Here is a 288358-nt window from a genome sequence, read left to right as displayed (position 1 = left end):
TTATATCCTGTTGCGCACAACGACCGTGATCTCTGATTGCAACCCCATGACCTACATCTTGTCGCGTCAACTGCTGGGGGGCAAATACTCGAAGTGGATTGTAATCCTCCAAGAGTTCGACTTGGACTTCACTGCCGCCAAGTCTAAGAAATCTCTGGTCTTTGCTGAACTGCTCTGTTCCTTACCATCTCATTCTGCACCATCTCGCTCAGAGGAACATATCCCGGATGAAACACTGTTTCTCATCAGCACCCTCGACCCGTGGTACGGGGACATTATCGTATATTTACAGACGTCTTCCTTCCGTCCGAATGTATCGAAAGATGCTCGACGGCGAATTCGTCACCAAGCTCAACCCTATCGTATTTTGGGCGATACCCTGTACCGCCTCGGCGTTGATTATGTTCTCCGCTGTTGCTTGACTCTCGAGGAGGCTGAGCGGGTGTTGAATGACTGCCACTCCGGCGCTTGTGGCGGCCATATGTCCGGATATGCTACCGCCCAGAAGATCCTCCGTGCTAGTTATTTCTGGCTTCCATCTTCAAGGATTGCATCCTTGCTGTACGTGCATGTCACGAATGCCAGGTTTACCATCGGAAGATGCGTGCACCTGTTGCACCACTGCACCCTGTTGTCACCGTAGGTCCCTTTGCCAAATGGGGCATCGATTATACGTCCTGTAACCCTCGTTCGGCCGGGGGGCATGGGTACATCATCGTTGCCGTGGATTATTTCACCAAGTGGGCCGAAGCGATGCCTACATTGAACGAAGATGGTTACACAGTGGCGCAGTTTTTATTCAATCATGTCATTACTCGTTTCGGAGTCCCTCAGGCTATTGTCACAGATCACGGAAAGCATTTCCGTAATCACATGATGACGGAACTAACGACCCAACTAGGCTTGCGTCAGGATAGTTCGACACCATACTATCCATAATCTAATGGTCAAGTCGAGGCCGTGAACAAAGTTTTGATCACTATGCTTCAACGCACCGTCAATACGCATAAGTCTAATTGGCATCTGATGCTGTTCCCAGCCTTGTGGGCCTACCGGACTTCCGTGAAGGACGCCACCGGCTTCACTCCACTTCAATTGGTTTATGGACTGGAGGCTACCCTTCCTGTCGAATGCGAGATTCCTTCGTTGAAATTAGCTGTCGACTTGCTTCCCAACACCACTCCGGTGGAGGAACGGCTTCTGTACCTAGAACGGTTAGACGAGACTCGTCGTTTAGCTTCTCTGGCTATCGAAGCGCAAAAGAAGAGAGTCAAAGCTCACTTTGACCAGCACATTCATCCTCGTTCCTTCGTTGAGGGAGATCTAGTACTGCAAGCTAAAGATAAGCTGGGGGCAGGAAAACTCGAGTCCATGTGGCTAGGTCCCTATATCGTGAAAAGAGTTTTACAAAAGGGCGCATATGAGTTGATTGACTACGAAGGAAATCCTCTCGACAAGCCCCGCAACGGGCTATATCTGAAGAAATATTATGCATGACTTCGTGCACTCACTTTGTACATACGCGTGTTTAGTGTGTTTTGTGTGCATGATTTCATGTTCTGCTTTGGTGTGAAAGCGTGTTTGCCTCTTATTGTGTTTTCTTCTTCTCGTGCAGATGTCTAGTGCACCTTATGTTGGTTTCGCTAATGGCGCCTGCCGTAGTACCTATAATTTGTCTTCTGCGGCATGGGCGATCTATGATCCTCACGGAGAGTTGCTAGATCTTCAAGGAGTCTGTCTCGGTCGTACCACTAATAATGTTGCTGAATACAGTGTCGTAATTGAGCTACTAGCCGAAGCAGTTGATATCGGCATTCGAGCAATGATGGTAAACCTGGACTCCCAACTGGTCGTTCATCAACTTAACAGGCGATATTCCGTCAGAGACCAACGTATCCTAAGGTTGTATCTACGTGTCAGATTGTTAGAAAGGAATTTTGACTATATCACATATCAACATATTCCGAGATGATTAAACACGTTGACTGACACATTGGCGAATCATGTGTTAGACAGACATTTGCGAAATAGATAACATCATACAAGAAGACATAGAAAGCATAATAGAGTAAAGCATATGTAAATATTTTCTCAAGCATAGTTTGCATGCGTGTTGTGTGTGCTTTTAAGCTTGCATTAAAAACATTAAAATATATGGGTCATGTGTTTTGCAAATCCATACATAAGATCACATTTGTACTGAACATTTGCATAACAAAACATCATCATATGTAACAAGATCCATCCAAAAATCGGTATGTATATGTATATATATCGTGTGGCGCACTGAGGCGCTCAAAAATAAGTGTATGTGTCAAAAATAAAGAGTCACTGCTCTCCATACATTCGAGACATATGTCTCTCAAAACATCAAAAAGAAACCTAGGCGACTACTGTGCTGGGTTGTGCTCTCTGTAGCACACAGCCGCTCGTGCCACCCGCCTCAACAAGCGGTGCACCCTGGGTGCCGCCCCCACTGTATGGATCTGGTGCTCTATGGGAACCTCCTCGACTCCCTGATAGCCTGGCATGCCCTCCAGCAACCCCTCAAGGTTGCGAGCTATGGTCTCTGAAGTATCAACTCCTGGAGGGACCAAGGCAAGGACATCGGCTCCTTGCCCCTCTCTCCGTGCCTCTGGCGCTAAGCCGATGGGTCTAACAGGTCCCACATCTGCACGCAGCGACATTTATCAAGACATATGCATTAAAATAAAAAAATATTAAAAAAATTCAAAAAAAAAAATCAAGTGTCATACCTCCATCATCCCAGTGATCTCCCGCGGGCAGTGGCATGTCAGGATCGTTGCGGAAATCCATACCTTTGTACGGCCAATCCTCAACGAAAACGATCTGCTGCTCCAACCACTCTCGAAAGATCACTCCCCAAGTAGCTGGTCGGCCACCACCCCCGCGTGGCATAATGCGAGCCCATCGAGTGGCCCTCGTCTCCCGGGGACTTCTAGGAGGATCCACGGCCATAGTCTGCAGCCGCATGACTGGCACCCACTCCAGAATGAGTGGGAGTAAGATCGACCCATAGCCAAACTGTTTCGACTCTCCTCGTCGACAGTTGTTGAGTTGCCTCTTCATGCTGTTGGTCACCGCAGTGGCCCAATCAAACACTGTAGGCTGTAGACAATCAAGAGCTAGTAGCAGGTGGGTCTTCGAGGCCTCGTGGTTGGCCAAACATCCCGCTGCCCGGGTCACCATAAAAAGGATGGTGCGAAGGACTATATCTCTCACCGTGGGAATTGACACCTTCCCACTCCGCGATTTCTCCGCCCCTGGACATACTCGAGCCATGAGTTGGTCGAGAGTCTCGCCGCTGGGTCGCTGCCCCTCCAGAATGGGCCTCGCACCCCGGCGCGACAATCCAGTCAAGAAATATATGTCCATGTGGTCGAACTCAATGTCTTTACCGCGGATGGTAAATTTGCCGTCTATTGGGTTCCATGACCGGATCAGGAACTCAAGTAAGTCATGATGAGCTCTCAAGCGTGGAGTCAGGAAGAATTTTAGAAATCCGCACGCCCGCATGGCATCTCGGCAATCCGCTCTTGCAAAAGCGGCTATGTCCTCAACATCATGAGCCCTCTCTTGCCACTGGAAGGCCATTGCGTCCTGCATGAGCATTAAAAAAAATTAGAATGCTGGCTAAATGAGAATTTCACGTTCAAATTATAAAAATTAAAATTTGACTGCGCCAGCGCGGCTGTTTTTAAAACAGCCGCACTGACAATGGCGGTCCCTTTGTATTTTCTCCAGGTCAGCACGGAAGAACACGGGTTTTCTGCGCTGACCCGAAATCTGGTACGTGTAATTTTCATCGGTCAGCGCGGTCCCGAGCGGGAAACCCGCGCTGACCGAGAGCGCACCAATGGCTCAAAAAATTGCCCAATTGGGCCAATCCCACCGCCAAAATACTTACAAAAAGACTCAAAAAAGGGCGCATGGCAAGAGGAACCTACCTGGAGCAAGCCGTTCGCCGAATGGTGTCCGCACGAGGAAGAATTGGCTCCGTCAACTTCACAGCTTCACAACGTTCTCAAAGGCTCAATTTGGTAACAATGGTGAAAATGACTATTTACCTTTCTATTTATAGTAAAAATGGCTTAATTGACTATAATTTTTACGAATATGGGTTTTTGGTCATGCTTTTACCATGGATTTAGCACTTCTGTCAATGTCTTATACATGTTTCAATATGTTTTTAACATGTCGAACGGATTTATGCGGGTATTTTTATCGTGCAGGTCCTCAGGAACGGTGAAAATCATCACGATCCTGGAAACACTTGGTTCCAAACAATGTCGTCTTTGAGCTCTTTTCCGACACGAAACAAGAAAAGATGGCTGAGCCTCCTTTCAGCTCGTTAAAAGGAACGAGAGGCGGTCATTTTAAGCTCTTTTTCCGACCGTGTAACTTAAAAAGATTGCCGGGTGTTTGTCGTTTCGCACTCGTTATCGGCTTTAAAACGACGTGTTTCCGACCATTTTTTTACTTTTTCAGGTCGGGAGCACTATTTACGAAAAGTACTCCTCGATCGTAATGGTCGGGCGGTTCTTTCGGGCATCGTTTTATACTTTTTCGGGCTCGAGAGACACAACTGTACGAAAAAGGACCCCCCTGGAGTCTCCTTTTCCGCTGTCTTTTCAGACTCTCTAAACAAGAAAAGGCGCCGATTTTTTCCTTTGTCAGGCTCGTTAAACACTGGATGACATCGGATATTGTCAAAATGACACTCTTCAAGCATATGCTATCCCCGTCAAGCTTGTCATCCAAAAATAACCGGGGCACCTGCCAGAAATGGTGGGGAAGATGGAATTGTAATCATAGTCGTGTCGGCAGTATGTCACTCTTGAACATGGCACTCTTCTGCTTCGTGTCTGGGTGGGCCCATCTCATCTTGTTTTTCACTGGCCTCCGTGGGTTTGGGTTATCCTATTTGACCTCTCATCTGCTCATTGCCATCATCACCATACCCTTCGCTCATTCGACGTCAAATACTGCCAAATCCGCTATAGTGCCGCCGATATGTTCAAGAGAAGTTGACCTCTGCAATAATACAACCTCCTCTGCTATCTAACACAAATCATTTTGACCTCTGTCTCGTGTCGATGATGTGGGAATCATTATGGCCCACCTTCGATCAAGGTCACTTCCTGTCGACTTCAGCTCATTATCCAGGAAGGTGACTTAGAGACTCCCTTCAGGTGCCTTAGAGCCTGCATGCCCTAATGGCAGGTTCTTCGTGTTCGACGTGAGGTTTACGTCATTGGCCTCCGATCGAATGTTTCCGTGGGTGTTCGACACCAGCTCATTGATTCACATGCCGCGGATTGTACCTATAGTACCTTGAGGGCCATTGTCATTATTGATGGTACCTCTCGCGTCTGTTAACAGTTTTCATCATTGACTGGTAATCAGACGATGTTCATGCGTGTTCGACTTCAACTCATGTATTCACATGCTTGAACTTGTACTTTGTTCGGGTCGGGACGGAGCGCAAGACCCTGGATCCCTGTCTGTTATGGTCCAGGTTGCGATTTTGTGGATGATCATTACATGACTCATTGATGGATGGCTGCGCCCATACCTGAGTCTTCATGGATGGCTGCGACCATACCTTATCATTATTCTGGTCTCTTTAGCTGGGTGGCTGCGTCCATTCCACAGACCCTTTCGCATGTCCTTTGGATGGCTGCGCCCATGCCTAGACTGCATGTACTTGATTATCAGAGATATTCGGTCCTTCCTGGTGGTGTTCCAATTCGGCGAAGTGTTGTAAAGCATTTCACCCCTCCCACTCTCTCGGTCTTCATGCTTTAGGGGGCATCTGTTACACAGTAATTTGTCACTGTCTCCCTGTCAGTCACCCTACTGTGTCAAGAATTCACAATAATCAAGTTCATGCCTTCTGAACTGGCCCAAAACCCACTTTTCCAAAGTTTTCCTCATCAGCGCGTCTGTTTCTAAAATATCCGCGCTGACTGGCGGCTCGTAGTGAATTCAGTGCGCTGCCAGCGCGGAAGAACATCACTTTTCCACGCTGGTCGCATTTTATGAGCCAGCGCACCTCGCCTCTGTATTTGGTCACGCTGACATGACTTTCCCAGTTATTGAGGCGCGACGTCAACGCGTCAGTCACCTTATAATCCACGCTGATCCTGTTTGGGCGAATTTGTTCCAACAGCCAGCCTTCCAGATAACTCCAGGTGTGGTTGTTGGCTTTGTGAGTATCGACTCCCTTCTATGGCATGACTGTTCGACCCTTTGTAACCATTTCCCTCAAGGATAAGCTCATCCTTCCACCCTTTTAGGAGGCTCCTTCTCCTATATAAACTTCCACCATTACCATGAGCAGCTAGTTTTGGAATAGCTTGGATTGTGTAGAGCTTATAGTGCTAAGATTGCTGCTACTATAGGTATTTGGTGTGCTAAGTGTGGAAGTGATTGATAGCTTAGGGAAGGGTGTTTTGTGTTGCTTGTGTGAGAGAGAGTTTCTTGTCTTGAGAGAATCATTTCCAAAGGTGAATGCTTGAGACGCTTGCTGACTGGCCCCTCCTGAGAAGGTTACCGACGTCAGAACATTTGGTTGTACTCTTCTCTGTTTGATTAATAATAGATGACTGCTATTATTGTTCCATTCTCATTTGTCTATGCAATGGTTAAATGTGAATTACATCTTTTCTGACTGATGTATGGTTGCTTTTACTAGATTTCACGCTTGCGTTTGTTTCCTCTTTGTGTGTGCAGGTATCTATTCGCGGGAATCGCAGTGGATTGTGACCAGCCAAAGCGAAGGAGCGAAGGCGGCATCTCTTCGCCAAACAACAACACTGGAATCCAAGTAGGTGCTCTTTACCTCTTGTTTAATCGTAATTAGGAACATGCATAGCAGCATTGTTTGATTGTTGCTAGACCCTTTCTGGGCTAGTAGGGATCGCCTCTATCCGTAGAGGGGATTTACCTCTCCAACACTTAGCTTCTACCATACCATTACCATGAAGTATTCAAAGGCCCTTCTCTCCAATATGTCCAAACCTTTGATGCCATAGCATGGTATTTTCTTCAAAGACCACTAGATTTTCTACTCCACTTTCGGGAACCACATAATTGTTTCACCCTTCAATAACAATGCTACCTTAAAGCTTGTATAGAGTTCCAATATGAACTCTCAACATCAATACCAGTTCTCCCCGAACCATCTTGTAGGTATCTTTCTCAAACATTGTTTTTACACCTGCATCATCCACCTTGCTTACAGAAATCAAATTTCTAGCCAATGTAGGAATATGCAGAACACCCGAAAGTGTTCTAATACTTACAGCTTGCAACTTCAACTTAACTTTTCCGCGACCGACAATTCTAGCCTTCCTGTCATCCCCTAAGAAGACGTCACCACCACCATATTTAACATACTCGCAGAACCACTCCTTGTGGGGAGTGAAGTGAAAGGATGCACCTGAGTCAATCAACCATGCCTCATGAGCTACATGTGTACTTGAAGAAGAAGACAAGTACACATCCCCACCTTAATCTGAGGTGGTTTTCACCTCTGCAGAAGGAGCCTCATCATATCGCTTTCCTTTCTTAGGAGATTTAGATCTACAATCCTTTTTGAAATGCCCTTCCTTTCCGCATTTCCAACACTCCTTTACAAGTTTTCCTAGAGATTTGAATCTCCCTCTAAATTTAGATCTCCCACTCGAGGATTTTTTATTTTTTATTTTAGTTTTTATTTTTATTTTTTTTTTGTTATGGGATTGTCCTCATACAAACAAGGCATCACCATTTTGGCTTTCCGTATTTTTCTATCTCATCTCCTACGACAGCAAGAATAAGACTATTTCATCAAACTATAAGGCAGTCACATTGCTACCTATTACACCAACCAAACTATCCCACAAATCTGGTAGAGAACACAATAAACCGATGCACTTATCTTCATCTGAATATTTTATATCAACATATAACTAGATTACCATAGTATTGAAGGCATACAGATGCTCTGTCAACGAGTCTCCATCCTTCATCCTCAGGTTATACAATTTTTTCCGTAGGAACAGTTTATTCACCAAAGACATAGATTGGTACAAAGTCCCTAACTTGTCTCATAAATCCTTCACCGAAGCTTCCCCTGATACATTCAACAATATTAAATCTAAGATACACAACCGTATTATGCTCTTTGCCTTTCGATCCAACTTCGCCTAGTCTTCAGCTGACATTGTCGTCCGTTTATTACACGGATCTACCACGGTCCACTGATCTTTATCCACCCGCAAATCCTCCATCTTGAGTTTCCACAACTCAAAACTCCGACCATTAAATTTCTTGATCTCTATCTTTCCATTGCTCACCATATTATTTCACCACAAGAATCGATCCCCTAGATCTTCCACTGAATAGGGTCTACCACATGCCCGAGCAAAACCCCTCAGTAGCAAAAGCGTCCCCTTGAAGCCAAAACAACTATGATACCAAATGTAGGTTTTAACCCCGTAAAAAATTGCTTGCACATGAATTCTAAAAAACATCAAAGAAACAATGGCAAGAGCATAAAACATATATACATAGAGATTTCCCCTCTAGGTCCCAAAACCGGGACTACCAGATTGATTTTTCATTATATTCCTTTCAGTTTTACAATACATATATATACATGTCAATGCATCCATAAACCCCAATCCATTAACCCTAGATTAGAACATAATCATAGTTCCCTTGACTGGATTTACAAAATACCATGGGCAGAAGACCATCATGTCAAAAACCATGTGAAAAAACCATGCACAAAACCATATGTAGGTCTGCCCACCTAATATAGGGTCCAAAAAAAATATGCTAAGGGTGTTGCCCCAAACCCTGTAGAGGGGGGATACCGCCCCCCTCAAACCCCCCGCGCGTGGAGCTAGTTGTTAAAGAATATAACACACACCCAAAAACCTCACTTGTACAATCCATAAATCACTAACATCAACCAAATCGGTCTCCACCCAAGTTGTCCAAGGCTCTAGGAACTTGTAACTCAACCCACAGCTAAATTATGGCTCCAGAGAATTTGTTCTAATAACCGAAGTTGTTCCAAAGCTCTAGAGTATTTGTTCCAACTGATAGCCATAGGGAACCTGAGAACCGATCAAAAAAACAAGTGTGAAACCCACAGCACCATGGTTATCCAAGGAATTGCAAGGAAAGGTTGAAACCACTATCAATCTAGGAGAAAATCCATGCCAATGAAAACACATAACCAAGGAACCACATGCATATACCATGCATCCAAGAATCAACCAAGAAATCACACATGAAACCTATTACTTGCAAAGTATCCATGTTGTAGCTATTGATCTAACTTCCCCCCTTGCTTTCCTTTGCCTTCTTTCTCCAATCCAAGTGAATGTTAGAATACTCTAAGTGTGCAAGAGTACGAGAGAATGAGAGTGTGCTCAACTCAAAACTGTCAGAACCTAGCAACTGATTCTCTGATGCCTTTTTATCATTGATCTCCCTTTTTTCTTCATTTTCCTCCATTTTTCCTCTAATTTCCCTTGCATGAAAATTTGTGTCTCTTCACTTTCCTTTTCTCCTATTTTCCTTTATTTCATGATTAAATACCAATTATTGCCTATATGCCTTTTCCAATTTCCATCACCATTATTAATCCACAAGTGATGCCCACTATAATGTTTTACCCAACATTCAGCTTGGAATACATGTCCCATGACCTTAGTCTTATTTTATTTATGTGGAAAATCAACCAGGGATTGTTAGAAAATCAAAAACTATGCCATCAATAATAACGTTTCAGACCACCAATATGCATATATATATATATATATATATAGAGAGAGAGAGAGAGAGAGAGAGAGAGAGAGAGAGAGAGAGAGAGATATATTGAGAACATGAGAGATACTTATCTGAAAACTAATGGGCAAGTGAGTCTGGGACTATGACTCTCCTCCCAGCCATAGATAACTACAACCAAGTCTCGCTTGTAGATATCGCCCCCAAGCCAAATTCCAGAGGTTGAGGGATCTTTTTATTTAGGGGCCAGGCACATACATAAGCTAAAATAGGGAATGCAAAGATTCAACCACCTCCATATACCAACTAAATTAAAACCAATAAAACACACAAGGATTTTAGAGACTAGCAGTCTCCACCCTTCAAAACACAACACTGTGGTTCCACCCAATGCAAGGATTCTAGAACCCATAGTAAAATCAACATACAACAAACAAAAATTTAGAAATACTTTAGGAATTTTCCAAGATTATTTCCTCCACTCCAACCCTTAGGGATTTCCCAAGAAACACCATCTCCATCCTCCTTACCAACGAGAACTCGAGAGGCAATTAATTGCTCACTTGGTGATTTCTTCCTGCTCCCTTGCCAATCAAAAACTCATTCATTTTGTTTTTCAGCCCTCTTTTGGCATTCAATTTCCTCTCCCTCCTTTGCTACATGTGCTCTCCTCTTTCTCCACTCAAACCCTCCTCTTTTCCTCTGCATTTTTTTTCTTCCTCTTGTTACTTCCATTTCCCCCAGCAATTCGACTTCCTCTTCTTGTTGCACTATCCCTTGGTTGTTCAAATTCCCTATCGATTTACCTTCTTTCTAGCAATTTTATTTCTCTTTTTCTTGCCTCCTCTTGGTAGTAACTCCTGCCAGCAAGATCTTATCAACTAATGTAAAATGTGCCACCTGTCTAGTGGTTCCCCAAGTTGTTTAAATGTAGTTTTTGTTTATTGTAGTGAGTGACTTGAAATTCTTGCCAACTAGTAGCCTACCATTCTTTTTTTAATTTCTTTCACATTAATATTGTTCCCAACAAGAAACCATCACGGTAAGAAATCACCCCAACAAGTAATCACCCCATCCCTATGGAATTTGTGTCCCATTATTCACCCCACTTTTTTTTGTCAATTATTTTGATAAAAGATTACAATGCATTTCACAATTGGAAAATGATCGGGGTTATCACAAACAATGCCCATGAAATTGAGAAGGAATGTACACAACTATATGAGGTAGGAGTAGGGTTATGGCAAAGATAACAAGAAAGCGTTGAACTAAAAGATCCTAGTGTGAAGATTTAGGTTTCCAAACAACTGAATGAAACCATTCGCAATAGTCTGCTCTCCTTGCCCACATCACAGTGTTGTGCCGCAATGCTAGAAAGTACAACACTAGGCCAACATATCAATCAGTTAATTGGCACAAAAATTAAAGCAACTACACGACAAAGCAATGGAGGTTACTGATGACCTAGCTTCTGTTCAAAACTTGATGCACGCCACTATAGTCAAAAGTGAACCCTTCTTTCTAGCTCCCCTAGTGCTAATAAGCATGGCTACAGATGTGCTCATAATGGTAATCAAGCTTGAGACCACTGTGCACTAGGTCGAGAAAACATTTGAAAATTTTATGGCCAATACTGCATATTTCCTCCCTTCTATCAGTACACAATGGAAATAGAGTGGTTGGGGATGAGCCACAAATAGTGTTGGAGGATTTTGGGGGTGAAGGACACATTTTGGCAAAGAAGGGGTAAGGAGAAAAATTTTAAACTTTTGCCTAAGTATAGAAGCACTATGTAGGAGAGAGTAGATACCATGAGCAAAATACCACACAAAGACTCGACAGATTGTCTAGAGATTAAATAGACTGTGTAGAGGCTTGACAGATTTGTGCTCGACATACCATGTAGAGATTCGACAAATGGATGCTCAACATAAGTGTGTAAAAGAGATTGCGTAGTAACTATTTTATTCTTTAGTTGATATAGTATCTGCCAATAATGCATGGTACTTGGTCGGTCTATGATCTAACTATCGGGACCGCGTGCGCTGGAGATGGAGCTCTCCCGCCCCTGGACGCCCTGACCGCCCTCGATCGAGCTTGGCAGCCCTGCTGCCGGGCTTGCAGGCCCTTCTGCGGGCTCCCCTCGCTGCGCCCTTCCTACTGCTTGCTTCCTGGGCCTTCTGCCCGTCTCTGGCTTTTCGTGCTGCCTTTGAGGGCAGCCTTCTGCTGCTTCTCTGCTATCCTGGGCCTCCTGCCCCCCCTTTCCCCCCTTGCCCTTCGTCGAGCGCCCCAGGCTCGATGGATCCTCCTTCTTCAGATCAGTCCGACCTCGAGAAAGCCTTTGCTTCACTTATTCCCGAGAATAACTCTGAAAGGATCCGACCTACTGCCTCCAAATTTATCAAAAAACTTGATGAAATTCCGGAAATCCCTCTTCCTCCTTCTCTTCCAAGGAGATCTGCTGTTGCATTAGCTGAACGAGGATTGGTTGGCCAGTTCACGGGGCTATGGCCCTCCCCTCGCTCTGTTCAGCGTAGGGTGGAAAGAAATTGGAATGCCATGGTCCAGGGGAAAATTGCGATAAGGTTTTGTGGAAGAGGCTTCTTTACCTTCCTTTTCGAAACAGTCGAGGATCGCAATCTTATTTTCAGGAATGGGCCATACTTCATGGACACTAGAGGCCTTTATCTCAACCGTTGGACCCCGGACTTCGACCCTGAAATGGATGTCCCCAACGCAGTCCCTGTTTGGGTTCGCCTTCCGCATCTACCGCTCCACTGTTGGGCTGATGAATCTGTTCGAGCGATTGGAAATGCAATAGGAAAATATGTGGATAGATCTGAACCAAAAGAAAATATGCATGCATGCGCGAGGATCTGTGTGGAGGTAGATTTGGGCAAAGGTCTTCCAGAGGCAGTTAAGCTCAGAGTGGATCAGTGGACGCATATTCAACAGGTCGACTACGAGAAACTTCCCTTCAAGTGTAAGGTATGTCATGAGTATGGTCATTTTGCCAATAGGTGCTCTAAATCTAAAACAGAAGTCAATAATAATGCTGAGACCCCTGAGGAATCATGGGAAATAGTAAGGAAAAAGAAGAAATCACATCCTCCCCCTGAGTCTGAGAAGCCTCACTCTGGAACCCCTCCCTTCCCCTCTGTCTTCCCCTCGTCCTCCAACCCCTTTGGATCCCTGGCTTCAGAGGATCTCCCATCTCCCCCTCCTTCCCCCAAAGGCCCCGGAACCTCCCCCTCTTCCCCCCTCCAAGCCTCCCCTCCTCCCTCAGTGGAAAGGACCTTATCAAAAAACAAATCGAAGGTAACCTATGATGATCCTCAACCTGATCAATCATTACTGACTCGAATTGAGCCCCCCTTGATCTCTTCGACCCCATCTCAGCCTGTCCTTGGCCCTCCCCCCATCAGAACTACCAGAAGTTCCTCCAAGGACCTTGGTGCATCCGGGGATATCCACAAGAAACCTGGACCAGGCAGAAAATCAGCCAAGCAGCATCGGGAAGAAAGCACGCAAAAAGACATAGCTCTAGGGATCCAAACTCCTATGGATTCTTTTATTACAGGTTCACAAGAGAAAGACACAGCAGCTAAAGAACTTGAGAGGCGAGCACCTCCTCGCTCGAATGTCTCATGATGAAGCTTTTATCTTGGAACAACAGGGGTATGGGGCACCCCTCTAAATCAGCGGCCCTTCGAGATCTCCTTCAATCAGAAAGACCCGAAATTGTTCTAATTCAGGAAACCAAACAAAATCAGAGTGAAATGCAGTTAATCATAGAAGCCCAAAAGTCTTTCACAGGGGCCAGTAGTAATTCCAGAGGAGCCTCTGGAGGAATCACAACTATGTGGAATAAGCAGCAGTGGAATTGTAAATCCTCTGTCCTCAAGCAAAACTGGATCAGGACCAACCTTGTCAACAAGGAAGAGAGCTGTGACTTAATTATTTACAATGTCTATATCCCCAACCATTTCCGGTAAAAGGAACAATGCTGGAAGGAATTGAAGGAGGAAATCGACAAGGAGCAGAATTCAAATGTTATCCTTGCTGGAGACCTCAATTTAATTCTCCATGCGAATGAGAAAAGGGGGGGCGTCTTCACCCCCGATCCCTTCAGAAGGCAGCTGGAAATTATAATGGCTGAGCACGAATTGATGGATATCATTCCAAAAAATAGAAAATTCACTTGGAACAATAGACGATTGGGGCCAGGTAACATTATGGAAAGGTTGGACAGAATTCTGATCAATGTTTCCCTTCTTTCCTCCTTTGCAGCAGGCCACACCAAAATTCTTAGCGCCACAGCCTCAGATCACTTCCCCATTCTATTAACGTTGGACTCCCACGCCAACTTGGGACCAATCCCATTCAGGTATAATCCCTTGTGGAGAGACAGCGTTGAGGCCGAGTCAATCATAGAAGACACATGGAAGAATCACGTGGAAGGTTCCCCAATTTACATTTGGGAAACAAAACTTCGAAACACAAGGAAAGCGCTCAAGGATTGGGCAAAAGTCAGCTACCAAGAGCCAGAAAAAATAAAGAAAAAAATGCAGCAGAGTTTGGAAGAGATCCATAAACAAATAGAAGATCATGGATTCACTAATCAGCTGAAAAGTAAGGAATGGGAGGTACAGGGACAGCTAACTCAAATTAAGAGAGCGGAAGAGATCAAATGGAGGCTCAAGTCGCGAGAAATATGGCTAAAGGAAGGTGATAAAAATACGGCATATTTCCATAAGCAGGCCGCTGTAAAAAAATCAAGGAACATTGTTACCACTATTACAGATAGTCAAGGCAGCCAGCATGATGACCAGGAATCTATTAAAAGAGCAGCCTTCCAACATTACAATTGCCTCCTCATCGAAAATCAAGGAGCCACGGACTATACGGCTTTCCTTAAGTACCTTCCAGAAAAAATCTCTGCTCAGGAGAATGAGAGAATAAACAGTGAAATAACAGAGGAAGAGATAAGAAAAGCTATCTGGACTCTTCAACCAGACAAGTCCCCAGGTCCAGACGGTTTCTCCATAAATTTTTACAGGGACCATTGGCATTTGATAAAAAAAGATCTTGTAAAAATGATGAAAGGAATACAAAGAAAAAAGAAAATGGGGGGTTTTACAAATTCAACTTTTCTCGCCCTCATTCCCAAGGAAACCAGGCCCACTTCCTTCTCCAGATTTAGACCTATCTCCTTGTGCAATACTTCTTATAAGATTTTTGCAAAAATTATAGCAGCCAGGCTCTAGCCTTTGCTTCCTTCCCTTATATCTGAAAACCAGGGGGGCTTCATGACCAACAGGCAAATACATGATTCCATCACCTTGGTTCAAGAAGCTATCCATTCTAGCACCTCTAGGCAAGAGAAAGGCTTCGTCCTCAAGCTTGACTTAGCCAACGCCTTCGATCGAGTCAGACATTCATTCTTGTACGCTGTCATGAGAAAAATGGGCTTTAATTCTGACTTCATTAGCACCATTGCCGCATGCATCTCTGGACCCTGGATCTCGCCCCTCATTAATGGCCGCCCTTGTGAAGCTTTTCAATCTTCAAGAGGACTAAGGCAAGGATGTCCTCTTTCTCCCTACCTATTCATCTTGATGGCTGAATCCTTCAGCAGCAACCTCGATCACAACCGAAGAGTTGGCCTCATCTCTGGTATAAAGTTTGGGAATGGAGTAAAAAATATCAATCATTCACAATTTGCTGATGACACCCTGCTTATTGGTGGGGCTTCCACCACAATAGCAAGGCGCTTCAAAAATCTTCTCGATCAATTTATGGAGTGCTCTGGAGGAGAAGTCAACTTTCAGAAAAGCTGCATCTATGGATGGAACATCTCCAACCAAACAGCCCACAATATTGCCAATATCTTTGGAGTAGCCTACAAAGAAACCTGGGACCACTTCACCTATCTTGGGATGCCGGTCACCTTGGGCTCTCTTAAAGCCTCCACCTGGAATGAAATAATCGACAAAGTCAAAAGAAAGGTACAGCAATGGGGGACTCAATGGCTTAACCCAGCGGGCAGACTAATCCTGCTTAAATCAGGTATTTCCTCCTTACCTTTATATCGTTTCACTCTTTACCAAGCTCCTGCTTCGTTCCACAATAAGCTAGAAATCGCTCTCCGCAATTTTTTATGGCAAGGAGGGAAAAAAGAAAAAAATAGATACAATTTGGTCAATTGGAAAAGTGTAATTCAATCTCCAGACAGAGGTGGATTGGGAATCAGAACCCCCAAAATTCTAAACCTCGCCTTTGGGATTAAAATGGCTTGGAGACTAATTAGTGAACCAAAAGCCTGGTGGAAACAGGTCATTGAATGCAAATATCTTTCGGACAACAGACAAAGACTTCTTGAATCTGATATTCCTATAAGAGGCTCCACCAAAATCTGGCAACTTTGCAAGAAAGCAATCCCCACTCTTATTCAAAACACCTCAAAGATTCCGGGGGATGGGAGCAGTATTAATTATGCCACTGACAAAATCATGGGCTTTCAACCCTTAAACACTGTTGAAGAAGCCATTCCCTTCATCCTTTATCTTCACAGCAAAGGCATACAGAGGCTGGACCAAATTTCAAAATGGGATGCTGAGAGCGGTGCTTGGATTAGCTGGGAATTCCCAGTTATTCCCCCATACTTGGATTCTAGCTACCAAGCCCTCCTTAAAAATCTTCAAAACAGAGCCCCTATTAAAAAAGGAGCTTTAGATGGGTTTAGATGGGACCCCACGGGCTCATGTTACACCATTAAATCTGGCTACCAATTCATTTGCAACAATACTTATCAGGCTCCGGTCTGGAACCAATGGAGAATAATATGGAAGTCTGAGGCCATCCCCAAGGTCAAATTCTTCATCTGGCTGCTGCTTAAGGGCAGAATCCTCACTTCGGAAAATCTGAGAAAGAGAGGGATATATGGACCTTCAATCTGTCCTAACTGCTGCTCCGAGGAGGAAACCATCCACCATCTATTTCTTGATTGCGCCTTTGCGAAGAAATGCTGGACCATCATGGCCAATCTGGGCAACATAACATGGCAGCCTCAGCAAAACATTGCTGAGACAATCCAAGATTGGAGAAGGAATTGCCCCTGGAAAGATAAACGGAGCAAGATAGTCACAAGAACCTGGGACATCATTCCCCACAACCTCCTTTGGAAAATCTGGCTCACTAGAAACAAGAAAATATTTCAAAACAAAGAAGGCAATGTCTGGAAAACGTGTAGCAGTGCTCATCTATTGGCGCAGGAGACAATGGCTGTCAAATGTTCAGGAACAATTAAAGCAACTGATTATACAATTGAAGAGAGGCTCATGATCAGGCATATCCTAGGTAGCTCAGGCCAACACCAGAGCATTTAGAGAAATGTCATGCAGCTTCAACATAAGACCAAAGACTGGGAAATAAGGCTACCATCTCAGGAATTCAAAAGATGGATACTGAGCAACAACTGCCCAATCCTATTCTTTGACGGAGCCTCCAAGTCCAATCCAGGACCAGCAGGCGCAGGAGGTATTATCATAGACGAATCAGGAGAAGAAATAGGCAACTACGAATGGAGTTTAGGGGAAAAAACAAACAATAACGCCGAGGCTCTTGCTCTGTATCAAGGATTGTTGCAATTAAAAAGCAGGGGAATCAGAAATGCACTTGTTCTAGGAGACTCCTCTATAATCATTGGCTGCATGAACCATTACAGGAAATCCCCAAACAGTAGTCTTCAACAGCATATCCAACGCATCAACCTCCTCATCGAACATTTTGAAAAAATCCGATTCTGTCACATCCTTCGCACATACAATAGGGAAGCGGATAAACATGCAAATAAAGCAGTCGGACAATCGGAAGGTGCATTGAGGCACAGTCAAAGAGCATTTTTCCAGCCTCTGCCATGAAGCAGGTTGATACTGACAACGCTCAGGCGCGCAATCCCAGCAAGCGTGTGATGGGTATGGCAAAAACAGCCTCAGGGCATAGCTCGAAGTGCTCAAGCAGTCACACTCAGGATTCGATCCTCAGATCAATTGATATCCCGAGGAAAAATCATCACCACAGAGAAGGACGGAAGAATGATCCTGCTGCCACAGTGAATCGTCCTAGAGATATAGAAAAATATCTAATTATTTTAGAGGATCCGATCTTTGATACGCATTCAGGCCGCTGCAGTTGGTCCCGATCCATAAATACGGGCTCAGGAAGGCATATTATTGTCATTCATCACTATGATCAAGAGCAGCCCCGCGGGAACGAAGAAGGCGCCCTGGATCAGTCACGACGGAGATCCCCTGCTCTGGTATCGGCTTTTTATGCTCTGTCTATCTTTTCTCTAATCAATCTCGTGGTTTTTTACAGGAATAGCTTCGGAGGGAAGCTAAGAGCTTTAGTGCCCCTCCTTCACCATTTTCTGCTTCTCTCACTGCGCCCTTGCTGGCCGTCCCCCTTCCTTCCATCCTGCCTCCTCAGTTCGCCTCTATCCGGCTCATCCCCCCTATTTTCAAGTTTATACCTCTTTGTTCTGTGCGCTATCAATCAGAACCTTCTTTATTACCTCTCCTTTTCCTTGGAAGTGAGATCGGTGGGTTCGAAGTTCTTCTGTTTATCTTCAATCTCTTACAGCTCTGTCGATAACCCGTGCATCATAACCCGGCCCCTCCCCTTCTTCTCCTGCAGCCAGAAGGAGTCAACTGACCATCACAGTGAAACTGTCCCTCTTAGAATCCAATCTCAATTTGTGATGGCTCGTTCTGAGCAATGCTTCCATTGCCGCGACCTCCAGGCCGAATTTGATGAGGTCAGAGCTCAACAACGAATTCTGGAAGATCAAGTGCGAAATATGGAAGCTAGGCACGCTGAGCAGATACGAAGCCTGGAAGCAAAATTTGATGAACAGTTCAGAATTCTCCACACCAAATACCGCACAGAAATGAATTTGTTTCTCCACAGGGTTCATTCACTTCAGGAGCAGTTCAACGGGCTCAACAATAGATGCATTCATGCTGAGGAATCACTGGCAATTCTAAGGGAAATCATGGAAACAAAGCAGAAAGAAAAATCAACATCTTCAAGCGCAAAGCCAATGGAAGCAGAACAGCACCCAGAGGACTCCACAGCGAGAAATATCAGTCATATTTCCATTGATTAACTATGTATTGTAAATGCAAACTTTTGTGTCATCAGTACGTCCGGATTTATAGTAGTACTAGTTGTTTATTAGTCAGAAGTTACAGAAACCAATTCAAGGATAGGAACCTCATGCTCTATCCTTGGATTTGTAGTGCTCTCGAAGTAATCTATGTACGGCTTCATGCCTTATCACTTTTTTCAATCAATATATAGCAACCGATCTTGTCAAAAAAAAAAAAAAATAATGCATGGTACTTAAACATGGGTTAAGTTGGAAATTTCACCTTGAAGATGGAGTGGTAGACAGTTGAGGAGGACACATGCGAGAACAACTCAGCTTGGTGGGTTGGCAGGTTAAGCTAGTAGAAGATTCCCTACGCTGGATTTGGTGAAGCTCTATGATAAAAAGGATGATCACCACTAATCAAGGGTTCTAAATTATGTTACCAATTTTGTTTTGGCTCTTAATGTTTTGAGTCTTGTTTTGTTCTATTCAAGCACTCTATCTTAGCATAATTCATTCTATGTTGTACATTTTGAGCCCAATGAGGATTATGATGGTGAGTTTTAAGATGATGTCTTGTGTAAACATTGTATGGATATGAATTTATGGATTTGGCCATTGGTATAATTCGAATATCTACTTTCCAAGTCCTGTTGTTAGATTTAAGTATTTATGTATAAATATTTGTTCTTAATTAATATGAATATAAGAGCTTGTCAGGAGTTTCTGCCTCAAATATGTGTTTTTAATGCACGATGTTGTGTTTAATGGTGAATATAATGGATGGAATTCAGATCTACATAGAGTTTTTTTAATGTTGTCACTATTTTAGTTGTTGTATATAATTAGATCAATTTATATAGAATGAACCCAGTGTTTGTTGTTTCATGTCAAAGTTATCTTATGCATATATGTTGAAGGGATGTTGGAGAATGGGTTTCTCGTATGGCTTGTAGGATATGCGCAACCGATATTATATAAATTTTTCCCGAATATTGAAATATGCCCGGTAAAAGTTGGGAACGTGTGTCTTTAAGCCATGGGAATATTTGTGACACATTATAAATACGATAATATGGGTTGGGTATTTGTAAGCTGAAATAGTCTTTTATTCCACTAACTCCTTACATAACCTTCAAAGGTTCTATAAACCCAATGTATACCTCAAGTGAGAAGTCACCTGCTTGTAGGTGTTTCCAATGCTAATAGCCATGGTGGTTTTGTTGGAAAACTCCTGAACCCAAGGTCTTTTCATGACCTAGTGCCAACAAATGCACTATCAAAAGAAAGAGGTTTTAAATATTTCTATCAATCCAACATCATAATATAACCATGAATGGATGAATATATCGATGGCGTGACCTTGAGAATTTATTTATAGGGAAAATGCTGGCTAAAATCCCTTGACATGGTCTCAAAATAATTGTTAAAGATTACCAAATCAAGTCTAAGAATAACAATTAGGTTTCATAATGGTCTATATATAACTAACCTCCATTTTTGGAAAATTTGGTCTGATAACAATAAAAATTGGTTACTGACATAGGGGTGCAACTATTATCAGGGTCTGAACCTAACCCCCTTTATTAATGTAATAAACCCAAGGGGACTTGTAAGAGTTTTGATTAGTTAGTGTAATAAAGAAAGCCTATAAGCATTGTAAGTGGTTGACTCACATTATAAAAAAGGGACCACAAATAGTTATAGCAGGCCATAGCTAATAAATAGAGTGGTTAACCCGCATTGGGAAATGGACCACAAGTAGTTAGGGTTTTGGGTCTCATGAAACTATATATTGTCAAAGATAGTAATGAAAGTCTTATGTTGTGTTATGTAATTGAGCTTTTCTCTACTGGAGGTTTGCCCCTCGAAGAGGCAAGTGAACATTATTGTTGCAGATATTAATAAAATATTACCATTTTCTATCATCCCTTGTGTTATTTTATGTGGTATCTCTAGCATATTTCACACTTTTGATATTTTTTGTAGGTCAAGCATACTACAAGTGGTATCATATAACTTTCTTGGGCCAGTCTCACCACCAATTTTAGCAAAAAAAAAAAATAGGTTGGAGACGTGTTTTAGCATTTTTAACTACAAATATCTGTTGTTACACACATCAAATTATGCTTGGGGAAGCATACACGCAGGAACTACAAGAGGTGGTCATGTCTGTTGGACTCCCTTTAACCCTGTTGGTACCCCTTCGAGTAGTAGCACATCATACAACACTTGTACACAAACTGCACTTCCACGTGCCTCTAATATATCAAAAGCCCCCCAAGGTTACCCAGAAATGGTCGAATTGTTGCTATAGTACACCGAGAACAACATTCGGGGAGATTACTCACACGTGTGTGGGGTAGTCGGGTAGTACGACTAAGGGCACAATCAATCCTCCTTAGTTAGCATTCTTAAAGACTGGGTCGAGTACTATTATTGGGCCCCTGGCGTATATAGTGAATTGTAGCACCTGGCACTCCTTTATTGCCATAGTTCCCTCACTTCCTATTGATTAGCTATGAGATTTTACAGACGGGGTTTCTACGTTGCCGTCTTGATCAGTTAGGACAACTAAATTCCTACACATTTTGCAGTATTTATAAGTTGGCGATATTATTTTTGTTGTAATGGTAAGTTGGGACAACATAATCCTTAAACCTTTTGCAGCATTCAATAGTTGGGGTTTCTATCCCCGCAATATTGATTAGTGGGGACCCCCAAATTCCTATACTTTTTGCAGTATCAAGATTTTGGGATTTTATCTGTTGCAATATTGATGAGCTGGGAGTAAAACACTTATTAGAGTAAAAACAAAAAGTCTAGTGGTCCCAAAATTCTGCTTGCAAGACACCTAACCCACGAGATTTAGGATGACGAGTTTATCGCAGTGATACCATGCATTAGTAAGCGTTATTTTCCCTACAGGCCCAAAATTGTTCCTAAGTGCCTATAAGTGACCTACATCAACAAACTCCTTGTCTTGCACCCAGTGCAATCGTATACATTTTAAGTAACCAATTTTTTTTGGCCCGAGCCACTGCATGGTAGATACGTGAGCTCAAACTATGGATAGACTCTAGAAAAAGGTGGAAGACCTAGAAACAAACCTTGCCATCAAAATTGACGAGGAAATTACAAAGGCCCTTAGACCCATACAAAACCTCTTCAAGGCTAAATACCACATGGGGCAGGGGAACAATGTTGATGCCAACCTGGAAGGAGGATCTAGCCACCATCAATATGAGGGTTATCATCATTTCTATGGGGGTCACCAATATTCTAGCAATAAGACACCCACGATTGAAATGCATAAATTTGATGGTTCTAGCCGGGCAACGTGGATGGCACGAAGGGAGCAATATTTTCAACTTCACAATAACTAGGATGATGAAACCAAACTACATGTGGGAGTCATTTACTTGGACCAAGAATGCTGACAGTGGTGGCAATGGTATCAGAAATGATATGCAAAAAAACCAACTTGGAATATGTTCTCCAAAGCCATTTGTCCCTGTTTTGACACAAACTCTCATTTTTTGGGTTGCTTCACAAAGCTCAAACAAATTTGTACATTAGAAGACTACATCATGGTATTTGAACAACTATCCATACATACCAAGGGACTAGGGAGACACCTTCTCTATAGTGGAATGTTTCATTAGTGACCTTAAGGAAGCCATCTAAGCACATGTTATAATGAATCAACCGACTATTTGGTTGGAAGCTCACCACAAGGATTTAGATGCAAAAACTATTATTAATGCACAATCCAATCATCTTTAATTCACATCAAAGACACATCCCACCCCTGCTAGTGGCCCCACCCAAACCCTTAAGGTGCAAAAGGTGTCACTAACACAAATGGTAGAAAGGCGAAGAGAAGGTTTGTGTTATTATTGTGATGGAAAATATTCTCCAAGCCACAAATACAAGGAACCAAAGTTCTTTTAGATTGATGCAACTAAAAATAACAAATACAACGAGGCCCAACGCCCTAAAGTGTCGAGGGAGGACGCAGGGGAACCCTGTGATACTATAACAGACACTATAACAATACCTAGTGAACCAATTATCTCTCCCTGCATTAATAAGTACTTCTTCTCCACAAACATTTATAATCAAAGGCTTTATTAAGCATTTCCTGGTGTTGGTGTTGATTGACAGTAGCAGCGCACACAATTTTGTCCATAAATGGGTTGTTGAGGCAGTGCATTGTTTTGTGAGGGCTATATCCAATTTTTAGGTTCGTATAGCTAATGAGGGGACCATGAAATGCGAAGGGTGTTGCGATAACATAAAGCTCCAGATGGGGGTGTCACACGGAAAGAGTCGTTAGTGCGGACACCACCGACCTCCCTAGAAGCCTAATACTTTCTAGTGACAAACAAGACAAATAAGAGCAATCCTTCACTAAATATGCCTTTACAATATGAGAAATCAAGTGTTTAGATCCTACCTGTAACCCAACGCTATTGTAGTAGTCCATCTTCGTTGATCCGGATGAGCTCCTCCTTCTCTTCGAAACCTACATTCACTAACAATCAAACGATTAAATAGCACCTGAATATCACATAAAATAAAACATATTTAACATATAGACCAAGGAGTATATGAAACAACTCATAAATAACAAATTGTTGAGAAGAATGGACTAATTTGTATTAAAAGGTAACAAAAGGAACCATTACAACCTGAGCCTTGGTGTTGTGCAAGTCCCTCCCAGGGTCCACAAGAGTTCTCCTTTACTCTAATCAGCTCACCCACTTCCAAATGAAACAAGCAAAGATGGTAATCTCTCCTCACAAGCTTCTACAAGGAAGTCCTAATTCCAGCAGCATCTACCCTTAGGAATGTTCAGCTTTCAACCTCCCCTCCCTTTGGCCCAATGCTTGTATTTATAGTGCTCTAGAGGAAGTTATTCAGGTCCACCATCAATGGGATAAGCCCCTCTTTGGATGGGATAGCTCCCCTCTTGATGGGATAAGTTCCTCTTTGGTAGGGATATATGAACCATCTGGAGGCGCTTCATACACGTCAAATAAGCTTCTAGAATGCTCTAGAAATGACCACAAGTAACTTTTTTGGAGTGAAACTTGCGCCTTTTGACCTTTACAGGAGTACGCACCCACCCCTTTACATACAGAGCGTACAAGTACGCAGGTATTGTGAACTTGGGTTGCGTACACGCAGGTAAGGCTAAGAGAAACTGCGTACCAGAGATAATTGACTTTAAATGACTTTTCTCTTTTTCTTGAAGTTTGACATGAAGAGCAGAGGCATGAGACTTGCCAAGGAGGATAGTATGACAGTGGATGGAGCCATACTAACTGCAAATAGTCATGGTGACATTTTTTAGTGTAACAGATTTCCCCCTAAAGTGCGAAGCGTGTAGTAGATTAGGGTTTTATATGATCTAGGAAGGGTGAAGTACTTTATCATTTCAAGGAGTATCTTGCGAAGGGCCCGGTCAGAACCTGCAAATATTCAACACAAAATACATATATAAGATGATATCATCCCTAAGGTAGGTATTCCCATACTCAGATTGAAAACTTTAACTAACAATCTAACTACTGCTCTGGTACAAGAATGATTTTGCAGCACATCACAATCGTAGACTTTTGTAGACACAGTATGGACGCAACCATCTGTTTATGGTTAGTCTACTATATAATGAATACAAAACTCCTCGCAACCTGGATGGTGGAAACTAGATCCAGGGTCTTCATCTCTACTTCCTGAATTGGTACGATTCTATCCATGTGAATAAATGAGTTGATGTCGAACATGGTAGAAACCACTTGATTACCAGTCGATGATGTAAACTGTTAACAAGTGTGAGAGAGACCACCAGTGATTTCAATGGTTCTCAAAGTACCCAGTACAATCCATGAAATGTGAATGAATGGGTTGGTGTCAAACATGTCACGGAATCCTTTGATCGAAAGTCAATGATGTAAACTGTCGTCAAAGGCGAGAAATCTGCCATTGATGCATGCAGACTTCAAGGTACTGACGATTTCTAAGTCATCTTTCTAGATAACGTGTTGATGTCGATAGAAAGCGACCCGTTGCAGGCAAGCCCACAACACGAAATCATTGTTCAAGTTGAAGAAATGTTGCTGTAAGGACTGACTCAAGGATGGTCAAATGGATGACAAGTATTTTGCATATGAATGGTTTATTTGCAGAGACCTCTTGAACACATAACGACACGACAGATGGCTTGGTGACGATTGACCCAAAGTTAATACCCAGAAACGGTTGAAGACTTTCAAAGTGGTTTTATCAGCTTTAAGGCAAAGGATTTCCCAACCCAGGTGAATGAAACGTGTCGTGTTCAAGAGCGGTGATAAGGTTCTTCTGTAACAAAGGATAACAAATAGGTTCATTCTTCTCTCTTTTACCCCACCATTTCTGGCAAGTACCTCTTTATTTTTTACAAGCTTGAGGAGGATAACATATGCTTGATTATAAGGTCATCCTTCGGATGAGTCCAACTTAGTTTTGATTCGAACCCTAAGAAGGAGTGGTCCGTTACTGTTTGTAATCGAACAGGTCCTTTACTGTGAAATTTTAACGAGTCCAGTATAGGAGAAACTCGGCGTTTTTCAATTTTAGAGAGTCTAAAAAAACTAAAGAAGACTCCAAGGTGAACTTTTTCGTAAATTTGTGTCTCCCAAGCCCGAAAAAGTATAAAATAATACCTGAGAGAACCGCTTGATCTTGCGACCAAGGAGTACTTTCATGATTAATGCCTTTGACCTGAAAAGTAAAAAGCGATCAGAGGCATGTCGTTTTATTTCCAGTATCGAATTTGAAACGACAAAAATCCGGCAATCTTTTCTTGTTTTTACGGTCAGAAAAGGGCTATAAGAGGACCGTCTTTTAATTCCATTTTAACGAGTGTAAAAGAAACGCTCGGCAATCTTTTCATGTTTTAGGAGTCAGAAAAGGACTTAAAAGATGACTCTGATGTCTTGGTTCGTGAAAATTGATGATTTTTCCCTAAAGTCCTTTTGTCCTGCACAAAAACAACACATTACTCATACCTGTTTAAGATGGGCAAAAACTTCATTGAAAAATATCTTTTCATGGTGAAAAATAAACAAACTTAGCATTCATTTATCTAAAAAACCTATAAAAAGACTTTTTACCATGTCATTTTTACCATTTTACTGTTGAGGGTGAGAAAAGGGCTTTTGACAAGAAACTTCCCGTGGACTTTGCGGAGAATCCGACCGTCAGAATCGAGCGCCGTATCTTTCAGGTATTTCACAACATCCTCCTCTTCAATTTCATCCGTTTAGAATTCCATTTTAAGTTTTAGTTTGAGTTTTTGGAGGGTTTGGGGTTTTAGGGTCCGCTTTTCGGGGGACGCAGGTGCCCCATGGGTGACCTGCGTACCCCGACATTTTCGTATATGGGAAAATGGTCGGAGTACGCAGCCCACCTTTAGAACAGCTGCGTACCCACGCTCTGTTTTCTGAACGCGGGGTGCATACTCCGCGCAAAGCAGATTTTCAAAACCCAAACTCAAAACCTAACCATCAAAATTTGATTTAATGAATTCTAATCAATGCTTTTTGGTGTGTAGATTGCCCACCATGCTAGATTGGCGTGAAAGAGAACACGAAGATGTCGATTTGACCGTAATAGGTCATCAACCTTCCATTGATGCTTTAAAGGCATGCGGTCTCTACAAATACTGGGCCATACCTGGCATGAGGGCCCAGGTGCCATTCTTAGAGTGGCTGGTTGAAAGGTGCAATATTCAGGATCAATGTTTTGTCACCATTTTGTCATACGGAAAGAGTCGTTAGTGCGGACACAACCGACCTCCCTAGAAGCCTAAGACTTTCTAGTGACAAACAAGACAAATAAGAGCAATCCTTCACTAAATATGCCTTTACAATATGAGAAATCAAGTGTTTAGATCCTACCTGTAACCCAACGCTGTTGTAGTAGTCCAGCTTCGTTGATCCGGATGAGCTCCTCCTTCTCTTCGAAACCTGCATTCACTAACAATCAAACAATTAAATAGCACCTGAATATCACATAAAATAAAACATATTTAACATATAGACCAAGGAGTATATGAAACAACTCATAAATAACAAATTGTTGAGAAGAATGGACTAATTTGTATTAAAAGGTAACAAAAGGAACCATTACAACCTGAGCCTTGGTGTTGTGCAAGTCCCTCCCAGGGTCCACAAGAGTTCTCCTTTACTCTAATCAGCTCACCCACTTCCAAATGAAACAAGCAAAGATGGTAATCTCTCCTCACAAGCTTCTACAAGGAAGTCCTAATTCCAGCAGCATCTACCCTTAGGAATGTTCAGCTTTCAACCTCCCCTCCCTTTGGCCCAATGCCTGTATTTATAGTGCTCTAGAGGAAGTTATTCAGATCCACCATCAATGGGATAAGCCCCTCTTTGGATGGGATAGCTCCCCTCTTGATGGGATAAGTTCCTCTTTGGTAGGGATACATGAACCATCTGGAGGCGCTTCATACACGTCAAACAAGCTTCTAGAATGCTCTAGAACTGACCACAAGTAACTTTTTTGGAGTGAAATTTGCGCCTTTTGACCTTTACAGGAGTACGCACCCACCCCTTTACATACAGAGCGTACAAGTACACAAGTATTGTGAACTTGGGTTGTGTACACGCAGGTAAGGCTAAGAGAAACTGTGTACCAGAGATAATTGACTTTAAATGACTTTTCTCTCTTTCTTGAAGTTTGACATGAAGAGCAAAGGCATGAGACTTGCCAAGGAGGATAGTATGACAGTGGATGGAGCCATACTAACTGCAAATAGTCATGGTGACATTTTTTAGTGTAACAGGGGGACTATCACATTAAAACACACATGTTTGCAATTGAAATGGGAGGTTGTGACATCATCCTCAAAGAAGAATGGCTTCGAACATTAGGCCCCATCACCATGGAATTCCAAGATCTCCATATGAGCTTCAAATAGAATGGACACACTCATACGCTTCGAGGGCTCCACGAAGGTGCTCCTGCTATCATCAGCTTGCATAGAATGGAGAAGCCTTTTAAAAAAGGACACCATGGAGTTGTTGCTCAATTCAATGCAATCCAAGCCATTGAATCAAACCTTGCTAGCATTCATCAAGATTTGCAAACGGTGTTGAGTCACCACCAACAGGTGTTTGAAAACCTAAGGAGATACCTCCTTCTTGGGGTGAACATGATCACAACATTCCTTTGATTCTAGGTAGCTAGCCACCAAATGTCCACCCCTATAGGTATTTATTGATGGTGTTGGACCTACCAACATTCAAGGGTTCTCCCTGATATGAAGTCCCAATTAGACCTCACACCGTTTGGAATAGGAGCCCCATTTGGAATACGACACAGTTGCTAAAATAATGGGTTTTAGTGTTATGCCTTGGCTAGAATAACACATAGAATGATGTATTCCTCACTTTGGTTAAACAATTGTATAACTTTGTGAAGGGTCAAGTGCAATGCATGAAAGGTTCTAACATGATGAAGGGAGAGTGAAAATGAGCCCCTTAGAACCCTATAATAGTACGCAACTTGAAAGGAACACACAAGCATAAAAGGCATCACAAGTTAGCCTGCAAAATAGTTCACAAGTTAACCATGATGGAAATCTACAACAACACACATTCAACATGATTCATACTAATGCAAATGAAATAGTTCATAAGCGTTAGCATAAATTGAATAACATATATTGCAAACATAACAAGAGTAGTCCTACTATATTTACAACATATGCCTGAAAATGTGTCGGATCTAAGATTTATTAAAGTGAAAATCCCAAGCATACATATACAATTGGTGAACCACTAGTCCCAATAGTGGAACATGAAGCCAACACTTGCTCCTCCAAAGAAAGATACTTTGTCTATGCTACAAAGAAGCCAAGGCTCTCAACAAAACTCCCAAGTTTCTACTCCTAAGCCAAAAACCCGACCAAATTCCCTTTACATGACAAATGAGGGTAAATTTATAAAAAAAAGGTGACTATTCATCTCCCTTTGTGACTCTTTGACATCCCTCATGATTGTTTGACTTCCTTCAACGATGACCTTTGGACTTCATTACAAAATGACTCTTCACATTCCACAATTGACAGTTGGAATTTCAGTTACAATTAATTACAAAAAAAATAATACAATATTGCTCATACCCATATAGAACAAAATTGGGTAGAGTCAGCTAGATAGCATAATAAGACAAAAACAAGTCAATCTTGAGTTTGGGGAAACTCTAGCTCAGCTACCTTAACTTATAGCTTCTCGGTCACATAGTGGTGCCAAGCCTTGTACTGTGTGATGACTTCCCCAGACTGTGTGATGGGATCAGGTTGGAAGTGGACTCTAGCCTCCATTGCATCTGAGTAGACTGATTTGGAATGGATTTAAATTTCATTCTTCAGCAGGAGAAACATGGTGTTGATCTGGACAGGGCCACCATTGTACTTTTGCATATTGTTCCTCTTGACCTCCAGATCTTTCTTGGTGTCGATCTGCTTGAGTTGGTCCAAGTAGTCTTTAACCTCTTGCCTACCTTGGTTCCTGCGCTTGACTTCAATGATTGAGCCAACTGAAGGCATCTTGTGTGATTCCACCATGAAATCCACACTATTGTATAATCATGCATATGAGGCCTGAATGTTGTCGATGAATGCGATGATTTGTTTGTTACTCTGGATGATCATCCGAACTTGTGCTTTCTCGAACTCTGCCTGTTGTCTTATTTTCTTTGCCAATTCGGACGATCCCTTTGTGTTGCTGATGAGCCCCAAAAATGGATAATTATATGGGCTCATTTAGCCTCCTAATTCGACTTAATCCACCATTCTCATTAGTTTATTGCATGTTTTTTATTATATTTATGCTAATAGAGTGAATCGGGTTAGTCATTATGCCAACAAGTCTAATGTGTGCTTTATGCAGTCTTTTTGGTCAATTTGGAGACAAAATCAAAGGTTTTAATGAGCACTTGGCAGCCAAATTCGTGGAAGAACAAGGGAGAGGATTTGTAGGAAGGTGTCCCCTTCATTTATGGTCCCTTACCTCTAATTCTCCACCACCAACTCGGAGTTCAAGGGCCACCACATCAATTATCACAAGGGCAGCCGAGCAAGGGCTAGTAAAGTTGCTGTTAACTACAAGTTTTGGCAGCCCAGTTCCTAAAGTTTAGGAGGGTTGTTGGGGTCCTCAATTTGTATAAATAAGAGGGCTTAGGGCCTCATTTGGGGGTTGGCAGAAGTTAGCTAGTTGGTAGTTTGATTTTAGTCATTTTTTAGGCAGTAGGTTAGCTCTGCATTTCAGCACATTTTCAAGCTTTTTCTTGTAGACAGTTTTTGGGATGTAACTATTCTTTTGATCAATAAAGATGAATCTAGCTTTGCACCAGCTCTAATCTTCCTTAGGAGGCTGTTGCTCTTGGGGTTGGGCCCAACCCAAGTGCCCAGTACCTCCTTTGTTTACTTTTATGTGTTTTTGCTGCATTCTTAGAATAAAATCTGTTATTTAGAATACAATCTTGTTTGGTCATTTAGTTCATTTTTGCTGATAGAAATAGTTTCTCATGTTTTAAGTTGATTTAATAGGGTGGTAACAGAAAATATCTTCAAAAAGGGCTACCAAGCAACCCTTGATCTCACCTCTCCCTCCTTGGGACCATGAGTTGAGACCAAGGTGTCCTTGCTGCCACAAAAACACTGTGTTTTCTTCCTCATGCAATTTCTAGTGTTAGATTCTTAGTTGTAAAAGTTGGTACCAGTTGTGATTTCATGCTTAGATCCATTCTTGCTTGGTTTCCATAATTGTTTTACATGATTTGCTGCCAATAAACTTCTGTTCATCTTTCTTTGCGGATGTCTAGGTCAAATTAGGTTAAAACAGCTAGATCTTTGGTTTTCTTAGTCTTTGTTGGTTAGTTTTGAAAAATAACGTGCAGAGCACCTGTGAAACCTCCTCTCCTACCCTTACCCCATCCATGCAACCTGCTTCGTCCTCCAACTTAGATTCTTGCCTCTCATTTGCTACGTTTTCTCCCTTTATCCTAATTTCTACATTCTTGTTCATCATTGCTCCCTCCATCCTCGAACGAATCCAATCCCTCCTTAGCCTCATTCACCAGGTCCTAGACCCCTTAACATCCTTATCCAACCTCCATTTCCACTTTCCCACCGTTTTTCCTCCATCAACCCTCCAAAATCCTCTTTTCGGAATATCCTGTAGAACATCCTGTAGAACCCCTGCAGACTTCTGTATAAGCTCACGAAAGCAGTTTCTTGATAGCCAAACTCTGTGAAACTATCTAGAAGGATGCTAGGGACCCCTTAGGCCCTCTTCTAACCTTCCAAACCTCCTACAAGCATTTCCTCTCGCCAATCCACCTCTACACAGTCAAAAACCAGTTAAAGCACATGCGTGACAATTCTGACACTTTACTCAAACATACAAAAAGATGTCCCTTTTTTTTTTCCAAATTTTACTCTAGAAGTAGCTAAAAGACATGCATTTCACCTTCTTAGAAGTCAATGGCATCTCTTTCAGTAGCTTTCTTCCTCTTTCTTGCATCAGTAGGATTAGCTTGTAAAATTAGGGTTTGTGTTTCCTTTCAGCTTTTCAGTTTCTTTCTGTAAGTAGATTAGCCTCTTTTGAGTTAGCTTCCATCCATAAGTTAGAAAGCTTCTTCTCAGAGCTCATAGAAGTTGGCTTAAGCTCCTAGCGGACTTGTGCCAGCTGACCAAGTGACAGTTGCGGCAAGAGCTAGTACTTGTGCATACAACACCGTCGCTTCCAAGTTTGTTACGAACTACCGGGTTGATAAAAGTAAAGAAGGGAGTCCCGGGAGTTGCAGCATTATTGTTGCAATACTGGAGCCCACCAGTTGCATTGACCACTCATGCATGGCAAAGATGGTTGTATGGACAACCTTGAGGAATTTAGCGTTATCTTTGCACTTGTGTTGCATGTAATGCAAGAAGACAACTGCTTTATGCACAGTGACAAGCTCCTCATAAAGGCTCCACATGGTTTCTCCCAATGTCATTACTTCACCAAGTATGGTTGCCTTAGGTTCTTCCATATATACCTATGCAAGAGTTGATTTCTAGACCTCTGCTTAGAGCTGCTCAATTTGTTGCCTTGCAGCTTGCAAGTTATTTTCCATTTGCTTATTCTCAGCCATGAGATACTCCATATTTGACTTGGTAGCACTGCGAAGGCCAAGTTGGCTGCAACAATGGCTTATGTATTTCTCTCGGTATCCATTACAATCACCCTTTCTCTAATGGATGCACGAGATGTAAGATCATCCATAAAAAATTTCTTTCTCTCTTGTACAATCTTCTTCTGAATCTCATCATAAGTTAGATTGTATGTATCCATGACCGGACCATCATTAAGAGGAACCGCTTGGAGCTTGCTCTGTTTTCGGAGGAGGGGGAGATTGAAGGGTGACCTATTGAGTGCTCGACATAAGATCAAAATCTTGGTTCCGCGGCTCTAGTTCCACCTCCATGTCTTTAATCACAATTAATTCTTCAATTTCGTGAGCAAGTTCCTGCTCCTGCAACTGTTTTATCTCCACTTCTAGTAGTCAGTTATGCTCTTGTTCTTCAACTTGTTTCTGTGTTGCTTCTTCTTCTTCTATTCTTCTTCTTCTTATTTTTTCCTTTCTTCTTCTTCTTGTTTCTTCCTTTCTTCTTCCAATCTTTTATGCTCTTGTTCTTCCCTTTGCTTCATCTCTTCTTCCTACTTCCTTTATTTCCTCCTCTTTTCTATTGCTATGGCCACTTTCAAGATGATTGGATCCACTTTCATCTTGCAACTCTACTCTTCTAGTAGACTACGGGCAACTTTCTTCTTGCCCTTTTTTCACACTGGGTTGTGCCTTTCTACTGGTTCAACCTTTGGAGTGACTTCTTTTCTGAGGAGTAATCTGTGATGTTCCTGCGAAGCTGACTAGTTCGTGGGACTTGGAGGCATTGTAACAATTCTTCATCTTTTCCTCCTCGGGCCTGTAAAATGTCCCACTTCGCCATTGGAAATGAATCCTCACACAAGTGTTCTTTGCAAGCATTCCAAGGATCGTACAGATTGAAGTCCAAATGACTGAATGTGAATTTCTCTCTCTCCTTGCCTTCGATGTTTGCAACTTTTAAATTCTTGATCTCGTACAATCTAATTTGCAAAGGAAGAACGAGCTAAGGTTCCTTCTTATTCCTGTGCAAAATTCCTGATAACCTTATGGAAAGATGATAAGCAACTTCTTGCATGACCAACTTTTCGGTGGCACTCCTCTGTAGAAGATGTGGAGACTTATGACTACCAAACACTCTAAGGAAAGTGCCATCTGGTGAGGCAAACTATTCTGCAAATTCTGACACTGCTTACATTGCCTCACGGGACATGCAAGGTGGCTCTTCCTCAAATATTAACTTGTATAATGGAACGAGGAAGTGATTAGTCAGATTTTCAATTACTATTTTGTAACTGCACTCTGAAAGCAATTTGCAGTAAATGTTCACGATAATTTATGTTGGTGACTAGGTCCAATTCATGCCAGGAAATTAATTTTGAGCACATATTGCATCCAGTAAGTAAGAACACATGTAGAATCTGGCTTGCCCCTCGGAGGGTTCTTAGCATTAGCCACATGAATTCTCAACTGTTGAGCCAGGAATTCCAACCAGTTGAATGGTTTTCCTTCATTCAAAACCTGATTAAGCAAGAATTCCCAACCTTCTAGAAAGGTCTCAATACTACTCTGGCCATAGATATGACAACATATGACTATCACGTAATGATAATCCTTCTTGAGAGATTTGGTCTTGTAAATGTTGCAAGGTGTTTGGTGGAATTTGGAAGGCTCTTTCACCCAACCTTTGATGACATCCTTTGTGCGCAAGTAGTTGGTGATTGCATAAAGGTGGGAATCCATGAGTGTATGACATCGACAAATGATACATAAGTTGGTAATTAGGTACCAGCAAAGAGGCAAGCCTTTGTCCACTAGTATTGCTAAGAGTCATGGTCATGTTATCCTTATGGGACAATATCCAACTGACAATGTTTGCATATGGAAAAACCACGTACCTGCATGCAATCTTGTATAATCCTGACATTTGGACATTGATGTAAACTTGTTGGTCTTCAAGATTTGCTTTGAATTTTTTTGCTGAGAATACATCATTCACCTTCTAAAATCTAATGTCTTACTCTTTCTCTATAAACAACTGAGTGTTTGAGAAAACTAGAAAATTCATTGGAGTACTCTCAATTGCCTCCTCGATGCTACTCTCTATAATGTCCTTTTAGACAAATCTCTTGGGAGCCATAGTAACAGTAACTGATCAGGAGAAGTGCTCAAAATCTGCAGTACCTGTAGGAGAAAAATGCACTCATGGCAAACATAAATTAACTCAAGCAAAATGACTCACAAAGTAAGATCAAGGCAACAAACACAAGAATGAGAGGGAAAACTGTGCAATTCCTGGATTGAGGGAAGAGACTGGCCTCATGAAATACACATTGCACAGTCTCAATAGTCAAGGGAGAGGATTGAGGCTTAAGACTGCGCAATGTGTAGTCTCAACCTGGGCAGATCAAGGGAGAGATTGCGCATTTGGGAAAGCTAGGGACTGTGTTAGGCCCCTATACTACTAGTGTAACCCCTTATTGTTATTAGTATAACCCACTTATTATATTGATGTACCCATGTAGTGCCCATATTGTTACTATTGTGCCCCATAGAAGCCCACTATTGTTATTATTGTGCCCTTACATTATTATTGTTATGTCGGCTCTGATTATGTTATAACCCCTTAGACTCCTATATATAGAAAGGAGGTCTTTTCATTTGTATCATCAAAGAATTGTTCATTTATGTAATGTAAAGGAGGTTGCCCCCTCGAAGAGGCTGAATTCTAAGGCGTTGATCTATCTTTTCTATCTTTTCTTGAGCTGGTTTCATAACATTTGGTATTAGAGCTTTGGATTCTAGGGTTTCGCTGCTCCAAACAACTCATCGTGGAATTTTCGCTATAACTTTTTTTCTGTGACGTTTCAGAAGTCGCAAAAAAAACCCATTTGAGAAGAAATTGCACTGAACCTTGGGTCCGAATTTCAGAGCTTTTCACGCGATATTTGTGGAGATATGATCTGAGGAAGTTGGTATTTTTGCAGACTCCTGAATTACATTCAAAACAGGTGACCTGGGGAAAATCGTCATAACTTTCTCTCTGGGGATCGGATTGAAATTTCGTAAGAAGGTATAGAAAGAGGACGGACTGTAGTTTTTTGTATATCTTTTTCAGATCCAAAGGTCAAAACAGTGACACGTGGCACTTCATACAAGTTCGCTCTTCTGGAAAGGTCTATAATCAGGTCATCTTGGGAGATTGTGCATAACTCTTTCTTAGAGAATCCAATTTGGATCAGACTGGTGGCATTGGAAAGAGGACATAGAGGGCTACTACAGGTCACAATTTTAGAACTTAAATATCTGAAAGTATAGAGTTATAGTCATTTCAAGGTCGAGCTCCTAAAATCAAGAAAAAGCAAGATGAGGAAGTTTGATGGCAAGGATCCAGTAAATTGGATACTTCAGATGGAGCAATATTTTGATCTACATGGTGTACAACTGTTACAAAAGGTATGTATTGCATCTTCATATTTAGAACCAGATCAATTTTTATGGTACAAAGGGCTTTGTTCTCGTAAAAAACTTGTTACGTGGTCAATTTTCACGGAGGAAATGATAGCACATTATGAGGATACAAAGAGCAACACCTTCTTTAGAGCAACACCACAACAATTGGAAAGAGTAAAAGGGCTTTGTGACATAGTGGAAAGAAAAATTATGGAAACCAGGAAGCGTACCCCTCACAACTATAAAGATGGAAGTGTTGTTTCTCCTAGCCTTCCACAACCTACAAGGGTTACACCACAACAATTGGAAGAAAAAAGAGAAAAAGGGCTTTGTTACAATTGTGATAGCAAATGCACTAAAGGTCATAAGTGTGCTGAGAATAAATTATTATACATAGAATATGAAGAGGAGGAAGAAAAGGATCAAGAAACATCAAAAGAAGAAGATATACGCCAGGACCCCACCCCAGAGAAAGAAGAAATGGATCAGACCATATCTTGTAAAGCATTGGAAAGAATTACCACTCCTCAAACTCTCAAGATAGAAGGACATATCAAGAATAAAAATGTGCAAGAAGTGAAAGTTCACATCGAGAAAGAAGAAATGAATCCAACCATATCTTGTAATTCATTGTTCGAAATTACCACTCCTCAAACTATCAAGACAGAAGGACATATCAAGAAGAAAAATGTTCAAGAAGTGAAAGATCACATCGAGCATCAAGAAATGAATCCGACCATATCTTGTAAAGGATTGGAAGAAATTACCACTCCTCAAACTCTAGAGATAGAAGGACATATCAAGAAGAAAAAGGTTCAAGCAGTGAAAGATCACATCCAGCATCAACAACAAATTCTCCAACTTTTAAAGGATAACGCCACTTCGGTGCAAAATAAAACGAAACAACAGGTAGATAAACATTGTAGTGAAAAATGTTTTGATGTAGGTGATTGGGTATTTTTACTGCTACATCTCAAGCAAGCTATTTATGAGAAGGAAATGTTGGCAATACTACATGCACTTAAAAAATGGCGACCTTACCGAATGGGAAGACTCTTCGAGGATGAGGATGTGGAAGCATTGTTTTGTGCTATTTATATTATCCAACCAGATTGGATAAACGAAGCAAGGGATGAATGGAAAAAGGACGAAGAAGTATGGCCACTTATTCAAAAGTTGCAAAAGATCCCAATTCAAGCAATATTGCCAGAAATTGAAGAGAAAGGAAAAATCATATTGGAACCTGGAGCAGTCACAGAAACAATAACGCGACAGCTATGAAATCGATCAATTTCAGAGTATCTCATCAAGTGGAAGAACTTACCCGCTGAATATTCCACATGGGAGGATAAGAATTTTATACAGAAGCATCAAGAACTACTCAAGCGTTGAGGACAACGCTTTTTGAAGGAGAGGGGCATGTTAGGCCCCTATACTACTAGTGTAACCCCTTATTGTTATTAGTATAACCCACTTATTATATTGATGTACCCATGTAGTGCCCATATTGTTACTATTGTGCCCCATAGAAGCCCACTATTGTTATTATTGTGCCCTTACATTATTATTGTTATGTCGGCTCTGATTATGTTATAACCCCTTAGACTCCTATATATAGAAAGGAGGTCTTTTCATTTGTATCATCAAAGAATTGTTCATTTATGTAATGTAAAGGAGGTTGCCCCCTCGAAGAGGCTGAATTCTAAGGTGTTGATCTATCTTTTCTATCTTTTCTTGAGCTGGTTTCATAACAGACTGCGCATTGCACAGTCTTTGAGGCCAAGCACGAGGCTTGAGACTTGGAGTTGCACAATGTACAATTGATCATGGCAACTCTCGGCCAACTAAGGGGCATATTAACCAAGGAAGAGGATGGGAAGTGGCAGATCTTAGTGATAGTGCAAGTAAGAGTGCAGATCTGACTAAGGAAAGATAAATCAGTGAAAATCAAGTGTAGAAGATCAACATGCTAAAGGAAAAATAAGCATGCACAAGGAGTCGTTGAGTCACTGAAACAACGACCATTGATGGGTAAAAACAAGAAGTTGATGTGACACTTGAAAAAATCGAACGACCGACCAAACCAACACTTATACAAGCTAATATAAGATAAAACACCAACAACTATGAAAAGAAACAAGCACAACAACACTCACATAAGCGAAATGACAAAAAGCGACAAAAGAAAAACTCACCCAAAGAAGTGCCACAAACTCCATCGAAGGTTACGTGGTCTCCTTGGGAAGGTTAGAGCTCCAAGATCAAATATGCAAATGAGCTCTAGGGGCATCTATTATATAGATCTATGCTGGTTAGGGTTTATGATGTGCATGCCTAAAATCAAGGGAAAATCGACACTTGGTGGAAAGTCAAATAACAACTTGTGCCACTCTTCGGGAAACTAGTTATCCACTCCTTGATTTCTAGGGATTTCATTTTTCACTTTTTTTTCTTTTCTTTTTTTCGATAAATTAGCCATTCACACTACCAAGAAGGATTCTACAATTCCCAATGATAAGGGAATGAGCAACTCCTTGGCATAGTGAATTGCGCAGTCTCTGATGGCATGGGAAGCTTTTATGCAATTTCTAAGCTCAAGGCTGGTCTTTCTCTCTCGATTGTGTAATTCAGATCCTCAAGGATGGTCTGCTTTCCAAGATTGTGCAATTTCTTAAGGGAAGACTAATAAATTTGCAAAATCAGGGCAAGATACGACTTGTGTTTGAAAATGTTTTGGTCAGTGTCAAAATAAGACATCATTGGCACTGCATGGAAAGATAAGTCTTTAAGATATCATGAATACTTGAGGGCAGTGAATGATGAGCTCATGTGGGCAGAAGGGAGGCTCCAAATTCAAAGCATGGGCAATTTTTTGGAGGGTGCTTGTAGCAGCTACAATAGTATCCATTCGCACAAAAGAATGAAAATGAAAATATTATTAAGGAGCTACTAGAAGCAAACATTATTCGTCCTAAAACCAACCCTTATTCATCCCCAGTGGTCATGGTCTCAAAGAAATATGGGGAGTAGCACATGTGTCTCGACTTTAGGGCCCTCAACAAGATCACCATCAAGGACAAGTTTCCCATTCCAATAGCAGAAGATCTCCTTAATGAACTCCATGGCACCCAATTCTTTACCAAGTTGGATATTCGTTCAGGCTATCACCAAATCAAAGTGAAAGTATCAAACATTCCTAAGACAACTTTCAGAACCCATAAAGGTCATTATGAATTTTTGGTTATTCCCTTTGTTCTTTTTAATGCCTTGTCTACCTTTCAAAGCCTCACAAATCACCTTCTCAAACCATATCTTAGAAATTTTGTCTTGGTCCTTTTTGATGATATACTTATCTATAACAAAACATGGGAAATACATCTTCACCATGTTGACAAGGTATTGCAACTTTTGAAAGACAATAGATTATTTGTCAAATTGTCCAAGTGTTCTTTTGGACTGGAAGAGGTGGAGTAATTGGGACACGTTGTTGGCCGTGAATGTGTATGGGTGGCTCCAAAAAAGGTTCAGGCAATACAAGATTTTCCACAACCTTGAACCTTGAAAATCTTGTGGGGATTTTTGGACATCACAAGATACTATCACAATTTTGTTAGAAATTATGGACGCATTGCCTTACCCTTGAAAAATCTTCTAAAGAAAAATCCAGTCCTCTACATAGAAGCAACACAACAGGCCTTCTTAGATCTAAATAGGCCATCTATTCCACCCCAGTGTTGGCCCTCCCAGATTTTACAAAACCCTTTGTGATCGAAAGTGATGCCTCAGGGACCAACATTGGAGCAGTCTTAATGAAATAAGGTCAACCAATAACATTCACAAGCCAATAATTAAGTGGCAATAATTTGGTTCAATGTAACACCCTCCTCCCACATTTACCTAAGTTAATTGGTTCGTTGGGGTAAACATGTGACGAGAGGCTACTACAATCTAATTTAACTCCCCATGTACAGTTAAGGAAGTGGAGCCAACACAACACAAAAAATAAGACCTTTTGCACATGTCACAGAACCTACAAGAGCCAACCAACCCTTCCGAGTGATCAACCTCTGAAACAACTTGACACTCTACTTCCCAAAGCCTCAATCGCTCCCATGAAATGGGCATGCATGCGACTGGGGCCCTCCAATCGCTCTCACAATGGGGGGATGCCATTCACCAGTCGAGGATTCCTAGTCCCATTAAGGTAATACAAAATCTGGCTTTACCGCAACCCACAGTCCAGTTCAGGGGTCACTATGCCACGTCTTATTTCTTTCATAGATCCACCTCACTCAATTTCAAATCCATCCAACAATCTAGCTCAACCAAAAACATGAGAACCCATCACACCATGGCTATCCGGAAATGGTAAGGCAAGGGTGAAGAACACTATCACACCTAGCAAAACCCATGCCCATGACAATAAGAGAACCAAGAACACACATGCATAAACATGCATGCCAGGACTAGCAAGGAAATCATACATGCAAATTGATGCCTTCAAATAATCCCGCTATAACTGCTTGATCCTTCTCTTCCTTGCTTGATCTTTGCTTCCTCTTGCCTTCTTTGCTTTCCTTGATCCAATGCTAGAGTGCTCCAAGAAAACTCTAAGTGTCCAAGAGTGTGAGAGAGAGAAAATAAAGAGAGAGCTCCAAAATTGAACTAACAAAAGGTACCAACTAATCCTCATAAGCCTTTTTATTAACGAGGCCTCTATTTTCTTCAATTTTCCATTATTTAACTAAATTTTCCTCCTCACATGCAACCTCTAACCTTTCACCTTCCTTTCTCCTAATTTCCATTATTTTCATAAATAAAATGCCAATTAATGCCTCATGCCTTTCCAAAGCCTTTGCCAATTTCCTTAGCCATAATAAACCAAATGAACACCCACACTAGGATGTTTTTGCTTAACATTCAACTTGGAATAAGTGTCCCATGACCATGGTTATTATTTTGCCTTTATTCACTTTTATTACATGGATTTTTCACCAGGGATGCTACAAAACCCTCCCCCTTGGGAGAACACCGTCCTCGGTGTTCAACGACACCTACAACCAACAAAACTGCTGCAAGCAAAACATACTATCCATGGAGCTTTATAACTTAGCTCGATGCAATGTTTACAATGTTCAACCTGCTGAAAAGCAAACCAATCATGACAACATAACATCATGACAACCATGATGACATGACACTCATACCGATTATTGGAGCTCTATAGCACAACTCATGGTGTATTTACATCCATATACATATGTACATATACCAAAACATCACACCAAATAGTATACCAAAAACATTCGCTCAACCAGTGAATAGAGAAGGATACATAGCCCGCATCTGATCCACCATAACCCATGTAGCTTCATTAGGCCCAAAGTGCTTCCACCGCACTTTAACTTGCTCGATTGCTGGGCTCTAGAGCATGAGCATTTTTCTCTGCAATATACATTGAGGTTCCAACAAGAATTCTCCATCTGGCTCCAGCTGCAATACAGACCAGTTAATCACATGATCAACATCTTTAACATATTTATTAAGCAATGACACAAGGAAAACATCATGGACTTTCACTGTTGGAGGTAGTGCACATCAATAGGCTAATGGTCCAATCCTTTCAAGAATCTTGAAAGGTCAAAAAAACCTAGGTGCCATCTTGGCACATGATCCAGTTCGAAAGGAGCTCTTCTACGGCTTCATTGGCAAGTACACTTGTTCCCCAACCTGAAACTCCTTAAACAACAAGTTTTAGTCTACATAACTTTTTTGTTTGTCCTGTTTTGTCTTCATATTCTTCTTTATTACCTACATTTCCTATTCCATTTCTACCAACATGTCTAGTCCAATCAACACCTTGTTAACTGGATCACTCCAACTGATGGGAGTATTACAACCCCGCCCATACAGTGCCTCAAGCAAACTCATCCTCAAAGATTCCTGATACCCATTGTTGTAAGTGAACTCAACTAGTGGAAGATACTCTTCCCACCTCCATTATTGATGCATCACATACATCCTTAACATATATTCCAATATCTTGTTGACCCTCTCTGTCTGTCCATTTGTCTATGGATGATAAGTTGTATTGAAGGCCAACTTTGTCCCTACACCTGCAAACATATCCTTCCAAAACTTGGAAGTGAGCTTAGCATCATTGTCTGATACAATCTTCTTCAGAACACCATGTAATCTGACCACATCTCTGATGAAGACTTGTCCTACATCACTAGCTGAATAAGTAGTCTTCACTGGAATGAAGTGTGATGCCTTTGTCAACCTATCTACCACAACCATGATGGAATCATGTTTTTTGGATGTCTTTAGCAAACCTGTGATGAAATCCATGGAAATGACCTCCCATTTCCACTCTAAAATCGCAATCGGCTATAGTAGTCCACATGGATGCTTACATTTTGCCTTCCCATGTTGATAGTCCAAGAATCTAGCCACAAACTCTGTCACGTCCTTCTTTAGGTTCAGCCAATAATAAAACTTCTTCATTGTTGTCAATGTCTTTTGATATCCTGGGTGACCTGAATATGTCATAGCATGAAATTCCATCAAGATGAGCTTCTTGAGTTCACTGTTGTCTAGCACATATATCCTGTCCCTAAATCTAACCAAGCCATATGTTGCGAGACAATAGTCCACATCATGATCACTTGTACCTGCACCTATACCTATATATGTACTTTAATATAACCTGTGCATAAGATCCATGTACCTATCATCCTGCTGACCTGCCTGTAAGATCTGATCCTGTAACTACGTCCCATAAGAACTCATAACTACTATATGATTGACCTGTATCTGCCTTCTAAGAGCATCTGCAACCTTGTTCTCCTTACCCTTGATGTACCTGAACTCAAAGTCAAACTCACTAATCGTGGCAAACCATCTACCTTGTCTGACATTCAAGTTCAGTTGATCAAATAAGTATCTCAACCCACTGTGATCACCCATCAATATAAATCTCCTTCCAAGAAGATAATGCCTCCACATTTTCAACGCATGAATGATCGCTGCCAGCTTAAGATCATGTGTCGGATATTTCTGCTCGTGCTCATTCAGTTTTTGTGATTCATTGCATACCACGTGTCCTCCTTGCATAAGAACTCCACCAAGTCCTTTCTTGCAAGCATCTATACATACCACAAACTCCTTGTCTAGATCTACAACCTATAACATAGAAGCATTTGTCAACAACTACTTTAACTGCTCAAAATTTGCTGCACATTTCTCTATTCATTCAAATTTCTTACCTTGCCTCTGCAATGACGTAATAGGATATGCAATCCAAGATAAATTCTTGATGAACCTCCTACAGTAACTTTCTATCCCCATAAATGATCTTACCTCTTCCACATTTCTAGGATTTGCCCACTCCATGATAGCCCTTATCTTCTCTAGATCCACTATTATACCTTCCTTAGAGACCACATGCCCCAAGTATTGTACCTCTATATGAAAGAAACTACATTTTCTAAGCTTAGCATACAACTGATGCTCTCTCAGCAATCTCAACACTACTGCTAAATGCTCGACATGCTCTTCATCATTTTAGAATATATCAAGATGTCATTAATGAACACAATAACAAACTTGTCCAGATAAGGACCCAATACACTATTCGTCAAGAACATAAAGGTAGATGGAGCATTATTCAAACCAAATGGAACTACAACAAACTCATAATGCCCGTACCTGGTCTGAAAAGTTGTCTTGTATATGTCCTCTTCCTTAATGCGTAGCTGATAATATCCGGATCTCAAATCAATCTTTGAGAACATTGTTGGTCCCTTCAACTAATCGAACAAGTCATCAATCCTCAACAATGAATACCAGTTCTTGATGGTTACCTTGTTCAACTGCCTGTAATCAATGCATAGCCTAAGAGTACCATCTTTCTTCTTCACATAAAATATTGGTGCACCATAAGGTGATACACTTGGACTAATGTATCCCTTGTCAAGCGTTTCCTTGATTGCAACTTCAACTCCACCAACTCTGGAGTTCTCATCCTATATGGTGCCTTTGATGTTGGTGTTGCCCCTGGTACCAACTCAATAGAAAATTCTACTTCCCTGTGAGGCGACAACTCTAAAATCTCTGATGGAAACACATCCTAAAATTGCTGCAAGATCGGGTACCTGCTCATCACCTCTGCACCTTCAACACCCTTACCTTTGTCACTAGAAATATGCACTACAAATAACACACACCCTTTTTTGCGAACTCTTTTGGGCATGTTACATCTTGTAAATAAAATTTATGTAAAGTCAAAAGTGTCCAATAGACCCTCCAAGACCTTGTCATTATCAAAAGAACAAATCGGTCTACAGGCAACAATTTAACCTAGAGAAAGACCCCTATATAAGGAAGATCTCGACCTCACTTGAAAAGGAAGACAAGCAACTTGTGGAAGCACAAGAAGAGCATAGAATACCTAGCGAAGGGAAGAGGAAACCAAGGAAGGAAAGCAAAGTCTTAAAAGATTGTTTTTTGGGTCATCTACACCTCACACATGCGAAAAAACTTGGGCATCAATTGCAATAACAAGACCAAAATTGTAGCTAACTGATGTTGCCTTCTTCTTACCCTGTAAGATTCTCTGTTCTCCATTGTCATCCAAGCACTCAATGGCTTTGTCATAACAATCCACTTTGGTCCTATGAAGATATTGTCAGTCCAAACCCAATATCATACTATATGAATCCAACGAGAATACATTCAAATGTGATGATGTAGGCGTACCATTCAAATTGAATGCACAAGCTATTACCTAGTGATATACTCTCTTCTTTGTACCTGTAGCCAACTACACTAACCAAGATTCTACATGCACTTCTTTATTCAAACCACACTTATCCACCATGTCGGGACTAACATAACTTATTAGATATAGGGTCAATAAAAATGGAAACAACTTGATCAAAAAGCTTACCATCCATCTCGATAATAGTTTCTTGGTGCTTTCCCTGCTAATTATCTAGCGCAACATAGATACAAGGAATGCTCTGCGCAACATCCCCAACAGTATGCGCCTCTTGTGCACTATAGATCTAAGGCCTACCACCCTAATTTTGTAGGCAATATCTCTTAATATGTTCCTTACCACATGTCCAACACTCCAACCGTCTTGTACCATCACCTCTATTATGTTGTTGTGACCCATGTCCCTGTCTAGCTACGTTGAACTTCTTGTATGGTGCAACATTTTCTTTCTCTTATGCATTCTGAGGCCCTTGGTTCTTTTCATCTCCCATTTACCTTTACCTTTATCTTTCCCTTTCCATCCTTTCTGAGATTCATTCTTATGCTTTGACTGCTCATAACAATGCTTCAATTTCCCAATAAATTCCTCAAGTGATCGAGGCTCATCATACTCAATCTGATCTCTAAAAGCTAATGGAAATCCACTAACAAATCTTTGAAATTTAGCTTTCTCATCCTTAAGATATGATACATACCTCAATAGCTCCAAGAACTTAGTCGTATACTCCTCATCTGTCATCGATCCCATCTTTAGCTCATAAAATTCTTTGGCCTTACTGTCGTGGTACCTTTATGACAAGTACTTCTTCCTGAAAAGTCTTTTGAATTCATGCCAACTCAACTCCTCCGTCCTGATGTCTCTAACTCGCCTTACATCTTCCCACCAGATATCTTCTTTACCTTTAAGACTGAATGTCGTTATTATGGCCTTCATGTTTTTTAAGTAATCATGCAATTCAAAGAACTTCTTCATCCTAAGTAACCAAGCCTCTGCATCCTTCAACTTCTTCAAATATCCATCAAAAGTAGGTGGCTTATCTTTCTTAAACTCATCCGACAAATATCCCCTATCACTCCTCCTGTAAGGATGATAACGATGATGATCATAGTGCTTGTCGGAACCAGAACTAGAATAATACCTGTGACCATCACCTCTCCAATCTAGAGTATCCAAGAACTTGTTATTTCTAATTGTGTCATCCCTATTTCACTTGTGCCCACCATGAGATGTACTTCCATATGCTCCATTAGTTCTATCCTCCAGTCCATGGCTGATCTGAAGTGGTCCTTGTTTATGCAATTCTGATAAACTCTGAAGGATTATTGCATTAACTTCTGCTTGTTTCTCCTGTGCTTGCATGATTATGTCATTATCTGCCTTGCAACTTCTTAATTCTTCCTTTAAGCTTTTTAATGTGTCTGCTAAGTTAGAAGAGTGCCCAACACCACACTTCTCATCTGATCCATAGGGAGAGTCTCATGAATTGTAGTCTACCATCTTGCTAGTCATCTTGATCTCTTTCCTGCCAAACATACCATGTCAGCTAAACCAAAATATAAACATAATCAACATACCTCAGTGTAGCTCAAGGAGGATATCTTGTCTGCAAGATCAACCAGAATAGCAAAATACATGTATAAAAATAATCATAACAACATATAGATATCACCCTAACCATAGTCTAGTCATCAATGCATGACCATATCAACCACACATCATGACCTCATGCATGACAACTACAACCATGTCAATGTATGCATAATCAACATACGTACAACATGCATGCACACACGATACATACAAACATTGTCATGCACAACCAATGCATAACTGACCTATACTCATGATAAACACATCCAACAACACACCATAAACTTCCACATGGTGACACAAATGCAACCATGACCAACACCATGTGTATACAACAAGTACATAGAACACAAGTATAAGGAACACATTTGAAACCGACATGAATGCATGACCAACACACCACCCATCCAGTCTAAGGGGTGAACCATGCTCTAATACCACTTTGTAACACCATCCTCGCACATTTACCCAAGTTAACCGGTCCGACGAGGTAAACATGTGACAAGAGGCTACTACAATCTGATTCAACTCCCCATGTATAGTTAGGGAAGTGGGACCAACACAACACAACCAATCTGACCTTTTGCACATGTCACAGAACCATCAGGAGCAAACCAACCCTTCCAAGTCATCAACCCCTAAGACAACTCGACACTTCACTGCCCTAGAGCCTCATTCGCCCCCATGACATCGACATGCAAGCTATTGGGGTCTTTTTTAGCTAGCTCTAAGCCTGCTACCCTAGATTTTGTGCCACCTTGTCAGGGCTAGGACTCAAGCCACTACCCAAAACTCCATGAAACCTTCATGAATGAAAAGTAACATCAAAACAACTATACAAATGCAAATATTTGAACAAGGACTTGACTATACCCCTATTAGTAATGACAAGCATTTGTCAAACATGTCACAAATATGCAATCTACAGGTCATAACAACAGATCTGAGCATAAGGGTCTCATACTTATATGAGAATTGCTAATAAACATTGTTGTCTTGTCACATTAGCTGCATTATTAGCTATTAGGTCATATGTTCATTATTCATTCATTTACAAATCAAAACATGATGAAATCCATACATCATTACTGTCAGAAAACATACTCATAACCAACATATAAACAACATAAATAATAGGGATACATCAACCATAATGCTACATATGAATCAATACACTTGCTCATAAAATACCAAGGAAACAAACTCTTATTAATGGATGCAAAAGCTAACAAGGTATGGGACTTCCATGAACCACCTGACCATAGATTTACTGAACCAAATCTTTCTTTCAGCCAATCACTAAGCATGAATGTTGGACTCATAACCAAAAATCAACCAGGGCTTCCCGAGGCTACACCACCTCACCCTCATCAATAGAACCAGGCTTTACCGCAATCCTCACCAGATCACTAGGCCAAAATAAGTATGGATGCCACTAGAGTTTCTCCACCTACACCATGAGGAATTTTCCTATCTCCTAGTCTCTAAGCTTTACCGCAATCCACGTTAGATCACTAGGCCCTAACCAAGACTCCAGTCTCTGGGCTTTACCACAATCCACACTAGATCACTAGGCCCTAACTGAGACTCCATCCTCCAGGGTTTGCCATATATCCCATCTCGGGATTCCTAGGGTTGATGGAGACAACCCACCTCTAGGCTTTACCGTATATCTCGCCATTCACTAGTCGAGGATTCCTAGGCCCACCGAGGTAACACAAAATATGGCTTTACCGCAACCCACAGTCCGATTCAAGGGTCACTAGGTCATGTGTTATTTCTTTGAGAGATCCACCTCACCCAATTTCGAATCCATCCGATAATCCAGCTTAACCAAAAACATGAGAACCCATCACACCATGGCTATCCGGAAATGGAAAGGCAAGGCTGAAGAACACTGTCACACCTGGAAAAACCCATGCCCATGACAACAAGAGAACCAAGAACACACATGCATAACCATGCATGCCAAAACTAGCAAGGAAATCACACATGCAAATCGATACCTACAAATATTCCCGCTGTAGTTACTTGATCATGCTCTTCCTTGCTTGATATTTGCTTCCTCTTACCTCCTTTGCTTTCCTTGATCCAATGCTAGAGTGCTCCAAGAAAACTCTAAGTGTCCAAGAGTTAGAGAGAGAGAGCTCCAAAACTGAACTGACAAAAGGTAGCAACTAATTCTCAGAAGCCTTTTTATTAACGAGGCCTCTATTTTCTTCAATTTTCCATTATTTTCATCCTCACATGCAACCTCTGACCTTTCACCTTCATTTTCTCCTAATTTCCATTATTTTTTAAAATAAAATACCAATTAATGCTTCATACCTTTCCAAAGCCTTTGCCATTGCCTTTGCCAATTTCCTTAGCCATAATAAACCAAATGAACACCCACACTACGATGTCTTTGCCCAACATTCAGCGTCGAATACCTGTCCCATGACCGTGGTTATTATTTTGCCTTTATTAACTTTTATTACATGGAGTTTTCACCAGGGTTGTTACAGTCAATCTACTTATGAGAAAGAAATGATGGCAACCCTACATGCAATAGACACCTGGCAACCATACTTGCTTGGAGGACATTTCCAGATCTGAACTGACCATCATAGTTTGAAGTATTTTTTGGAGCAACCCTTATCCTCTTTGTAACAAAATAAATGGCTTACCAAAATGTTGGGTTATGATTATGATACCATTTATAAGAGGGGTCAAGACAATGTTGTGGCTGATGCCTTGTCACAATAATTTGAGGACGAAGACATCTTATTATCCCTATACTTGCCCATACCATCTGGGATTTAGGAGGCACACTCATCCAAAGGTTACAAGCGGATCCTAGCCCCCCTGCGGGTTACACTTGGCAATAAGATATTCTTAGATATAAGGATAGTGTGGCTCTCTTCCCTAACTCCACTCTCAAACCATGCATCCTAGTGGAGCTACATTCCTCACCAATCGCAGGACATTCAAGGCTTCAAAGGACTCATGCTCATTCACGTCGCTCTTTCTTTTAGGAAGGGACGAAGCATGACATTCGTACATTTGTAGTCGAATGTGATGTCTGCCAGTGCAACAAAGGGGGAATGATGAAGACTCCATGAATCTTACAGCCCTTGTCGCTGCCTACTTCTATCTGAATGAATGTCTTCATGGACTTCATTACAAGTCTCCCTAAATCTGGCAACAAGTCAGTCATCACGGTGGTAGTGGATCGACTCTCCATATACACCCAATTTTGTGCCTTACTGCACCTGTTCACTCCAACTTTGGTCCCTCAAGTCTTCATGGATCAAATTTTCAAACTACATGACATTCCTACTTTGATTGTGTTTGATCGTGATCCCACATTCAATAGCAATTTTTGGCAGGAGTGTTCAAACTACATGATATGCAACTCTAAATGAGTACATCATATCACCCCCAGATAGATGGTTAAACCAAAGCAATAAACAAATGTTTGGAGACCTACTTGTGGTGTTTTTCTTTGGACAAACAACATCAATGGGTTCAATGGTTACCGTTGGATGAATGGTGGTATAATAATAATTATCATGAAGCAACCAAGCTGACATTGTACGAGGTGGTGTATGGCCAACTCCCACCTTCGCCAACTTCTTATCTTCTAGGATCTTTTGAAGTGCAGGCAATTGATAAGCTGCTTCAAAACTGAGCTGCCACTCTCTCTCTCTTCTAAAGGATAATCTCCATCAAGCACAAAAAAGGATGAAGCAGTAGGTTGATCAACGTCACTTAGAAAGGTATCAACATCACTTAGAAAGGTATTTTCAAGAGGGTGACCTTATGTTTCTTTGACTCTAACCTTATAAGCAGATGACTCTCAAAGAAAAGGGTTTCCAAAAGTTAGCTCTGAAATTTTATGGGCCTTATTAAGTGATTCAACATATTGGCTCTATTGCATACAAACTAGCCCTGCCGACCACTTCCAAAATCCACCTCGTCTTTCATGTCTCTTGTATGAAGAAAGTAGTGGGGCACAATTGCAAGGTTCAAACCATACTGCCTAGACGAGGACGGTTCTATTTGGCTCTAACTAGAACGAGTCTTGGATTTAAGGAAACGACATCTTCAATTAAAATGGAAATAAAACTAGAATATATATATATATATATATATTTTATCTATTTCCAAGATCTCATACCTTAAATATATCAATAAAAAACATATTATTTTTAGAAAACAATGAAAAAATACACTAAAATAACTATGTTTTTTAGAAAGAAAAAATAACGATGCGCACTCCTTGACTATTAAATGGAAACCATCGATAAGCTTCAGTGTGGTTTTCAACCTCGACGTCGGCCATACTCCATGGTGTGTTGCAAATAACGGTCGATTGTTCAGGGGACTTCGATAAAACGGCCACATGTATTTTCGGGTTTCCTTAGTCGTATTCACTCCCTGGACATTGCGTTCACAGCGTTTGGTAGCCTCTTGCCTCTGTTTTCCTGTTATCGATATCGCTGGTGGATTCGGTGGGTTTTGTTGGCAGAGTTGAAGCAACTGCAGGTAGCCATCAATCAATCTAGGTACGAAATATTTTAATTGTTAAGACAAAAGCTTCATAATGTTGGTTTCTGCAGTTCTTTTTAGAAATTTGTAATCTTATGCTTACAACTTTGGATCATTGGATACTTTGCTGCTGCTATTGCTGCATATACTGTTAGGCCTTTGAAAGTTGTCTATCTGGTTTGTGAGTGAACAACAGAAATTAAGAATAGTTTGGGGTTGGGCTTTGCGATAAATACCCACCTCTGTTGGTTTGTGCTTGTGTTGTTTGCGGTTTGTGCTCCGGACTTTTCATATTGTCAGGGGCCTCCTTGGGCCTCCTTGTAGGCGTCCTTGCTGCATGCCCATGTTTCTGGGTGACCTCGTTTATGTTGTTTGAATTCAGTTTCTTTTTTTGTTCAATGTATAACTGAATGTGTTTAGTTTCTTTTCTTCATTATTTGCCATATTCAAACAACAAATGGTATCAGAGCCAAAATCAATTAAAAATGCCCAAATGTTTTCGTGGAGCGGGCGTTGAGATCCGAGGACCGAGCGGTTGGAGCTGTTGAGCGTTTCAACTTGGGTATCTTGCATATAGACCTGGCAGTACCCTTGCTTCTCGAGACGGGGAAAAAGCCATAAGTTTTTGGCGTGATCGGCAACGTGGAGGGAGATGAAACCGTTGGTTTGGAAGGCGGTGCGAGTTGAGAACCCACGTTTGCAGCGTTCAATTGCTGTGCTGGTGGAGTCCTTTCCATCTGTTCTGCGTGTTGCAATCAGCAAATCGTGGATCCGGTCTGCGTGCAAGGAAAATTAGCTGCCAGACCTGCGTGGAAGAGGCCAGAGCTGCTGTCTAGCGAAGAGGAAGACCCTTTGCCCTGCGTGCTGCCAGAACCTGTTCGGCAAAGGTGGATCCGGGTATTTTTTGAAAGAAATTTTGTCTCAGAATTTTTTTTCAGAAAGTTGTGAAAATAAAGATTTTAAATTCTGAAAATAAAGGGGTGGATGTGTTTTGAAAAAAAGAAAACAGAGGTTTTTTTTTTTAAAGAAAAATCTGTCCAAGGGTTGTTTGGGGAATTATTTTTTTAAGTTTTTGGAAGAAAGAAAATAGATAAACCCTAGTTCAAAGGTTGAGATTATTTTTGAAAAGGAAAAACCCTAGAATAAAGATTGAAACCCTAGAAAAATGGCCAAGATGTCGAATGCAAAATTCAAGGTGGAGAAATTTATCGGAAAGAGCAATTTTGCTCTTTGGAAACTGAAGGTTAGGGATCTGCTTGTGCAACAAGGGTTGCAGAAGGAATCTAAGAAATTTGCAACCATGACTACTTCAGACTGGGAGGACTTGGATGCCCGAGCTCTCAGTACCATCCGGTTATGCCTGGCAGATGAAGTTCTCTTCAATATTGTTGAAGAGACTACAGCTTCAAGATCGTGGGAAAAACTGGAAAAACTCTAAATGACAAAGTCATTAACCAACAAAATTTATCTGAAAAGACAGTTATACAGTCTTCGAATTAAAGAAGGTTCAAACGTTGCAGAACATTTGAATGTTTTTAATACACTTATATGTAAATTAACAGATATGGAAGTTAAAATACAGGAAGAGATATATATGGAACAACCAGAAGGTTTTGTACAAGGTCGCAGTAGAAGATTAGTTTGCAAGCTCAGGAAATCATTGTATGGTTTGAGGCAGTCTCCTAGACAATGGTACAAGAAGTTTGATTCCTTCATGGTGAGCTAGAACTTTATAAGAAGTGAGTATGATCATTGTGTATACTTCAAAAGTTTCAATGGCATATTCATTATCTTAGCTTTGTATGTTGACGATATGCTTATTGCAAGCAAAAGCATGGAAGAGATCAACAGGTTAAAGGCTCAACTCTCTAGGACGTTTGATATGAAGGATCTTGGAGCAACAAAACATATCTTGGGCATGGAGATACACAGGGACATGAAAAATGGTAAGCTTTGGTTATCACAGTAGAAGTATGTGGAGAAAGTACTTAAAAAGTTCTCTATGAACAATGTGAAACCTGTTAATGTTCCACTAACTTCCCATTTTAAGCTTTCTTTGGTTTTGAGTCCTAAAGCTGATGAAGAAAAGCAGTATATGTCTCATGTACCATATGCAAATGCTGTAGGCAACTTAATGTATGCGATGGTATCTACAAGCCCTGACATTTCACATGCAGTTGGAGTTGTTAGCGGGTTCATGGCAAATCCAGGTAAAGAACATTGGCAAGCAGTGAAATGGGTGCTTCGATATCTAAGAGGCGCAAGTGATTATTGCATCGTCTTTAATGGTAGTGAAGGTTCAGTTTGCAGATATGTAGATGCTGACTATGCAGGTGATTTGGACAAAATAAGATCTACTACAGGTTATGTCTTTACTCTTGTAGGTGGAGCAATTAGTTGGATGTCAAAGCTTCAAGAAACAGTTGTGTTGTCCACTACCAAAGCTGAATATATAGTTGCTTCAGATGCCAGTAAAGAAGCAATCTGGTTAAAGGGTTTGCTCGATGAGATTGGAAGGACGTAGGAGAAAGTGGATGTACTTTGTGATAGTCAAAGTGCTATTCACTTGGCTACAAATCCTGCTTATCACAGCAGAACCAAGCACATTGATGTAAGGTATCATTTTCTGAGACATGTGATCGATGGCGGAAAAGTAGCTCTTCAAAAGGTTCATACACGAGAGAATTGTGCAGACATATTCACAAAGCCAGTTACAGTAGAGAAGCTGCGATGGTGTTTAGCTTCTCTTGGCTTGCAGAAAAGATGATGAATTGGCATGGGCAAGGGATTAGGAAAATTGTTGTCAAGGTGGAGTTAATCTTGTTAGGGTTCATGATCTGATAATCACCCTATGAGTGACCTCAGTGAAAGATTTATTAAACAAAAAGGTATTACAGACTCGTGTGCTGGTGTGTGTTCTGTGTTATTTAAGCAACGGATCGTTCAAATTGCCAATACATAGACATTTAAATGGAAAGACACAAACAATTTTTAATAAGGAGTTCACCCTATTCTCTAGGGCTACGTCTCCGATCCAGCTTCAGTGGTGGCCTTGTTTTATTGTGTCTTACAGCAGAGAAATTACAATACAGGGACTCAATATGAGTTCTGTCGAAGCAGATTTTGCTTGGTAGGGTGGTTCTTGGATTCCCCAAGCTACTCAGAGTTCACAGACTCTTTTTTTTCCTACCAGCTCTGTGACCCTTGGTCTATAGTGGAAAGAGCCAAATGTGATGCTCAATCCGGACAGATTCCTCTATGGGAAGACTTGAATCTTCAAGCTCTCTGGTGCTCGATGCTGCCTGTGGTCAGCTCGGCCCTCTGTCTCCTCTGCTTGGCTTTACTGCTCTCTGTGTTCAGTCCTCCTCTCAGGGTTCACTTTTCACTGTCTCTCTTGGTCTCTTGGACTCCTCTCTATTCCTCCTCTCTGAATTTCTATTCGATTGTCTCTGTTCATGGCTTTAGTCATTCGATCCCTATGTCTGTTCGGTTCCTCTCCCACCTATGTCGATTCGCCTACCGCCTGCGTGCTTGGAGTTCCCTGTTCGGCGTCAGCATGAACGCTCGGGAAGTAGCCACGCATCCCCATCGGAACAGCGCCAGCCTGCTCGTCGATTCGTTTATTCGATTATGCCGTGGATACGTTCTTTCTCCATCGTGGCGGTCAAAGGGATTTCGAATCCCCTTAAATCGCAGCTTAATTCCCTGTCGATTCCGCTTCCTCCATCGGGCGCAATCTCAGCCGTCCGATCTGGGCTCCTCCAGATCCAACGTCATACGCATGTCAAGCGCGGTTGACTTGCTCGATCGATAGCGCACGATCACGGCGGTTTTTCTCTCACCTCTGCTGCCACGCGTCGATCGCTGAGTGGGATCGCTCCGCTCTCCTCCAAAACCTCTTACTGTTCAAGGGCGCCCTGATCAAAACCGTCGGTTTCCAGGTCGTGGGTCCCACCTTCGTATGTTGGCGCTTTTCATTTCTCCGCCTGCGGTCCTCTGGTCCCCCCCATGCGACCGGGTGCTTAGGCTTTCCCATTTTGGCCCTGTTCGCCCAGCGAATTGCGCATCGAAAATCAGCTCCTTTTCCCGATCCGGGGCTCCCAGGGGCTATTTTGGCATCCCGCGCAGTCTCCATGGGCCTCGGTCAGCGCGCTTTGACCGAGGTCCTCGTCGTTCCACGCCGGCTGCCATGGCCACTGGTTCAGGGTGTTTTCGATTGCTGTTTTGGAATTTTCAAGGATTTGTTCAACTCGATACAGTCAAGGTTCTTGACAGTCTTTTGTGGATCCGATTTGGATAAGTTCAAGAGAAATAAATATAACAATCAAGAAATACACATTTAAACTATGTACACCATGATTATCTGGAAAACCCCAATTGGGGGAAAAACCAACCAACAATAGATTTATAATTGTCCTTGGCTAAAACACAGCCAAGCCGGCCAACACCCTAAGCTTTCACCGCTCAACCATGGCTTCCTACATTGGAGAATACACAAGCCTTTTAAGGGCTTCAATTACATGTAATGCCATGAGTCACCAATGCTAGGTGCCCAAAACCACAACTGTTAACCATAACTGTTGACATAACCTCAATTCCACCATAGGGTCAAGTTTATCTAACAATCCCCCCTTTAAACTTGACTTTGGGTTTTCCTTGGCCAAAACTAGCCAAATCTGCCAAGCGAGCCAGCCACCACTCACCTCTAGGCCCTACCCAGTCAATGTTAGGGTATTTGATAATCTCACACGCTGTCCTAGTTCAGCATGCTTCATCATACCACCACATGCGTCCCCATATCACCCAAGTGGACATTCAGACTTTACCAGTGATTTACCGGGGTACGCATGCCTTACTAGGTCTTACAGTTGTATACCCATTTACATGAAAATTTCCACCTTCAACAGAGATTTGGCAGACTCTTCACACTCTGCTCATGCAGGACTTCACGCAGAGATGGGGTTTGGCCTTCCTTCATAGAATACACGACACCTTCACGCAGCAAAGGGTACTCCTCCTCAAACAGTCAACGCAGAGAAGAAGGAAAACAATCTGCGTGCAGGCCCTGTTCATCCACGCTCCACATGAATGGTTGAGAGCGGACAAGTCATCTCGATCTTAATCCTCGTTTGCGAGGAGCCATAGGAAGCAGCAGCCCCGTATTGTATTTTTTATGTGTATGTAATGGCAATGCCAATAGGGGCAACTGCATCATCATGTTCAAATTCTCCGCACATTCAATATTCATTTAACTTCAATCCAGAGACCACCTTCTTAAAAGTTCCTCTGCAGAACTCAATAAAAATATGTTTAGGGCATGCACGGCTTACACGCTCCTCCTCCTCAGCACGCAGCAACTCACGGCATAACACGCAGCACGTCCTCCTCTTCTCACGCAGAGATGGACAATATTGGCAGCACTTCGCGCAATCGAATGGCAGAATTCACACAGACGTTTTCCTTTTCGGCTTCGGCAGATTCAGACAAATTAGACAAAGCGTTCTTTCTTTCCAGCTCTCACCTGTGTTATTCCTCTTCTTCCCCGTGGTTTCTTTTCAGCTTGCGATGCTTTGCTGGCGCTTCCGCTGCCTCCCCTGTGGGCACTACCTTTGCGTTTAATTCTTCATTTTCTTTTTGCTGCTCATCGAACCGTCACTCAACGGACATTGCTGGTTTGTGCAACAAGCTATTGTTTCAACCAGTGCCACCACTTCATGGATGGGAACATTTCGAATAGCTATCCAAAGCCCTTGCCAACCAGACCTCTAATACCACTTGTTGGAGTCACGATTGCCGTTACACCAAAACCCGCAGGTGTTAGTAAATAGACACATTGTTAGATTTAAGCACATGTCACGAAACACACGGGGAGCATTGACCTTCTACACTGCCATTAACGGGGAGCCAACAATCTCCCCCCAACGTGAGCCCAGTGTGTTTTGAACTCGAATGTCTCTGTGTTATTCCTCTTCTTCCCTGTGGTTTCTTTTCAGCCCATGATGCTTTGCTGGCGCTTCCGCTGCCTCCTCCGTGGGCACTACCTCTGTGTTTAATTCTTCATTTTCTTTTGCTCCTCATCAAACCATCACTCAACGAACATCGCTGGTTTGTGCAACGAGCTATTGTTTCAACTAGCGCCACCACTTCGTTGATGGGAACATTTCGAATAGCTATCCAAAGCCCTTGCCAACCAGACCTCTGATACCACTTGTTAGAGTCACGATTGCCGTTACACCAAAACCCACAGGTGTCAGTAAACAGACACATTATTACCCATAAACACAAAACTATCGTTTACATTTTCATACGAAGTAAACCGATTTCTATGTGGGCACATGTGATGAGAAGCACCATAGTCTAACAACCAGCTCTCTAAACCCTGAGAGACATTACATTCAGGTGAAGTTTTATCTATCATACATAATTCTTCACCAGATAAAACTTCGTTACCATACCTGAATCAACCTGATTCGCTTCCTTCTTCGGGTTTTCAGATTCCTTTTGTTTCCAACAGTGAAGAAAAGAAACTAAACACATTCAGTTATACATTGACCAAGAAAAGAAACTGAATTCAAACACACGCAAATAGACACACAGGATTTACGTGGTAAAACCTCGACAGGGTTTCAAGGAAACATTCACGTGCAAGGGATTGGAATCTCTATTAATTCAACAATGATTCTCCATGATTAGATTTCTCTGGCATTCACTAGTTTTATACCAGCTGCCTTCGTTACATAATTGCTATTTCGGTATAGAACTAACTAGTTACATTTTACCCAAAATTACATAATTCGTTGTTAAACTAATAGTTTACCTACTCGCGGAGCTTCATGAAAAAGAGAATATAAGCCTGGTTTAGTCCTTTCACTGGTTTTGGTTTTTCTGATTATAGTTTCTGCTGACGTTTGGGTTAAAAGTGATTCCTAGCCTCTCTAGTTTTCACCATCCCTCGGTGGTGTAGACCCTAATGTCCCCGCGGAAGACAACACTATCTGAAGGACCTGATAGAAATTCAAATATAATTGCACTAATTGTAGACAAAATATGCTTCCAGAGACTGAGACATTCTGATGAAGTATCTAGCAAATAGGAGGAGAAACTTCAGGGCACAACAAAACTCGCTGTCTTGAAGACGCCAAGTGAGATTTGAGTGGAGAACCACGAGAATCTTAGAGGATATGCAACCTTTATCTTAAAGAATTGCAAACCCTATTTCAAATATTGTGTAGAAATTTTGAATAATTTGACACTTATTCACAGAGATTATCTCGATTATACACTATTGCGGAATACATGCACAATATATAACCTCCTCTACGTTGAACATCAATTTAACAACATTAAAATCAATGAAACATCAATCGCATGCACACATTAACACAGTATGTAACCCGGGGAAAGCTTACAGATGAAAACCCCACACTATCTGTATATTATAATGAATGAGAACATGTAACAATACATAGTACAATACTCCTCACAAGTACTCAGTACTATCTCAACCTGTTACACACAAAACTAGCTCAGATCCGAAAAAGTCACAGGTTCAAATCTCATCCGCTGCTTTGCCTGCCTCCACTGCACAATCCAAAGTGAAAATCACGTGAGCACAAGCTACAATTACCTTGGTATATGCCCACACTGCACAGTCCTCATTGGCATAACTCAATCCCATTGATTGTGCAAGATCTCATGCACAACTATAGTCACAACTGATAGCAATCTCAACCTCTAACACCTGTCTCCACTGAACTGTACATGCACTGAGTTAACTGATGTATTCTTTAGTTGCTTTATGAGTTAATAATTAGTGAATTAATTTAATCAATTAATTCACATCACTCATCACTAGTCTATTTGCAGTTAAACTAATTACAACTAGTTTAACCAAGTCAAACTGAACACAACTCCATCAACTCCACAATCAACTCCACCGAAACTCAACCACATGAGTTCTAACTGAAGTCCTGCATGGAATAGCTCAACTGACCCACAATGAAAGCGTATTTCCTTCTGACAGTTGCATGTGCCACATCTGTAGCTCAAACTAAAGTGCTCCAAGAGGATAAGATAATGTTTATAGTCCAAATATTATTATGAGCTAATAATATTCGACTGTTCTATTTTTACCTTGGTAGTCTAAAAATAGAAACCACCCATATGTCTAAAAATAGAACTCCATCTATTTTTACCAACATGACCAATCATCCACAAATAGCATCCTGCAACTCATAGACCATGATCCATATGTCTAAAAATAGACATTGTCTAAAAATAAACTTTGCGCCAAAAATAGCCTGCGGGCCCACTTAGTGAAGGCGACTTCTTTCCACTAAGCTCCATCATCTTGTTGCATTCTCAACACTCCCTCTCAACAAGATATGGATTATCAGCGACCCCTATCCTGCCTCAGTGGTATTCGAATTTGCTCCTGGTGAGCGCCTTCGTCAAGATATCAGCATCCTGATCCTCCGTTGGAATGTATGAAAGTAACATACTCTCTGCCGCACACAATCTCTGATATGATGGTACCTGATGTCAATGTGATTAGATCTATCATGAAATACTGGATTAGCCGAGAGTTTAATGCAACTCTGGTTATCACAGTAAATCACAGTAGGCGCCAAGTAAGAACCGAACAACCCGACCAGGATCTTCCTCATCCATATAGCCACGCATGTAGCCAAACTTGCTGCCATATACTCGGCCTCTGCTGAACTGAGTGCCACGGATCTCTGCTTCCTGCTGTACCAAGAAACTGCTGTCGACCCGATACTAAAGACCCCTCCTGATGTGCTCTTTTTGTCCGTTGGGCTCCCTGCCCAATCTGCATCCGTGAAGCCACATAGCTTCACCTCATCCTCCTGTCTGTACCACAATCCATATCTCGATGTGCCTCTCAAATAACGCAATACATGCTTGCCTGCCTTCCAGAAGAGCTTGGTTGGCTTAACCATAGCTTGTGAAAGCTAGTTAACAGCATAGCATATATCGGGTCGTGTATTGACCAGATACATAAGCGACCCCACCAACTGTCGATAAACAGTGGCATCCACTTTTTCTGCTGAAGTGACATCCTCCTTCCTCCAACCTCCAGGAAGAGGAGTATCAACAGGCTTGCAGCCATATATGTTGAACTTCTCCAGTATCTCCCGAGCATACTTACCTTGAGAAACAAATAGTCCATCACTGCGCTGCCAGATTTCCAATCCCAGGAAATAATGAAGGAGGCCCAAGTCCTTCATCTCAAACTCCTTAGCAAGATCATCCTTGCATGAAAGTATCAATAGCTCATCACCCGTTAGAATCAAATCATCTACATAAAGTACAATGATAAGCAACTTACCCTCCACCACAATCTGGTATAGGTTAGGATCCACCTCACTCTTGGAGAATCCAAGTCCGGTGAAATAACTGTCTATCCGTGTGTACCAAGCACGTGGTGCTTGTTTCAACCCATACAACGCTCTCTTGAGCCTGCACACATGCGACTCGCTGCTAAAGATCTCAAAACCTTCGGGCTGCTCTATGTACACCTCCTCCTCAATGACTCCATTGAGGAACACAGTCTTCACGTCCATCTAATGAATGTGCCACCCCATCTGCGCTGAGAGAGCAAGAATCGTCCGTATGGAAGAATACCTTGCGACAGGTGCAAAGGTCTCCTCATAATCAATCCCCTCTATCTGTGAGAAGCCTCGGGCAACAAATCTTGCCTTGTACTTCTCCACACTCTCGTCAGTTGCTTGCTTAACTTTGTAGATCCATCTCGAACCCACCATTGATTTCCCTTCCGGTCTTGGGACAATCTCCCATGCACTGTTTCTGACAATCGAATCATACTCTTCCACCATGGCATCTACCCATGCGGGATCCTCCACAGCTTCCTCGAAAGAGGATGGCTCAGTCACAACACATTTGCTCACAAGAGCCATGTATCTAGTGTACCGATCAGGTGACTGTCTCTGTCTACGTTGAGCTGTAGGTGGTCCTACAACCTTCGTTGCATCTTGAGCCAGTCGCTCAGCTTCTGTCAAGCGCTTTCGCCCTTTGATGGTTGGCGCTGCATGAGTGGTCTATTCCACACAATGAACTTCGTTCTGTGGCTGATCCACGTCCTGAAGCTCATCCTTAGGAACTAATAGCTCCTATCTGCATGCAAGTGTGGCTCCCTCTCAAGCGAACACTTCATGGCTTTCTCCTCCTGAAATTTTATATCCCGTCGCACAACAGTCTTGCCATTGTCTGGCAAATACACACGATAGTTGTGGGGCGTATCAGTGTGCCCCACAAATATCCCAACCTCTGCGGTCGGCTCCAACTTCTTCCTGGCATCCTTCGTCACATGCATGTAAACATTAGAACCAAAAATCCTCAAATGAGAAATGTCAAGTCTCTTACCAGAATAAGCCTCCTCGGGTGTACTCATGTCAAGTATCCTGTGAGGACAACGGTTTTGCACATATAATGCAGTATTGCATGCTTTCGCCAACAAGTGAAGGGGTAGGCCCTGATCATGCAACATCGCCCGTGCAACACCCACGATCGTTTTGTTCTTCCGCTCAGCAACCCCGTTCTGCTGTGGGTTATGGGGAGCTATGAGCTCTCTTCGAATCCCTTCTGCACTGCAGAAATCCTTGAACTCGCCAGAGATGTATTCACCACCATTGTCGCTCCTAAGAGCCTTCACTTTCTTCCCCGACTCCTTCTCGACCAGTGCTTTGAACTCACAAAACTTTGAGTATGTCTCGCTCTTCTTCTGCATGAAGAAGATCCAACACTTACGAGAGAAATCATCAACAAAGATCACATAATATCTGTGCTTTGCTGTCGAAGCTACTGAGAAAGGTCCACACACGTCTGTGTGAATTCTCTCAAGGATTGTCGTGGCGCGACTATCGTTCTCGTGAAAGGTGGCTTTCACAAACTTTCCCAAAGTACACCCCTTGCACTGATCTGACTGCGCAAGAGTGCCTTTAGGAAGCCTAGTAGTGATTTACTGCAGTATCTTCAAGGCTCCATGGTGAAGGTGACCCAATCTCCTGTGCCACAGCTTGCCATCATCCCGGCTCACCAGTCCTTCTGCCTTGCATGCCATTGCTGCGCAGCCATCTACATGTAATTGATAAGGTTCCTAACTCGAACCCCTATCTTTCGGGTTTCTCCAGTTGTCTTACTGCGTAGGAAAGCCTTTCCCTCGTTGAAAACAACATCATATCCCTTGTCTTCTAACATCGCCACGGAGATAAGATTTTTCTTCAATCCTGGAACATGCATTACTTCCTTCAATATGAAGGGTTTACCAGACTCCCTCTCAAAGGAAATGGTACCGATACCGGTCGCACTGTATCTACCATCATCGCCCATCTCGATGTGCACTCCAAGATCTTTCTCCTCCAGATCAGAAAACAAATCTCGATCTCCTGTCATGTGAAAAGATGCACCACTGTCCAAGAACCACACCGATCCCATCACACTTGAAACCAAGCATGCGATCAATGAAAAACCAAGCTCAAACTGTGAGGCTAGAGCCTCTCCTGCTGTAGATCCAACAACTTGCTTGTTCTTCTTCTTCTGCGGACAATTTGTGGCATAGTGTCCGTGCTGGTGACAGTGAAAGCACTTCACCTTGGACATGTCCTACTTCTTGCCTTTCGCACCGGAATGAGAAGCTTTCTTGCTCTTCCCCTTCTTTGCTTTGGCAGCCAAAGCGCATTTTTCTTCATTAGGTCCCTTTGATGAAGATCCGTCCCTGGTATTCCGCCTGATCTCCTCCTGCACAAGATTTGACCAAAGTCTCTCCCATCCTGGCAATTTCTCCGGACCATTGACAGAGTCCTGATAGGAATGCCAACTCTTCGGAAGACCAAGGAGAGCCAAGCTCACCAACTCCTCATCATCGACAATCACCCCCACACTTCCTAGCTCATCCCTGCACTGAGTGAACTTCGTGAGATACTTGGGCATACTGTCTCCCTTCTCGCATTTAATGTTTCTGAGTTTATCCTTGAGCGCCAGCTTCCTCTGATCGCTCTTGCTTTGGAATAGATCTGTCAACGCTTTCCACATCAAGTATGGAGAAGCCTTTCCATGTAGGCTGGACACAATGTGATCCTTCACGCCCTCCAACAGAATCCTTCGACACTTTGCTGTCTTCTTTTGCCAAGCATCAACTTGCGCAGTATCAGTAGGCTTTGGGACCTCAGCCTCTATGAAATCCTTCAACCCATTATCATCTAACACCGCCTCCATCCTGTCCTTCCATGCAATATAGTTTGAGCTGCCCTCAAGAGCATACTCCAATCGCAATCCGTTGAAAGACATTGCAACGTTGACACCAAGAAAACACTGCTGCAAATTCGAATTCCACAAGCTCAACAACTCAACCGCCTCTGATCTAAGATTCGTGAGAACAAGGTATTTCTCGTACAGAGATTGAATGTATGGGCTTTTACCGGATATCTCACCTTCCAAAGGAAGGATGAATCCAGAGGCTACCTGGCCCAATTACAGACTCTGCCTGAAGAAATAAAATGTAAACACTTTCTGAATAATAAATCAACAACTCTGATACCATGTAGAAATTTTGAATAATTTGACACTTATTCACAGAGATTATCCCGATTATACACTATTGCGGAATACATGCACAATACATAACCTCCTCTATGTTGATCATCAATTTAGCAACATTAAAATCAATGAAACATCAATCGCATGCACACATTGACACAGTATGTAACCCGGGGAAAGCTTACAGCTGAAAACCCCACACTATCTGTATATTATAATGATTGAGAACATGTAACAATACATAGTACAATACTCCTCACAAGTACTCAGTAATATCTCCACTTGTTACACACAAAACTAGCTCAGATCCGAACAAGTCACAGGTTCAAATCTCCTCCGCTGCTTTGCCTGCCTCCACTGCACAATCCATAGTGAAAATCACGTGAGCACAAGCTACAATTACCTTGGTATATGCCTACACTGCACAATCCTCATTGGCATAACTCAATCCCATTGATTATGCAAGATCTCATGCACAACTGTAGTCACAACTGATAGCAATCTCAACTTCTAACACCTGTCTCCACTGAACTGTACATGCATTGAGTTAACTGATGTATTGTTTAGTTGCTTTATGAGTTAATAATTAGTGAATTAATTTAATCAATTAATTCACATCACTCATCACTAGTCCTTTTGCAGTTAGATTAATTACAATTAGTTTAACCAAGTCAAACTGAACACAACTCCATCAACTCCACAATCAACTCCACTGAAACTCAACCACATGAGTTTTAACTGAAGACCTGCATGCAATAGCTCAATTGACCCACAATGAAAGCGTATTTCCTTCTGACAGCTGCATGTGCCACATCTGTAGCTCAAACTAAAGTGCTCCAAGAGGATAAGATAATGTTTATAGTCCAAATATTATTATGAGCTAATAATATTCGACTGTTCTATTTTTAGCCTGGTAGTCTAAAAATAGAAACCGCCCATATGTCTAAAAATAGAAGTCCATCTATTTTTACCAACATGAGCAATCATCCACAAATAGCATCCTGCAACTCATAGACCATGATCCATATGTCTAAAAATAGACATAGTCTAAAAATAGACTTTGTGCCAAAAATAGCCTGCGGGCCCACTTAGTGAAGGCGACTTCTTTCCACTAAGCTCCATCATCTTGTTGCGTTCTCAACATATGGAGCCTGATCCATTATCCACCTTATATGAGGTTTCACCCAGGAATTCATTGACACAGTACCTTAATTAACATGCACGAATTTGATATCCAGATGCTTACCTTGCTTTTGCCATAGCTGCAGCCTCCGTCGGCCCTCCCACTTGAATCCATTCCAGATGTGGAATGGGAATTGAAGGAAGGTGCAAAAATATGAAATTTGTCAGGTAACAAAGTAGATTGTGAGGACAGCAGTATCGGAAGGACCTGATAGAAATTCAGATGTAATCACTTTATTAAAGAAATGTATCCAAGTCTAATGATGTCTCTAGAGGTTAAGATATATCTAGAGGCAAAACCAAGAATCGCTTCATCAACAACTTATTTATCTGGTTCCAAATTTACAAAGAATGATTTAGGGTTTTGTTAAAGTTATTTTAATTTTAATTTGGCAGTCAATATAACATTATATTATATAACATTTTACAACATCGTTGTCATACTGGGTTGTAGAGCGCCTCTCGTTGCAATGAAAGGAAATCCAACATTAAAATATATTGTATCATATATATAGTAACCACAACCCAAAAACATGTTAGTGATGGAAAGATATCGGTGAGTTTTATGATTTGAAGGAATGAACATGTGCACATTTGAAGGAAGAATATGATGGAAAAATGCACTGATGACCACACAAATAACTGATAGGAAGTAGACCTTCACACTCGAAAGCCAAATGCAGAGGAGAACGAAAATTCCATGTAGAGGAACAGAGAAAGAGACCCAAGAAGATGTTCGAATTTGCAGAGAAACGATAAAAGAAACCCAAGAAGACGCTTGAATTCGCAGAGAAACAAAACACTATTTGCATAAGAGACAATTTAAGAAATGGCTTAATTTGCAGAGAAACAGAGTGCTATTCACAGAAATAGTCCAGATTTACACCAATAGGTAAATGTAGACTTGAAGGTATCTTTATTGTTCTAATTTAAAAAAGATGCGAACAACTTAATCCATCAAAAAGTTTAATGTACAGGCTTTTGTACCTTGATTATTATTATTATTTTTCTTGGTTCATTTGTGTTAAATGGAAATATTTGGAGAATGGCGAATGGTCGTCGAAAATAAGTCAGCATAGATTAATAATAGATATATTAGTTGAATGGAAGAATAAGGATATCAGGATAAATGACCATAATAGGTTTGGGATTATTAGATACCCACATGCGTCATATGGATTTGAAGAAATCCAGTAAAGAGGCACGGGAATCACTAGAAGAACTGTTTGGCAGCAAAACATAGAATGCAAAATTTTGATTGAACAAGTATTTTGTAACGACCCATCTCTAAATACATATATTATATGCTTCAGAATATTGAAAAAAGGAAAAGAAATGATATTAATAAAATAGAATAAAGATTAAGTATTGTATCAATAATTAATTAATCTAAAGTTCTAAAGTTTATATTAAAAACAAACATAAATAAAGTTTATATTAAAAACAAATATAAATAAAACAAAAGTATATATTAAAAACAAATATAAATAAAACAAAGTATATATGAATATCATAAAGTTAAAATGACAAACAAATATGATAAAGTACATATAAATATTATAAAGTAATACAGGATATGTTATATGGTTATAATGAAACGTAATAGTGTTATAATAACAATAACACATATATAATGTTTTAATACCTTAATGTTACATATAAACCATCGCATTTAAATTAAAAACTGAACCCTAAGTAAGGCAGAAACACTTGTAACGGGAGGGTGACTCACACTGATGGGCAAGCTGTCACCGCGGGAGAAAGCGGTGGAGTCGCTGGTGTACAGGGCGGCCACCGCTAAGCCCAGGCTATAAAACCACAGAGATTGGGCTGAGAACGGGGGGAGGAGAAAACCGTGAGAAGAAAGCAAAAGAAAACCGCGAGAAGAAAGCAGGAGAAAACCAGGAGGAAGAAAATTGACCATTGGAAGAGCTTTAAGCATTTTGAGGTTCTGGGCACGGGGGACAGTGAGCTTCTGTTGAGAAGCTTACTGGATTGAGCAGCCAGGCTCTGCTCAGTCTGGCTGGGTGGAATTGGTCTCTCGGAAATTGGATCAGAGTAGCCGCAACATCATCAACTACACCAGAGCAGGCAACAGTTCAGGTAGGTATTCAAAATCTTTTACGGTTCCTGTATTTCAGTTTTTGGTCATTACATATTTTCAGTAAAAAAATGTCAAATGATAAAAATATTACATATAAACAATTCAAGGTCATTATTGTCACAGTTAGCAGAAGGCAGAGTTGATGCAGAAGATGAAGATGGAAAAGCTATTTTGTGAAGTGTTTGCCCTTTGAAAACTGTAGCATAGTATTTACACTTCGATTCAAATGGATACACTTATTTTAGATTCTGTTTTTTCAACTCTTTTGGCAGAAGATTGAATGATGATGGAGATGAATATGTAGATCGTGCTTTTGTAGGATTTATGCAACTGATTTGTAGAAGGCCGGAAGGAGTAATGTCGCAATCCATAATACTCAAGATATCAGGAAGTAGAAAAGGGGGTTGGTGGTGATCAAAGTGATGATGAGTATTTGTTTTAGTTCATTGTTAAAAAGGTACACTCTTGAATGTAGCCTTTAGATAGGGGAACTTTAGAGGGGATTGCTCAAGATGTATGATTATATACATGATTTTTACCTTTGAAATCAACATAAAGGTTATGGCAATTAGATGGAACATGGATGGTTGGTTCCAGAGTTCTTGAAAGAGAAGAGCACCCAAAGTAGCTAGGTTGCGTACTTAGAGAAATGATTAGCATTGTGGTTAGTCTCCAAAGTACCTCAATGGATGAAGGAGGACCTGTATGTAGTCTACAGATCATTATAATCATTTTGTTAAATTTTGTAATTGCTTTTTAAAGTCCTCATTTGTAAAACTTCTGGTAATCCATTGTATTGAGAGGGAGGGGTAAATTTTGATCTTGATGTTCAAAGGGGTGTGACATTAATAGCACGAAAAATAATGTAAATGTAACAAAGGCCGCAGGGTAACCCAACTTAGCGTTTGTGTTAGTAAATCATGTTAGTAGGTAATAAAGGTCATGGTGACCTAAGTTTATTATTAGTTTTGTGTTTTAGTAATTCTTCATGCTGTTGTTTAGTGGTTGGGACTTGGCTTTGCCATGCGAACAACTCAGTTTCAAACCTCAGTAGGTGTAGAGCCCATGTGTGTGTGTGAAGTAAGGTGTTTGACCTCCTGTAATTGGTTTTCCTTCATTAACAAATGGGTTTGACACATGTTCGAGAAGCCAAAGTGGCTTAAATGGATGTTAATGGATACTTTTAAATAAAATTTGGTAAATCAACTACCGGAACTTATGAATAAAAGAGTGAATATTATTTTTCACAATACTTCTTGTGTGTATCTTTCAATCTTTTCCAATCAAGCCTCAAGCGTTGCAAACACAAAATCAAAATTAATCAATGTCTTCTAGTAGGCTTTTATTGAAAATTTTGGATTAACCTTAATGCACATTTAAAAGAAATAGTTATAACTTATAACACTTCCCTTTTTCTTGAGGATCTTTTGGTACAAACTTTCAATAACTTTTCCTATCTATTTAGGAGGCTCTCTAAACTATAGGTGAAAGGGAAGTTTTGTATGCTTACCAAAGTTGTGATAGAAGAAGAGATAGGGTAAAATTAGGATGCCAATGTTAAATTTCAAACCATGGTAAGCAAATTCTGCACTCTAAATAATTAACCTTAAACCTAGGCATTTTAAAACTTGAAAACTTCAGTCAGAACAGCAAATCTGAACTACATTAATCTACAAACACATGCTATTGGAAATTATTATCAAAATGGAAACACATAAAAATATAGCTGCAAAATTGCATCTATATTCTATTTCAAAATATAAAGAAGAAAACTACACTGCATAAGTTTAAAATTAGAACTTGCCAACCAACCTAGTGGTCTAACTTTTATCTTCTTTATAGATTGAGAAGATAGGGAAAATAAAATGTATTTGGACACATGCATGAAGTACCCTCAATTGATAGAGTCAAACCTAACCTAATCATCTCAACTAGTGCATCCTGCTATATGGAAATATGTGCAAAGAATAGTGTCTCTTACTGGGGATAAATAAACAATAACATGCAAACCTGCTAGTGCCTTCAAGAGATATACGCTCTCATCTAGAAATAGAATGTCTCATTTAAGTGCCTTATCTGTCCTAGGGATTTGCACCCTCCTAAATAGAAAATGCATTTGAAAATTGCTAAAATATAATCTAGTTAACCGAAATGCTAAATCTGAGTAGCAAACTTAAATCTGGGATAAGTGTTAGACACTTAATCCTTGAGGATTTGGTGAATATTTTGTAGATATGTAAATAGGGTAAATATGAACAATTAGAATAGGAACTGACCTTGGAAGATGAAACAGAGGGTCCCTTTTATAATTTTATATAAGTTTTAGATATCATTTTTTGGGATTCAAATGCGTTAAGTAAGTCATTCATCTATGACCATTTCCATGAAAGGTAGTCGTAACTGACTAATTTCTCATGTTTTTTGAATAGTCCACTTAGCACTCATTGCATCAGGTGATGCTCACAAGGGTGAAGAAGTGGGATTGAAACTAGTGAAATAGATCACATAGCATCAATCATCACTTTTGGGGCTTGCACCCGGTAACCAGGACTTCTCGGGAGGTCACCCATCCCAAATCGCCTCTGGCTCAAGCGCGCTTAACTGTAGAGTTTTCCCCAAAATCAAACCCACTTAGCTTGCTACCCCATTTGCAAAACCTTAGCAAGTATTGTGCCTCATGAATCATTCAAGTACAACTCCCTTCACTCTTTTGAATTAAGTATTGGGGGTTTTCGCTGTGCGTTATATTAGATATCATCTTTTGGGATTCAACTGCGTTAAGTAAGTCATTCATCTATGACCATTTATAAGTTTGTTCACGTTAGTACAAAATTCATTCAAGTTCAGGAGTTACCATCCTGGCTTGACATGGTATTAGATCCTGTCTGTCTATCTCGACGTAACTCCTCTATGCCTTCGCTCAGAAATACCCCTCTATTCGTCAGACTTGCCATTATGGTTGGACACTTCATGTTGGGCTCTTGATTGTTTTGGCAGGACTCGTTCATATTCTCCATGAGCTGTAATGCTCGACCTTGTCTCCCTAATGCTCCATTGTGTTCCTGCTCGTCATAACTGTTACCATTGATACCAGAACCTTAATGCAGACCTAATGCTCCCTTGCATGCTTCCTGCAAGTTCTCTCTCTCAACTGGAACCTCTGGTGTTTCGCTGTGTCTCTAGTTCCTTTTTCTTCTTGTAAAATACCGATAATATAGCTGATATAATTCCTTATGAGCCCTTGGGTGGTGATATGAATCACATTCTGATGGATGGTTGACTTATGCCTTTACTTCTATGGTAATGCCACAAGAATGTGTGACTCTGACTGTGTGTATTTGGGCTCCATTGCATCAAAACAAGGAAAGGATCCCTCTTGTAGCAGTGGGTTTTCCTTTAATATCTCACTCTTGCAGCCATTCTTTGCACCTCATTTAGACTTGAACTCATGCAATAGGATTTGAAGGAAATGTTCTTTTGAATTTGGCATCGCTTGAGAGATTGCAGCTCCATGGATTCTATCTCTCCCCCTTCTTTTTGAATTGATCTTAGCAACATTACCATAAACCCCAACAACCCCCCCCCCCCCCAATTTTTTTTTTTTTTTTTTTTTTTTTTATCAACATCTCTGAGCTGAGAAATTTGATATGGGACAACGAAAAGTTGGGTGGTTACTGTTTATAAAAAAATGTAGCTACATGTGTTTTGTTGCACATTCTTCTTTGAATAATTTTATTCTAAACATATGAATTTGTTTTTCAATTGACAAAGTCAAGGAGATTGTTGTTCCTCTTTGAGAAGGTGCAAAACAAGTAGTCTTGCTTGGAGAAACCAACTTTTTGTTCATGCCCATTTGCTCAAAAATAAGGAAGGATTTTATACGATACGGTTTCATCTGTGTTAAGGCAATTTTGAAAATTCCTTGAATGCAATTACTGGATATTTAACTTCTAACTGTTAGTAGTTTATTTGCCTTTTGAATTATTATTCAGCAAATAACGATAAATTCACTATTGCATTTTTCATAATAAAAACGCTGCGAAAATATAAAGACTGGAACTAAGAAAATATGCACACACACAAAAAAATAACACTGTTGTTTTTGGACAATTGTTCCTGGAAAAACCCAGAAGGGAAAACTAGTGCAACATATGAGGGTTTTATTATTATCTTCAACAATTCAAGAGTACAATGATTTGCTTGCCAATTTGGTAAAGCTCCGATAATCTCTACTGGAAAAATATACCGGAGACACCCTTATCTCCCTCTGCAATCGGATTGGCCTCTCTTAGCCACTCACACTCCCTTCCTAGAATTTGCACTTCCTCTTGGAATGCGTGGATCTGGCTAAGAAGAAATTGTACAACCCTGGAATCACCTCCAGGCAAGTTGTCTAGCCTCCCTTTGCCTCTGAAACCAATTCGCTCTGCCTCCGGAACATTGATTCGACAACTAGCATCTGAAACATGGCTCTTCAGACAACTCACAATGGGTAAACTGGCTAATGCACATTGTTGTATTCAACACCTTCTGTAGATGAATTCAACCTCCTCTTTCATGTCTCCCGGACACTGGAAAATATTGGCGAAAATTCCTCTAGACTCCTGCTTTCAAATCTCTGTTGAAACCCTTGTTGTGATGCTTTCCCTAGCTTCAATTGCCCCCTTGCTGTATACTTGCAACTGTGTAGTTGAACTGCTCAACTCATAAAACTGTATCTCCAATCGCTTTGACTTGCTCTTATAATCTCTCGTTGGAGTCTCAACGACCACAATTACATCTCAACTAATGGCTAAGATCAATTTGACTTCATCAATAGAAGCCTTTCGAAAAAAATTGTACGTCCTTAATTAATTCCCTTTATTAACCAATTTTCCTAAATTAGACTTAGGAAATTTTTACTTATTGGCTAATTAATTTAATTAAGGTGTCTCCAAGTCTTTTCTTGCAAAACCTTTTTTGGGTTTTGGAGATCTTGTGTTCCTTATCCTTGTTACTGCTCAATTTAATAGGGGCCCTAGCAGTGAAACATGAATCTTTGATCACTCGCGAGTCAAACTCTGCTCTTCCCTTAAACGATTCAATTCAACTCTGGGTGAGTCAAACTTTCATTGACCGAGTTTGACTCATGGTCAATGCGAGCTTGACTCGTGACTCACCGATTAATTACGATTTAGGTGATTTTCAGCCCTAGACTTGGCGAGCACATGTTTTAACTTTTAGGGTTGCTGCATTGTTCACCGCGTGGTTTAGTTAGGTTAAAAATTAAACGTCGGTCTGCAAGTCACTTCTCACTGCTCAGGCTCGACAACTCATATGCTAAGAAGGTAATGGAGCCATGGTTTCAGTTTCAGTTTACTCTGTGTAATAGAGGTGTAGTGTGCAATGTGCTCCAACGTTAGCTTCAATGTGTGCTCTGTCACAAAGTTCAATAGAAAAGCATTATCGTATCATTTCAACAACAATCAAGAGATTTATTTCAGTTATTGCCTTTTTACTGATTAGTATGCCATATTTTATAAACTTTTAGAAGCAGATGCGTTTGCTTCTATGTAGTCACTGGTTAGGAGTTAGGACCCGGTACTTTGGATCATGTTTGGACTCATAAGATATATGAGATACTTATTCATTCATGATATTTTGGACATCTATTAATATTATGCATTGTTTGGACATTGCTTTATTGAATATCAATGGAAAATGTTTTTTTTTTTTTTTTTTTTTTCGTTAATTCAATATATGTGTATATCTTTATTTATTGAATTCATCGATATTTTCCCGCTCCGATTAAAACTCTTCACTCTTTTGCCTCGCCGATTTATTGTCAATTCCGAGTCTGGTAACATTGGTTCATAGGAGGGATTCCAAAAGGACTACTACTAATCAAGTGGCAAGAATGGGACAAGGACCCACTGTCACCTCTGTCAATGTCCCTTGCTCTTTACTGCTATCATCGATGGGAGGAGTCTTGATATAGGGGGATCACTAGAATGATGAGGTCAATAACGATGCACAATGTGATTTCCAAAGCCCATTCAAAGGAGAGGCTCAGATAATAGGTTGCTTGTTTTAGAAGCAAAAGAAGGGCTCTCCAAGAAAGGCTCGAGGGAAGGATGACCTCGGGTTTAGGAATATTAAAAAATGATGAATGCTTAAGATCAAAACTTCCAAAATCCCTCACTTGTGATTGATGTGTTTATATTAGGGTTCAAAGTGAGGCAAGGATGACTCTTTCCATTAGTGAGGCAAGGATGACTTTTTCAATGGAAAGATTCAATTAAAGTGCGAGCTTTGGGAGAAGCTAGGGTGACTTTCCATGAAAAACCCCTTGAGAGAAATACTATAAGAGACCAAGGGTTGAGAGATATACTGTGGTAAAGGCTCATCCAATGATCACCTATAGTTAAGAGAAAAGGTTTTGAATGATGAACTACAAAGTGCAAACCTTCAAGAAATCCCCAAGTCAAAGTAGCTTCAAGGGTTCCCTCTTGGTGTGATAGCAAGGGCATCAATTTATTTGAAATTCCACCGTCGGAATTCGTTTAAAACTGGAGGATGCCTAGAAGAGACATAAATGAAGGAACTTGTACGGACATAATCCTAAAATTCCTTTCGAAAATTTCGCACCAAGCCCTAGAAAATCTCCTTATCCTTGGGGGACGAAGAAAAGAGGTAAAATAATGATATTTTGTTAAGTTAATGTAACACCAAGGATCTAGAACCAGTGCTTGGCTATTTGGAATATTGGAGTCAAAATGATTAAGATTTAGGAACTTCACTCTTCGAGGAGGCTTAAAGAAGCAACGACGCTCTTTGTGGATGCAACTTCACAACAATTTTAATACTTTTATACTTCAATATGCAATATTTGATGGAGTTTTAAGGTAAAAGGTGCACAACTTACCCCTAGGAAAATTTGTTCTTCTTGCCAAGATGAATAACATATGCAACAAGCCAAGATTACAAGTGTTTCATAAATTCACATTAATTTTTAGGGCACAAGGAAAATCAGAGCATAACATTCTATACATTAAATATAATTATCAAGAAATTCACATGAAAAGAGCACTTACATGACAAGAGAGTATATCCATCCAACACATTTCCAAAATAGAAGCTCCAAGAGAGATAGAGAAAATATTCCACACATCAAAATGCATTTAATCATCCAAATCATTTTGCAAATTGCACGTCCAAAATCTTTAGAAAGATATATCCCAAATCCAAGTGATGATGAGGAATGAAATGAACCTCTCATCAATTTATATGATCCTCTAAGGGATTTGAATAGCCTAATTAGGCCTAATGATGTCCCTAATAATAAAATAATGTACAAATTGTTGAAGAAAGTGTAACTAGGTTTGGTCTTCATAAACATGAAATGTACTTTTGATTCTTGTATTCTGTAAAAGAAAGAAAAAATATTATTATTATTATTGAGCTTGGTTTCTTCCCCAAGAAATTTGTTTTATAGGTCAAGCACTAATTGAAAGTGCTTCTAGGATTGTCCTAGGTCAAGAAGTCAAATAGGGACATTGTCATAATATGAAGACCCCCTTGGGCATCTTGTTGTAATTTTTTTTTTTGGTTTGTATTTTCTAAGCCTTCCAAGACCAAGTCGGCCTAGAAGCTGGAATTCGTACTTCTGGAAGACCTATATATAGAAGACAATTTGACCTTATTTGGACACACTCATTCCTCTCTCTCTCATGCGAAGGAAGAAGCAAAAAAGGGCAAGCGAAGAAGGCAGAAGAAGGAGAAGAAGTGTTTTGGGTTCCTCTCTCTCTTTCTCTCCACACATGCGAAGAAGAGGGCTGAAATTTTGCAGCTTTTCGCTAGGGTTTTTGTTGCTGGGCTAGGGTTTCGTTGTGGAGGTTCGATCTGGTGAAAAAGAGCTAAAGGAAGGGCCAACAAAGTCCCCTTATAGATCCAGAAGTCAAATTAGGTCAAGTGAGGTAGTGGGAGGCTAAGCAAAATCAATTCTAGCTCACAAGTGCGAAGTAGCTGCGGCTGCTGGGGGCCGAAGTTGTAGATCTGCAGTTAGGGCCGAAAAGCTGTGGATGGAGGTCGAAGTAGTGTTGCCGGAAGAGATTCTGCTGGGTTTGGAAAGTAGTTAAGCAAGCACATTCTTGAGAAGCTGATCTTGGTCTTAGAAGGGCTTTAGTGTTGGTCAAGAGTCTTGGTATTCGTCAATAAAGAATCTATAAGAAGAGATTGAAGGGTTTTCCTCTCAAGAGGAGAGGTTTTGCCTTAGTTTGGAGCCTACATCTTATGCACTTGTATCTTGTTGATCTTCTTGTTTTGGTAGTTGTTTGATGATTGAAGAACACACTATAATAATAATAAGAAGAAGATATTCCTAATAAGTAAAAAGACATCACAAGCAGTTATCATAGTTAGAAGAATCATTAATGTCATCTTGCCTTAGATTCTTCAACATGGTATTAGAGCTATGGTTTGCACAAGGCATGAAGAAGGTCAACTCTATTATGAAGAGCCTTGAAAAGAAGTGTTCATCTCTAGCAAGCCTCATCAAGCAAAGTTTCAAAGCAGTGTGGAATGGTCTCTTTGCTTCCAAAGATCTCAAATCTTCAAAGAATGAAGGATTGTTTTCAGCCCTCACCGGAACATTTCAAGATGAAAATATATGGCTGATAGATAGTGGAGCTTCAAGACACATGATTGGATATCACAAGCAACTCAAAACCCTATCCAAAGGAAAGTCCTCATACTATGTGGAGCTTGGTGACAACAAGAGCTATCCGGTAAAAAGCATTGGATCTACATCAATTGATCTGGAAGGAGGAGGTAATTTCCATCTCAACAACATTCTATGTTCTAGGTTTGTGCAAAAATCTTATTTTTGTTTCATCATTAGAAGAAAAAGGAGATAGAGTTGCTTTTATAGATGGTAAAGTACTGGTTTGGGCTAAAGATTCTAGCATTGAAAAATATAGAACCATTGGAGTACGAGAAGGAAGACTCTACAGATTCTCATCTCCTCTAATTCAAGCACTTGTCCACATTGAGATAAGTCCGTGTGAACTTTGGCATAGAAGATTGGGCCATCTTCATTACAAGATCTTGCCAACTCTAAACTCCATTGTAAACGGGATACCAAATCTTAAAGAAGACCATGAAGGAGTCTGCAAAGGCTGTGCTTTGGGAAAGAATGCAAAGAAACCATTTGAAAATAGTACATCTAGAGCTCAAGAGATTCTAGATATCATCCACTCTGATGTATGTGGTCCCATGTCTAAATCACTTGGAGGTCATCTATATTATGTTACTTTCATTGATGATCATTCAAGGAAAACTTGGGTTTATTTACTTAATACCAAGGATGAAGTATTCATAAAATTTCAAGAATTCAAGGCAGAGGTGGAAAATCTTACAGAAAAAAGGTAAAGATTCTAAGGTCAAATAATGGAGGCGAGTATACCTCCAAAGAACTCAATGATTTCTGTAAGGAGGCTGGGATTAAGAGGGAGCTTATAGTTCCATACAATCTCGAGCAGAATGGAGTAGTTGAACGAAAGAATAGAGCTATAGAAGAAAGTGTCAAGGCTATGCTCCATGATGAAGATCTATCGAAATTCCTATGGGGAGAAGCAACGAAGACTACAATATACATTCAAAATAGAAGTCCTTACAGGTCACTTGGCAATATAACTCCCGAAGAAGTCTTCACTGGGAAGAAACCAAATATTGATCATCTCCGGATATTTAGGTGTCATGTATATATTCACATTCCCAAGGACAAACGAAAGAAGCTAGATCCCGCAAGCAGAACGGATTATTTGTTGGATATAGCAACTCTTCCAAGGCTTATAGGATCTACATAAAGGAAGGACATCAAATAGAAGTAAGCAAAGATGTAATTTTTGATGAGAGCAATGCCTTCAAGAAATCTAACGATCTCCCTTCAGATTCTGATGAGGAGGATCTTCCTATGATTGAGGAAGAAGTTAATAAGGAAGAAGAAGTCTCTCATCATGAAGAAGAAGGTCCCAGTGAACCAATCTCTCTCCTTGAAAGAAGAAAGAGACCTAAATGGTTAACTTCTACACTTCAAGAAGCAGAAGGTCATACCTCAAGAAGCAGAAGGTCACATTGCAAGAGGAAGATTCAGGGAGAGCAAGAAACCAAAAAGATACTTAGGATATGCAACATACATGTCGAAGCGCATTGAAGATGAACCTTCTGCTTTCGAAGAAGCAGCCAAACACCAAGAATGGAAGAATGCAATGAATGAGGAATACCAATCTATTATGGATAATGGAGTCTGGGAAATTGTCCCTAGACTGGAAAACAAATCAGTGGTAACCTCTAAGTGGTTATATTAGATCAAGCATGCTGCAGATGGAAGCATAGATAAATTCAAGGCTAAATTCGTGGCACTAGGCTTCTCTTAGGAAGAAGGCATTGACTATGAAGAGACCTTTGCTCCCATAGCAAGGTATACCACGATCCGATCTCTGATATCTCTGGCAACATCAATGGGATGGAAGGTACATCAAATGGATGACAAAACAACATTCTTGAATGGTACCATAGATGAAGAAGTCTACATAAAGCAACCATTGGGATCGAAGTAAAGGATAGGAAAACTCATGTTTGCAGATTGAAGACTTTATGGCTTCAAGCAAGCTCCTAGGGCATGGTATGCTAGAATGAATGCATACTTGCAAAGGTTGGGTTTCAGGAAAAGCACGACAGATCCCAATCTCTACATCAAAGTAGAGAATGACGAACCTGTCATCATTTTTCTATATGTAGATGATCTTCTATTAACTGGTAATGAAGAAAGAATTCAAGAGTGTAAGAAAATGTTGGCAGTTGAATTTGATATGAAGGATCTAGGACTTATGCATTATTATCTAGGACTGGAAGTCTGGCAGGAACCGAATGAAATCTTCCTAAGACAAGGAAAGTATATGATCGATCTATTGAAAAGGTTTGATATGATAGAATGCAAACCCACGACAACTCCGATGATCGCAAACTTGAAAATGTTAAGGAAATCTAAATCCAGTCTAGTGGATCCTACTAAGTACAGACAACTGATTGGCTCCCTGATGTATCTGGTTAATACTCGGCCATATATGTAGATGATCTTCTATTGACTAGTAATGAAGAAAGAATTCAAGAGTGTAAGAAAATGCTGGCAGCCGAATTTGATATGAAGGATCTAGTACTTATGCATTATTATCTAGAATTGGAAGTCTGGCAAGAATCGAATGAAATCTTCCTGGGACAAGGAAAGTATGTGATTGAGCTATTGAAAAGGTTTGATATGATGGAATGCAAACCCACGACAACTCCGATGATCACAAACTTGAAAATGTTGAGGAAATCTGAATCCAGTCTAGTGGATCCTACTAAGTACAGACAACTGATTGGCTCCTTGATGTATCTGGTGAATACTAGGCCATACATGTTTTGCGGTAAATGTTCTCAGTTAATTTCAAATGGAGCCGAGACATGATCATTGGATGGCAGGGAACCATCCATTACTGCCTGAAGTATGAAAAGGGAAAAGATGTTCATCTTGAAGGATTTACTGATTCTGATTGGGGAGGTAGCGAGAAGGATGAAAGAAGCACTACAAGAGGATGTTTTAGCTTGGGATCATGCATGGTCTCTTGGATGAGCAGAAAGCAAGAGACAATGGCATTGAGTAGTGTTGAGGCCGAGTACATTGCAGCATGTGAAGTGAGTAGGGAAACAATTTGGTTAAGGAAGATGTTATCTGATCTGTTTGCAGGATCGTTGGATCCTACCATAATACATTGTGATAAGACCAATTGTATTAGATTGTCCAAGGACCTGGTATTTCATGGAAAGACGAAGCACATAAACAACAAGTACCACTACATTCGAAAGTTGGTACAAGATGGTGTACTAAAGCTAGAGTATATCCCCACTGATGATCATATCGCTGATATTTTGACAAAATCTCTTCCCAATAAGATGCTTGTGTATTTTAGAAACAAGCTTGGATTTGTTGACCTATCTTCCCTAGTTGAGAGGGAGAGGTAGACACATCATTCTTGTCTTCATTTTGGAAGGAAGAATGGAGGATTGAGTAATCATCTGGCATCCGATACTCATTGCGAATGTCGTAGCACATCCAAGATAAGAGTAGGTAAGAGGACTGATATTCTTTGAGGGTTGGGGACCCAAGATAAGAATAGTTCTAGAAGGTCATACTCGGTGAACACCCGGGCGGGTATGTACCTTGAGAGACAATGATGAAGGTGTCTATAATGATTGGTCTTTCCAACATTGTGCTCTGATCTATTGAGAGATAGAGCTGTTAGTCAATGCCTTGCTATGTGACAATGTTGGTTATAATGATGCTATACAGATGGATTACTAGTTCGACTCTTCTTATGAGATCTCTTCAGTATTGAGAATTGCCATGTACCATTTATGAATACCTCCCTAGTTAAAAGGGAGTGTTGAAGAAAGTGTAACTAGGTTCGGTCTTCATAAATATGAAATGTACTTTTGATTCTTGTAATTTGTAAAAGAAAGAAAAATGATTATTATTATTATTGAGCTTGGGTTTCTTGCCCAAGAAATTTGTTTTATAGGTCAAACACTAATTGAAAGTGCTTATAGGATTGTCCTCGGCCAAGAAGTCAAATAGGGACATTGTCATAATATGAAGACCCCATCACGCATCTTGTAAATAAAAAAAAGAATTATTTTTGTATTTTACTTGGCCTTCCAAGACCAAGTTGGCTTGCCAACCTGTCAAGTCGGCCTAGAAGCTGGAATTCGTACCCCTGAAAGACCTATATATAGAAGACAGTTCGACCTCATTTGGACACACTCATTCCTCTCTCATGTGAAGGAAGAAGCAGAAAAGGGCAAGCGAAGAAGGCAGAAGGAGAAGAAGTGTTTTGGGTTCCTCTCTCTTTCTTTCTCTCCACACGTGCGAAGAAGAGGGCTGAAATTTTGCATCTTTTTGCTAGGGTTTTTGCTGCCGGGGTAAGGTTTTATTGTGGAGGTTCGATCTGGTGAAAAATGTTGATTTGGGGTAGCATCGAATGTGCTATAGCCATGAAAATTGGTGAAGTGGCTAAAGCACATGTGATCTCCAAGACCCAGAAATGGTTTGGGGAAATTCTACCCGGTGAAGGAGATACGAAAATAATTAATATTTTTAATGGGTTTGTCTATGTTAGGATATTCCGACACATAGGAAATAGTTAAGTATAACTTGGTCTAGTATAGAGTTAGGTAAAGTGTGTTTCTTTACTATGTACATTTTGTAACTTACAATCCGACGGTCATGATATGTAGTGATCCGACGGTTCATTCTCTCCTCGGTATTACTGACACTTGATCCGTGGCTTAACACCCGATTGGTCCATGATCTGTATTTAAAGAGCATGGAGGGTCATTTGTAGGTTTACCGTCCATGAGAGAAGCTTATGTAAATTTTCATTCTTTTATTAATAAATTGCCTGAAGTGGCCGCGTTGGCTCAGGCCGTGGATTGTTTCCCTCTTTGAGGGTTTTAACCACGTCAAAAGCACTGGTGTATTGATCTGTGATCTGTTTGTGAGCGGTGTCCTTTGGTGTTCTGTCTGAGGAACTTACCCTGTAAATTCCTACATGGTATCAGAGCTATTTGAGGGCAGCGTCCGTTGGTGATCCAAATCTGAAGCCGGTAGAACTGCATCCGACTACCGTTTCCTAGATCTATTGTTTTTGACTGCTTCAAGGACGAGAGGACTGCTCTGTTGTGTTGGGAGCATCTGTTCCAGTGAGGAACCCCTTTCGTTTCACGCGAAAAGGTTTCCGTTAGCCTTAGCTGCGTCATTTTTAAGATCTGGAGGTATACAGTGTTTATTTGCAGTTTACAGTTATTTTCTCTCTGTTTATTTCGGTTTTGGTTTATTTAGCCTTCTTTATTACCGGATCTATACCTTTCATTTCTGCGTATGCTCTTTGCCCTGCCACTCTGTGCGATCTGGGCAAATCAGAAACAGAAAGAAAGGATTTTTCTCATGCGTATGCTCTTTTCCGCTGCGCCTTAATGTGATCTCGGAAAATCAGAAACACTGAGGAAAATATTTAGTTTCCGGCTAAAGCTAACTTCGAGCCGCAAGGTTCGTTTTTTTTTTTGTATGTCCGTGTTGGGTTTTGTGTTTTTTGTTTTGTAGGGAAAAAGAGCTTTCTCAAAGCAAGCACGCAACCCAAAGCTTCAAGCCCCCCCCCTCTCTCTCTCAAACTTTTTGTATAGCTCACTTGGTCCAAAGCTAATTTATGAGAGTAGAGGTCTTGAGTTCAAGTCTCCTTTTTTTGGGGGTAGATTTTTCATTTCCGCACATTTCCACACTTCGTCGGCATCTTCATCAAATTTTCTTCAAAAAGCCATAACTTCTTCATCCGGAAGCCGTTTTCAGAGCCGTTTTTTTTGAAACAACCTAATTTTTCGAGATCTTTCCATTGGAAAACTTAGTTTCAGCATCTATAGCTTCAGTTTCTGTTAAAATGGAAAGTCCATGCCAAGTTATTCTTGACAGCACCAACTACTTCCAATGGTGGTCCTACGTTGTGGATTTACTTAGAAGTAAAGGTCTCTACAGAATAGCCTCAGGCCAATAAACCAAACCAAAAGATGAAGATAAGGTAGCTAAATGGGAAAATAGGCAAGATCAAGCACGTGGGTTGATAGGGATGCCTATTTCTCCAGATCTTAGATTCCATATTCCAGAACTTGATACTCCTGATGAAGCATTGAAACAGATTACTAAAGTTTTTGGAATCAAAAATGAACTTAGAGCCCATCAACTTGAAAATGAGTTGCTTACATTGTACCCCAATAATTTTTCTTGCATTGAAGATTTTTTGTCCAAGTTCAAGACCCTTAGACTTCTCTTGGAAGGTGTTAAGGTTAAGAAAGAAGATAGTAACTTTATCTATTCCATTCTTACTAAGTTGGGACCAGCCTACTCTGTGTTTGTTTCCACCTTCCGTTCTACAAGAGAAGCCTTCATTTCTCAAGGACAAGACTACAAGTCCCCTTCCTTTGATTTTTTTTGTGATTCTTTAATAAGAGAACAAGAAAAACTCTTACACCTTGGTCTTCTTAATCTTGGAAACTCTTCTAAGAAAGCGTTAGCCGCCCAACAGCAACCAAATTCAAAGAATCCTAAGAAGTTGTATCCTAAAAGGAATGGTCCTAAACCAAACAAGGGTCCTAAGCAATTTCAGCCTCAAAATGAAAAATCATTTCAACAAAATGATAAGACAAATAAAAACAAAGGGAAGAAGACTGATAGACATTGCAACTTTTGTAATCGAAATGGCCATTTAGAATCCAAATGCTTTAAGAAGATGGAAGCCTTGGAAGCAGCAATGAAGAAGCATAACATCCATTTGGAGCACTCTTCAACTTCAACTTCATCGTCAGGAATGGCACTTTCTGCATGTGGTTGTCAAGCATCTCGGTCTGGCTATGCACTAAATATATCTTCTTCTTCTCATTCTCATGAGTGGCTCATTGATTCTGGAGCTTTTTATCACATGGCCAAAAACAAAGCCATGTTTTCTTCTTTAAATGATTGTAACACCAAAAATATATATGTTGGTGATGCTAGATCTCTTAGTGTTGTAGGGACTGGAACTGTTCATATAGACAATGGTCAGTTTAATGATGTATTATGTGTTCCAACCTTATCTTGCAACCTTCTATCTGTATATCAGATAACTCATTCAGGTGAAGGTAAAATCGTTGAATTTTCACCTCATGATGTTGTAATTAAAGAGCTAACAGATCCTAGACAGATTTTAGCTACTGGCATTGCTGATGATTCTACAAGGTTGTATAAGTTTCACAACTTTGGGTCATCAAATCTTCCCTCGGTATTTGTTGCTCATAATGATGAAGTGAGCAAACTTTGGCATGAGCGATTTGGTCACTTAAACTATCGCTCTCTTCAGAATCTATGTAAAGAAAATATGGTGACAAGTCTTCCATTGGTATCTTGTAGAGATGGTGTTTGTTCCGGATGTGTACTCGGAAAACATCATCGGGTCAGTTTTGAAAAACGTGCCTCTTGGCACGCCTTAGCCCCTTTACAGGTTGTGCATAGTGATTTATGTGGTCCACTTCCAGTTGTTTCATTCTCTGGCTACAAGTATTTCTTAACTTTCATTGATGATTTCTCCAGACGCACTTGGGTATATTTCTTAAAACTCAAGAGTGAAGTATTCAACATGTTCTTGGCCTTTAAGGCCTTTGTTGAAAAACAATCTGGACATCAAATTCTTAAGCTAAGATCTGATAATGGCGGAGAATATGTTAACAACACCTTCATCAACTTTTGCACTGAGAATGGAATTCAAATGCAACATACTATTCCATATACTCCACAACAAAATGGTGTAGCTGAAAGGAAGGATCGCACCTTAAAGGAAATGGCTAATTGTATGCTTCAATCTAAAGGACTTAGTCTTAATTATTGGACAGAAGCAATTAACTGTGCAAATTACATAATAAATCGCACTCCTACTAAGGTTTTAAAGAATATCACTCCAGAAGAAGCATGGAGCTCAATTAAACCAGATGTAAGTCACTTTCGTGTTTTTGGAAGTGAAGCATGGGCCCATATTCCAGATGAGAAACATAAAGCTTTAGAACCTAAGAGTGAAAAATGCATTTTTGTTGGATATTCTGAAGATGTCAAAGGATATAGACTTATTCCACATAAGTCCAAGAATGTTATCATTAGAAGAGATGTAAAGTTTGCTGAAAATATATCGGCCTACGAGCCTAGTTCGGCGGATGTGCCACCTCTTCCTATCTCTTCTACTTTTGAAAATATTTCTTTTTCAGATGATGAAAGCGAGGATGACAATCCTCCCCCACCTTCTCAGGATCCTCCTTCAGCTCCTTAGCTTCCAAAATGGGTCCGTGCTACTCGGGATGCAGCAGGCGATCTTGCCGGTGATCCTACAGATCAGCGACGTACACGTTCTCAGTTCGAGAGAGCCTCTTCTTTACTGGCTCAAGCTTTAGTGAATTATGATCCTGACACCTTTGCAGAAGCTTTTGGCCATCCAGATTGGGAAGCAGCTATGAATGAAGAATATCATTCATTATTGGCAAATGATACATGGGATCTTGTTCCTCTACCAAAGGGACGAAAACTTGTTAGATGCAAATGGGTTTACAGAACCAAGTATGGACCAGATGGGAAAGTTGATAAACAAAAAGCTCTTCTTGTTGCTAAGGGTTTTCCACAAGTTGAAGGCATTGACTATACTGAAACCTTCTCCCCTGTTGCCAAAATGAACTCTATCCGCCTTGTTCTTTTCCTTGCTACCTCTTTCAAATGGGAAGTCCATCAGATGGATGTTAAATCCGCCTTCTTGCATGGGGACTTGCATGAAGAAATCTATATGGAACAACCTATTGGCTTTATACAAACAGACTCCAGCCTTGTATGTCGGCTTAAGAAATCCCTTTATGGTCTCAAGCAAGCTCCTCGAGCTTGGTATGCCAAAATGGATAACTTTCTTTTAGAAAATGGCTTTTCTAGGTGTCATTCTGACAATACTGTCTACACCAAGAAAGTGGACAAGTCTCTTATCATTCTTGTTCTTTATGTTGATGATCTTATCCTGACTGGTAGTGCTCCCAACCTTATAAACCATGTGAATACTAGCCTTAAAAGGAAGTTTGAAATGACAGACTTAGGACACTTACATTATTTTCTTGGTCTTCAAGTCTTGCAATCCAAGGAAGGTATTTCCCTTTTCTAGTCCAAGTATGCCTGTGATATTCTACGCCATTTTCACATGGAAGACTGTAAGCCAGCCCCTTCTCCCTTTCAGTCTGGAGTCAAACTTTCAGTCACTTGTACTTCTCCTGAAGTTGATGCTACCTTATACCGTCAACTTGTAGGAAAACTTTTGTATCTAACCCATACTCGTCCTGACCTTTCCTTTGCTGTTGGCCTTGTTGCTCGGTTTATGCAAAACCCACGTGAAAGTCATTGGAAAGCAGCTAAAAGAATACTTCGTTATGTTCGAGGTACAGTTCAGTTTGGGATTCATTACAGTGCCGAAGCATCTCCTCTATTGGTCGGTTTCACTGATTCCGATTGGGCTGGTGATCCTGATGATCGGAAGTCTACTGCAGGTTATGTGTTCACTCTTGGTTCAGGACCTATTACATGGGCTTGCAAGAAACAAGGTGCCATTTCTCTTTCTTTAGCAGAAGCAGAGTATCGTGGTGCTGTAGAAGCCAGTAAGGAAGCCTTGTGGCTTCGTCAGATCCTGTCAGAGTTTGGCTTTCAATAGCAACATCCGTCTACACTTTGGTGTGATAATCAAAGTGCCATTCAACTATGCAAAGATCCAGTCCAACATCAGCGCAGCAAACACATTGAACTGCACATGCACTTCATCAGAAAGCTCATCCACGACCATGTTCTTGAAGTGCAATATTGTTCAACAGATGATCAAGTTGCAGACATCTTTACAAAGGCTCTCACAGAGGCGAAGTTCACTAAACTTCGATTTATGGTTGGAGTTCAGGAAGTTGTCACTAAGGGGGTATAGGCTCTAGTGCCTCCTTCCTTCTCCTATTGTGTCATATTTGTAAATCCTTCAATCCTATCCCAAGTTGTTCTTAAGGGGGGATGTTAGGATATTCCGACACATAGGAAATAGTTAAGTATAACTTGGTCTAGTATAGAGTAGGTAAAGTGTGTTTCTTTACTATGTACATTTTGTAATTTACAATCTGACGGTCACGATATGTAGTGATCCGACGATTCATTCTCTCCTTGGTATTACCGACACTTGATCCATGGCTTAACACCTGATTGGTCCATGATCTGTATTTAAAGAGCATGGAGGGTCATTTGTAGGTTAACCGTCCATGAGAGAAGCTTATGTAAATTTTCATTCTTTTATTAATAAATTGCCTGAAGTGGCCGCGTTGGCTCAGGTTGTGCACTGTTTCCCTCTTTGAGGGTTTTAGCCACGTCAAAAGTACTGGTGTATTGATCTGTGATCTGTTTGTGAGCGGTGTCCTTTGGTGTTTTGTTTGAGGAACTTACCCTGTAAATTCCTATAGTCTAAACTTAGGAAAATAAAAATATTAATGGGTATTGATATAAAATTGGGTTAGAAGGTTCTAAATGACATGGATCAAGACAAATTTAATCTTAGTCGTTGATTAGAGATGTGATCTTGGCCGTTGAAGACTCAACATAAAAAGTATAAGAGGGGGCTTGAGGGTTAGTTGGAGATACACCAGAGTGATCAGTCAGTTCGATTTTCTAGAGCGGGGTTTGCTAAGAGAAATTGAACCAGTGGTCAGTTGCATCGAGGGGCAGTGAGTGCATAGCAGAGAGGCAAAGATAGTGTTGGAAGACCGGCGCAGAGGCAAACGCAGAGCCAGAGGAAGCCATGTAGAGGCCAACAATGAATGCGCAAAGGGCTAGAGGGCCTGCGTGAGTGACGCAGAGGCTGTAGAAGTGATGCAGAGGGCTAGAGAGGCTGCGTAGAGTCTCAGAGGGTTGACACAAAGGGTTTTAGGATAACGCAGAGGTCGGGAGGGCTGACGCTGAGCCTTAGTGAGGCGCTGGAGAGGGTTTCGTGGAGTAGACTTTCAGAATATCTGCTTCCAAAGAGAGGTATTACTGCAAGATTATTTTCTCTGTAGGGTGAGCCAGTTTGGCACCCGGTTGTACTCAGAAAAGCTGCTTAATAATAAAACCCTCAGAACTGCTGCACTCGTTTTCCCAAGTTGGGTTTTTTCGGGGACATTTGTCCAAAAATAACTGTGTCCCTCGTGTGTTTGTTTATTTCTTTCAGTGGTTGATCTGTAGATGGTTGAGACTGCATTATGTTTATTTTAGTGTTTATATTGGTTAAATAACTTGTTCATTAATTAACAAGTAGGAGAAATAAACCAAATAGTGCAGAAAAGTTTCTAACGGGTTAGACTTAGAAATTTCAACATGGTATCAGAGCGTTGCAGATCACAGGAGAGCTGAAGGCACCAGTTGAATCAAAGAATTTGCAGCAGAAACAACTGTCCCGAGTGACAGAAGTTGTTCCTAGGCAGAAAGCAATAGAGAAGGGTTGACGCAGAGGGCCTGCGTCATCAGTTCGAGCCAGAGAAGGGGCCAGCGCAGAAGCAGTGAGAGGCAGAAGAGGCTCACGAAGAGCCATGTCATCCTGCTCAGCCAAGTAGGAGTGACGCAGTTGGCTAGTGGAGCAATTCAGCTAGTGCCGGGATTGCGCAGAGCCTAGAGGCTCAGTTCTTCAATTGCTGGGGCATAGGAAGCTAGGGGAAGATTGTGGAGTGTGAAGCTGGTGGGGTGTTGTTACTGTTGAGGCAGAACAATACCTAACAGGACACAACCAAGGTAGAAGGGAGTCACTACCTAGGCAAATTTCTAGCCAAGAAATCCAGATCAGTGTTGCAAGAGAAAAGGGGATCGGAGAGGTGCGATTCGACTGTTGGCAAGAGGATTTCCAGAAGGGAAATCGAGACTCAGAGGGAGTCTAACAGAGAACTTCCAGGAGGGAAGTAGAGACTCAGAGGGAGTCAAAGAGAGAACTTCTAGGAGGGAAGTAGAGACTTAGAGGGAGTCGAAGAGAGAACTTCCAAGAGGAAAGTAGAGACTCAGAGGAGTCTAAAAGAAGAGCAGAGATGGCCATGAACAGACTGAGGGATTAGGACAAGCTGGACAGGGCGTCCAACTTTGTCATCTGGAAGGCCAGGATTCTGTCTATTCTAGATAGACATCGCATCAAGGCCTTCGCCTTGAGAACCATGGCTATCCCAGTTGACCTAGCTGATAACGAAAAGTATGAGGATGCAATGGCCAAGGCTAAGTGCATAATCCTTGATGGGGTCAAGGATCATGTAGTCTAACATATTGTTGAGAAGAATACGGCAAAGGAGATGTGGGACACCTTGACGACACTGTATCAGGGCACTTCCGTGCAGAGAAAGATGCTACTGGAGAATCAGTTGCGATCATATCAGATGCAGAAGGGGGAGTAGATAGATCACTTCCTCAGCAGGTTGTAGGAGATTCAGGACCAACTGACTTCCATAGGGGCCACGCCCGATCAGGAATTGATGGTGAGGATTGCCTTGAACGCAGTCTCCGAGGAGTGGGAGACATTCCTCCAAACAATTTTGGGCAGAGCAAATCTTCTAGATTGGGAAGAACTGTGGGAAACACTTCACCAAGAAGAGATCAAACGACTGACCAATGCGGGAAGTAGTGGCAAAGGAGCCCGGGTCAAGAAAAAGGAGGAAGAGGATGTAGCTCTGGCATCTGTGGGGCAACAAGGGAAGAGGAAGAAAAAGGACCTCTCCAAGATAAAGTGCTTCAACTGTGGGGAACTGGGCCATTATGCAACTTAGTGTCCGAGAAAGAAGAATAAGGGAGAGGCATCTGACTCCAAGGCAGCGCCAACGAAGGTAGAGAATGAGGTAGAGGATGGTGACGATTGTGCCATGATTGCTCATGTACCTTTTGAGAAGAGGTTGGGAGACATCGAGCTGTAGTTAGGAGGACTACAGGAGATGAGGGGCCGAATCTTTGAGGTACCCAAACGCTTGGATCATACTTGGTTACGGGAGCCCCAAAGTGACAGTAGTAGGATGGCGGTAGAAGTGGATGCAAACCTCACATTTAAAGTAGAAATTATCAATGAAAAGAAGAAATTTAATTTAATATGCAAACCTCCCATTTCTCCAACATGGTATCAGAGCAAAGGTTTGATTAAGGAGCCTTGAAGATCACTTTGTTGGCATTTAAATCGAAATATGAAGTGTCTTGTGGGTTATCTCGGATTTGTTCAGTGGCATGATCTGTTTTACTTATCTCGCATTACAATAATATATGACAAGCATCCTACAGTTTTGGGCTTACTCTATATAACAATGTTGCACGACTCGTACTCGTATAAGACTTGTCATGACATTGACTCGTCGACTTGTATAAGACTCGGGAACGACCCTTATAAGACTTGTCAAAATACAAAAAAACAAATATGGTAAATTTTAAGCATAAAAAAGAAACTAATGACAATTCCAATCCTTATAAGTTATAAATGTTGGAAATATTGGGAGGGTGAATCAATATTTCTTTTCAATTGCTACTTTTACTAGTTAGATCACTTATATTTAGAACACAAAATGAACAATAAGAATAAACGCTTTTATTAATTTCTTCTTTACAATAAATCAAGTACAATATATGTAGGGCTCCAACCGTAGATGAAGACACCGATCTTCAATCTCCCAGGCTCCAACCTATATTTTCCAAGCACTGGCTTGGACTTCCAAGGCACCAACCTCGTCAATTTTGAGGCACCAACCTCTAGGGATCCAACCCTATTCTCTAAGGCACCAACCTTGTCTTTTCAAGGCTCCAACCTCTTGGGCTCCAACCCTTACTTTACTTCGTCAAGATGTATTTGGTTATACTTCACGACTCTCATTGTCTTCTTTAAAAAGCCTTGTCAATCTTCAGCTATGCTTTCCCTTAGTCTCTACATCACGCCATCAATGACAACCTTGTCTTCCTAGAAGGTATCGCCACTTCTCTTCATGTCACCCAAACAAAATCTCCAAGGTTACCTCATTGTGGCTTCAATGCACCATTGTCTTCAATGGTCTCCACAAATCTTCAATATGCTGCTTCATAAAGTTCTCCAACTCTGCCCTATTCTGTTCTCAAGAGAAGACTTCAACAAGCTCTATTTGTCCAATCCCAATAAATCAACACTTCGACCACGACAACTATGAAAACTTCGACCACAACAACTATGGTAGCTTCAACTACGACCACTGCGACCACAACAACTACGGCAAGTTCGACCATGGCAACTATGACAACTTCGACCATGACAACTACAGAAGCTTCGACGATGACAACTACGGCAACTTCGACCATGACAACTACGACAACTTCGACCACGACAACTACGACAACTTCTATGCTCCTATCTCGAACTTGTGGGAGTATTAACCCAAGAATAATTCCACAAACTTGTCTTCCTTGCTTTTCTGGGTTGTGGCTGCTTCTCTACCTCTTGTCTTGTCTCCACTGAAAAATCCGAGCTTGAATGGATGAATTTAGGTTTATATTTATAGTGGTTTTTCTATATTCTGAAGGGACACATCTTTTTGCCAAGGGTTTGAGCCTACTCAAGTCGGCTTGGATAGTTTAACAATTTTTTACATATGTTGATTTCAACAATTGATTTCTCTTCAATGGTAAGGAATTTGGGGGCATGTGATAGCTCGTTAGAAAGAGGAAAAAATCCTCTACACTCCTATGCCAATCCCATCCTTAAATAGGGTCATTTTACCACCAATAAAATGATTTTTGTTAGAATGTCATTATTATTTTATTTATGGCAGCCATTAGGATTTTAGTTTTAGGCATCCAATGTTTACGGTTTCTTATTTATAGAATTTGTCATCAAGCTGATTAGGATTAGGGCTTCTTTAAAGGTATCATGGGCATCAACAAGATTAGGGTGCCTTTTCAATATGTATTCATGGGCATCTTCATTTAAGGCTTCATTATCAATGATCTAAGGCTTTTCATGGACATTAGGGCAAGGGCGTCGTCATTAGTGGTTTGACTTCTTCGTGACTTGACATCTTCATCGATGGTATCCTGTCAAGTTTCAACCTAGAGACATGACATCATCATCTGGAACCGGGCATCTCAAGAATATTGACATCTCAGTCAATGCTATATTGACATTAATGGCAACCTTGATTAACAATAAAACCACAATATATGCAATAATTCATAACATCATCTCACATCTATAAAAGTACAACATAACATATTCGATTTTTGTAAGCAAAACATTAATACACTGAATAAGAAAAGGACTTGTGATTCCATAATTAAAATAAAAAATGTTAGCAAGTCTCATAACAATCTTGAGTCTCATCACTCATGGATGACCACACCTACAATAAGCCCTCATGGAGCTAGTGCTAACATCGGAAGGCTGAAGCAACTATGAGGCAGGTGTATTTGGAGTCTCCATTTGAGATGGCAAACTAGAGAGATCCTCAGTCTCTTCATCAAGCCAACTCAAATCAGGGGTCTCCTCCTCCACAACCCAATCAGACTCTAAATCAATAGTATCCAATAAAATTGGATTTGCATCCTTTGGTTGCACTTGTTTTGTGAGCATTCGAAGGTTGTAGTAGATGAAAACCAACTTTTCCAACTTCTGATGCTCTAACCTGTTTCTCTTTTTGTCGTGGATGTGTTCAAACACTGACTAATTGCGCTCACAAGAAGAAGCATTGCAGGGTTGACTTATAACTCTGACGACGAATTCTTGTAGTTGTGGTGCCTCAGTGCCACAATCTATCCACCAGAGCTGTAAAAAAATAACAACCAAGATTATCAGTTTGCAATGGCAAACATATAAAATAGAACTGGCAAAATTACAAGCTAAGTTCTAACAATTTGCACTTACAGGGCATTTTCTTGTCCTTGAAATGTTGGCTTGAGATGAATCCAAACATACCAGATGCTTCCTTGTACATATCTCGTTGTATGTTGATTTTGTCCTGAATATCTTGATCCGAGAAGATCTTCTCAATGCATATCATGACACCTGTCATCACCTCAAGATCTCTTTGAATGCTAGACCCCTCATTATAGAATACGCTCAGATTGAGATATGCTCCTGCTGCATGCAATGGTGAATGTAGTTGCCCGTCTCACCTAGAATCAATAATTTGCCATATAGGGATATATTTAGGTTCATTTCCCTTATAGAAAGTCTTGATGGCCTCTTTGGCCCTGTCCATGCCCTCATAGATATATCCCATTGCAGGTTTCTCTCCATCCATCAATCTCAAGACTTTCACAAGGGGCTTAGTGAAGCTGACAATCTCAGTGACTTTGTCCCACAAACTATCACCAAAGACGTATGCTTTCACAGACAATGTTTCTGGTTTTTGTGCTATCATTTCAAATTACCCATTGTTGGCTGCAAAACATTCTTCTCAAAGCTTGGTACTCATACAAAAGGCTTTGGAGGGAAAGAAAGTTTGTAGCAAACTGTGTGACAACTGGGCGACTAAGATCACCCTGTGTGAATTCCCTCATAAAGTTCAACACCAAAGCATGATTATAAATATACTAGGTAATCTGCTTGCATTCTTGCACAACATCTTGCACTCACTCCAACTTCCCAATGACCTCTAGCATCAAGTCTATGCAATGGGCAGCACATGGAGTCCAAAAAATGGTGGGATATTTGGCACAAAGCAACCTTCTAGTTGCCACATAATTTGCTACATTGTCCGTGATTACTTGGACAACATTTGTAAGCCCAACTTCCTCCACCACATCAGCCAACAATGAAAAAATCAAATGTGCATCTTTTACATTTGCAGATGCATCAATGGATTTTAGGAACATGGTTCCTTTAGGCAATCTACAACAAAATTTATTATTTTTCTACCCCTCTGATCTGTCCACCTATTAGACATAATTGTACAACCTGTAAATTTCCATGAGCGTTTAATGCTTTCCAATTGTTCCTTGACACACTCAAGCTCCTCATCTAGCTCTTCCCCCCTAAGTGCATTATAAGATGGGGCTTTGTATCAACACTTGCAATGGCATCCACCATGGGCTAATAAAAATAAGACTTTGCAATAGTTGAATGAAACACTGTTATGGTACCAAAACCTCCTCATTGCCATATCTGCCTCCTTCCTCTTCTTTTCATTAAACTTATCCAAGATTGGTTGAGATCTTGGAGTTGTACGAGGACTGAAGAAAGAAGAGGTTATACTCTTGTTTGCCACAAAGCTTGAAGAGGAGTTACCAATACCTAAACTTTGAATCCCTGTTTCACTCTGAGATGAAGATCTACCTATCCCAACAATCTCATCCTTCCTTTTTACCCTCTTAGAACTTTCTTCTTTAATGGATTTCAAAGCAGCTGCCATTTCAGTAGTGACTTCATCAGGGCAACTTTGACAACATTCCTCACCATTCTCAAGAATTATGGCTAGGTGGTATTTCAACCTGTTTATGCTTGCATGCATTGTGGCATGGCAATTATTGCACTTGCTGGTATTTCAACCTGTTTATGCCTGCATGCATTGTGGCATTGCAATAATTGCACTTGATATGGTGGTCATTACTGGCAATGATTCGTTGACCATATGCCATGTCGGATCACGAGGCTTTCTAAAACCTTTTAGTGGCATGGTGACAGAATCTGGAAGGCAAAAAAAAAAAATATATTTTTTTTGGTTTTGAATTTTTTTTTTTTAATTTGCAATTTTTTTGGCTATGTGGCTAAGAAACTCAGCCACACAGGGCTGCTATTTGGCCTGCGGGCTGAGGAGGACTGCCTCCTCAGCCACGGGGGCCTGTGAGATGAGGAACACTACCTCGTCAACCCACAGGCCCTGTGGCTAAGTTTCTCAGCGACACAGGCCCAAACAATAAAAAAAATTTGCAAACATAAAAAAAATTCAATACAAAAGAATAAATAAATTGAATACAAAAAAATTACATGGAAAACATTCTAACAAGGTTCATGAAGCCTACCTGAAGCTGGGTCTGATCCGATGAAGCCTCCTTTAGCCTCTTCCAAGAGTTCCTTCACTGTGCAATGGAGTCACTCAAGGCTCATACAAATTAACCAAACACTCAAATGACAAGTGAATGACAAATGGAAGGGAGAGAGGTGCTTATAAATCATTTTCTTCCCTCCAATTTCCCTTTCCCTCCACCTCATTTCCAAAATAGAAAAAAAAAACTGAACATTTTGTGCCTTTTGAGGCTTGACGGGTTCTATAAGGGTCTGATAGTGGTCCTATAGAATACCTGCGGGTCTTATATGGGTAGATGGGTTCTATAAGATACTTGCAGAGTCTGGGTCTTAAATGCGCGTTCTATGCGAGTGACCTGGCTCGGCATAGACCTTGCCAAGACTTGCTGGTACTCGTGGGTCTAATACGGGTCATGCTTCAATGTTATATAATGACATTGTATCTAAGTTGACTGTGGCTTGAAAATGTACAGTGACTAGCAACTTTGGCTTGCAACACATAATGGCTTGTTCTACATAATTTGAGGAATGGCGGCACACATTTAAGAGATCCGCATTTCTCTCTGTGACAATAGGATCGAATGACCTCTTTGTGGATTGCTCCAAGTGGCTTCATATATATACTATGATTCTATGGACTCGTTTCCATCTAAAAGACTCACATTACAGTGGTATTCATTATTTTGTGTGGTTGTGATTGGCATCGCTCTATACGCAACATGTACAATGGGTCTCTATTACAGTGGTTTGGACTTCAAGAAATGATGATGATTGCATATCATGGATTTACAATATGGTGGCTCATTTCTGACATAATTATATTTATAGAATTTCATCACTTCTCTGTAAAGCATCACACTATGTATGGCTCGCTCTTGCTTCTATATGGCAAGATCTCGTTTTGTATTGTTCTCTGTGGCAAGTTTATCTCGACTATGATCCACACTTCTATTGGCTCGCTGGAGGGTGGCTTTGTGCGACATTATATGTGTAGTGATGGTATCACGACTTCATATTTATCGTTGACCCAATCTATGAGTGACTCATCATTATGGGTCGCTCGATGATGTGTGGGTATTGTATGGTTCATATATGGTTCACAATACATTGTGACACATGCTATTTTGAAGCTCGAACTCTTCCACTATTTGGATCTAATTTGTGACTTGACAATGAAACAATAAGACAACGAGACAGTAACCATAGTATGGAAATTATATATGTTGTTATAAAATTGATGAATAGTAAATTATGTATAACAATCATAAGACTTCAAGAAGTCGACTTGTCTTCAAATTGATCATCTTGTGGCTTGAAGGCTTGAGCGGGGGAATAGAATCTACATAAGTTATGACCGTGGTGATCTCATATAATATGTAAAGTTATTTACATGAGGAATATCATCTATGGCCGCTGAATGGAAGTGACAAGACTCTTGACAGTAATATGACAAACTGTTCTCATATCCTTGTTGGATGCATTCATGTGATGATATTGTATTACTTGACGATATTATGGATGGATAAGGTAGTCACCCTATTCGTGAAGCCAACTTGGAGCTTTGAAAGAAGACAAATGTTTGGCTTGACACTAATCACTGGACAAAAGACTGAGTTTTTAAAAAGGATTTATGAATGGATTGGTTTATCCTTACAATTAGAAGTAGCCTTGAATTGATAGATGAAGCTAGCAACTTAGCGTAGGAGAAGTTGAGGCACATGTAATGAAGATAAACCACTTATTAAAGAAGTGTTGACAAGGACCAAGATCTCGCAAAGAAGATAAAGTGGTAGAGCATGTTTTTGAAGAAGGCATGAAGGACATAATTATTTGGGAACTAAATGAAGTTTGAATATCTTTTTGATGCAGCTTCCGATAATCATGGAAGCCTAAGGTACGTAGTCTTTGCATATGGGGTATGTCTGTAGTATGGTTAGGTTTTGGTAGTTAGCTTGTAGGGTTTTACAATTCCTTTGCGGTAGGTCTTGATGACTGTGAAGTTGCTAAGGTTTGTAGGACTTGTAAATCTGTGAAGTCTTGAAAAACCTTATTATTTAGGGTTTTTGAACCCTAGATTGAACTAACCCCAGGAACGAGAAAAAACCCTAACCCTATTTGGTTGTTCCCTCTAAGAAAACCCTAGCTCTTGGGTAATGATATATAGGGTTTGCAGGGCTAAATAATTCTTGAAACCTAGTTTTGAAAGAAGAATCTAGGGTATGTGGTAAAAGCCCTGCAAAGAAAAGATGAAGTCTAGGGCTTGAAGACAAAACCCTAAGAATGGGTGCTTTCACTAAAAGTAATAGTCCTAATAAGAGTTAGGTTAAGGAGGATCTAGGGTTTGAAACTAAAACCCTAGAAATACAGTTTTGAGAAATCGTAGAAACCCTTTATTGTTCAGATTGACATTATGCTCGTCTTTGTATATCTTGCTTGGTTGTACATGTTGGTTGCAGGCACATAACAAAGGCTGTCAAAATTATAAAAGCAAGATGAGAAGGGTTGAAAAGTAAGACTCGTTCTTGATGATAATGATGAGCATAATGGAAAGAGGGAGTTGTAAGGACCCTGATGATATCAAATCTTCCAGTGGATGAGTTCATTCCAAGAACACATTGATGATCGAAAGTTGAAGCTGAACCTTGTTGCAATATGGAGAATGTTGACTTTAGATGGAGCAAGTAACAAAATTTGACATAACTAAGAGGTTATTATGATCTGGTAACTTTGATATCGATTTGGGATATGACTTGGCTCCCTGGTAGGACATTGCAAAAGCATATGAAGAATTTGGAAGGAGAGTTTGCTTGATGATGTTGTACCTACAATTGTGTGATTTATGGAACACATGAATTGTGTGGATAAGACTTTTGATGGCTTGAACAAGCATGAGAACATAATTGATATTGGAAAAGTGATATGACTCTTAAAGAGTACAATGCAAAACTTTGTAGAAGGCATGTGCTAGTAGTTGTGTGAAAGTTTTGGCTCCTTAAAAAAGATAGATGAACCAGTGGATGATAAAGTTGATTGATGATTGACAAGATCTAGAAAGATTGAAGTCTGATATGTTATGGTGTTGCGAGGTGCCGAAAAGCCCTATCATGAAGATAGATTGAGAAGTAATTTGGCTTCACAAAATGATTGACATCCAAAAAAGTTGAATAAGTAAGAACAAGTAGTTGTTATGTTGATGATGTAGGAGACCAACTAAGGATTTTGATGATGTCTCCCTAGTTGAGAGGGAGCTAGGATCTATTCCCTGATTGAGAGGGAATGAGGATTTCCTCCTTGGTTGAGAGGGAGTGATGATTGACATTATATTATTCATGTGTCATGCACTAGGCCATGACTAACAACCGTACGTCTAGTGAAGGTCATGGAGGGAGAATGGGGTCCTGAGTATTGGATAAGCATTTGACACTGGTACTCCTTAAGGATTGGCAATCCAAGATAGGAAGTAGTCTCTTGAACCGACACTCTTTGAGGTTTGGACAGGGTATCCAAGATAAGAGTGGTCGAAGAGGATTGATATTCTTTGAGGATTGGGGATCCAAGATACAAATAGTCCTAGAAGGACATACCCGATGAACATCCGGATGGGGTATGTGCCTTGAGAGGTAGTGTGGTGTCTCACGTAAAGCCTCCCAACATTGTGCTATGATCCAGTGGAGAGAAAAATCTTGTTAGTCAAGGCCTTGTTATGTTGACAATGTTGGTTATGATGTTGATGCTTAAAGATGGCTTATCAATCCAACTCTTCTTATGAGAATATTTCAATTTTAGAGTATCCTTGTATCAGGTGTACAATTATGAATACCTCCCTAGTTAAGAGGGAGCGTTGGAGAATCTAACTAAGTTCGGTCTTCATAATTGTATTAAAATGTATTTTGTAAAAATAAAAAGAAGAAAAATAAATTTATTATTATTATTTTTCTAGACAAGGCATGCATTTCATGCCCCTAGGTTTATTAAGTCATTTTGTCATGAGTCAAAGTCCCATTTGGGCTAGTTGTAAAAGAACAAAAAATATTTTATATTTAGTGAAAAAGAGTCAAATTGTCCCCAGACCAAGTCGACCCATCAGATAAATCGACTTGCCCAAAAGGACGTGACTTTTTAGATACACAAACCACTCTATATTGGCCAAGTGTGCTCCTCCAATTGGACAAGTTTTCGTTGAGGTTTTGTGGCAATATATGGGAGGGTCTACGGCAAGATGTGCAAATGCATGTGGCAAGGATAAACGCATCTCTGTGGAGCAGAATAAGCAAATTTTCTGTGGCATATAATTTGAAAAGGGTGCGAATTTCTGAGGCTAAGAAGATGCGAGCTTTTGATGCTAAAAGTCTGTAGAGATATGTGAGTTACAAAGGCCTTTTTTAGTGATAATTGACAAGCTAAAGAAAGGACTGTAATAACAGTGATACGACAACTAGAAGAAAGATAATGTGGGCTACAGAATGGACAAATGTGAGATAAGGCATCATAATATGATGAAGAATAGAGGGCTGACTTGGGATTGTTGTGGAAGTTTTGGTTATGGGTTATGGATATCTCATTCTGATTTGATTCAATAAGAAGAGAATTTTTTGGGTTTTTCCCTTGGAGGGGTTTTGCCTTGGCTTGGAGTCTATATCTTGTGTTTTTTGTGTTCTTGTGATCTTCATGTTTTATGTTTGGTAATTGCTTGATGAAAAAGAGAAACATAATAAGATAATGCCGACAAATTCATAAGTAATTATCAATGTAAAGGAGAAATTTAATTTAATATGCAAACCTCCCATTTCTCCAAAGAAAAAGACTTCTAAAGTCCTTGAAAGGAAATGAAAGGAACTCAAGGCTTTGGACTAAAATATTCATAGGTGGATAACTTTAGCTTGATTGGATATTCTGATTCATACTTTGATGGAGACAAAGAAAAGAGAATGTCTATTTTAGGCACTGTTTTACAAAACGGCCGAATCGACTCCAACTCGGCCGAGTCGAACCGAGTCAATGGCCTGGGGAGTGACTCGGCGAGCTAACCAGTCCGGTTGACCGAGTCACATATGACTCGGCCGAGTCACATATGACTCGGCCGAGTCATATGTGACTCGGTCAACCCGGCCGGGTCCGTTATGACTCGGCCGAGTCACTGTTGGGACGGCTGGGCAGCGTAAATGATAAAAAAATTTCACTTTTTTGGTAATTTTTGACAAAGTTAAATGCAGTTTATGGATTCCAAAGGGTAATAGTAATTTGTTAAATGCTTTTGGGGTCCATTTCCCCCTCCCAAACCCTATTTAAGACACCCAAATGCTCTCATTCACTCACAGCAGTCTTATGCATTTGAGTGAGAGTCTTCTTTGAGAATTAGTGAGCAGTTCTTGAGCTTGTTTTGGAGCAGCAGTGAGGAGTCTTGGAGGAGCATTGTAGCTGGAGTGAGGAGCTTCTTGGGCAGCCATTTGGAGCAGCATTGAGGAGCTGATTCTTGGAGCAAGCTTGAGGAGACAGTTTGTGCTTGGAGGTATTTTTTTCCACCTCTATAAATCTGTTTTTGCTTAGTAAATTTTAGGTGCATATCAAGAAAGCTTAGAGAGTGTTTTTTGTCAAATAAATGAACATTGAATCATTTTTTTTTTTTTCATTTTCAGATTGTTTTCCTAGTCAAAAAATGGCACCTAGAGCAAAAGATCCTGCTTGGGCATATGTTGAAATGGTTGATAGTCAGATGCATTGCAAATTTTGCCATAGGAAAATTAAGGAAGGTCCTGGGGGCATTAATAGGCTGAAACAACACTTGGCAGGGATTACAGGCCAAATTACCCCATGTACCTCATCAGAAATTGGGGAGATTAGAAAGAATTTGTTGGCCAACTTTGAGAAATTTAAAGAAGATAAGGCTAGGCAAAAAGAGATACAGGCTGAAATTGGGAGGAAGAGGGAGATACAAAAAATGATGGCTACCAACCCCCACTATGATTTTGAGGGTTCTTCCTCTATCCCTCAAACTGAGGCATCCAACCCTTTCCGTTATGTTCCTCCCTCTTTTGGTTCTGTTCAAGATAAGGGAAAGGGTAGAATGAATTTGACAAAGGGTGATGTGACTATCAAAAGTTATTTCACTCCCTCCTCTCCATCAGATGCACATGGTCCTGAAGTTAGTAAAGGTCAAATTCAGCCCACTTTAGATGATCATTGGAAGAAAGAATTGAGGGAGACTGCTTGTGACTAGATAGCTAGATGGTGGTATGATGCTGATATCCCCTTTAATGCTGCTCGTTCACCATATTATGAGCCTATGTTTGATGCCATACATGCTGCTGGAAAAGGCTTCAAAGGCCCTACTATGCAAGAGCTAAGGGGGTTTCGTTTGCAGAAAGAAATTCAATCCATTAATGAGTATTTGCAAGAGTTCAGGGACTCATGGGCAAGAACAGGGTGTACCATTATGTCAGATGGATGGACTGATCAAAGAAACCGTACCATCATAAACTTTCTTGTCTTCTGCCCACAGGGAACCATGTTTTTAAAATTAGTTGATGCATCTGATAAGGTAAAAGATGGCCACTTGTTGTTTCAGCTATTGGATCAGGTTATTGAGGAGGTGGGGGTGGCTAATGTTGTTCAAATCATCACAGATAATGCCTCTAACTATGTTCTTGCTGGTAAACTGTTAGAGGAAAAACACAAGACCATCTTTTGGACCCCATGCGCTGCACATTGCATAGACCTCATGCTTGAGGATATTGGAAAATTAGATTGGGTCAGAAACACTGTAGATCATGCCAAAAGCATAACAAAATTTATCTACAATCATACACTGGTTTTGAGTCTCATGAGGAAACACACTGGAGGCAAGGATATTATTAGGCCTGCCATCACTAGATTTGCTACACATTTTTTGACATTGCAATCTATGCTTTCCCAACATAGAAACTTGCAAAAGATGTCTTCCAGTGATGAATGGAATCAAAGCAATTGGTCTAACAAACCAGAAGGCAAAGAATTGAAAAGGAAAGTCCATGAAGAAACTTTTTGGAGAAAGGCAGCAGAGATTGTGAAGCTTGCTGAGCCACTAGTTAAGGTGTTGCGGTTGGTGGATGGGGAAAGGTTGGCTATGGGCTTCATTTATGAGGCTATGGATCAAGCAAAGGAGCAAATACAGACATCATACAAGGATAGAGTGGCAAAGTATGGGCCCATTTGGGCAATCATTGATGAAAGATGGAACAATCAACTCCATCGCCCTATACATGCAGCTGGGTATTTTTTGAACCCACGGTATCATTATAAAGCTAAGGAGTCATGAGCTTTGAGGGGGGAGGTCAGAGATGGACTGGTTGATTGCATTGAACGCATGATCCCATCGGAGTCTGATCAGCTGGAGATACATCAACAGGTCACATCCTTCAGCAATGCAACAGGTACCTTTGGGAAGAACCTAGCAAAGATTGCAAGAGAAGCAGATGAGCCAGGTAAACAAAAATTTCAATTTTCAATTTCTTAATGGTTTTACAGTTTTACTTTTTTTATTAAAGTTTGTTAAATCATTTATAATTTGAAAGTTAGATATAATTTGTAATTTTGTTGAGCTTCAGCCTTCATCTAACTCATAATTCATTACACTCCTATGTTTTTTGCAGCACAATGGTGGGAGGCCTTTGGTGGCCAGTGCCCTCAATTGCAAAGGTTTGCAATTCGTATTTTGAGTCAAACTTGCAGTGCATCTGGGTGTGAGTGCAATTGGTCTGTCTTTGAGAGGATTCACACAAAGAAGAGAAACCGTTTGGATCAAAAACGGTTGAATGATCTAGTTTTTGTCCAATACAACCTTCGGCTCAGACGAAACCAATTGCTGAACAAAAGACCTGATTCAGATCCCATTGTGTTGGAAGACATTGATCCAACATCAGATTGGGAAGTGGAGAGTCGTCCACCAGAGTTTGATCCTGATGAGGATCTTGATGAACTTGAACATGTTGTTCAACTTTAGCCTGTTCAGTTGAATGCAGATCCCAATCCACCAGCCTCAGTCTCACAGCCAGCAAGGACTCCAGTTGTAGGTGCTTCCTCTGCTCAGCCACGACAGAAGCGCAGCCGCATATCTACTCTATCTCAGCTTGCATCTGCTGCACAGCCTGCTAGTGGTACTGGTACCACTTCTACAGTTGCAGTTGGAGACGATGATGATGATGAGGAGCCATGGGGCCCCTTGTCTGACTCTGATGATGATGATCCAGAGATTGGTCGAGATGATCTTGGCTCCTCTGGCAGTAGCTACTAGCCAGTAGAACTAGTATTGCAGTCTGGTCACCATCACAGTTTACTTTTGTTGTAGAGGCCATTTCTAGCCTCCTTGGTTGTTTGTATTTTGTTTTGAGCTAAGTCACCTGACACGGGGATTCGGGACACGTAGGATTCGGGATTCGTGGTGTCGGATTCGGGACACGCTGACCCCCGGAACAAGACACGTTAGGACACGTTATATATTATTTTATTATATATATATATATATAAAATATATATATATATATATATATATCTTAAAAATTAGTTATTAGCATATTTCTTACACAAATTTTAATTAATGATACAAATTTATTGATTTCAAACATAGATCTTCATCATAACTAAGGTCTAAGTATTTTTGTAGTCAACGCATAAGTCTCACTGTCTCAGATATGTGCCACTGCCAGGTACCCACAGTGATACTTACACTGCCCTAAATATGTTGAATTTGTGGCACTTCTGAGTACTCTAGGCCTCTGCACAATGGGCTATCTTTATCAGCTATACGCACAGCCACTAAGAGGAAGACTTCAGCTCTTTCCAACTCATGCCAATGTGGAGAAACCCGACCCAGAATTCAATAATATGCAGAGGATGACCCCACACTTACTCCGTTTAGCATTTCAATCACATTATGGAGGCTAAACTATGCCACCGTGCAGAGCTTTGGACAAGTATCTCTATGTTTCGGATGGGCACCACAGAGATAACATTTCGACCTCCACACAGAACTCGCATTTCTCTAAAACATTCGGATGGGTATAAGGTTTGAAATCCACAGTACAGGAAGGCAGAACAGAGCTCGGATGCCTCTACGATTTCATGGGTAATTACAGTCACTGTACCTCGCAAATCTCTGAGATTTCGTTTAAGTATTCCAGTCCTCAAGCTCGGGTGATCTTGGTAAATTCTCAGTGGATATCACAATGGAAAAGGACTCGGACCTGCCTCCTAGCAGCCTCGGCATACATGTATCTCAGTAAACATTCTAGACGCAGTCACATATTTGGTGATCACTATCTCAACATATTTAGTCACAGTCTTGGTATCTTCATGATAAAGAGGATCTCTATGATACGTTCTCACTGCCCAGAAATGTACAACGAACTCATTCTTTATTATAAAACACAGTGGCGTATACCTTTCAGGCTTTCTCTAATCATAATGTTATCACTTTGGTCACGCATAATGAATGAATAAAACACAGTAGGCTGTAGCGTATACCTTTCAAGATGGGTTATTACAGTGGCAGGCGTGATAAGGGTTCGGTGATCACTGATAAGGCGTGCCGCGTGATACAGTTTGTATTACAATTTACAAGTCATTTGACATTACATCTATTAAGTTTTAACAGCTCAGCAAACTAACCTTAAACCTGCAAATTGCAATGCGGTCCGCCGCTCCAAATCGCTGTTACGGTTTGCAAATCGCTCCAAATCGATGTTACAGTTGCAAATGCGGTCAAATGGGAATGAAAACAGCGAATTTAAACCTACCAGCAGCCCGAAAAACGAATCCGAAACCAGGATTCGATTCCAAAATCGTGACACGTTCTTCATTTTTTGCACACGCTCAGGACACGACGTACCCGAATATGACACGACGAGTCATTGAAACATGACACGTGTCAGGACAGAATCGTGTCCGATTCGGGATTCGTCCAGGGGTTTGGACGAATCCGGTTTCATAGGTTTTGAGTCTTTGATCATGTATGACAGTTGACTATGTATTGCCATTGGGTACCATTTTGATATAGTGGATTGGTTCATGAGCCTACTTTGATCATATGTTGTCTTCCATCTATATTATAATGCTGTGTGTTTGGAAACATGAATAAAAATCTTTAAAATTATGTTTAAAATATTTAAAATTATGTTTTTTAATAAAAAAATAAATATTTAATGTATTTTTTACAACGACCGAGTCATTGAAATCGAGCCGGCCGAGTCATTACCGTTTCGGAGTCGGAGTCGGAGTCGGAGTCGGAGTCGGAATCGGAGTCTTAAAACATTGATTTTAGGTTATCTTATAAGTCTTGGATTAGGAGTTGTAGCTGAAAATGGTTGTTATTGATGTCAAAGGTGGTCCAAGTAGGCCCCATTTAGATACCCTATCTTTGATTGCATTTTTACTCCAATTACCTAGCTCAAATGGGAGCATAATATATATGGTTGGAAAGCTTATTTTGAGACCTTTCCAATGATATATGGCACTCCCTCTAACTCCTCAAGGTTGAGGAGAAATGATCTTTTGAATAATTCATTATGCAATTTGCCAATTCAGCCCAACCAATGCACAAGTCGACCCAGCTAGTGGGCAATTCAGCCTTGCTTTTGGGGGTCAAACACACTATATATAGGTGTTATGTGGGGGAATCTAGGACTCACTTGCTCAAGCTAATTCAGGTTTGTCTAAGCAAGTGGAGGAGCAAATTTGAGCTTCGTACCTCTTGAACCAAGTGAATTGAAGCTGAGTTGGAGAGGTTTCTTGTGGGAAGGGTTTTTGGCACATTTTGGAAGGGGTTTTGGTACTCCTTGGGAAGGTTTTTGGTCTTGGTTAGAAGGTGAGTTGCAGAGCTATTCTAGAGGCCAAGTTTCAGCCTTGTTGAACGTGAGTTTCAAGCCTATTGAACGTTGAGTTCAGGCCTAGTCTGAAGGCTGAGTCTTGGAGTTTTGAAGTCTTAATTCAAGTTTGGTTTGAAGGCCAAGTTCTTGTGCATTGAAGGCCAAGTTTAGATGTGGTTTGAAAGTTGATTTCTGGTGATTTGAAGGTCGAGTCCAAGTCTATTTTGTGGTTGAAGTTGTAGTCTTGTTATTAATCAAGCTCTAGTTTGATCTTTGAGGTGGTTGAGCTTTGTTGGAAAACAATTGTAGGGATCTTTGGATGACGAGTTTGGTTGGCTAAGGCAGTGTTAAGGGAGTTGTTAGCCAAAGTGGTTGTCATGTTAAGGTGATGATAGGGCTGAGCCCTTCGTGGACAAAGGTGCAGTAAGAACAAGGGACAAAGGACAATTTTTGTGATAGGCCCATGGGTTGCATAAGGGGGGAGTTTAGTGCAAAAGTTGATAGGTTCCAAGAGTGTTTAAAAGCCCTATGTAGGAGAAATAAATTTATAGTGTTGAGTACAAGTTGCTAGATGGGCAAACCTTCTGTTTCAGCATATAATAAGCCTAAGTAGTGATAGCTGGACAGTGAACAACAAGAGTTGAGGAAGTTGAAGTCCCTGATGGGTAGACCTCTTTTTGATCAAATACAGAGAATTGACATGTCGAAGATCAATTCTAAAGAGGCAAGTCAAGAAGCCTAGTTAAAGAGCAGAAAAATTAAGGTGTATAGGTTAAGTGGTCATAATCAAGGTTGAAGGCACAAACCTGAGAGTTGCATGATTAGATGACAACTCATTGAAGAATTTGCTGAGGACTAGAAGTTATTAATGACAAATCCAAGAAACAACTCGAAGATGTAGGTTGGTGCCTACAATTTAGTTGTGTTGGTGCTCAACTGGGGGGGTTTGGTGTCTACATTTGTTGAGTTGGTGCTCAGCTAGGGAAATGAAATCTCTTGTTGGTTGGTGCCTATGAAAGTTTTAAGTTGGTGCTTACTTTGTACAAAGAATTTACAAAATATTTATAAAGGAAAATTGTACAAGTGTTTATTATGTAAAGATTTGTGTTTCATGATTTATGTGCATCAAATGTTTTAAAAGATAAAAATAGTTATAAATAATGAAATGTTTATTCACCCTCTCTCTCAATATTTCCAACAATTGGTATTAGATACAGTACAATTAGACACAACCTTGTTAATTTTTCTTGGGGCTATATTGCTTTTTGCTTTGATAATTGCATTTCTTCATTTACACATTAAATTCACCCCACAACATCATAACATTATTCAGATTTACATCATTATTCAACAACATATGCAACTATGTAGAAAGAATAATATCACCATCATCAATACAGTGGAACATAAAGGAACAATAGAAGAAAAACATTCACATATAGAGACACCAGGATTGGTTGGAGTCAGAGACCAGGGCAAAACCCACTCTGGGGAAAATCCTTTCAAATTCTTCTTCTTATTAGATTATCATGGAATGATTAAGCAAAAGAGAGTACAATGATCCATATCTTTATCCATACAACTATTCAACAAAAATCAACTAAACAATATCCATGAGATGAACCCAACTATGCTCATACGCAAAAACCCTGATTCAAAAGCCTGTAATGAACTGTCACTGTCTGCGGTCAAATGAGCGAAAACTTCGGACAACTGAAAATCCAAACCCTAGTTTCTAGTCGCATGGATGATGTGTTGTGCATGAGACCGAAAGGCTTCAGTCACACAGCTGAGCCGACCAGCCAGCGACGACAACCGAGATCCCTCTGTGACATGCCTACGACTGAGCCCTAAAACCCTAAAACATAAATGCGAGCTTCAGACCTTGTAATTTCACCTTCGTGCGAACCCATTTCTTCGCGGATCTGCCTCAGATCTGTGCGAGCCAAAAACAAGAAAGAGAATAGAAGAATGTCTCATGATGATGTCCAAATGAAGTTGAGGTCACTTGTATTTATAGCTTTCCAAGGGTGTCCAATTTGCTTTAGGGTCTACCTGATCAAATATGTACATGTGGGCTTATAATTAAAAAATACACTTTTGCTTGTCCAAATTTGATGATCTTTAAGTCGATCTTGGTCCTCTCGAAAAAAGCAATTCAATGCAATCATCATCTCCATCAAATGGCGTTGTCTAAAGTGGAATTTGACCCTAGTTTCCAATTTTAACACCCTCTCTCAACTAAGGAGAATTCCACCTGCATCATGTCATGAGTATTGTATCATCAAATCATATCCAATCTCAAATATCTCATCATCACTTATCGTCACTGTTCATCTTGATTAATCTCTTGCTTATTCTTGCTTATCTCTTGATTGTCCCTACTCATATGCTAAACATTCTCGAACCTAAAAGACGAAGAATTTGACATTGAAGGGGAGCTGAGCCTACCACCCTTTATCCATTGGGGAGCTACTGCTATCACCCGGAATCTCTTTGTGCGGGGAGCCCAATGCTACCATCCAGGAAACATCAACAGGGAGCCAAAGAAATGACTCACATCAACATCAAAGAGCTTAGCTTAACATCGGGGAGCTTAGTCTCAACCCAGAATCTCATGGAGGAGCTAAACATCTACAACCCCATATCGAGCAATAGGTGATATAGGGGAGCACATCTCAACCCATCCTATTGTGTGCCAATCTTCCCAACAATGACCCTTAAGAGTCATGTGGTAGAACACCTGCATGATAATCCGAGCTTGGGCTAGCTACCCAACTTACCAATAGGTAAGGATTACATGCCCCAAGCCTCCTCAACCCATTGGCCAGATGGGGGGGGACAATCCCAACAAGCCAGACTTGTGGATATGATGCCAACTGGGGTATTCTATACAAAGACCAAGATAAGGGAGCAACATCTCCAACCCTATGGGTAACAGATAGGGGTGATACCCTATTGTCCAGAGATTCCTCAACCCTAGAAGCCTCCATCTCAATTCCACACCCTGAGAGCTCAAACAAGGGGGAAGAGCTGGCTTAGTGTCCCTGACCAACGTTGCTCCCTGTAGATCAACAACATATCATCGTGCTCATATATGGTAATCATCACGTCTCAATAACAACTGTCTCTTGTTCAGACAAGACATCAAATCAAATATCATATTAGAACAATATATATATATATATATCAATCACAGATACCATATTCATCCTCACAGATGCAACAATCACAAGCCTAAGCTTGTCTTATAGAGAAACACTATCTCAATATATCAAGGCATCTCAGTCCCAACTATATATGGGATTTTTTTCCAATCGGTTCCCACTCTTTGTCATCACAATGTATCCATGTCATATCCAAAACCTGTTCAAACATCTCTCTAAAGAGCTTCTTCATCCTGCCTCACAGCTAGCCATGCTATCAACATCGTACTCAACCTCGGTCGTGCTTAAAGCTATGGAATTCTTGTCCAAAACATCATGGCAAATCTCATACTAAGGCAACACCCAAATGTGCTTATATCATCAACATCAATACATCCATGCAGTCACATATCAAAGGAAGAATTCTCAGACCAAAAATAAATCATCCCATGCAAATATCTTGAAGTGAGATTTGCTCAATCATGCATTAACTTAGAATATATGGACGAGTGTTCATATGGAACATCAATGCTTTAATCAACTATTGGAAGCCAAGTTAGGTTCAACAATATATTTTCATAACTTCTTGAAATTTGATCGGAGTGTCCAAGGATTTGCCTTTCCACTTTCTATAATAGCTTCACTATATAGATTTTCTTTTCCCAACTTTAGGACGTAATACATCATGCCATGATTCTTCATTTCGAACTTTAGAGGCCGTCTCCCTCTTACTTTGATCATCAGAGGCTCGTTGAATTAGAGGTTTGGATCGACACATTATCTTGGCTTCACCAGATAACTGTCAATGCGGACATATCAGGATCAGGGAGCTTGCTTCATACAATGCTTTCTGCAAACATAACACTTGACCAAATCAATATGTTTAGCCTTACACAAATCAATACTGTGCAATCAAATCAACTAAGTCAGCTTATCAAAGTTTAGATGCTAGATCAAAACTAATATCAAACTCATCAATATCACTTTAACAAATTCTTTGGACTAGGTGATCGGTAGAGCTCATATCCAAATGTCAAGTTACAACACCTTTTTATTTACCAAGCACTATCCAATCAAACTTTATCAAGCCATACTCATGATCATAGCATGAATCATTTCTACCACTAAATATGAATGGATATTGTTATCCATGATAACCCTTGGAGTTAGTTTTTGAGTCAATTGGTTAAGTTAGGGTTTTGAGTTTTCTTAAAATAAAATTCATGTACAAAAAATCTTTTTGGTCATATAGGCAGTTTGTAGGTTCATTTTGAGTTTAAGCTAAACGTCATCATAAAGGTTAAAATCCACCTACATACGTCTCGGGCTTATCTAGTCATGATTAGTTTTTTGACAGTTTAGTAGATTTTCACAGCAACTCCAGTTATGGAAACCGAGGGTTTGCTATGGAAGTTCCTTACACTTCCGTAGCAAATCCGTCTCTTCAAACACTTGTCCTGCTAGGAAAGTCGGTTGCTGTGGTAACGATATAATTTTTGAAAAGGATTATGGCTAGAGTCACGGTGGGTTATGATTACATGCTATTTGTCTTTATCCATCTTTCCCAAAATGCGTACACCATATAACTTCATTCCTATATTGTTTTCATTCCACTTTAAATTGCTCTTGCTGTCATAAACTCGGTCTTATTGCTATTCAAACTGCTTTTGCTATCAAAAACTCGGTTTTACTTTTATCTGTGTTGGTCTTGCTGTCCTTAGGATAGGTTTGTTGGTGTCAATAGCTGGTCTAGCTGTCTTTAGTGTAATTTGCAGGTGAGAAGCAAGTCTCAACATGTTGAAGCTATGTAGCACATAAAAAACAATATAAAAGAGGCTCAGTTGTGAGATATGAACCAATGGATATAAAATTACTGGAGGAGGACTCTACCTTTGCACAAAATGTTGAAGCATATGTACAAAAGGAACAATTGGCTACAGGCAGGGAGGAAAAGATTGCAAGGACAAGTCAAAGCCTTAGAGACTCAAATTGAAATGATCAAAGATGAGCTTTTAAAGAAAGGTCTCAAGATTTTCGCTGAAATAGATGCCACCCCTTGAAAATGGTAACATCCTTAATTTTTTCCTATGCTATGTTTAACCAATAATTTTAGTAGTATACAGGCTTGTACATGCTATTAGAAATGACATGGAGGTGGAAGAAATCATGAAAAGGCAAAATCTCAGAAAGTTGATAGTTTCATAGCAACTCCCCATATTGAAGGTGAATATTTGCTACAAAATTGCTGTAGCTTTTCATGGAGGAAAAAGCAAGTTTAAACCTCAGTTAAGGGAGTATAAATGGCATGTGTTTAGCTAATAAACATCAATGAAGACTTCAACACTGTCAGAAAATTCAAATAGCTAGCAGAAAGGTGTTCTTTTGAAATTTGCTACGGAAATTCTGGAAATGACTGTTTTAGTAGTCAAATTCAAGCTCACTTTCTGACCAAATGGAAAGGAATTTTGGAAATCTGAAGGAGGTTTTTGTTCAGCACGAGCTCATCTACAAAAGCCTCTCTCAGTTTTTACACATATATCAGGGTTTGGAAGATATGCACTTATCTTTGAGGCCTATTTTACAGAATTTTTCCTAGCCAGATTTGTTGCAGAAATTTTGAAATTCGACTTGGTGGAGGTCCAGGTCAGCAAAGTCAACTAGGTCAGCACATCCACATGGCAAGAGCACATCAGCAATCCAGCACACTCAACATTTGGTTGGATTCGATAAGGTTCAACAACAAAATATTTATGGGCTCATAAATAGATAGAATCCTATTTGAATTCAAACTGTATTAAAACATAAATATCCCTATAAAGGCTCCATGTTTTGTAATTCAATTAAAATTAGGTCTCTTAGCTATGCATTGAATCTAGCCCAGGTGGCATATTATTGTAGTGGAGACCTCACTCTATATATGTGTAACTTTTTCACTTTGAAGAGTTGATCAATGATGTGAGAAGGCCACTTTATGTAAATCTTTTATCCAGTTAATATACATTTGCAACAGACTTTGTTTTTCTACTTGAGATTCAGTTTTGGCTTTATGTTTTCTTATCATGCTTTTATGTTGTTATCAGTGTTCATAGCATATTGATTACTTGGAATTCATGTCAGATTGCTCCAACTTCCTTCAATTTGCTGTGTTTTACTGTAAATGTTTACTTCACACCAGTTTAAAGCCAAAAATGCCTCAGCTTCCATTAAACAATGTTGTTTGTAATTGAATTTTTTCTTAACTGACTCCATGCCCAATGGTGGTAGCCATCACACTCTCTTTCACCTGCAAAATCACATAAAAATCCAGAGTTAGCCATCTGAAATTTTTGAGTTTTATACAGTGAATTTCATAAGTATTTTGAGAGAGCCCTCTCAGATTGGAAGGGCTAACTTCCAGTTAAAAGTTGGTTTGAAATAGTTATGCTTGGTTGGAGGTTGACACAACCCAACCTATTCTAACCTAGTGATAACATTTTGGTGCGTCTGCTGGGAGCCGAAAAGCTCCATTTCCCAGATTTTCTTTGAGTCTCTTCATTCTGATTCTTGAGGGTAACAGGAAACTAGAGTTTTCTAAAGGTTGTGATATTACCTTGGCGACTCCAATCTCAAAAGATCCAGAAGATCAAAGCTTCATGGTGACTCCACTACTTGAAGATCAGTAGCTTGAAGAAGTTCCAAGATGAGTTCTACTGCAAGAAGAAATGCTAGGTATGCTCCTATGGATCGATCTCATATCTATGGTTTTCCAAATCCTATGCCTCGTGTTGATTGGTTAACCCATCTTCCCATGTTCAAAGATGAAAAGAAAGATGATGCTGTTTTGCATTTGGTTAGATTTCATATGCATGTATGTAGACTGAGGGTTGAGTTTCCTGAGGATTGTCTCATGAAGATGTTTATGGCTACCCTAGAAGACAAAGCTAGAGTATGGTATGAAGGGTTGCAATTAGGAAGCTTGTGTTCTCTTAAATATTTCCATAGAATATTCTTTGGACATTATGGGAAGTCTCATCCTTCCTTACCACAATTTCAAGACTGTTGTAATTTTTGTAAGGGTTTCATTCAATATCTTGAAAGTATTGATGATGATGTAGAATGTATGGATGATGAGGAGATGTTAGAGGCACTTTATGAATTTTCTTCTCAAGCTAGTTGTCATGATGATCAAGAAGTTTTCCAACAAGCAGATGTCTCTTCTTTAGTTGAAGATGAAATGGATCAACAATTTGACAGTCAAGTCATATTACATGAAATTTATGAGAATTTGCAGCCTTGTCAATCTATATGCAGTCAAAGGTATGAGCCAAATCATTCAAATTGTTTTTCAGCCCATTCCTTTTCTGAGATTTTATGTCAAGAAGAAACTCCTCAAGATCAGGTTGTTGAAAATACATGCATGAAAATTCTGAACAGTGAGGTAACATGTGATGAAAGTTGTCTACCTAGACAAGAACTTTTTTCCATTGAAAATCATAATGATGTTGTCCCAGTTAAAGTGCATGAAAGTTCACTTTTAGGTAAACCCGAGTTACATGAAGAGCTGAATATACAGGTTTTACCTATTCTATTTGAGGATCATCAAAATGACATGGATGATATGCATAAAGTTGTTTGTATAGGAGCTGTTAGTGTTCAGAATCAAGATGACAATCCTCAAGCAAAATTACCAAAGGTCAAATCAGAATTGTTTGATAAGAAAAGATTAGTTTTGATGCACACAATATGGATGTCATGTTTGAAGATGTTAAAAAATGTATGGATGTTTTTGTTGATTTACATGGAAGGGAAGACAAATCTATTGTTGCCCTTTTATTTGATGATGTGCTTGGAATTGAAGACATAGGACAAAAGAATCCAACGGTTATGAATGAATTCAACCCTCATGGTTTTACTCATCAAGAAGAGGTGATTTTTCATGATTATCAAGATTGTTTGGTAAGTCTATTCCAGTCATCAGTGAAGGTGGAGTTTCTTTCGTTTATAATTTCAGGTTATGGATTCAGTTTTTATTTTGAGTTGCCAATAGATGGTCCACTTAAGAACAATCAAGGAGCCCAAGTGTTGGATCAACTCTTTGACTGGTTATACTAGAGGTTTCATATTGCTTGAATTAAGCAGGTGGATTTTCAGATGTTAGAGTAGGGTTATTGGTACATAAATAATCTTGTTGGGCAAACATTTCCTTCAGCTTTAGGCTACATTTTGCAGTTGTCAGTTTCAGTTTGTATAGCAGTTTGATATCACATTAAAGCAATAGTAATTGGTTTCCAGTTGGTTTGTAGTTTGCTTTTCAGTTTGGTGAGTGGGTTTGAATGTAGTCTTCAAATTGGGATCAACCCAATGGTCAGGCAATTGGTCTGCTGGTTCTTTGCTGCACCACAGGGGCGCAACATCCCCATTGGAGCCATTGTTATCCATGATAACCCTTGGAGTTAGTTTTTGAGTCAATTGGTTAAGTTAGTTAGGGTTTTGAGTTTTCTTAGAATAAAATTCATGTACAAAAAGTCTTTTTGGTCATATAGGCAGTTTGTTGGTTCATTTGAGTTTGAGTGGGACTTCATCATAAAGGTTAAAATCCACTTACATATGTCTCGGGCTTATCTGGTCATGATTAGTTTTTTGACAGTTTAGCAGATTTTCGCAACAACTCTAGTTATGGAACCGAGGGTTTGCTACGAAAGTTCATGACACTTTCGTAGCGGATCCATCTATTCAAACACTTGTCCCTCTATGAAAGTCTGTTGCTGTGGTAATGATATAATTTTTGAAAAGGATTATGGTCAGAGTCACGGTGGGTTATGATTACATGCTATTTGTCTTTATCCATCATTCCCAAAATGTGTACACCATATAACTTCATTCCTATATCGTTTTCTTTCCACTTTAAATTTCTCTTGCTGTCATAAACTCGACCTTATTGCCATTCGAACTGCCTTTGCTGTCAAAAGCTCGGTTTTACTTTTATGTGAGTTGGTTTTGCTGTCCTTAGGATAGGTCTGTTGGTGTCAATAGTTGGTCTAGCTGTCTATAGGGTAATTTGCAGGTGAGAAGCAACTCTCAACGTGTTGAAGCTATGGTAGGACATAAAAAACAATATAAAGGAGGCTCAATTGCAAGATATGAACCACTGGATATGAAACCACTGGAGGAGGACTTTACCTTTGCACAAAATGTTGAAGCATATGTACAAAAGGAACAATTGGCTACAGGCAAACATGGAAAGATTGCAGGGACAAGTCAAAGCCTTAGAGACTCAAATTGAAATGATCAAAGTTGAGCTTTTAAAGAAAGGTCTCAAGGTATTTGCTGAAATAGATGCCACCCCTTGAAAACGGTAACATCCTAAATTTTTGCCTATTCTATGTTTAACCAATAATTTTAGTAGTATACAGGCTTGTATAGGCTATTAGAAATGACATGGAGGTGGAAGAAATCATGAAAAGGCAAAATCTCAGAAAGTTGACAGTTTCGCAGCAACTCCCCATATTGAAGGTGAATATTTGCTACGAAATTGCTGTAGCTTTTAATGGAGGAAAAATCAAGTTTAAACCTCAGCTAAGGGAGTGTAGATGGAATGTGTTTAGCTAATAAACATCAATGAAGACTTCAGCACTGTCAGAAAGGTCAAATAGCTAGCATAAAGGTGTTTTTTTGAAATTTGCTACAGAAATTTTGGAAATCACTATTTTAGTAGTCAATTTCAAGCTCATTTTCTGACCAAATAGAAAGGAATTTTGGAAATCTGAAGGAGGTTTTTGTTCAGCATGAGCTCATTTATAAAAGTCTCGCTCAGTTTTTACACAGATATCAGGGTTTGGAAGATACGCACTTATCTTTGAGGCCTATTTTACAGAATTTTTCCTAGCTAGATTTGTTGCAGAAATTTTGAAATTCGACTTGGTGGAGGTCCAGGTCAGCAAAGTGTTTTTGAGTAGCTTTATCATGACTTAATAGAATATAAGATACTTGTCCAATACCAAGTGCTCCATCTCATCATAAGTACCATGAATGAAACTTACTTTCGTATGCAGCCATTTGTGAAGGTGATATACTCATCATATCTTAAGGCTTACCTTGCCATCCAATATTGCAGTTGAGACATAGCATTGAAACAATACACCATACATACCTTCTAGTATTCAAATACTTGTGCACCTTCTTATTTGACATTGGTAGTAGGAGCACTTTGTCAACTTCTCTGTCATGGACAACTATAGCTCTTTTCTTCACATCTTTTCTTGCATCTCAGATGATCCTCAAGAAGGATCCTGTTAATTTTAGGAATGTTCTATGCTTAGAGCAATTTATTTCAATTTTCACAGTTAGCTCAATATCTTTTCCAGATTAGCAATCACTTCAGCGTTAAGGTAAACTGTAGATAGAACATAAACATAAATCGCAGAAGACAAGCCAAGCCAAGAGGACACAAGATGTGGCGCTAGCCAGGGACACACCCCAATGTGGGGAAACCCTTTATTAATTCTTCTTATATGTTCTTCAATAGTTCAACAGGGAGAGAGAGAGAGAGATAGTACATTTACAACAGAAGTCAACACTTTGACTTATCTAGATAAGAGCATAGATCATCTCTAGGAAGATGATACATGAGATCAGTTGAAGACATGCTGCTTCAACTGATTCTCCAAGGTGACTTCTTCACCTATCATCGTGCTGCATCTCGTCATCATGCTGCATTGTTGTACTGCTGTCCCATGTGCCATTGTTTAACCATGTTGTCATACAACATGTCTCATGTGCTTGCCACAACTATCCATGCTGTCCATGCTTGCCATGCTACACCATTCTTGCTATGCTGCACCATGCTTGCCATGCTTGCCATGTTGCACCATGCTGTCCATGCTTGCTGTCCCATTGTGCCACTGATGCACAATGTCATCGCTGTCCCATTGTGCCACTGCTGCATAATGTCATTGTTGTCCCATTGTGCCACCGCTGCACAATGTCATTGCTGTCCCATTGTGCCACTGCCTCATCATTGTGCTGTCCCATTGAACATTGTGGCACAATATCATTGCTACTAGTACTGTTGTTCCATCACGGCTTGTTATCCCAACAACCCAACATTGTCGCTGTCCCAACATACTTACGCTGCTCTAAATATGTATGTACCTTTGCCTCGCTGTCCTAGTTTTATTGTTGTAACAGCGGTACCTAACAGTCATGCCAAAAACACTGTTGTTCTGGGCATATGGCAACCCTTAACACTTTCTTCAGCTCACAGTTCTAGGGTCCTTGACTGCAACAACCTTGGACTGGTTAGGGTACTTCCAACAACCCTTCAATCTGCCCAGAAGTGCCCTCCTTTACTGCCACTACCCTTCTAAGACAGGAGGAGACCCTATACTACATTTTATGGACAGTCTATCCCTCATCAATGACTTTGGCTTTCCTCTGTTTGCTGCGGCTTGCTATATCAAGTCTCCTCTTGACTGCGGTAGACCATCACTCTTCAAAATGATCCAAAAATAGTCCTTATTGCTGTGGCATAAGGCCTGCGGTTAGGGCACACCTGGACAGTGACTAAGGCACAAACTGAACTGTGGATTTCGCCTCATACATTAGCGTTTAGGGCTTGTCTTCCACGTATAATTAGGCCTCATCCTTGGCTGCAGTTAGGGCACGTTGAGGCCTCCTTTATACATCATTCATCTGCGTCTATAGTTGTGCGTTAGTCCTTCTATTCTCTGCAGCGAGGGCACAACATGACCCTCCTTTCTCTGCGGTTAAATGTCTTTTCCTAGGACAACATTTAGGGCTTTTAAGGATAGTTGCTTAGGGTCTCTTCTAGACCTGCGTTTAGGGCAGTTAGAACTTCTCCTCGCTGCACTATAGAAGTCTCTTCCATGATTGCATTAAGGCTTCTTCATTGAATGCATTAGGGCTTCTTCATTAGGGCAGCGTTTAGCCTAGGGCACTCCCTCTAGATCTCTCCTTCATCAAAACCCAAAACAGAATGAAGAGAGAGATCACAAGAGTGTGAGTGTGTCAAAATGACTTGAAGGCCACCTCTATTTATACTAAAACGTTGAGCACAAGTGGGGGCAGTTTGGTTGCTGGCTGACCTTGACGAATTGTCTTATAACACAATTAAATTCATAACTCCATGAATACCTGTCGGAATTGGATGATTTGGATCAATCCTACACCTCTCGATGAGAGGGATCCAAGAAAAATATCAGCTGCCATAAATAAGATGACCCACATGGAGTTTGGCCCTAGTTGCCAATTTTAACACTCCCTCTCAACTAGGGAGAACTCCATCCGCTGATCCATATGTCTGATTGTACTATCTCTGCCATCAGGGAGAACTCCATCCCTGCACTGCTCTGTTGAACCATGAAGAAGAACAATTGATCGAGAATGTCTCATACCATTCTCTACTGACCCGAAGCCAGTTTCATATGAAGAGAGTGTGTCATACCACTCTTACTGACCCGAAGTTAGTTTCATTGATCCCGGATCAATATTACGAGAGAGTATCTCAAACCACTCACACTGATCCTAGATCAATGGAGGTCATCCTAGCATAGGGGGTACGGTAGATACAACGATGCGTCCATCGATAGTACTACTATGGTCCCTAACCCCATTTCCCTGCTCATTGGCCAGATGAGAGGTACTTCCCATGAGTCCCAGACTGCATGGGCAGGATGCGTCGATAAGAGAACCATTCATCCTGTCCCTAAGTCGCCTCGGGGTATCATAGGGGAAGGCTGAGCCATTCACCCTGTACACAACACACCATTAGTGGAGGGTGAGGGTGAGTTGCCCTATGGTCGCATGTTGCTCCAGTAAGTACCCCAAGCCCCTCAGAGCTCCTAGAGCCCAATGCATGCAACATGTAGGACCCTTATAAGAAGGTCTCTTAATGTCTCCAAGTCGTTCGGGAAAGTCACAAATTTGACCTTTCCCCAGGGTGTAGACAGAGTGTTTGCGACCTGTACATCAGTCTCAATACGATGGAGCCTCCTTGCTCATTGACGTACCATATCCTAGATAAGGTAGTATTTGATGTCTATATGCTGGAGCAATTATAGAATACATGATTACTCAACAATCGAATCCCCCCCTGGTTGACACAGAAGATCACGGTGGTATCCATCATGTGTAAAAACAGCTCACTGAAGAGCTCCCGCAACCAGGCAACTTCACACGAGGTCATACTCGTAGCTATGTATTCAGTGTCAGCGGTGCTCAAAGCAACCGTCTTCTGCATCCTGCTCATCCAATATATTGAGCAGAACCCAAAGAGAATCAACACTCAAAAGTGCTCATGAGATCCTCCACACTGCCTGCCTAGTCAGCATTTGAACAATCATGCAGCTTCAATATTTCTGGCAATGTATGTCAATCCATGAGAGATTGTGCCCCGAAGACATCTCAGAAGATTCTTGGCACCAATGCAATGAGGCTCAACCATATATGAGCTCATCATACTAACTACAAATCATATGTTTGGATGAAAGTTCACCAAGAACATCAACATGAATGAGTTTATGAAAATCAGAGGTATTTCCCAAATCTGGTCTGGCATCACTACCATATAACCTCTGAAAGTTAAGATCCTTGAGGTAGTCACGGGCTTGCAGTTTACCGTTCCACATCCAATATCCAACTCCCTCTTACTTCTACAAATGAGAGGGTCTGCACCTGTCAGAAATAGGTTGTCCTCAAAAGGTGCCGGTATGATAGGTCCATCATCCACAACCTTCAAGCAATGGTTTGGATCGGCTTCACTCTTAGTGAATCTTAGCTTCATCAGATAGCTATCAATCCTCTCATACTATGCCTGGGGTGTTTTGCTTCAAGCCATAGAGGGATTTCTTCCACCTGCACACATGAGATTCTCGATCATGAATCTCAAACCCCTTGGGTTGTTCCAAACCTGTGGACCTATTACATGAGGGGAATGGTCCCCTTGTAAGATTTTCCTTTGGTACATCTCGGACATGTACCTTCATGCTCTTCTTGAATTCAGGCATCCCTGTCACCATCTGACTCACATTGGGTAGGGCCCCATAATAAGTAGACCTCCAGTGCTATAGATGAGATGTGACAACTGACATGGTCCCCAATGGACCATCCTGCAACTTGATACAAATTTCCAACCCTGAACCCATGAGTAAAAACATCTTAGAAAATTCTATTTTCAAACATGTACCTTTCCATCGATGAATGCCACCCTGAAACCTTTGACTTCCATTGCTGAAATGGGCACCAGGTTCTTCTTGCGATCAGGTACATAAAGAGATTCTCGTAAATGAATCGAGTTAACCCTCATTCAATTTAGGGGTAACATTCCCTACAACCTTTCCAGGATAGGTGGCATCGGCTCCAAGTATAATCCCACGATTGTTTCCATCTCTTACCAAATTCGAGAGAGCACCCTTCTATCCGATGAAGTGCCTTGAAGCACTATAATCAATAAGCCAGATTCCCACAGAATTTGAAGGAGAGGGCAAATAAAATATAACGCTTCTTTATCTTATAAGAAACAACATTTGATTCTTCATACTTGGGGTTCCTTGCTTTCCTTCAAGAGTCGACTGTTTCCTTGATGACCTGCATTACCTGTCATTCCTCCAATCGTTGAAGGTGTCTCTGGAATGATTGTTATCTTCATCAAGAGATGTGTCCCTGTCATTCAAACACTCCTTCGCATAATGGCCGAACTTATTGTAAGCAAGGCATTTGCCTTTCCTTTCACCTTGAGATTCAGACTTCCCATTGAAGTGATTTGTAGATAGGCCATCAGAAGCTTCCACTGCGCCATTCTGATAATATACTCTGCTTCGACTTCACCTTTGGTGAATTTGAAGAGGGATGAGGAATCCATTGATCCTTTTGTCCTTTCCCAACTATCTTCGGTGATTGCTCTTTCACTCTTGCTTGGGCTTTGTCTTCACCTCAGCTCTGATACCATGTTAATTTTATGTATGTTCTATGCTTAGAGCAATTTATTTAAATTTTCATAGTTAGCTCAATATCTTTTCCAGATTAGCAATCACATCAGCATTAAAGTAAACTGCAGATAGAACATAAACATAAATCGCAGAAGACAAGCCAAGACAAGAGGACACAAGATGTGGCGTTAGCTAGGGACAAACCCCAATGTGGGGAAACCCTTGATCAATTCTTCTTATATGCTCTTCAATAGTTCAATAGAGAGAGAGAGAGAGAGAGAGAGAGAGAGAGAGAGAGTACATTTACAACAAAAGTCAACACTTTGACTTATCTAGATAAGAGCATAGATCATCTCTAGGAAGATGATACATGAGATCAATTGATGATTTGAAAATGGGGCTTCTAAAGGCTTCTTGTGAACTTACAAGAACCTCTCCCACTTCCAAAGCTTAAATTATTCCCAAGTCTTTATGATTAACCAAATGCGGAATTAATAATGCTTGAAAATAGGTGTATGCTTGTGTTTATTTTTGACTGTTTATGTGCTTTAAAATTCTGTTGTTTATGCTGATATAACATACATATAACAGTAAACAATGCAGCCATAAAACAAACACATAAGACAACAATTTAATTAGGAGTTCACCCAAAACTCTTGGGCTATGTCTCCGTGAGCTCTAGTCAACTCGACTAGGCTCTCTGGGATTATGGTATAAGTCCTTTTACAAGCTCCTGGCTCAACTCCATTGGTTTACATAGAACACAATGGGTTTAGACACCATCTTATCCCTGGCTCTTGAAGCTCTCGACTTTCTGGCTCTGGCTCTGGCTCTCGGCTTTGGCTTTGGCTCTGGCTCTTGGCTCTGGCTTTGGCTCTTTGGCTCTGGCTCTGGCTCTGTCTCTTCGACTCTGGCTTCTTTGGCTCTAGCTCTGGCTGTCTGCAACTTTCAGCTCTTTGGCTTTTCACTTGACCTCCAAGTGACCCCAAAGACTCCCTCAGCTGCTCTGTACATTAGCTTTTTGCTCTCTATGCTCTCTTGCTTCTGCCTTGCTCTTAATTGAGCTCTCTGTCTCCTTTGAGTTACTTTTCCGGCTCTTCGGCTACCCCAGCCGTTTCTCTGCATATCATCATCTCTCTGTGCCTCTGCGGCTTCCCTGCTCCTTGTCAGTTCGATTGGCCATTTGGCTCTACGGCTCCGTGGCTTCAAAGTGCATCATTGCCTGTAAAAATGCCTGCTTGCATCGTGGCATGAGGATCTGGAGTGGTTACACAGAGGTTTCGGGGCCTTCTCTCAAGCCAAAACCCGAAATTAGAAAAAAATCCATTACACAGGTATTTTTTGGAAAATACACTATTGGGCGTGTATTTCGGACGTGAAATCCCATTCAATCGCCCTTAAAATCCCTATCGGGTCCGCCATTAGGCGTTATATCGCATTGCATTAACGTATTGGGCAAAATCCCAAATACACAGGAAATACGTGAAAAACCTGACAGAACTCTTTCTATCGGACCTGAAATATTATCGCATCCGCCCTAATATCGCATCGGGTCCGCCTTGGGTTGCTTTCACAAGTTCCACCGTCGATCTACGAGATCTCCGATCCAACAGTCAATATGTGATTTCAGGTGGCTTAGGAATACGTAGGTTACTCGCCCGAAAAGGCGGTTTTCCTCTCTCCTCTGCTAGCCACGCGTCATTCATTGTATGGGATCGGGCGGAGCCGGCCCAATACCATTTACCGCTTGAGGCCTGCCCGAAATCCCGCTTTATCGAAACTCAAATAACATGGCACCACGTTTATAATTCCTTTTCGGGTCCGCTTTATCGCTTCGGGCATCTTTCCCTTGTATTTCGGTTTTTACACCGAAACACGCTTATACACAAGAAAGTCCCTTTATGGTGGAACTCAAAATCTATCAGACCGGGGTTATAAAACCCATCGGGTCCGACTTTCGCTAATCGCTAATCATATGTATATCGCCCCTTTTTCATCGCTGCGATGCGATGTATCGCAATTGCAAGTCGCGTAGGCCCGGGGGTCCGTCCTTTGCCTCGTGGCATCGCCAACGCCGATCCGCCAATATTAGCGATCACAATCACATTGCCCAGGGTCCCGCCATTAACACAGGCCTATCTTCGACCTGATATATTGGAGATCGGCAATCGGGGGTTTCTCCCCTTTCCGCTTAAGTCTGCCTCTTGGACTCTTCTCTAATGCGATTTCCCTTTATAAGGGTTTTTTTGCCATTTTTAGGGGATTTTGCCTTTTTTTCCAAAGAACAAAGGGCATCTTCTTTCTGCGATAACTTCTGCATCCTAAGTCCATTTTTGCCCATTCAAGTTGCAGTAGATTCATAATGAAAAGATCTCTGCCATGGGGCTATTTCTAGTAATTTCCTTGGACTTTCATTTTCCTCCTGTGAGGAATACTTAGACTTAGGAGTCTATCCAAAATCCATTTTGGATCAGTTGAAGACATGCTGCTTCAACTGATTCTCCAAGGTGACTCCACCTATCATCGCGCTGCATCTTGTCATCATGTTGCACCTCACCATGCTGCACCCTATGCTACACCGCTGTCCCATGTGCCATTGTTGAACCATGTTGTCATACAACATGTCTCATGTGCTTACCACAACTATCTATGTGGTCCATGCTTGCCATGTTGCACCATGCTTGCCATGCTATCCATGCTTGCCATGTTGCACCATGCTGTCCATGCTTGTTGTCCCATTATGCCACTGCTACACAATGTCATTGCTGTCCCATTGTGCCACTGCCTCATCATTTTGCTGTCCCATTGGATATTGTGGCAGAATATCGTTGCTGCTAGTACTGTTGTCCCATCACGGCTTTTTATCCCAACAACCCAACATTGCTGTTGTCCCAACATACTTACGCTGCTCTAAATATGTATGTACCATTGCCTAGCTGGCCTAGTTTTACTGCTGTAACAACTGTACCTAACAATCATGCCCAAAACACTGCCGTTCTAGGCATATGGCAGCCCTTAATACTTCCTTCAGCTCACAGTTCTAGGGTCCTTGACTGCAGTAATCTTGGACTGGTTAGGTTACTTCCAACAACCCTTCAATTTGCGCAAAATTGCCCTCCTTTACTGCGACTGCCCTTCTAAGAGAGGAGGAGACCCTTTACTACATTTTCTGGACAATCTATCCCTCATCAACGACTTCAACCTTCCTCTGTTTGTTGCGGCTTGCTATATCAAGTCTCCTCTTGACTGCGACAACACAACACTCTTCCAAATGATCCTAAAACAATCCTTATTGTTGCGGCATAAGCCCTGCGGTTAGGGCACACCTGGATAGTGACTAGGGCACAAACTAAACTCTGGATTTAGCCTCATACATCAACGTTTAGGGCCTGTCTTCCACGTATAATTAGGCCTCATCCTTGGCTGCAGCTAGGGCACGTTGAGGCCTCCTTTATACATCATTCATCTGCGTCTATAGTGCTGCATTAGTCCTTCTATTCTCTGCGGCTAGGGCACAACATGACCCTCCTTTCTCTGCGGTTAGATGTCTTTTCCTAGGACAACGTTTAGGGCTTTTAAGGACAGCTGCTTAGGGTCTCTTCTAGACCTGTGTTTAGGGCAGTTAGAACTTCTCCTTGCTGCGCTATAGAAGTCTCCTCCATGACTGCGTTAAGGCTTCTTCATTGACTACGTTAGGGCTTCTTCATTAGGGCAACGTTTAGCCTAGGGCACTCCCTTTATATCTCTCCTTCATCAAAACCCAAAACAGAAGGAAGAGAGAGATCACAAGAGCGTGAGTGTGTCAAAATGACTTGAAGGCCACCTCTATTTATACTAAAACGTTGAGCACAAGTGGGGGCAGTTTGGTTGCTGGCCAACCTTGACGAATTGTCTTATAACACAATTAAATTCATAACTCCATGAATACTTATCGGAATCGGATGATCTTTAGATCAATCCTACACCTCTCGATGAGAGGGATCCAAGAAAAATATCAGCTTCCATAAATAAGATGACCCACATGGAGTTTGGCCCTAGTTGCCAATTTTAACAGATCCACTTATCACATCTCATCAAGAAGTTAAAGGTATCTAAATACTCACATATTCATGCAGGAAGTATAAGTAATAATCAAAACAATATTCATATCAATAAGTCTAAACAAAAGTAAAGACATAAAGGAGCACCATAAATCAAAAAATACTTATCTTCCATGAGAGGTAATCATCTTCTTCTTGAACCAACCTTTAAGAGTCATCACTGTCCATTATCCTAAAATATTTCCACCAACTTTATTAGCAACGAGGCCAAATAGAGACTATCCCATCTAGAGCTTCATCAAATCTGTCGCAAGTGTTGGAGCATCTTCACATTGACCGTGCTAGGATTTCTAGATTTCATATCTCAAACCTTCGCCATAATCCAGGGTTTCTCTCAAACCTTAACCTCATAATATGTATCAAACCCTAATACAAAAATTGCCTGGGATTTCCTTCAAACCCTAGAATTCTTTTAGGTCTCCTTCCATCAAAGATGTCTTCACAGGGGTGATCTTTAATGAATTTTCTTCAGCCTAGCTTTGAAACCATGTTAATTTTTTTTAGGACTATGTTGTTCTTTGCTTTGATAATTGCATTTCTTCATTTACACATTAAATTCACCCCACAACATCATAACATTATTATGATTTACATCATATTCAACAACATATGCAATTATGTAGAAAGAACAATATCATCGTCATCAATGTAGCGAAACATAAAGGAACAATAGAAGAAAAGCATTCACACATAGAGACACCAGGATTGGTCGGAGACCAGGGCAAAACCTACTATGGGGAAAACCCTTCCAAATTTCTCTTCTTATTCGATTTTCATTGAATGATTCAGCAAAGGAGAGTACAATGATCGATATCTTCATCCATACAATTATGCAGCAAAAATTAACTAAACAATATCCATGAGATGAACACAACCATGCTTATATTCAAAAACCCCGATTCAAAAGCCTGTACTGAACAGTCATTGTTCGCGGTCAATTTCCAAACACCGCGGTCAACGAGCGAAAACTTCGGACAACTGAAAAACCAAACCCTAGTTTCCAGTCACATGGAGGATGTGTTGTGCGTGCAAATGAAAGGCTTCAGTTGTACGAATGAGCCAGCCAACAAGCGACAACAACTGAGATCCCTCTGTGACATGTCTACGTCTGAGGCCCAAAACCCTAAAACAAAGATGCGAGCTTCAGACCCTGCAATTTCACCTTTGTGCGAACCCATTCCTCTGCGGATCTGCCTTAGACTTGTGCAAGCCAAAAACAAGAAAGAGAATAGAAGAATGTCTCATGATGATGTCCAAATGAGGTTGAGGTCACTTGTATTTATAGCCTTCCAAGGGTGTCCAATTTTCTTTAGGGCTGACTTGATCAAATATGCACATGTGGGCTTATAATTCAAAAATACACTTTCCCTTGTCCAAATTTGATGATCTTTAGGTCGATTTTGGTCCTCTCGAAAAGAGGAATTCAATGCAATCATCATCTCCATCAAATGAGCTGTACAAAGTGGAATTTGGCCCTAGTTGCCAATTTTAACAAACAACTGGAGGGTAGACCTCGGAAACAAAGATGGAAAATTCGAGAAGTCGTGACTCCAAACCCTTGAAAGAAGTCTCCTCCATAGCCATGAAGATAGAATCTTTTAAAGAAGATGAAGACAATAAGAAGAATCAATCAGATATGGAAGGTAGACCTCGGAAACAAAGATGGAAAATTCGAGAAGTCGTGACTCCAAACCCTTGAAAGAAGTCTCCTCCATAGCCATGAAGATAGAATCTTTTAAAGAAGATGAAGACAATAAGAAGAATCAATCAGATATAGAAGAAGTTTACACCATTGATTTTGAAGTAGAATTTGTGGCTGCTCAAGAATAAATAGTTAGGCTCTGAAAGGAAAATATAAGGCTTAAATAACGCTTGTAAATCTTTGAAGAGAAGAGTCATAACATTGTTGAAACAAAAGTTGTCCTCCTGAGATGTCAAGCAAAGGAAGCAGAAAAGAGAGAAGAAATGTCAAATCAATTGAAAGAAAAGGTTGACGATTATGAGAAGTTAAATGCAGAAGTTGATCAAAAACTAAAAGAGCAAGAGAATTTTTTGGAGAAGTTATCTCCTTGAAATTTCAGCTAGAAGCTAAGATAATAGAAGAAGTGATGAAAAGCCAACTGAAGGAAAAATAAGAAAATTGTGAGAAGCTTGAAGCAGAAATTGTGTCATTAAGGAATGAAGTAGACAAGCTCAACAAGAACTTGAAAAGTTCTCAAATGTTGGATGATATTCTCAGCAGTCAAAGATCACCATACAACAAAACAATCTTGGTTATATGGGTGAGATTTCATACAAAGATGCAAGCCTCAGGTCACCAGAAAACAAGATTAAGAAGGCTTGAAAGTCATGCTAATATTCTTCAAAGCCCCAACCATAGTGGAAGTAAGGGAAGAAATCAGGATGAGTTTGGAAGAGCTACTACACCTAGAAGCTATACAAGTAGCAGTGAAATAAGAGACAAGGATCAACAAAGAATTGAATCTTCTCCAAAGTAAAACAACTTAGAAGCGCTGTTTCATGAAGACAATCCTTCTTAGCCAAGTCTATTTCTTGGTCAATTTTTTTATGCACAAACTTTGGACATAAAGCAAGAGATTGTAGAGCCTATGATAGGGATGATTATAGAGGTCCTTATCATACCTCTAGAAGCAAAATTGCAGGCAGGGTTTCTTGATTGTGAAAATGCAAATTTTTATTTTTAATTTTTTTTTCTTGTGCCCTAGGTTCAATCTTACGTTAAAGAATAAAAACATCAAGAATTTTGGACCCCATGTAGGAATATGGTGAACCTAAGGGGGGGTTCAATAGACAAAAATTTGAGTTGCATGTTGTGTGGGAAACATATGATAGGGGAGATATCTTGATTGAAATACCACCTTGCACAAATTTTGAGACATGACATAAAACTTTGCCCAGATGCATCTCCATAAATCATTCGTATTGCCATCAAATCACTAGAAGATAAAGATTTTGCCAAAAGTAACAAAGCAATTGTGAAACACCAAATTGCAAGGGGAGGAATGGGCAAGCAAGAGTGATTCTTCAACATCACCTTCCACAATGGCCAACCCCACATCTACCTCATCAGTTTTGTTCCTAGAACCATATATGGTGCACAACCTTCTATTGGGTCAACACTTAAAAGAAAGGAAAAGGAAGAAGTTGACAAGGTGGACAACCTTCTATGGAGTGAAATTTCTTTCAGCATTGCCAAGAACAATTCATTGCACTATGTTATATTTGATGTTATTGCTATTGTTGGGCCCGGGTGCAAAGTCCCTTCCTATGATGACTTGAGAGGGCCTATTCTTTAACATGAAAAGGTCGATTGCACTACTAGATTGGAGCAATTTAGGGCATCATGGGAACACATTGGATGCATTGTGATGTTGGATGGTTGGACTGATCGAAAGGGTAGAACCCTTATTAACTTCTTGGTTAATTGTCTCAAGGGGACAATGTTTATAAAATATGTTGATGCATCTACACATCAAAGATGCATGATTATTATGTGATTTGTTTGACGTGTCCATTCGGGAGGTAGGCCCACGAAATGTTGTCCAAGTCATAATGGACAATGCTGCAAATTATGTTGTTGTTGGCAGGTTGCCTATGGAGAGATTTTCTAACTTGTTTTGGACACTTTGTGTTGCACACTGTATTAATTTTATGTTAGAGGATATAGGGAAAATTCTTTATGCTAGGGATATTGTTGAATCATCCAAGAGCATAACAAAATTTATATATAATCACATATCAGTGCTTCATTTGATGAGAATATTCACCGACAACAAGGAGTTTGTGTGTGGCATCACATTGTTTGCCACTAGCTTCATATCTCTTGAATTCTATGTGGGATCTGAAGAGAATGTTTCTTTGAGAGGAGTTGTGTGCTTTATTCTTTAGTCGCAAACTAGAGGGAGAGGCCATATGCAGGTTACTTTCATATCAAGAGAGCTTTTGGGTAAGAGTAGAGGGTGTGCTATTATTGAACCTTTAGTAAAGGTTCTTTGATTAGTTGATGGAGACAAGCCTGCAATGGGCTACTTGTAAGAGGCCATGGATAGGGCCAAAGAAGCCATTCATAAATATTATGAGGATAAGGTGGATGAGGGTTTGAGAAACAATAGTTGACATGGAGAGTGATTAATGAGCATGGAACAATACACTCCATTGTCCCATTCATGTTGCCGGGATCTACCTCAACCCCGCATTTTCTTACTTTGGTTTTAGATTTGATGTTGAGGTGATGGATGGCTTCTTTAGTTGTTCGTAAGAGGGTGCCATCGTCGGAAGAACGTGCGAAAATTTCTAAAACATGGAGATATACAGGATGACAAGTGGCACATTTAGCCTTGACATGGCTATCCATGATAGGAAGACCAAAATACCAGGTAAGCTTTAATTTGTTTCAAATCTCATTGTCTCTTCATACCTTGCTTCAACTTTCAATGTTTTTTCTTATGTTTCTCTTATTTTTTGTAGATGTGTGGTGGACAAGCTATGGTGGTAGAGTACCCAATCTCTAAAAGCTTGCCATTTGAGTTCTTAACCAAACATGTAGCTCCTTCGAATGTGAGCGCAATTGGAGTGTATTTGAAAAAAGTACACGCTAAGAAGCGCAACAGTTTTAAAAAAAATTAAAATTAAAATTTTGAGTTAATTATAAATTATTTGTTTATTATTTTATAATTATTAATATATAATTTATGACCCTCATACAACTTGGAGTCCCAACGCCTTAATGACACGGTCCATGTCCACTACAATCTTTGATTGTAGGTGAGGGAACTTCTTAAAACGCTTGACATGGAGGCTATCTCATTGGATGGGATTGACACCACTACTGCATGGAGGGTTGAGGCTAAGAGGTCTGTTATGTCTCGACCCCTGATTGGTTATAGGAGGAGGCAGTGGAGGAGGTAACAATTGTAGGGGAGAGAGGGGTAGAGGAGGAGGAGGAGGAGGAGGAGTAATAGGAGGAGAGGACATAGTCTATGCCCTACTTCTTCTAGAGGACATGAGAATCCAATGCCAGCCCTAGGTCGTTCTTCCTCTAGAGAAAAGCCATTATTTTTTCCTGCAAAAGGAGCAGAGGAAATTATTAGTTGTTTACATGTCTAATTTGATCAGAGATCACTCATGATGATGAGATATATTGATTATATTTTGTTGTTGATATTTTGACGCTGAGTCAAGACTGAGGATTCATGACATGATTCACTATTTATGTGTGATGTAGCAATAGACATCTTATAATCTTATATATTAGTTTTCTTTTCATTTTTTTGTTGCAATGCATTTATTTGATGGATGCTAAAAAATGAAAAAAAAGGAATGCTTTTGTATTTTTTTAATTTTGTCGATGTTTGCTAATTTTTACCGATCTTTTCCCAAATCTTTACGAATTTTTCATTTTTCAAACCCTAGCAGATGTTATCCTTATGCTGATGTTTGCTACATTGGTTTAGAGTTATGTTCCTCTAGATTCACATGTGGTTAGTGTTATTTGGTGATTTGAGATGCTATGATAACATCTTATGTTGTTAGATACAATGATGCATCTACAACTTATAGGATTGATATTTTGGCACAATTGGAGACTGCAATGAATCTAGATATGAAGTGTGATGAGGATGTGAATAGTATTCTGAGATGCAAGAACTAAAAACTGAATTGCGAAATTCACTGATCAAATATACTGAGTATTCCAATGAAATTGCAACAGAAAATAAATTCATGAAAATACAAGCAATTAAAAAACCAATAGTAATACCTAGGAAACCCCAACTAGGGAAAACTTGCTAGTTTGTGTGTTTTTATTGACATGCTTAGAAAAATCCCAGTAAATAATTACAAAGCACTGCAAAAATTCTTTTCCAAATTTTTGTTCCTCGACACTATCTTGGAAACCCTAGACCGATTCGACCTCTCTCTTGCACAGTTGTACCAAATGTATAGGCTGAACTGCCTCCTTGCATAAGCTATCTCAACCTCCTTAAGTGATGCGCTCTCCCTGACCTCACGTGTTGATCTGGAACTATTATCGTAAGCTCAAAACACAAATCGTCGCTAGTGCATAATGATATGATTCACCAAGTCTCCACTCTTCTCTTTATAGGATCAAATTGCTGTTCAACTCGAGCAAACTAGCTCATTGAATGCAAGTCAAACTGCCTCACTGAACTCAAGTCTAACTAACATTTAGAACTCAAGTGAACTGGCCTTTTGAACTCGAGTCAAATTGCCTCTTTGAAATGAAGTCGAACTAAGATAATCTCCATGCATGCTCAGTTCGATTTACTATTTTTGAGTATAGGAAAATTAGAGATTTTTTTGAAGTCAACACTAAGAGAAAGTAAGATTGCGCCTTAGCTTCACATGTAGGTTCTTCTACCAAATATAGTGCACTTCTAAATTTAGCAGAACCCTTCCATCTCTAACTTCAATAAACACTCCCTCTTAGAGATGAAGGTGTTCTGTGCAACACCTAATTTATTTCTGAAGTAGATGAAATTGCCTCTTGCCAATGCCTTGTTCAAGATATCTTCTATCTGCTCCTTTATAGGTATGTACTGAAATCTAACTTTATCCCTCTGAACACAATCTCCGATATGGTGGTACCTAATCTCAATGTTCTTGGAGCGGTCAAGAAACATTGGATTTTTGGAGAGCTGGATGCAACTCTAATTATCACAGTTTATGACCACGGGCTCCAACCTTCGACCGAACAACTCGACAAGTAACTTCCCCAACCAAATAGCCTCACAAGTTGCCAAGCTGGCAGCCATGTACTCGGCCTCAACTGAGCTCAATGGCACTGATCTCTGCTTTCTACTAAACCATGAAACAACTGCTAACCCAACACTGAAAGCACAATTTGAAGTGCTCTTCGTGTCTACTAAACTCCCTATCCAATCTGCATTAATGAATACTTGAAGATTCACTCCATCAACCTGCCTGTACAACAATCCATAATCTACTGTGCCCCTAAGATACCGCAACACATGCTTAGCAACAACCCAATACATTATGGTCGGCTCAACCATGAACTGGCTCAATTGGTTAATCGCAAAGCAAATGTATGGTCGCGTGTTCACAAGATACATCAACGACCCTATGAGTTGTTTGTATAGAGAGGCATCCACTCGCTCACCTCTGGCAGCATCTGCCTTCCTCCAGTTTGTGACTAGAGGCGTGGTCATGGACCTGCAATCATGCATGTGGAACCTCTTGAGAATCTCTTGTGTGTATCTGCCCTATCCCAAGAATATCTGCCCATCACCCTGCCATACTTGCTATTGTCGCTCTTAGAGACAACCTTGGATTGCTTACAAGACCAGTGCATGGGCACATCTAGATTTTGTGTGTCTCAAATGATTCTCGGGAAGATGGTGACATCACATATATTCTATATATATATTAAAAGGAATGGGTTGGTTCATTCATCTAAAGGTATAAGTCATGTATTTTTGGTACTTCTTCACATATGCAGTTCATAGAAATATGTGCATAAAATAGTGGAGGCCGAGTAGTTCAAGGACTTACGGTTTAATAAGCTTTTATAGAGCAACGAGAGAGGATAAGAAGAAAGAGCAACTCATCACATAGAGCTTAAAACATTAAGAAATCTACATTTAACACATAGAGCTTGAAGCATTAAGAATGTCTACACTTATTTGAGCTACGGGTAGATATAATGGACAAAAGAGACACTGAATGCTATGATTCATGTAGCCCAATTTTAAAGATATAATCTCAATAATCCATACAGGCACATGCATTAATAAGTCAATACAAATGAATTGGTGAGGAAGTATGAAATATTTCTAGCAGCTATGATTGCATGAATTCAGAGAAGAAACATGAACATAATGGGCTTTAATAGAGGGATAACATACTGTAATACTCAAAGGGGCGAATCACGACCATTTAGTTGATATTCTGAAAGATTTGTATCATAAAGTCATACAGTCTGAAAATACATGTAGTTTTTTCTTAAGAATTTTGAACCTTTGTAAAGTGTTGCTTCTCCCTATATATCTCGAGAGGGGAGCGTTTGAACATTCATTACAACAAAATATCTTTTGCTCAGTCTTAGCTGTCAGATCGACTAGCTGTCTTAGCCAAGGATGGCTCGGTGGCCCAAAAACGTTACAAAATATTAATTGCATCATTAAAGGGCGGCACATTATAGGATGACAAATCAGTCAACAATCAGATGAACACGTTAATAAAATATCTCCGTGCCTATCCTGGTGATCGCTGATATTTCAGGTTGAATTTTGCTCACGGTTTGGCCTCCATTGTTACTCAGCTGACTCTCGTCGCTTCTGCCTTTATTGCGTGAACCATTCATCCTTTAAAGTTGGGAGTGGACGCTATCAATTTTATACAGCAGTACTGAAGCAAAGGATCCCTGGGCGGTACTTCGTCTTCCCTCTGTATGGGGGCACCATGTTGGATGATCAAGTCCTCCCAAGCTACTAAGTCCTTGTTTTCTTCTGTCAGCGTCAACCTGGATATTGTGTTACAAGGGGCCTGTCTGGGTCTATCCATGCCGAGCTTGAATGCTCCATCTCCTTTATTAAATGCCACAGCTATCGACCCACCTTCTAAAGTTCTGCACTACTTGGTCGTGGTAGTAGGGGAGTGGAGGTGGAACGAAAGTGAGGGTGATGTAACCAAGAGGATGTAATGGTCAGTTGACGTGGAGCCGAGTGATAGGTGGAAAAAGGGCGTGGGACTGTTGGTGGGATAGAGTGTGAGGATGAGTGGTTTTCGGAGGGGGGCATGAGTGGTAAGTGGTATGTGAGGGTGGGGGGTGCGAAATAATATGAGAGGGACATGTAGCGGCGGGGCACGGCGGGGAAACCACTTTTTCGGACCCTTCTTGCCGATAAAGGGAAACATGGTTGGGGGGGGGGGACAAAAAGGCCTGGGAGCTGTCCATTTGGGCAGAGTCAATCATTGTCGTCCAGATATGGGGGGTGTTTAATTAATTGGCTTCCTTTGAAAATGGATGGACTCGACAACCCTTTAAATCTATTGTATAAAATATTGCATCTGGAAAAGTTTCCGCATGTCGTAATCGCAAGTCAGAAGGGACTTCGACGGAGGAGGGACTTTGCTTTGTGCGATCACTAATTGCCGATTTGCGAGGGGTGATGTCATCACTGCCAAGTGTCACTTTGTGAGAGGTGACACGTGTTGCCCAGAAATGCCCCCTTAAGACCCTGAAAATGCCAGATCAACATGCCACGTGTCCTCCATATCACCATGTCATCTCCGTACTGCCACGTCTTGATGATGTCAGCAGCCATGTGGATTCATAGGGACCAATGGTATTCTGCCACGTGCCCCCTAATGGAGAGAGAAAAGGGCCCGCCTGACCTTTTTTTTGCTGCAATCCTTTGTTAAATGGTTTTCGGCCCCTCCCGACGCTTTACACTATATCGGGACTTCTCCACTTTGCAATGTTTTTAAACCCGATCTTGTCCAGAATCGCTGATCGTCGATATCGTGGGACCTCCGATGTTGCGGGAAGTCCGATATGCAGGACCTCTCTACCATTGATAAGCCGATACACTGTGCCCAGGGCCCTTTGTTCGCCGATAAGTTGATGCGCCATGCCTTGGGACCCGCCGATTTGCGATTTGCAATATCGGCGATCAACCAATCGCAGATTTCGCTGCCTTCCCCTGCTGCTGTTTCAGAAAAGCCCCGCTTGTGATTTGCGATGAGGCTGACCCTTAGCCATTTTTCCTTTGCTTTCTGGCTTTGAAAGGGTATTTTCAATATGCTCTAACTTCTGATACAGGAGTCCCTTTTTGGACTTGCACCTACTATTGGAAAGCTTATATCGAACACTATCCAGTGGAGAGGGTCCGATTTAGCTTTGAGAGCTTCTGTGACTTGGAAGATGGATGCAAACCTCTAAGTTCTTTGGTACTCTTTGTACAATTGGAACTTTGTTTTCAGAAGGTGACAACATTGGCTCCACCCGGGGATAGTGCCTTGCTAGCAAGGTGCTGAGAACCTGCAAACTGTGAACTTCTCCTTTGGGCATGGAGTCTTTTCTAAACAAACGATAATTTTGTGAAAGTGGAATTTTCAACATAAACTGGAAATTTCATATAACAATTACAATACACACACCAGTATTTACAATGAGTGCAAGACAAGTACCTCTAGTTTTGGAAATAGAGTTTGAGGAACTGACCATTTACCGACAGTTCTAGTGATTCACCGTCCAAATTTTCAAGCATGTACGTGTTATTTCCTCTTTCTTCTGCAATCTTGAAAGGGCCGAACCATAGCGGGTTGAATTTTTTGCTTTTGTCTTCCCGTTGGACGTCCCATCGGAGAACTAAATCTCCTAGTTGAAGAGGTCGATCCTTGGCCTTCTTGTCAAACAGGGATTTCATCTTTTGTTGGTAATTTGACAATTTGGCCCCCACCTGTTCTCTGTTTTCATGAAGCTCGACCAATTGATTTATCCTTCGTGTCAAGGCACTTGGCTCTTCCTCAGCTTCTTGTAGTAACTTTGCCACCGACATCGCTAATTGGATCAGCGAGGCTGCAGCGTTACCATACACTAGCTCAAAAGGCGATTTCTCCGTGGATTGTTTAGGAGTTACTTGGTTGGCCTATAGGGCAAACTTCAGTTGGGAGTCCCAGTTCCTCTGATTCTCGGTGATGGTCTTCTTCAGCACCCTCACCATGGTTTTGTTTGAGGACTCAGCCAAACCATTACCTTGGGGATAGTAGGTAGTGGAGTGCTCGATAATGATATTGAATTTCTGGCAGAAGTTGGTGAATTTGGCAGATTTGAAGACCTAGCATTGTTAGTGATAATTTTGATAGAACAACTAAAGTGAGATAATATGTTCTCCTCCATAAACTTAATTACCACCGAGTCTGTAGCGTTTTTGGCTGGGATGGCCACTACCCACTTGGTGAAATAATTAGTGGCTGTTAATATCCATTTGTGTTGGCCACTGGATGGTGGGTTTATTTCTCCTATGAAGTCTAGTCCCCACTGTCTGAAAGGTTCTTCCACATGCACTAGAATCAGGGGAAGAGGAGAAAGCTTTTGTCTCTCAGCAAACACTTGGCATTTCTGGCACGACCTGATCTGGGAATGAAGATTTCCAAACAATGTAGGCCAGTAGAATCCTGCCTTGAGGATTTTGTGTGATGGTCTTCTTCAGCACCTTCACCATGGTTTTGTTTGAGGACTCAGCCAAACCATTACCTTGGGGATAGTAGGTAGTGGAGTGCTCGATAATGATATTGAATTTCTGGCAGAAGTTGGTGAATTTGGCAGATTTGAAGACCTGAGCATTGTTAGTGATAATTTTGATAGAACAACTAAAGTGAGATAATATGTTCTCGTCCATAAACTTAATTACCACCGAGTCTGTAGCGTTTCTGGCTGGGATGGCCACTACCCACTTGGTGAAATAATTAGTGGCTGTTAATATCCATTTGTGTTGACCACTGGATGGTGGGTTTATTTCTCCTATGAAGTCTAGTCCCCACTGTCTGAAAGGTTCTTCCACATGCACTGGAATCAGGGGAAGAGGAGAAAGCTTTTGTCTCTCAGCAAACACTTGGCATTTCTGGCACGACCTGATCTGGGAATGAAGATTTCCAAACAATGTAGGCCAGTAGAATCCTGCCTTGAGGATTTTGTGTGTTGTGGTCTTCCAGCTGTAATGACCTCCACAAAGTCCATGAAATTCCTTAACCACTTTATGGGTTTCGCCCTCTACCAAACATAGAAGCAAAAATCCCACGGAGTCCTTCCAGTAGAGTTGACCATTGGATATGATACATTTTTGCACTTGCAATCTCAGAGTTCTGTATTTGGATTGGTCCAGCCCCAGAGGGTACCTCAGGAATAAGAGATAATGAATGATGTTCTTATACCAGAGTGATCCCTCATATTTAGCATAGATATTCTGCTCGGATGTTTTAATCCTGTTCTGATGATCCTCTGGTCTGCCTTCCTCTGTTATCAGGTTAATCCCTAGAGCTTAGCAATTAGATTTAGATAAAACCTTTGCCAACCCTTGGCCTTTTATGAGTTTAGTAGGCTTTATGTCTAGCTCATATTCTTGTATCTTTGATATCCACCTACCCCTTTTTCCTTCGCTGTCTCCTTGCACCAGGATGTCCTTGACCGTTGTCGTTGGGACAAATGCTGTGATTTTTGATTGTAGCACATACATACGAAATGCCTTCAAAGCCTTGACTAGTGCATAGGCTTGTTTCTCCAAGATGTTAGATTTCAGCTCAACATTCCTCAGGACATGGCTGAAGAAGGCGATGGGCTGTTCATAGCCATCTTTATTATTTTGTAGCAGAAATGCGGCAGTAGTATGCGGAGAAGCAAAAGAGAAGATATAGAAAGGCGCTGAATAGTTTGGGCTGACTAGTACCGGGGCTTCAATTGTAAAAATTTCTGTTTTCCCACCCCGGTTTTCAGTTTCTCCTTATTTCTCCCATGTAGTTAAATGCCCATTCCCATAACCATACATTTAACAGACTGAAAAAAATAAATATTGCTGAAAACACAAATTCTGGAAATTTTTCAGAATGCTGGAAATTGCAGAATTAAAAATCAGCAATTAAAAACAGCCATTAAAACACATTAAAACACTGATATTTTTGGTCAACTTGACCCTGGAAAAACCCCCTACAACTCTTGGGGAAAACCAGTTTGAGAGCTCTTCTTTATTTTTGAAAATTGTCTTTTTACAGTGAGAATTATTCAGCAAAAAATCAGCAAGCAAATTTACAACTTATCTCCTTTCCCGTGCCTCACAGCAATCTGGAAATTACAGCAAACTGGACAGCAATAAATGCTGTACGATCTCCGTTTTGTGTGCAGAAAAATCAGCAAACTGCTCCTCGATTTTTGTGCAAAAATCTGCCTTTCACTATGTGCTGAATCAGCTGTACAAATCTGCTCAACTGCTGCCTTGGAATGTGTGCCAAGCTGCTGTCTCCTTCTCCTTCCTGCTCAGAAATCTCTCTTGCTCTCTTGCTCTCCTTCTCCCAATCTGCTCATGAAAGAATGAATGACCTTTTCCTCCTTTTCCTCTTTTAATATAACTCCAAGTGACTTTTGGGTGATCCAAGTGACTTTTGGGTGATCTCTAAATCCAATGGCTGAAATAGATTTAGATCAATGGTTGAGATTAAATGCTCATTTAAATCTCACTTTCTATTTTTTAATTCACCCCACTTTAATAAAGACCCACTTAGTCATTTATTTCCAAAGTCACTTTTCCTTTCTAATTTTTCATTGACTTTATAAAAGTCACTTTAAAATTAGACTTAATAACTTTATCACTTAAAGTCACTTTTAAATTAGATTTAACTTTATAAAATTATAAAGTCACTTTAGGAGAAAAATTAAATTCTTTTGGACACTTTTCCCTAGGCCAAAGATCAAAGCCTAAGGGAACCACCTGTCCTCCGGTACCAAATTTCAACACTCCCTCTTACCGAGGAAGGTGTTCCTCACCACACCCATCTTGTCTCTGAAGTAGACATGCTTGCCCCGTGGTAAGGCTTTGGTAAGGATATCTGCAACCTGCTCATCAGTGGAAATATACTCAAGCTTCACAGCTCCCTTCTGAACATAGTCTCTGATGAAATGATATCTGATCCCGATATGCTTTGACCTGTCATGAAATACTGGATTCTCCGTGAGTTTAATGCAACTCTGATTATCACAGTAAATCACTGAAGGTCTCAACGACTGACCAAATAAGCCAAACAACATCTTGCGAAGCCAGATGGCCTCACAACTAGCTAGACTGGCTGCCATATACTCTGCTTCCGCTGAACTCAGTGCTACTGACTGCTGCTTCCGGCTGAACCATGACACTACTGCTGAACCCAACCCAAAACAACACCCTGAAGTGCTCTTCCTATCAGAAGCACAACCTGCCCAATCAGAATCAGTGTATCCTGCCAATCTCACTCCATCTCCCTGCCTGTAGTCCAGACCATAATCCACTGTCCCCTGCAAGTACCGCAAAATGTGTTTTGCAGCCACCCAGTGAACCTTCCTAGGCTCACACATAAACTGACTCATCGTGTTGACTGCAAAACAGATATCTGGTCTAGTGTTGACCAAATACATCAAGGAACCAATCAGCTGCCTGTACAATGTGGGATCCACCAACTCGGAATCCGAAGCATGAAGCTTCTTCCAGTTGGTGATCATCGGTGTCGACATGGGTCTACAATCCTCCATGTGGAATCTGCTAAGGATGTCCACAATATACTTCCCCTGCCCCAGGAAGAAATGCCCCTCCTCCTGCCACACCTCCAAACCCAAAAAGTAATGCATCAAGCTGATGTCCTTCATCTCAAACTCCGCCGCAAGATCTCTCTTGCAGTGCTCTATGAGTCTCTCTGCACCTGTAATGATCAAGTCATCCACATACAGCACCAGAATGAGAGGCTCCTCACCAATCACAATAAAGTAAAGGTTCGGATCTGCCTCACTCTTTGTGAAACCCATCCCCTGCAAGTATGCATCTATCCTGGAGTACCAAGCTCTGGGAGCTTGCTTCAGGCCATAAAGGGCCTTCTTCAATCTGCACACATGGGACTCCTTCCCATGCACCTCAAAGCCCTGTGGCTGCTCAATGTACACCTCCTCCTGTATGAAGCCATTGAGAAATGCGGTCTTCACATCCATCTGGTGGATCTTCCACCCATCTCTGCTGCTATCGATATAATGGAGCGGATCGAAGTATATCGAGCCACGGGAGCGAAGGTCTCCTCATAATCAATTCCCTCTACCTGGGAGAACCCTCTAGCCACAAACCTCGCTTTGAATTTCTCAATGCTGCCATCTGCAGCATGCTTTACCTTGTAAAGCCATCTGGAAGTAACCACGGATTTGCCCTCAGGCCTCGGCACCACCTCCCAAACATCATTCTTCATGATAGAAGAATACTCCTCCTGCATGGCCTCTCTCCAGACCTGCTGGCTAGCTGCCTCCTCATAGCTAGAAGGCTCAGAGTCAAGGATGCTGGTAACCATCGCCATATAACTACAAAACCTCTCAGGTGGTCTACTCTCTCTGACCGGCCTCTTCGGCTCAGCAACAGATGTGGCATCTCTCAAGGTGTCCTGAAGCCACTTGGGCTTCCTCTTCCCTGAGCGCACTTCTTCCACCGGAGAATGAAACTCCTCCTCCTCATCATCATCAGTAGCTTGAACTCCTGACTGTCTGTCTGCTGTCCTCCTGCCTGCACCTGAACCTGTAGAAGCTGAGGTACCGTGTGAACTGTCCATCAGTGGACTCCCTAGTGAACTGCTCTGTGAACTACTCTGCATGCTGCCCGGAGCACCACCCCTCTGGCTCGATGAGCCACTGCTCACTGACGGACCTGACATCCTCATAGATGTACCTCCGGATCTTCCTGATCCCTGCCCACTGGATCCCTGCGACTGACTCAACTGCTGCTGAGGGTCTGGCTGATCCAGATACTCTAACTCCCGTGACCTCCTAAAGGCCCTGTCCTCCTCGAACTTCACATCCCGTCTGACAACAACTCTCCTCTGTGCAGGAATGTAAATCCGAAAGGCCTTTGAGGTCTCACTGTAGCCCACAAAGATACCCTTCTCTGCGGTGGGCTCTAGTTTGGTCCTCTTCTCCTTGGGTATATAGGAGTATGTAATGCATCCAAAGATATGAAGATGACCAAGATCAGGCTTCTTCCCAGAGAAAGCCTCCTCCGGAGTCATGTGCCCCAAGGCACGATGCGGACTCCTGTTCTGCAAGTAAACAGCTGTGTTGCAGGCCTCTGCCCACAAGAACAATGGCAACCCCTGATCATGTAACATAGCTTTGGCAGCCTCTATGATGGATCTGTTCTTCCTCTCCGCAACCCCGTTCTGCTGGGGGTTGTATGGAACAGTGAACTCCCTCCTAATGCCTGCCTCCGCACAATAGTCAACAAACTCTCCAAGGGTGTACTCTCCTCCATTGTCCGACCTCAAGGACTTGATCTTTCGGCCTGTCTGTGTCTCCACAAGAGCTCTGAACTCCTGAAACCGCTTGAAGACCTCACTCTTGGTCTTCAAGAAATAAATCCAGGTCCTCCTGGAGTGATCATCAATGAATAAAACATAGTACTCATACCCACTCAAGGAAACATGAGACATCCGACCGCTCACATCGGAATGAATCAAATCAAGTATCCCCGTCGCTCTGCTGTCACTGCTGGGAAAAGGGGATTTGGCAAATTTGCCCATCGCACAACCTCTGCAAGTATCAAAGTGATCAGTACTGAAATCTGGCACCCCTGTAGTGATCTCCCGCAATGTCCTCAAGGCTCCATGATACATATGTCCCATCCTGCGGTGCCAAATCTCACACAGCTCAGAACTGCTAGCTCTGCTGTCGGTACTACTGCTCAATGCCAAAAGGGGCTGAAATGCAAACTTGTACACCTTTGCATGGCGTACACCTATCACTCTAGCTGAATCAGCTGGAGTGTCCCTGGGATACATCAACACCTGTCCTCCCCTGAACAGTACGTCATATCCTCTGTCCTCCAAAGCTGAGACGGATATGAGGTTCTTCCTCATCCCTGGCACATAAAGAACCTCTGACACCTTCAAGGGAGGTTTGGACTCCCTCTGAAATGTCACTGTCCCCACCCCGACTGCTCTAACAACTCTGTCATCACCGAGTACTACCTCAATATCAGTGCCACTCTCTGAAAGCTCTGAGAAGTACTCACGGACTCCTGTCATGTGACGTGAAGCCCCACTGTCCACATACCAAATACCTGTAGATGCTCCGCTAATCGAGGGAAAAGCATGCTCCCTCTGAACCTGTGTGGCAGGTGATCCTGCACTAGAGGACTCACATGTAGTGAACGCAAACTCCCGGTCAAAACGACCTGCAAAGTCCTCAATCTCAGCTGAAGCTGCCACGTCCTGGTTCTTTCCCTTCTTCTTCTTCTTCTCCGGACACACAACTGCATAGTGTCCCATCTTTTGACAATTCCAACACTTCACCTTGGAATAGTCCTTCTGTGTGTTCCCCGGTTTACCTTTACCTTTGCCTTTGCCCCCACCACTGCTTGTGGAAGCCTGCTTCTTCCCTTTGCCTTTCTTGCCTCCTGCCACCAATGCTACATCCTCATCCTGCTCAACTGGCTTGGCTGCCCCAAGCTGTCCTTTCCTGATCTCTGTCTGAATGCAATCATCCCAAAACCTCTCCCATGTGGGAAGGGTCTCACGTGCACAAACCCCATCAGCAAAGTTCAACCATGAACGGGGGAGACCATTCACTGCAATACGCACCAACTCAGTGGATGGAATGGCCTCTCCAATCGCTGCCAACTCATCTCTCACATTGGTAATCTTTGTGAGATATCCAGCTGCACTATCATTACCCATCTTAATGTTCTTCAGCTTCTCCTTCAGGACCATCTTCCGGTTCTCATTGGTACTCTGGTAGAGATTGGACAATGCTGTCCACATCTCATGGGCATTGCTCTTTCCTCTCACATGAGGAATGCAATGGTTTTTGATTCCGTCTAGAATCAGCCTCTTACCCTTATTGTTCTTCTTTTTATACTCAGCCAACTGAGTAACATCAGTGGGCACAACAACAGGGTTCTGTGCTGTATGCACCATGATATCCCAGACTTCTGCCTCCTCAAAGATACTCTGCATTCTCTCCTTCCAAACGCTGTAATTTATATGCCCATCCAGCCTATCCTCCACCCTCAATCCCAATGACATCCTGCTGTCCTAAAACTGAAAAATAGCACTGCTGTAGTAAAGATAAAACTGCTGTTTATGAAAAAATCAGCTTGCTGGAATTTTCTGAGTGAAAAATCAGCAACTGTAATTTTTCCTTTTGCTGTCCCAAACTGCCCTTCAGCACTCAACCTCTGATACCATGTAAAAATTTCTGTTTTCCCACCCCGGTTTTCAGTTTCTCCTTATTTCTCCCATGTAGTTAAATGCCCATTCCCATAACCATACATTTAACAGACTGAAAAAAATAAATATTGCTGAAAACACAAATTCTGGAAATTTTTCAGAATGCTGGAAATTGTAGAATTAAAAATCAGCAATTAAAAACAGCCATTAAAACACATTAAAACACTGATATTTTTGGTCAACTTGACCCTGGAAAAACCCCCTACAACTCTTGGGGAAAACTAGTTTGAGAGCTCTTCTTTATTTCTGAAAATTGTTTTTTTACAGTGAGAATTATTCAGCAAAAAATCAGCAAGCAAATTTACAACTTATCTCCTTTCCCGTGCCTCACAGCAATTTGGAAATTACAGCAAACAAGACAGTAATAAATGCTGTACGACCTCCGTTTTGTGTGCAGAAAAATCAGCAAACTGCTCCTCGATTTTTGTGCAAAAATCTGCCTTTCACTATGTGCTGAATCAGCTGTACAAATCTGCTCAACTGCTGCTTTGGAATGTGTGCCAAGCTGCTGTCTCCTTCTCCTTCCTGCTCAGAAATCTCTCTTGCTCTCTTGCTCTCCTTCTCCCAATCTGCTCATGAAAGAATGAATGACCTTTTCCTCCTTTTCCTCCTTTAATATAACTCCAAGTGACTTTTGGGTGATCCAAGTGACTTTTGGGTGATCTCTAAATCCAATGGCTAAAATAGATTTAGATCAATGGTTGAGATTAAATGTTCATTTAAATCTCACTTTCTATTTTTTAATTCACCCCACTTTAATAAAGACCCACTTAGTCATTTATTTCCAAAGTCACTTTTCCTTTCTAATTTTTCATTGACTTTATAAAAGTCACTTTAAAATTAGACTTAATAACTTTATCACTTAAAGTCACTTTTAAATTAGATTTAACTTTATAAAATTATAAAGTCACTTTAGGAGAAAAATTAAATTCTTTTGGACACTTTTCCCTAGGCCAAAGCTTCTTTAATTCTAATGAAAGGATCTTCGAGGGTAGGGGTCCACTTGACTTCATTTTCCTTCTTAAGCATGTTCGTAATACCCTTGACTATTTCTGCATAGTTGGGTATGAACCTACTCAAGAAATTTATTCTCCCCAAAAAGGCTTGGACCTCTTTCTTATTCCTGGGTAGAGGAATATGACTGATAGCTTCGACTTGTTTATGATTGATCTTCACACCTTCCTGTGCTACTATGTGTCCTATTAGCTTCCCCTCACTTAGGGCGAACTGAGATTTCTTAGGATTCAAAGAAAGACCATACCTATTGCATTTCTCAAAAGGGAGCTTTAGGTGGAGGATGTGCTCTTCGTCAGTGTTAGAAAAGACTATGATATTGTCTAAATAAACCACCATGAATTTGTCTTGCTCCCCTACGAAAGCTATGTCCATAGCTCTCTGAAATGTGGCCCCTGCATTAATAAGATCGAAAGGCATGCGAGCGTACATGAATGTTCCCCACGGGGTGGTGAAAGAAGTCTTCTTCTGATCATCAGGGTGGACTGCCACTTGGTTGTAACCAGAGAACCCATCCATCATGGACATTCTGACTGAGCCAACCACCTTCTGCAATATATAATCCATCTTAGGCAGCGGGTAGTTGTCTTTCAGCGATGCCCTATTTAGATTCCGAAAATCTACACATAGCCTTATTTCTCTGTTCTTTTTCCGGACAGGGACTAAGTTGGCCACCCACTCAGAGTACCTTAAAGGCACTATGATCTTTGCCTGTAGCAGCTTCCTCACTTCTTTTTCAATGGAGGGGAGTAAGAGTGGATTTATCTGCCTGAGTTTCTGCTTGCATGGTTTTATTCCACCCTTTAAAGGAATCTTATGCTGTATGATGTTAGTATCAAATGCTTTCAAATCCTCATAAGACCAAGCAAAAACATCCTTGTAGGTTTTGAATAGATTTAAATACCTTTGTTTGTATTGCAAGGGGATTCCTTTTGATAGCTTGATCATTTGGGGTTCCTCCTCTGAGCCGATATTGCAATCTTCTACTTGATCGTCTATCTCTGGAGCCATTGGTTTGGAGGCTATGTCATCCTTATTAAAAAGCCTTTCCAGTGGGACTAGTCCATGAGGGATGGTATTCCCTTTTAGTTGCAGAATTTTGCGCCCAACCACTGTGTCTTCCCACGAAGTGGTTTCTTGATCTGCCTCTTTCTCTTCTTCTTGATCGATGGTGGATTTAGCGAACTCCCCAATGACTTCCGTGAATCTTTTCACTTGCTCGTCGTCCTTGAATACCTGCCAGTGCTTGACATTATCAGTTGTTAAGGGTTTGTATCTGATTTCTACCTCATACCCGAGGAGCGGATTTTGAGGTGGCTTGAAACTGCTTGCCGCTATAGCAAGGGAGTCAGCCATTCTGTTTCCTTCTCTGGGCATAAATTGGATATTAAAGGCCAGGAAGAAGTTATCAATTAAATCCCACACTTCATTCCGGTAAGTCCTCAGTCTAGGGTGTTTGGCCTGGCACTGATCGGCCTTACGACCAGCTCAGAGTTACCGTAGAACGTCAGGCATTCAATATTCATATTCTTTGCCATTTGTAACCCAAGGAGCAATGCTTCATACTCTGCCACATTGTTGGTCACCTCAAACACCAGCTTGAATGCGAGGGGTATCAAGGCTGACCTCAAGAGATACCAACAATACTCTTGCTCCATTTCCCTCTTTGGAATTTTCTCCATCAAAGTATAATTTCCATACTTTGTTTTCCTTTCTGTGTTGGTGTTCTAACTACCTTGTTAGGTCTACTGATGTTTCTTCTAAGATGGTCTCATCTTCTTCTAGGAACAGGGAGGAGAGGTTGCTTTCTTTTCCATGCATTGGGGAGTTTTTTGAGCCTTTAGCTGGGGTCACAGTTTTTACAAACTTGGACTCTTTGTACAACTTTCTTTGTTCGCTTCCAAACGTGGGAATAGTGGCATAAGTTAGATCTAACTTGATAGAGACCCCTACCTTGGAACCCCAAGATCTGGATAGAATCATGCCAAACCGAGTGGGGATATCCGCCACTACTATGTCCATTACCATGCTCTTCACAGGGATCTGAGCCAGGTTTACCACCAGATCTTTTATCATTCCTAAACATTTGACCCTCTTAGAGTCAAAGGAGTATAGGTCCTTGTAGGGCCTGGTGATCTGCAAGCCAAGCTATTCCATCACTGCTAATGGCATGAGATTGTGTGAGGCTTCGGAGTCCAACATGCAATTATGCAATAAAAGGTCATGGATTACCAGGGTCACATAGAAGGGTGCAGTAGAAGGATCAAGTTCTTCCACATGCGGCCCAAAAACAACCATTGGCCTCTCTTCTTGAAGGTTTAAACAATCATGGGTGGGTGAAGAGGTGGATGGAAGCATGAATTGAGATACTTGAGCTTTATAAGTGAGGGACATGAATCTTTACCTTTTCAAGTTCCTTCTGAAGATTGAATGCAAGTTGGACTTTTTCTATACCTCCTGGCTCTGCTTCTCCTTCCTTATCACTGGCAGTTTTTAGTAGAAAAGGTGCCTCTTTTTCTGTGCCCCTCGGAACTATTGCTTTCTTTATTTGATGAGACTTTTATCTTGGAAGATTCAGTGTTCAACTTACCTTTCCCTTTATCTGGTATTGGGGGAATATCTTGGGGAGTAGTTCCCTCTAGTTGTTCTGGTTCCCTCGATCTCTTTCTTGAAGATCTTAGGTCATACCTTTGGTGTAGCTGTGCCTGCATGAAATCCACAAACTGTTTACAATAATAATCTATATCCTCCTCATTTGCTGTTGCTTCTCTATCATGATTGGTCTCTTGGTGAACCATATTTTCATGTTCTTCTTCAGAGAAAGCGAATACAAGTTTCCTTGCATCTCATGTGTATCTGACAATTGTTCATCAGAATCATCTTCCAAATATAGAGGATGAGGGATTTGATCGAGCTGTTCCTTTCTTTCCCTTGGAAGTATCTGTAATGGAGGCCTTCTATACTCTAGGTTATAACCTCGGTTGTTGCCTTGAGCATTCTGTTTGGAGAGACTCTTGTTCTTGAGTTCAAGCTTTCCAACCTTATGTGATAAACTCCTGATGAGTTTATCTAGTTCATCCCACTTCAAGTTTGGTGATTCTTTAGCTTGACTGGAGGAGGATGCCTCTTCTTTCCTTCTTTTATTCTCAGTAGGTTCCCGCTTTCCTCTTAACTTCCCGGCTGAGGTGAAATTTGCTTCCACCTCAAGCACATAGATTTGGAGTTGATTTAAAGTGAGTGACTTCCTTTCCCTTAGAGTAAAACCAAAGTCAGATTCAATGGCTCCCAAAAAAGCTACTCGAGCAGCAGCTGGAGTAGGCTTTGTCTCATCCGACAGGTTATTATACTGCTTATTGAGCCTTTTTATTAATTCTGAGATATCCTCCTTTGGCTTCTTATAGCGTTAAATTCTGTGAGGAGGTACTCATGATTTCTCTTTTCACCCCATTTTTGTGTGAAAGAGTTTTCAAGTTCCTCCCAGGTAGTGATGGAGGCATTGGGTAGGGCTTTAAACCATTTTCTGGCTTCTCCATCAAGGGATTGTACAAAATGTCTTAGGACCACATCCAATTGTTCTACGTTTAGATTCTCAGCAAAAGAACAAAAGGCTTTGATGTGTCTTTGTTCAGTGTTTTCATCCTCCCCATTGAACCTAGGCAAAAGATTTAGGTAGTCCTGGGGCATAACACTTAGGGGATGAGGTAAATCAAGAGGGGCATATTTATTCAGCGGAAAACCTGGAACAACCATCTGAACTAAAAGAGCGGGATTGAGATTTGCCTGAGGAACTTGGGCCAAAAACATAGTGGTAGGAGTGGCTAGACTGAAAGCAGGGTATGTAAGGGTTTTAGGAGTAAATCCTGAGTAGTGAGTAACAATGGGTTGAGAGCTGGATGAGGAAGCTTCAAAGACTGATGGGATGGTAGCGCAGGTAGTAGGAGTTTTCTCCTTCTAGACTTTCCTGAAAATTAATTTCTCTGGGTCAGATACAAATGGGGCTTTCTGCTGAGAGGTATCTGAGCGAGTGTGAGGCTTTTTAAAAGCCAGGATGATGAATGATAATGGGGTTTGTGGAGTCGCCAAGGTGATGTGGATGCAATCAGAACGTCTTTGCTCACCTACACAAAGAGTGCTCAACTTGTCATATCCCAGGGGAAAAATCCTTCAATACGTTCCCCGACAACAGCGCCAGAAGATGTTGTCGCTCCCAGAGACAACCTTGGATTGCTTACAAGACCAGTGCTTGGGCACATCTAGGTTTTGTGTGTCTCAAATGATTCTCAAGAAGATGGAGACATCACATATATCCTATATATATATATATATATATTGAAAGCAGTGGGTTGGTTCATTCATCCAATGGTATAAGTCGTGTATTTCTGGTACTTCTTCACATATGCAATTCACAGAAATATGTGCATAAAATAGTGGAGGCTGAGTAGTTCAATGACTTACGGTTTAATAAGATTTTATAGAGCAATGAGAGAGGATAAGAAGGAAGAGCAACTCATCACATAGACCTTAAAGCATCAAGAATTCTACATTTAACACATAGAGCTTGACGCATTAAGAATTTCTACACTTATTTGAGCTACGGGTAGATATACCGGACAAAAGAGAGACTAAATGCTATGATTCATGTAGTGCAATTTTAAAGATATAATCTCAATAATCCATACAGGTACATGCATTAATAAGTCAATACAAATGAATATGTGAGAAAGTATGAAATATTTTTAGCAGCTATGATTGCATGAATTCAGAGAAGAAACATGAACATAATGGGTTTTAACAGAGGGATAACATACTGTAATACTCGAAGGGGGAATCACCGCCATCTACTTGATATTCTGAAAGATCTGTATCATAAAGTCATATAGTCTGAAAATACATGTAGTTCTTTCTTAAGAATTTTGAACCTTTGTAAAGTGTTGCTTCTCCCTATTTATCTGGAGAGGGGAGCGTTTGAACATTCGTTACAACAAAATATCTTTTGCCGAGTCTTAGCTGTCAGATCGACTAGTTGTCTCGGCTAGGGATGGCTCGATGGTCCAAAAACATTACAAAATATTAATTGCATCATTAAAGGGCAGCACATTACAGGATAACGAATTAGTAAACAATTAGATGAACACGTTAATAAAATATCTCCGTGCCCATCGCGGTGATCGCCGATGTTTTAGGTTGAAGTTTGCTCACGGTCTGGCCTCTTGTGTTACTTAGTTGACTCCTGTTGCTTCTGCCTTTACTGCTTGAAGCATTCATCCTTTAAAGCTGGGAGTGGGTGCTATCAGTTTTATGCAGCAGTACTGAAGCAGAGGACCCTGAGCGGTACTTCGTCTTCCCTCTTATGGGGGCACCGTCCTGGATAATCAAGTCGTCCCGAGCTACTAAGTCCTTGTTTGCTTCTGTTAGTGTCAACTTGGATATCGTGTCACAAGGGGCTTCTTTGGGTCTATCGATGCCGAGTTTGAATGCTCCATCTCCTTTATTAAATGCCACAACTGCCGACCCACCCCGCCTTTTAAAGTTTTGCACTACTTGGTCGTGGTAGTAGGGGAGTGGAGGTGGAACGTAAGTGAGGGTGACGTAACTGGGAGGATGTAACGGTCAATTGATGTGGAGCCGAGCGATAGGTGGAAAAAGGACGCGGGACCATTGGCGAGAGAGTGTGAGGATGAGTGGTTTTCGGAGGGGGGCATGAGCGGAAGTGGTAAGTGAAGGGGGGGGGGTTGCGAAATAATATGAAAGGGAAACGTAGCGGCAGGGCCTGATGGGGAAATCGCTTTTTTGGACCCCCCCCGCTGATAATGGGAAACATGGCGGGGGGTGAAAAGGCCTAGGAGCCATCGATCTGGGCAGAGTCAATCTAGGCTGTCCAGAGATGGGGGTGTTTAATTAATATGCGGACTTTGAAAAGGGACGGACCCGGAAACCCTTTAAATCTATTATATAAAATGTCGCATCTGGAAGAGTTCCCACATGTCGCAATCGCAAGTCGGAAGGGATTTCAGTGGAGGAGGGACTTTGCTTTATGTGATTGCCGATTTGCGAAAATGTCCCCTTAAGTCCTTGAAAATGCTAGATCAGCGTGCCATGTGTCCTCCATACTGCCATGTCATCTCTGTACTGCCATGTCATGATGACGTTAGTAGCCATGTGGATTCATAGGGACCAATGGTATTCTGTCACGTGGCCCCCTAGTGGAGAGAGAAAAGGGCCTGCCCGACCTTGTTTTTCATTGCAATCCTTTGTTAAATGGTTTTCGGCCCCTCCCGACGCTTTACACTTTATCGGGACTTCTCCACTTTGCAGTGTTTTTAAACCCGGTCCCATCTAGAATCGCCGATCGCTGATATTGCAAGACCTTCGATGTTACAGGAAGTCCGATATGCGGGACCTCCTACAACCTATAAGCTGATAGACTGTGCCTTGGGCCCTCTGATCGCCGATAAGCCGATGCGCCATGCCTTGGGACCCGCTGATTTGCGATTTGTGATTATTGGCGATCGACCGATTGCAGATTTTGCTGCCTTCCCCTGCTACTGTTTCAGAAAAGCACCGCTTGCGATTTGCGATGAGCTTGACCCTTAGCCATTTTTCCTTTGTTTTCTGGCTTTGAAAGGGTATCTTCAATTTGCTCTAACTTCTGATCCAGGAGTCCGTTTTTGGACTTCCACCTACTGTTGGAAAGCTTATTCCGAACACTATCCAATGGAGAGGGTATGATTTAGCTTTGAGAGCTTCTGTGGCTTGGAAGATGGATGCAAACCTCTATGTTCTTTGGTACTCTTTGTACAACTGGAACTCTGTTTTCAGAAGGTGACAACACCTGCAACCCAAGGAAATAGTGCATCAACCCTATATCCTTCATCTCAAACTCCTCTTCAAGATCTTTCTTGCAATCACGGATGAGCTTGTCGCCCCTTTCTAATATCAAATCATCAACATACAACACAAGGATGAGAGAAGGTAGTTGTCTATGTGGGCATATCATGACCTTGATGCCTACTTGAGCCCATAAAGAGCTCTCCACACTTGCAAATATGAATTCCTCTGTTGAAAGTCTCAAATCCCTTTGGCTGCTCAACATATATCTCTTCCTCAACAACTCCGTTAAGGAAGGCGATCTTCACGTCCATTTGGTGGATCCTCCACTCCATCTGTGTTGCAATCACTAAAATAGTCAAAATGGACGAATATTGGGCCATTGGTGCAAACGTCTTATCATAGTCAATTTGTTCAACTTGAGAGAACCCTTTAACCACGAATGTAGTCTTACACTTCTCCATAGTCCCATTAGTTGCATGCTTGACCTTGTACACCCAACTTGATCCCACAATTGATTTGCCATCCTACCTTGGAACTAACTCCTAGACATCAATCTCCATGATGGAAGAATACTCTTCCACCATAGAATCACGCCAAATCTGCCAAGAAGTTCCCTCCTTGTAACAAGAAGGCTCCGAGTCTATCACTTCAGTCGTAAGTACCATGTACGCCATATATCTGTGGCTGTTTACTTTGTCTGAATGTGGTACTGGGAGCTCCAACTCTCCCCTGAGCCCCCTAATCAACTGGTCTTCCCACTTGGCTCTACCTCTCCCTGCACTGAGAGTCACTCCCTGAATGGGCTCCACACACTTTGCTCTCTCCTTCTGTTCCTACGCTTTCTCCTCATTTGCATGTTGCACATCTTGTCCAACAACTGGCTGTGATGAAGTTTGAGAAACTAGTTTAGCCTCCTACTTGGGAGCCTGCTCCTCCTCCTGTGCTACAACCTGCTCATGCTCCAAGGACTTCTTGAGAGCCCTTCCTTCCTCGAACTTCACATCACGTCTGATCACTGTCTTCTTGAGTGTTGGAATATACACCCTATATGCCTTAGATGTCTCGCTGTAGCCCACGAAAATGACCTTCTTTGTTGTGGGTTCTAGGTTCTTTCGTCTATCTGAAGATGCAGGGCAATAAACAAGATTGCCAAAAATCCGGAAGTGAGACACGTCAAGCTTCTTGCCTGTGAAAGCCTCCTCTAGTGTGACTTTGCCTAACACCTTGTTTGGACTCCTGTTTTGCGAAAAGACTGCAATGTTGCATGCCTTTGCCCAAAGAAACAAGGGTATCCCCTGGTCATGCAATATAGCCCTAGCCGCCCCAACAATGCTTCGATTCTTGCACTTAGCCACCCCATTCTACTGAGGATTATGAGGTGCATTGAGCTCTATCCTAAAGCACTCCTTGGCATAATTTTCATTGAAAGCATTGGAGATGTACTCCCCACCATTGTCTAATCTTAGTGCCTTGATCCTCTTACCAGTCTGGTTCTCCACCAAGGCTTTGAACTCCATGAACTTCGAGAAGACCCGATCTTTCTTCTTCATGAAGAAGATCCATGTCTTTCTTAAGTGGTCATCAATAAAGGTGACATAATATCTGTATACCATCAGGGATGGAGAGGAAAATGGTCTGCATACATCTGAATGTACCAACTCCAAGATGCTCTTGGCCCTGTTGTCTCTGCTGGAAAAGAATGTGTTGGCATACTCGCCAAGTGTGCAACCCTTGCACATGTCACTCTGATCTACATTTTACTGTAGCAATCTCCCTCAAAATTTTCAACGCACTATGGTGTAAGTGACCCATACACCTATGCCAAGGCTCCCCAAGGTCACATCTATATGCACTGATCACTCTGTTGCTCAAGGACACTTCTGTCTCAAATTGTAGCCTGTAGAGGTTCTTTACCCTAACACCAATTTGCTTAACTGCTTCGGAGTTGAGATGCTTGATGAAGGCCTTGCATCTGCTGAAGATAACATCATACCCTTTGCTCGCCAAAGTTGAGAATGAAACCGTGTTTTTCTTCAACCCTAGGACATAGATGACATCGCTAAGGTAGAGAGGCTTTCCAAACTCCCTCTCGAACTTGACTTTACCCACGCCCCTCTCTAGGTACTTGCCATCATCTCCCATCTCTATAAGAAACTGCATATCCTTCTTTGTTAAGTGGCTGAAGTAACCCTAGTTCCCGATCATATGAAAGGATGCTCCACTATCAATATACCATATGATGCTGGTCACTGAGCTTGCCATGCAAGCTATGACCGAAAACTCCTCAAAATAAAAAGTGAACTCTTCCACCTTTGTTGATGCTACCACGTGATCCTTCTTGGATCCCTCCTTCCTATTTGGGCACTTGGTGGAATAGTGCCCAAACTGATGACAAGAGAAGCACTTCAGTTTGCTGAGATCTTTCTTCTTCTTGCCTCCTAAATTGGACTTGGCCCCTCGTGCATTTTTCTTGCTCTTGGCCTTGCCCCCTTTGGTAGCCAGAGCAAAATTTTCTTCTTGCTCAGTCTTCGCATGAAACTCAAATCTAGCTTGCTTTCAGATCTCCTCTTGCACGCAGTCACTCCATAGCCGCTTCCAATCAGACAACTTTTATTTGCCACTTACTGTATCAATGAAGTTTTCCCACGACTTGGGAAAACCCAATAGTGCAAAACTGACAAGGTCTCTGTCTGAGAATCTTTCCAACCTTGCCTAACTCGTCCTTCATTTGGGTGAATTTGGTTAAGTAAGAGATCACAAACTCAGACTTAGTCATCTTGATATTTTTGAGCTTATCTCAAAGTACCAACTTCCTGGCCTCACTCGTACCTTGGTACGACCCTAAGATAGTTTGTCCACATTGTTAGTTTTTGGTAGCATCGAATGTGCTCTAGCCATGAAAATTGATGGAGAGGCTAAGGCACATGAGTTCTAAAGAACCCATAAATCGTTTGGTGAAATTCCACCTAGATTGTATTTTATTAAAATAATTAATATTTTTAATGGGGTTCCTAAGTCTAAACTTAGGAAAATAAAAATATTAATGGGTATTAATCAAAAAATGGGTTAGAATGATCTAGAAGGCGGATCATGTCATGTTTTAATTTTAGCCATTGATTAGAGACTTAATCTCGGCTGTTGAAGTCTCAATGAGAAAAGTATAAGGAGGCTTGGGGTTCATTTGAAATACACACAGAGTTGATCAGTCAGTTTGATTTTCCTAGGGTAGTGTTTGCTAAGGAATTCGAATCAGTGATCAAGCAGTGAGGATCAAAGGCAGTACTGGAAGGAAGTGATTTCCAGTTTTAGTGAATATATGTTAGAGAAGACAATGAAGGGTAATAGAGTTAGCGCTGAGCCAAGGAGGGACAACATAGCAGCTGGAGGAGATTAACGGAGAGGGACAATGCAAAAACTGAATCAGGTTGGCGTAGAAATGCTGGGGGATAAGCAGAGATCAGTGCCAGGAATCACTGTGGGTGATTGGCAGGAGAAATCTCGATTTCTCAGCAGCAGAAGCAACAACAGCCCAGGTTGACGCAGTCAAAGGGAGTCTCCACGCAGAAGTCACGCAGTGGCTGTGTAGGCTCACGCAAAGACTGCGCAGTGGGTCATCCAGGAGCTGGGGACAGGATAAAATCTCCAGAATCAGTGTGAGAAAATTCTCAGTTATCTTCTCTGAGTGGATTTCCATTTTCTCTGGGGCATCTAGAGTTTATTTATTTACTGCCAATAATAGAAACCCTCAGATCTGCTGCACTGGTTTTCCCACATTGGGTTTTTTCTGGGGACGATTGTAACTAAGTAGGAGAAATAAATCAATTACTGCAACAAATTTTCACACACATGGCCTGAGTTGTCTTCTTTCCAAAAAGGTGAGGTATGATGCGATCCTTGACTCCTTTAAGGATTATTCTTCTGGCCTTTGTGGCCTTGTTATGTTGGGCCAACTGCTGAGGATCTGCTAGTGCGGCTGGTGGACTCTACAAATTCCCAAACACTCTGCTCCTCCAGTACTATACCGATCCTCTCCTTCCAAGAGTAGAAATTTGAGGCCCCATCAAGGTGGTCCTCAAATCTCAGTCCTAGGTATGCCATGCTCTAACTCGAACTGCTTAGAAACACCCTTGCGCAAGCCTACTAGAGAAAACACTTGCGCACTTGATTTCACGGGAAAAGACTGCGCTCTTGTAGAAACTACGCACCCTGCACTGTAACTGTCACTCACTTTTGAGGAAAATATATTGCTTTCTGGTCTTCAATCACTCTGTAGCTTTGGTACTCTGTAGCTAATTTGAACAATATTCTGAGATGCAAGAACTAGAAACTGAACTGCAAAATTCATTGATTAAATATATAAAGTATTCTAACAAAATTGCAGCGGAAAATAAATTCATGAAAACACAAGCACTAGAAATACCCAGGAAACCCAAACTCGGGAAAAACTGCTAATTTGTGTGTTTTTATTGATTTGCTTAGAAAATTCTGTGTAATTAATTACAAAGCACTGGAAAAATTTTCTTCCAACTCTTCGTTCCTCAACACAATATCCTGCACACCCTAGACCAATTCGGCCTCTCCCTTGCGCAGCTGTACCAACTGTACAGGCTGAACTGCCTCCTTGCGCAAGATATCTCGACCTCCTTAAGTGATGCACTCTCCTTGACCTCATGTGCTGATTTGAAACTATTTTCCTAAGCTCAAAACACAAATTCTCTCTAGTGGATAATGATATGATTCACCAAGTATGCACCCTTCTCTTTATAGGATCAAATTGCCCTTCAACTCACGCTGTTAAAATTGGCAACTAGGGCCAAACTCCATGTGGGTCATCCTATTAATGGAAGTTGATATTTTTCTTTGATCCCTCTCATAGGGAGGTGTAGGATTGATCTAAAGATCATCCAATTCTGATAAGTATTCATGGAGATATGAATTTATTTGTGTTATGAGACAACTCGTCAAGGTCGGCCAACAACCAAATAAACCCCACTTGTGCTCAACGTTTTAGTATAAATAGAGGTGGATTTCAAGTCATTTTCAACACCCTTGGGATCTCTTTCTCTCTACTTGTCTTTGGGTTTTGGTAGGAGGAGAGATCTTAAGGGATAACGTTGCCTTAATCTAGAGGGCAAAAGCCGGAACTGTTAGGAAAAGTCGGAAGAGCCAGAATTGTTGGGAAAATCCGGAACTGCCGGAACTGCTAGAACTGCTGGGAACAGCTGAAACAACCAGGAAAGTTGACGTAGAGCGCAGAAGCTGGAACTGCCGGGAACTGTCGAGAATAGCTGGAACTGCTGGAACAGCCAGGAAAGCTGACGTAGAGGGAAGAAGTCGGAACTGTCAGGAGCTGCCAGGAAAAGCCGGAACTGCTGGGAAAATCCGGAATTGCCGGAACTGTTGGGAACAACCGGAATTGCTGGAACTGCCGGGAACAGCCAGAATTGCCGGGAACTACTGGGAACAGTTGGAACTGCCGGAACTACCGGGAACTACCGAAACAACCAGAGCATCTGTCTCCAAAGGAGAGCAACATGCAAGGGACAAATAACTAACATTGGGACAGTGGTATGGTACTTAGCAACAAATACACCAAGCATGCAATGTTATAGCTAGCATGCAAGGGACAACTAGCATGCAACAACAAGCATGCTAAGGACAACAAGCAAGCAAGGGACAACAAGCAAGCAAGATGCAGCCAACACATAGGTCAATATGGCAACATGGTGCAGTAATGGCACATAATGCAGTACAGTGATGGGTACAGTCATGATTAATGAAGCATGATGAGATGTAGCATAGTGATGATGGGTGCAGCATGGTGCAACACGGTGAGGTGCAGTATGATGACGAAATGTAGCGCAACGATAGGTGAAGGAGTCACCTTGGAGAATCAGTTGAAGCAGCATGTCTTCAATTGATCTCATGTATCATCTTCTTAGAGATGATCTATGTTCTTATCTAGATAAGTCAAAGTGTTGACTTCCGTTGTAAACGTACTATCTCTCTCTCTCTCTCTGCTGAACTATTGAAGAACATATAAGAGGAATTGATCAAGGGTTTCCCCACCTTGGGGTTTGTCCCTGGCTAGCGCCACATCTTGTGTCCTCTTGTCTTGGCTTGTCTTCTGTGATTTATGTTTATGTTCTATCTGCAGTTTACTTTAATGCTGATGTGATTGCTAATCTGGAAAAGATATTGAACTAACTGTGAAAATTGAAATAAATTGCTCTAAGCATAGAACATACCTAAAATTAACATGGTATCGGAGTTGAGGTGAAGACAATGCCCAAGCAAGAGTGAAAGAGCAATCACCGAAGACAGTTGGGAAAGGACAAAAGGATCAGTGGATTCCTCATCCCTCTTCAAATTCACCAAGGGTGAAGTCGAAGCAGAGAATATTATCATAATGGCACAACAAATGTTTTTGATGGCCTACCTAAATATCACTTCAATGGCAAGTCCGGATCTAAGGGTGGAAGGAAAGGCAGATGCCTTGGTTGTAATAAGTTCGGCCATTATGCGAAGGAGGGTCTGAGGTAGGGACACATCACTTGATGATGATAATAATCATTCCAGCGACATCTTCAATGATCAGAGGAATGACAGGTAATGCAGGTCATCCAGGAAACGACCGACTTTTCAAAGAAAGCAAGGAACCCTAGGTATGAAGAATCAAATGTTGTTTTTGATAAGATAAAGAAGCGTTATCTTGTATTGGCCCTCTCCTTCAGATACTTTGGGAATCTGGCTTATTGATCGTAGTGCTTCAAGGCACCTCATCGGATAGAAGGGTGTTCTCTCGAATTTGGTAGAGATGGAAACAACCGTGGGATTATACTTGGAGTCGATGCCACCTATCCCGAAAAGGGTGTAGGGAATGTTACCCCTCAATTGAATGAGGGTAACTCTATTCATTTATAAGAATCTTTTTTATGTACCTAATTGCAAGAAGAACTCGGTGTCCATCTCGGAAATGGAAGTCAAAGGTTTCAGGGTGGCATTCATCGATGGAAAGGTATGTGTTAAAAAATAAAATTTTGAAAGATGCTTTTTCTCATGGGTTCAGGGTTGGCAATTTGTATCAAGTTGCAAGATGGTCCATTGGGGATCATGTCAATTGACATATCGCATCTATAACATCGGAGGTCTACTTATGGGGCCCTACTCGATGTGAGTCAAATGGTGATAGGGATGCCTGAATTCAAGAAGAGCATGAAGGTACATGTCTGAGATGTACCGAAGGAAAATCTTATAAGGAGACCATTGCCCTCATACAACAGGTCCACAGGTTTGGAACAACTCGAGGAGTTTGAGATTCATGATCGGGAATCTCATGTATACAGGTGGAAGAAAGCCCTTTATGGCTTGAAGCAAAACACCCCGGGTGTAGTATGAGAGGATTGATAGCTGTCTGATGAAGCTGAGATTCACTAGGAGTGAAACCGATCCAAACCATTACCCGAAGGTTGTGGATGATAGACCTCTCATATCGGCACCTTATGAGGACGATCTATTTTTGGCAGGTGCAAACCCTCTCATTTGCAGAAGTAAGAGGGAGTTGGATTCCGGATGTGGAATGATAAACTGCAAACCTGTGACTACCTCGAGGATCTTAACTTTCAGAAGTTATATGGTAGTGATGTCAGATCAGATTTGGGAAATACCTCTGAGTTTCATAAACTCATTTGTGTTGATGTTCTTGGTGAACTTCCATCTGGACATATGTTTTGCAGTTAGCATGGTGAGCTCATATTTGGTTGAGCCTCACTGGATTGGTGCCAAGAATCTTTTGAGATATTTTCGGGGCATAATCTCTCATGGATTGAGATACACTGTTGGAAATATGAAACTGCATGATTATTCGAATGCTGACTGGGTAAGCAGTGTGGAGGATCACTAGAGCACTTCTCAGCGCTAGTTCTCTTTGGGTTCTGCTTTGATATCATGGATGAGCAGGAAGCAGAAGTCGGTTGCTATAAGCACTGCCGAGACCAAATACGTAGCTACGAGTATGATCTCGTATGAAGCTGCCTAGTTGTGGAAGCTCTTCAGTGAGCTGTTTGTACACATGATGAATACCACTATGATTCTCTGTGACAACTAGAGGGGGGATTCGATTATTGAGGAATCCCGTATTCGATGATTGCTCCAGTAGATAGACATCATATATTGCCTTATTTGGGATATGGTAAGTTGATGAGCGAAGAGGCTCTATCCCATTGAGACTGATGTATAGGTCGTAGACATTTTGTCAAAGCCTCGGGAAAGGTCAAATCTGTGACTTTCCCGAACGACTTGGAGTCGTTGAGAGACCTTCTTATAAGGGTCTTGCACGTTGCATGCATTGAGCTTTGGGAGCTCTGGGGGGCTTGGGGTACTTATTGGAGCAACATACGACCACAGGGCGACTCACCCTCCCCTGGTGGTGCGCTATGTACAGGATGATAGGTTCAACCTTCCCCTGTGATACCCTATGGCAACTGTGAAACAGGATGATTAGTTCTCCTATGGGTCGGGATGATTAGTTCTCCCGTGGCAAATGTGGAACAGGATGATTAGTTCCCCTGTGGGCCGGGATGATTAGTTCTCCCGTGGCAACTGTGGAACAGGATGGTTAGTTCTCCTGTGGGCCGGGATGATTAGTTCTCCCGTGGCAACTGTGGAATAGGATGGTTAGTTCTCCTATGGGCCGGGATGATTAGTTCTCCCGTGGCAACTGTGAAACAGGATGATTAGTTCTCTTGTGGGTCGGGATGATTAATTCTCCCGTGGCAACTATGAAACAGGATGATTAGTTCTTCTGTGGGCTGGGATGATTAGTTCTCCCATGGCAACTGTGGAACAAGATGATTAGTTCTCTTGTGGGCTGGGATGATTAGTTCTCCCGTGGCAACTGTGAAACATGATGATTAGTTCTCCTGTGGGCCGGGATGATTAGTTCTCCCATGGTGACTGTGGGGCAGGATGATTCGTTCTCTTGTGGACAGGATGATTAGTTCTCCTGTGGAGGCATCCTACCCATGCAGTCTTGGACTCATGGGAAGTACCTCTCATCTGATCATTGAGCAGGGAAACAGGGTTAGGGACCATAGTAGTGCTACTGATGGACGCATCGTTGTATCTACCGTACTCCCTATGCTTGGATGACCTCCATTGATTTGAGATCAATGAAACTGATCTGGGATCAATATGAGTGGTTTGAGACACTCTCTTGTGATATTGATCTGGGATCAATAACACTGACTGCGAGTCAGTAAGAGTGATGTGACACACTCCCTTCAGATGAAATTGACTTCGGATGATTAGTTCTCCCATGGCAACTGTGGAACAGGATGATTAGTTTTCCTGTGGGTCGGGATGATTAGTTCTCCCGTGGTGACTGTGGGGCAGGATGATTCGTTCTCCTGTGGACAGGATGATTAGTTCTCATGTGGAGGCATCCTACCCATGCAGTCTTGGACTCATGGGAAGTACCTCTCATTTGATTAATGAGCAGGGAAATGGGGTTAGGGACCATAGTAGTACTATCGATGGGCGCATCGTTGTATCTACCGTACTCCCTATGCTAGGATGACCTCCATTGATCTGAGATCAATGAAACTGATCTGGGATCAGTATGAGTGGTTTGAGACACTCTCTTGTGATATTGATCTGGGGTCAATAAAACTGACTTCGGGTCAGTAAGAGTGATGTGACACTCTCTTCAGATGAAATTGACTTCGGGTCAGTAGGGAATGGTATGAGACATTCTCGATCAATTCTTCTTCATGGTTCAGTAGAGCAGAGCAGAGCAAAGCAGAGCTCAACAGAGCAGATCACTGATGGCAGAGATAGTACAGTCAGACATATGGATCAGTGGATGTAGTTCTCCCTAGTTGAGAGGGAGTGTTAAAATTGGCAACTAGGGCCAAACTCCATGTGGGTCATCTTATTAATGGAAGCTGATATTTTTCTTGGATCCCTCTCATCGAGAGGTGTAGGATTGATCTAAAGATCATCCGATTACGACAAGTATTCATGGAGATATGAATTTATTTGTGTTATGGGACAATTCGTCAAGGTCGACCAACAACCAAATAAACCCCACTTGTGCTCAACATTTTAGTATAAATAAAGGTGGCCTTCAAGTCATTTTCAACACACTTGGGATTTCTTCCTCTCTACTTGTCTTTGGGTTTTAGTAGGAGGAGAGATCCTAAGGGATAACGCTTCCCTAATCTAGAGGGCAAAAGCCGGAACTGCTGGGAATAGTCGGAACTGTGGGGAATAACCTGAATTGCCAGAAAAAGCCAGAACTGTCGGAACAATGAGGAAAGCTGACGCAGAGGGCAGAAGCCGGAACTGTCGGAACAACGAGGAAAGCTGACGCAGAGGGCAGAAGCTGGAACTGCCGGGAAGAGACGGAACTGCCGGGAACTGCCGGAACAGCCAGGAAAGCTGACGCAGAGGGTAGAAGTCGTAACTGTTGGGAAAAGCCGGAATTGCTGGAATCGCTGGAACTGCCGGAATAGCCAGAACTGTCGGGAACAGTGGGAATTGCCGGAACTGCCTGAACTGCTGGGAATTGTTGGGAACAGTCAGAACTGCCGGAACAACCAGAGCATTTGTCTCCAAAGGAGAGCAGCATGCAAGGGACAAATAACTAAGATTGGGACAGTGGTATGGTACTTAGCAGCAAATACACCAAGCATGCAATGTTACAGCTAGCATGCAAGGGACAGCTAGCATGCAACAACAAGCATGCTAAGGACAACAAGCAAGCAAGGGACAACAAGCAAGCAAGATGCAGCCAACACATAGGTCAGTATGGCAACATGGTGCAGCGATGGCACATAATGCAGTGCAATGATGGGTACAGTCATGATTAATGAAGCATGATGCGATGTAGCATAGTGATGATGGGTGCAACATGGTGCAGCACGGTGAGGTGAAGCATGATGACGAAATGAAACACAACGATAGGTGAAGGAGTCACCTTGGAGAATCAGTTGAGGCAGCATGTCTTCAACTGATCTCATGTATCATCTTCTTAGAGATGATCTATGCTCTTATCTAGATAAGTCAAAGTGTTGACTTCCGTTGTAAACGTACTATCTCTCTCTCCCTCTGCTGAACTATTGAAGAACATATAAGAAGAATTGATCAAGGGTTTCCCCACATTGGGGTTTGTCCTTGGCTAGCGCCACATCTTGTGTCCTCTTGTCTTCTGCGATTTATGTTTATGTTCTATCTGCAGTTTACTTTAACGCTGATGTGATTGCTAATCTGGAAAAGATATTGAGCTAACTGTGAAAATTGAAATAAATTGCTCTAAGCATAGAACATACCTAAAATTAACACAAGCGAACTGGCTCCTTGAACCCAAGTTGAACTGCTTCATTGAACTCAATTCTAACTGACATCTAGAACTCCAGCAAACTGGCCTTTTTAACTCAAGTCAAACTACCTCATTGAACTGAAGTCGAACTGACATAAAATATCCATGCATGCTCAGTTCAATTTCAGATAACATATTTTGCTATTTATTTTGCTCGCTAAGTGTTTGTAAAAATGTTTGCTCACTAAACGTTTGACAAAATTTCTCAAAGAAAATTTTGAAAATTTGTGGGTTAAAATAGCAAATTTTGGAAAAGGGGATATTACAGCTTCTTATAACTGCTCCAGAGGAACCAGATTCATGAGCATTAGGTCGATTTCACATTTGAATAGCTGCTTACATCTTCCTTACTCTTTATAGAGCTTTTCTATATTTCAACATGATTTTTAAAATTTTCTTTTGCCCATGTGGACATGTACTGCAAGACAGGTACTTTTTGAAACTGCTAAATACATAATCTGGTAGGCGTGGGGCACAATAAATCACTTTATTTATCTACAACTCATATCTCAGTGTAAATCAGGTGATGGAGTGAGGTTGCCTGAGGCCGAAAGTCATATAGAAATGGCAAAACAAGATATATTTGAATCAGAATATTGGAAAGAGGAGAAATTGGCTGATTCCTTGTAATGTAAATGTCTTTAGCGTGTAGGGAAAGGCATTTTCTTTGGCTCGGCATGTGTAACTTACACAAGATTCCTACAAGAAGATATTTTTAAAGCTAAGATTGAAGACTGCAGATTATACTATAGGAAAAAAATAGGATAAGAAAGCATTAATAGGCAATCATAAAATTCAAAATCATATTTTGTTTGGAAATTAAAGAGTCAAAATAATAGCACCAGAAAATTGTTGGTTTCTTTTGGTATACGAACAGTAAATTAGATTATCTTTACTGTATATCCTCACTCAGAAAATATTTGACATTATGTAAATTTCAGATAATACATTTTGTCAAAATTAGAGTTCATCTAATGAAAAATGTCATGGGAATAAGTTGTGAGAAATGGCAGTTAGCCTAGTTGCTTGGTTTAGTGTTTTAGCTTTTGGTGATTATTCTATAATTAACTTTGTTCAACTTTACGCTTTTTGTTCAATGTTAACGTAAAACTTTTGAAGTCATATGTTTACTTATTACACCAAGAGAAGCGAGGTGCTCTTGCAGCGCAGGGTATGAGAGATCTCCGTGAACTCAATGGATTGGAGATAATTTGGTGTAGCTTGCATCTCTGTTCCTGTCATTTTTCATTTAGTTTATTCATCTGCTATCCAAATACTAATATATGTGGTTTTTCTTTATACTAGCTTTAGGCATATGAAGATCTACATATTTCTGTCAAAGATTTGATAGAATTCTACTATGTTTTTACAGGTTTTTATGATTTTGCATATAGAATATAAATATTAGAGGATGGATTTTCTTCATCATAGTGCTTGTCTCAAATTTTCGAAGCTGGGATTTAGGGACTATTGTCACATAGATGACACGTTATTATCAGTTCATTTTGCTGCAGTTAGAATGCTCTTCTAACATTTTAGTTGGTAGATCCAGTAAATTTCAGTCTTGGTGCTGCAGGATTTCCAATGAATAAACTAGGGGGAGGTGGTCTTGGAGGCACAGGTGTTGGATTAAGTGCCAAAGTTCCTTCAGGTCCCACTGCTGCAGCTGCTGCAGCAGCAGCACAAAAGCAGAAATCGCTCATGCAACGTGCAGATACTGACATAAATACTATCTTAGATAATTTTTCTCACCTTATCAAAGCTGCAAGGGTAAGTTGCCTTCTCTATCCTCCAGTTTTCTTTTGCGTTAAATTTCAGTAGCTACTTATGGATGAAAAATCAAGCAAAAACTATACCATCATTCCCCTTATAATTCATCTATAAATTAGAGATATAGTAGTACATTTTAAAGTTAGCATTAGAGAAATTTGAGGTCTAAAATGGGCTCCCCAGGAATATTATAAAATAATACTGGAAATAATAAAATAAGATTAGATAACATCATCAAATTTTAGAGGAAAAAAAGAAAAAAACTATTTTTTCAACTTATCTCCCTACGGTTTTACTCAAATTTTGAGCGGGAGCACTCACTAGATGCAGAATTTAATTCCTCATCCAAAGAGTACCCATGCTACATACTTTTGATGGACCCTGCTGCACAAAAAGTGAGAAATACATGAAAAAATCACATTTTCATGTATTTCTCATTTTTTGTGTAGTAGGGTCCATTGAAAGTATGCAACACTCATTGGATGAGGAATTAAATTCCGCTTCCAACGAGTGATTCCTCATCCAAGGAGTGCTCTGGCTCGAAATTTGAGTAAAACCGTAGAGATAAGTTGAAAATATAGTCTTTTTATTTTTTATTTTTTAATCTTTTTACTTTTTTACTCCAAAAATGGTGAATCATCCCCCATGGTTGACATCACCATCTTGAATCTTATTGGTTCTTATAAAGTTTATTTTCGTTGTACATTTTTGTTTTGAGGCCCAGTTTAGACCTCAAAATTTCTCTAATGCATACACGAGTCAATCTAAATCTGAGGCTTTATGATAGTTATTTTGCCAAATTTAGAGTCCAGACTCTATTTAATGAAATATGTTATTAGAATAAGTGGCGGTTGTTTTTTCAAATTAAGAGTCCATCAAATGAAGATTATGGGAATATGTTGTGAGAAATGGCAGTTAGCCTAGTAGCTTGATTTTGTGTTTTAGCTTTTGGTGATTACTCTATAATTAACTTTATTCAACTTTTCCCTTTTTGTTCAATGTTAACATGAAAATTTGTGATGTCAAATATTTATTTGTTGCACCAAGAGATGCAAGGTGTTCTCACAGCTTGGGATAGGAGAGATCTCCTTGTATGTATGTTGGTAACACTAATAAACAAAAATCGAAAAAATTTGATCCCAAAAAGGCTCAAAATAACATGAATTGAAATCCACTGCTCATATTTCAAGTTTATTTCTCCTACTATAATACACTCAAAATCTTATTTCTATACCTAATCTAAAATAAAGAAGTACAATAGCGAGGTGAAATCATAGAGCCACGACAACCATTCTATCTCTTCATCTACATTATGAGCTCTATCTTTGTGTTTGGCTATGAACCAAAACAAGGATATTATCAAAGACAAAATGATTATGCATTGATATAAATATTGTAGCATGGCAAAAACACCAAGAGCACCAATATCATGCCAAGTTCGACATGTGCATCCACAATCTTGTTCTACCTATTGCTGCCTCGCTTGCACACATTGGTTAGCGTGGGACAAATCCTCAAACCCACAAGGTGTGACTTGGTCGAAGATTAAGAGATGGAGCTGTCGTCACCTATTACCAACTCTCTCCGTTAAAGCTCTCTCTTAGTTAAAGCTAAGGGGGGTGGTCCCTAAATGAAAGTTAATTAATGAAATGTGAGTTTTCTAGGAGATTAAGGTGAAGGGAGGACTTGTCAAAGATAACTTGATTCCAAAGATATGAGCAAGTAAATAAACATACATGAACAATATTCAAAGATCCACTTAAAGAACATAGACCAATACTTTAAACAAATAGTTGCTCAAGATAAATGACAAATACTTGATCAAGATGGAAACACAAAAGATGATGACAATTAATCCTGCAAAATGGCAAATATTAGATAAAATATAAAATATCACTTGCAAGATACAAATTGTATTTGTAAATAAATGATCAAGTAAAAGATGATTTCGTTCAATGATCATAAACATAAACATCAAGCATATGTAATAGCAACTTGCCTCACTTGCACACATCAGTTAGCGTGGGAAAAATCCTCAACCCCACAAGGTGTGACCTGGTCGAAAATTAAGAGATGGAGCTGTCACCTATTACCAACTCTCTCCGTTAATGCTCTCCCTTAGTTAAAGCTAAGGGGGTGGTCCCTAAATGAAAACTAATTAATTAAATTTGAGTTTTCTAGGAGACTAAGGTGAAGGGAAGACTTGTCAAAGATAACTTGATTCCAAAGATATGAGCTAGTAAATAACCATACATGAACAATATTCAAAGATCCACTTAAAGAACATAGACCAATGCTTTAAACAAATAGTTGCTCAAGATAAATGACAAATACTTGATCAAGATGGAAACACAAAAGATGATGACAAGTAATCCTGCAAATTAGCAAATATTAGATAAAATATAAAATATCACTTGCAAGATACAAATTGTATTTGTAAATAAATGCTCAAGTAAAAGATGATGTCATTCAATGATCATAAACATAATCATCAAGCATATGTAATAGCAATTTGACAAGTAAAGTTGTTAGACACACATGGGTAGCGATAGGATCTGAAGGATATAACATGAGAGTACGATTTTTATTAACAAGAGATATATATTTATAGTACATTATGTGACTGTTGGGTTCCACATCCCAAGGTCTCTTGGACTCCTTTTGTCTATTCGGCTTCCACACTAACCCATTGAGGATTAGGTGTCCAACATTCCTCCCCTTAATCCGAAGGGTTATGTATGAGTCCAAGAAGAGCACTGTAATACAAAATGTGCAAAAAATGCATGGCAGCACTAGGCTGAATGTGCTCTGTGAAATGTTGGTATAAAGAGCGGTGGTTTAAGGATGACCACCAACACTGGAACGCTTAGTGCAGTTCCCGGAACTCTTCCAAGTCTGGCATGAAGCTCAAGTCTTCTGCTAGAGGAAGTGCTCCTAATGTTTTGAAGAGGGAAACCTTCAACCATGAAAGGGAGGTCTCACCCTGCATAAAAGGGAGAACTTCAACTTGAAAAGGGAAGTCTCAACCTGTGATGGTTTAAGGATGACCAACAACTCTGGAATGCTTAATGCAATTCCTGGAACTCTTCCAGAACTGGCAAAAGGCTGGAGTATTCTGCTAGAGGAAGTGTTCTCAATTTTGTTCCTGGAATTTTTCCGAAACTGGCAAGAAGTTGAAGTCTTCTGCTAGAGGAAGTGTCCCAGATTACCAATTGAAGGCATGTTCACAGGCATCTTTGTCTCTGGCTACAACTCTGAAACTGGTGTGGCAAGTTGTGGCTCAGGCTCGCTTGATGTGGCTTTGAAGCTTGTAGATGACCATCATTTCCCCCCTGTCAGATACAAGGTGAGATGACGGAGAAAACTCAACTGCAAGACTGTTTAATACTCTGGAAGAAGTTCTGACATGTGACTGGAATATCTTCTTGGCTGTTGATGCCCATTGCCAAGAAGCGATCCATCCAAGATGAATCTTTGTTCTTGCAGGACGTTTGTTTCTGAAGCATCTGTTTGAAGAATGACTAGTTTTATGACAGTGCTTACATGGATGAAGATCAAAACAATGATCTTTCAAATGGCCAACTCAGTCATAGTGTTGGCATTTCACAATCTGTTGTTGTTGCTGTTGCTGTGGAAGAGGGGCAGAATCTGGAACAGCTGGAGGTGAACTGTCATGAGGAACAGGTGAAGATGAATTATCCTCAAGAAATCCAGCAGTTTGAAATTGAATTGGCTTTGAGTAGTCTGGAATATGAAAGGACAAGTCCTTGTCATATCCAAGACCGGTTTTATGCTTGTTGTGGACAAGCTGTTCCCAAGGTTTGATGATGGGCTTGGGAATCGCAGACTGAGTTTCTGCATCTGCATGTACAACTGCTGCTTTATTGGGTACTAAATCTGAACCAACTGTAACATTATTGACTTGATTCTGATGGGTTGCAGTCTCAATGTTTTGAACATAAACATGTTCAGAATGATGACTCCATTTCTGTAATTCTTCCTGCTGTAGCTTTGTCTCAAGTTGCAAAAACTCAATATTCTCTTGTACATTATGCAAACAGGTTCTAATGTCAACAAGAGAAGCTTTGCTTATTCTTACTGTACCATGATTAGAGGAATGTATCAAAGTTTTTAAGAACTCCAATACTTCATCAATTCTGGTTGTTTTATTCATTGTCAAAATTACACTGATCACAACTATGAACTTGTAGAGAAAAATCAACGCTCACTCGCAGTATGTCAATACAATTGGATTTTACAACAGATTGCAATTGTCTTCAAAAATAGTGATGGCTCTCGATTTTAGTTGTGTTTGGTCACATTTGAAATAACATAAAGTAATCAACGCCACAAAAATAGAAAAGGAACAATGCTTTGAACTCTAGATTCAAAACCTATCACGCTTCCATTTCTTCATCGGGAAGGGATGCATTTAAAACCATTTTTCGTGGCCCACATGGAATGAAAAGTTGTTGTCACATTATTTGCAATCACGGAATATAGTTAACGCCAAAGAAATGGATTGAATCATCACCATTTTCAAACGCAGCGGATACACTTTGGGAAAGACTGATAAACACAGCCTCCTCACCTCTGCTTTACAATACCTACTACAGCCACGGCCACAGTGGAAGATGCACGTCCAGCAACCCAACCTTTCTGAAATTAGCAGAGGAATTCACACCCAGATTTGTGCAATCCCAACGATCTCTGGCAATACTAAGTCAGCCTCCAACTATAATTGAATTTTGTCTCTGGATTAAGCAAATTGACTTGCCCAGAAAATAATAAATTCGTTCAAGAAGATTATTGCTTTAGGAATTAAATGCAAAGTCGCATCACTCATTACAGGATGTTAGCAACAATTCTTATACCAGTGAAGTATTTGATCTCCAACAATCACACTATAGGCGTCTAGTTTTTGAAAGCGACAACGTACACAGAATTTGTTCAGAATTTCAGCAAGCATTCATATGTGGCAATAGGTTTCAGTGGATTAAGACCCTTACACCCTCAATTTGGACATTGCTCCAATCAATCAGCGCCTAGCTTACTCGAATAATAAATTTCGGCTTAAAGGAATGGCTTTCCTTAGCCTAGCATATGGCAATTTCGCGACTTATCCTCGACCTTCTAAAAATGGCATCCCTTCTCTGGCACCAGAAATTTCTGGAAGTATCCCTAAATGTCCCGCGGCTCTGCTTGTGACAATATTTCACATCCTACAGTCCATATGCTCCAGACTGAAAGTAACACGCAGCCCAGTGATACATGAATTTTTCTGACATTGATTTAGCAGCCTTTAAATAGGTATTCAGCTCTTTCCATAGGGTGCAAACAATGCGACCTTCTCCCCAGTATGTTCAGGGGATAGAGCAAGGCTCTCAGCAGAGTCAGTTCAAGTTGTTCTATCGAGATATTCTGGGTTCGATCCACTGAAATCACTTTTAAATGTTTCTACCAGCCGAGTCCAGGTCAACTACTTTTCTCGATTGAATTAGGGTTGCATGAAATCAACAGTTACTTACATAGAATTGAATCACACACCTTTTTTTAAATATTGCTCGCAGCCGGGTCCAAGTCCAGGTCAAGTAGTTCTGTTGAGAGATTCTGGGTTTGATCCGATGGAGTCGCTTTTGAATATTGCTCCCTGCCGAGTGCGGGTCAAGAAGTTTTGTTCATTGAATTAGGGTTGAATCCCAAATCTTCCATTTTTCAGAGGATTTCAACGAGCAGTGGAACATAGCTTTGGATTTATCTTCATCTTCTCTTCTAAACGTCTGCTTTTCCTCATTATTAAAAGCTCCATTCTCTGATTTAAAATATACCAGCGTCTCTCATTCAACACATAACATTTACAGCCAGCGTCATTTGAACATGGCCATCACATACGTACTTCAATGTGATAATAGGGATATCATAACGTGCAGTGAACAGAAGCAGCGTTCAAAGAAACGCAGCGTGGGAGCGTTCAAGGCAACATTCAAAATAATCATACCATTCTCCATCTTTGCCTTCACCTCCTCATGAAGCCTAACATCCTTGGGAAGCAAGAAACAACGCAAAAAATTACCGTGCTGTCTTTCAAACAATACACCTTGTTCTTTACATCCACTGGTTCCTCCAATACACGTTCACAACTTATCTACAGTATACGTTGGCCTCAAAGATATGAGCCTCATGGGTCTCTTTCCAATCCACTGCAATGCTGGCATGGCCCGTCACATTTACGGAATGCCGGTTAGAGGTTACAAAGTCCAGTAAATCAGGGAACTCGTTCATATTCTAGAGCGATGATACAAAGACAGACTCTCCAACATCATCTCAACTTTTATTTTCCCTTTCCTTTCCCTCAACAACAATATGAATGGACCAAATACAAGTCACTTGGTGCAGCTATTAAACACTCGAGTTCAGATATTTGAGAAGACTTTGACAGGAAAAACCGTAGTTTGAGAGCCAAGGTTTACAATGTGGTAGGTGTGGCAAGTTCTAGCAAACATTCCAACTATTCCAGAAGAAGTAACACCCGATGCACCAGGGTTTGCAATAATCATTGTCCTGAAGAACTTCATGATAGCTCAAATCGCCATTTTATTGCAGCTCACAATGTAACGGTCATATAACAGCCTCTTAACTAGTACCGTAAAGGGAGCCGACCGGACGCAGGAAGAAACACAGTCCACCTGAATGCTTTGACCAGCATATGCGTAGCATTCAACCAGCGCATATGAACCAACGCATGTAAGGAGTTATTGTAGGGATTTGTATATGTCGATCATGGGTTGGCCGATAGACAATGAGTTGTTATCTAACAAGACACAATAGTGCAAAGTTTTTAGACAGAATTCAGTGCATTGAGTAGGTGCACAGTGAGGAGGATCATTTTGCACGCTAAGCTCAAAATGACAGCAAAACAATAGATGGTAGAGCTGAAATGCACACTAATGCCACAAAACTAGTGGCTCACACAAGATTGAGCAGGTTAGGGGCGTCAGTTCTTAAATATGGGTAGAACAGGAAAATAGGCAGAAAATGGAGTTACAAAGGCATGAATACTAAAAATAAGACCTGCTCATAAAGACCATAAAAACAAATGGCTCAAAGAAATTATGCAGGGCAGGAATATGCCTGCTCTGATACCATGTTAGACACACATGGGCAGCAATAGGATCTGAAGGATATAACACGAGAGTATGATTTTTATTAACAAGAGATATACATTTATAGTACATTATGTGATCGTTGGGTTCCACATCCCAAGGTCTCTTGGACTCCTTTTGTCTATTCGGCTTCCACACTAACCCATTGAGGATTAGGTGTCCAACAAAAGTAAAGATGGTAAGATAAAAATCCACACCACTTGCTAAATGCTACTTTTAAAGAACAACTTGAACTTGCAAATTCAATTCAATTGATGCCAAGTATTAATTGCAAAATATAAGTAGCTATGCACTTGCTAAAGGGAATAATCAACAACAAGAGATAATGGGATCATTCATCGTGACAAGTACATGAGATAAACAAAATTTGCAAGTAAATTTGAAATGCTCTAAAGTGAGTAAATTAGAATGATATGCAGATCTATATAATGTGAGATGCGGTTATCTTTGTAAATTTTAAAACTAGATGCCTATGTAGATGTAGCCTTTCTTTTGACTATTTTGAAACAAGTCTCTAATGTGAGTTGTGGAGGGACACCCAGGGAAAGACAATTGAGACTGTATTAACGATCCCTTCCCTGGAATTTCCAACACATTGGATGCCTTCGGTGCTGCAAACATTGTGGCTCTGACAAATGCAAGGTCATCGTGTTAACCACAAAAGAGGATCTATGTTCCTCAAGTTGATGAAAGAAAGGGGTCCCTAAAAGAGTCTTTCAACCAAGCTTATGCTTGGAGGTGAATTAATTAGAAATGCAAATTAGTGCTAAGAATTCCTAAATGAGATGCATGTGGATGCTATTGTTTCCCAAGAGAGTGTAATGAGATAAAATTCTTTAAGTATCCAATGTATCTTAATGGGAGCAATAAATGGAAATTATCATCAACTCACAAACTTTGTAAAGGTAAATTGCACAAAATTTTCACAAGTGGCCCAAAATTTATAAGTTTGCTCCAAGTAAATGAAAAATTCTTCCAAAGGTATATCAATGAACAATATAATTAAGATAACATTGAGCACAAGTTGACATAAAGATAGTGAAGCATGCATCAACAAATCATGTGAAGCAAATGCTAAGTGAATGGAAGTAGACCAATCAAATATAGCCAAAAGTGAAATTCTTGCTTGAGATATATTGTAGCAAATAAAATTAGTTGCCCAAAGGATTTGAAAATGTTGTATCTTCAACAACCATGAAAGTAAATTTGCCCAACATAAGAGATCTAGCAAATGAAATGGAAAACTTGACTACAAAGTTGAGAAACTGTAAGTGCTATTTGTTGAAATTATGAGTTAAACCATGCATGTAAGTTAAATTAAATTAACAAGAGCAAATCATGCAAGTAAGTTAAAGGCTTTTAAGAGAATCAATCCACCCAAAAGAAAAGTCCTCTTTCTAAATAAGGAGGCGGGATGCCATGGGAAAATTCCCAAGCTCCCACAAGAAAAATGAACTTTTTATTAGGTGTGTTACAAGAGAATGAGAGCCTCTCTCTAGGCCTCAAAGAACCTCAAGGAAGTCTTTACAATAAGATACTTTAACTATAAGCTTTCCTTGATGAGAACTCAACACAAATGAGGCCTAAGAAAGCCTTTTGAAATCTGAAAATTACATACAAATTTCAGACTTGAAATGAGGAGGAAATAACATGAAAAATGAGATATTTGTTGAAGAATCTAGGGCAATTCATGGTTTAGTGATCCTTCTTGAACTTATTGATAACGTTTATGATGTCTTTCTCTTTTTCTTTGTTATGTTAGTGTATTCTTCAAACAATTATCAAAAGAAAATCAATAGTAGAAAAAGTACACGGTATGTTGGCTCCAAGCTAGGGAAAAAACTCTCCTCTTGAGAGTAAAACCCTTGAATTTCTTCTTATAGATGTTTAGTGAATAAATACCAAGACCCTTGACAAAACTTTGACTAAAGATTACCTCCAATTTGCTTGTCACTATCCCTTGCACTATTCGGTCTTTGTTTCACAGTCGCTGGTCTCCATATGACTGCACTCCTGACTGTTTCAACCTCCTTATACCTTCGCCTTCTTCCCACAGTTCACTACTCTTTGGTTAACCCAAATCTTCACTTTAGGTTAAATGACATATTGTTTTACACAGTGTATTGAGTACTCCGCTACACTGGCTGTGATGGGGCTGTCTTATGCGAGAGAGGATGGAACATCCGAGCTTCACCGAAAGACAGAGCGAGAGACAACCTTCACCATGAAATAACTTATGTTTTGGGCTTCTTTGAGAGACAGACTTCACCGAGACTGTGTTCTGAGTTTCACGGAGAGTTAGATTAGTATCCGAGCTTCACCGAGAGGAAGACTATTATCTGAGCTTCACTGAGAGGAAGGTATGTCACTGCATTTCTTCTTCACTGCTTCTTCAGAGATTGATTTGAAGTTTTGCCTTTGTAATGCCACTTCATGCGTTATATATATTATGGGTCAACGTCATACATTAGGCTGACATGTGAACCATAAGCTGGGTCGACATATCAAGGATATCACTATCTTTATGAAGCCAACTTGCAATGGATAGTGACACTTGTTTGGAGCGCCAATCTCTTGACAACATGACTTTGACAATACTTTTGTTAAGACACCAAATCCTAAAGACATCAAGAAAATGTCTTTGACCTATGGTAAACATATCTTGCTCATTAAACTCATGATGCAAGAAATAATAATTGTTTTTTTCTTTACATAATATTTACAAGTCATAATGAAAATCGAACCTAGTTACATTTTCTTCAACAATATTAAGCCTCTCCAAAGGCCCACGACCTAGGGAGAAAAAGATGCAGCCCTCTAAAGAACTTGTCCTAACCAAGTATGGGCCTCAAAAGGGCTCACGTCCTTGCTAAAAAGTTGCACAACAAATGCAAGGGGTTTTGCAAAGGGTGAATTATTAGTTTTTGGAAGAGTCCCTCTAAGCTTGAAACGAAAGTGAACTTGAGTTGCTGCTCAAAAGGTTGCAAAAGAAATTAGGAAATTAGTGGAGAGAGCATGAAACAAAGACAAATAATAATACACAACTAGTATACAAGAACTAAACCAAGTCATGGGAGTGAAACTCCATACTTGTCTAGTCTAGGAAAATGCTCTAATTAACTCATATAATCATTGAAGGCTTTAGATTTAGATAAAATAAAATATGGAATTTAAATTATATGAGATTCAATTATAGTATAGGAAAAAGGGAACTCCCTGCCTTGCTTCTCTTTGGATGAAGCCCTTGAGGTTGAGATCAATGGGTCTTTCGTATCTTGAATCTGGGAGTGAGTTGATCTATGTGAGACTTCTCCCACGCCCAAAAGAATCTTTCACACAATTCCAAAAGATTTTCTACACACTTGGAAACAAATATTAGCTTACATAAAGGAAATAGAGCAATACAATGGGTGAAAGAAACTAAAGATTCCTCCAAAAATCAATTAGTATTTTTCACTCCTAGAATACTACTTTAAATCAAAGATACATGCAAGATAGTTTGCACATAGAAATCCACAATGAATGGCAATAGAAGCTAATACAATCCACATGCATAAGAAATTGAAGCACAAAAAATAATTGAAAAGAGATCACCTCAAGATAGAAATGTAACACCAACAATGATACCCAAAATTCTTTGTATTATTAGAAAAAACAAGTATACAAATTGACGAAGTTTCCTCAAGCCCAATAGTTGATAACATGAATGCCAAGTGGAGAAATAGAGAAAATGTCAAGGGAATTCGTATTTGTTGATAGGAGCTCCAAATGCCAAGTGTAGAAGTTAAACCTGGGAGGTGGCACAATAGATTTCTTCATCCCATGTGTAAAATTCATTTTTCCCCTACCATGCTGTGCTAAGTGTGAAAAATGGTGGGTGAGAGAAGGAGAAAACCCCATGAAATCCAACCAAAATCTAAGGGAGTGACGCCTCGGAAAATCTACCCAAACTGCTATGCATTGAAGCTGCCAAGACTGAGAGTAGACTACTGTGCGTAAGTGCTGGGAGTTGCTGTGCGTAGATGGAAGAAGAGTTGCATGTACAAGTGTTATGCTTGGTAGCTAGGAGTGGAGACATTTCTCCATAGTTTTCTCAATAAAATATTTCAATAAATCTCCCATTGTAACATGATTAGTTTTGATAATTTAAATTTGCTGATATAATAGGTTTTAGTAGTTTAGAAATAATAAATGGGTCTGCAAGAGTAAATGCGCCCTCAAAATGTAAATTTAAGTCTCATTAGCTGGTTGATTTAGTTAATCATGCATTTAAACATGATTAAATGATGTAATAAAGTAAATTCAAACATGGTTTACAAACAACTGAGAATGAATTTTCAAACACTGAAAGCGGTTTTTTTTGATAACATTCTCATGTACAAAAACCTCTCTCAATTTTCTAACAACTATTATGGTTTGGGAGATGCAAATGCATCTTTGAAGGCATGTTTTTTAGAAATTTCGTGTTTAAGTCACCTTTTTCCAGAGGATATTGTGACTAAACAAAGATGAATATTTGGAAACTGGAAGAGGTTTTGGTTTAGAAGATTCCAAAATTCATAAGCCTATCTCACTTTTCATACAGCTGTCAGGGGTTGGAAGATGCACGCTCATCATATTTAGGCTATTTTTCCGACTGTGCAATGCCCTGTTTAGGCCACCTTTTTGCAGAAACTATTGTGGATAATAAAAAATGAATCTTGGGAAACTGGAGGAGGTTTTTGTTCCTAAGATGTTAGACTAAAAAACCTCTCTCAGTTTTCACACATTTAGCTCGGATTGAGATATTTGAAGGGATGACTGGACCCTATTTTTCAAAAATTCGGGAGGAAAAAGCTCAAAAACAGTTAGTGACTTGGAGGCCACCTTATTAAATATGAGTTGCAATCAAATTCAAATTTCTCTTCTTTTTCAATAGAAATTGATCCAGGTGGATGTTGGTGGCCACCCACCTATCCCATTTGGACCTCCACAACTGTTTCTTTCAGCTTTTTCAGTTTCCTAAATTGTAGCACAGTTTACTATTTTTAGCAGTTTTTCGGGTCCTGAACTTCCGGAGCCGTTTTGAGGCCCTAAACGATGTTTTTTGGGAAATCTGGGGCAACATCCATGTGTCCATGGACCGATGTTGCCTCCCAAAGTGGTAGTGCTTGGATAGATCTTTCTAACGAGCTATTGTACGCGTCAAACGGAGATCGTATGCCAAAGTTACGACCTCGGGAAATTGATGTACCAATTTTACCCAAACGGGGCCCACAATTTGGCGTTTCATCTTCTAGGGTTAGGTTTCGGGATGTGAAAGGTTTTCCATTGTTTCTCAACAATAAGTAGGCCTTCGAGCCTCATTGTAACACAGTTCAGAAGCATGTAGCCGCCACATCTCTTCTCAGAGATAAGCTACCATCGCCCTAGCTGGTTTATTTCCATTTCTGTTTGTAAGCATATTTCAGTATTTTACAGTAATGAAATGAAGTATTATTTCCGCTGCACATCTGTCTTTATGGTTATCTCTGTATTTTGTTGCGTTCCTGTCTAAGTCTGGATCATAAATCCTCAAAGATAGTACAAGAACTCTTCAAATAGTTTTAGTTACCTTTATTTGTGTTCTATTTTTGTAATACGGTTTTCAGATATTTGTAATAGCTCTTGATATTTTTATCAAGATATTTTGTGAGGAAATTGTCTAGATACTTCATCAATTGAAGTAATATGTGTGCACTTTTGATGCCAAGGCTCTTCACTTTGTAATAGCTTCTATTATAGGCTTTCTAATGAAAGCCTTCCGGCTCCAGTTTATGACAGAATTTTGTGTTTTCTAGTATGTCTTTCTAGTGTTTCATTTCTTATTTCTGTACATGTTCAAAGCATTTATATGAAGGTCTGGGTTAGTGTAGATTAAGTCTTAATCTCTCTGAAATCCCCTGTAACATGATAACCTTTAAAAAGATATTAGCTTATTCGACTATCTATCTGAAATAGCTCCTCTTAGAATTGGTTTCAGTTTGGCCTTCAGTTACCTTTGAATATATTTTTGTTGGGTTGTAGAAATCTTTTACACGCTTCCAAATTTCCCTAGTTGTTAAGAACTTTGTCTGTCTGCTTAATTATTAGGAATTTCCTTACCTTCTTCTATCATAATCCTTGAAAAGCTCGCTGGAGGCTGACACATTTTGAAGAGACCCTGTGAGAGAGGCCTTTAATCATGAATAGGGATTATCATTGATCGCCAACCACCCCTAATTAAAACCATAAATCTGGCCATTGTGCTTCAAGGCTGTTGTTCAGTGACAGGTGAACAACGTTAAACAAAGCCTCATAACCACTGAATGAGCCCCCTCTGGTTCAAGGGCTAGCTTGAACCTAAACGCTGATTCAGTTGGTTTCCTGGCGTAGTTTTTTGCAGCCAAGGACTGCCTATGGGAAATAGGTAAAACATCTCCAACCATGCGTTAATTTTCCTTGGATTTTCCTAGTTGCCAAAAATGCAATGCATGCCCCAAATCTGGCCCACCACTTGAATTTCCCCATGTGCTTCAATTCTTGATGATATGTGATGCCAAATCACTTTACACTTGTGACTTGTCCCTTAATTTGAGTTTTGACTTGGGTTTTAATTTCCAAGTCATTTCCAAACTATTTTGGCGTGTGGGAATTTTTTTTAAATTTCTGGGTTATTTATTTCTCATTTTCCCACATAACTTAGGAAAAAGTGGGTTTTGGGGGTTTATAACTTATTTTTTACCCCTCAAAGTGTGTCTTGGTTGAAAGTTGAGGAGAAGAGGTGTAATTTTGAGCATCCATACGCCCCATACAATTGCTATAGACATCACTTACTACAATTTATGTTAAGAATTTATTAAAATTTCCTCCCTACGAGAAATTAAAAAAATCATCCCTAGAACTAATCAAATTCCTCGAAATTTTACAAGTGATCTAGTATGGTAATATACAATGACTCTAGACATTAGGACTCACCCAAGGCCTCACCATCAAGCCACACTCTGGTTTTGGGGTTATGCTTGGAGGAAAAAACTCAATTGATTATTAAGTCCTCAAAAGTACCTAATAATTAACCAAGTGAAAAAACCTCCCAAAGTAATCTCACTTGATGACAATGTCCCAAGTTACTTAGGCCTGTTACATGACTCAATTCATCACACTAACATCACTTTACATCATCCCTGTAGGGCTTGCAGAATCTGAGTACAACATAGAAGAAGATGAGAAGAAGTTAGAGTTAAAAAACTCTGATGATATATGAACTTTGATGGTACATGAAGCCTCTGACATATCCTCGGGATGGAGTCTTAAAAATTTTAGGTGCAACATTCATTGGTCAACCCTACCCATTCCTAGATAGGTCTGGTATAACACCTGAAAGATGAAGATGACAACCTATCCTTAGTTCAAAAATTGTCTCCATGATGCACCGTATGTTCTTAAAAATGTTGATTTGCATATGCCACTAAGTGGCCTCCTTGTCTTCCATGTACTGTGTCAACCATGTCATCATACAACCAAGCTTGAGGTAGCTCCACAAAAATCTGCAAAACACATCTTGGCTGCCCTCCAACAAATATGTAGATGAATCTGTTGAGAAATCCTTAGTGGAAACTTAGTTAGGGCTTATTAAAGTTTGATTTCTATTTTATTGGCAACTTCTTGTTATTTGTTATTACATTTTCTTCTTTATTCATCATCAAGACAATTTCCAAAACTATAAAGACAACAAAAGAACACAAGATGTAGGTACTCAACCAGGGCAAAACCCCTCACCTAGGGCAAAACCCACCAAAATTTTTCTTCTATTTTTTAGAATCAAATCAAATGAGACAACCTAGACTTTTTGACCAAGACAAAGACTCTTCTCCATCCACCAAGTTAGCCTCCCATGATGACAAGTCAAACCTTTAGTCAAATCTTTCATAGTCAACATCAACTCTTCAACATGAGTCAACAAGGGTCTCGACCCTCTGAGCAGTGCTTGTTCATTTGTTGGCATGTACTGTAGCTTCACGACCCCAACCAGTATTCAAATTTTCAATGTATATGTTCTTGTATGCTAGCACAATCTTTGGTGTCTTCAACTATTTTGATGTTGCTTAGGTCATCACAATATCCAACACATTTCGATAGAAGCTTCCTTCTTTAGTTTCTTTAGCAACACCAAATTCATCCTTAGCACTTTCCAAACCTTCAAATTCTTGTTCACAACTTCATCAATCACAAATTTATTAATCACAAATAAACATCTGTAATGCTTCAGTTATTCTCCGATCTCAAACATCCTCAGGGCCTTTACATCATGTTTTCAACTATGGAGGAGTTTTACTTTTCTTCAACCAAGCTCCCCCTCAACGAGGGAGTTTCTTTTGCATTATCATATCATCAGAGAACTTCGACCTTCCAAAACTTCATTCCCTCAAGAACATCATCCTTTATCTTGACAAGGTCATCTATCAATCATTAATGTAAACTTCAATGTTATTAGGGTTCTTGCAACTCCCTCTTTCCATCATGCTCAACATCATCATCAAGTCACCATCAAGTATGAGGTAGATAAGCATCTTCAATATCTTGAAGACTATGTACCTGCAAATCTTATCAACAAGTACAACCAAGCACAAATATACAAGAGCATGAAGTTAACTTTATCAATATATGGTTAACATGTCATCACAATGGGAGCATCTAGGGTTATCAATACTTTGAATAAGAAATCAAACTTTTAGATATCCAAAACCTAAACCTAGTTAGGTTTACAATTAACAAGAGTTACATTTCTCATGCCTTAGACTTCAACAACTATTTTGTTAGTTTTTTTGTCACAAACCTTAGATTTCATCATTAAAACTAAACTTTAGATATCAACAATTTATTTCAATCATAGCGAAAGCATTATTACATCTAGGGTTTCATTATCATGCCCTAGAAACTTATATCAATCTCTACTAGGGTTTTGTCATAAACCCTAGACACAAACATCAAAATTTTAATGTTAGATATACAACAACGCGACCAAGCTAGGGTTTCAATCAAACAAAAGCATATTTACCTTCAGTTTCATTCCTAGAATTTTATATTGACTATTGCGAGGGTTGTCATAAACCCTAATTTGTCAAACCCTAAAAATTTAGGGTCCAATCATATAACTTAGACATCAATAACAAACCCTAAAAGGCTAGGGTTTCATCATAACATCAACAAACCCTAAACATCGAAAAGGTTAGGGCTTTTATAGTGAACCCTGAAGTTTAGGGTTTCACCAAAGTAAACAAAAGATAGAGTGTGACAAGGGTTGATTTAATCTAGAGATTAACGACCCTAAATAAGAATCTTTATGATTCAAAACCCTAGGCATGAGAGAGTTAGTAATACAAAGCAAATTTCAAAATGATCATACCTTTTAATGAAGAAGATTAGCTACAAATCTTGTGGTCTTAAACATACCTTGAGTTGCTCCTTTTACAAACCTTGTAGGGTTTCCTTATTGAAGGGCTCCCTCTGAGTCATGAAAACATCTTCTTGGTCCATTTCCATTAGAGCGTCCAAGGATCCAACTCGATTTACCAAGTCACCATTCTTGATATATACCTACAATATTTATTGTCAAGTACAACCAAAAAATACAAGTACAATAGCATGATGGTTATCTAGGGTTTTCATTACCTTTTAGAGAATGAATTCCTATGGATTTTAAGTACAAACTACAAACCCTTACTAGCTCTAGGTTATTATGTCAAAAACTAGACATCAGTTAATTATTTTTCGCAAAGGATTGTCATATACCTACAAACCCTAGATATTATGAGATAGGGTTTCTATATGATCTGTCTAGGATCTACAACACCAATCTTCATCATAATGAAAACTTGCCAACCCTAGAATCATATAAGTAACTAAACCCTAAAACTTTTCAAGCTAGACTCTGAACAAAGGAACATTCTATACATACCTCAGGATTACGTACCTTTGTCTTTCATGATTGAGAGATTGATGGCTTATTGCTCTCCTTGCAAACTGAAGACATATTGTTAGATGATTGAGACGTAAGGAACAAAAACAATACTTACTTGAATTTGATGAGATCTTCAAGGCTTTTTCCACGTGCTGGTGTAAGACAATCTGAACAAATTCTTTTCACTGTTGTAGACTGCTTCCTCCCTCAAGACAGAGATACTAAGCTTGCTTAACAAGGTCTTCCTTTCTTCAATGATAGACTATGCACCATTATAGTCAAGATAGGCCTGAAATGCATTGCACAACATAGATTGTTTTGTCGGCTTCTCTGCCACTTATAGGTCTTGACCTCCCTATAAATATGTATGAACAAGTCTCTTCAGATCTTAGACATTAGATACTTCCTTTGTTGATTTATGAAGCTATACCCTTCCCTATAAATGTATACAGGTTTCCTTTCGGTGATGACTGTAGCTTCTAATCAGGTCTTCCAATGGGCTTAAGAATGCCTCTATAAAGCTCGGTCCTAGTCCTTTTAGCAAGTGAACTTTTTGCTGGATATAAGGATTATCTTAAGTCCTTAAAATATATGATTTGGTTATTTCTGCAACTATGCACAGAACCCTTGTAACTCCAGATTTTGATGGTAAATTCAAACCTTCAATTCCATACACACAACTTTGATTTTTCTCTCCAGGATTTCGGCCTTGACTAGGCTTGTAGCCTAGCTATTCGGATCTCCAAAATGGTGCTTGGCTCTTCTCACTGTTATGACTTTTAAATTCTGGACAGTGGCCCTAATCACCCAGGTCTACGACCTAATTGTAGAGGTATAGTCTTATAATCATGCCAAGAAATGTGCTATATCAGTTCGGTTTTCCTTCTAGATGGTTCGTCTTTCAAAGGTAGTTTTGAAACTCTTTTCCTTTAACATAGAACTGATCTTCTAGCTGCCTTGTCCCACTGACCTTAGCTCTGATACCATGTTGAGAAATCCTTAGGGCAACTTAGTTGGGGCTTTATTAAAGTTTGATTTCTCTTATCTTGACAACTTCTTGTGATTTGTTATTACATCTTTTTTATTATTGTATATTCATCATCGAGACAATTGCCAAAACTATAAAGACAACAAGAGAACACAAGATGTAGGCATTCAGCAAGGGAAAAACCCCTCTCCTAGGGGAGAACCCATCAAAATTATTCTTCTCTTTAGAATCAAATCAAATGAGACAACCAAGACCTTTTGACCAAGACAAAGACTCTCCTCTGTCCACCAAGTCAGCCTCCCATGATGACAAGTCAAACCTTAGTCAAATCTTCCATAGTCAACATCAGCTCTTCAACATGAGTCAACAAGGGTCTCGACCCTCTCTGCAATCCTGAAGCTCGACCTACATCCTCGACCCTGCAATTATCTTAGTCCCTTCGCATATGTGGCAGAATATGACATATTTTAGACTTTATCTCCTTTGGTACTTCTTGTCTTCTTCGCTAGGCTTCTTGAGATTGGATAGGCACTTCCTTTTTCTACTTCATACTTCCTTCTTCTCTCTAGAATTGCAGATCGAATGATAGATGAATGAGTCTCACAATAGGCAGAATCTATTGATATTTATAGTTGTTCGAAGCTCTTTTATTAGGCTGACATGAAGGATTTGAGGCTAACTTGGTGGAGGGTTATATGACCCATTTACAATAAAATAAATTTCTTTTTTGACGTACAAAGCGCAAGAAGGGTCTATTACATGATGACAAGGACTAGGGCTCTTGACATAAACCCTATAAGCCTTCAATGGAGGCTTTTTACCTAAAAATAAAATAAATAAAGCATGAAACCCATGCTAATAAATTAAATAAATAAAGCATGAAACCCATGCTAATAAATTAAATAAATAAAGCATGAAACCCATGCTAATAAATAATTTTTCTTTTATAATAATTTTTTCTTTTTCTTTATTTTGACAAATACATTACATCATGACTCAAATACAATTATGAAGACAGAAACTAGTTACATTTCTCAACAAAATCATCAAAATTCGGATTTTTAAATGAAAATTTGCTCCCAATTTTGGGCTTGTTTCCCTTCCATATGTGGCTAGAATTTTTCACTACAAACCATAAACTGAAAACCCTTTTGCTCCATTCATATTTCAGCATTGAGAACATGCTCCTCTTCTAGTGCTATTAGACCATTTCAAGTGCTGCAAATGTGGATCTTCTAGATATATTTGCAATCCATGGGCTGGAATGTAGTGTGACCTCCTCAAGTAGGCTCATCGATCAACAAATATGGTCATAACATACCATAGACCTTTCTAGGATGATGGTTGCTTCACCTACAAACATGTGTCTTCTCTTGTAAATGAAGTTTGAATGCCATGTGTTCTCATAGTGCAAAGCACTCTCTTAGAAGCTCCAATGATGTAATATGCCAACAAAGATGCAAATTCTACCTCAGGATATGTGATATGCCTCGAAAGGTACCCTTAATGGAAAATTATGTATGAGAAAAAGTACAAGGGTCCATCAAATACAAGATCATCTAAGCGTGCAACAATCTGCCTTCAACTCCAATGCTCCAACTCAAATGCATATCTAGGTGGTAACAGTCCCTTTAATTAGGAAGAGTAGGTTTGTTGAAAATTCTCAAAAGGCCTAAGGCTCTCACTCTTTCCAAGGAATTACCCTTACGATGTCTCTATCTCTACAAACAATGGGTTGTTAAATCTTTCTTAGGGCTAGATTGTTCTTTGTTGTAGATAATTTCATTTCAAAATTTTCATCATTTTTGTGAAAATTCCATGAAATGCAGCAACTGGAAATATTTCTCCTAATTGAAAAATTAATTATTTAGTTTATTTTGTTTACGACAAAATAACGAAATATTCACACTGCAATTTCTTCACCAAATAAAATACTGTTGCAGAAAAAATAGGAACTGAGAAATATGCTAGCACACGAAAAATTGACACCGTTATTTTGGACAAGAGTCCCTGGAAAAAGCTGTTGTGGGAAAACTTGTGCAATAGTACGAGGGTTCATTTTATTATGCAACAACAAAAATATGAGTACAATAATTTGGATGCTCTACTGGAAATCCAATCTGAGATAAATATTGGCAAAATTATCGTGAGGATTTTTCCTCACCCTACAGTTGATTTCTGTCCCCGGAACTGAATCCCCAGCGACATGCTAATCCTTTTGCATCAACCTCTGCGCAGGCTCTGCTGCAACTTCCTCCAGAAAACTCTGAAACCCATAGCTCTGTCTCTCTCTTACTTTGGAACTGACTAATTGGCTCATTTGACCAAAATCTAGGCCTCCAACTGCTGAATCACTAGTTCCCCTAGCTAGATTGATTTTGCTGCTATGCCTGCGCAGTCCTTGCGTAGACCCTCTAGGATTTCACACTGCCTCTCGCTGCCTCTTTCGGAACTGGAAGACTTCCTTCGAAAATGCTGCTGACCTCCTCTGCCACCTGCTACTCACCCTGTAGCTCAATCTTCCCTGTTGGATCTCTGCTAATAGGAAAATCGAACTGCTTGGGCAACTGAGTATCTGCATTGGTGTATTCTCCATCCACCGATCGACCTTCTCATATAACCTTTAGTTGGGACTCCATTAGCCAAGATTAAAACATAATCGATGGCTGAGATAATTTCTAAATTGATCAGTGTGAGTTTCTAGATGATTCACACATTTCTCAATTAATACTGATCAATTAACCCCTTTTCCTAAGTTTAAACTTAAGAAATATCTATAAATAGGCTAATAATCTAATAGACACACTTATGTGTGGAATTTCTAGAAACGATTTCTGGGTTATGGAGAACTCTTGTGTTTTAGCCTCTCCTCAAAATTTTGATACAAGAACACATTTGATGCTACAAAAACTAACACTCCCTCTTAGCGAGGAAGGTGTTCTAGTGTTGCACTACTGCTACAACACCCTGTCTCTGTATCACCCTCAGTACGTTGCTGATGTTTGGCCACTGTGATTGCCTTCCACTGCCCACCAACCACTACGCAACTCTGATGTTGCATCTATGCTACCGCTGACACTGCTATATTGCTGCCAATTGTGCATCTGCACTGCAACTCCCTCTTATTGGTTGCTGTTGCTACTGCAACTATTGCAACTGAGAAGCATCTATCCTTGCTACTGAAACAGGTTCTCCACCATACCCATTTGTTTTCTGAAATTGGAGAACTTAGCTCTCCATAGAGCTTTCGTGAGTATATATGCAACTTGCTCATCTGTGGGAACATACTGTTGCTGGATCGTTCCATGCTGCACACAATCTCTGATGAAATGGCATCGAATATCTATGTGTTTCGACCTGTCATGAAACATTGGATTCTCAGAGAGCTTGATGCAACTCTGATTATCACAATAGATCCTGGTTGCCTCCATCTTCTGCATGAACAAGCTTACCAGTAGCTTCTGAAGCCATATAGCTTCGCATGTAGCTATTCTTGCTGCCATGTACTTTGCTTCTGCAGAGCTCAAGGCTATTGACTTTTGCTTCCTACTGCACCAAGAAACCATCCCTGATCCAACGCTGAAACGATACCCAAAGATACTTTTCCTATCTACTGAATTGCTTGCCAAATCTGCATATGTGAACCCACATAGTTTGACGTCATCCCCTCGCATATATCTCAACCCATACTTGATTGTGCCACGTACATACCTCAAAATGTGCCTTGCTATTGTCCAATGTACCCTTTTTGGTTCAACCATAAACTGACTGAGGGTATTGACTGCGAAGCAGATATCTGGCCTAGTGTTGACCATATACATGAGAGAACCGATGATCTGTCTATACAAGGTGGGGTCAACATCCTTGTCATTTGATGCTGCTATCTTCTTCCAGTTGGTGATCATGGGCGTAGACATGGGTCTACAATCCTGCATTCCGAATCTCTTCAGAATATCTGTAGCATATCTTCGTTGCCCAAGGAAGATCTCCTTGTCCTCTTGCCACTCTTCAAATCCCAGAAAATAATGCATCAACCCCAAATCCTTCATATCAAACTCTGCTTCCATGCTCCTCTTGCAGTATTTTATGAACCCTGATCATTCTGTCAAGAAGAGATAATCCACATACAATACTAGGATGAGTGGCCCACCCTCTTGACGAATCCCATTTGCTGCAAGTAGTTGTCAATCCGACCATACCATGCCTCAAAAGCCTGTTTGAGCTCGTATAGAGCTTTCTTCAATCTTCACACATGAGTGCGCTTCTCATGAGTCTTGAAGCCCTCTGGCTGTTCTATGTACACTTTCCTCTATCACCCTGTCCAAGAATGCTCTTGACGTCCATCTGGTGAATCTGCCACCCCATTTGAGCTGTTAGGGATATAACTGACTAGATAGAATTGTATCTGGAAACTGGGGTGAAGGTCTCCTCATAATCTTTCCCTTCTTTCTGTGCATACCCCTTTGCCACGACTCTAGCCTTATACTTCTCAACGCTGTCGTCTGTAGTGTACTTGACCTTGTAGATCCAACGAGAACCTACAACTGACCTATCCTCAAGTCTCGGTATTACCTCCCAAACATCATTCGTCATGATAGCACTGTACTCCTCTACCATGGCATCTACCCACACCTAATGCTATATGGCTTCCTGAAAGTTGGAAGGTTCTCCAACCTGAGCCACCAATACTTGTTACCTATGAGGTTGTCTGCGTTCTCCATTGTTCGTCCTAGGAGCTCCAATAAACTCTTCTGCATCTCTCAATGTCTGACAAATCTTTTTGCTGGCTCGACTACTAGTGGTGGGAGGTTCAACTAGTTCCTTCTTATCCTGCCTCTACTGTGAACTCAGTGGATTACCTGTACCTGAGGAAATGTGGGTACTAGTTATTGTACTAGATCCCTGTGACTATCCTACTGGCAGTCCCACTGACTGCCCCTGTGGTTGGCTCTGCTGCTGGACCAATGGAGCTTTTGCTCGCTGATTTTGATCACCTGCAGACATCTCACAAGATCTCTTCAAAGCTTGGTCCTCCATGAACTTTACGTCTTGTCTCACCACAATCTTCGTATTGCTAGGAATGTAGATCTTGTAGGCCTTTGAGGTTTCGCTATACCCAACGAAAAACCCCTTCTCTGTAGTCTGATCCAATTTGGTGTGCTTCTCATTTGGCACATGACAATAAGCAATGCTTATGAAGATCTTGAAGTGACCAACTTCTGGCTTCTTCCATGTGAAGACTCCTCCTGGTGTTTTCTTCCCCAATGCACTACGAGGAGTTATGTTTTGGATATACACTGCTGTGTTACATGCCTCTGCCCATAGAAACCTGGGGAAATCCTGGTCATATAACATTGCTTTTGCAGCTCCAACTATAGTTTTGTTTTTCCTCTTTGCTACCCCATTCTACTCTGGATTATATGGAGCTATCCACTCTCTTCTGATGCCTTCCTTCACACAAAAATCTATGAAGTCTTTGTCAATATACTCTCCACCATTTTCTTAGCAAAGCACCTTGATCTTCTTCCCTGTCGCATCTCCACAAGAGCCTTAAACAACTTGAAACGATAGAAGACCTCATCCTTGGTCTTCAGGAAGTAGATCCAGCCTTTCTTGGAGTGGTCATCAATAAAGGGTGACGAAATATACGACCCCACTGAGAGCTCTAATGGACATAAGGCCACAAATATATGAGTGTATAAGTCCTAACACGCCATCTGCTCTGCTGTCACTACTTGGGAATGTTGCTTTAGCATATTAACCAAGCACGCACCCTTTGCATACATCATCGTGTTTCGTGCCAAGTTTTAGAACCCCTGTTACTGTTTCCTTGAGCATCTTGAGTGCTCCATGATGTAAATGTCCCATTCTCCTATGCCATAGCTCATTCAGTTCCTTCCCACTGCTATTGTCACTGCCTACCAGTGCCATTGGAGAATCGAGCTGCAACCTGTATAACTTGTTGCTTCGCTCTCTAATTTGTCTCACTCTCTTCCAGCTTGGGTGCTTATCAAACACCCTCTTCCCTATGAAGTGGACATCATATCCCTTATCTTGTAGTTGGGATACTGAAATCAGGTTCATACCTAATCCTGGCACATGCAGTACATCTGTAGCGCTGGTACTTGCTCTTGACTCCCTCTGAAAATCGATGGTACCTCTCCCCACTAGAGTACACTTCGTTCTATTTCTCATCGTAATCTGGTAATCCATCCACTCCTCATTGTAGCTAGAGAAATAAATATTCTCTAACCCCTGTCATGTGAGCTGATGCTCCACTGTCTATATACCAAACATCCTGTGAAGCTGAGCTTGACGAGCAAGCAAATTCTTCCTCCAATTTGGAGGACAACTCTTAAGCCCCCTGAATATCAAATCAATCCATGGTCATACTGAAGATTCTGGATATACTCTAGTGTGCTTATTTGTCTTCCTTCCAACACTGAATTTGCTTTAGCAAACTACCGCAAATCCTTTGTGCTCAGACAAGAAATCTGCTTTGCGAAAACATTGAGCTGTTGCTCCCTTTGCATGTTGGAATCGCTTCCCCAGATAAATCGAACTTTCCTGCAATTGAAAAATGAACCCTGTCCAACGATTCACATTGCCTGGCTAGGCACTGCGCAACCCTTGAAAATTTCTTCTTGCCGCTCCCTCTGAACAACAAAATTTTCTCCCTTTGACTCTGTGCCTTTTGTTTGTCGAATACCCTCTGGTACCATGTGAAAATTCCTTGAAATGCAACAACTGGAAATATTTCTCCTAACTGGAAAATTAATTATGCAGTTTATTTTGTTTACGACAAATTAACAAAATATTCACATTTGCAATTTCTTCACCAAATAAAATACCGCGGAAGCAAAAATGGGTACTGAGAAATATGCGAGCGCACACATAAAATTGACATTGTTATTTTGGACAAAAGTCCCTAGAAAAACCCAATGTGGGAAAACCATGTAGCAACAAAAACCTGAGTACAATAATTTGGATGCTCTACTGGCATTCCAATCTGAGAGAAATATTGGCAAAATTGTTGTGAGTATTTTTCCTCACCCCATCGCTGATTTCTAACCCCGGAACTACCTCCCCAACCACACACCAATCTGTTTGCGTCAAGCTTTGCGCAGAGCTTGTGCAGACTCTGCTGCAGTTGCCTTCGAAAAACTTTGAAACCCACAACTCTGTCTATCTCTTACTTTGGGACTGACTCATTGTCTCATCTGACCAAAATCCTGACCTCCAGTTGCCGAATCACTAGTTCCACTAATCTAGATCGAATTGTTCTGCTGCTATGCCTGCACCGTCCTTGCGTAGACCCTCTGGGAATTTCACACTCCCTCTCATTGCCTCCTCTGGAATTGGAAGACCCTCTAGCTCAATCTTCTTTGCTGGATCTCTGTTGATAGGAAAATTGAACTACCTGGGCAACTGAGTATCTGCACTGGTGTATTCTCTATCTACCAATTGATCTCCTCTTATAATCTCCAATTGGGACTCCAACAACCAAGATTAAAACATAATCGATCGCTGAGATAATTTCTGGATCGATCCGTGTGAGTTTCTAGATGATTCACACCTTTCTCAATTAATACTGATTAATTAATCCCTTTTATAAGTTTAGACTTCGGAAATATTTAAAAATAGGCTAATACTCTGGTTGAGACACTTCTAGGTGGAATTTCTAGAAATGATTACTGGGTTATGGAGAACTCGTGCGTTTTAGCCTCTCCACAAAGTTTCGAGACTAGAAGACCTCTGATGCTACATAAACTAACAATTTTGATATCATATTCACCCCATAACACCTTAACATCATTAACAATTATGTAGAAAGAACAATAACAACAACATTGCAGCAGAACATAAAGGAACAACAAAAGAAAAACATGCACAATAGAGACACTAGGATTTAGGCCAGAGACGAAGGCAAAACCCCACAAGGGGGAAAACCCAACCAAATTCTTCTTCTATTAGATATTCATCAATTGTTGAGATACAAAGTACAATGAGAACGAGATATCATGATCAATCATATTAGGCCTCTAAGGGCCAACTCAGGTCAGTTCACAACTTTGTGAACAAAACGAGACACGTTTAGGAGAGCTGCTACCAAAGAGACACTGTCACATTAGTCATAGAAGCACTGTCATCACTGTCAATTGCTATTGTCACTGTCATAGTCATATGATGAGATCCCTATTGTGTAACAAAGGTTACTATCATCATGCATCATAAAGAGCAAGGTCACTGTGACATGTCATAAGTATCACTATCAACATACATCATATATCAAGTGTCATCACTATCAAGATTACTGTCTCACTGTTAAGAGTACTGTCACTATCTTTCTATTTAACAAGGGAATGTAAACACTGTCCTATTAGGGTATAGGACATATTACTTATCTGGAATATCCAAGGGCACTTTAATTTATCACAGTTATACTACCACTTCACACATACGTGTAGGAATCATTTATGAGCTGCTATACATTAATGTCCACATGCTGCTTCTGATATAAGGTACTTGCCATATCTTGACATATTATCAAGATCATTGTTAAATACATACAACTATCATGAAGTAAGGCAATCGATAATGATATGAACCATAGTATAACATATATGAGCCATAGAAATAAAGAGAAGTAAAGCAATGCTTTGAAACATGACACAATAATACTCAAAGACGTGTGGATAAGTGCCGGCCACTTTCCGAGCCTTGGTAATAGAATGCAACCACTGTAAGCGTTGCAACCATTGAAATGCGACCACTGTAAGCATTGCAACCACTGAAATGCAACCACTGTAATTTAATAAGATTTGACTACAATGACTATTGTAATGTACCCATTGTAAGTAATACGTCCACTGCATTTAATATGAGCCATTACAAATATGAACCACTGAGATAGCGTATGTGGATTACCTAGAATGCAAGCCACTTACATATCATATGCGAATCACCATTTACAGAAAATATGTGCGCTATACCAAGATGCAAGCCACTGCTGATGTATAATGCGAACCCCAATAGACATATGTTGATTCCCCACAGGTAGATGAAAATTACAATGCAGTAACAGGATAATGCGAACCATATCCAATACAAATTATGATAAGAGCGAGCCACTTAATAAAAGATACGAGTCGCTGGACGATTACTAATGCGAGACACAGTAAGATGCCTTGTTATGTGAGCGCAAAAGATAAAGATATTATGCCATATTGACCACATAAAATATCCCAAAATGAAATCCTTTCATTTGATGCATCTAATTAGCTTTCATAAATCTTTATTTATATTAAATGATGGGGAGATATTTGATGTCAATGTAACCCTTGAGAGGTCAACTTTGAAGTTTGGAGGGAGAAATATAAAATTTAAATTTATTTCTAAATATAAAAGATTGCCCAAATTTGAGTCATGATAATAATAATTTCTTTTATTCAATTTGACTCTTCCAAAGGGCAGTTGGGCTTTCTTTTGGGTCTTAGGGTTCCCCTTAGGGAAATTCATCTCGAAGCTCCCAATTTCAACATGGATATGACTTTATAATCTGTTTGCCCTTTATTTTCTTCAGATTACAACTGCAAGCTCTTTTATTATGTTAATACATGGCATTCAATATGTGTTCTTTTTAGGTATGTTCTATGCTTAGAGCAATATTTCAATTTTTCACAGTTAGCTCAATATCTTTTCCAGATTAGCAATCACATCAGCATAATAGTAAATTGCAGATAGAACATAGATAAAATCACAGAAGACAAGCCAAGACAAGAGGACACAAGATGTGGCGCTAGCCAGGGACAAACCTTAGTGTGGGGAAACCCTTGATCAATTCTTCTTATATGTTCTTTAATAGTTCAACAGAGAGAGAGAGAGATAGTACATATACAACATAAGTCAACACTTTGACTTATCTAAATAAGAGCATAGATCATCTCTAAGAAGATGATACATGAGGTAGCTGAACTCAGTTGAAGACATGTTGCTTCAACTGATTTTCCAAGGTGACTCCATCACCATGCTGCATCTATCATTGTGTTGCACTTTGTCATCATGTTGTACCTCACTGTGCTGCACCATGCTGCACCCATCATCACCATGCTGCATCTCATCATGCTTCACTAATCATGACTATACCCATCATTGTATTGCATCTCCTCATGCTGCACTATGTTGAGCTCTTCATTGCACTATGCTGCACCCAAATGCATGCTGCAATACCTCATCATCCTGCTCTTGTAATACATTCTTGCTGTTGCTATTTGCCCATCATTGCCATGCTATCCCATTGCCTCACCATACTGCACCATGTTGTCTTCATCATGCAGCCACCTATCACATCATTATGCTACTGTACATATTGTGCACAAATCTGTCCCAAGCTTATCCATGCTGTCCCTTGTTCTGAGGTGATAAGGCCTACTGCCTATCATAGTACAACTGTCATCTACAGCTCACTCCAAAACCCCTTGATTGCAGTCCAAACAATCTTGATTGGGCTTGGCCTCAACAACCCTACACACAGCTCCTTGATCCTTGAGACAGCCCGGTTTAGGACTTGTTTGCACCCTCGAACAACCCTCAAACTAATCTGCACTTCCACAACAACTTGGCCTTTGATCTAAGCTCTCCATGCTGTCTTGAAGTGACATTACCTTGTTGTCTCTTTTTGCTACGGCTAGGGCATCCTATCATCATCTTTGTGGCTACGTTTAGCTATGTATAGCCTGGGGCTAAGGGCTGTCCTAAACCCTTCCAAAACAGCGTAGGATGACTGCGTTTAGGTCTTACCTTGCTGCGTATAGATGAACCTCTAAACAGCTCCCTTCTTGCTGCGGCTAAGTAGCCTCTGTTGACTGCTGTTAGGGCATCCTTTAAACTAGTTAGGTCAGGCTAGGGCAGCGTATAGGAGCAGGTTAGGGCAACGTGTATAGGCCTTAGTTCTCCCTACTTGGACTGCTGCTTGGCATCCTTTAGACAGCGAGTATGGGAGCCTCTTTACTGCGGTTAGAGTATCCGTTTAGGCAACGTATTAGGGCAGGTTTGGGCACCGTAAAGGAGCAAGGATCTCCTCTCTTGGACTGCAGCTAAACCACTCTCCTTAGGACTGCGGCTAGGGTAGTATTGAACCTCCTCATGACTGCGACCAGACTGAGGCTAGGGCTCCTTGTTTAGTCTCCTTTCCTCCTGCGGCTAAGGCTTCCTCCTCTTAGACTTCTCTTCCACTAAAACCCAAAAACAAGTGGAGAGAAATCAAGAGTGAAGTGTGTGTTCAAATGACTATCAAGTCACCTCCTTTTATACCAAAACGTTGAGCATACGTGGGGGTTATTTGGTTGCTGGCCGACCTTGACGAATTGTGCCATAACACAAATAAATTCATATCTCCATGAATACTAATCGGAATCGGATGATATTTAGATCAATCTTACACCTCTTGATGAGAGGGATCCAAGAAAAATATCAGCTGCCATAAATAAGATGACCCACATGGAGTTTGGCCCTAGTTTCCAATTTTAACACTTCCTCTCAAATAGGGAAACTCCATATGTTGATCCATTTGTCAGACTGTACAATCTCTGCCATCAGTGCCCTGCACTTCTCTGCTCCGCTGAACCATGAAGGAGAAGAATTGATCGAGAATGTCTCATACCATTCTCTACTGACCCGAAGCTAGGAAACCGGATTCGTCCTAAACCCCCTGCGAATCCCGAATCCGGCGAATCCGACACGATTCGGTCTGGATTCGTGTCCAAATCACAGGACACGTCGTGTCCGAGGGCGTGTCGCGATTTTCAGGGGCGTGTCGCGATTTTAGGACACGTGTCCGGTTTCTAGGACTTGCTAAGCTCAGCGCGGGTATGAAAAGGGCGTGTTTGCTCATTAATATTTTCATTTGGTAAGTGATTTGTGCTGTTGCAGCAAGGAGTAGAGCATTTTGGCAGCTTCATAATCAAGCCTAGGCCCTAGTATTGACATGCTATTCATGGTAATGTTAAATTCTTAAAGTAAAAGTGACATTCTCCTTAATCTTCATTTTCATCCTTTTACTTAAATTTTTAACATTACCATGAAATGACTCAGGATGTTTGAGAGTGGTTCCGGCCTCATTGGATTTCATATGGAGAAAGTAGAATTTTAGATTTCATTCAAAATCCAACAGACTTATCAGTTTTTCAGGATTTTAGGATTGGGGGATTGCAATGTTTCCATTGAATTTTTTCATGTATTAGGGTATGGAACTCGTATTTAATCAAGAGCACCAAACCAAGAGCTTCTGAATATGTCGCTCCCGCTCCCGTTTTCGCTCCCGCTCCCCGCTTTCGCTCCCGCTCCCAAGTAACACTGTTCCTGATGATATGGGTCTGGACACCATTGTTGAGTTGGCATTGGCCAACATGGATCTCAATGATCCAGTGCTAGAGCCTGTTAGATTTGATGACGTAGAGGGGTCAGCCTCCATACCAGCAGATACAAAGGCGACTATGGATACAGGGGAGGAGGAGGATGTAGAGGAGAGCAGTGGGGACCATGATGATGGGGACAGTGATGCTGATTCTGATGCTAATTGATGCCTTGAGGCTTGTATACCTGTAGTTGTTTTATATTTTCTATTTCTATTTGCCATTGGCATTGCACCAACACTACCTATGTAACACATTTTGATTTGATGACTTAATGAGAAAACTACAGTTGTCAGTGTGTTTATCTTACTATCTTGTAGTTGTAAGTTGTCTCTCAGTTATGAATTATGAATCATGATTTAAATTTTTAATAGATTTATCATTTATGTGACCAATACCACTGACATTTATTTGAATTTTGTATGTACTATGCATGCTAATAGCTATAGATGAAGATCTATGTTTGAAATCAATAAATTTGTATCATTAATTAAAATTTGTGTAAGAAATATGATAATATCTAATTTTTAATATATATATATATATATATATATATATATATTTTTTTTTAAATATATATTATATATATATATATATATTTTTAATAAAATAATATATAACGTGTCCTAACGTGTCCTGTTCCGGGGGGTCAGCGTGTCCTGAATCCAACACCACGAATCCCGAATCCTACGTGTCCCGAATCCCCGTGTCAGGTGACTTAGACCCGAAGTCAGTCCCATATAAAGAGAGTTCTCAATAGCGCTCTTACAGAGAGTTTGTCATACCACTCTTATTGTTTTTAGATCAGTTCCTAGAGAGAGTGAGCTATATCACTCTTACTAACCCGAAGTCAGTTCTAGAGAGTGTGTCATAGGACTCTTACTGATCCCAGATCAGTTCTAAGAGAGAGTGAGTTATATCACTCTTACTGACCCAAAGTCGGTTCCAATTGATCCCAGATCAATGTTGGTCATCCTAGCATAGGGTGTACGATAGATACACGATGCGTCCATCGATACTACTATGGTCCCTAACCCCATTTCCCTACTCATTGGCCAAATGAGAGGTACTTCCCATGAGTCCCAGACTGCATGGGTAGGATGCCTCAACAAGAGAACCACTCATCCTGTCCATAAATCGCTACGAGGTATCACAGGGGAAGGCTGAGCCATTCACCTTGTACACAACGCACCACTAGGGGTGGGTGAGTTGCCCTGTGGTCGCTTGTCTCTCCAAGAAGTACCCCAAGCCCCTCGGAGCTCCCAAAGCTCAATGCATGCATCATACAAGACCCTCATAAGAGGGTCTCTCAATGACTCCAAGTCGTTCTGGAAAGTCACAAATTTGACCTTTCCTCGAGGCTTTCGACCGAATGCCTGTGACCTGTACATCAGTCCCAATGCGATGGAGCCTTCTTGCTCATCGATGTACCATATACCAGATAAAGTGGTACCTGATGTCTATATGCTTGGAGCGATCATAGAATATGGGATTCCTCAACAACGAATCTCCCTCTGGTTGTCACAGAAGATCATGGTGGTATCCATCATGCGTCCAAACAACTCATTGAAGAGCTTTCTCAACCAGGCAGCTTCTCATGAGGTCATACTTGTAGCTATGTATTCGGTCTTAGCGGTGCTCAAAGCAACCGTCTTCTGCTTCTTGCTCATCCACGATATCGAAGCAGAACCCAAAGAGAACCAACACTCAGAAGTGCTCTTACGATCCTCCACACTACCTGCCCAGTCAACATTCGAATAATCATGTAGTTTCACATTTGCGGCAGTGTATCTCAATCCATGAGATATTGTGCCTCGAAGATATCTTAGAAGATTCTTGGCACCAATCCAGTGAGGCTCAACCATATATGAGCTCAACATGCTAACTGCAAAACATATATCCGGACGGGAGTTCACCAAGAACATCAATGCTAGAATGAGTTTATGAAACTCAGAGGCATTTCCCAAATTAGGTACGACATTCCTACCGCATAACCTCTGAAAGTTAAACTCCATCGAGGTAGTCATGGGCTTGCAATTCACCATTCCAAATTCGGAATTCAACTCCCTCTTAATTTTGCAAATGAGAGGGTCTGCACCTGTCAGAAAGAGGTCATCCTCAGAACGTGCCAGTATGAGAGGTCTATCATCCACAACCTTCAAGCAAAGGTTTGGATTGGCTTCACTCCTAGTGAATCTCAGCTTCATCAAACAGCTATCAATCCTCTCATATCAAGCCCAGGATGTTAGCTCTAAATCATAGAGAGCTTTCTTCAACCTGCGTACATGAGATTCCTGATCATGAATCTCAAACCCCTCGGGTTGTTCCAAACCTATGGACTTGGTACATGAGTGGTATGGTCCCCTTGTAAGATTATCCTTCGGTACATCTCAGACATGTACCTTCATGCTCTTCTTTAATTTAGGCATCCCTGTCACCATCTGACTCACATCAGGTAGGGCCCCATAATAAGTAGACCTCCGGTGCTATAGATGAGATGTGTCAACTGACATGGTCCCCAGTGGACTTCCTGCAACATGATACAAATTGCCAATCCTGAACTCAAGGATAAAAGCATCTTTGAAAATTCTATTTTCAAACACGTACTTGATGAATGCCACCTTGAAACCTTTGATTTCTATTGCCGAAATGGGCACCAGGTTCTTCTTGTGGTCAGGTACATAAAAGAGATTCTTGTAAATGAATCGAGTTACCCTCATTCAATTGAGGGATAGCATTCCCTACACCCTTTCCGGGATAGGTGGCATTGACTCTAATTCCACGATTGTTTCCATCTCTACCAATTTAGAGAGAGCACCCTTCTATCTGATGAAGTGCCTTGAAGCACTACAATCAATAAGCCAAATTCCCAAAGAGTCTGGAGGAGAGGGCCAATATAAGATAATGCTTATTTATCTTATCAGAAAAAAACATTTGATTCTTCATACTTGGGATTCCTTGCTTTCTTTGAAGAGTCGGCTATTTCCTTGATGACTTGCATTACCTGTCATTCCTTCGATCATTGAAGATGTCCCTGGAATGATTGTTATCATCATCAAGTGATGTGTCCCTACTATTTGGACACTCCTTCGCATAATGGCCGAACTTATTACAAACAAGGCATCTACCTTTCCTTCCACCCTTAGATCCAGACTTCCCATTGAAGTGATCTTTACGTAGGCCATCAGAAGCTTCTGTTGCGTCATTCTGATAATATTCTCTGCTTTGACTTCACCCTTGGTGAATTTAAAGAGGGATGAGGAATCCATTGGGCTTTTTGTCCTTTCCCAGCTGTCTTTGGTGATTGCTCTTTCACTCTTGCTTGGGCTTTGTCTTCACCTCACCTCTGATACCATGTTATTTTTAGGTCTGTTCTATGCTTAGAGCATTTTATTTAAAATTTTCACAGTTAGCTCAATATCTTTTCCAGATTAGCAATCACATCAGCATAATAGTAAATTGCAGATAGAACATAGACATAAATAGCAGAAGACAAGCCAAGACAAGAGGACACAAGATGTGGCACTAGGCAGGGACAAACCCTAATGTGGGGAAAGCCTTGATCAATTCTTCTTATATGTTCTTCAATAGTTCAGCAAAGAGAGAGAGAGATAGTACATATACAACAAAAGTCAACACTTTGACTTATCTAAATAAGAGCATAGATCATCTCTAAGAAGATGATACATGAGGTAGTTGAACTCAGTTGAAGACATGTTGCTTCAATTGATTCTCCAAGGTGACTCCATCACCATGCTGCACCTATCATTGTGTTGCACCTTGTCATAATGTTGTACCTCACTGTGCTGCACCATGTTGCACCCATCATCACCATGTTGCATCTCATTATGCTTCACTAATTGTGACTGTACTCACCATTGTACTGCATCTCCTCATGCTGCACCATGCTGAGCTCTTCATTGCACTATGCTGCACCCATCATCACCATGTTGCATCTCATTATGCTTCACTAATCGTGACTGTACCCACCATTGTACTGCATCTCCTCATGCTGCACCATGCTGAGCTCTTCATTGCACTATGCTGCACCCAAATGCATGTTGCAATACCTCATCATCCTACTGTTGCAATACATTCTTGCTATTGCTGTATGCCCATCATTACCATGTTGTCCCATTGCTGCGCCATACTGCACCATGTTGTCTTCATCATGCAACCACCTATCACATCATTATGCTATTGTACATACTGTGCACAGATCTGTCCCAAGCCTATCCATGTTGTCTCTTGTTCTGAGGTGATAAGGCCTACTGCCTATCACAGTACAACTGTCATCTACAGCTCACTCCAAAACCCATTGATTACAATCCAAACAATCTTGATCGGGCTTGGCCTCAATAGCCCTACACACAGCTCCTTGATCCTTGAGACAACCCAGTTCAGGACTTGTTTGCACCCTCAAACAACCCTCAAACTAATCCGCAATTCCACAACAACTTGGCCTCTGATTTAAGCCCTCCATGCTGTCTTGAAGTGACATTACCTTGCTGTCTCTTTTTGCTGCGGCTAGGGCATCCTGTCATCATCTTTGTGGCTGCGTTTAGCTATGTATAGACTGCGGCTAAGTCTCCTTTTTGCTGCATCTAAGGGCTGTCCTAAACCCTTCCAAAACAACGTAGGATGACTGTGTTTAGGTCTTACCTTGCTGTGTATAGATGATCCTCTAAACAACTCCCTTCTTGTTGCGGCTAAGTAGCCTCTGTTGACTACTGTTAGGGCATCCTTTAGACAGCTAGTTAGGGCAGGCTAGGGCAATGTATATGAGCAGGTTAGGGTAGCATGTATAGGCCTTAGTTCTCCCTGCTTGGACTGTGGCTTGGCATCCTTTAGACAACGAGTATGGGAGCCTCTTTACTGCGGTTAGAGTATCCCTTTAGGTAGTGTATTAGGGAAGCATAAAGGAGCAGGGATCTCCTCTCTTGGACTGTAGCTAAACCACCCTCCTTAGGACTGCGGCTAGGGCAGTATTGAACCTCTTCATGATTGCGACCAGATTGAGGCTAGGGCTCCTTGTTTAGCCTCCTTTCCTCTTACGTCTAGGGCTTCCTCCTTGCGGCTAGGGCTTCCTCCTCTTAAACTTCTCTTCCACTAAAACCCAAAAACAAGTGGAGAGAAATCAACAGTGAAGTGTGTGTTCAGATGACTATCAAGTCACCTCCTTTAATACCAAAATGTTGAGCATACGTGGGGGTTATTTGGTTGCTGGCCGACCTTGACAAATTGTCCCATAACACAAATAAATTCATATCTCCATGAATACTTATCGGAATTGGATGATCTTTGGAACAATCCTACACCTCTTGATGAGAGGGATCCAAGAAAAATATTAGCTTCCATAAATAAGATGACCCACATGGAGTTTCGCCCTAGTTTCCAATTTTAACAATATGCTTTTTATGAGTCCCCATCATTCCTTTGCCTTAGACAAAGGATTCTAACTTCAGGAAAAATGAGCAATTTGGAAAGGAGGTTCCTTATCCCCATTGGAATTGCTTATTTAATTACAGAAGTCTCCTTCCATCATTGAGAAGATTTTGCAGGCTTCACGCTTCTACTCAATAGCCTCAATTCTCAGGTGATTGAAATTGATTTGTACATAGTATTGGACATGATTGTTTTTGCTTCATCCTTCAAATGTCATTTTGTTGGGCATAGTGATGTCATTGATGACAACCAATGTCATGTCATTAATGTCAAAGGAACTACGATGTCTTGGATATTAAAGATGTTAGAAATACTGAGAGGGGGGTGAATCCATATTTCTTTTCAATTAGTTATTTTTTAATCTTCAAAGCATTAAATTCACATTAACATTAATTCAAACATAAATCAACATCACATCACATGAACAGTAAACAACACCATTCAACAATGCACGAGATCAAGATAGTACACCAAATATTTTTAGGTGGACATTGTTAGTTTTTCTTAGGGCTATATTGTTCGTTGCTTTACATAATTGCATTTCATTATTTACACATTGAATTCACCCCACAACATCATAACATTATTCAACAACATATGCAATTATATATAAAGAACAATATCATCATCAATGCAACAGAACATAAAGGAACAATAGAAGAAAAACATTCACACATAGAGACACCAAGATTGGTTGGAAACCAGGGCAAAACCCCACAAGGGGGAAAACCCTTTCAAATTCTTCTTCTTATTAGATTGTCCATATCTTCAACCACAAAAGTATCCGACAAAATCAACTAAACAATATCCAAGAGATGAACCCAACAATGCTAATAATCAAAACCCTGATTTAGAAGCCTGTAGTCAACTATCAATATCTGCAGTCAATTGTTGAATTATGTAGTCAACTGATGAAATAAAACCGTAGTTTCTAGCCACATGGAGAGAGTGTATGTGCGTGTGGTTGAAACCCTTCAGCTGCACGGATAAGCCTGCGTGATTGCGGTTGCAACCGAAAATTCCTTTTGGCAACCTCGTTGTTGTAAATCAAAACCCTGGATCACACGTGCGAGCTTCAGACTCTGCAATCTCGGACCTATACTAACTGATCTCCGCGAACCACTTCAGACCTGTGTGAGCAAACAAGAGAGAAGAAGAAGATGCTTGATGATCATATCCAAATGAGGGTCACTTGACTTGTATTTATAGATTCCAAAGGTGTCTAGATTCTTCTTTACGCTGACCTGTCCTTTTGTGCACAAGTGGGTTTCCAAATTAAAATTATATTTTCCTTAACCAAATTAAATTCTTCCAAGTGCTAGAAGGGGTCTTCCTTGATGAGGGAGTGACCAAAGGAGGGAACTTGTCCTTGAGCTGCCAAAATTAACATAAAACCTTCCGAGAGAAAAACCACTGAATGCTTCTTAATATTGGTCTTCAAAATATTACATCAAAAGGAAGCTCCAACTTTCAAGTTTATCAACTCCAGTTGAAGGAGGCTCCAACCTCTCGTGGTCTACGGGCTCCAACTTGAATGACGCTACAACGCCCTGGTTTACTAGCTCCATCTTGAAGGTCACTCCAATGCTCTTGTAAACTCTAACTTGAAGGATGCTCTAATGCCTTGGTTTTCCAACTCCAATTGGAAAGATGCTCCAACGCCCTGTGCAGACCCTAACCTACAGGCTCCAACTTGAATGAGACTCCACTCTCTTGCTTTGCATGGTTGCACCACTTTGCCACCTTGCTCAGCAAGCTCCCACTTTCCATGAAGTCTCCAACCTTTAGCTCACCATGACTAGATCCACACGTGCTCAATATTAAAATAAAACATTCTGCTGACTTTGTCAATCAATAACATTGGCACAAGGTCATCAACAACAATATTAGCTTTCTCACTTCAGAAGAGCAAACCCTGTCTTAGCTCAGCATCATACTACTGCATCAATGATTATGCCACATTCAAACCTTGTCTTGACAACCTTGTTCAGGATATATATGTGTCTTTGTCAAACCCTAACAACAATAATTAGCATATATCTGAAAACTGTGCAATGCTTCTACTTTGTCACTATACTGTCCATTGTTACTCTCATTCAACACAAACTCCATTCATCCATCACTTTTTGTCATCATAGCACTAGCACAAAATACATAACAGTAATACACCAACAATCGCACCACTGTAAACATCTAGCAACCCTAATGAATACAAAGCCTTGCAAGAAACACTGTCAAACAACTCCTTCAAGTATGCCAGTGTGTATCCTCAGTTCGTTATCATGCTCGACCATATAGCAGACCTGCCATAATGATAAACAAAACCCTGCTCAACAAACGATCAACTGATAAGCCCTAACAGTTCTCACCATAACTAATGGGAGCACAAAATCTCAATCATTCATTAGATAGCTATATAGTCATTTTTTGCTCATCAATACATGGAAGCTCAAGAATCAAACCCTATCCTTCAACAAATGGGTTCACTATTGCTTGCCAAATCTCGACTTCATAGATCCATAATAGGTCTTTGAAATCACTGTCTTCCTTTGATGCTTCCTACAATAGACTGCCTTTATCCCCTTGACATGTTATGCTTCACATGGGTTGCCATAGCCGATTCCACTTGAGACCTTCTGAAATTTTGTCCGTGACTTTGCTTTTCAAACCTGCTGCTCCACAAAGTTGACTAATTTCATTGATCTGACAACTTCTCCCATCTGCCATTTGTCACCTTGTTGAAAGCTAGATCTTCAAATCTGCAACCGCTGCTACATAGATTCCCCCTCTTCAACATTCACATGGAGTCAACAAGTTGGATTGTCAAAATAACGTATGAGCTAGCTCTTCGGCCAGATCATCTTGAACCTTGACATCTTCCATTGTAGATTCATCATGACCTTTTGACTTTACAAAACCTGAAAGCATAACTACAGAGACTTTTCCATTCACTTGATTTTCTTGCTTTTGCTTTCTTCTCCAAACCTTGTTGTACTTGATGTTATAGTTCTACTTCATCTTGAATCTGCACTCACGACCTACATGTCCATAGTTATGGCATTTGTAACATTCAATGTTGAACTTGAATGATGGAGCAATTGACATATACTTTTTGCTGAAAAGGTCATTTTGAAATATGTCTTGCGATCTTGCAAACTTGCTTCTAGGGTTTTGATAATGTCCTTGATAATCATCCCCGTCATACTGCAATCCCTGGTCATGTGCCCGACGTTAGAACATGAATAACATTAACCATTAAACATGCTAAGGTACTTGGATGAGATTTATTGTCTTGACAATCTTTTGTAAACATTCTTTCTAGGAGGAGGTATAGTCCTTTGTTGAGCATTACATCTTGGATGACCTTCAATCTTCTTTTGTCCTTCACTTTGAATTGGCCTTTGAGGGATCTTGCTATCATTCTTCTTGTCAATCTTGCTCTACGAAGGCTTGAAGTTTGTGTCTTCCTTGGATGCAGGTTCACTTGTGTAACCAATACCTATTTTGATGCATGGAGATCTTTGGCAACTGAGAATATTATCCAAAGTCTGTGTGCTCTTCAACTTTTTATTCAACTTGTCAACTTCAATCCTTAATAATACGATTTCTTCTTCTTGTTTCATGCAATCCTCTTCTTTCTTTTGAATTTGACACTTTTGTTCTTCTTCAATTATTTTGGCTTCTTCAATCTAGGTTTTCAAATAGATGTTCTCTTCTTCTAGTTCTCTCACATGATGACGAAAGTATGCTTCAAGTTTATCTAGGTCCTTAGATTTTCCTTTGAGATGTCTGGTCAATATCTCCTATCTTCTTCCTGCTTCTTTTGCTTTTATCTCTAAGTGGGTAATTTCATGTTCCTTTTCATTAATGATATGATCCTTCCTTTTAACATCCTGCATTTGCTCCTTAAGCCTATTTATTTTTGCAACAACTACATCAAGTTCCTTTTTCTTTTGATTCTTCTACTATAGATTTGTCTAACTGACTTGTCAAATTTTTCTCTTTCTTTTTATCTTCCTGCAATTGAAGTCTTAGAAGGGCAACTTCTTCTTCGAGTACCTGATTTCGCTTTCTTGCTTTGTTAAGATCACATAAGGCGTTGATCAATTTTGCTTCTAAATCTACTACTCCTTCCTCATCTATTTCATCTGAATCACAATCATCGTCATCATTTCCATCTTGACTTGCATGCTTCTTTGAGTAGAGATCATGGAGCTTCTTCCAAAGACTTTTGGCTGATGAGCATTGATCAACTTTGGCTTTTACAGGGCCTGACAGAGCATTGAAAATGACATTCATGGCATTTGTATTGTACCTTCTAGATTTGTCAATAGATGTATCTCCAGAAACAATAGAGTGCCATATCTCATATCGTTGAGCTTGCAAATGGACTTTCATTCTGGATTCCCATATTTCATATTTGGCTTCATCGAATTTAGGAGCAGGTGGACCAACATGGTTCACTTCATTAACTGCAACACTAGAGACTTCTTTCGATTCTTCTGAACGTTTAGGGGCTTGCTTCTTTGACATTCCCATCTCTGCACTTTGAGATCAACCTTCCAACTGTTAAGTTGCAACTGAAGGAATCTGCTCTAATACCAATTGTTGGAAACACTTAGGGGGTGAATCAATATTTCTCTTCAATTAGTTAATTTTTAATCTTTAGACCATTAAATTCACATTAGCATTAGTTCAAACATAAATCAACTGTAAAAATTTCTGTTTTCCCACCCCGGTTTTCAGTTTCTCCTTATTTCTCCCATGTAGTTAAATGCCCATTCCCATAACCATACATTTAACAGACTGAAAAAAATAAATATTGCTGAAAACACAAATTCTGGAAATTTTTCAGAACGCTGGAAATTGCAGAATTAAAAATCAGCAATTAAAAACAGCCATTAAAACATATTAAAACACTGATATTTTTGGTCAACTTGACCCTGGAAAAACCCCCTACAACTCTTGGGGAAAACCAGTTTGAGAACTCTTCTTTATTTCTGAAAATTGTCTTTTTACAGTGAGAATTATTCAGCAAAAAATCAGCAAGCAAATTTACAACTTATCTCCTTTCCCGTGCCTCACAGCAATCTGGAAATTACAGCAAACAGGACAGCAATAAATGCTGTACGACCTCCGTTTTGTGTGCAAAAAAATCAGCAAACTGCTCCTCGATTTTTTGTGCAAAAATCTGCCTTTCACTATGTGCTGAATCAGCTATACAAATCTGCTCAACTGCTGCCTTGGAATGTGTGCCAAGCTGCTGTCTCCTTCTCCTTCCTGCTCAGAAATCTCTCTTGCTCTCTTGCTCTCCTTCTCCCAATCTGCTCATGAAAGAATGAATGACCTTTTCCTCCTTTAATATAACTCCAAGTGACTTTTGGGTGATCCAAGTGACTTTTGGGTGATCTCTAAATCCAATGGCTGAAATAGATTTAGATCAATGGTTGAGATTAAATGCTCATTTAAATCTCACTTTCTATTTTTTAATTCACCCCACTTTAATAAAGACCCACTTAGTCATTTATTTCCAAAGTCACTTTTCCTTTCTAATTTTTCATTGACTTTATAAAAGTCACTTTAAAATTAGACTTAATAACTTTATCACTTAAAGTCACTTTTAAATTAGATTTAACTTTATAAAATTATAAAGTCACTTTAGGAGAAAAATTAAATTCTTTTGGACACTTTTCCCTAGGCCAAAGATCAAAGCCTAAGGGAACCACCTGTCCTCCGGTACCAAATTTCAACACTCCCTCTTACCGAGGAAGGTGTTCCTCACCACACCCATCTTGTCTCTGAAGTAGACATGCTTGCCCCGTGGTAAGGCTTTGGTAAGGATATCTGCAACCTGCTCATCAGTGGAAATATACTCAAGCTTCACAGCTCCCTTCTGAACATAGTCTCTGATGAAATGATATCTGATCCCGATATGCTTTGACCTGTCATGAAATACTGGATTCTCCGTGAGTTTAATGCAACTCTGATTATCACAGTAAATCACTGAAGGTCTCAACGGCTGACCAAATAAGCCAAACAACATCTTGCGAAGCCAGATGGCCTCACAACTAGCTAGACTGGCTGCCATATACTCTGCTTCCGCTGAACTCAGTGCTACTGACTGCTGCTTCCGGCTGAACCATGACACTACTGCTGAACCCAACCCAAAACAACACCCTGAAGTGCTCTTCCTATCAGAAGCACAACCTGCCCAATCAGAATCAGTGTATCCTGCCAATCTCACTCCATCTCCCTGCCTGTAGTCCAGACCATAATCCACTGTCCCCTGCAAGTACCGCAAAATGTGTTTTGCAGCCACTCAGTGAACCTTCCTAGGCTCACACATAAACTGACTCATCGTGTTGACTGCAAAACAGATATCTGGTCTAGTGTTGACCAAATACATCAAGGAACCAATTAGCTGCCTGTACAATGTGGGATCCACCAACTCGGAATCCGAAGCATGAAGCTTCTTCCAGTTGGTGATCATCGGTGTCGACATGGGTCTACAATCCTCCATGTGGAATCTGCTAAGGATGTCCACAATATACTTCCCCTGCCCCAGGAAGAAATGCCCCTCCTCCTGCCACACCTCCAAACCCAAAAAGTAATGCATCAAGCCGATGTCCTTCATCTCAAACTCCGTCGCAAGATCTCTCTTGCAGTGCTCTATGAGTCTCTATGCACCTGTAATGATCAAGTCATCCACATACAGCACCAGAATGGGAGGCTCCTCACCAATCACAATAAAGTAAAGGTTCGGATCTGCCTCACTCTTTGTGAAACCCATCCCCTGCAAGTATGCATCTATCCTGGAGTACCAAGCTCTGGGAGCTTGCTTCAGGCCATAAAGGGCCTTCTTCAATTTGCACACATGGGACTCCTTCCCATGCACCTCAAAGCCCTGTGGCTGCTCAATGTACACCTCCTCCTGTATGAAGCCATTGAGAAATGCGGTCTTCACATCCATCTGGTGGATCTTCCAACCCATCTCTGCTGCTATCGATATAATGGAGCGGATCGAAGTATATCGAGCCACGGGAGCGAAGGTCTCCTCATAATCAACTCCCTCTACCTGGGAGAACCCTCTAGCCACAAACCTCGCTTTGAATTTCTCAATGCTGCCATCTGCAGCATGCTTTACCTTGTAAAGCCATCTGGAAGTAACCACGGATTTGCCCTCAGGCCTCGGCACCACCTCCCAAACATCATTCTTCATGATAGAAGAATACTCCTCCTGCATGGCCTCTCTCCAGACCTGCTGGCTAACTGCCTCCTCATAGCTAGAAGGCTCAGAGTCAAGGATGCTGGTAACCATTGCCATATAACTACAAAACCTCTTAGGTGGTCTACTCTCTCTGACCGGCCTCTTCGGCTCAGCAACAGATGTGGCATCTCTCAAGGTGTCCTGAAGCCACTTGGGCTTCCTCTTCCCTGAGCGCACTTCTTCCACCGGAGAATGAAACTCCTCCTCCTCATCATCATCAGTAGCCTGAACTCCTGACTGTCTGTCTGCTGTCCTCCTGCCTGCACCTGAACCTGTAGAAGCTGAGGTACCGGGTGAACTGTCCATCAGTGGACTCCCTAGTGAACTGCTCTGCATGCTGCCCGGAGCACCACCCCTCTGGCTCGATGAGCCACTGCTCACTGATGGACCTGACATTCTCATAGATGTACCTCCGGATCCTCCTGATCCCTGCCCACTGGATCCCTGCGACTGACTCAACTGCTGCTGAGGGTCTGGCTGATCCAGATACTCTAACTCCCGTGACCTCCTAAAGGCCCTGTCCTCCTCGAACTTCACATCCCGTCTGACAACAACTCTCCTCTGTGCAGGAATGTAAATCCGAAAGGCCTTTGAGGTCTCACTGTAGCCCACAAAGATACCCTTCTCTGCGGTGGGCTCTAGTTTGGTCCTCTTCTCCTTGGGTATATAGGAGTATGTAATGCATCCAAAGATATGAAGATGACCAAGATCAGGCTTCTTCCCAGAGAAAGCCTCCTCCGGAGTCATGTGCCCCAAGGCACGATGCGGACTCCTGTTCTGCAAGTAAACAGCTGTGTTGCAGGCCTCTGCCCACAAGAACAATGGCAACCCCTGATCATGTAACATAGCTTTGGCAGCCTCTATGATGGATCTGTTCTTCCTCTCCGCAACCCCGTTCTGCTGGGGGTTGTAAGGAACAGTGAACTCCCTCCTAATGCCTGCCTCTGCACAATAGTCAACAAACTCTCCAAGGGTGTACTCTCCTCCATTGTCCGACCTCAAGGACTTGATCTTTCGGCCTGTCTGTGTCTCCACAAGAGCTCTGAACTCCTGAAACCGCTTGAAGACCTTACTCTTGGTCTTCAAGAAATAAATCCAGGTCCTCCTGGAGTGATCATCAATGAATAAAACATAGTACTCATACCCACTCAAGGAAACATGAGACATCCGACCGCTCACATCGGAATGAATCAAATCAAGTATCCCCGTCGCTCTGCTGTCACTGCTGGGAAAAGGGGATTTGGCAAATTTGCCCATCGCACAACCTCTACAAGTATCAAAGTGATCAGTACTGAAATCTGGCACACCTGTAGTGATCTCCCGCAATGTCCTCAAGGCTCCATGATACATATGTCCCATCCTGCGGTGCCAAATCTCACACAGCTCAGAACTGCTAGCTCTGCTGTCGGTACTACTGCTCAATGCCAAAAGGGGCTGAAATGCAAACTTGTACACCTTTGCATGGTGTACACCTATCACTCTAGCTGAATCGGCTGGAGTGTCCCTGGGATACATCAACACCTGTCCTCCCCTGAACAGTACGTCATATCCTCTGTCCTCCAAAGCTGAGACGGATATGAGGTTCTTCCTCATCCCTGGCACATAAAGAACCTCTGACACCTTCAAGGGAGGTTTGGACTCCCTCTGAAATGTCACTGTCCCCACCCCGACTGCTCTAACAACTCTGTCATCACCGAGTACTACCTCAATATCAGTGCCACTCTCTGAAAGCTCTGAGAAGTACTCACGGACTCCTGTCATGTGACGTGAAGCCCCACTGTCCACATACCAAATACCTGTAGATGCTCCGCTAATCGAGGGAAAAGCATGCTCCCTCTGAACCTGTGTGGCAGGTGATCCTGCACTAGAGGACTCACATGTAGTGAACGCAAACTTCCGGTCAAAACGACCTGCAAAGTCCTCAATCTCAGCTGAAGCTGCCACGTCCTGGTTCTTTCCCTTCTTCTTCTTCTCCGGACACACAACTGCATAGTGTCCCATCTTTTGACAATTCCAACACTTCACCTTGGAATAGTCCTTCTGTGTGTTCCCCGGTTTACCTTTACCTTTGCCTTTGCCCCCACCACTGCTTGTGGAAGCCTGCTTCTTCCCTTTGCCTTTCTTGCCTCCTGCCACCAGTGCTACATCCTCATCCTGCCCAACTGGCTTGGCTGCCCCAAGCTGTCCTTTCCTGATCTCTGTCTGAATGCAATCATCCCAAAACCTCTCCCATGTGGGAAGGGTCTCACGTGCACAAATCCCATCAGCAAAGTTCAACCATGAACGAGGGAGGCCATTCACTGCAATACGCACCAACTCAGTGGATGGAATGGCCTCTCCAATCGTTGCCAACTCATCTCTCACATTGGTAATCTTTGTGAGATATCCAGCTGCACTATCATTACCCATCTTAATGTTCTTCAGCTTCTCCTTCAGGACCATCTTCCGGTTCTCATTGGTACTCTGGTAGAGATTGGACAATGCTGTCCCCATCTCATGGGCATTGCTCTTTCCTCTCACATGAGGAATGCAATGGTCTTTGATTCCGTCTAGAATCAGCCTCTTACCCTTATTGTTCTTCTTTTTATACTCAGCCAACTGAGTAACATCAGTGGGCACAACAACAGGGTTCTGTGCGGTATGCACCATGATATCCCAGACTTCTGCCTCCTCAAAGATACTCTGCATTCTCTCCTTCCAAACGCTGTAATTTATATGCCCATCCAGCCTATCCTCCACCCTCAATCCCAATGACATCCTGCTGTCCTAAAACTGAAAAATAGCACTGCTGTAGTAAAAATAAAACTGCTATTTATGAAAAAATCAGCTTGCTGGAATTTTCTGAGTGAAAAATCAACAACTGTAATTTTTCCTTTTGCTGTCCCAAACTGCCCTTCAGCACTCAAGCTCTGATACCATGTAAAAATTTTTGTTTTCCCACCCCGGTTTTCAGTTTCTCCTTATTTCTCCCATGTAGTTAAATGCCCATTCCCATAACCATACATTTAACAGACTGAAAAAAATAAATATTGTTGAAAACACAAATTCTGGAAATTTTTCAGAATGCTGGAAATTGCAGAATTAAAAATCAGCAATTAAAAACAGCCATTAAAACACATTAAAACACTGATATTTTTGGTCAATTTGACCCTGGAAAAACCCCCTACAACTCTTGGGGAAAACCAGTTTGAGAGCTCTTCTTTATTTCTGAAAATTGTCTTTTTACAGTGAGAATTATTCAGCAAAAAATCAGCAAGCAAATTTACAACTTATCTCCTTTCCCGTGCCTCACAGCAATCTGGAAATTACAGCAAACAGGACAGCAATAAATACTGTACGACCTCCGTTTTGTGTGCAGAAAAATCAGCAAACTGCTCCTCGATTTTTTGTGCAAAAATCTGCCTTTCACTGTGCTGAATCAGCTGTACAAATCTGCTCAACTGCTGCCTTGGAATGTGTGCCAAGCTGCTGTCTCCTTCTCCTTCCTGCTCAGAAATCTCTCTTGATTTCTTGTTCTCCTTCTCCCAATCTGCTCATGAAAGAATGAATGACCTTTTCCTCCTTTAATATAACTCCAAGTGACTTTTGGGTGATCCAAGTGACTTTTGGGTGATCTCTAAATCCAATGGCTGAAATAGATTTAGATCAATGGTTGAGATTAAATGCTCATTTAAATCTCACTTTCTATTTTTTAATTCACCCCACTTTAATAAAGACCCACTTAGTCATTTATTTCCAAAGTCACTTTTCCTTTTTAATTTTTCATTGACTTTATAAAAGTCACTTTAAAATTAGACTTAATAACTTTATCACTTAAAGTCACTTTTAAATTAGATTTAACTTTATAAAATTATAAAGTCACTTTAGGAGAAAAATTAAATTCTTTTGGACACTTTTCCCTAGGCCAAAGATCAAAGCCTAAGGGAACCACCTGTCCTCCGGTACCAAATTTCAACATCAACATCACATCACATGAATAGTAAACAACACCATTCAACAATGCACAACATCAAGACAATACACCAAAGATATTTAGGTGGAAACACTTCCGGGAGGAAAACCACTGAACATTTCTTAATACTGGTCTTCAAAAGATTAAATCTAAGGGAAACTCCAACTTCCAAATTTATCAGATCCAATTGAAGGAGGCTCCAATGCCTTGGTTTACCATCTCCATTTGGAAGGACGCTCCAACACCCTTGTAAACTCCAACTTGAAATATGCTTCACCGCTCTGGTTTACTAACTCCCTATGCAGGCTCCAACTTGCCTAGCTAAAGTGTTCTCAGGCTCCACCCTGAAGGAGAGTCCACTCTCCTGCTTTGGACCACCCTGCCACCCTGCTCATCAAGCTGCCACTTGCCTTGAAGGCTCCAACCTTTAGCTCACTATGACAGACCACGTTTCACAATTTTCAGACTGGATCCTCCTGTGCTTAATATTAAAATAAAATAGTCTGTTGACTTTGTCAATCAATAACACTAACACAAGGTCATCAACAACAATACTAGCTTTCTCACTTAAGAAGATCAAACTCTGGCTCAACTCAGTATCATACTCCTTCATCAATAATTATGCCAATTACAAACCTTGTCTAGACAACCTTGCTCAGGATATATATGTCTTTGTCAAACACTAGAAATAATAATTAGCATATATCTGAAAACTGTGCAACACTTCTACTCTTTCACTATACTGTCCACTGTTACGCTCATTCAACACAAACTCTATCATTCATCCATCACTTTGTCTTATATATATATATATATATATATATATATATATATATATATTTAAACATGGTTCACGGACACTGAGTGGCCGCTACATCCACGGGAAAATCCAGGTAGATCAACCCGAAGGGATCTACCCACTGGCCAAATTAGCAAAGGCCTAACCTTAAGGGCGTTGAGGAGATTTGACCCTCTGAACACCTGATAGGCCAGGTACTTAGCAACAAGAACTCGATCAACTGAACTATCCCTTGGGGTTTATCCATCACTTTTTGTCATAATAGCACTAACACAAAATACATAACAAAAATACACCGGCAAACGCACCACTGTAAACATCTAGTAGCCCCAATGAATACAAAACCTTGCAATAAACACTGTCAAATAACTCCTTCAAGTATGTCAGCTTGAATCCTCAGTTCATTTTCATGCTTGGCCATATAGCACACATGCCATAACGATCAACAAAACCTTGCCCAACAAACAATTGACTGATAAGTCCTATCTGTTCTCACCAAAACTAATGGGAGCACAAACCATTAGCCATTCATTAGATAGCTATATAGTCATTTTCTGCTCATCAATACATGGAAGCTATACAAGTTTTGCAAAGCTCCTAGCAATCCCTGCTTGTTGACCACTATGTGTCAACGACCCATAGCAGTACATCCCCTTTTTTCGCAAAAGGGATAGTGCTTGATCGATGTGTCCGTGTTGTTCAGCTATCATCATTAGCCTGATTTCCAAGATGTTATAATATAAACCCATTTTGCATGTATATGATGTAAATAATTGCAGCATATTCGTGTCATGTATGTAATGGCTTAGGTAAACCTACTTTTCTGATGACGATCTACATTCTGGGAGGTTTTTTGTCTCACCGATCCATTCTCAGATGGTCGGCAGTGTTTTCTTTTAGTCTTACCCCAAAGACAGAATGAATTTTGTCATTGGGATCTTAGGCGAGTTCTAGTGTTCTAGATTGAGTCTATGTAAAAGTGATTTGGGAATAATCCTAACTATTTGGTTAGGTTATTTTATTACAAATTGCTTGGTCTGGTGGATTATATTTGTGTCGCAGAAATGAACAGTCTGTAAGGGTCTATTACAAATGGGTTTGTGATGTGAAGTGTCTTGAGGGTTGGAAAAATAATTTATCCCCTCGTAAGTTAATTAATTAATGGCAAAAAATTAATTAAAATCGTAAGCCAGAAATTTAATTAATTCTAGGTGCTAGGTAAATTTTAATTCTCCAAAGGCAAAATCCGTCGATCCTTAAAAATGAAATTCTAAGAAGCCTAAGGACTAAGGTAAATTAATTATTTTGCTAAATTTTAAGCCTTTGGTCCTTGGGGGGTTAGGTCAAAGTCAAATTTTTGGGGAAATTAACTCAAAATTTTTATTTTGAGTTAATCAAAATGCATTTAATTGAAAAATTTGAATTTCCTCAAGAATTAAATATTTTGACGGATGAGATTAAAATAAATTTGAATCCTCATCAACAGTCGAGATTACTTTGACGAAGATCACTCGAACTAGCCGTTGGAGGATTTATCTTTAAATAGGAAGTCATTTGTCAATCAATCCATCCGACCTTTGAGTCGTGTGCTTAGCAAGAAGCTCTTGTGTAATCTTTCTTCGGATAATAAAGAAAGACTTTGGGGTTAAAGTTCGCTGGTGTTACTCTTCATGGAAATACTGTAAGATGTGTTGTTTTCATGCATATTTTTTTTTTTTAGCCATTGATGATAGCTTTTGAAGAGTGATTTGAGTACAGGTATCTTGTTCAGTCGTTGGGGTTTAAGTGATAATTCAAATTTTGAATGTAATAGCAGATATCTCTATTTATTTGAATTTTATTATCATTTTCTCTCTCTATTTTAATGGTTGGATTGAGTTTTGTAGGAAAATCTTGATTTTTAGGTCCTTGGGCGTTAGGGGAAGTTTTCAGTTCGACCAGCCAACTCCCGATCGGTGCTTTATGAGGAGCCCAGTAAAATTAATCCCGTGCTTATCATAAGATTTTTTGTTGGTGATGCACGAAGGGTTTTGAGTTAGCACATCCTTAAAATTTAAAAAAATTAATTTTGATGTGGGAAATTGATAGATTTAGCTGTTGAGAGCCTTAGATTATCAGATCTGGGAGCAGAGTTGGTCTCATGCTCTTCAGATTTGATAGATCTACCATTCTTGTGCATAGATGTGTAAACTATTTTTGGTTTTCTGACTTGGGTTTTTGTGCGTTTTAATTTTTTTTGTTTTTAATCATTGTACATATCGTTTGGGTGTTTTCTTGTTGTCGTGCAGTTATATATCTAAAGTGGAAATTTGTGTAGAGTTCAGATCTAGGCCTTAGAGGTTAAGATTTGGATCTCTAGGGTTTATTTACATAATTTTGTAGGTATATTATTCAAATGTTTGCAGTCCAAGGGTTGTGAAATTTGATTAGATCTAGAAACGTTCACGAGGGTTTCAGGAATAAATTTGAAGCAAAAGAATTTAATATTTTAATTAGAATTTTTGGAAATATTTTAAGGGGTTTTTTGGCTACCATTTGTTTGAGTTTTTCGATTTGCTGGCTGGGTTTTCATTTTGCTGCAAAATTTCGATTTTTTTTTATAAAAAAAACCGTTTTCTTTTCCCTTGCTGCTACCATCACTCCTCCATTCCTCCGTTTTTCCTTCCCCTGCAGCTCGAGCTTGTTTCAAAACCCTAGCCGTCCTTCGTTTCTTCGAGATTTTTGCTGCCTGTCGGTGTCTTTTCCATTTGCTGTGTCCTCCTCTTGCTGCCCTCCTCTCCACGGCTTCCCTTTCCTTCTTATTTCTGCACACTATTCTGCCTTCGCTACCTTATCCTTCTTGTAGCCCTACCTCTCTCTCTGCATCGATCCGCAACTCCCTTCCTTCACGTGGCCCTCTCCCTCACGACCTTCTCTTCACACAACTCATCCTTTGCGCTGTCTCATTTGCGTGCTGCTGCCGTCCTGCAAGCCCGCATTTCCTCCTTGCTCAAACATGAACCCTCGCACCTGCAAGCTATACCCTGCGTGCATCTTTTGCTTTCCCTCGCCATTCATCTCCATCGAGCTGCAAACCCTTCGTTGCCCCTTCGTCGAAGTCTTTCTGTCCTGTGATCTCTTCGAAACCTGCACAAGCAAAACAAACATTTCGTTTTTTTTTTTTTTTTGTCTTTGCCTTAGGTTTTTCATTAGGGGTTAGGGTTAGTGTATTTCCATTTTCATTTGAGATTCGATTTTGTATTGATTTTGATTTGTTTTTTTTTCTTTGATTTTTGATTTCATTTATTTTTGTTTTTATTTATGATTCTTTGATTTCCCTTTTCTTTTTTACTTTCGATTTGATTTTTGTTTTACATTTTATCATTTTTTTATGATTTTGATTTTATTTATTTTCATTTGAAAAACATAAAAAATTTCTATAATTAAAAAGTCTAAAAAATCTAAAAAATAAAAAATCTAAAACATTAAAACATTAAAAAAAATCTAAAGTTGAAAAAAATCTTTGTTTTTGTGACTTTAGACTACTAAAGAATTAAATTAAAAGAGGATTTGCGTTAATAGTAAATCAGTGTTGAAAATATCGGTATCGACAAAATTTCGGCAAGGGTCCAAAAATATCTTATCGGCAAATATCGGCAAGCATAAAAAATAATTTTTTCAAATTTTTAAATATAGCTGATATTTTCAAAATATCGCGATATTTTGCCGATATTTTCCGATATTTGCCGATATTTTGAAAATATCGCGATATTTTCAAAACAGAAAATATCGCGATATTTTCGAATATCGCCGATATTATCAGAAGTGTAGTAAATACATTAAAAATTTTAATGTGGCCCATGGCCCATTAAAATTTTGATTTATTAACCCTTTTAATTTACTTTTGTCACATTAAAAAATTTGATCTCTTCATTTTACCACATTAAAGTAATTTCCTAAGGAATAATTAAGTTGTTCATCTGAAGTTCCTTGGTGTCCTTTCGTGGTAAGTGATTTCTCTATTAGCAAGTGCGATTAATGTTTTAAAAAATTATATTTCCTATTGGAAAATTGTTCTGGCTCTGAGTTCTTAATGAAAATTATTTTAAATCTGGAATCTCTTGCATAATAAAGTTCTAAGCATTCACATTTAATCCTTCATGATTGTCATTGTCACATTTATAAATTGCTCTGGATAACTTGTTTTTTATTTAGTCTATGGTTAATTGAGTATAAAGGCACTGGTCTTTAATCATTTGTTTTATCTTGTGGTTGTGTCTTATTTGTATTAATTGTCTAATTTATCCATCTCAGTTGACCAAGATTTGCTCTAAGTTCATCCTTAAAATCTCCTAGAGTCGGCTATTCTCATTCATTCACCTTAGGGACTACCCCCCTTGGCTTGTCTAGGAGAGAGTCTAAACGGAGTAAGGATTAGAGTGACAACCCTTACTCTGAGCGTTGTCGGGGTGCCTAGACACTTTGTGCAACAACACTGCTCAAGATTCAAACCCTAGCCTTCAACAAATGGGTTCACTACTGCTTGCAAAATCCCAACTTCATAGATCCACGAGGTCTTTGAAAACACTATACCAATATCATCTATCTTTTGCACTAGCAATGAATCAAGCCAAACCCAAGAAGAGATGTTCTCACAATACGTTTAATGTAGTAATGCAATATAGGATTGACAAAACATACGCATAAACTCCTTTGCAACAAGTCTCTGGTCACCAATCAAATCCTCTATGCAACATAAGCCTTCTATATGATCAACGTGTTGTTCCAGGACATGGTGCTCTGTCTCTTCACTAAAGCATAGGTAGTGACAGACCTCAGCATACATGGGCTTCTCGGTCAAACAAATTCAACCTCACAATCTCAACAATCAAACATTCAGTATAATGCTTTATTTCTTGCACAGGCCGCATTGGCATTTTCATTCTACCTTTGCACAGATATATATTTAATTCGATGAAGAGTTTTCTTGTTACATTCTATGGTCAACCATAAAATGACCTCAATGCATCAAACTTCAGATTTCTACCATTGCACTGTTCTAGTTTATTACGCTTAGGGTACGCACATTACAATCATACTTCTGGCAATCAACAAACTACTTCAACACATTTTGCACAAGATGTCAACACATTAATCACTTGGCATTATCATACAAATGCACAAGGTACAAAGCATCAAATCACATTCTCCTTTTAAATTGTATTTCACACAAGTGCATGTTTGAAATGATAAACTATGCTGCTGTATATTAGTCCTTCTGTAGCATCCATGGCGTGTCTACTTAGTTGACAATGCCATCGCTCTTCCCCACATGAATTCATTAACTAACAATTTCAGCGTTCTCAGGTAACAAAACCAATTTAGTGCATAAGATAGTGCCCTTTGGAGGGCCAAATTGGCACTGAGCTTTACCATAGACAAGTGTATAAGCAGTACCCTTTAGAGGCTGAAACAAGGACTTAGATCACTAATTTTGGAAGGGCCGAAATATGCACAGGACACAGAATTTTGAGGGCCGAAATTTGCAGAGTTTAGGGCTTATACCACAGGCCAAAACTATTAATTTTTCATCAATTTGTTGCATGCTGCAACAATTACTTCAGCAATCCCCAATAGCATCCAATTTAACAAATTTCATTTCTTCAATTATCCAATGACGGTAGAGCAATAGTAGATAGGACAAATAAGCAAATGCACAAAGAAAGACAACCAAGAGACAAAGAGACAATATTTGATCAATGGCCAGGGAAAAACCCCACTAGGGGGAAAACCCTTGTGAATTTTCTTCTATTAGATTGTCTTCAAATGTTTGGCAGAGAGAGTACATCATCCAAGAGTCAAAGTCAAATGTTGGCTAGCCAATGTCCAATGTCAATATCCAATATCCAAACAAATCAATATACCAATGTCAAAGATGATGAGGAAAAGTCAAATTTAGTCAACTGTCAAATCTGCTAAAAGTCAACATAAGTTGACTGCCCTAACCAGTCAAGTCAATAACAGTCAAATCAAGGTCAAATCCGCTCTAATTTAATTTGGTCTATGCCCAGCTCTTTTGTTGGTCAAGGATCAGTTAAAACAACTCCCAAAACTTAAGTCAACCTTGGTCAATGGAGAGAGAAAGTTTGCTGTCACAGTCTGCAATTTTCTGTGGTCAAACCAGAAAGTCAACGATAGTCAAACTACTTAGAATTCCTCGATTTTGGTGTCCTTCAATGCGGCCTGAAAAAATTGAATTTTTCCACCCAAATCTAAAGTCAAGTGATGTCTATTTCACCCTGGTCAACGCTGGTCAATGCCCTGCAATAGCGCTGCAATTTTCTGTGGTCAAACCTGTGGTTAGCCCTGTAGTGAGCCTCGGTCAAAGTGCCCAGAACTTCTCGGTTTTGGTGCCAGAAACTGTGGCTTGCAAAAATTGGAATTTTAGTGGAAAAATTGCAATCAAATGATAGGTCAAAGTGCCTAGTCAACACTAGTCAATGCCATGCAACTGCTCTGTAATTCAACCTGCAACAACTCTGTAATTCGGCCCAAAAAAACAGTCCCTTGTCCTTCACACGTGTGAGAAAATCCTTTCTTCTTTGAGTTGTACGAACCAATAGGAAGAGGAGAGACGAGATATGTGAGTGTGGTGTAGTGCCAAATGAGGATGACGGTCACTTGTATTTATATGAATCGATGAGGGTGAAAAGACACATCCTTTGGGCTTCTTGAGCCTACATGTCATTGAAGCTAACCTTGACAATTTGCACATGAGTGGGTATTAATTCAAAAACACACTTCTCCTTGTCCGATTTGAGTGATCTTTAGGTTGATTTTGATCTTTTCAAAAAATGGAATTCAATGCAGTAATTATCTCCTTAACCAAACTGCTTCACAACTCACCCTCGGCCTCAACAGTGCTAAGGGCTACAGATTTATGCTTCCTGCTCATCCATGATATCATGGTAGATCCCAGACTAAAACAACGTCCGGAAGTACTCTTCCCGTCGGCAACATTACCAACCCAATTTGCATCTGTATATCCAGGTAGTCTAACATCTCTAGCGACATATCTCAGTCCAAGGTTAATAGTCCCATGTAGATATCTCAATACATGTTTGGCAGCAACCTAATGTACATGGTGAGGCTCGATCATAAACTGGCTCAAAATGTAAGTGTATGTCGGGTGAGTGTTCACGAGAAACATCAGAGCAACAACTAATCGTCTATACTTAGAAAGGTTTGCTAGGTTTGGTCCAACAACTTCTCTACACAGCTTCTTGAAATTCATTTCCATAGGTGCAGGCAAGGACTTGTACTCAACCATGCCAAATTTCTCTAGTAGTTTCACAACATATTTTCCTTGTGAAAGGAAAATCTCGCCTGACTTTTTCCATACTTGTAGTCCCAGGAAATAGTGCATCAAACCAAGGTCTTTCATCTCGAATTCGGAAGCCAACTTCCTCTTACATTCTAGAATGAGAGGGTTTGCACCTGTCATGAATAAGTCATCAACATATAATACCAAAATGAGAGGCATACCTTGGACTGTTTTGAAGTACAAGTTTGGATCAACATTGCTCCTTGTGAATCCTAGCTTTATCAAGTAACTATCAATATGAGCATACCAAGCACGGGGGGCTTTGCTTCAATCCATAGAGAGCTTTCTTCAATTAGCATACATGGGTCTTCCTATCATGAACTTCAAATCTTGGAGGTTGTTCAATGTACACTTCTTTTTGAAGCAAACCATGTAAGAAGGCAATCTTCACATCCATTTGATGGAGAGTCCATCCTTGACTTGCAGCAAGGGCTACTATCAAATGGATGGTTGTATATCGGGCCATAGGAGAAAATATATCATCGTAATCTTTTCCCTCTTTTTGAGTGAATCCACGGGCTACAAACCTTGCCTTGTATTTTTTGATGCTTCCATCAGCCCCATGCTTGATCTTATAGAGCTATTTGGATGTTACCACAGATCTTCCTTTCGGTCTCGACACAATATCCCATACATTGTTCTTCATGATTGACTCGTATTCCTCGGCCATGGCATCCTTCCAGACTTGTTCCTTCACGACTTCTTCCAAGGTGCTAGGTTCAACTTGAATCACATTGCTCATAGCCACAACATATGCTTGGTACTTGCATGGCTTCTTGCTTTCCCTGAAATTTCCACAAGCAACAACATGTTTTTCGGCATCTTGTAGAGTGTCCTTGAGCCAAAGTGGCCTTTTCCTGGTAGGAAGATCACTTGGAGGTGGATCCAAAGGCTCCATGGGCTCCATGGGATCATCAATGATGTCCTTAGATTCAGGCCAATAAGAACCTTCTAGAATATCCATCTCATCACTCGTCTTTAGGAGGAGGAGGCAGAGGGAGGTCCCTTGCTTTTCTAAGGGCAATATCTTCGTCGAATGTTACATCCCTGCTAACTTCAACCTTCCTTTGACCAAAAATATATATTCTAAATGCTTTAGAATCTTCACTATATCCAACAAACGTACCTTTCCTTGCTGTAGCTTCTAGCTTGTTTCTTTTATCCTTTGGCACACGGGGTAGCCAAAAATTCGTAGATGACCAATATCGGTTTTGACACGAGTGAATATTTCCTCAGGAGTCTTGTTCAAAGCTTGATGAGGTAACCTGTTTTGAACATATACCGCGCTGTGTTTGTTGCTTCATCCCAAAGGAACTTTGGCAACTTTTGATCATGGAGCATGGCTTGGGCAATTTCCACAATGGACTTGTTCTTTCTATCAGCCACTCCATTTTGTTCGGGAGTGTAAGACACAATGGTCTCCTTGATTCCTTCCTTCTTGCAAAAGTCTATGAATTCATTTGAGATGTATTCCTCGTCGTTGTGAGACTTGAAGATCTTTATTTTCTTTCCTGTATGATTTTCCACCAAAGCCTTGAATTCCTTGAATATTTCGAATGCTACATCCTTGTGCTTTAAATAGTATATCCATGTCTTCCTTGAGAAATCGTCGATGAAGGTGCTGTAATAAAGGTGACTCCTAAGAGAATGCACAAGCATTGGACCACATATATCAAAATGAATGAGATGAAGAATATCTTCTGTCTTGTTTTCGCTAGAGGGGAATGGTCCCCTTGTCTTCTTTTCGATAACACGCCCAGGGCATACTCCATCATGTTGAGCTTGAACATTAGGGATCCTGGAGACCAACTTCTTCAATTTTGGAAGAGCATCATAATGTAGATGGGCCAACCTTCGGTGCCACAACTCGCTTTGAAGATTTGTATTATGGACCATAGCTAGAAGAGGTCTTCTTGTGACTCTATAGAGTCCTTCAAACCTAGATCCCAATGTGAAGGCATTTCTCATATAGGATTCAATAGGCCAAGAAAGTACTTTTCCTTTAATGAATGCAACCCTCATTCCTTTATCCTCCAAAGCAGATATCAAAACAAAATTATTCTTTAATCTCGGCACATATAATACATCATGAATTAAGACAGATTCCCAAAAGTTCAAATGAAATTTGACAGACCCAAAGCCTTTTACCGGATGAGTGGTATTGTCACCAAGAATAATGTTCAAATTGGTCTCCCTCTCTACCAGATTATAGAGAACATCCTTATATCCAGAGAAGTGATGAGAGGCCCCACTATCTACCAACCAACTATCCCAAGAATCCGGTGGAGATGAACTAGATAATGCGGAAATAACAATATATTCAAATTGATTAGTAGCATTGCTTTCATACATGATGTTCCTTGACCTCTTTGGAGGACGATAACTATCTTCACGATCATCGGGGGAGTTTCTTCTTCTTTCATTCCTTCTTCTATCATCTCTCCTTTCATATGACTTGTTGTTGAAGCCACAGTTGTTGTAGGACCTTGAAGAGTTTCTTCTTGGAGCATCTCTCTTTTTGGGACAATCTCGAGCATAGTGACCCTTTCGATGACAATTGTAGCACTCAACATCTCTATCTCGCCTTCTTGAATCCTTGGAATCTCGATTAGATTGAGGAGGTTTTCTTGATTTAGATGGCTTTCCCTTTCCTTTCTTTGCATTCTTTTTCTTTCCTTGAGCAACATAGGCAGTGGGCTCTCCTTCCTTTGATCCTTGAATTCTTCCTCTAGATATCATCCTTGATTCTTCTTGAGTGAGCTTTCCAACAAGCTCATCAAATGACGAGAAGCTATTGTTGTTACTTATAGTAGTAATGAAGGTTTCCCAAATGGGAGGGAGACCTCTAAGAGTTACAATCACCAATTCCTTGTCAAGTGTGGTTTCCCCAATTCTTTGCAATTGATCTCTAAGACGAGATATCCTCATAATGTATGATTGCACAGATTCTCCTTTGTTCATCTTTGTGTCTTTGAGTTGATCTTTCAAAGAGATGATTTCATTCAAATTGTTGACTTCATACATGCCAGCTATCTTATCATACATGTCCTTAGACCTTCTCAAATTTCCAACATACGCAAGTAGATTATCTTGTAAACCATCAGCTATAATTTGCTTTGCTTTTAACTCACCTTTCTTATGCTTGTTTTTGACAGCAATGAAAGAATTTATGGAGGCTCAGGTACTCTTCCTTGAATGAAGTCCAAAACATCATTGTTGTCAGCTATGATCTCCAACCTGACTTTCCATGCAACAAAGTTAGATGAGTCACCCAACTTCTCATGCTCCTTGAAGAAAGAGGAAGACATTTTTACCAAAAGATTATTCCCTTTTTCGATCAACTGCTAGGAAATGAATTCTCTTGCTCTATTTTTCTTGGGCTTGTCTTCACCTCAGCTTTGATACCATGTTAATTTTTCATCAATTTGTTCTATGCTGCAACTATTACTTCAACAATATCCAATAGCATCCAATTTAACAATTTCACTTCTTCAATTATCCAATGACAATAGAGCAATAGTAGATAGAACAAATAAACAAATGTACAAAGAAAGACAACCGAGAGACAGGAGACACAATATTTGGTCAATGACCAAGGAAAAACCCCACTGGGGGAAAACCCTTGCAAATATTCTTCTATTAGATTGTCTTCAAATGTTCAGCAGAGAGAGTACATCATCCAAGAGTCAAAGTCAAACTTTGACTAGCCAATGTCCAATGTCAATATCCAATATCCAAACAAATCAATATACCAATGTCAAAGATGATGAGGAAGAGTCAAATTTGGTCAACTGTCAAATATGCAAAAAGTCAACAACAGTTGACTGCCCTAACCAGTCAAGTCAACAACAGTCAAATCAAGGTCAAATCTGCTCTAATTTAATTCGGTCAATGCCCAGTCAATGCGACCTCTTTTGCTGGTCAAGGATCAGTCAAAACAACTCCCAAAACTTCAGTCAACCTTGGTCAATGGAGAGAGAAAGTTTGCTGTCACAGTCTGCAATTTTCTGCGGTCAAACCAGAAGGTCAATGAGAGTCAAACTGCTCAGAATTCCTCGATTTTGGTGTCCTTCAATGCGGCCTGCAATAATTGATTTTTTCCACCAAAAACCGAAATCAAGTGATGTCTATTTCACCCTGATTAATGCTGGTCAATGCCCTGCAATAGACCTGTAATTTTCTGCAGTCAAACCTATGGTCAACCTCGGTCAAAGTACCCAGAACTTCTCGGTTTTGGTGCCAAAAACTGCGGCCTGCAAGAATCGAAATTTTAGTGGAAAAATTGCAGTCAAATGATAGGTCAAAGTGCAATCCTCCAACAATCTATCTCAACTGGAAAATAATCCGGGAAATACTTTTCCCTCACAGCCACTGGAGCTATTCCTCTCTGGCAAATTCACACTTCCTAGCTTATTCACACAACTGCACTGGTAATGCACCCTATTTGCTGGAGAGAAATTGATTTTCCTCTGGTCACTTCCAGAGGAGCTGTCCAACCTTGGATCTGATTTGCTCTGACTCCAAGATGTAGATCCAGGATTCCGCACTTCGCTCTAGATCCTACACTCGCACTTTTTGGGCAACTGGGCAACTCGCACTGTAGATTTTTGGCATTCCTGGATAATTCAACCTCCCTTTCGTGGATCTGGAAAATAAAAAACCGCTTGAGAATTTCTCTAGAAATTCTCCCTGCTGCAAACCCCTGCTACTCTCTTTCCTTGGCTCGAACTCTACCCTCACTGAATACTGCGCATTGGGCTGCTTGATATGCCTAGATCATGCTGATCTCTCTGATGCAATTGATGCTATCTCCAACCCTTCGACCTGCTCGTATGTTCATTTTAGATAACAATTGTATCTTCTATGCTTAAGAGCAATTTACTTCAATTTTTCTTATTAGCTCAATATCAATTTCCAGATTAGCAATCACATTAACATCGATAGTAAATGCATATACAACATAGACAATAAGCAGAGGACAAGCCAAGACAATAGGACACAATATTTGGTGGATGCCAGGGAAAAACCCCAATGTGGGGAAACCCTTTGATCAAATCTTCTTATTATTCTTCAATAGTTCAGTAGAGAGATAGAGTACATCATATAAAATTTACTTCCCCAATCACTGTCAAAACAGTCCAGTCAAACAACAGTCAACAGGATGCTCTAACCAGAAAGTCAACACTGGTCAAACCAACATAAAATCTCCTCCAAATGAGCTCGGTCAAACCCAGTCAACTCGGCCTCCAAAGACAGTCAAAATCGACCCAAAATAGTCTTGAAATTCTCGGTCGAACTTGGTCAACGCTGCGGTCAACATAGGTCAACCTGCTCCAATTTCCTTGGTTTTTGTGCCAGGAGATGCGGCCTTAGAAGATTGGACTAATTCCGTGAAAAACGCAGGCAAAGAAGATGAGTTGACCCTTGGTCAACGCTCCTGCAAATAGCCCAAAACAGGCCTGTGATTTCTGCTTGAAATTTTCGGTCAACCCAAGTCAACGTGAGAAGAGAAGAGCTGCTCCTTTGTTGTACAAACCAATGAGGAGAGGAGAGAGAAAGATGAGTTGAGTGATGATCCAAATGAGGAGAATGTCTCTCTTATTTATACAATTCAATGAGGGGTGGAGACACATCTATTGGGCTTCATGAGCCTACATTAGACTTCTGGCCGACCTTGACAATTTGCACATGTGTGAGAATTAAATTCAAAATCTCACTTTTGCTCATCCAAACAAGATGATCTTTAGATCAATTTTGCACTTCTCGGAAAGAGGAATCCAATAAAAATATCATCTTCATCATATGAGCTGTCCAAGGTGGAGTTTGGCCCTAGTTGCCAATTTTAACATCTTATAATCTCTTGTTGAGTCTTCAACGACCATGATTTAATCTCCACCGATGGCTAATATCAGTGAGAATTCATCAATAGAAGTCTCTAGAGCAATCTCAAACATCCTTAATTAATTAACTTTAATTTACCACTTTTCCTAGTTAGATTTAAGAAATATTTTAATTATGACAAATTAATTTAATTAAGGTGTTTCCCAAGCTTATCTCGTGAAACGTTTTTTGGGTTTTGGAGATCTCGTGTTCCTTAGCCCCTCTTAGTATCATTTGAGACTAGAACACTTGTCCGACGCTACACAAATCCATAAACTAACAGTTATAGTGTTACCTCATATTACAACACTGTCGATAGCAATATTTTGTAATGTTTATTACTGCATTATTGTTGACATGATTAAGTGCTATTACTCTGAGTGATGCCTCTATTATATGTAATTTTATATGTAAAATCTAGATGGATGGACCTAATTTAATTTACCGAATACCCTCTTTCCACTTTGAGCATATGGGGTGCTTCTTGAAACCAATTTCCCTCCAAATTTGTTTCTTTGATACCTTTTCTCATTGTCCTGATATTAATTAATTAACACATGCAGGCATGACAATGTAGACTTATGCAAGAATAATTAATCATTCAGTCACAATGGCACCATGAATTATAATTGCACGTTTGGCATGCAAACAGGATTGAACAAACTAGAAAGTAATAAACTGTTAACATAAACAACATTAACTCAGCACAATTCACAGGTGCATTCATGGACACTTACTGTCTGGAAAATGTCCACCAATTGGCTGAAGGAGGAGGATGTTCCACCCAACCATAGGGTCTCTGCTAATCCAATTATCCCTGCAACAGAGGCCACTCCTGAGCCAAGGCTATGAATTCACAAGGGCAAAGTTTTCCTATGGCTGGCTCCAAAATTTTATCATCTTCTTAAATCTTATATAACAACATAATGTTTATCCATCCTGAGTTCTTAGTCCTTACCCTAAAGAGAGCCATGATATTACGGTTTGTTGGTGGGTCAACATGCCCAATCACTGCCGATAGCAGAAATGGGTACTATACAATTTGAAAATTCCATTATCTAGAACGCAGATCTTCAACTAAAATGGGTTATAATTTGACTTCCAATTGTTATAATACTTGTTTTTACTAACTAAAGTTATTTTTGGCAACAGATTAGTGATGCACCATTTCGAAATTCACAGGAGTCATTTCAAATGGAGATACATGGATCGCGTGTGGTGAGGCAACTTCTTCAATCTTCTTTTTATAGTGTTACTATGTTAATTATTTCAACGGGATTCTTGTTTGAAAAGATATCATTCTACAGATAGTTAATTTCAGCCATTTATGGAGTTGAGCGGTGGCAAAGATTTGGAAATAAGGATAACCTTTATATTTGTACCCAGGATTTAAATCTTTTGACAGTCTTATGCTGGTTTAGTTCTTTGTTTCTTGTCTTTCTATGGTACTTCTATGATGGATAAGTTAGTCGTTCTCCCGAGTTGTTAAGTGATCAAGAGATGGTTAACTATTACTTGCCTGCATAGTGTTCTAATTTACTCTTGTTTAATCTGAATGTGATGTACAGGTTCAAGCAGCTGACTCACTTTTGAAGCTTGTCTCTGAACTAAAGCAGACCGCTGTTTTCTCTGACTTTGCCTCTTTAACTGAGCATGTTGAGCAACGTGTTCAATTGTTTGAGCAACAATGTGATGAGACAGACCAGCTTCTTGCTACAGTAGGTGAACAGGCTGCTGCAAGTTTAAAAGAGCTCGAGAGTCATTATTACTCATCAATTCACAGGACATCTGAATGACTTTTAGCACCGTCTGGCTTGCAACAAATTGAAATTCCACGAGCCTAGTTTGGTGCCTTCATTGTTAAAGAAAACATACACATGCATGGTATCATTCTTTGGGTTCCCAGCAACTCAGTTTGTTTTCAAAATGCAGAATATTATAGTTCTAAAGAAACGGATACTAAGCGAAGTTATATTCCCATTACGTACTTATTTTTTTGGGATGTACAAGTACATACACTTGACAGCTTTTGTGCATTGTTGAGAATACTGCTGTGACTTATCTAAAATGTAGTTATAACTTGTGTGTTGATAACCTTGAATCATCCAATTTCTCAAACAGACTTGGTAACAAGTCATGCGAAATGTTTTCACTGGTTCCTGGTGGCATTGTGACTTTTAAAATATGTTCTTGGGATTATCTTGGGCCTTGATTTTGAGTGCAATTGATGACCAATGTAATGAATATATATTATCTGTTACACAATCTAGAACATCACTTTTTTATTTTAAATTTTTTCCCTGAAGCAGGAAATAGCTCACAATTGTAAGGGCTACTGGCCTAACCTCTATTGATACAATCTCAAGACATTGATGTGCAACTGTGTCATTGTGTGCAGACAAAACATGGTCAACTGTGATAACCTGCTGGTAGTCCACAAGGGGGCAGACTTCCGCTCCCATGAGATGACATTGGGTCTTTAACCTGTTTCTTTATGTCTGAGGAAGGTGAGCTCTTGGTGAATCAGAAACACAACGACTGTTTCAGCCCAGATCTGTATATAGAAGAAAACCAGTATCCCATTCTAATCATCATTGGGGCTCTAGCAGAGGGGTTATGTGCTTTCTTCAAGCACCCTGCATTAGCCCCATACATGAAGCCAAGATACAGAACCCTGGTTGCACTAGAACATCACTATGCATGACAGTCAAAACTAAGAAAAACATCAAATTAAATTAGTTTGATTCCTAAAAGGGAAAATAAAACAATTTCCATTGCCTCCCACTGTGGTCTTTGGCTGAGAAGATGTTGAGATAGAAGAGGTCTGATGTTTTCCATTGAAAATTGCTCGCAGGTCATATTTATGACATTTGGAGTTGCAATCTATTATTATTTTTTGCCAACACAATATGAATGCTTGAAATAAAATATTCAGTTTTCACACTGGCACATTCCCATCCTCACACAAGGTTTTGATGGAAAGACAAGATCAATGGACCACTATAATGTGGATGAATCACGTAGGAGCTCTCAGACAATGGCTTTGATAGAAGACATGATCAGTGGACTGCTAGAATGCAGATAAATCTGGTAGGAGCTCTCAGATTGGATTCCTATTCTTATCGACAGTCATAATGAATTCTTGTTGAGAATGACAATGAGGTGTCAACAAAAATTAAGTGTAATTGCTGCACTCAAAATGTTTATTTAATAATTGTAAGCGAATACTATTTAGTTTACTGACTTGTTTTTGTTGAAAGTAAATCAAACTCGGATCTATAGTGTGCTATAAATTTAGCAATTTGACCATTTACCCCAAAACAAAAATTGGGTTAAAAAGACTTCAAAGATTCTACAATTTTTTTAGAACCAATTAAAAGCCACAACATAAATGCATTTGTAGAAAAGGTAAAATAGCTTTTAAAGTTGTGCATAGGTTTTTCTCTCTATATGTTTTGGTAACCAGCATTTCTGACTTGAATGTAAATGGAAATACTATTCAAAACCATTTATGTGCTTTTTACTGTTGCTGCAAAAACTAGCAAATTTAGTGCAAAGCCTTACTAGGCAGAAACAGACCTTAGAGCAACAAGAGAATCAATTGCTATTGTTAGTTCAACGACCAGCATTTCTGACTTGAATGTAAATGGAAATACTATTCAAAAACCATTTATGTGCTTTTTACTGTTGCCGCAAAAACTAGCAAATTTAGTGCAAAGCCTTACTAGGCAGAAACAGACCTTAGAGCAACAAGAGAATCAATTGCTATTGTTAGTTCAACAACCTTTCTTCTACTATTTAGTAGTATCTTACCACAAGGTAGGCTTTCGTAAATGCTCACCTAAAGATATTCAATGAGTATGGTTCAAGGTGATTGACGAGGTCCACTAATTGGGATATAGTATCGGTGGAGCCTAGAAGATGTAAGTAATCTATGCCAAAGTTCAGGTACTCTATTCCTACACCATCTAGAAGACTGCTATAAGTGAGAGCTTTGCAGATTTTCGATGATAAGGCAAGTGATGGCATACAACAGCCTAAAGAAAAGGTCCTCTAATGATCACAACAAAGGACGGAGGCCTTTATAAAGATACATGCTTTCGTAAATGCTCACCTAAAGATATTCAATGAGTATGGCTCAAGGCGATTGATGAGGTCCACTAATTGGGATATAGTCCACTAATTGGGATATAGTATCGGTGGAGCCTACAAGACCTACGTAATATATGCAATAGTTCATCTACACTGTTCCTACACCAACTAGAAGACTACTATAAGTGAGAGCTTTGCAGATTTTTGATGATGAGGCAAGTGATGGCATATAACAAACTAAAAAAAAGGTCCTTTAGTGACCACAACAAAGGACAAAAGCCTTTATAAAGATACTAAGGATTCAAGGTTTATATTGCAGTTTTATGACCGAAACTATGCATAAACAATAAAAGAATGACGATGTCATCCCTAAAAGGTAGGGTTTAAGATGCAATAATGCTAAATTTTGCTTTTATATAATTTATTAACCTATTTTCTACTTTAAGAGCAATAAAACATCAAACATAAATAATTTTTTTGCAATTTCTCACAGAAAACCCTAACCCTAACCCTAGATATCTAGGAATTGGATAAAAGAAAAAACTGATCAAAGAAGAGGGATTGATCAACACTACTATGACTAGTGCCTTGTCCTAAATGGGAAAATGGAGTCTTATAGGGCTAAATCAATGAGAACATCCTTGTTGAAGTAAGGGGAGAAGACTAGGGCATCCACTTTATACCTTAGCGATTTCCTTGTGAGGGGGAGTTTTAAATTTAATGGATATATACTCCTTAGGGGTTTCCAGGAAAACATTTTTACATATCATAGGGGAGCAAGAATTCAAGATAAATTAAGTAATTATATTATGGCACAAATAGGAACACTACTACACAAATACAATATGCAAAATATAGAAAATAAACAATAAATTTACAAAATTTTCCAAGAGAAACACATCAATCCTAGAAAATCATTGCCAACCAAAACCATCTCTAAGAGAAACTTGCACCATAAAAAATCACATTTTGCCAAAGTAGAAACAAGAAAACTATTTCACACTTCTTTAGAAGAGAAGAGTGATCAATGAGTGATGATGATAAATGAAATAAGGCTACTTGTACTTATATGAGGTCTAACAAGTCTTATTTTCATAATTTTACAAGCAAAGCCTTAAAACAAGTTAGCTCAATTGTTCAACAAATGTGAGGTCACAAATTGGCCTCAATGTAGCGCAAAAAAGAATAAATGCCAAAATAATCCAGAAGTGTGGGAAATAATGTACTCCACTATGATGTCATCCTCCATAAATGCTCAATATGCCACAAACAATTGACAAAATGGGTCATGAGTGCTCCATACCCCAAAGAAAGCTCAAAATACGTGAGTATGCCTCCAAAATGTCAGGCCAGGCAGTAACTCCACAAAACAAAAACTGATTCATGTATTATTCCATTAGGTAGGTCTTTGTTATATACAATAGGGAGTGACTGTTCAGTTCATCTCCCGATGACTGTTCACATTCTTAATTTAATTATTTACATAAATTCACCCAATCATGAAGATTAGGTGTCAACATTCCCCCCCTTAATCTGAAGGGATGTTGGTGAGACTAAGCATCGTTCTGAATCGTTCAAGCTTTTCTCTTCCAAGCGCTTTGGTGAAGATGTCTGCAATTTGCTCATTTGTGGAACAATGACGGAGATGGATTGTTTTGGCCTCAACATGATGTCGAATCAGATGATATTTAGTGTTGATGTGGTTCGTTCGATCATGGAACTTTAGGTTCTTGGCCAACTTTATTGCAGAGGTATTGTCAATCATGAGTGGAGTTGATTGTACTTGTTTTACTTGCAAATCTTCAAGAATTTTCCTGAGCCACACAATTTCTTTTGTTGCTTCAGCTGCTGCCACATATTCTGCTTCTGTTGTAGAATATGCTGGAACTGATTGTTTGCGTGATCTCCAGGAGACAGCTACTGATCCAAGACTCATAGCATATCCTGAAGTAGATACCCCAGTTTCTTTGTCTCCATCGTCTGAATCAGAGTATCCAATCAAACTGAAGTCGTCCACCTGTGTATACTTGATTGCAAAGTCTTGAGTTCCCTTCAAGTACCTTAGAACTCTTTTTGCAGTAGACCAATGTCCCTCACAAGGCTTTTGCATAAACCTGGAGAGAATTCCAACAACAAATGAAATGTCTGGTCTGGTAGTAGTTAGGTAGTTGAGACTTCTGACAAGCTGTCTATACTTTGTTGCATCCTCAAATTCTTTTCCTTCAATAGATGTCAGCTTTAAGTTTTGTTCCATTGGAGTAGTGTGAGAATTGCACTCTGTCATGCCAAACCTGATCAACAGATCTCCAATGTATTTCTTTTGAGAAAGAAATTTGGACTTTGGATGTTGGGTTATTTCAATGCTAAGATAGTAATGAACATAGCCCAAATCAGTCATTTCAAAACTTTTCCCCAATTCCTTCTTTATGGATGCAATGTAGCTTTCATTGTTCCCTGTCATCAAAAGATCATCTACATACACCACAAGATATATAACTGTTTTGCCAACTTTCTTGACAAATAAAGTTGCATCATCAAGATCAAAATGTTTGAAGTTGAGTTTCAGAAGATGCTCAGTGAGTTTTTCATACCAGGCTCGCGGTGCTTGTTTGAGGCCATACAAGGACTTCACAAGTTTGCATACTTCATGTTCATGTCCTTTCACAGCAAATCCTTCAGGCTGAGACATGAAAACATTTTCTTTTAGATCTCCATTCAAGGAAGCAATTTTTACATCCATTTGATGGACTTTCCAACTGTTCTGAGTTGCTAGTGCAAAGAGTGTTTGGATGGTAGCCCATTTTGTTGTGGGGGCTAAAGTCTCCTCATAATCGACCCCTTCCTTATGTGCAAAACCTTTTGCCACAAGCCTAGCTTTGTGCTTGTCAAGTGAGCCATCAACTTTATACTTGTTCTTGTAGACCCACTTGCAGCCAATTGGTTTGGTTCCTAATGGAGGATCAACCAACTTCCAAGTGCCGTTTTTTATGAGGGCATCATACTCCTTTCACATCGCTTCTTTCCATTCATCATGAGAAGCAGCTTCTTTGAAGGAAGTTGGTTCAAAATCTGTAGACAAGTTCAATTCACAATCATAAGACACATCCATATCAATAGGTGAATTAGAGTCATCTACATCACCTCCATTTTGCCGGTTTGAATATTTGGTTCCTGTCTTTCTTGGGGGACCTTTCTGAGATGGTCCAGGCTGCTCCGTTGATTGAGTTGGGACTGAATCAAGATTGAGTCTCCCAATTCTACCAATTACATCACTTAAAGCATCATCCATTGTTGGAGTTTCATGCGGGGGAGAGTGTTCTCCAGAAGAAGATTCCACATGTTGATCTAGTATAGGAATCCCCCCTTCAAGATGTGGAATCTGATTATCAAATTCTTGAAATGATTTTGCTTTTGCGAATCTATCCAAGCGATCAAGTTGCCGCTCAACAACATTGTCAGTTTTGGATGATTCAAGGAAAATTACATCTCTAGAAGCGATATGTTTTGGAGGTGTTTGAATACCCCAGAAAGATACACTTACGACTTCTAGCACCGAGTTTGTTTCTATGTATCTTTGATATCAAGGCATAACAGGTGGAACCAAAGACCCTAAGATGCTTTACCGAAGGAACATGTCCATACCATATTTCATAAGGAGTCTTGTTTTTAATAGCATTAGATGGACATCTATTCTTTATATATGCAGCACATAGAACAACATCAGCCCAACACATTATCTTTACATTCTTGAAGAAGAGCATGGATCGTACCATATTTAAGATTGTCCTATTCATTCTTTCAACTACACCATTCTGTTGGGGATTATAAGGCATAATTGTTTGATGTTTGATCCCATGTTGGCGAAGATAGTTTTCAAATTCATTTGATGTGTATTCTTTTCCATTATCAGTGCGAATAGACCCAATATGAGATTGTGCATCATTTTCAATCCATTTATGAAAATTCTTGAATGTTTGAAAAGCATCAGATTTGTTCTTCAATAAATAAACCCAACACATTCTGGTGTAGTCATCAATAAATGTCATGATATATTTATTTCCATTTGCAGAAGGAACATGCATTGGACCACATAAATCTGAATGAATGAGTTCAAGCTTCCTATGTGCTCTTGAATGTGAATCATGAAAAGGCTGTTTGCTATGCTTTCCTAGAATGCAAGCATCACATTGCTTAAGTTTTCTAGGAATTGTAGGCAAACTAGCAACACCATTTTTCTTCAATAAGCGGAGACTGTCATAGTTCAAATGTCCAAATCTAGCATGCCATAATAAACTTGATGGAAGTGTACCTTCTTCATGATGAGAATTATATGAGAAATGTTGTGCATGAGCAGAGGTTCCTTGCAGCTTGATAAGCCTTTCTTCTTCTATTCCCCTCATGACAAGTGAGTGGTCAGATGCTTTTCTTACCTCAAGCTTGCCATCAAACATATGAATGGAGTGACCTTGCTGGCGAATGTGGACCAGGGACAACAAGTTTCTTTTTAGTTGTGGGAGATATAGAACATGATGCAAAAGAAAGTTTGGAAGACCAGACAGTTTAAGCCTGATTGTGCCAAGCCCTGATGGCTTGATTTTTGATTGATCTGCAAAGTATACCGCTCCATCAACATTGTCAGTGAAATCTTCAAAAAAATCTTTTCTGAGTCATGTGGCAGGTTGCTCCTAAATCAAGCAACCAATTATTTTTCCATGAAGCAAGTGAAGCATTAAACAAATCTTCATTTACTCCAATGTTACATTGTGCTTCAACATAGTAAGCGGATTTAGGTGCTTTACCTTTGTCTGTATCATTAGTTTTACCTTTCTGTTGGTTTCTTTTCTGCTCAATTTTGTCCCATGGTAGCTTGCATGTCGAGGCATCATGTGATCCATTTCTTTTGCAGCAAATGCAGTGCAAATCTGCCTTTTCTCCTTGAGAATGTCTGCACCCCCTGCCTCTGAAATATCTTCCTCTTCCTCTTCGTCCACCCCTTCCTCTTGTAGAATCTTAAGCATGATGCTTTTCTTTATGAGCAAGGCACATAGTCTCTTCAGAAGATTCAGGGGTTGTTTTCTTTCCAAAAGCTTTCTCTCTTTCAACAAACTTTTTCACAAGAGAGTCAAAGGTTATATCTTTGAGATTTCCATTTGCTTGCAATGACTCAAGATAATTGGAGTAAGTAGGATAAAGTGCTTTGAGAAAAGCGATAAGAGGAATATCCAATTCAAACTTAGTAGATTTGATATCATGCATTATAGACTTTACTTCCGATGCAAGAGCAAGAGGATCATTATTTTGCAGTTCAAGAGTGAAGAGTTTAATCATGAGTTGAACAACTTCAAGTGCAGAATGTGAGTCATAGAGTTCTTTTAGCTTTTGTAAGGCTTCAAACGCAGTTGAATATGACGAATATGGCGACTCACCTCTTCATTTACAGATGCTGCGATTAATGCATAAGTTTTGCTGTTCTTGTTTTTCCAAATGACGAGCTCTTTGTCTGAGGTAGGCTGTACTGGGTCATTGTCTCCTTCTCTGACACACACTCCTTTCCACAACTCATTGAAGATGAGGGTGTGTTTTATCATCCGAGACCATTCAGGATAGTTCTTCTTGCCAGTGAGAACTATTCCCACCATGGATATGATTGAATGCATTCTGTAAAAAAAAATTTACTTTTGCTGAAAGAAAGATACTTCTGCCAATATATAGTAAAATTGTACTCAAAAGGGCATTACTGAGACTCAACAAACCAGTGTTGGTGTGGCAACAATTAATGTAATACACCAAGACTGTGTATTAAACATAAAACATAATAATAGCTTCCTTGATACAGATTACCGATTATTGAATCTTATAAGCCATGAAAAATATATATATATACGCAGAATTCACATCAATATGAATAAACACACAAAGCTATATTTTTAGTTAGGGAAATTGTTGTTTTTCCACCACTACCAGTCACCCATCGGAGACGACCTCATTTCAATATATATATATATATATATATATATATATATGGGAAACAGAAGTATTTGCATAACTGTGAAACCAACACCCAACAAACATATTTAATCTGCCATCCTGAGATTTGGAGAGGAGAGCTAAAGCTATCCTCGGCTCTCCAGCAATGCAAGCGGAACTAGCTGGCGGACAGTCCCATCATATAACATTTTTTTTTTTTTCAAGTATTTGCTATTCTCACCTGCCGACGCTTGGATCCAAAGACTCTGATCCACACTCGCGCTCCTTGGGGTAAAAGTCCTCGAGGCTTAGAGACTGGCCGGCGGGGTCATTTCTTCCCAGATCCCTCAAGACTTGCTTGAAAACATTTACCTTGCAGGGTATGGTGAGGCCTCCCTGGTGATCGAAGCCGAACTCCTCGATTATAGAAGCCAAGAAACAACATTTCCTTGTATGGTTAGAACGCTGGTGTGCTGAGCGTGTATCTCAGGAGGCCGACGGTTTGAACGCAAGATCTCATGCGCAGTTTTGTTCACAATGGAGGGCACGCAGGTAGGGTTCAGAGATGATTTCAATCACAATCATAGTATGGACAGCTAGAACTGGGCGGAATGAGCTCGGACGGTTATGAATTTCGATTATTTACGGCTAATGGATATTTAGAATGAATGAGCCGAGGTTCCTCTCACTGCATGTAACATAGATATGCGTAGAGCGTTAAACAATGAAAACTATAGGTTTTGCTGTGAAAGGGATTCCAGATGCAGAGGAACGTTGCAGCGTAGGGTTTGTTTAGGAAAATGGCAGCAACATTCAAGGCGAGCATCGTAACAGTAGCAGGCTTGACAGAAAATGTCAGAATCTGGCACCAACGAATATATGGGCAGCGTATTGCATAGAGCAGGCTTTGTATGGAGCAGAGCGCAGGTAATGGCAGACAGAACGCAGATAGTATAGGCACTCAGTCAGATAAGGGAGTTATAAGGCACAAGAGCTAAAAAAAGGAGCTAGCTCTGATACCATGTCACGCCAGGCAGTAACTCCACAAAACAAAAATTGATTCGTGTATTATTCCATTAGGTAGGTCTTTGTTATATACAATAGGGAGTGGTTGTTCAGTTCATCTCCCGATGACTGTTCACATTCCTAATTTAATTATTTACATAAATTCACCCAATCATGACGATTAGGTGTCAACACAAAAGTGTCTCCAAAACCATGAAATCATCACCATTGTGCCCTACATCACCCTTTTAGGGGCAAAAGGAGTGACATGGCACCATTATGCTCAAACGTTGGGGTCCAAAGGTGACGCGCAAGCCATCCCATGTCATCTCAGGATAACCAATCCTCATTCAGGATCCAGAGCAAACACCACCCATCAAATAGTGTTACGATTAGCTTGGGGGCATCCTTAATCTGGGCATATCATCAATAAGTAAAACACCAAATTTTAATGGCTTAATGTTTCAACATCTAGGGGTACTTATGGGAGTTAAGAACCATGTTGAATCATTGATCCAAATGGAAAGTGATATCCAACCATGGTATTGAATGATGTAACTCAAGGAGGCACCAAAAATACTATAATAACATGCCTCGACTTTCGAAAGGAAAACTTCTTCTTTGTGATGTAGCTGCAAAAGGTTCTTTTTCTAGTTAACATGATTTGAGTTTTTATCATATTGTCTTGTTCTCTCTTTCTATGTTTGTGGTGATATCTAGCTCCCTTTCTTTCACTGTGTGCATCGGGGTTTGGACTAAATGGAGTTACAAAACATCGTGTTGACCACTCCATGTTAACTACCCCATAGTTATATATCTTTTCGTGCATGGATTTCAATAATGTCCGAGCACTTAGATGATCCATAGATTCATCATTATCAACTATATGTACACCAGAGTTTTGTAAACCCATTTTGCATTTTGTAATGTAAATGATCATAGTAAGACAAATATATGTAACAACCTAGGTAAAATTATTTTTTCTGATGATGATTTCTACCCTAGGAGGTTTTTAATCTCATCGATTCATGTGTATTTCTAAACACGGATAATCGACAAAGTTTTTCCCTCCAGCCTCATCCCAATGCTAGGGTGGATTTTGTCGTTAGGATTTTAAATGAGTCCTAGTGTTATTTATCGAGTCTTTGTAAAAGTGATTTGAGAATAATTATAACTATTTGGTTAGATTATTTTATTATAAGTCACTTAGTTTACTAGATCATATTTTGTGTTGCATTAATGGATAATTATTGATAGTCTATAACGAATAGGTGTTCCCGCTTCATGGATTAGAAATGTAGTATTTCATGTAAAAAATATTTAGTGCATGGTTCCTCATAGTTAGACACCATGGCTAAATAATAAAGGGTTGGAAAAATTAATAATTCCTTTATGAGTCAATTAATTAAAATTTCTGGCTAAAATAAATTAAAATGCTAAAACCAGAAATTTAATTAATTTAGTTCCTAGGAAAAAATAAATTCTCCAACATTTAAAATTTCATGGGTTTTAAAGTTTTTAATTTTTGGAGGTCCTTGGCCAAGATAATATTGAAAATTTCAAGATATTTTAGACCCTTGGGCCATAGTAGTTAAGTCAAAGTCAACTTTTTGCGACAATTAATTCAAAATAATCATTTTTGAGTTAATTAAAAGGAAATTAAAAGTGAAATTTGAATTTCCTCAAAAAGTAACTTTATTTCAATGGTGATGATTAAAATATCATTTGATTTTCATCAACAGTTGAAATTGCTTTGACAGAGATCAAACCAACTAGCTGTTAGAGAATTTTCCTATAAATGAGAGGTCTCTCGCCATTATTTGCATCCGATTTTTGAATCGTGTACTTGCTCTAAGAAAACTCTTGTAACTTTTTCTGGTTAATAAAACACAAAGACTTTGGAGTTTCAGATCATGGTGTTCTTTCAGATTTATGTGGTAATATTGTTCTTAACACTTTGTTGCTTTTATTTGCGTTTGTTGGTTAATATCTTTGAGGATTGATCTGTGTACAAGTATCTTGCACAAATTTCTGGGTTTTTTAGAATATCATTTTAATTTGATAGAAGTAGCAGGTATCTCTATTTCTTGATAATTTTTTAGATCTCTATTAATCAATCAAGTAGATTTAAGTGTGCAGAAATTATCATTCAAAATTTGGGCGTTTGGGGAAGTCCTCAGCTAGACCAACTGACTCTCAGTTTACAGAATCTAAAAGAGTCCATTATCTTTTAATTTCTTGAGTCATTTTATAAAATATTTTACTTGCAGGGTTTTTCTTGGGCTTGTGCTTCTTTTAAATTTCAAATTTATTTCTAAATATTGTGCAAAATTTTGTTTAAATCTGGCTAATAGAAGGTTTTGATCTGCAGAGCTGCTAGATCTGTAGAATATTATTGTAGATTTGTAAATTGCAAATTTCTAATTCATTGGGGTTCTGGGTATTTCATATTTTTGTATATACATGCTTTGGGGTTTTTTGTCTTTTATTTGTGTAGAAAAAATATGAAAATTGAAGGTGATTTTTATGGATTCCAGAGAAAGATCTGAGTCCCAGAGGGCATCTCCATTTTATTTGCAGGTTGAGGAGAAATTTTAGAAGGATCGTGGGCAAATTTTTTTTAGAGCCTTGAGGCACAACGCTGACCATCTCGAGCCTCATTCTTGGCCTCCATAATTCCACCCTCAGGCTTCTCATCTTTGCAACATTCTTCACCATAATTTTCTCACCAATTTTTCTTAAAATTTCCCAAAAACAAATTTAACAAAATTTTCTGAGTTTGGCATTTGCATTGGAGAATTTTCAATGACTTGGGCAGCCCATCTTCAAGTGTCTTCAAGCCCCTAGGGGTTGACTGATGCACATATTCTAAACCCTTATCTCTTTCATTGATTTAATTTAAAACAAGATTAATACTAGCATGAAATTTTAGTTATCTGAAATTTAGCAACAAATTAGTTTGCATCTTTCACTGCATTACATTTCAGAAATATAATTACTTTCAGAAACTTTGCATGCTATTTTCTGAATATTAGTTCATTTTTTTTTGTTATATATATATTTTCAGTGTTTTTCCGAGTTTTTAGATCAAATACATCAATAGATAAGAAATGATTAAACTCAGAAATTTTTTGAATTTAGTAGCAAATTTAATTTACATTTTTACTGTTGTTTAATTGCAGAAATAGAAGTTAGTTTCACTAACTTTTGCAAACAAATTTCTGCAAATTGTTTTACTACTATTCAATAGTTTATTTTTGAGTTTTTTAGATCCAGTATATCAATAGATCACAAAGAATTAAACTCATAAATTTTTTGAATTGTAGTTATCAGTTTGTCATTTAAAATTTTCTGTTGTTATACATATAAATTTTTGAATATCGCATGGTTATAGGACTGCTGTTTTAGAATATATTGTTAATTTTAACATTTGATGTAAGATCAAATTACTAAACTGATATTTCATTAATGTGACCTGAGTTTAAAACAATTAGTTTAATTTCTGAAGTTCATTTGTTTTTTACATGCCTATGCAAGTATGAGTAATCTAGTTTTACTTATGCATATAATGATCTTGGTTGGGTATTTCATACAAATGAATTTTTGAATTTAAAGGTGTTTTATTTCAGCATTTTACATTTCAGTCCATTGTGCATTTAAGTAATTATTTATCCAGATTTTACATTTTGCAGTGTTGGTATAAGTACTTGCTTTCACATTTAGATCACCACCTTTCTGAGCCTTCAGTTAAATAACATTTAAGACATATTTCGGAAATAATTTTAGGCTCTCATTTAACTAAAATTAACCAAGTCCTTGCATTTCACATAGTTTTAATTTTGCATTTGCATATGAGATAGTCGAGTCTTTTTAGCAGCAGTTTCCCATCCTGTATTTGAACCTTATTTTCTTCGCAAGATAGTTGACTCCACAAGACACTAGTATCACTTTTTTCAAATTATTATGAATCCATAAAATCCTGCGCAATCTAAAACAAGTATTGGTTGTTTAGCTGTGTCTCCGAGGTTGGTTGGTTCCCAACAAATCTTTCCTTTTTCTATTTCCATAGGGTCTACCCCCTTAATCTGCTATTGGGAGACAACTCAAATGGAGTGATTGGAGATTAGTGTGACAAACCCCAATCTGAGCCGTTGTCACGGTGCCTAGACATTCTGCGCGACAACATTTTTTGGCGCCATTGCCCGGGATAGAGTTTTCCTATCCTTGTCCTCACGATGATTTTTCTAATTTTCTAATCTCTTCTGCCATTCATTAGCCCATCAAGCGGCACAACATTTTTGGTGTCGTTGCCGGAGATCAATTTATTGGACCTTGGCTTTACGATATTCATCTTCACATTTTTAGTTTTTTAATCATTTCTTATTCCATCAACGCCACATTTTCTGGCACCATTATATTTCTTCATGTTTTCATCACTTTGTCTTTTGTCTGCACTTTTAGCACCTAGACATTTTGGTTGGTTTCCTGTTTGGGTGGCGACTCCACTTATTCATCCATTATTTTTCATACAAGAAAACTTCCCTTATATCCATATGCTTCTCCCTGACTAACCTTTTGGCTTTTTCCTTTTGGATCTTAGAGCTATATTCATGTTCAAGTGGCGACTCCTCTTCTTTCATTTCTTACAAGAATTTTTGCTAGAAGCTCGCTTCTTGTGGATCTCTTGATTTTCTTGAGCAGGGGTCTCTCTCTAGCATCCATTTGGTCCCTCGTTATCCCTTTGAGCAAGTCATCATGGATGACTTGTTTGTCATGTGTCATTTTACTAACTTGCTTCATGATATGCCGGAAGAGGCCATTCATAAATTTCGCTTGTTCTCGGGTGGTGATTCAACCACTACTAGAAAGCATCTTTCTAGGGTTACTCATATAATAACTAGATATTGTCTTCCTTCACAATATAATCATGAAGATGTCAAGATGCGTCTATTTGCCTTTTCTTTAGAAGGTGATGCTTTAGATTGGTTTTGTAATTCTCCTCAGGGTTCTTTCGTTTCTTTAAAATACATCATCAATGCTTTTAATGATAGATATGGAAATCAAGGTGGCTTGTCTTGTGCCCCTAGTACTATGCAAAAGGATGAAAGTGATCTTATAAAGAACCCAACTATCAACGTTTCAAGACAATTCTCCATATCAAAATATGCCATAATGCAGGCATTGTGAATGTTCTCATGATGAATCCAATTGTACTGTTGCAAGACAAATCCATGATAATGGAAAAGTAGAAACAAGTTGTCAAATCAATAGCGACAATGAAAGAGAAAATGATAAGCATCTTATTAAAGAACTAAAGCAGCTGGTAAAAAACATGGAGCTTAATCAAGAAAAATTTATAGCTGATTACACCAAGGATATGAGAACTTTGTACACCCAAATAGAAAAATGTGATGAGGAGATAGAAATCATGAAAATTAATCACTCTGATCACATAGCCACCTGTTGAAGCCCTGAAAATCGGGTCTACAACAAGGGGGATACCCACCCGGTCCGGAACTTGAAAGCAACTCCTTTTTCGTTTGGGATAATGGGTCTGACTGGGGATAACGGGACCAGTTTCCCAATTTGTGTGTGCATGATGAGAATTGATATTTTCTTTCTAATAATTCCTAAGTAAAATGCTTTTAATCTAAGTCTAATTTAAAACATGCAACTGTATTCTAATGAACAAAAATATCTAATTCTAAAACTAACTCGGTAGTTAACTTTTCAGTTATGCGATTTAAAATAATTTCTAACAGCGATTGGTAATAAAGATCATTCAATTGCTACGAGAAAAGAATTCGATAAAAATGAATTGTTTCATATAAAAAGTTAGCCGAAACAATTGTGAGAAACATATCGCATAATAAGTCATTCATACATTAAGCATAAACAGAATAGTCATCACTATACAAAAGTGCCAAATGATAACTCAAGCATTCAAGCCTTCATATATAAATAACTGAACATAAATATCACTTTAACACATAAGCAGAAATCATTAAGAGATAAAAGTACCATTGATAACAATTTCTACTCATGAGCTTCAGCAATATAGATTTATCTCTTCTTAATTCAACATCTACCAAGAGTACAAAAGTGCATTTCAGTAGCAGACATTAAACAAAGATATCAAGAAATCTTGTTCCATTCATTCATCAAAACCTCCACCGAGGGTGCAGAAGTGCATGTTCTGAGGAAACATTTTTGACAAATATCAGGACCCTTCTCTAAATGCATGAGAGGGGTTAAAGTGCTACTAACTAATTACTAAAAATATTCTATTACAAAAATATAGGAGGAGATTTAAATGACCATCCCCATCTAAGGCAAAAATAAATCAAAACTAAAACTAAAACTGAATCTAAAAACTAACTATCTATGTATCTGTTCTCTTTGATCGCAAGCATTCAGCATCAGCTTGAGGAGCGTCGGTTGGCCGACCTCCGATTTTAGTTGTCCTGCGAAAACATAATCGACAAGTGTTAGCACTATCTTCTCGGCAGAATTTGTAAGGCACTTGAGAGTCATGCATTGACTATGCGGTTTAACCAAGTACTGCCAGTAAGTGTCCCAATTCAACAAGGTTAACTTTTTGATGGATTTTGCCTTTTCCTCAACTTTCTGTCTCTAGCTTGTCTGCAGTCGCTGTGCCTTTGGGAGAAATCCCGGAGCGGTTTCTGATATCAAGTTTGCTCTATGAATATTTTCATTGACACAGTCAATGACGTTGTTAGCTGTTGTCGCTACTTCCTCCGCTCCATGTTCTGCCTTTCTAATCTGTGCGTCCCACTTATGGAATAGCATTTCTTTGTGGGCTTCATTGATTTTGAGCAAGTCTGCTTTTCTTCCCTTCCTATGATTCCTGCCATTTCAAATAGTCAGATATTCTTTTATCAATCAAATCATAATCGAGTCGCAAATCCATGACTTGATTTGTAATTTTATCACTTATCTCGCAATGGGAATTCCATTGCGATATTCTTTGGCATAATGCCTCTTGCTATTGCAAGAGTTGGTCGTTTAAGGCAAGGGCTTCTGAGACAAACTCTGTAATCTTGGGGTCATCTCTATGTAATTCTAGCATAGTTTGCAACTGATTTGCTTTTTTGGCCAAATTGTTCTGGTATCCCAGCTGCATCTGTTGAAAATATTGCTATAATTTTTCTAACTTATCCTTTGCTTCGCGGTTGGCACTGGTTTGCTGTAGCTGTTGTTGCAAAACTTGGATTTGTTCCTCTCTATCCTTAAGAATTGCTATACCTCAGAGGCTTTATCAATGGTAGCAAAAGCATAGGCTCCTGGGATCTGGGATAACTTAGTCAGATTTTCAGTAGGGTCAGTGGTAGGATCTCGCCAAAGGACATCTCACTGCTCTGCCTCAGGTGAGAGCACGCTGTCCAACTTTCATTTATTTCTTTGTTTTCTTACCACTACCTTGTGCTGCGGACTATAAAATACATGTAGAGGAGGAATCTCCTCTATCTTGAGCATGATTTCAGATGATGGGGCAAGGGGGATATGCTCCCATTTTGGGGCATTGCTGACTGTTCCAATGACCATATCTGTCACTGTCTGCACTGTATTCTCAGGTGTCTTTGTGTTCTGCTCCTCAGTATTAATTAATTCATTAAATGTTTCCCACTCTTTATCCAGCTTAGTTCTCACTGGCTTTGGTGGCTAGATGAGGGGAGGGGGAACCTTTACCTGTGGTGTAGTCAAGACCTGTTGCTCTGGGTGCTCTTTAGATTGGTCAATATATCTAATTGACCCTTCACTTTTATTATGGTCGCTCTCGGACTGTTTAGAGTGTTCTGGTGATTCTTTCCCAGACTTAGACCTAGACTTGTCTGTACCCGAACTTCCACTTAAACTGATACTGGGAATTGGTTCCCTTATTGGTTCTAAGCGCAACTTATCCAAGGGGATGTTTGCTAGTCTCCCAATTTGAATTCTTGGAATTCCGTTGGGGGAAATTGAATTTGAGCCATATGCCAAACTTCTTTCAGTGTGCTTTTCTGTTGGAAGATATCATCAAAAAGATCATCTTCTTTAGAAAATACTTTTATCTTGACAACAATAGTAAAATTCTTAATGACATCAAAGGGGTCGAATTGTCTCCCTGTAAATTTGAATAGTCGTAGATTTAGCATATGGTCTACTTCTTTGAATGCATGACCTAAATCAAATAGTGAAAAGGCCCCACAGGCCACAGGAAATTGCAGCCAGATGGCCTTCTTCTTGTCTTTCAACTCTTTTCTCATTCCTCCCACCCCACAAGTCTGGTAGGCAATTTCTCAAGCCAATAACTTATCAGGAACATATAAGGGTAGCACATGAGTAGAAGCAATGCTTCCAAATACTCTGACATAGGTGAAAATCTCTTCTTCAAACCATCTTGCGACAGGGAGAATGTCAACTTCTGCTTTGGGGGAAAACCTTGGGGCATCCCTACTATACAACATTCTATGCAGAGGTAACATAACTCCATGACAAATTCTGTAAAAATACAGAATAAACTTGGAATCCCATAATTCCTTATGATAAATGTGAATGGGCAAGGGATTCTGAGTAGTCCACTTCCAACCCATCAAAGGAAATTTGGAAACATAACAGATTGCATCCATAACATAAGCAGCTAAATAGAAAGGATGATAAATACTCTGAGTAGTAGTTCTTTTGGACTGGTAGTTCCAAATAGCTGTAGCTAAATTATCAAACAATATCTTAGCCCAATCCATAATAGTGGCATTAGTGGCTGCATCTAATAGGGGTAGCCACTCAGATGAAAACTTGTTGACGTCGGGCCTTCCAAATAGTCTACAGAGCATGGCAGCAACAAATAAATATGGGGAAGAGAGGGAACCAATACTGTACATACCGTGTTTATCCTTTTTTAATGGTTCTTCCCTTGCCGACCAGTCCTTGGTGCACTTCGCTGAATTTTCGTTTTCTTTGGCGAACTTCTCTATGAACTGCTTGTTGTAGCTTGCCTGTGGCTCTGGTAAATAATACATAAGCCGTAAATCCTATGGGTTAAATGACCAAATGAGGTCTTGGCTCTGAGTCTCTGATATATCAACACTGTCCAGTACCCACTTGACCATGTTTGTGTATGGAAGAATCTTCGGTCTTGCCGCTATTCGGTGCAAGAACGAACACACCAGTTCTGTGATTGATGCCTCAGACGACCCGCATGAGTATGTTGTTGCTTTAACTTCCATAACTTTGGGATTTTCTTCTTCGAGCAGATTGCACATGCCTTCCCAAGTAGTTATGTCAGCATTTCTGTTACAGGTGGTGTCTGTGTATAAGGGTGTCATTTCTTTGTCATCAGCAACCGGAGCTTTTCCCTTCTTTCCCATCACGTTCTGCACACTGCTGCATATATTATTCTGCTTGCTGCTCCTGCAAGTTTTTACAACTAAGGAAAGAATAATGGTAAGAGATAAGGTGACGGGAAAGCTCTAAATGCCAAAATCATATAAAATATATCACCCTCCGTGAAATAACCTTTCGATTAGATCTAAATCTTAGCTCATTAATGACCATCAACTAACCATTAAATTGAAATTAATGCCCATAACTTGGTTTCAGATTACGAGATAAACTTTAGCAAACAATGAGCCCTGCAGATCTGCGATAAAGCGATTTTGTGATTTGCTTCGCAATATTGTAGATCGCAATATCGCTAATCCGTTATGTTAAAAATAATTTATCATCACATGTTTCTGCGAGATGTGATTTGCGAGATTGCTTATCACATTTCGTTGGATCAGAATATTTTGCCTTAGGTGATAATTGCGGCATATGAAAGCTGCGATGCGCAATGGGTCTTTAAGGCATGCGATCTCGCATCACGTTTTCGCAATTTCGGTAGTTTTCTTATATGATGCCCTCCATTACCCTTTGCGATGCGATGTCTTTTTGTTAAGAGAACGATTTTATTCGAACTTATCATAAAACTTAAGTCCTTTTGGGTTTTGCGGGTGTTTTCCTAAGTTTATGATAGTATGTTTTATTCAAAGGGGAATATAAGTACTACTTTTTTATTTTTTAGAAGGGTCCCCATTTATTTAGTATTAGTAATAAAACAAAATAAAAGGGGGGTTGTTGCTGGCCACAACATCACCGTAGTAGAAAACTGTGTTCAAAAAATGGAGGCTGTGAGGAATGACATGCAGAATCATCACGAGAAAGAAATGAGTACTATACAAGTAAATAAATACATAATGATGAAGGACATGGAAGCTGGTCAGATTTCTCTTCAGAATAGATTGTTAGCCATGGAGGAAAAGCAAGTGCAATTAATGAAAGATATGGAAGCTAGTCTGATATGTTTTCAGAATAAATTATTGATCATGGAGGAAGGCCATGCCAAGGAAATCAATGCTATGAAGGTTGAACACTCTAACCAGATTGATACCATCAGAATAGGAAATACCACTCTTCAAAATAAGCTGCATATGATGAAAAATGCATAAGTTCCAAGATTTCAGGTTAGACAAAAGCACAAAGGGTTTGTCACAACTCGTAAATGTCCTAGTCCACCGAAGCATTTCCCATCTCATCGCAAGGAGGTTACTTTTCCCATTAAGTACAAGTCGACTTTGGTTAATGAAGAATGAGCTTATGTATCACCATTAACAAAGTACATTCAGAATAAGATTGGGCATACTCAGGTTCTTCAGATCTTTCGTCCAAGCATCTTCAAGATCAAGAAAGGAAATCTATAATGGTCTCATTGTTGACATCACAACCCACCCAGCAGAAGAGAAAAAAGCAGAAAAGCAGAAGGAAGCAATTTGATGCATTTGATGGCTGAGAGCAACTCGATTTTTGGATAAGACATAATCCTATCATATGCAGGATCGGGCATGGCACATTAGAAAAACAACCCATTGATCTGCTTGAAAGTCGAAAAATGCTCAGTATGCACTATATTAAACACATCTGATGCCACAAGGGCATCCTTTATATTGTATCTCTAACCTTACACCTTGTCCTTTTAGCATTTTATATATGTTCTTAGATTAAGTTTACATTTCATGTTTGTAGAATTGTTACAGAGCTTCTATTTTATATAATGTTATATGATGATTTTTGGATTATATTTGGATGGACGCTACTTATGTCATTTTATGTTTCCTTTGGGTGAAAATTCTGGATTCTCACATTCCTTTGATAAAGCAACATGTCCCTAAGTAGACCCATATGTTGACCACTCCATGTCAGCTACCCCATAGTTACACAGCTTTTCACGCATGGATTTCCATCATGTCCGAGCACTCAGATGATCTACAGATTCATCATTATTAGCGATATGTACACTAGAGTTTTGTAAACCCGTTTTGCATTTTGTAATGTAAATGATCTTAGTAAGACAAATGAATGTAACAACCTAGGTAAAATTATTTTTCTCATGATGATTTCTATCCTAGGAGGTTTTTAGTCTCATCGATTCATGTGTGTTTTTAAACATGGATAATGGGTAAATTTGTTCCCTCCAGCGTCACCTCAAAGCTAGGGTGGATTTTGTCGTCAGGATTTTAAATGAGCCCTAGTGTTATTTATCGAGTCTTTGTAAAAGTGATTTGGGAATAATTCTAACTATTTGGTTAGATTATTTTATTACAAGTCACCTAGTCTACTAGATCATATTTTGTGTCACAAAAATAGGTAATTATTGAATGTCTATAACGAATGAGTATTCCCCCTTCATGGGTTAGAAATGTAATATTTCATGTAAAAAATATTTAGTGCATAGTCCCTCATAGTTAGACACCATGGCTAAATATTAGAGGGTTGGAAAAATTAATAATTCCTTCATGAGTCAATTAATTAAAATTTCTGGCTAAAATAAATTAAAATGATAAGGCCATAAATTTAATTAATTTAGGTCCTAGGAAAAAATAAATTCTCCAACATTTAAAATTTGTGGGTTTTAAAATTTTTAATTTTTGGAAGTCCCCAGCCAAGGGAATATTGAAAATTTCAAGATATTTTGAACCCTTGGGCCATAGTAGTTAAGTCAAAGTCAACTTTTTGCGGCAATTAACTCAAAATAATAATTTTTGAGTTAATTGAAAGGAAACTAAAAGTGAAATTCGAATTTCTTCAAAAAGTAACTTTATTTCAACGGCGATGATTAAGAGATCATTTGATCTTCATCAACGGTTGAGATTGTTTTGACGGGGATCAAGCCAACTAGCTGTTGGAGAACTTTCTTGTAAATGAGAGGCCTCTCTACATTATTTGCATCTGATTTTAAATCTTGTACTTGCTCTAAGAAATCTCTTGTTATTTTTTTCTGGTTAATAAAACACAAAGACTTTGGGGTTTCAGATCGTGGTGTTCCTCTTTCAGATTGATGTGGTAATATTGTTCTAATTACTTTGCTGCTTTTATTTGCATTTGCTGGTTAATAGCCTTTGAGGATTGATCTGTGTACAAGTTTGCACAAATTTATGGGTTTTTTAGAATATCATTTTAATTTGATAGAAGTAGTAGGTATCTCTATTTCTTGATAATTTTATGATAATTTTTTAGATTTCTATTAATCTAACAAACAGATTTAAGTGTGCAGAAGTTATCATTCAAAATTTGGGCGTTTGGGGAAGTTCTCAGTTGGACCAATTGACTCTTAGTTTACAGAATATAAAAGGGCTCACTATCTTTTTAATTTCTGTAGTCATTTTATAGAATAATTTGCTTGCAGGGCTTTTCTTGGGCTTGTGCGTTTTTAAAATTTCAAATTTATTTCTAAATATTGTGCAAAAATTTGTTTAAATCTGACTAATAGAGGGTTTTGATATGTAGCTCTATAGAATATTATTGTATATTTGTAAATAGCAAATTTCTACTTCATTGGGGTTCTGGGTATTTCATTTTTTGTATACACATGCTTTGGGGTTTTTTGTCTTTTATTTGTGCAGGAAAAAATCTAAAAATTGAAGGTGATTTTTGAGGATTCCAGAGAGAAATTTGAACCCCAGAGGGCATCTCCATTTTGTTTGCATGTTGAGGAGAAATTTCAGAAGGATCGTGGGAATTTTTTTTTAAGGTCTTGAGGCCCAGTGCTGGTCATCTTTAGCGTCATTCTCGGCCTCTATCATTCCACCCTCAGGCCTCTCATCTTTGCATCCTTCTTCACCATAATTTTCTCACCAATTTTTTCCTAAAATTTCCCAAAAAAAAATAACAAAATTTTATGAGTTTGGCATTTGTATTGGAGAATTTTCAGTGACTTGGGCAACCCATCTTCAAGTGTCTTCAAGCCCCTAGGGGCTCACTGGTGCACATCTTCTAAACCCTTACCTCTTTCATTGATCTAATTGAAAACAAGATTAATACTAGCATAAAATTTTAGTTATCTAAAATTTAACAGCAAATTAGTTTGCATCTTTCGCTGCATTACATTTCAGAAATATAATTAATTTCAGAAACTTTTGCATGCTATTTTCTGAATATTATTTAACTGTTTTTTTTTCTCAGTAATTTTCTGAGTTTTTAGATCAAATACATCAATAGATCAGAAAGAATTAAACTAAGAAATTTTCTGAATTTAGCAACAGATTTAATTTACATTTTTACTATTGTTTAATTGCAGAAATAGAAGTTAGTTTCAGTAACTTTTGCAAACAAATTTCTGCAAATTGTTTTACTATTGTTTAATAGTTTATTTATGAGTTTTTTAGATCTAAAACATCAATAGATCAGAAAGAAGTAAACTCAGAAATTTTTTGAATTGTAGTTATCAGTTTGTCATTTAAAATTTTCTATTGTTATACATATAAATTTTTGAATATTGCATGGTTACAGGACTGCTGTTTTAGAATATATTGCTGGTTTTAACATTTGATGTAAAAGCAGATTACTAGACTGATATTTCATTAACGTGATCTGAGTTTAAAACATTTAGTTTAATTTCATAAGTTCATTTGTTTTTTACATGCTTATGCAAGTATGACTAATCCGATTTTATTTATGCATATAATGGTTTTGGTTGGGTATTTCATATAAATGAATTTTTGAATTTAAAGGCGTTTTATTCCAACATTTTACATTTTAGTCCCCTGTGCATTTCAGTAATTATTTGTGCAGATTTTACATTTTGTAGTGCTAGTATAAGTACCTGCTTTCACATTTAGATCACCACCTTTCTGAACCTTAATTTAAGTAACATTTAAGACATATTTCATAAATAATTTTAGGCTCTCATTTAACTAAAATTAATCAAGTCCTTGCATTTCACATAGTTTTAATTTTGTATTTGCATATGAGACAGTTGAGTCTTTTTAGCATCAGTTTCCCATCCTATTTTTGAACCTTATTTTCTTCGCAAGATAGTTGACTCCAAAAGGCACTAGCATCACTTTCTTCAAATCATTTTGAATCCTTAAAATCTTGCGCAATCTAAAACAAGTATTGGTTGCGTAGCTGTGTTTCCCAGGTTGGCTGGTTCCCAACTAATGTTTCCTTTTTCCATTTCCATAGGGTCTACCCCTCTTAGTCTGTTATTGGGAGACAACTCAAACAGAGTGAATGGGGATCAGTGTGACATTCCCCAACCTGAGCCGTTGTCACGGTGCCTAGACATTTTGTGCGACAACACATCAGAAGGGCCAAGAAGAGGGATCTAGAACATTGACGTGGAAAAAAAAACTGCCTGACTAAAACCTCCCTTGGTATTTTGGAGTGTGATCGCTGATCGAAGAATAATCCCCTGATGAGATTTGAAAACATAAGCATCGACATAGACATCTAATCATTGACATGACCAAGGGCTGCATAAGAAAAGCAACCCTGAGGGCTACCAGCTGCTAACACTTGGCCAGTTGCACAACCTGACATAGCTTGGAGGTGTTGAAGGCACTCTTTAAGTGACTATGCATAAGGCATCCTGGCGGGGTGACCCTTACATGTGATCCCACGATGTTCCCTCCTGCAGCATAACATGCGGGAAGAACCAGGGTTGCCTCTATGCTTGCCTCGTCTGTGCCACTGTCGCATATTGGTGTCCCTTGGACATCCTACACACCAGTCAACATGCTAATGCTCATCCCAACCGTGACATCAAATTTGATATTGATAGGGTTGAGCTCTTCTGCTGCGCTTTCAATGATCGGGTTCATGACTTTGACTTTGACACCATCGTGCTCTTTTCCCTAGCCAAAGTCCATGGCGATGGCAATAGAGGGCGACCCGAGCTCAACAAAAACGACATAAATAAGGAGAGGTAGTTTGTGGATCACTGGTCGTGGATGCCCACGGCCAGGGAAAAGTCGTTGCTAATCAGGGGGTCAAGCCCTCTCAGCGAGGGCTTGGGTTCTTGCTTGCTATGGGTTTTGAGAGGACTCAACAATTTGAATTTTGTGTTGTAGGCGCTGATCCACACCCCACTCCTGTGAATTTATTTTCTGAGCGACATGCGTAATCATTATGTTTTCCAGAAGAATGTGCAATGCCTCTGCTTGGCATATGATATGGATGCCATGTTCTCCACAGTGTTCTCTGGAGATCATATGCCTTACAACTCTGCATAACTCCTCTATAGTTGGTGGCAACATGTGGAAAATCTAGCTAGTTATGAGTTGCAGAACACTTATTAATTCTTCATTTTGATGCATGATGGGATTCATGCAAATGATGGAAAAAAATACTCTAGTCTCAAAGGTGAACATATTTTACCCCAACGATGCAATGACGAGTCAGCTTGTAATGTGAGCATTCAAAGCAATGGGGAATCTTTCGACATAGCTCATTGGGTATTTTCAGGGATTTTGAGATTTGAAGTTACATGCATTGTATGTCTCTTTACATCAACTACATATGACCCCTGCGTGGATATCTCCTTAGATCTGAAACCCAATCTTGGTTTTGAAAAAAATGCTAGTAGACTTTTATAGCTGCAATGGGGAGCTTGGCCAAACAAGATTTTTGAGCCAAAGCCTTGGGATCTCCGCACTCTTGGGATGTTTGGACCAATATTTGAGCTTTAAAATTAGATTTCATGGTCACCCATACCATGGTAAGTGGATACCTACATGGACTCTTGAAGCGAATGCACAAAATCTGAAGATGGCGGTACTAACGATTACAGGAAAGGAGGATACCGTGCAATTCGTTTGGGAGATTCGTTCAAGAATTGGAGATATGTGGTGTAGTGAAATCTCTGATGGTATCATTTCTCTATTGTCTGGCTCTCTTGGAACCTCCATGAAGGTAGAATTTTGGCTGCGCAACGTTATGTAGAAGCAATTATGGATGAAATGCAACCATTGAGAATTAGTCCTAAACTAGAAGACAAACACAAAAAGAAAAAGCGATTGTGACATCTTACAAGGAAGTTACCCTCAAAACTAAACTATGAAGGTGAGAATGCTTCAAATTCAAATAATAATGTCTCAGGAAGCAGATGAGACTGGACTATGTTCTTTGGAGGAGGAGAAGAAAGCAGGGATTCAAAGGTCACCTGTTCTTAGACATAATAATTTTGTTTCTCTCCAAAGGCTACCAGCTTCACAAGAGTTTTCTCTCTCAAAGCTCCTATTCCTATAATTGCTCTTTGGGCCTTAGAAAGAGAATGGGAAGCCTAAGACCTAACTCCATATTGACGACCCCAATGCCAACGTCTGAGACCTCGAAATTTCCCTCGTGTACTTCTACAAGATGGCACCCCTTCTCACGATGCACATGTAATTTCTGTCCTAGCCTTGGGGTGCTTCCCATGCCTCGACAACCTTTACAAGCTATGCATGCAATTCATCATCCAAGATTTGAGAGTGGAGACATTTTTCACCTACTAGCAGTTGTCTAAACAACATTGCTATGAAAGACATGCAAATATTATTTAGGATGCATGCTGGTCTTTTGTCCATACTCATGCGGCCAAAGAGCTCTTGCACCTTTTGCCCACGTTTTAGTTTCTTCATATATTAATACAACATTCACTGCTTCACACTACACAATGTCACAACTTACAAGGCGTATTGAAGGCTTTGCTACTCATCAAAATCACTCTAGAGATGAATTCAACAAACATTCTAGCAAGAGATCCAATGGCCATTCTGACTCCTTATAGGCATTGCACTATGCACTACCCATGTCACCTTAGCATACCTGCAAAAAACTATCTCAAAGTCCAACTACTATGCCATACACTATCAATATCAAAAGTTCCCCACAAGAATTATAGGGTAATTCTATCCTTGGACCTTCATTTATCATGGTTATGAGTCACCCACAAACACAAGGTTAAAGGTCAACCACACAAAACCCTTCTCCAAGCTTTCCCCTTGCCAACTTAGCTTTGGGTCAGACACAAACCCATGATTATGGGCCAACCACATAAAACCCTTCGTTGGCACTGCCACATTGTAATCACTTGGTTATGGGTCATCCACAAACCCACGACTATGGGTTAACCACACAAAACCCTTGTCTTCAACAACACTTGGTTATGGACCATCCACAACCCACACTTATAGGTTAACCACACACAACCCTTCTCTTCATTGGCTCATATTCAATAGAAGCTTTTAATGAGGTAATTTGATGCAATGGGGACCATTTCTTCATTGGGGGGGGGAGAGGTGGGGAGGATTGATCTGAATGGAAAGTGGTATCCATCCATTGTATTAAATGATTTAACTCAAGAGGCACCAAAAATATTATAAATAACGAGCCTCATCTTTCAAAAGGGCGGATTCTTCTTCACGTTGTAGTTGTAAAAGGTTCTTTTCCCAATTAATACAAAGTTGAGTTTTTGTCATATTGTCTTGTTTTCTCTCTTTCCATGTATTGTGGTGATATCTATCTTCCTTCCTCTCAGTATGTGAATGAATCATCTCATAGCCTAATGCTCATCTCTAGAGGGGAAAAACTATATCATCAAGGTAAAAATTGCTCTCTAAATGGGGTACAACGCCCTTTGGAGTGTCGCTGAAGGAGATCAAGGCCAACTCTCAAGGTATCTCTATTTGCTATAATAACATCACCTGACAAAAACCTATCAAGATCAAGTGGAATCAATAATCATTAGGGACAATAACCATTAATGCATCATAATGGACCATACCTGATGTTAGGGCATAATAATACTTCACAAAAAACTCACCTTCAAATGTCTAACTTGATTAGGACATGTAAACAATTTACCTCACTTATGATAGTGATAGATAGGTCCACGACCCTATTAGGTGTTTCTAGCCCCCAAGGGGAGTGACATGTCCCAATTTAGCTCATCAATCCATAAGCATGTGTGATAATGATAGTTACAGAGTGGGAAAGATTTCCGAGTAAGTTCCATAGCCATGTGACCAACTAATGAAGGGCCCAACATCCCGGGTATATAGATTTAAGGAGGTAGTAATCGTGGTGGCATGAGTCACCCCTTTCCTCAACCTGCTTTTTCCACCTCTTTGGCGTGCCTTTTACATTTCAAGGATTTATCTTTATTAGGTGCATAACTTAGGAGCCCAAGCTTACTTTTGATTTTTTCCATTACCCCTTTAAGATGAAGTCGCTTCTTACTTATCAAGTTTGGGACTCATAAGAGTTTCTTTCTTTAGATGAAGCATTAAATGCTTGAGGAATTGGGTGATGGCTAATGAGGGAGGTAGAGCTCATGTTAGACTTTCTACCACGTGCTCAATAAATGTTCCAACCATCTTTTGCATTTTACATTTTTCTTTTATTGTGGATTTTTATGCTTTAAACTTTCTTTTAGTTACATCAACCTTCAGGGCCAAGTTTCCAGGCCTAGACTTAAGGATGTGGTTGAATGGTGTTAGTCAAAATTGCTAATGATTACCAACATGAAGAATGGAGATAGATAAGGGGGAAAGGTGTTATGTGGTAAATATGAATTACCTTGTACCCACTACATCAATCAATTCTTTCCCAATGGCGCCCTTCCTAAAAATTTAAGGCCTTGGAGGAGGTCCCACTAGACTCGAATCATTGACTAACCCCCTCAAGTGAAGTAAGGGAACAAGAATGAAATCAAAGATCGATCAATTATGCATTTTCCCGCGTGATGCATATTAGTATGCCCATAACATTAAATGAAAGCACATGACTGAAAAAATGGTTAGAGTACCTATTATGGATGACCCACTTTCCCTCAAGAAGTAATACCAATTGGGAGAGACATCTAACCAAAGCAATAGGTGGAGGATCCTGGGGTCATGCTATGCGTTGATCATATAGGGTTGTTAGTTGGATGTTATCCAAAGAGGATAATAATTTGTTCTAGGGGTTACCCACTCTTTGGTGTGTAACATCTGGCTCCAACTCGAGGACATTTGCTCATAGTAGAATGCATGATCCATGTTATTGAATGAGGAGTGCATGAGAATCCTGACAACCATTGGTGGTTGTAGACCTTGTTATCACAAAACCAGTACTAGGGGCTACAACCAAGCAAAGTTTCATGTAACTGTTTCAGACCATACTTTAGATTAGGAATTAGCCTTCCTAATCAGAGAGGGCTCTCTCACAACTCTTGATAAAATCCTTCAAACACTAGATGGCTCACTCTTTATTCACTTATGAAAGCATAACTGGTTGGAAACACATCAAACTGGCTCTCATTGGGCTATGGAGTCTATAATATTAAGTAAACAAGGAAAACACAGTGATCTCATGGAAATCAAGGCTCTTAGCATTACATGTCAAACATACTCCACCAAAACATAGCTTGCTGAATACACAGGAAGTCAGAGCATATAATTATGAATTCTGAGTGATTGCATACAACAAGACTATAAAATAACATAAAGTATAAAACACCATCACTACATTTGAACATGACAATCCTTCGAGAATCTTGAGAAGAGAATAACTCTGTTTTACTATTACTGTCAAAAAGGTCTTACAATGGCCCAAAACAACACTGTTTTTCTATAAAGTATCCAACCTTTTTTACATAAAAGTTATTCCTATATATAGCCAATCAAAACACTACTGCACGAGACTCCTCAACAAGCATGAAGGGAGCTCGGAATTTTGACATTAATGACCTTAACTATATCATAAACAAACTAATTGATTACAAGAGATATGGTGCTACGAAAACAGAGGACTCTGTCACATTGGCACTTTAAGTCTTTCTCCTCGTATACTTTGCTGCGTTCTCAGAGCTTGCCACCTGTAGCATTACAATAATAACCAAACCCAAACTGAAAGCAGATTCAATGTATGGACAGCTCCGGATACCTGATGCATAGATGATTCATCAACCAATAAGAAAATGAAGCCTATATTCTCGGTTGCTGCCTCCCATCGGTGTTCATGTATTAATGATCCAGTTTCAAGCCATTTAATCCTTGGATAGTCCCGTGTGACTGAAGAAAACTCATGATCTGGCCATCCCATAACTAGACAAGTGTATCACTTAACACCTCAGCAGCTCTATCACAACCCTAAAAACTCGGACATAAAGTGAAACTTTCAATAAGAAACAAAACTTCACCTTTTCTTCGAATATTTACACCTGGCAACCTTTTTTAAATATCTGACTGACCTTCTATAACCTCCATGCTGGCATTAAGTCATCTCTTTAAATATTTGCTGACCTCAGCATTCAAACTCAAGTTTTTAACATAACCAGTCATCTACAGCAGTTTCGTAGCGCGCTACGAAACTGCTGTAGGTCATCAAAATTAAATACATGAACCTTAAAGCAACAATAACTCAAGTCTGTGATTTCTTCAGTCATTCTATACAGGTGTAAAGACATAAAAAAGTCTCAAAAAGCTTTTAAAAAGACGATGGCCAAAATATATCAAAATTTGGAAAACACATCCCTTCTTGAATCATTTAGCTAGTTTGTCTAGCTTCTCTTTCAGGCTGATGACTTCTTCCTTCAACTTCTTGTTCTCTGCTCTTAGACCTGCATTTATTTGTTTCATAGTCTTCGCCTGCTTCAGAGCTGGCACTGTCCATACATAGGCATCAGATACTGAGCTAGCTTGACTGATCAAACTTGTTTTACCTTTCATTACAGCTTTCTTATAGCTTGTAAATCTTACTGCCTTTTCTTTAAAAACATTTTGAACCTGAGGTATTTCCTTACTTGCTTCAGCTTGTTTCTTAATGGCAATCACATTTCCACTTTGACTGATAACAACCTTATTATCCTTGTTCTTGTTTTTAGCTGCTTGGACTATTTCAGAGAAGACTTCAAGTGCCTCTGTCCTAGGCATCTCTGAAGATGCTTTCTCTTTCTGAGCTTTTTCCACTTCTTTCATTTGCCTTCTAGTCATTGGTCTGCGTGGTTTAAAGGCATACTCTTCACTTGGTTCTTCAAACTTTATTCTTTTAGAAGCCTTTGACTTCTTAGAACTTTCAGGTGAGGATTGTGTTAGATCAATATGCATTGGTGATAACAATTGATCTTGCTCAATTTCAAGTGGTTCAATTTGAATTGGATGGTCTTGCTCTAATTCAATGGCTTCCAGTAAGTCATTTAAACTGCCCTTAGAAATAGGACTCTCTTCCACAGGGGCTGACTTTCCTTTTTCTTTGCTTAGCTGGCCTCTAGTTCTCACCCTTGAAACCCTTTCAACTTCACTAGATTTAATTTCATCCTTTCTTTTGTGAGTCTTCTGTTTTGATGACTGAGGTGTTTCTTTAGGAGATGACTTAGGGGTTTCCTTTTCAGATACTCTATATGATTTTGAAGTTTTATCTACTGATGCTTCAGGTGTTTCTTTGACTGTTACAGACCTCTCTGATTTCTTTGTTTTAGCTTTGGGCTTCTTATGGTCTGTTATTTCTTTCCTAATCTCGGCCAAAGTAGTTTCCTCACTCTTTTCTTCTCTTTCTCTTACAGGTAATGGAGTTAGGCCCATTTTACTTGGGAAACCGGCCATGAACACAAATGAATCCCAGTCTTTACCAATTTTATGTAGGCTATCCAACACCAGTAATTTAACCAGACCATGATGAAAAAGAGATGTTTCATAAGCTTCCTTCTTTAACTGAATCTTATCACACATCTTGCTAATACTTCTGAATAAGTAAAGGTGTATGTCTATTGAGCTCTTACCAGTGAAGTGTAGCAGCAGCTTAAAATGGTATGAGTAGACTTTGTTGTACCGACCCTCACACGTCAGGTACTTCTGGATACATGTCAATAGCATAGCATAATTCTCCTTTAGATAGCTCCTTGGGACAGCTTTAGTAAGATCTTCGTCTACATATGGTGCCTTCAAGAACTCCTTGCACGGACCCATGTCAAACTTGAAATTCTTGAACCACTCTTGGCCACCCCTCGGGATTTCTGTGACAGAAGAAATGACTTCAGGGGACACCGGAAACTCCAACATGGCCACCTTCGAATTCAGTCCAGTGAAGTTCAATGCAAATGCCTTGGTCACTTCTGCATGTCCACCCTTTAATTTTTCACAAAATTGCCAGCAACCAGCACTTCTAAACGCCTTTGCTACCTCCTCATCCCTGAGGGTTACATCTAACCCCTCCGGCTCTGTTCTCACACATTTACCCGAACGATGTTCCCTTCTTTCCATGCTTCTTTGAGTAATTTTACACAAGGGAATGACGGTGGTTTGCAGCACGAAGACAATCTTTAGCTGTAGAGAGCAGGCTCGCTTGCAGTAGTCCGTTTAAAACAAAGCTCAGGCTTTTCATAGAGCAAAAACATTCATATGATATGAAGAACTCATTATGGAATGACCACCCCCTATAACGTCCTACAAACTGACACACAACTATATGACTTCGGACCTTATGGCAAAATAATGGCTAATCATGACATAGAAAGGGTGTGAAAAGACAATCATAACCAGATTTGTGACTCACTACTCTTGGATTAGACATTCAGAGAAAAACGCTGCAAAAAACCCTGAAACTCCGATTTCGTAGCGCGGGCAGTTCAAATTTAAGAGGATGCGCTACGAAATCGCTGACAAACAGAGCGCTACGAAAACACGCAAACATTATTTCGCAGCAAAACTGACCAATCACACCCGCGCTGCGAAACTGCGCAAGTACCAATGACATGACATGACATAACTAACAATGATGGAGGGTGTCTAATGGTCTTGCCTTTACACGAATTCTCATCCACAACTCTTGAATTTCAAATTTGAAATTGACATCAACTAACAAACCTATTTACAAGACCTCAATACTTTATAAAAACTTATGGACACTCTTATATACATGAACTATAGTTCCTAGTGATAACAGTGGCTCCACTAGGGATAGTGTGCCCCTGTGGTACACTAAGAACACGCAGTACCAGTGCTTTATCCATTTATTACACTCACATCTGGCTGACAAGCATTCCTCTCAAACTTTGTGGGCCTTCTCCTCGGGCTAAAGTCTGCTAGATCAGCTTGTCACTTATTGCTAACACAAACACTTCAAAAACAATGATTATTTACAATGATCATGAATTACTTGGCAGATTTTTCACTGATAATAATGCTTTAAGAACCTGCCATTGACAGGCCCACCAGCATACTGTGATCCATCAACTTCTTGCAAAATATAAGTATTGTTTCCATGGAAGGCAGAGATCAAATATGGCCCCTTCCATAAATTCTCAAACTTACCATGTTTGCCCTTTTCTTCAATCTTGGCTTCCCATTTCAAAACCTTGTCATCAATTTGAAAGGTCACATCTTTAATCTTCTTATCAAAAGCCCTCTTGACTCTATTCTGATTTTGTTGATAATCTTCAACCACTTCATTCCTTTTTTCTTGCAATGCAATCAATTGATTAATCCTCCGCTGTATGGCATTTGGTTCTTCTTCAAGTCCTTGAATTAATTTCATAACTGGGACACCAAGAGACGTTGGAAAAATAGTTTCTGCTCCATACACAAGTTCATAAGGAGAGGTTCCAATAGATCTTTTAGTGCATATGCGATCAGCCCACAATGCATACTTCAGTTTCAAATGCCAAGTTTTCTTGTTTTCTTCCAGCAATTTTTTGATAATCCTCACAAGACTCTTATTTGAACTTTCAGCTAGACCATTGCCTTGTGGATAATAGGCTGTTGAGTGACCAAGAGAAATATGATATTGGTGGCAAAAGTTTATCATTCTCTTAGACTTAAAGGCTTGAGCATTATCTGTGATAAGCTTCAGTGGACATCCAAACCTTGATAAAATATTGTTCTCTAAGAAGGAAATAATGACTGCATCATTAGCTTGTCTAGTTGGTACTGCCTCTATCCACTTTGTGAAATAATCAGTGGCTGTAAGTATCCACCGATGTTGGCCTGATGAAGAGGGATGTATCTCACCTATAAAATCTAGCCCCCACTGCTGAAAGGGCGCTTCTACATAAATAGGAACTAGAGGCATAGGCATGAGCTTCCTTTTACCTTCAAACAACTGACATTCATGACAGGCTGCAACCTTTTTATAAATATCTTTGAACATGGTGGGCCAAAAATACCCGGCTCTCAATATTTTATTAGCAGTAGCCTTCCAATAATGGTGACCCCCACAATCTCCTTTATGAAACTCTTCAATCACCCTATCAGCCTCCTCTTCAATCAAACAACTTAATAGAATCCCTCCAGCATCCTTCCAAAATAAATTCTGCTCATAAACAAAATATTTAAGGGATTTCAGCTTGATGAAACGAGCTCTAGACTTGGGAAGTTTGTCAGGGGCTCTGTTGTGCTGTAGAACAAATGAGACATCCTTATACCATTCAGATATCAGAAATTTCTCATTAATTTTGACCAACTCTTCCTCTTCTTCAAAAATTTCTGATATTTCTGCATTAAAATTAATGTCACTGCAGTCTAGATTTGAGTGAGTTAGCAATTCTGCTAACCCTTGACCCTTCACCAATTTAGTTGGCCTAATTTCAATATCATATTCCAACAATTTGGCTATCCATTTCCCTCTTTTACCATCCGGGTCTGCTTGTGTGAGAATTTCTTTAATAACAGCACTTGGCACAAATGCAATAATATGAGAATGAAGCACATAGATTCTAAAATCTTTGATTGCCTTTACCAAAGCATATGCTTGCTTTTCTAAAATGTTATACTTTAATTCAGCATTTGCCAATGTTTTACTGAAGAATGAGATAGGCTGCTCAGTACCTTGATTCCCTTTCTGTAAAAGAACTCCAGCGATTGTATCTTCAGAGGCATAGGTGAATATTAAAAATTCCTTGGAGAAATCAGGGCTAATAAGAACCGGCGCTTGAGTGAGTGCTTTTTTAATTTCTTCAAATGACTTTCTTGCCTCAGCTGTCCACTTAAAATCTGCTCCCTTCTTTAGCATTTTTGTGATGTGCTTAACCACCTCTGCAAAGTTAGGAATGAACCTCCTAAAAAAATTAACTTTACCAAGAAAAGACTGAACTTCTTTCTTACTCCTTGGCAAATCCAGCCTTGAAATAGCACTAACTCTATTTGGATCTATTTTGATGCCTTCTTGAGAAATGATATGCCCAAGCAACTTACCAGAAGTCAAAGCAAAGATACTTTTAGTTGGATTCAAAGAAATGCCGAACCTTCTACACTTCAATAATATCTTCTCCAGATGCTTTAAATGATCTTCCTCTCTCTTTGAAAAGACTGTGATATCATCAAGGTATACCACAACTGATTTATCTTTCTCCTCTGCGAAAGCAATGTCCATAGCCCTTTGGAAAGTCGCCCCTGCATTCATGAGGCCAAAAGGCATCTTGGCATACATAAAGGTGCCCCATGGGGTGGTAAAAGCTGTCTTCTCCTGATCCTCTGGATGAACAAGGATTTGATTGTATCCTGAAAAGCCATCTAACATTGACATTCTTTGAGAGCCTACAATATTCTGCAGCATAAGATCCATTTTAGGAAGAGGATAATTGTCCTTCAGTGAAGCCTTGTTCAAATTCCTAAAGTCTATGCAAATCCTTATTTCTCCGTTCTTTTTCCTAACTGGAACCAAGTTGGCCAACCAATTTGAAAATCTGATAGGAACAATAATCTTTGCATCAAACAGCTTCTTGACTTCTTTCTCAATTAATGGCATTAGCAGAGGATTTATTCTTCTCAATTTTTGCTTAAAAGGTTTCTCATTTGGCTTGATGGGGATTGTATGTTGTATAACTGAGGAATCATATTGTTTGAGATCAGTATAATTCCAAGCAAACACATCAATAAACTTCTTCAATAGATCAATGTACTTAACTTTTAGATCAGCTGATAAAAATTTTGAAATTTTGATCAATTTAGGCGCTACTAAATCACCTAGATTGCAGTTTTCTATCTCCTCTTCATTTGCTTGCAACCTTGGCGCCTTAAAGACATCATTCTGATCAAAAAGCTTTTCAAGAGGAATCAAACCTTTAGGAATGAGATTATTTTGGAGCTGTAACACCTCAGACTTTTCTTTTGTTTCTACTAACATGTTTTGCTGATCAATTTGACAATGCTCAAATTCTCCTTTCAATTCTATGAAACTTCTCACCTGCTGGTCATCTTCAAAGACTTGCCAATTTAATATATTATCAGGGATTACTGGCCTATGGCGGACTTTGACTTCATAACTGTCAGAAGCATGTTTAGGAATGACAAAAAGACTAGCTGCTACAGCAAGAGAATCTGCCATGGAATTCTGCTCTCTGGTTTTGATATTGAAAGTGTATGATTGAAACTTTTCCAACAATTCTAACACCAAGTTCCTATAAGCTCTCATTCTTGCATCTTTTGTTTGGTAAACACCTTGAACTTGTTTTATAACCAGCTCAGAGTCCCCATAAACAACAATGTTTTTTGCCTTGAACTCAATCAAATTTTCTAAGCCTAAAACCAAGGACTCATACTCGGCCATGTTATTTGTGCAATCAAAATTGAGCTTATAAGACAGAAACTTACTTTCATCATCTGGACTCATGATCCAAATTCCAGCGCCAGCTCCTTCCTTCCCTGCTGCTCCATCAAAATACAAAGACCAGCAACCAGAAATATCTTCTTCATTACTTTGCTGCAACTCTTCACACTGATTTTCTGCTTTTTCTTTCTGTGATTCTTCTCCCACTGATTCATTAAATAGAATGGCTGATCCCAAGCCTGTATCACAAGAATAGATAGGAAAATTCTGTGGTTTATCCTTGCTACTCACCATATATGCCATCCTTGTTTCCCGGTATAACCTTCTCTGCTCCCCAAATACTGGAATAGTAGCATAAGTCAAATCCATTTGCATGGTACCTTTAATTTTAGCTGCCCATGACCTTGAAAGTAATATTCCAAATTTAGGTGGAACATCAGCCACAACAATATCCATGACAGTGGTTTTAGCTGGGATTTGTGTAAGTGCCACAACAACATCCTTAATTAACCCAATACAATGAACCCTCTTAGAATCAAAAGAAAATAAGTCTTTATAAGGTCTAGTCACTTCCAATCCTAACCTTTCCATAATGACTTTGGGCATAAGATTATGAGATGCTCCTGAGTCCAACATGGCATTATGAAGAGTCATTTCATGTATATTGATGCTTATATAAAAAGGAGGAAATTCATCATTCTGCTCATCTTCAAGCCTTGGGCCTAAACAAATAATAGGATTGTCTTCTTGCAAATTTAAAATATCAGCTCCTCCTGGGGGAGAATTAAGCATTTCCACAATCTTGCTTCTATACTTGTTTACTTTCAAAATCTCATTAAATGGGACTGATATTTTGATTTTAGAAATCTCATTTTCTATATTGAATCCTGGAGTAGACCTCTCAACTTCCTTAGGAAGAACAAGAGTTTGATTATCTCTCTTTTCAATAGGAGCATCACCTTTTTCTTCAGCTTGTTTTGGCTTTTCTTTTTTGTCTTCCACTGCTTTTGAAATATTCTTCTTAGGCTGACCCTTGTTTGCTGTAATGGGAACATCTCTATTTCTGAGGTTATATTGCTTTTGAATTTCAAATATGGCATGCTGATAACCCTTTAGGAAATCTGAAGGTTCTTCTTCAACTTTTTGTTGGCTAGACTCATCATGTTCCTCTTTTGTTAGAAAGATCTCTGAATCTTCTTCACCAAGACAATGAATAGTTTCTTCAGGTTCCTCAGATTCTTCTTCTCCATCTACCATATTTTGCTGAAACGGAGGTCTTACAGGAGGATCAGCTTGTTGATTTCTATTCTCCCTTGGCCTTTGTTGATTTTGTGGCCTTCTAAACTGAGGATTTCTAAACCGAGGTTCTTGTTGTACTTGAGGAGCAGCAGTATTCCCAAGTGCTAATTGGTCCATCAATTTTTCCATAGTCTTTATCATGGTTTCAACTTTATCCTCTTGAGCAGAAGTAGAAGGCCTTTCCTCTTCCTTTATCTTGGTCTTAGCCATCTTGGACTTTTTAGCAGCAAGTATATTCACCTCTACTTTGATAGCATCATTTTGCATGTCAGCCAATGTAGCAGACTCTCTTTCTCTGAGTAAAAGAGAGAAGTCAGAATCAAAGGACTCAGCATATCTTAATTGTGCTAAAGCTCCAGGAGGTTTCAAGTGAGCTGGAATAGAATTATAAATCTTGTTAAACCTCTTAGAAAAATTTTGAATAGTCTCATCTGGAGTTCTTCTTAAATTATTGTATTCAGTGAGGGCCTGAACTGGATTAGTTCTATTTCCCCACTTCCTCAGAAAGCTATCTTCAAACTCAGCCCAACTGTGAATGCTACCAGCTCCCAAGGCCTTGAACCATTTCCTAACCTCTCCAATGAAAGACTGAGCAAACAATCTCAATTTGACATCTTCATCATCCACTTCATACCTATCAATAAAGTCATTGAATCTATCCACATGCTCTTCAGCTGTAATGTCCTCATCTCCTCCCCATGTTGGGATCCTAGCAGCATATTTATTTGGTAAATCATGCAGAACAGCAGGAAGAGCCAAAGGAGCATACCTAGCAGGTACGGCCATAATGAAAGGAGGAAGAGTGACAATAGGTATGTTATGACCAGAACTAGTATGAAATGTGGCTTGAGGGCTATTTGGACTTGCAGAAGCAGAGGACAAAATATGAGTACGAAAAGGACTATTAGGACTTTGTAGACCACTAACAAAAGAACTCCAATTTGGGAGAGGTAAACCAATCTTTGAGTTGAGCAAAATTTCAAAAGGGTCAAGCTCCTTGAGCTGTTTTAAATCTTCTTTCTCTAATAATAGCTCAGAAGAAACAATTTCCCAAAACTCCTCTTTATCTTTATGTGAAATTAGAGAAGAAGTATCAATACCTCTCTTTTGTAGATCCAAAATGATACCAATTAATTCTTCTTCATTTTCAGACCTTAATATGACCTCTTGAACTTTATCATCAACAAGTTTATTCTCAGGACTTCTAGAAAACTCAGTAAATAATGACTTTGAAATACTTGAAGTACCTGGTATATCAGAGAATCTTTGTTTACTCCTTGAGATGATATTAGGATTCTCCACAGGACTAGGTGGATTTGGATCAGGGTTACTCCTTGTGTACCTTCCTTTCGAAGCCACCTTTAAACTTTTAAATAACAAATGGAGTCACCAAGGTAGAATGCAGCCTCGAAAATCATTTGAACTCCTGCTACCTTCAGAAATTCAATCTTAAGCTCCCGGCAGACGCACCAAAATGTTATCACAAAACCAGTACTAGGGGCTACAACCAAGCAAAGTTTCATGTAACTGTTTCAGACCATACTTTAGATTAGGAATTAGCCTTCCTAATCAGAGAGGGCTCTCTCACAACTCTTGATAAAATCCTTCAAACACTAGATGGCTCACTCTTTATTCACTTATGAAAGCATAACTGGTTGGAAACACATCAAACTGGCTCTCATTGGGCTATGGAGTCTATAATATTAAGTAAACAAGGAAAACACAGTGATCTCATGGAAATCAAGGCTCTTAGCATTACATGTCAAACATACTCCACCAAAACATAGCTTGCTGAATACACAGGAAGTCAGAGCATATAATTATGAATTCTGAGTGATTGCATACAACAAGACTATAAAATAACATAAAGTATAAAACACCATCACTACATTTGAACATGACAATCCTTCGAGAATCTTGAGAAGAGAATAACTCTGTTTTACTATTACTGTCAAAAAGGTCTTACAATGGCCCAAAACAACACTGTTTTTCTATAAAGTATCCAACCTTTTTTACATAAAAGTTATTCCTATATATAGCCAATCAAAACACTACTGCACGAGACTCCTCAACAAGCATGAAGGGAGCTCGGAATTTTGACATTAATGACCTTAACTATATCATAAACAAACTAATTGATTACAAGAGATATGGTGCTACGAAAACAGAGGACTCTGTCACATTGGCACTTTAAGTCTTTCTCCTCGTATACTTTGCTGCGTTCTCAGAGCTTGCCACCTGTAGCATTACAATAATAACCAAACCCAAACTGAAAGCAGATTCAATGTATGGACAGCTCCGGATACCTGATGCATAGATGATTCATCAACCAATAAGAAAATGAAGCCTATATTCTCGGTTGCTGCCTCCCATCGGTGTTCATGTATTAATGATCCAGTTTCAAGCCATTTAATCCTTGGATAGTCCCGTGTGACTGAAGAAAACTCATGATCTGGCCATCCCATAACTAGACAAGTGTATCACTTAACACCTCAGCAGCTCTATCACAACCCTAAAAACTCGGACATAAAGTGAAACTTTCAATAAGAAACAAAACTTCACCTTTTCTTCGAATATTTACACCTGGCAACCTTTTTTAAATATCTGACTGACCTTCTATAACCTCCATGCTGGCATTAAGTCATCTCTTTAAATATTTGCTGACCTCAGCATTCAAACTCAAGTTTTTAACATAACCAGTCATCTACAGCAGTTTCGTAGCGCGCTACGAAACTGCTGTAGGTCATCAAAATTAAATACATGAACCTTAAAGCAACAATAACTCAAGTCTGTGATTTCTTCAGTCATTCTATACAGGTGTAAAGACATCAAAAAGTCTCAAAAAGCTTTTAAAAAGACGATGGCCAAAATATATCAAAATTTGGAAAACACATCCCTTCTTGAATCATTTAGCTAGTTTGTCTAGCTTCTCTTTCAGGCTGATGACTTCTTCCTTCAACTTCTTGTTCTCTGCTCTTAGACCTGCATTTATTTGTTTCATAGTCTTCGCCTGCTTCAGAGCTGGCACTGTCCATACATAGGCATCAGATACTGAGCTAGCTTGACTGATCAAACTTGTTTTACCTTTCATTACAGCTTTCTTATAGCTTGTAAATCTTACTGCCTTTTCTTTAAAAACATTTTGAACCTGAGGTATTTCCTTACTTGCTTCAGCTTGTTTCTTAATGGCAATCACATTTCCACTTTGACTGATAACAACCTTATTATCCTTGTTCTTGTTTTTAGCTGCTTGGACTATTTCAGAGAAGACTTCAAGTGCCTCTGTCCTAGGCATCTCTGAAGATGCTTTCTCTTTCTGAGCTTTTTCCACTTCTTTCATTTGCCTTCTAGTCATTGGTCTGCGTGGTTTAAAGGCATACTCTTCACTTGGTTCTTCAAACTTTAATCTTTTAGAAGCCTTTGACTTCTTAGAACTTTCAGGTGAGGATTGTGTTAGATCAATATGCATTGGTGATACCAATTGATCTTGCTCAATTTCAAGTGGTTCAATTTGAATTGGATGGTCTTGCTCTAATTCAATGGCTTCCAGTAAGTCATTTAAACTGCCCTTAGAAATAGGACTCTCTTCCACAGGGGCTGACTTTCCTTTTTCTTTGCTTAGCTGGCCTCTAGTTCTCACCCTTGAAACCCTTTCAACTTCACTAGATTTAATTTCATCCTTTCTTTTGTGAGTCTTCTGTTTTGATGACTGAGGTGTTTCTTTAGGAGATGACTTAGGGGTTTCCTTTTCAGATACTCTAGATGATTTTGAAGTTTTATCTACTGATGCTTCAGGTGTTTCTTTGACTGTTACAGACCTCTCTGATTTCTTTGTTTTAGCTTTGGGCTTCTTATGGTCTGTTATTTCTTTCCTAATCTCAGCCAAAGTAGTTTCCTCACTCTTTTCTTCTCTTTCTCTTACAGGTAATGGAGTTAGGCCCGTTTTACTTGGGAAACCGGCCATGAACACAAATGAATCCCAGTCTTTACCAATTTTATGTAGGCTATCCAACACCAGTAATTTAACCAGACCATGATGAAAAAGAGATGTTTCATAAGCTTCCTTCTTTAACTGAATCTTATCACACATCTTGCTAATACTTCTGAATAAGTAAAAAGGTATGTCTATTGAGCTCTTACCAGTGAAGTGTAGCAGCAGCTTAAAATGGTATGAGTAGACTTTGTTGTACCGACCCTCACACGTCAGGTACTTCTGGATACATGTCAATAGCATAGCATAATTCTCCTTTAGATAGCTCCTTGGGACAGCTTTAGTAAGATCTTCGTCTACATATGGTGCCTTCAAGAACTCCTTGCACAGACCCATGTCAAACTTGAAATTCTTGAACCACTCTTGGCCACCCCTCGGGATTTCTGTGACAGAAGAAATGACTTCAGGGGACACCGGAAACTCCAACATGGCCACCTTCGAATTCAGTCCAGTGAAGTTCAATGCAAATGCCTTGGTCACTTCTGCATGTCCACCCTTTAATTTTTCACAAAATTGCCAGCAACCAGCACTTCTAAACGCCTTTGCTACCTCCTCATCCCTGAGGGTTACATCTAACCCCTCCGGCTCTGTTCTCACACATTTACCCGAACGATGTTCCCTTCTTTCCATGCTTCTTTGAGTAATTTTACACAAGGGAATGACGGTGGTTTGCAGCACGAAGACAATCTTTAGCTGTAGAGAGCAGGCTCGCTTGCAGTAGTCCGTTTAAAACAAAGCTCAGGCTTTTCATAGAGCAAAAACATTCATATGATATGAAGAACTCATTATGGAATGACCACCCCCTATAACGTCCTACAAACTGACACACAACTATATGACTTCGGACCTTATGGCAAAATAATGGCTAATCATGACATAGAAAGGGTGTGAAAAGACAATCATAACTAGATTTGTGACTCACTACTCTTGGATTAGACATTCAGAGAAAAACGCTGCAAAAAACCCTGAAACTCCGATTTCGTAGCGCGGGCAGTTCAAATTTAAGAGGATGCGCTACGAAATCGCTGACAAACAGAGCGCTACGAAAACACGCAAACATTATTTCGCAGCAAAACTGACCAATCACACCCGCGCTGCGAAACTGCGCAAGTACCAATGACATGACATGACATAACTAACAATGATGGAGGGTGTCTAATGGTCTTGCCTTTACACGAATTCTCATCCACAACTCTTGAATTTCAAATTTGAAATTGACATCAACTAACAAACTTATTTACAAGACCTCAATACTTTATAAAAACTTATGGACACTCTTATATACATGAACTATAGTTCCTAGTGATAACAGACCTATTACTTTTACATTTACAAATTTTTTTTGAGAGCAACTGAATAGGGTGAGGAGGGAGGAATTGTGGTGGCATGAGTTAACCCTTTCTTCGACCAACCTTTTCCACCTCTTTGGTGCACCTTTTACTTATTTATGATTTATTTTTATTAGGTGCATAGGTTAGGAGCCCAATGTTTGTTTTTAATTTTTTCCATTACCCATTGAAGATGATCAATTCCTTGCTCATTGGGCTTAGGACTTACAATAGTTCCTTTATTTACATGTAGCATTAAATGATTGAGGAAGTGGGTGATGGATAATGAAGGGGGTAGAGCTCATCTTAGTATTTTTCCTATGCGCTAAATAAATGTCCCAATCATCTTCTACATTTCACATTTTTTTTCATTGCATATTTTTATGCTTTTAACCTTCTTTTAGTTCATCACCTTCAAGGCCAAGATTTTGGGCCTAGATTGAAGGATGTGGATGAAGGGTTTCAGTCGGAATGACTAATGATTATCATCTTGCAGAATGGACATGGATAAGGGGGGAAGGTGCAAAGTGGTAAGTTTGAATTACTTAGATACACAACATCAATCAATGCTTTCCCAATAGTGCCCCTCCTAAAAATTTAAGGCGTTAGAGAAGGTCCCACTAGACTCGATTCAATGACTAACCCAATAGGTGAAGTAAGGGCAAAAGAATGCAGTCAAATATTGATCAGTTTTCTAGTTTTTCCCCATGATTCATGTTAGTATTCCCATAACGTTACATGAAAGCACATGATTAAAAAAATGGTTAGAGTACTTGCCGATGGACGACCCACTTTCGCTAAAGAAGCAATGCTAGATGGGAGAGAAATTTGACCAAAGAAATAGTTGGAGGCTCTTGGGGTCATGTTATGTGTTGATCATATAGGGTCGATAGCTAGATACTATCCAAAGAGGAGAACAATTTCTTTTAGGAGTTACCCATCTTTTGGTGGGTAACATCTGGCTCCAACTCAAGGACATGTACTCACCATAGAGCACATGATCCATGTTCTTGAACGAGGAGTGCTTGAGAATCCCAACAATCCCTAGTATATGTAGATCTGGTACTTGTACACTTACAATAACTTGTTGAGAGAAACTAAGAAGGGTCTTGATCATAAAGATAATACTAAAATGTTAGCTAAAATAGACATATATCCAACTATTATGTAGATACATCAACATGATCAATGTCAAGAGAAGGATGCACACACATGCCATTCTAAGCTACTCGTATCATGATTATATGTGAACCAGTTATACTCATACAACCAATGAAGCCCCCATGCTATTAGATCATAACCATAACTCCTTCCCCTATGCTTAATCATGAGATAGAACAAACAAATATCATAATAAAAAACCATTATCTCATACTCAAAGATAAAATTAGAGCAATAAGGTTGGGTGGTGGGTAAACTACGATAAGTCAACCATGAATAATTCTTGCCATCATGAAGAGGGATTGAGGATGAAGAGGGTAATGACCATTTTTCCCATATTGTTGCACCTTCTCCTGTAGCTTGTTGATAGAGTAATCAATAATCAATTTTAAAAATATTTCCCAAAAGATATTTCAGGCACAATTTTGGTTGATGTCACTAGGGACATGTTGATATTGGCATGGATAAAAAAGAAGGAAAAGGTATCTATAGACAAACTGCTTGTCATAGAAACCAAATTCTATAGGGCTAACCAAAGCCATCTTATGACATTTATAAGTCATGGAATCTGAATATGATTGAGGAATGATAGCATGATGAAGCAAAGATCACTGGCAAACAAATCGATGTTCATACCCTCCTGATCATCATATAATGTGTAAGGGTGGGAAAGATCATTAGTGGCATCAATATCAATATCATCTCCACTTGGATCATGATCTTCGTCATCGGTAAATGTTAATTTTTGGTATGTTGTATGCTTAAGAGAAATTTACTTTAATTTTCTTGTTAGCCAAATATCAATGTCCAGTTTAGCATTCACATTAGCATGATAGTAAAATGCAGATAGAACATAAACATAAACAGTAGAAGACAAGCCAAGACAAGAGGACACAAGATGTGGCACCAGCCAAGGAAAAACCCCAATGTGGGGAAACCCTTGATCAAATATTCTTTAGTCTTTAATAGTTCAGCAGAGAGATAGAGATAGAGTACAATGATTTAAAGTCACTACTGAATTTCCAAATAGGAGATCAGACATCAAAGATATTAACCATGAGGATGAATTAAATAAAATTAGAGTTCCGGCACCAAGGGCTCAAGATTTCAATACATCAGATGTTAGCCCTAAAGCTGCTTCACCAATCACCTAGAGTACTGCGGCTACCCTTCCATAAGACCCTCCTTCCTTTGCTGCATCACTAGTTATATCAAAGCTGCAAGTTTGACACCCTTCACATGCTCCAAGGACTGGTATCTTTTCTTGGCAAAGCTGGTCACTGGTCAGGGCACCAAACACTATTGTAATAGTCCTCCAATAGTCATCAAAACAAACTTTAATCTCTATGGTATTACCTCTCAGGACAACTCCTTGGTTCTGCTTTTGATTTTGGCATATATAAGCCCTCAAACACCCCTACACAATCCTAGACTATGGTGTTATGGCTTGCGGCCTAACAAACAGTCTTCCTGTAGCTTCCAGGCAACATAAACCTTATTCCTTGTCCCTCCAACAATACCCCAACAGATTTGTTTCTTATCTCCTCTAACTCGGCCTTCCTTTCAGCCTTTCAGTCTTCCTGAAATGGCTTCAGAACAACCTTATTTCACCCATGTTGAATGCTCCTTCTTGCTGCGGCTAGGGCCTACTCTTGCTGCGGTTTAGGGCATACTCTTGCTGTGGTTTAGGGCCTCCCTCTTGCTAAGAATTAGGGCCCCTCTTTTGTTGTGGATTAGAGCCTTCCTTTACTATGGATATAGGATTCTTCTTGATTGCGGATAAGGGCCTCTTTTAACTGAGGCCATAACTCTTCTCAAGACAGCTGCTAGGGCCTCCCTTCAACTATCGCTAGGGCCTCCTTCTTTGACTGCAGCTAGGGCACATTTGAACTGCGGCTTTAGACCTTCCTTGACTATAGCTAGATGTCTCTCTTTCCACTACGTACTCCTTGTGAGAGGACAAACCCAAATGAGTGGAGAGAGAGATCATGAGAGATATGTGTCTCAAATGACTTGAGGTCTCCTCTATTTAAATGCAACGTTGAGGTTGAGCTGGGGGTAATTTGCTTGCTGGCTGACCTTGACAAATTGTCAAATAATATAAATAAATTCATATCTCCATAAATACATGTCAGAATCAGATGATATTTAGATCAATCCTACACCTCTCGGACAGAGGAATCCAAGAAAAATATCAGTTGCCATAAATAAGGTGACCCACATGGAGTTTGGCCCTAGTTGCCAATTTTAACAGTAAAACCTTCACTACTATCATGATTTCCCTTAGGCTGTTCTTCACCATGATCCTCTTGATGATCAAGAAGGTTCTCCTCTTTTTTATCATGGCACTCAACATCTTTAGAAGGATATAAAAGGATCTTCATTTTAAAGGCCACAACCAAACCTTAAAGGGTATCTTCACAGCTTTGAGGCATTTCCCCCAATAATCAAGAAATATTTTAATAAATAGCTTGTAACAAACATTATAATGAGTATTAATTAATTAAAATATGTAAAGGTGTTCTTTATAAAAGAGTTACATCTCTTCATATGAAAGGGAAACCCACCTAGTATTTATAATGGGACCCCTCATTGTAACAATTATTCGATCATTCTTCCATCTATCATTCTATATATTATTTTACTATAAAATTGTGTATTACAAATTCTAAAATAAACATCTACAGTCTTCATTTGTTCCATGCCCTAATAAAAGGGATGCTTTTTGGATCACATGAATACTTAACCCATTCACTTTGGTATTTCCAAAGTGAATTAATGAAAAACTTCATGAGAGAATTCTCATGAACCATATTGATTTCTAAAGCATACTTGAGGAATTTTACCACATGATTAATTGTTGAAGAAGGATCATCATCAAACTTTGGAACATCTAATATACAATTTGTGTCATAGCGATTATGATACCCAGGAATATCCTTAACATCCAAAGTAGGGTACATTTCATGCAAATCCCAAGGAGCCATTGTCTTGAATCTTGCATAACAATCAACTGTGGAGTCACCAAGGTGAACTTAAATGCCTCAAAAGATTCTTGCTTCACCCTACAAGCATGGAATCTTTGAAGATCAATGAAGAACTAGGGCTTCATTCTTCCAATGGAGTTACCAGATGATAAGTTTCGAGTTTGAATTTGGGATGTTCTCATCAATAAATCATGAAGCACAAACTTCAATTCACAAGAAGGTGGACTCAACTCCTTCCTGAAAACTATTGGAATTTGGGTAGCTTGGAATATTTCCAATTGGAGAAAACCCGCCAAAAGTAAGTTGGTTGGGAAAGTTACCTAAGTGGTTGGGGTTTTGACCCAAATTTGTGGGCTTGAGATCCAAGTTAATTAATTGTTTATTCTAATTTTTTGTTAGTGGTAAAATAGGGGTTTCTTGATGGACAAGGAAAACCCCCAACATCACTCACACAAGTGTATAAATTGGAGACCTATGAGAGGTCATTTCATATGATAGAAATCTCATATTGTAAGAACAAAAAGGTCAAGATAAGAAGCCACATATCAACTAGGAGGAGGACGAGTTGAAGGGTTTGTTTTACATTTTAGAGGAGTATTATGCCCTAGAGAAGGAGGTCGATTATGTCCATAGAATTCGAGGTTCTGTGCTAAAGAATGATGTTGGTTGAGTAATTTGTGTGGTATTTTCTACTCAAAAGGAGGGGGTGGAAGCCCAAGAAGGAGGCAACAGGCCTTAGGTCTATTAAACAATAGTTTTTGTGGAGAGATGAAGCCCTAGAAGAGGCTTAGAGCCTTAATTTTTTGAGTAGAAGAAGGTTCGAGGCAAATAACAAAGGGTTGAGGCAGATTAAAGAGGATCACAGGTAGATAATTGAGGGCCACAAAATGTCTAAGGTAGGCCATTGGTAGAGAGAAGGGGTCGAGAGGCTTCAACGACCTATAGAGCGTAGTTGAGGTACCTTAGGCATGTGGAGAGACCAATGAGGAAATGACATGTGTTGTTGTTCACGAAGAAAGGGTTGTTTTTCATTGTAGATGGTTGCTAAGTTGTATTTGTGAAGTCTGTTTAGTAAAGGGAGGTCTAACAATGAGTTTTGAAGTTAATAAATACAATGAGCTGAAGGAACTAGCCCTATTGTAAGAATATGAGCATATAGGGCTTTGAAATGAGTCATTCCTTGTGAGATAAGGAGGCAACAAGGAGTTTGATGGTTGAAGAGATAAGCCCATACTCAAAGAGTTGTTTAAGAAGCCTGCCAGGTGGGTAGCAAGAGGATAGTGACCAAAGGAGTTGATCACTGTGTGATTTTGGAGGCAAAGGACAACTGGGCACATTAAGGGAGAAAAGGAAAGCAAAGGATGGAGGCAAAGGACTGATGCAAAAAGTAAGTCAAGCTATTTTGTCCTTGTTGCAATGGGCAGATTGAAGGTCTAAAGAATCAGAACTCAAGCCCTAGATTTTGTATAATATGTATACTAGTTTGTATTAGGGTTTTATAAAGGGCCATGATCCATGGTACCGTGGAAGCCCTACGATTGTTTATTGAAGGACTATAAAATAAAATTTGTGTCAATATTCTTATGTACTTTATTGGTTTCACTATTGTTATATTTCCATTGTGCAAAGTACTTTTGTGTTGGGCTTCTCTAGTGTGTTGTGTTCCTTGCTAGGGCACATACTAGACCTATATGGCATGGAAATTTCAACAAGGTATCAAAGGTACTTGGAAGTGTAGGCAGATCAAAGCATGCACATGAAGCAACTTAAGAGGGAGCTATGAAATTGCTAGACATGGAGTAGAAGGTTCACCAAAGAAGATGCTTTGGCATGGATGAGATAGCTTCATGTGGATGGTAGGTTGATAATGAGTTAGTATCTTTGTTGGGTTATGGAGATGCACATCTGATAGTGGAGCCATGTGCACACGAGGTATTTGACCCAGGAGGATGAGGACTCATGCAAAGTTGAGTTCTGGTGGTCTAAAGTGTGTTTGGAAATTAGGAGACTTATGTATTATAAATGATTTTCCTTAACTTGATAATTACATTGTATTATAAATGATTTTCCTTAACTTGGTAATTACTTGTGATATGTGTTGGAATTTTATTACTTTATTAGTACACAAGATATAGGCTCCAATTCAGGGAAAAACCACTCCAAGGGGAAAACCCAGAAAATGCTTCTCTTATTCTTTAGAATCTGCTTACAAAGGGACTTCCAAGACCCAAATACCAAATCCAACAACCCTACCAAGCACAAAGCAAACGCCCAACAATATCTTCTTCAAGGAAACTTCTAGAACTTAAATATTGCTACTATGATGTTTCAACTTCGACATCCTGCAACAACTTCACAGAATTTTGGTCCCTTACAGCAGAATTTTCCCCCTGCAAGTGGAAGCTTCATAAACCCTAGAGTGAAACAAGAGAAGATGACATTTAGACAAATTTCGACTTCTTCTCCTTGTAGGTTTTAACCCTGTACATAAATTACCTGCATACGAATTCTTAAACAAAGAAAATAAACAATGTGAGAGCATAACCCATAAAACACATATGCACAAAGATTTTTCCCTGCATCCCAAAACCGGGACTACCAGCTTGATTTTTCATTATGTTCCTTTCAATGTTACAATACATATTTATACATGCCGAAGCATCCAATACCATGGACCGAAAACCATCGCGTCCAATACCATGGATTGAAAAACCACCGCGTCCAAAAAACATGTGCAAAAATCATGCACAAAACCATAGGTGGGTCCGCCTAACCTAACATATGGTCCAAAACCAAAATTTTCCGGGGCGCTACCCCGGACCCCATAAAGTGGGGTTACGGGTGTCCTTCAAACCCCCTATTAACTACATGGAAAGAATATAACACAACCCAACAATCTCCCACTTGTTGTTTTCTTTCCATAGGGGGCCACAAGAGAGCTTAGTCATTTTTTCAGCCCTGAGATTCCCATTGCTTCTCTACACCAAGAGAACTTCTCAGAGCTCACAGATTTTGTCAATGCATCTGCAGTATTCTTCAAAGTGTCCACCTTTACCAGCAACACCTTTCTGTCTTCTATCATATCCCTCACAAAGTGATATTAAACATCAATGTGCTTTGTCTTTGAATGATAAGCAGGGTTCTTTGCCAAGAAAATTGCACTTTGGCTGTCACAGTCTATTCTTATAGCTCCCTGTACTAACCCCATACTTGAACACAATCTCTGCAACCAAACCGCTTCCTTGCTTGCATGAGTGGCTGCCATGTATTCTGCCTCTGTAGTTGATAGTGCCACTACAGATTGTTTCTTACTCATCCAACTGACTGCACCTCCAAATAGGTTAAACACATACCCACTTGTAGATCTTCTCTGATCCAGATCTCCAGCCCAGTTTACATCAACAAAGCCATGAATATTCAAAACTCTGTCCAATCCTGGTCTTCCTTGGTAGCACAAACCATAATCACTAGTGTGACGCAAATACCTGAAAACCCGCTTCACTACTGTCTAGTGCTCCTTCCCAGGTTTTGACATAAACCTGCTCAATACTCCCACTGCATGTGCAATGTCTGGTCTAGTACAGACCATTGCATACATCAGGCTACCCACTGCACTTGCATATGGAACACGGGACATGTCCTCTTCCTCTTCTTGTGTCTTGGGACACTGTTCAGCAGATAACCTCACACCTACAGGAATAGGAACCTTCACCGGTTTACTATCCTGCATATTAAACTTCTGGAGTATTGTCTCGACATACTTCCTTTGGTTTAACCAGAGCTTCCTCTTTGACCGATCTCTTTTAATTTCCATGCCCAAAATATAGTTTGTAGCACCAAGATCTTTCATGTTGAATTTGGAGGACAATTGGGTCTTCAAATCTTGGATAATTTCTTTGTCATTTCCAACCAGCAACATATCATCCACATACAAGACCAGATAAATAATACAGTCACCAATTAATTTAAAATACACACAATGATCTGCTTTGCTTCTGGTGAAGCCAAGTCCCCGTATAAATGTATCAAATTTATGATACCACATCCTTGGTGACTGTTTTAACCCATACAAAGACTTCTTTAACTTGCATACCAGTTCTTTCTTACCCTTCACCGCAAAGCCTTCAGGTTGCTTCATGTAGATTTCCTCTTCCAAATCCCCGTGAAGAAATGTTGTCTTCACATCCATCTGTTCTACCTCAAAATCAAAAGCAACAACAACAGATAAAAGTAATCTAATAGAAGTTACCTTGGCAACAGGAGAAAAAATATCACCAAATCAATTCCCGACACCTGGGAATAACCTTTTGCTACCAACCGAGCTTTGTATTTCTCCACCTTTCCTTCTGCATTTGTCTTCTTCTTGAACACCCATTTGCTGCCAATGGGTTTCTTTCCAGCCGGCAACTCCACCAGATCCCAAGCCTCATTTTTGTGCAAAGATGCCATTTCATCGACCATGGCCTCTTTCCAGAGTTTTCCATCCTCTGAATCCACTGCTTCCTTCACAGTTCTGGGATCATTATCAGTAACAGACAAAGCAAAATTTGAACTGAAAGCAGATGGACTATACCTTTCTGGCTGCCTTCTTTCTCGAACTGATCTTCTCACAGCCGAAGTTTGTGGCTCTTCATCTTCTGATTCCTCCTCTGCTGCAGAGTCTGATTCTTACTCCTTTGGCTCAAACTCTATCTTCTCAAGTTCCTTTGGTTGGACTTCATGTTGAATAACATCTTTTACCTCTCGGAACAACACATCTCGGCTGTACACAACCTTCCGTGTGACTGGGTTCCAAAGCTTATAACCCTTTAAACCATCCTTATACCCAATAAAGATGCACTTTTCAGATTTACTATCCAACTTGGTTCGTTTCTCCTTTGGAACATGTACATATGCATCACATCCAAATACCCTTAGATGTGAAAGAGAGGGTTTCTTACCAGTCCATACTTCCTGTGGAGTCTTATCCTCCAACGCTGATGAAGGTGATCCGTTGATCAGGTAACATGCAGTATCCACCACCTCTGCCCAGAATTCCTGTCCTAACCCGGCACCACTGAGCATGCTTCTTGCCCTTTCCATCAACGTCTTGTTCATTCTTTCTGCGACTCCATTTTGCTGAGGTGTATATGGAGTAGTCTTCTGTCGTGCTATACTACACTTCTTACAAAATTATTCAAATTCCTTGCTGCAAAATTCTCCACCATTATCTGTCCTCAACACCTTTATCTTCTTCTCTGTCTGATTTTCCACTAGAGCCTTAAATTCTTTAAACCTGTCAAAGACTTCAGATTTCTTCTTAAGAAAATATATCCATGTATTCCTTGAGAAGTCATCTATGAATGATACATAGTACACAGACTTACCCAGTGATGGAACCTTCACAGGTCCAAACACATCACTGTGCACAAGCTCTAATATCTGTTTCGTCCTCTTACCACCAGAGGGGAAACTCACCTGATTCTGCTTCCCATATACACAATTTTCACAGAAATCAAAATCCAGAGAGCTATTATTCATACCTTCTACCATACCTTTACCATGAAGTATTCGAAGGCCCTTCTCTCCAATATGTCCAAGCCTTTGATGCCACAACATGGTCTTCTCTCCAGAGACCACTAGATTCTCTATTCCATTTTCAGGAACCATAGAACTATTGCACCCATCAAAAACAGTGCTACCTTGCAGCTTGTACAGAGTTCCAATCTGAACTCCCCGCATTAATATCAGTGCTCCTCGAACCATCTTGCAGGTATCTTTCTCGAACACCGTCTTTACACCTGCATCATCCAACTTGCTTACAGAAATCAGATTTTTGGCGAATGCAGGAATATGTAGAACACCCGTAAGTGTTCTAACCCTTCCACCTTGCAACTTCAACTTTACTTTTCCCCGACCAATGATTCTAGCCTTCCTATCATCTCCTAAGAAGACATCACCACCATCATATTTCTCATACTCGCAGAACCACTCTCTATGGGGAGTGAAGTGAAATGATGCAGCTGAGTCAATCAACCATGCCTCATGATCTACATGTGTACTTGAAGAAGCCAAGTACACATCCCCACCTTCATCTGAGGTGGTTTTTGCCTCTGCAGAAGGAGCATCATCAAATCCCTTTCCTTTATTAGGAGCTTTAGATTTACAATCCCTTCTGAAGTTCCCTTCCTTTCTGCATTTCCAGCACACCACCTTTGTAGGTTTTCCTGGAGATTTAGATCTCCCTCTAGATTTAGATCTCCCACTCGATGACTTATTTTTGTTTCTGTTCTGGGACCATCCTCGTACAGACAAGTCATCACCATTCTGGTTGTCCATATTTTTCCATCTCATCTCCTCCGTCAGCAAGGCTGAGACGATTTCATCAAACTGCAAAGCAATTGCATTGCTACCTATTGCAATAACCAGACTATCCCACGAATCTGGTAGAGAACACAACAGACTGATGCACTTATCTTCATCTGAAATTTTAATATCAACAGATAATAACTGACTTACCACAGTATTAAACGCATTCAGATGCTCTGTCACCGAGTCTCCATCTTTCATCCTCAGGTTATTCAGCTTTTTCCGCAGGAACAGTTTATTCACCAGAGACTTAGATTGGTACAAAGTCCCTAACTTGACCCACAAAGCCTTTACCGTAGCTTCCCCTGATACATTCAGCAATACTGAATCTGAGACACACAATCGTATTGTGCTCTTTGCCTTCCGATCCAACTTCTTCCATTCTTCATCGGTCACTCCCGATGGTTTAGTACCCGGGTCTACCGCGATCCACTGATCTTTATCCACCAACAGATCCTCCATCTTGAGTTTCCACAACTCAAAATTCTGACCATTGAACTTCTCAATCTCTATCTTTCCACTGCTCGCCATCTTCTTTCACCACTAGAATCGATCTCGCAGATCTCCCACTGAACAGGGTCTACCACAGGCCCGAGCAAAACCCCTCAGCAACAAAGGCATCCCCTTGAAGCCAAAACAGCTCTGATACCAAGTGTAGGTTTTAACCCTGTACAGAAATTACCTGGATACGAATTCTTAAACAAAGAAAATAAACAATACGAGAGCATAACCCATAAAACACATATGCACAGAGATTTTTCCCTGGATCCCAAAACCGGGATTACCAGCTTGATTTTTCATTATGTTCCTTTCAATGTTACAATACATATTTATACATGCCAAAGCATCCAATACCATGGACCAAAAACCACCGCGTCCAATACTATGGACCGAAAAACCATCGCGTCCAAAAAACATGTGCGAAAATCATGCACAAAACCATAGGTGGGTCCGCCCAACCTAACATATGGTCCAAAACCAAAATTTTCCGGGGTGCTGCCCCGGACCCCATAAAGTGGGGTTACGGGTGTCCTTCAAACCCCCTATTAACTACGTGGAAAGAATATAACACAACCCAACAATCCTCCTCTTCGTCCCTCGAACTACTCTCTTTCTACTTTGTTATCGCATATCGAACTTGTGCTTGTTGTGTATGCAAACGAGTCGAGCTCCTCTCCTTTATATAGCCTTTTTTGAGGGTCAAATTCCCTCCCTTAAGGACGACTTGATATGCTCCCATTAGAGAAATTTTGAGGTCTAAAATAGGCCCCCTAAGGAAGATTATAAAATAACAGTGCAAATAAGAAAATAATATTAGATTAAATCATCAAATTTTAGAGGGAAAAAATAAAAATCTATTTTTTCAACTCGTATTTTCAACTTATCTCCCTACTATTTTACTCAAATTTTGAGTAGGAGCACTCATTGGATGCATAATTTAATTCTTCATCCAATGAGTACCCATATTGCATACTTTTGATGGACCTTGCTACATGAAAAATGAGAAATACATGAAAAAATGTGATTGCAATCATGTTTTTCATGTATTTCTCATTTTTTGTGTTGTAGGGTTAAAAAATATGCAACATGGGTACTCTTTCAATGAGGAATGGAATTTCGCATCCAATGAGTCACCAGGTCAACATCAGCAAAGCAAACCAAGGAACCCATGAAACTCTTACAGAAAGAAAAAATCCTGCTACAGGATCCTCAGACAATGCTACAAGAAACACTATCAGTGCTACAGGAAACATAGAAAAAGATATAGGAAGGACAACAGGGGCAGAGAGAAGGAAAGGGAGAAACACCACAGGTGCAGGAGGGGGAAACTTCTCCAAAAGCATATGAGGGAGATTTTCTAGAGTTGCAGGAGCCTAGCCCACAACCAAATCTAAGTTCTTACTACAAGTTCATTGAGTGGGGAAGAGTAATACCACATAAATTTGCAATCCATCTCTTCTTTGAGCTTGAAAAGGAAAGGGAAAGAACACATCACTGGATGCAGATTTCCAAGTCAAAGAAAGTAGAATATGTGGTCCATATGGAAGAAAAACTCTTAGATATGGGAAGGGAGTTAAGTGAGTTGAGAGACAGAGAACACATCATGAGATATCAATTACAGGCATAAAACACATAGTTCAGGAGGCAGTTGGAGGAAAAGGAGAGCCAATTGGCCACCATGTCAAGCTTCTCCATGGAGGCACTTCGGTGCAGGATTCCATCCAAACCATATGCACTATACCTCAAGGACAAATGGATGTAGCTTCAAATGAATACATAAGCACAATAGGGGACCATGCCATTCCAAGACTATAGACAATTCATAGAGCTATGTGACAAGAACACCATGGAAGACAAGGCCAAAATATCTAAATTTTACCTACACAACTTTTCCTTGACAAATTTGAATGTGTGGAACCATAATGCAAAGTTGGGGGACTTGAAGCTCATGTCCCTTACATCATGGATGGGTCATGAGAAGGCAAAGGCTAAGGAAGTAAAGAGAATAGTATAAAAAGACGAAAGAGATCCGCTCTACATCAGAGCAAAACATATAAATTCCAGGCTTTCGTTAGTAACCACAACATCATTTCCAATGATGCCCAACTTGCACCAAGATACTTGGCTACACAAGAACATGCCATATCCCAATTTTAGAACACTCTAAGATTGTCGGGGAGTGAAAGCCAACAAGAATTCCAAAGGAGATGGAGCAACCTACCACACTATCTAAGGATCAGAGAGTACCATTCCCCTGAGAGGTTGAGAAATGCATTGGAAAGGACCCCCCTATATAAGAATGCCATGCAGAGACTAAAGATCAATTGGATTGGTTTGAAACTCAGTCCACCTTGCTGTTGGGTCTGTTAGAAGGTAGGAAGGAAGAAGAGGAAAGAAAGTAGTGGGAAGAGATAGAGAAACATGTAGGGTTCTATCCTCAAGAGGAAACTCCATCAACAGAGGCTTAGGATGTCAGAGAGGCCACCAGAGCTATGAAGGATATGGATATAGACTAAGTTTCTCAGAGGATGAGAAACACCTTCAGTAGGGGGGTGATGATGAGGCTCATCAATAGGTAAACTATATGGGTCACAATGCCACTCTCCAACTTATTAAAATTGACTTTTCTCACATTTATTTACATATTTTTTTGCTTAGTGAGAAGGGTGTAGAAATTTTGAATAATTTAACACATATTCAATGGAGATTATCCTGATCATGTACTAATGCGGAAAACATACACAATACATAAGCTCCTCTACGTTGATCAAGAATATAGCAGCATCAATAACAATAAAACATCAAGAGCATTCACACATTAACACAGTTTGTATCACGGGGAAAGCATCTCGCTAAAAACCCCACACTATCTGTATATTAATGATTGAGTCATGTAACATTACACAGCATAATACTTCTCACAAGTATCTCCACCTCTGTTACACACAATACAGCTCAGATCTGATCTCCAAATCTCTTCCGCTGCTTGCCTGCCTCTCCTGCTCAATACCTGCTCAAGAACTGATGAGAATTGCTTCCCGAACTCGATTTTCACCTGCAAAATAGTCACTCACTCTTTGTGGACGTGAGAAAAGGCTAAAATGCGGGCCAAATACGTGAGAAAACTCATTGGCATACTCAATCCTTTGATTGTGCAAGATCTGGTGCACAACTATAGTCACAACTGATAGCAATCTGATTCTCTACCACCTGTCCCTGTTGAACTGAACATGCACTGACATGCAACTGAGTTAACTGATGTATTCTTTAGTTGTATTATGAGTTAATAATTAGTTTAACAACTCATCATTAGTCTATCTGCAGTTAGACTAACTACAACCAGTTTAACTAAGTTAAACTGAACACAACTCCATCAACTGTACCTCTAGTCCACTATACTCAACTCACTTGAGTTCTAACTGAAGTCATGCATGCAACAACTCAACTGACTCATAAGAAAAACGAATTTCCTTCTGACAGCTGCATGTGCCACTTCCGTAGCTCAAACTGAAGTGCTCCAAGAGAATAAGATTAAGTTTATAGTCCAAATATTATTGTGAGATAATAATATTTGACTTTTCTATTTTTGACAGCCAGTCTAAAAATAGACTTGATCACTCACACTGTGATCACTCACACTTTCATCAAAAATAGAAGTCCATCTATTTTCCCAACTTGATCAATCATCCATAAACATAGACATGATCCATATGTCTAAAAATAGACATAGTCTAAAAATAGACTTGCGCCAAAAATAGCCTGCGGGCCCACTTAGTGAAGGCGACTCTTTTCACTGAGCTCCATCATCTTGTTGCAATCTCAACAAAGGGTAAATGTGAGTTGCTATGTCATGTGGCCTAATATGTATTAAATACGAGAATTGGAGCAATTTTGGACTAATTTAAGTGCAAGAACTCGAGGTGGACAAGCAAGAGAGATTTTGTTATGAAACCAGCTCACAAAAAGATAGAAAATATAGATCAATGACTTCAAAATAATCCTCTTCGAGGGGGAAACCTCCTTTACATTACACAAATGAACAATTCTTGGATGATACAAATGACAAGACCTCCTTTCTATATATAGGAGTCTACAGGGTCATAATATAATTAGATACGACATAACAATAATAATGTAAGGTCACAACAATAACAATAGTGGGCTTCTATGGTGCACAATATTAACAATATAGGGACTACATGGGCACATAATATAATAAGCGGGTTGCACTAATAACTATAAGGGGTTGCACTAGTAGTATAAGGACATAACATGCTCCTCTCCTTCAAAAAGTGTTGTCCTCAACGCTTGAGTAGTTCTGGATGCTTCTGTATAAAATTATCATCCTCCCACGTGGAATATTCAGCGGGTAAGTTCTTCCACTTGATGAGATACTCTAAAATTGATCGATTCTGTAGTGGTCGATTTCTTGTTTTTGTGATTGCTTCCGGTTTCGCTATGATTTTTGCTTCCTTGTCAAGTTCTGGCAATATTGTTTGAACTAGGATCTTCTCACTTATAACATTCTTTAAGAAGAAAACATGGAAAACTAGGTGCACTCGGGAAGATGCAGGAAACTCCAATTTGTATGCAATAGTACCAATCTTTTGTAACACCTTGTACGGACCATAATACTTTGCTAATAATTTATTATCCTTCTTAGCTGCTTGAGGGACATTTGTTTGTATGGTTGTTGTTGTAGAAATACCCAGTCACCTACATCAAAACTTCTTTCGCTGCGATGTTGATCTGCTTGTTGTTTCATTCTATTCTTTGCTAACGTGGGTTTATCCTTTAAAAGTTGGAGAACTTGTTATTGTTGCTCAATGTGATCTTTCACTTATTGAACCTTTTTCTTCTTGATATGTCCTTCTATCTTGAGAGTTTGAGGAGTGGTAATTCCTGCCAATGCATTATAAGATATGGTCGGATTCATTTCTTGATGCTCGATGTGATCTTTCACTTCTTGAACCTTTTTCTTCTTGATATGTCCTTTTATATTGAGAATTTGAGGAGTGGTCATTCTTGCCAATGCTTTACAAGATATGATTGGATTCATTTCTTCTTTCTTTGGGGTTGGTTCCTAGTGTATATCCTCTTCTTTTGATGTTTTTTGATAATTTTCTTCCTCCTCTTCATAATTTATGTAAAATAATTTCTTCTCAACACACTTATGACCTTTAGTGTATTTGCTATCACAAATGTAACAAAGCCCTTTTTCTCTTTTTTCTTCCAATTGTTGTGGTGTAAACCTTGTAGTTTGTGGAAGGATAGGAGCAAATACACTTCCATATTTATAGTTGTGAGTGGTAGTATTCCTTGTTTCCATAATTCCTCTTTCAATTTTCCTTGCCAACATGAATGCCTTCTCTAATAAATTAGGTTCCCAAAGACGAACCTCATGTTGAATGTTATCCTTTGAAGTTCTATGAAGACATCAATCCTTTGCTTCTCTGGAATATCATTTACCCTTATATCAATGTTTGGAAGCCCTTAATGTGCTCTCCCATTGAACCCTTTTGTTTGAGATTTATCAATTGGCTAAAGAAGGTGTTTCTCTTTGTATCCTCATAATGTGCTATCATTTCCTCCATGAAAATTGACCAAGTGACAAGTGGTTTACGAGAACAAAGCCATTTATACCATAAAAATTGATTCGATTCTAAATATAAATATGCAATACACACATTTTGTAACAATTGTACATCATGTAGATCCAAATATTGCTCCATATGTCGTATCCAATTTACCGGATCATTGCCATCAAACTTCCTCATCTTGCCTTTTCTTGATTTTAGGCGATCGATCTTGCAACGACTGTAGCTCTGCGATTTCAGATCTCGAAGTTATGAAATTTCGAACTATGGTAGCCCTCTGAGTCCTCTTTCCAACACCACCAGTCTGATTGAAATTAGATTCTCCAAGAAAGCGTTATGCCCAATCTCCCAAGATGACCTGATTATACAATTTTTCATTAGAGCGAACTTGTACAAAGTGCCACGTGTCATTATTTCAACCTTCAGATCTGAAAATGATGCACAAAAAACTATAGTGCATACTATTTCTATAACTTCTAACGAAATTTCAATATGATACTCATAGAGAAAGTTATGAAGATTTTCCCAATTTCACTTGTTTGGGATGTAATTCGGGAGCCTACAAAAACCTTAACTCCTTGGAACATATCTATGAAAATATAGTGAGACAAGATCTAAAATTCGGACCCAAGCTTCAACAAGATTTCAGCTGAAATGGGTTTTAATTTCAGAGTCTGGAATTTCGTAGAAACAAAATTATAGCTAAAATACCACGATGACCTGTTGGCGATGTAATTATGGAGCTTGTAAAAACCGTAACTTTCTTAGATCATATCTATGAAAATATAGCGAGACAAGATCTAAAATTTGGACCCGAGCTTTAGAATGATTTCAACTCAAATGGGTTTTTTTTAGCTGCTGGAACTTTGTAGCAAAAAAGTTATAGCGAAAATGCCATGATGACCTATTTGGAGCATGGAAACCCTATAAACCAAAGTTGTGATACCAAATGTTATGATACCAACTCACAAAAAGATGGGAAATATAGATCAACGACTTCAAAATCAGCCTCTTCGAGGGGGAAAACTCTTTTACATTACAAAAATGATACAAATGATACAAATGACAAGACCTACTTTCTATATATAGGAGTTTAAGGGTTCATACTATAATCAGAGCCGACATAAAAATAATAATGTAAGGCCACAATAATAGCAATAGTGGGCTTCTATGGGGCACAATAATAACACTATGGGGACTACATGGGCATGAAAATATAATAAGGGGGTTTCACTAATAACAATAAGGGGTTACACTGGTAGTATAAGGACCTAACAGATTTTAGGAGACTAGTCTCCTTCCTTTACTCCTCAAATCATCCGAAGATTTCTCCACCATATCTCATCATATCGGAGTTACTAGCAGCCAAGCAAGTCGAGTTCATTGGCACCCAAGCCAGTGACAATCATTGACACGTTATTCTCGAGTTAGGGAGCCAAGTCTCCCTATTTTTTAGGAAGACATTGGTAGCTTCAATTTGTATAAATAAGAGATTTAAGGGACTCATTAGGATTCAATGTTTTGATGTAGTCTAGAGGCAATTTGAGCTGAAACATTGTGATTGCTATTTTCTATGTTGTATTTGATATAATGAAAATAATGAGAAATTCAACCTTGATCCAGCATTGACTTGACTCGGAGGGCTGAAGCTCTTGGGTTAGGGCACAACCCTAGCAGTAGAAGTTCCTATTTTTGTATCTGTATTCTTAGATTAAGATGATAGTTAGTTGGTTGAAATTATTTATGTTTTGTTTAGCTTAGCAAGTATTTGAATGATTTCTTAATCTTGTTTAGAACTAGACCAATGGTGCAATAGTGAAGTAGCTTAGAAATAATGTGACAGTGGCCTCTTCCTCATCTCCCTTGTGGGATCATGATTAGAGGGCCCCACTCTAACAACCCTAAAAACATAGTTTGTCTTTTGGTCATTACATAGATTAGGTTACATGCTTAAATAGATCATTGTTTATGATTTATTAGAAGAACCTACAATTGTCATTTTGTTTCTTAAGTTTTCCATAGCTTAGAAGGCATTCTATTCCATAGATCTAGCCATTAGAAATAGATAGATCAACTTTATCAAAATTCAACTCATCTTTTCCATGTTGGTATATAGTGAGGTAATGAAGAAGAGGAAAACCATTTTTGTTGCAGGGATTTTTGATTTGTAGGGAGGAACTCATCCAACCAGCTTCACCTAAGTCTTCTCCACCTTCTGCCAAGGCATACGTGCCTATAGTTTGAATCTTTGTTTTGCAACCACCGTGAATAACCACCTTGGGAAAATCCAACCTCCCTGGAGTGTTGGGCTTAGCCTTGGGTAATGTGCACCTTCCTTACACCTTCTCTCACTATCATACATCTCTCCAACACCTTATTCCACTATTATTGCCCTCTGAAAGCTTTCAACTAATTTCCTGTAGAAAACCAAGACATCCTGTAGCAAACTAAGACATCCTGTATCAGTTCCTGTAGCAACTACATGATCTCCTGTAGCATCCTTTTTGACCTTGTTTTTATCAAAAATGATAGTCTGAGTATAGTTTAGGCCCTCATCTTGGATTCCATGCTGATAAGTGCCACTTGAGACCAACTCTTCCACGTCTTCCCCCCCTGCAAGATCATATAACATAACATAACATTTACATTTCTAAATTTAGAAATTAAAAGACTCTTTTTTCCACAAATGCAACATGAGATAGTTAGTGCTTGCATATATGAATCATAAGATGATAGAAAAAATTCCCATTAGTCCAAATAGATAGATGATAAAATGCAAGGTTAGCTTAGTTCCTTGTTTCAAGTAATTTGTGTCATTTCCTAGCTAGATGATTCATGGAATTTTCCATTAAGTAGCTTTCATTTCCTAAATAGACAAGTGGTTACTTTCCTATATTAGAACTAGCTTTACATTCACTATCAGTAGTTAGACTCCTTCTAGTCAATGGAAGACTGGTTTGAAACCCTAGTGGTCTATCACCCCAGTTGAGAAGTGACATGAATAGAATGATGCATCTGCTGTGCATATAACACTGTCACCTCCAAGTTTGTACGAAACCATAGGTTGAGAAAGTAAATTTGGTAGCCCTAGGAGTTGCAACATCCTTGCTGCAATACTGAGGCTCATCACAGGTATCCAATCCCATAGATTGATGACGTTTTGGACCAACTCAAGGGGGCCAAGTATTTCAACAATATCAATATGAAATCTGGCTAACACCAGGTTCCAATAGAGCCCACAGATGTGTGGAAGACTACCTTCAAATTTAAGGAAGGCCTTTCTGAATGGTTGGTTATGCCCTTTGGGTTGAAAAGCTCCCCTGCTACTTTTATGAGGGTAATGGATGACATCTTGCAGCCTTTCACCAACTCATTCATGGTTGTTTATCTAGAAAACATCCTCATCTTCAACAAGAGTTGGGAAGAACACTTGCAACACATTTGACAGGTCCTTCAAACCCTTCAATAGCACAAACTGTGTGCCAAATTGGAGAAATGCACCTTTGGCATGAGCTAGGTCCAATATTTGTGTTACATCATAGATGAGCATGACGTGCATGTGGATACAACTAAGATCCAAGTCATTTGGGATTGGCCATCCCCAACCACTCTAATGGAGCTTCACAGCCTCTTGGGCCTTACAAATTTTTATTAGAGGTTCTTGTTGAGATTCTCCCATATCACTTGGCCTTTGAGTCAGATTACTAAGGGCGAGGTGAAAGAAACGTTTTCTTTGTCTGAGTCCCAACAAAAGGCGTTCGTTGAGTTGAAGCACCAACTCTGGTCTAAATCAGTACTCACAATGCCAGACCTGCAACAAGCATTTGAAATCAAGATAGATGCCTAAGACTACGCTGTTGGTGCAGTCATCACCCAACATGGGCATCTAGTGGCCTATCATAGTGAGACACTTTTTGATACAATTTAGAAGTACCCCACCTATGATAAAGAGATGTATTCCATTGTGCATGCTTGCCGGAAATGGAAGCATTACATTATGGGGAAGGA

At 40.0% G+C, this 288358-nt stretch overlaps 1 protein-coding gene and 1 pseudogene across 5 annotated transcripts; one reads left to right on the top strand and one right to left on the bottom strand.

The window, feature by feature from the left end:
- Positions 1-50274: 50274 nt before the first annotated feature.
- LOC149148917 (mediator of RNA polymerase II transcription subunit 22a-like) lies at positions 50275-225453 on the top strand. Of its 5 annotated transcripts, XM_089440334.1 has the most exons (5): positions 50276-50560; positions 51011-51440; positions 161833-162026; positions 224407-224472; positions 224823-225453. In XM_089440334.1, the coding sequence occupies exons 3-5, from the start codon at positions 161841-161843 to the stop codon at positions 225048-225050; spliced, it is 480 nt and encodes a 159-aa protein (XP_089296460.1). In that variant the 5' UTR covers positions 50276-50560; positions 51011-51440; positions 161833-161840; the 3' UTR covers positions 225051-225453. The 5 variants fall into 5 exon arrangements, with proteins under 5 accessions (XP_089296459.1, XP_089296461.1, XP_089296460.1 ...); XM_089440333.1 differs by lacking the exon at positions 51011-51440 and having other exon boundaries at positions 50275-50560; positions 161819-162026; XM_089440335.1 differs by lacking the exon at positions 51011-51440 and having other exon boundaries at positions 50275-50560; positions 161803-162026.
- LOC149148918 (secreted RxLR effector protein 161 pseudogene) lies at positions 129721-130239 on the bottom strand (annotated as a pseudogene).
- Positions 225454-288358: the final 62905 nt, after the last annotated feature.

This window comes from Pinus tabuliformis, chromosome 9 (assembly GCF_031772625.1).
Source record: "Pinus tabuliformis cultivar Carrire ecotype Pingquan chromosome 9, CPIR1, whole genome shotgun sequence".
NCBI classification, from domain to species: Eukaryota; Viridiplantae; Streptophyta; class Pinopsida; order Pinales; family Pinaceae; genus Pinus; species Pinus tabuliformis.
Note: the sequence above shows the minus strand (reverse complement) of the source record. Positions and strands in the feature narration are given on the sequence as shown.

What these genes read in the sequence shown, in the direction of transcription:
- LOC149148917 (XM_089440333.1), top strand. Translation starts at nt 161,841, where the DNA reads ATGAATAAACTAGGGGGAGGTGGTCTTGGAGGCACAGGTGTTGGATTA. An exon ending in ACCTTATCAAAGCTGCAAGG is followed by an intron (nt 162,027 to 224,406) that starts GTAAGTTGCCTT and finishes TTTTGGCAACAG; the next exon opens with ATTAGTGATGCACCATTTCG. An exon ending in AGATACATGGATCGCGTGTG is followed by an intron (nt 224,473 to 224,822) that starts GTGAGGCAACTT and finishes TGTGATGTACAG; the next exon opens with GTTCAAGCAGCTGACTCACT.